The 246228-nt window shown below is 39.0% G+C and overlaps 3 protein-coding genes across 17 annotated transcripts; 1 reads left to right on the top strand and 2 right to left on the bottom strand.

Moving 5' to 3' along the window:
* Positions 1 to 9697: 9697 nt before the first annotated feature.
* HACL1 (2-hydroxyacyl-CoA lyase 1) lies at positions 9698 to 31883 on the bottom strand. Of its 6 annotated transcripts, none has more exons than XM_074838251.1 (18): positions 31702 to 31883; positions 30559 to 30663; positions 27674 to 27754; positions 25167 to 25207; positions 23846 to 23926; positions 22963 to 23035; positions 22375 to 22452; positions 21298 to 21392; positions 20712 to 20824; positions 18960 to 19095; positions 17713 to 17818; positions 16250 to 16333; positions 15859 to 15960; positions 14794 to 14948; positions 13229 to 13387; positions 12825 to 12932; positions 12037 to 12223; positions 9698 to 11623 (listed from the first exon to the last, which is right to left on the bottom strand). In XM_074838251.1, the coding sequence occupies exons 1-18, from the start codon at positions 31774 to 31776 to the stop codon at positions 11591 to 11593; spliced, it is 1812 nt and encodes a 603-aa protein (XP_074694352.1). In that variant the 5' UTR covers positions 31777 to 31883; the 3' UTR covers positions 9698 to 11590. The 6 variants fall into 6 exon arrangements, with proteins under 6 accessions (XP_074694352.1, XP_074694369.1, XP_074694360.1 ...); XM_074838268.1 differs by lacking the exon at positions 31702 to 31883 and adding an exon at positions 30942 to 31689; XM_074838259.1 differs by lacking the exon at positions 27674 to 27754 and having other exon boundaries at positions 31702 to 31882.
* On the top strand, positions 31465 to 42485 carry BTD (biotinidase). 5 transcript variants are annotated; one of them, XM_074838306.1, is made up of 4 exons: positions 31465 to 31546; positions 36747 to 37029; positions 38516 to 38665; positions 40082 to 42485. In XM_074838306.1, exons 2-4 carry the CDS (start codon positions 36751 to 36753, stop codon positions 41261 to 41263), a joined length of 1611 nt encoding a protein of 536 aa, XP_074694407.1. In that variant the 5' UTR covers positions 31465 to 31546; positions 36747 to 36750; the 3' UTR covers positions 41264 to 42485. The 5 variants fall into 5 exon arrangements, with proteins under 5 accessions (XP_074694407.1, XP_074694439.1, XP_074694421.1 ...); XM_074838338.1 differs by having other exon boundaries at positions 36747 to 36981; XM_074838320.1 differs by lacking the exon at positions 31465 to 31546 and adding an exon at positions 32066 to 32095.
* Positions 42486 to 49555: 7070 nt separating this feature from the next.
* ANKRD28 (ankyrin repeat domain 28) lies at positions 49556 to 175069 on the bottom strand. Of its 6 annotated transcripts, none has more exons than XM_074838358.1 (28): positions 129723 to 131242; positions 128553 to 128636; positions 107502 to 107580; positions 97093 to 97163; positions 94018 to 94218; positions 93184 to 93271; positions 87986 to 88128; positions 86710 to 86922; positions 79225 to 79303; positions 78663 to 78777; positions 78153 to 78235; positions 75842 to 75905; positions 74468 to 74536; positions 72767 to 72907; positions 68486 to 68597; positions 67823 to 67849; positions 66817 to 66891; positions 65330 to 65531; positions 63759 to 63846; positions 63172 to 63289; positions 62364 to 62583; positions 60900 to 60987; positions 60720 to 60803; positions 60057 to 60202; positions 59803 to 59885; positions 59587 to 59669; positions 57219 to 57310; positions 49556 to 51653 (listed from the first exon to the last, which is right to left on the bottom strand). In XM_074838358.1, exons 1-28 carry the CDS (start codon positions 129927 to 129929, stop codon positions 51367 to 51369), a joined length of 3342 nt encoding a protein of 1113 aa, XP_074694459.1. In that variant the 5' UTR covers positions 129930 to 131242; the 3' UTR covers positions 49556 to 51366. The 6 variants fall into 6 exon arrangements, with proteins under 6 accessions (XP_074694459.1, XP_074694474.1, XP_074694467.1 ...); XM_074838373.1 differs by lacking the exon at positions 129723 to 131242 and adding an exon at positions 174934 to 175069 and having other exon boundaries at positions 49911 to 51653; XM_074838366.1 differs by lacking the exon at positions 129723 to 131242 and adding an exon at positions 154561 to 154579 and having other exon boundaries at positions 49911 to 51653.
* Between the last annotated feature and the right edge of the window lie 71159 nt (positions 175070 to 246228).

The raw sequence follows: 246228 nt of genomic DNA on the forward strand, positions 1-246228 counted from the left end.
CAGGTCACTAATTGCCTTAATGAGAGATGAGCAGTGACCTAACATCTGCTTACCACTGGTAGTTAGATGCGTACAGGCATTGCATTCATTTACAGAGTGCATCTCAGGCTGAGGGATGCCACAAAGGCTTCACAAACCGCACAACAGATTATTTGGGATTTAAGTGAAAATGACAGTATCACTAATAGTGCCAGACATCGTAGGACTGTAAAGGGTTTACTGACAGGGTGCAACAGGTGGAAGAAACAATATGTGTGCCATGATGGGGTGAGTGAAACGCTATCAGCTCTGGGGGTGGCGATGGTCAACACACTACACAGCACTATGGGAAGAAAACAGACCTCTGACTCTCTGAAAAGCAGTGTGTGCCCTTGTTACCTGTACAAAAGCTTAGTGTTTCTGTGCCTTATTGCAACTTGCAGGGCTTTGCAAATAAATTTCTGTCCTCTGAATAACTAGCAGAGGGATCCTCCTTTCTGCTTGGAATCTGACAGTGGTTTCCATGAAAAGCAGAGGTACTCCTTTGCTGTGAAAACCATCATTACTCCCTCTCTTCCAGATGGAGATCATTTTCTTCGCCCACTGTCTATTGTTCCTCCCAAAACAAACATGAAAATCCTTTGGATTAATTACAGAATTGATTTTTTTTTTTAATCTGAGAAAAGTACTCATTGACAGAGATGATGACAAATCTCCCTGGGTGTCAACTCCTACTGAGTACACCACTAAGGGGCAAAGCGATGTATTTCCACAATTCTAGTTAAACAATGTTGGCTGTTGATTTCAAGACATTGCAAAGATATTAACAAAATCTTTCTAAATGTAATGGTTTGATAGGAACAATCATATCTGCCTTATATATTTCTATCCTTAAAGGACATGCTTAATCTAACCCTAGTGCTTTCTAAAATATCTTTCCAGTACTGCAACTCTTTGGATAACTGAATTTATTTTTTAAGTTCATCTACTTTATTCCACTGTCTGTTAGTTTTTAGTATTTGGCTACTTTTAGTGAAGACAGTAGCTTGGTCTCTTTCTTCTTTGACCAAGATGACCATGGATTAAATAAGTGTTGTTAGTTCTCTTAGCATGCTGCATCTCAGAGGGAAAAGCATAGCTCCTGTGAAGTTTATCATGACAAGCCCTATGTAAGATAAATGTCCAGTTGCCTGATCGCAAAGGTAAGCAGTGGAATATCTCCATGCTAGAAGCCTGCATGGATGCTGGAAAAAAATTACTCAAATGCAAAAATCTCAAGATTTTATCAAAATATTCACCTCTGAAAATATTTGACGAACTCAATAGTTAGTCAAAACAACAACTGAGTAATTTCAAATCCTCCTGAAATCTTCCTGCAGTCTTTTAGCAATAGAAAATTTGGTAAAAATTTGTAGTACAAAATATGTTCTATTTGATAAGGAAATTAATTAATCCAATAACACGACAAAGAACTAAGACCCATATCTTTCCCCTCCTCCATCACTGCCCTTACCAATTTCAGTTCTTGGTTCTTCAGCCTAGAACAGAAACATGTCTGGGTAAAAATGCAACATCTTGCTTGAAGAATATTGCAAGGAATTCTATCGTAAACCACATCCACCCTCTGATCTACTCTAAAGAAGATAGGAACAAGGAATATACCTTTTCCTCGCAAGAGTGAGTGCTATATTGGAGGTGGCCAGAAGTGATACAGAAAGCCAGGGCTGTTTCAGAGTTAAAAAAAGACACATATAGTTAGCTTTGCAGTCATTCTTAGGTAGAGATTTTTTATCCACTTATTTCAGTGGAGAACCCTGATTAAAAATGGATGTTTTGTCAACATTCTCCTTTCTTTTGACATAGCATCTCCATCACTCTGAAGTCTAAGCCTGTTTGACCTGAACTGCCTCTTGGCCAACACAGAGGAAAGCTCTGTAGGCAAACACTCTGTTGTGGAAAACATGCCAGCTTTCACAAAAGACTTGAAAGATGTTTGGACTCATATTTGAATAGACCTCTTCATCATGATGTAGTGGTAGTTCACCAACTTGCTAGTTTTTAGTGGGACCACCATTAGGTCAACACAAAGGAGAGCTCTCATTACAAGGCAGCAAGCCAGACCATAGAGGTTTGTTTCCTCTAATTTTGAGGTATTGGCCCTACCAGCTAAAACTGTTGGCAAGATTGCTAATGGTTTCAGTGGGAGAAAAATTAAGTCCCTTAGAAATAAAATGGACAATAGCTGCGGGCTTTTTGCTTTTGACTTAGGTGACAGTGCACAAGACTGACACTCCATGCTAACTAGCACTCCAGACTAGATGACAAGTATGTAAACCTGGTTACACAGCTCATTTCTGACCTCCATGGTACTGGTGCACGTGATAGAGACAATCCTGAGGAGGGGAAGTGTCACGTAGCAGAGTGAGTCCTATATGGTGCGAGAAACTTGATGGACGTGTGCTTTCCAGGCCTCTGAGCTATCACCTCTGAACTTGCTCAGTGAAGCAGTGCATTCCTCCAGCTATTCCCATGGGCTCATGACGCTAATGGAAAGCTTCTGCACCCTTCAAAGAGCTCTGCACCAGGTAGTTAAGGCCAATGATCTGAGATTAGACATAGGTCCTTGTCTCTATCATCCAAATAGCAATCAATAACAAAGGATTTTATTTTCTTTCTTCTGTATTCACTGCAGCTGCTGTTGCTGGTGTAGTGAAAACCCACACTAACACAACTTCATGGTGCAACCACTGGAGAAGATCCCATAAATATGTGGGAATAAAAATATTTTAAATTTTGGGGGAAATAAATGGAAAAAAAAATTATATCAGATTATGCAGTTGCTAGAAACTGAATGAATATATACTGCATAATTGCTCGTCTCACCTAGAATTGCTGATACCAGGAGTAGCATTCATTGAATGGAAATACAATGGCTTCAACAGTATTTCTATTTCAGATAACATTAGCTTAAGAAAGAAACACAGCAAAGTTTTCACACTGCAGTTTCTGAGTCTTATAAGATACCCCAATGGCCTAAGTGAGAACAAGGGGTTTTGAGGATTTGACTTAAAAAACTGTTCTACAATGAGAACCCCAGAACCCCAAATGTCACCTGCAGTTTATTGTTCAAAGATAAAGATCCCCACAGTTTTATCACAGGAAATCAATTGCAGTTTTAAAAATCCTATTTTGAGTAAATGTCATAGCAACTAAAAATGTCAAAAGCCAACCAACACACAACAAAAAAACCCCTGCATAGTTTACTTGCTCAAGTAGCACTTGCTTGAGCTTTTCAACTCAGACCTGAAATCTTAGAAGTGGGTGGATGAATCTGCTGATGATCCTACATGTAAACAGAATTTATGAACCTATATAGTCCTATCCACTTTTGGTTGGCAGGTCCTTCATTGACAAGACAAGGGAAAATTAATGTAGTTAAAATATCATCAATCTCAAGGTTCTATATGAACACAGCTCTAGTCAGAAGGACAAAGATAATCAAGACTTTCTAGTTCAAAAGTCTGAAAGCTCTTCTGCTGAGTGGGGCAAAGGTAAAACAGCAACCCAGTGTTAATGCAATAATTCAATAACAGATCATGTCTGCAAAGTAGTACAGAAGAATTCTGTTCATTCGATTAGTGCAGGAGATGGAAAAGATTCTTTATAATTATGTTTTCCTTGTTAGATAGCTATTTAGCAACAATTGTTTTTCACAATAAAAATACCTGTTCAAGTTTGCACATCTGAATCAGTTACACCTAACATTTAGATTTAATACTTTGACAACATAGCCAATGTTACTTGGGAAGATGGTATTACCTACAAGTACAAAGACAGCTGCTGAAGCAAAAAAGACAGTAAGTGCAGAAAAACAATGAATGGCTTCACCATTTCCTTGCTGGTGTATTAGGTGTAATTCAGAAACCCATATAGGAATAGACCCACTAACTGTGTGATGAAGTAAATTCAACCACACAATGAAGTAAATTCAACCACATGAGAAAGCTGTGACTTAATCAACAGTTCTGCTTGTGCTAGTCACCCAGTAGGGTATCAGGTCACAGGGTAGTTGGTCAGTTAAAGGCAAGCCAGTGCTAGTAAACCTTCAGATTGTCCACTGGATGAAAAGGGCAAAGGTAGGACGTTTGAGGCAGGACATTGATGCCTAGCAACTTCCAAAAGCAACCCTTTCTGCAAATTAGTCACTTAATGGATGTTATATGTTGCACAACAAGCAGTGGCCTTCTGGCCTCCTCTTTTCTCTATACTCTGTATTTGAAGAGATGCAAAGCTGGCTAGGGAACTTGATTTATTTTTATACCTTTCAGAGATCATTTGTTTCCAGAGTAGCCCAGCTCTTACTTCATTTTTTGAAAGTTCAGCTTGAAATTCTAACTTTGCACCTTTAGACCTATTTCAAAGGCTCAGTCCTTTACTTTTTTTTCTCCTATGAGTAATGCCCATGCATACATTTCTTTTACTATTGATACAGACTACACTCTAAAAGAGCTATGAACATGATTAAAAGTTATGGGATAATGTCAAGTGACTTCCATCAATGTGATCAGAAGAACCCCACTGTGGCCTTGTAATGTTGGAAGGCACAACAAAGTAGAAAAATTTAAAAACAGTAATTCAGCTGCTGACCTTTATAACATTACTCTTCTTCCCCTTTCCTACTGGTTTCATCTGCCTTTCAGACCTTGCCTTTCAAACTGCAAACCATTTAGCATTTGCCTTGGGATTGCCTAAAATTTTGCACAACAACAGGGCTGCCATTCACAGCTGAAATATGTGCATATTCATAATGCAATAGACATGCAGAAAGCCTATGCTTCCCTACAATGCATGCATGTGCTGTAAAAATCTATATAGGCAAGAAACCCATGGACTTGCTGAATGGTGATCAAATGTGCAGAAGGTTTGATAGCTCCTCAAGAAGTTCAGGTACTAGATGGTTTTACTGTGCATACATAGTGTGCCAAATGTTCTCATTGTGCTGTATCTACTGCACAGGAGCAGAACGTCATGCAGAACGTGTGATGCTTCTTGGATGAGGTGCACTCATCACACATGGTCACAAGTCTGCACAGAATCAAGAGATACATCCAGGATTGCCAGGTATTTGGAAATCCTGAACAAACATGCAAAATTCTAGAATTAGCCATAGAAAAACGTTCCATAGGAAAAAGAAGATTCCCACAGAAATCCATGTGTACAATGGCCTTGTCAATGGGAGTCCTGGACAAATGAGATCTATGGTTACTGGCATGTAAGTAGATAAATAGCCTTTAACATCCTAGGGTGGTGAATCACAGAAAGGTTATAGCTATAACCTAGTCTGCTGTTGATATTTACATCTAGAGGAGATGGAAATTGTCTTCAGGGTAGTTCTTTCATCTCATTTTCATTTGGATTGTCTACTGGTGTTAGTTACTTCTATTAGTAAAAGTCTGCAAGAACTCATCACCTGTACTAGCATCACTGAGGTAATGCTGGAGGCACAGAAGAGTATCTGGCAGTAATTGGCTCTCACAGCTCCTAATTCAAAGGATTTATCATCTGGTTTGCCGAAAAGCCCAATCTATTAAACACCAAAAAGCACAATCTTCTTTCTTCTCTCTTAACATTCTTGCAGGAAAAAAAATATTTTTATTGTCTTAATGCTCACACTAGTCTTAGAACTCTGCATTCCAGAGAGCTTCATGGATGCTGACAATGCAGCATCCTGTTCCCAATTTTCATACTGCACTACAGCCCATTACACCATTAAGATGCAAGCAAACACGGATCCAAACACCAGTGCATACATACCTGAGAGAATGCCCCCTCACACAGGCACTGCAGCCTTTGGTAGAGAAGACAAGTGGCCAGAGCACCACTCACTCAGGAAAAGACTTAATCATGAGCGAAACCTCAGGCACACAAGTGAAATCAATGAAGCTGCTCCTGAAGTGAAGCGTACACGTAGGTGCCTTGCCAAATCAAGTCCTGAAAAAGCTTCAAATACCTTGTCTTTAAAATAGCATGATGCCTCATTTTCCCATGGCTGGTTTTCCTCTCATGGATACCTCTGGGCACTAAATATTTAGGGATTCTGTGCCTTGCAGAATGCAAAACTAGGAGCAGAGCTGCTGAACCCAACTTGGGGAACAGTAGCAGATGATGACACTCAAGGGTTCATCCAAAGGCTCAACAAAAGAACCAACATGATAAAGCTGGGGATGGGTAAAGAACTAGGTCATAGTAGAACGGTAGGAAGAAGTAGCAGTATGTTGTCAAATTTGCTTGCTGTTTTGGTTTTTCTTTTTTTTTTTTTTAAGCAAACAGATGGCCACAAGTGCCAACCATGACACTATGGCAAACAGAATTCAATGAGACTTGTTTGGCACCATAGTTGTTGGGCAGCACATATCTATGTTTTAAAACTGCCATGTTTTTATAAGCTGATGGCAAATTTCATGCTGATTTCAAGGGGTGCTGGATCAGGCTATCGGTGGAGAAGCTTTGCCTTTCTACAGTGCTTCAAAATTTGAAGCCCAGGCTGTACTGTTACTGCGACAGCATAGAAAATGACTGGGCACTGCATGTTGCTCGGTCATTCTAGTGTGCCAGGGTTGTTGTCTTCCAAATACAGGGTAACAGCTGAGCATAATCAAACTAGACAAATGCATTTTCCCAGCTCCCTTTGCACAATCAGGGAGCTCTAATTAAGGTTGCACTAGCATTTCCGTTATAGTCCTACTTCTGAAGCATCAATCATCTGTACTTTAGACATCCCTACCAAGTGGCAACTTGGCACACAGGGATGAAAACGCTCAGAAAAATCAGCTCTTACACTAAATTCAGTAATAAAGGCCTTGCCGATTTCAACTACATAGAATGAGCCCCAGCATTAGCTGCTTATCTGTGGTAGCTTAAAATCCCTGGTAGGGCTGAAATATTAATTTTTCCTACCATAATTTTTACTTATTTTCTTGGCACTTGAATGATATCCCTGTTTTTGCAGAGCAAGAAGAAGGTCTATGGCCTGGCTAATGAGGCTTTCATACCTAAATCCCTGCAGCCGTGTCTCCTTGCTGTAAGAAGGATGCACTACTTTGGCTGAAACTTGAGGTGTGCCTGCAGGTCCACCAGCATTGATATCAGCACCTCACAATCCCAAGGTCTATAAAATGCCATATGTGTACATTATCTTAATGACAGGGCCAAGGAGACAGATGACAAGTTCTTCAAACGCTTCAAAAAAGTGCCAACTTTTTTTTTTTTAATACTTTTAACATGCTGATTTCATTAGATGGGGACTTGTCTCTGGACACTGTGGAGCTCTAGCTTGGATGAGTGCCTGTGGGTATGTTGACACTGCAGTCACCACTGCAGCTGCAAGGTGATGCAGAGGTATGCAAATCTGCTGTAGCCACCATAAGGAGAGAAGGGCCTCTCTGCCCAACAATTTGGTTCTCAGGTAGGCTTGCAGGTTCTGCTAAGTTTCATGCTGGAACAGCTACAGCTAGTCACTGCACAAAATTCATGCCCAGGAATAAGCGATTGCTTTCTGGAAGCTTAGGTTGCCGTATAGACTGGAGGTGTAAAAAGGCTTATGTGAGTCTTTCGCTATCTTCCTTATGTGGTAGCATTACCAACATTAAGTACTAGAGGAAATCTCCCATCAGCTACGTGCAAAGATGTTCTAAACCGCAGACATTCACATGGCCATGGTCATTTACACAACCATTTACAATGAAAACAAAAATTTAAAAGTATTAAGCAGGAAAACTGTCATTCTATTAATTTCTCTTACTTATTTCTGCACTATTTCAGTCAGCCTAGAGATTCCTGGAAAGAACAGACACCAAAATAATTCTCATTTATGTATTAGTGTGTGCCATAATTAGCTGAAAGGGCTGCTTTACTGAGGGCCTCTTTAAACCTTGTCCATCTGGTTTCAATCAAATCATCAAAAGAAACAGCAAATGTCTCCTTCAGAATAGCTGTTTCTTACTAACTACAATGTTCAGTTATAAGTTAGTTGACAGAAGTTGCATTGCCTGTATGTCATAAAGATGATCACCTCTGATACCTGGTCTGACCTCAGAACATCACTGAGTAGGTGAGTGCCAAGCACTTTTCTCTACTAAGCACAGCCATCAAGCTCTTTAAATAGCATAAGAAGAGCTGCACTGGGGATTTTGATTCCAACATATAAAGGAATGATGTAGTCAGGGCAGAAGTCCCTCACCTTTCTTAACAGGACTTTCACTGTAGCTTACAGCCACTGTGTGCTAGTTTCTTGGGTCGAGTGGCAGGCCTGATGATGCATGGCTGCTTGTCTTAAGTGCACTTGGTCTAGCCCGACCAAGTATTCATCTGGTTCCTCATGAAAATGGGTATATGCTATATGGCCATAACAACTGAAGGCAAGCATGCATGACATACACCCCAATGTTCACAGGGCAGACAGTCTACAGAATTCACTGCAGATTAAAGGTGGAACATAATTGTTAACATTAGTAATTACTGCAAACTAAACCTATTAGCAACCTGAGTGCACCAAGAAGCTGCAGGAACATGTGCTCAACACCTTACGGTATCTTGTAAGGTCTGAGACAGTAACAAACCTTCCTTCTCATTCCTTACACCTGGCCATTTCACTGTGGCTGCTGATGGTTTCACCTATGGTCCCATAGTTAAATTACCTGCAGGGTTTTGGACATCTGTGATACTTTTCCTGTACCACTTGTTCCTCCCAGGTTCCAACCCCTTTCACACATGCCAGTGTCCTCTTTTTGAAGAGGACAAGTGCTGCTGGCCTGAACTTCTGGGTTCCTCAACCACATGAACTGAGCAAGCCCCTGTAAGAAAAGTTTTCACATGAACTACACTAATGATTGATGGAGGTCACCCATAGCAGGTATAGCAAAATTTAAAATATTCTTTATTTACCTGAAAGCCACAAGACTCAGAACTGTGTCTTATTTAACCACTAACTTCTGGTATGTCTCAGTAAATTACACTCAGTACGTCTTCCACAGCATCTTCTCCCAGCTGAGGTGGCCCACACATTTCCTTCCTCTTGAATTTGGTGTCTTGAGTCTGTTCAATACCTTTAATTCTGTGCTCTGGCCTTGAAGAAAAATTTCCAGTTGGCTAAAGCCACATGGGTCAGCATTCCCTAGACTTATGACACCTGTAATTTTTGGTTCCTTTTAATAAAATTAGGACATTTCAGAGATACCTTGTTTCTGTCTCATATCTGAATCTGTTTTCTTTCATATAGTTTTATTGGCCTAACACTCCTCTTAGATGCAACCCCACGGTGTAAAACATAGTATCAATCAGGTAAGCTATATAAACAAAGTAGTACAGATTTCACTCCCCTTGATTTTATATGGAAATTGTGCACTCTCTCATCTCAAAAAACCTAATCATTACAATGTAAGAATTTCTATTATGTCACAGTATTAGTCTATGTTAAAGCTGTAAGAAACACAGTGTTAATTGTTTTTTTAAAAGCTCAATGAAATCCAAACAGATAATTATGTTATCGCCTCCCCACCGTTTTGTATTCTTTGCTTTCCATTTTCCAGGTGTCTTGACTTATTAAAATGAATTGTGCATGTTATTGTGTTCATACAATTTTCTAAAAATCCAGTGTAAGCTGATTTCCAACAGCTGACACAAAATACTGACATAATTCAAACACCCTCATTAAAGGAGAAACAGTATGAAAATCACTTTTTATTAATTTTCAAATACAAAACAAGAATTTCTGCATTTGTTTATCCAATGCAAATGATCTCCCCTGTGGTCAGTCCCAGCATTAACTCTTACAGCTATTTTACATCATCGTAATGGATTGTGTCCAATCACTGCAACATAGTAAAATCAATTTTTGAGAGTTAAAAAGAATGAAACAAAATCGGTGACAAGATCCAGTGTTGTTTCATATTCCTTGCAGAATACCCCAGAGAACATAGCAACTCTGCTGTCTCAGCAGCCTTACACTTGTTTCTTCTTGCAATTCTTAGCCCTCCTAAGGATATTCTCTTTCTTGACTCTAGCATTCTTAGTGCCACATGGCTATTCCCACATACATAGCAAGTAGTGGTACCTCTAGGTAAATTGTGGTACTCTTGCTCATGTCAGATACTATCTTTCTGTATGAGTGTGCAGAGACATTCGTCTGCCTAACCCACAGCCTTGTGTCAGACCCAGACTGAAGTGCAAGAACTAATAAGCCAAGCTTTCTGCAACAAATCTAACCGTAGGCCAGGATCCCCGGTCAGGTCAGCCCTCCCCTTCCTCAGGTCATCCAAGTGCCTTCCACTAGTTAACTAACACTTAATGTCAATGGAATAATAGACAATAAAGCAATCAAAACCCAAATCAGAGCCAGAATTTTCCCTTTTACATATGTAACAACAAAGAAGCTCCCAGTGCATTTAAGAACAAATGTAAATATGAAGTAACCTGCTTAGTGAGTAGTTGCTGTAGGCCATGATAGAAGCATAAAGAACTACTTCACTTTTAAAGTCCAAGCTCCAAGTCAGATTGTCAGATGCAACAACAGATGAAAACACAGCAGAGAACCTCAGGTAGGCCAATTGTTTGCTTCAAATGTTACCTGCATCACAGGCAGTGTGAGCTGGGCACTAAGTTTCTATACAGTAAGTACATTATGAGAAGAACCTTTGTTGCACAATTAGTCAGCCACAGCATGAATGCTGGTGGTTGCTTTGTGATGCCAGCCAAACTGAACTTTAAGCTCCAACCTAATACTTTTTCTTCCTGTTGTTGTTCTGGTGAGGGGTTTTTTTGATTTTGTTTTGAGGGTTTTAAAATTTTTTTTTTAAATGCTTCTGATTATAAAGATTTACGATCTATTAATCCTGAAAATCTCACTAATAAATCCAGTCCTGTTTTCAGCCCACAGTGATGATAGTGCCTTTGCAAAGAACAAAGCTTCAAATAAAAATCTAAGACTTTTTTCCTACAAGCGCCATAAGTCCCATTTAACAAAACCAAATGGAATAGACAGAAACTCAGCCCTTGAGTAAGGTTGCATTTTTAATACACTATTTCTACCTGCAGCAGAAGCTGAAAAAGCAACCTGTAAAATTATGAAGCAACTATCAACCCAGTAGGCTTCAATGCATAATAAGGCCAATCAGCACTTTTTCACAAGATGCTTTGTTTTGGTCCTTGCAGGATAAAGTCTCTAACAAGTAGTATGCTGGTGGTCAGTTAAAAATGAAGCTACTATAATAGCAGACTGCCAAAAATTCCTATGTTTCAGTCAGCATAAAACCCTGACTCCAGAACATCCAAGATTTTAATTCACAAGTCTTGATGGGTGTGACTGAGTAAAAGAAAAAGTATATTTTACCATCAGTGTTTCTGTACAATCTGCTAGAAGGCCTGGTATATATTCATATATCTTTTTAATTTTACAATTACTTAATTTCAGCATTTAAAGATTCCTCTAATAGCAGTTCTACAATCCCACTCTGTTTCAATGCTTCTGTAAAATAAGAGTTGTACCAGTACCACCTCTGGAAACCAATTTAGTTTTGCTTAGCGCCCTGCCTTGCACCACCACCATCTTCATCTACTACAGGTTAGAACGAGTCAGCCAGGGAAATTCCTGGAAGAAAAAAAACCAAAACAAAAACAAAAAACCCAATCAATGGACAAACAGTAAGAGGAAGAGGATACAAATATGTATTAACTACCAGGTGGAATCCACAGGAAATAAAGACTGCTCCAAAACATTTTGTCTCATTTTGTCAGGAATCAAAAGGAACAACCATAAATTTTGGAAACAGTCATTAAAGAACTATGCATTAATAATAGCCAACAGGGAAAAAAAACCCCACAAACCAAAAAACCAAGCAAAGCAGATGGCACAGTGTAAAAACACCCATTCTCCTATTTTCCAAATCTAAAGGCAATCTTTCTGCCTTGCAACTATCTCTGCCTTCTCTAATGGTTTAAGTGATACTTCCTGAGGATTTCAGAGGCTTGCCCATATGAAGCTTGCAGAAAAAGAAAACATACCTGTTTCTTTCTCTCAGACTGTGGATCAATCATTACATTTATAAGTGAAGGTGTTTGCTTGTCAGTCACACTTGCTTTCAGAGCATTCTGCAATTCTTCTGGTGTTTTAACAAAGTATCCTTTACCTCCAAAGGCAGACATGATTTCCTCATAGTGTGAATTCGGCAGGAGAGAAACAGGGGGTACACTGTAATGTAATGGAAAACCTCTGATTAATGGCAGGGATTAATTGCCAGACTGATCAATTTAATTACTTCAGCACTGATTTTAAAGTGTAAGCTGATTATTGTGCTGGTCTTATGAATTCTTCTGGGCTGAAAGAATTATGTTTCCTATACCACTTAAGCTATGTTTACAGGGTAGCATACTCATTTCATCTTCTGGAGACATTCCTGAGCAGAGCTTTAGCCTAGATCTCTTGGTATGGAGATCTCAGCTCCAGAAGCAGAAGCCCAGTGTAAATTCAGAACATAAGTCTCAGGTAATTTTGGAAGTTATCATGATTTTGAGGCTTAGACCACTATGAACTCTATACTGCATGGCCTGAACTGCTGCGGGAACCTCAGACAACTAATAGAGTGTCATCTCCCTGCAGCACTCCAGCAGTCTGGAATTAGGTTGGTAGCTTACTTTTCGTAACTGGTTCTTACCTATATGAACTTAGCCCTAGGACTACATTCACTTTGAAAGATTTCAATCTGGATCACAAAGCATTAAAAGAGAAGAGAATGACCATTTTGGTTACTACTTCCTTATTTTTACAAAGGACATACTTTGAAGATGCTCACCATGTAGCAGGATTTCCAAACTTTAGCATCTCCTTCCAGGCATCTGCATCCAAACCAGTGTAAATCCCATTGTTGTTTACTACAATAATCAGGATTGGCAAGTTGTATCTAGAAAAAGATGCATTTGGAAGAATTCTGAAATATTTGCACCTTTCTGTAAGGTGTTAAAAGTCTCACTTTTCCTCAAATTAAAAATGAAAAAAAATCACTTTCACCTGAAACATGATCTACTCATCACTGGTAACACATTATGTCACAACAGCATAAAAATGACTATCTATATTTTTTGGTTTGTTTTCATGTTCTTTTAAGAGTGCCCCATCTAAGAGCAGTGTCCTTGGCCTTCTACTTAAATTGATCCTGGCAACATACAGAGAGGGTCGTCGTGAGCAAAAAACAGTTACCTGCAAATAGTCTCCACCTCCATCCCAGAAAATCCAAAAGCACTATCTCCTTCTATGCAGATGACTCGCTTTTCAGGTGTTCGGTCTTTAGCTACCATTGCAGCTGCTATAGCAAAACCCAGCCCGACTCCCATCGTTCCAAAAGTCCCTGCATCAAGCCTAAAGACAAAAATACAAAATTACTATTCCTTTATTTCTACTCAAACTTTTACAGTAATCCATGGTGACTTAACTTTACTTTTAATAATTTGCCATATACTATTCAAATACTGTTTCATAAACAATTGATATAAAGAAATACCAGATCTATAGATGATTACATTCAGTCAAACAGATTATAAGACCGCAAATTTTTAAAGTAAAATAAACACACTGGAACTCTGATTAAAATTAAGAACTCTTATACACTAGTTGCACTACAATAAAAAACTATTCTTGTATGCTTTTAGCTTGCATAGTAACAATATTTTCAAAAACATTCAATTACTGTAGAGATACAGAGACTACATGAAATCTTTCTATATTTAATTCCTTGAAAATATAACTAGAAGTCTGAAAGCCACTGGTTAAATACTGCTGTTCAAATTTTAGTCTTCTGTTCAACTTTTGAAATCAAATTGAGAGTTGTAATTAAGTTAGATCACTTCAGTCAGAAGCACATAATGGATACAAGAGTACATAAAGAACTAGATTATTCTAGGGTTAACTTTTCAAATTTGCTTTCAGATATGCACAATGCAATCTGAAAAAAGACAACCATTAACATTACAGTGCCCTTATTTTAAATAAGGGGGGAAAAATGCAAACCCTTCCTCCAGCTTTATTGAAAGTTGTTTTTTGTTGGTTGGTTCAAAGAAGTATTTAGGTTCATTTAGGACTTCAGTGCCACTTTAACAAGGTGGCACAAGCTTCACTGTCAGATCAGAAGTTTCATCTCACCAGACAGATCTCACTTTTTCCCCCGCTTCAAGAAACAGCACTTAATTCCCACTTACATAAAACTAGACTACACATAATGATTAAAGAGCCATACCAACACTTCCCAATTTGAGTGCTTACATTTTAGGCAAGCAGGTTTACATGAAAGTGTGCCCAATATATCATCCAGTTTTCAAAATGAGTGGATTCTTAAGTTTTCCCTGGTTTTAAATGTCTTTCAAAGAAAAATTCTCCATATGAATTATTTTCAACATGACAATCCCAGTGATTGTTTTTAATTTAAATCAGTGTTCACCAGACTATGAGCACAGAAATAAATGTCTGGATCGGGGAATTCAACATGATGCTCCTCACTCACTTCCCACAAAAATGTGAGAAACTATCACCATTCTGTTGCAGAGCACACAGATGAGTCAGAGAATTGTTAAAATCTATGACAGGACATCAGTATGTGAGCAGAAAAATTTCCCTTAACCCCTCTCCCAACATACTAAACTTTTGTTTTTTATTTAGAACCTTTAAAAAGGATTACAAGAATTCTGTAACATCATAATTCTCAGCTAAATGAAGACATTTATACATAGATTAGCCTGCTGAGTCAGCACAACAAAAAAAAAATACCACACCTTTGACGGGGATAGTAATTTGGAACCATAGTTCGTCCAATGTCCATGGTGTTTGCTCCCTCACTTACTAAGATGCAGTCCTTGGGTATCAGTTCTCTGATGTGATGAAAGACTGTGTAATAATTCATAGGCAGGGATTTCTGTAATGCTAATCCCTTAAAAATAAGAGATATTAGTAACTCCTATGGATAGAATTTATAATAAGGTGCAGAACTGACACATGTAAATAATGATGGAAATAAAAATGCACTCTGCTAGGTAAGGCTGAAGTATTTGGTCTTCCATCAACTACCTCAAGGTCACTCCTTCTGTATCTATCCTGGTGACACACGTGTTTATCAGGGGCTCAACTCAGCTCAGCAACCCTTGGATGAGGAAGCTTTTAAAACTGTTTAACCTGAGAGGCATATGAAATTTTTCTGCCCATAGGTTTGACGACTGATAACCCTAAGTGAGCTGTCATCTGTGTGCTGGGAGGTAGTTCAAAAGAGGGATCTGCTAGAATGAATTTTGTTTAGATCCCTGTCTTGGAAACATACATCTGAACTTGTAGAATATGAGTTGCATAGATTTAGGCATATGACAAGCATCTGTGGTCTTTTGGCCTTAATAGCTACTTCTTTTAACACAGATTACACTTCCACCAGCATTGCTAAACAGTTGAACAGCACAATTACAGAAGAAAACTAAGAATGCATCTTCATGTAAGCTAGCTTCCACTTGGAGTACCTGCCATTGCTTAGAAGTCACTGCCCACAACACAGCAGCTCTGGCTGTGGTCTTCTACTACTGGCTTAAGAACCCAATCCCAAAGTTCAATGGCTTCCACACAGTTTGAATTTAAACAAAACCTAGAATACTTATCTTACAATTAAGTATTAAGACTTACAGTTCATAAGCCTGACAAGAGTAAGCCTGTACAGGAATGGTATAAATTTTCAAAGTCTGGGTGACATGACTGTCAGAAGTAATTGAGGAGCTTGGATATAGACCAATGACAAAACTGACTATGTATCAGTACCTGTTAAGGCAAGAAACCTCCTCTTTTCTTGAATGTAATATTACCTTTGATCTTTCCTCATTGTTCGTTATTTTCTCTCTTAGCCTCTTCCACCACTCCGAATTAGAAGGATATTTCAATGGTCTTTTGCTGAATTCTTCTAAGAGCTGGAACAACATTGAAACGTTGCAGAGATTTCTTTCAACATATTTAAAAAAAATACCATGAGCATCAAGAATAATGTAATCAAGAAAGGCCCCAGGACAATCACAGTAACACTAATCAGAATATTTAGCATCTAATTTGGGAATAGACTGGATGCACAGCATGAATATGTTGCCTGAAAAATGATTTTCCTTGAACAGTTTTCTTTTTTCTTTTTTTAACTGGTATGTGACTTTACATAAATCAGAGGAAATTAAGGTCAAAACAGGAGGACACCTGACATTACGTTACCTGCTTAGTCACAGCGCTTATGTCACCTAATAAAATTGCAGCTGGCCTCACATTATTTCCCAGCTCTTCTGCACAAATATCGATCTATATTTCAAAAAGAAAGACCACCATTAACACAAGGATATTAAATAGAATTTTTTTTCCAGTTCAAGTGAGGAACACTGTTCAGCAATGTCTTCATACCTTCTTTTGGCTGTACAGATAACTTCCTCTGCCTTTCATTGAAATGACATCAGGAAATCCTTTATTTAAAGTAAAATACTATGGTACATACCTATTTTAATAAAAGTTCATATATATCCTTAAAATTGATTGCTTACTTCTTTCAAGCTCTTGCAGACTGTATAGAACTTTATTAGAATATTAAGGAGAAGTGGTGATTTTAGTGATGTTTATGAGAACTAAAAATCTAGGCTTAGGTATACCCTTAAAGTCTACACAAAGCAGCAGTTTTCTTACTGAGAAGAGTTTGTGTATGCTACTTGGCAGTTAAGAATTTGGCTAGTATGAAGAAACTGAAAAGTGAATTGCAACCACTGAAGAAGCTTCCCCACTTTCTTTATCAGTGGTGTATGAGACCTCTAAGGTTACATGGAATACTAAATTTATGACCAGGTCACATAGATTATGAACTGAATTAGTATTTTAATACCAAACCTTTACACTGAAAAAAAAATTACTTTGAGACTAAAAAATATTTTTCTTTACATTCTTTAGAAAAAGGAAACATAAAAGATGCATTATTTCATAAGTCAAAAGGAATTTTAGCTTAAAAAGATTGTTATTCCTCTGGAAAAGATGCAAAGTTTGGAACCTGAGGTTATGTACCTGATCACTGAAGGGAGGCCAGTCAGCACACTGAATCAACTACTACTGTTCAATCACAGACACCAAGAGAGGAGACTGTAGGACAAACAATTTCACAACTTGTCCTTCTAAGAGCTGGCAGATTCCCAAATACATTAATCAGTCAAATAGCCTTTCTTCCTCTTAATAACAGAGTGACTGAGTTCTTCTAATGACTGACTCTGGATCTGAAAGTAATTCTATTTCAGAAAAATCCAGCTGAGAAAGCAGTCAAACAGTATGAAAGGTTTCACAAGTTCAAGACAATTTGCTTTTAATCACGGAAATTCTAGTGCTCCAAAGATCGCACAAGTATCAAGAGTCTAATCTTAGTCAACTACATAGAATTGCCTGCCCTCCTCATTACAGCAGCACCAAGTCCTGATAGCTGGAACAATGCTGTAACCATTTTTAGAAAAAATAAGTAAAAAAAAAAATTAAATCAGAAGTATTTCTGGAGAACTACCACAACTATATGCACTGTACTGCACTGTGTACTGCACACAGGGCAGTATTTTCCACGTGAAGTACCCTACCAAAATAATTTACAATAATTGCTCTAGGCAATGCTAGAACACAGAGGACTTCCTTCAAGTGATAGTAATTTTCCTGCTTACCTGAATAACCTTTACATCATGTCGAAACCTCGGTGGAAGACCAAAATGCAAAATCCAATTCAACCTTGCACCAAGCAAGACGATTACATCAGCATGCTGTAATGCTCTAATAAAGGGAAAGAAGAGAATCAGATAAGAAGGAATTATTATTAAATTTAATAGTGTTTTCAAAATTAGAAGTAATCCTAACCACTACAGCAAACCCCAGAATATATATATAATCCTTCCTTCCTCTAACCTGCTTGCTTAGCCCCAAAGCCCTGTATCCTTTTACATAGCCAATCATCAAAGCATTCTTGAGCTTAGGAACTCAAGAAGAAAGTTAATTATATTTTCCTAATATACTGTGTTTGGGAAAGGAATCATTACACTATAGAGACTAACCAGATGCTATAATGATGCTGATGTTAAAGCAAAAGACTCACTACTGTGACACTGGCAACAGTGGGTGACAAAATTAAGATTGTTGTGGACCTCTCAGTTTAGACTCCTGTTAATTTACCTTTCAGCTGGGTAGACAATATTTGGTATACTCTTTTATTCCCCATTTTTCTTCACAGCATGCTTAACAGAGATAAAGCTAAGATGCTCAACAATAGACAATATTTTAATCTCAAAGTATATAAATGCTCCATGTGCAAGCTGACTCTGTGCATATTCATACCTACTAGGGTTCTTACAGTCCATTCACATTAATTCTGCCAAGAGCCAAAAAAAGCTCTTATAAATTACTTTAAACACAGTCCTTCAGTGTAGTTTGAAATACCTTATTTTTCTTTTTAAACAAAGTGCAATTTAGTGATGGTGTATTGCAGACACCATGCTAAGAGAGCAGATAAAACTTCAACTGCAATGTGTGCACCTTAAGCTTCAGTTTATTGTGTTAAAATAAAAAGCTAGTAGTTCGTCTAGTTAAATGTTTAACAAACTGTTTGCCAGTTTCATTTTATGTTATGAAATACATACTAACAACATGGATACATCTACTTGCCGTAGGTTTCATAGTTAAAGAATATTAGCTCTCAGATAAAGTATCTTCCCAGCCAGCATTCTAAGCATTGTCAAAAGTGATCCACCTAAATCTGTTGTCTCTTTCCAAGCAAGATCTTCAGGGCTCTAAAATGAGGTGCAAAAAGTGGATGAAAAAATTTTGCTGTATGCATTTTGTCTTCCCTGGCATCTGTAGACCACCACAATTCCTAGTTGTTTGTCAGATGTTAAGATTAGAAGTCTTGTTTTATATTTACGTTGATCTTGCTGCAGCTACACAATTTGGATGGTTATCAGGAACTACTCCTTTTGCCATTGGTGTAGGCAAAAAAGGCAGTCCACAAAGGTCCACCAACTTTCTGATGTTATTTTCCGCATGTGAATAAGCAGCACCTGAATGAAATGAAAGAGACTGCTTAATACTACAGAAGCCTACCCTATTCACTTGAACTTCAATTAACCTGATTAATAGCAGAAAGAGTACTATTCCCCATTATGAAAGCTGCCTGTTATTTTTCATTTTGCAGAACTCATAACATGCCAAACCACAGGTATCTGGGTTCAAATTTCCCGTATTTTTGACAAAACCCTTTTTTTTTTTTTTAAGACTTCAGCTGAACTATTTTGCTATTTCTGTGAAGCAGGACAGGGAAAAATTGGAGATTCTATTTATCTAAAATGACAATTTTGAGTGGGAGGCAGAGACTTCTGCAACAGCAACAGGAGATGACCTTTGTGCTGCATCATGTCACTTTTTGCTTGCCCCCTGCATGCTGTTGTACCAGGTGCTCCTTAACAATCTGCCCAAACAGGTCTACTGTAAGTCTTTAATGAAAAAAAAGAGAAGCTCAAAGACGACCTTGTAAAGATGTGTTTGTTCATACATTTACTGTGATGCTACCTTCAGTACATGGCTGCTGAATTAAAGTTGCCCAGGCAATCTAGAATAACTGACTGGTCCTTGTGCCATGACTTAAATCCGTGAGTCTTAAATCCTGGAGAATAAACTTCTGTATTTCTTCCAAAAATTCTGCTAACAACAATATATAGCAGAAAGTCCAGATACATTTGTTAAGTAGATTCTCAATGCCTGACATCAAAAACACACATATCTATGTATTTTTGAGTTTTCTACCTTCCACTTTCAAAGAACACCCTTTTGTTCATGTGTATCAAGCCAGAGAGAGGGGGAAACCCCCCCCCTCCTGATCTATCTTCTGTCTATTATTTCATTACCTAATCAAAGATAAGATCCATCTTATCTCAATCATTTCACTCCCTGATTAAACATAGAACTTCCCTCCAAGGCACAGATCACTCCCACATCTGCAGGAAAACAGCCTGGGTTAAACAAGTTGGTTATTATCTTCAACAGAAATGCAACTGTGGTGACTAACATTCCACAAGGAGGGACAAAATAAGCGAACCAGGACAGACAATAGTTACCCTCTATCTTTAGGGACACCTCTATTTCAGAAATGAAATACCCTGTCAGAGTACAATGGAAAGTCCATAAAACAGCAATAACAGCAACATCCGCTGTGTTGCTTCATGTCCTCACACAGGTAGGCTGGCACTTTCAGTAAGTCCAAATGGAAGAATGACCTTTGGTTATTCTGATTCTTGCTATATATGCCAGAGCATCAGAGAGAGAATATCACTTCTGTATTCTAACAGAATTTGTTTGGAATTTTGGAAATGATGCCTTGGTATTTGCTCTAGCCTTAAGACAACGGTTATCTGATTTTCTTCTTCTTAAAGTTGTATTTTATCCATTGACTTTTCAACTAGATAAGAGACAACAGTTACACAACAGAAAAAAATACTCTAAAAAACAGAGCAGATTTTAACATCAAATTTCAAATAAGTTTGTGGTTTTTGTTTTGAGTTTGTTTGTTTTAATTGAGAGTGAAAAGGAGGTGGCTAACACTTATGGGAAAAAGAAATCACTTTGGTCATTGTTCTTGTCCTGAACTTGTACAGTTCAAAGCCACATCAAAGCATGCTACCTTTGCCAATGATTAGCAGAGGCTGCCTGGAATGAGCAATGATAGACGCTGCTTTGGATACAGCGGAGTGTTCAGCCGTGCTGATGGGAGGTGGCAGGCAGCATTCCACGTACCTGGAAGTCAAGCAAAACAAGAGAGGCTCTTAAACTCAAACAAAGAAATATTGAAAGATAAAACCTACTGTTTAGCATAAAACTGCTGTTGCTAAACAAATGTTACTCACAGAATTTATCAGAACAGGATATACTTTTTTTAAAACGGGCTTTGAAGTTTTTCTTGCGTGTTTCTTTAATCTTACAGGTAGTGTTGTTCCAGAGATTTACAAAGTGACATCATTGTATTACCATCATACTAATTCATTCCTTTTTGCACATTTCGTTACAAACTACAACCTCCACCACGTGTTATGATGGAACATCACATTTAGAGGCTGGATTTTTAGTATCATTTCAACCTCATGGCAATTTAATCTATTGCTCTTGTTTATCTTTTTCTGGTTTTAAGAAAAGAAAATACAAAAGTAACTTACAACTAAAATTTCTTTTATTCAATGATTTGAAAAATAATGAATATGATTCTTACGCACTTGACAGATCTCTTATTCACCTGAAGATTCACAAAATCCCCAGGTATGTCAATATAGCAGGAACCCGGACGGCCATATATGCTGGTTCTTACAGCCTAGAAAACAGATAATCACAGTTCTGATCACTGTTTGAAAGGATTTTAAAAATCTTTATATGTAAAAAACAAGAAAACCTTTCTGCAGGCAGAGAAGGAACATGCTGTTTCATATTGCTGAGCTACCATGGGGAAAGCTCTCATGGACTGATTCATACCAATAAATTCAAGTTTTGACAGCTATTTACATTTTCCCCTATATGCCAGCTGAAGCCTTTTGGTAGATGCACAGTATTAGACTGTAAATTCTTTGTTTAATTTACAATAAGGCAAGTGCGTTATCAGCTGCTGTGTCTGGAAATACTAAATTAAACTTTCATGATGAATTCTATTTAAAGTACCATAGAGAAAAACCAAGACAATGAATGCCTCCATTTTCTATTACTTTTGATTCTAATTCTTCTATTACAGGTAGATGCTCTGCTGAATTTGCATTTCTGAAAATAGTATTGTATGCAGAATTTAGGCTGATGTGGCTGAAGCGTTGCTGCAACAGTAGCAAGAGACTTTTGTAGTCCTTTCTGAAGCACTGAGATAAGGATGTGTCATCTCTCTCAAAAAAATCCACCAAACCAACAACCAAACTCAAAACCCAAACACAACCACCTCTATTGCTCCCCCTCCAAATCTCCTTCACATAATGAGGTGTGCTAAAAGAGCTGAAGCTCGTAGTATTACATTTCTAGTTATTGCATCCCAAAACTATTTCTTCCATAAAAAAGTTTCCAGCTCTGACTGAAGCTAACAAAAAACGCTGCAGGGATCAGTAAGCATCAGATTGAACCAGAATCTATTTCTAACCTCTTCCATAGCATTGTTCATAGGAAAAACATCCCTGGTTGTTAATTTAATTAACCATCACCTAACATCTGCAGGACCAAACCATTTACAGTAACAACTATACAAAAAATAAACTCTCAGAACTTATATAGGAGGAGACAGTTATTTGATATTCTGTTGCTAATCTAGTATTTTTTCATACCTTTTCAATAACAGCAGGAATAACTTCTAAGCTGCTTGGACGGACAGACAGTTTGTTGTACAGCCTACCAGCTTCAACCTGAATAAATGCATATAACCATTATACTGATTTATCAAAGCGATTTGCTCATTTCCATCTCATTTCAACATGAATAAAATGGAAAAATTTCCAAATGGAAAGCAATAAGCTGAAAAATCCCACACAGGAAAATGCTGTTCCTAAGCTGCTGGAAACTGTCAAAGCCCAACTCATTTCCCTGAGTGCTTAAATATTCCCCCCCCAAAAGTGGTGGCATTTTTCTTGGAAAGTTTATTTTGCTTTCCTCCATCTCAGAAAAGACAGACAAAGGCAATTTATACCAGTTGAGAACCTAAAACAGAGCATGAATTCTAACATGAGTATGGACAAAGACATTCCAGGTAATCTGCTGTATTTACAGTGTCAATTTTAAACCAGCAGATGGAGCAAATAAACAGCATTATAAAATCTGTCAGGAAATGTTAGTGTCTGGGATTGTTATTCCTAATGAAGAAATTACATCAATTATTTAACTGAAACCTTTCTGTAGAAACTTGTATGTCTGCATACCTGTGGGAATTCCTGGAAAGCTCCCATGGTTTCCTGATTTCTGTCAGAAGAGCCTCCAATAACAATCAAAGGCCTAGAAAGGTATATTGGAAAAACTCAAACAAAGCAACCTTAAGCATACATATATTTTCAGTCTAAGGTCACATAGGGGCAGCAAAACTTTAGTCAATGACTCATTTTTAAAAAAAGAATTTGAACACTTGAGGTCTTTTTTCAGAGTGTCAGAGACATGATTTGTTAGCATTCCCACTATTGATCTTTCGTTGTCCATCAGCCACTGCTGATCTAATCCTCTAGATCATGTGCACCTGATATTACCAGAGCTTCTACCTAAAATACATCATACAGCTTTCTGAACAGCTTTCAGTGGCAGACCAGCTGAAGTTGCCATGTCTCAGTGAAGGCTTGTGGGAGTAAATGCTCTGTACATAATTTAATTCAATACTTAATTACTGCTCCAAATGTCTGCATGGGGAGCAAATATGGATTTTAACAACACAGTTGTCAATTTGTTCACATATGAAATACTGTAATTCAAAGGCAATGTGGATTTAAATTTAGAAAAAAACCTCTAAGACTCTCCATGATCAATAAAGCGTTACAGGCTGAGTATTGACTTCATTTTCAAACGTATCCATACAATCAGATATACTGATAGATTTTCCAATATGTGCATAATGGGTAGGACAAAAAGGAGAATTTCGCTATGAGAATACAAAAAATGGAATTAAATTACTTTTAGGGTTGATAAATGAAGAATTCTCTTCTCATTATCCACAGGAAGGAAAAAACATCCTATACTAGATACTGTGGAGCTCAACAACTGCAACAAATAACAACAAACAATTATTAGAAATTTAAAGGGGAAATGTAGCTAAATTACCAGCAGTTCATGGTTGCATTTGCCATCCCACCAAGGGCATGCAGAAAACCTGGACCAGACACTACAAGACATACTCCTGGTCTAGAGGGGAAAAAAAAAAAAAAAAAAAGAAGAAAGTGAGCACAAATAAATCACCAACAATAATTAGTAAGATGCTGAAATATATAACATTAAAGTTTTACTCATATCATCAAAATGCATGAACGACAAGGGATTTGCATGCAAGACTAAAGATAGACATAGGAATCAGAAATCCTTTAGCTCTATCAACCCAACTGAAAAAGCAAGTGAACAGTTGTTACGTGTCACCCACACAGAACATATGCAGGCTCATCATAACACAGCTCCTTACTTCTTTTATTGCATTTACTCCATCATCTAGCATTTATATGGAATTTGGTAAGGCACTTATGTTTGCAGTTCTCTCAACTCCACTTTAGCACTAGGTATCAATGAAGAAAGCTCACAAAGGAAGAAGTGCATCTGATTCAACACAAATTTTACTATAGTTTAATTCAGGCAGAGGCACTTGTTATTCCAGGTGATGAGATAAAAATGACAGTTCTTAACTACTGAGCATTTTTTAGCAGCTTTACACTCTTTAAATATCAGAAAAAAAAAAACTAGCTTACTTCCAGAGGATTATACAAAGGAAGAAAAACTACAAAACCATATAACAGGTGTCATGCTTGCAGACAGAATAAGGAATGATCACCTGCATCACTGGGTCTGCAATTGTGAGCACGCAGACACCAGATGTTTACTTTAGAAAAGGATCCATGGGATACCCAAGAAGCACACCTCCAGTCACAGGCTACAGAATGCTTCCCAACAACATTAAGAGCAAAATACAGTAGAAAAGAGAAGTCAGTACTTCATGTCAGAAGAAGCACAGGGGAGACTGGAAGGCTTATGATCAGTCTGTGTATTGACACGGTATTTGTTGAATAATATGCCCAGATGATGAGATTAAGGTATAGTGGGTCCACCAAGTTGCAACGAACAATGGTGGCATGATTTCTGCTCCTCATACCAATGGTGTTAAACTGCTACTTAGACATTAAAAGAGAAGAAATAAAGAAAGTTAAGATGGACAATATCATATGATCTTAAGCATCTCCTTGTTCCTGCCCTGAATCACAGCAATAGAAATACTTATAACCATTACTGACAGTTATTCTAAAATTCATGTACCATTTTAACTGCCCTACATCTGCACACACTAAAACCACCCAGCTCCAAACCAGGAAAACATTCCTAGCCTCTAACTGCTGAGTGTAATACGGTTAATATTATAAATATTAATAAATATGGAATGTACCTGCCAGTCAAATATCCAACAGCAGATGCAGCATAACAGGCCTATTGAAAATACTGGAGTTAATTATATAGTTATTATTATATATACACATTTCATGATATCTTGTACATAACTTTCAACAAAAATACTGAAAATAAGCAAGTACAGATATTGCCCTGATCATTAGAGCTTAAATGTAAGTAGAAGAACCCCTTCACCCTCCCCATTATAAGGTGTGTTCATGAAGGCTTATCTGAAAATTCTCAAAACTCATCTCCACATTTCAGGATTCTGTTGTTCCAGGATATTACATTAGGAGTATTTATGACTCAAAGAACAAAACCCCAACATAAAAGAAAGCCCCCATAACCAGAGAAGCAAAATGAACAGAACAGCATAAGAAACTTCTGCCTTCTAGACTAACAAGGAAAAGGGATTTACAAGAGCAAGGCAACAAACAGAAATCCAGCCATGACTGGAATGACTCATTGTATTTCAGAAATTAAGCAGAAGGTTGAAATCACACACTGGTGAGATTCATTAGCAGATTAAGGCTTGTCTTTTACAAGCTGAGCTGCTGAAGTACTTCTCAATCTATTTCTGGTATCATGTTTAGTTTTAGATACTTTGACATTTCAAAGAAAAAATTGCATTTTGAATAATTTTCACAAAAGTAATGCCTACAACATGTATTAACATAGCTTAGCAGAAGTACTATTACAGAGTATGCTTTTATGTTATTCCTGTACTAATATTAAACATTCAGATATAAAGTCCACCTGGTAACAAGACAGTATGTGATCAAGTAGAAACAGAAGCTTATGGGCAACCTCAGAACTCTAAAGGAGTCATACGTGCTTTTGTCTTGAATTCAGCAAGCTCTAACACTTAATGGAAAGAAGTAATTTTGCAATTTTTTTTTTTTTTTTTTTAAAGCAAGCTCCTGGCCTTACAGCTTGCCTCTTTCATTTTGAAATAGAGTTGGGATTTTGGTTTTTAGGTTTATTTGAGTACTACTGTGGTGAGGAGTAACACAAAAGCTCCTTCGAAAAGTTTACAAAGCTACTAAACATCTTCCTCAAACCTATGAGTAATTCTAGGTAACACAGCATGTTAGCAACGTCAGCTTAAATGAGTGAAAACACTGACTTATTATAAGCAGGAAGGAGAAACTGTCTTTAATATCCTCATGCTCCTACAGATACAGACCAACTGAGAAAAACTTGGGGCTTCGTAGAGGAATAATAAGCAGCCCTTATATTCTTCGCAGCATTAGAATAGGGAATTGTTGACAAAAAAGTACGTTGACAAGAAAAATCTATTCCTACTTTCCATAAGCCTCTGACATAGAGAAATGTCACTAATATTCAAGAATCCGGTAACAATTAATGATATATCTATGTGCAAGAGTTTAGAAGCATTTGGAGTAGGTGTTACTAAAAATGTTGTTAATGGAGCTCAAAGTATGGTGTTGAGTTCCCATGGCAATCATGTTTTAGAACTAAGTGGCAAAATAAAGCAGCACATAGAATGTGAGTTCATGTACAGTCATTGCCATTAAAACTTTTACTGCTTCATTCTGCAAGGAAGCAACATTACTAGATCTATCTGTATTTAGAAGTGAGAAGATCATAAATAATTTTGAAGGTATACTTAAAAGATTTCTTTTGTGTGTCTGAACAGTAAGAACAAAAACCCATTTTACTTATGAACCTTGCACCACCTCATTTCCTTCCCCCCACCCCACCAAAAAAAAAAAAAAAAAAAGGTGTAATGGTACTCATGTTATCTGTTAAGGTCACAACACAGTTGATCAGCTGAAACCAGAGTCTTATTTTCCTCAGACAGGCAAGAAGGACATAGGCATATAAAATGCAAATGACCACCAAATCCACAATCAACATTAGAAAGAAATGTAGGCGGTCCAGAAGCAGGCACTGAACCCGAAGTTTGGAACCACCTATGAGTCCTGGGTTTGAACTGTAGCCAAAGCAGAGGCCTGTTGCTCTCATACAAGCAGAAGAACACTAAGCAGGGTTTAATTAAATTATTCTGTTTTCAACTCAGACAAAAGCAAACTAATACAACATAGCTAGTAAACAATGGTTAAGCATTTCTCTACCCAGTGGCCCAGTTAAAATAGTACTGCCATGCCTAGGAGCAGGCCTGAAGCCCTTATGTTAATTGTACCTAATGCTAAATGTTCCTGTAGGGCTTGTGACCAACTTGCTGGAGAACTTGCTGTATGAACCTGAGCTTGGTACATGATGTCTTTCGTTGTGACATACAACTTCAGTGTAGGCTTTGAAAACATGGACACAGGTTTAAAGCAGCAGTCCCAGAATAATAAGCAATTTGCTGATGGACAATTACTGGTCACTGAAGAAGTGTAACCTGAGAGCTGGGAAGACACTCCTTTTGTTTTAGGAAAAGCAGTGGTGGCTAAACAAGGGAGGAAAAAACAAAACAAAACAAAACACAAACCCAGAACAAAGAACAACCAACAGATGTAGAACAGGATAAGGCACCTGTTTTGGTCTGGGAAAGACCATCCAACCAACATCCATCCAACACCGCACAGTCCAGGTATGGAAGCCAAGGGGTAAGACCTATTCAGAGACCAGAACACCTTATAAAAGGATATCTTTAATCTAAGGGGTGGAGAAAAAAAGATGTCCACTTTGGTTCCAGTTGCCCTTACTGAAGGGTTCTCAAGTGATTCCCTTGACAGCTAGCACCATTCCTGCTAACTACACTGTACCAGCTCCAGCATATTATATACTCACGACTGACTTAGGAAATGATTATCAAGAAGATATCACTTTGAATACATAGTGATAATTATTGTTAAATATTAAGAACTAAACATTAGCAAGGTGTATTGTTAATGAGTAACAATATAGTAAAAGAGGGGTTTTTTAAGTTTAAAACTGACCTGGGTTATCAGTCTCCTAAACAACCACTGCAATCTCTAATTACCCAGGGACATACAGAAAACACATGCCCCTATTGAGTTGTAACATAACTACGCAGTACTAAAGGGGCATACGGGACATGGGTTAAACTGCTTCTAGTGAACTTATGGCATGTTACAGGCCACAGGAGATTAGCTAACAGATACTGGTAGTACTATTTAGCTTTTAACTTCATGCTTTAACTTCGTCTTTGTAGTCAAGCAGTTTATTCTTCAGTTTTACAGGCTTTTGCTACATCTGGCCCAGAAACGAGGCAGAAACTCAACCCCTGGAAAAAACTTTGTTTTCCGTATATCTCAGATCATATACAGTTGCCTTTACCAATAAAGGAAGCAGCTGTATACACATCCTCCACAGCCACACCACACAACTAATAAACCTGGACAATTAAAACCATGACATCTGTAAATATTAAGTGTATCTTGAATATACTGTGTACAACCTTTTACCCTCTCCTCTGCCAAGCAATTACTCTATGTCTTCACTAAGGACAAAGAACCAAACAAAACCCACCACAAGATATATCTTTGTTCATAATTTCCCACTCCCCAAAGAAGAGAAACCCTGACATTTTGATGTAAAAACAAGCCTTCATGTTATCATTATTCCCCTAAGCAAAAGTACCTCACTATTACACAGCAGAATGTTTCTTGTCTTCTTCAATCTAACAGAAGAGAGCCTAGTAAAGAAGTGATAAATAGGACAGCATCTCATTTGGCAGTGCAAAGCAAACTTTTCTGTTAATTACAAACACATGAGGAAATAAATTTTAATCATGTTAATAACCAAAGCTAAAACTAGAATACTTGCTAAATGGCCTACAGGAATATAAAGACTGTGTTGAATTCCCAGTCCTTCAAAGGAATCAAATACACCTTTTAAACATATTTGCATATGTTTGCTCTCACATGTTACAGATTTTCCATAGAGACACATGCATTCCTCTACAAATTCCTACACTCCAATATAAGGATGTAAGGATTAGACAGCAAAACACACAGTTTGTGACCACCTGATTTAGGAGAACTACTATTTTAATACTTTATTGATGTCTGGAACAATCCATGGAGGCTATGAACTACATGGTGGAAAACAGAAAAAGAACACTGCTGCAAAATACAGGCACCTGAATACTATGCAGGTCCAGAACATTAAAAGGAGTTCCTTGTAAAAGTGGTAAAATTCTAATTAATAGAGCTCATAGAGAGACAGGATCCATAAACAAGTTGAAACACAAGAAAAATCTCCTCATAAGGTAATAATCAAACAATTGTTTATTTGTTGGCATCAGCTATGGAAAACTGACAAACGTAGTAGAGCAACTCTGAGCATGGAAAGCTGATGGTCCATTTACTAGCAGTCCAATATAGAGTCAGCTTGTGTAGCAATGCTTGAAAATGAGGTAGAAATCTGAGGTTATTATATTCAACTTCAGACCACCAAAGAAAGTACTGAATGTTTAAAGAGTTACTGCTGGGGAAAACCAAACAAATCAAGAACTAGTGGCATTAACACCAAAATGCTAATGAGCTTGAGTCTAATTTCTGATACCTAGACAACGAAACTGAAAAATATACAATTAAGACTGTCTAAGTGTATGTTCATGCTCGATTTTGAGCATTCAGAAGCACTGTAACTTTCTATGGTTTGTTGTTTGGTGAGCTTTTAAAACACAGTTAAGGAAAAAAAAAGATACTACAGTTATTGCAAATAGTCAGGAGAAGTTTCTCAGCAGGAAAAACTTTCCTCTTTGGACACTGCAAAAACAGAACAGAGACAAGTAAAAATCTGCCTTTTTAAGCCTGTAGGGAATAACTCTTAAGTAAAATATCCTTCTAAACAAAAAGAAAAAAATAGTAGCTAAGAAAGCTCTAAAAAAGTAATTAAAATACTACCAAATAAAGAGAGAATTATAATATTGTCCTAATTTGGAAGGTAGGACATCAGCAAAAGAAAATGACAGTAGAAAAATTTAAGGGAGAAGTATCTTGAAAAGTCTACAGAAAGCTACAGAAAACCAAAAAACCTGGATGAGCCTCCCCAAAAAATGGCAGACAAAATCTGAAAATTTATTACTTGAAAGAGACAAAATTATCATTTTTTCTTTCTGCTATAGAACGCTTTGTTCAAATTCTTTTTCTCTCTATTTTCATCCTATCTTCTCTCCCTTACTGGAGAAAGGCATCTAAAAATGAAAAAAAAGTTGTAATTCCCATATGAGAAAAGGAGGGAGCACTTAAAAATGGAAGGGGGAAAAAGAATCACCCAACCCAATCCACTAATGCTCTCCCTTATTCTAGAATGACAGTAACTGCTTCTCCACAGGTTCTTTAAAGGAACGTTCAGAAACCACACTCTTCCTGGTAGAAAAGGTAAATTAGATTTCATTCTGTTGCAAAACAGTTAAAGAATTGGTCCTGCTATAGATATATACTTACGGCTTGTTCGTTTCTCATTCCTACGTATTTTATTCCAACTGCTTGGGCTGCAATTGCGATTTCAGTAACTGGAATACCAACAATGCCAAACATGTATTCAATATTCTAAAAAGAAAAGTGTTAAATCAGAATTGTTTCCAAAAGGTAGCTTTAATAAACATGTGAAACACAGTTATATGAACTATGCAGTCAGTCTAAAAGTAACAACATATATATTCACATAAAAGTTCACAGGCCACATACAATGGCAGCTGACATTTGCAGCTCAGCACTCCGTAGTTGTTCCACTACTTGTAGGCCTCCAAAATCCAGTGCTTCCACAATTGTTCAGCCCAGCTTCTCAGTCAACATATGCTTAGTCTTTTTTAACTACCCCTTCTTACCTGGGATGTCTCTGCTATATCACCTTCCTGTTTCTTAGTAGGTCAGCTTTGCCTCTTCTGAAAATTCCTCGTATCATTACATATTCTTATGCTTTCACAGAGAATTAACAGAAAAAAGGTCTCAAGAAACAACTGGGATTGTATCATGCCCAAGAAACTTACAGATGAAAAAACTATGTTTATTTTTGTTACAACTAAATTAACTTTTCGCGTATCACAGACCAAACGGAAAGTCCTTCGCTAAGGCCAGTACTAGTTCAGCACCACTTCAAGTTTAGAGACAACACAGACTTCTGAGAACTGTGAGGGTGGAGCTGCCGCGGGCCGCCAGCAGTGCTTGACGGTACCGGCGGTATCGGCTGAGCCCGGGAAGGCGCAAGCTCGTCAGAACTAAGCGAAGGACCGGCGAAAGCCGCACTGGGCTCACCACCTCACGCCTGCCCACGGCAGCGCCGGGAGCTGGCGGGGCCGGGCCGCTGCCGGTCGGGGCCCGCTCCACTGGGCAGCGGCGGCGGCACCTCCCTCCTTCCCACAGGGCGACAGGGCAAGCCCTCCTCGCTCGCCCCGCTCTGCCCGCCCCCGGCAGAACGGCAGCAACGCCCAGGGTGAGTCCGGCCGCGCACACCCCCTTCCCTCCAGCCTCGCGGGCACCCGTGGCCCGGCCCGGCCGGCCCCCGCGCCGCCAGGCCGGTGGGAACTGTCCCTGCCCGCTCGGCGTAGAGGAAGCGGCTCGCTAGCGCCCCCGCCCCTGTCCTCTTACTTGAGCCTTGAGGGACTCGGCGATGAGCTGGGCCCCGCTGACGGCCTCTCCCGCCGCACCGCTCCCGGAGGCCATTCCGGTCCCGCGGCACAGGCCGGAGCAGACCCCCCGGCCGAAGGTCGGGTACCACTGACTGGCACGCCGCCCGGCCAATAAGACAGCGGAGGGGGCGGACCCGAGGGCCGCGAATGCCCACCCCTGACCCCGGGAGCGGGGCGGAGGCTGGGGAAGCCTCCTATTGGCTGGAGCGAGCATCCAATCAGAGGCCGGGGTGTGCCTGCCTCTCCACTTTCCCTCCGCTCTCACTCATCCGTGGGCTTGTGGCGGTGCCGAGCGCAGAGCAGCCGCCAGGGGGCGGGGGCGGCCCGGCGCACCGTGCGACTCGCGGCGCAGCGTGAGGCTCGCGGCGCGGTGACGCGTGGGGGGCGGCCGTTCGGCGGCGGCAGCCCGTTAGGGCGGTGGAGGGGGGGAACGTGCGGGTAGCGCCCCGCGCCTCGGCAAGCGACGGGCCTCAGGCCGGGGGAGGCGGGAGCGGACGGGCGGGCGGGCGGGTTTGCCGTCAGGCCCAGGTTCCGCTGAGGCCGCGTGTGGCAGCGCGACCTCGCAGGCCTGTGGCACTGCAGGGCCAAGCGCGGCTGTGAGCGGGGCGGCCGCCTCCGCCGTGGAACACCTCAGCCCTGTGGGGTTGGTCAGAGATGGCTGATACAGAGCGCGGCAAAGTGCAGGGTTGTTCAGATGAAGGTAGCATTGGTGAGGAAGGTAGCATTCACGATGGCACCAGCATCCATGAGGAAAAGTGGGAGCGTGGTGTGAGTTGCTTTCCCAGGCTCCTCAGGGAAGGTTGGTCGCACACCATTTTACCTGGCTGCGCCTGTCCTGGCCACGCCGAGCTTGCGCGTGTCTGAGAAGTGACACAGTTGACAATGTGTTCTGCCTCACCCTATGGCTTGTTTGTGCTACGATCTTAAGTTGTTCAAGCCAAACCACTAATAACAGCAGCACTCAATTCATCCTCACTCCATCAGTAACTTAGATAACGTAGATCTTTTAATTACGAGACAAAGCATATTTCTGGAATCCTGTGAAACATATAAAACATTTTGTAAAGCATTACATTAGAATGGGCAGCGTTCTTTAAAAATAGATTGCACCTCTGGATAAAAGCCAGGAAACTAGAGCAAAGTTACATATTGCATTGCACACAGAATAAACATAGAAAAGGAAATGGAAGATGCCCTTTTCAATTGAGCTATGATTGCATTGTTAAAAACTTCATAAAAGCCTATATAGTAAAATACTGTATTAAAATATAGTGCAGCATATAAAGGCAGTAGACAGGAGGGATCAGTTGAAAAAACTAGAATTTGCCAGTATTTTTACATCTATGTAGGGGCTGTTGTGTTATGTATTCGGTATATTAGAATGACAACAACATCACAATTCATGGATATCAGTGTAAAAAAATTATTTTTTCATAGCAAATTGAATATTTTGCCTACTAATACTGTTTATGTTACTATAGCTTAGCAGGCATTTGCTATTAATCACTTAAGAAGACTCAGACTAGTGCTGTGCTACTTCTGTTTTTTATAGTCTGTTAGATTCTTGTGAGTATAAAAGTGCTAAGAAGGAGGGTACGTATTGCCTTTCTCTGCATATACATCTGTGTGCGGTGAGAGTTGACAAACTTGTTTCCAAAGTTGTTGAAAAGTGAGTGACTGGATGCTTTATTTCACAATGTACTGAGATTAGATGGTTCTGAAAAACTGAACGGGAAAACAGTCTGCACTGTGACTGAGGGAAAAACTTGTCTCAATCAGCATCCAAGCTTAAACACCAGTCTTTTAACCTTTTGTGTAGAAGTATAACTAGAATACTGTGACTGCATGACAGTAATACTGCTACGAAATACTTATATTTGGGTGAGATGATCCTACTGAAGCATGTCTGCCAGGCAAAAAACTACATAAGTCACAAGAAAGGGACAGAAAAAGAGATTATATCATAAAGCATTTCAGTTCATGAAAATTTAAAGTCGTGGCTCAGGTGAGGGGACAGCTCTGTAGACCCTAAACAAATGAACTTCACTTAAAGGAAAGGATTTATTAGATGGTGTGGCACTTTCCATTAGGGAAAAAATCAGAATGTGGCAGAGACTTATTTGGAGTCTCAACAGCCCAAAGACTGAGTAAACCCTGATGATACCCTTATTTTGTCTGGAGAGGTTACTATCCCCTAGGCCAGCCTTGGGGCTTGTTGGAGCTCTCCTTGTTAGAAGCAATACATTAGATAGCAGTGTTCTGTTGTTTAAGCTGTCAGATAGGGGAAAGGTGTTAGGGAGCACTCGGATAAATGATCAGCCTTGTCTGTAGGACTAGCAGTGATCACAACCAAGGGTAAGGACAATTTTAGTTATTATTTTAGTTGGCCCAGGTGCAGCCAGATGGGATTGTGTAGTTGGATGTTCAGTGCTAAACCTTGTTTGCATCTAAACAAGGAAGGCATTCAGGTTAGTACTTTTGAGTGTTTCTGACCGCCAGAAAACAAACCGTGGCAGAAAAATGAGAATTCTCCAAGCATGTCTGTAAAATACAACTTTTTGTAGAAGCCAATTACCTATTAATTTTTTATGTTAATGTGTTTGGCTTAGAAGGCAAAAAGGCTATTTCTCTAATGCATAGCAATGCCATCCTGCGATCTGAAACTCTCCAACTTTCTCTGTCACTAGTAATGATGAATTCTAATTACATCTTAGTTGACAACTTCAGTGAGGAACGGCTGACTAGAACCCATTCCTGGCCTAAATAGGCATTTTGGCTCTGAAGGGATGACAGAAATAGAAAAGACAGTTTTGTCAGTGAAGTGCAACACTATGTTTATTTTCAGTGGCTTCCTTAACTGTGAGAGGCTTCCCACCTCTCCTCTCCATCCCCCTGTTACTGCCTTATATCTTCACGTGTACCTTGGTATTTCATTTGCAAATCTGAGCTGCACAGGACAAAGCAGGATCCTCTCTCCTTGATACACACTGCAAATCCCGGCCCCCCCCCCCCCCCCCCCCCAAGTACCTAATGTTTTCCTCAAGATGCAGAATAGCAAGAGTAGTTTATTGTACATCACTTCTCAAAAACGCTTATATAAATATAGTATCTTTAATGCAACTGTTTACAGTTATACGAAGGCTTTATTCTGTTTTTATTGTTCTTTACATAACTTAAATCTACCCTTGAAGGTATGTATATATGGACACATTGACAAATTAAAGCTCAAGAAAATAGGTAGTTGAGCTTAGCAGCGTCAATAGCTGAGTTACTCCTGGGCCCTTACAAGTGTTATTGCATATTAAAGCTTCTTGGTTGAGCAAACAGATCCTCCTGCCTGCCATGGACAGTAAGGTTATGATTTTCCTGTCCTACACAGGACTGTGTTGCTGTCAAACCAGTGCTGCAAATAGCATGTAGAGCTCATGGAAGCAAACCAGTGGCTTAAACTAAGATATTACTTACTAAATGCTTTTTGAGTAGCTTTCCTCACACTTCAGTTGGTTCAGTGTTAGATACTAAACCAGTTGGTGTTTAGACAAAAAAAAAAAGAGCAGTGTTGAGGATTGCATATTAGCTGCTTTTCATTCTGGAATTTAAGAAGAGAGATATTTTAAGTTAACTTGCCATAGACTTTCTTCTTTAGGTACAAAACTACATTTAATATAAGATGAATAAAAATAAAATGGGATTAGTTTAAAATTGATCTTTTTTTCCTGCTGAACTCCTAATGGGAACTAGAGAAGGCTCTTTGTACATGTGTCCTTCAGGCTGTATTTGCTTTGGAAAAATTAATGGAGTTGTGGATCACAAAGACTGAAAAGTGCTGAGCGTTTTGGAACATTTTTTTTTTCTTGGATAAGAGTTACCGAAGAGCAAATACAATTAAAAAGTCAGTAACTGAACTTGAAGACTGTGGGCTATCTGTATGTGGCATCAGTGCGTCTCTCTTGCATGCTCTTTCAACTTCACCGATATTCAAGATTTAATTCCTTAATGATGCTGGTAACACTGGTGACAAGTACAGAATTCTGAAATTGTGAGAAGAATTCTAAATAACATGGCATTTCTATAGTATTTCTTAAGCATTGCACAGCCATTGACTGTGTCAGTCAGTCTTTGTTCTGCATAAATATTTTCACAACTTGGGAAGTCAAAAGGATACATGGGGAGCCCATACTTGGGAGAGTACCCCTGCCTTCCAGACTCACTAATTCTTCATTTCTTTCTAAGAGAAGCTCAGTAATGCAAATTTTCTGCTTTTTGTATGGATTTTTGCTTTATTGTTATTACTATGAAAGCGTTTTTAACCTTACCTATCTGCACTGTATAGAAGGAATGCAGATCTGAATTCTGCTTGACATTTTTATAAATATTGAAAAAAGCTGCACCGTATGAAACAAATTAGTCTATTAAATTACATTTGTGGGGTCGGAATAGAGTGAATCTAATCCATCAGGGGAGGCATTGTCATGATAGAAAGATAGATAAATGCAGAAGTAGTGTGTAGTGTAATTCCTGTGGCAATTATCTGTTTCTGTATTGATAAAGTAAGTTCTCTTTCTAATTGACTACTAAATATAGTGTCCAAGTAATTTGAGGAAATGCTACTTTTAAATACATCTCCCATCACCAAATGGGGGAGAAACTGCAAATTAACGAGTTGCTTTTAACTTTTCCCAAAGATATTTTGATATATGGTTCAATAATCTATAAATGAATGCCCAAGTTAGTTGTAAAGGGAGACCAAGCAAAGAGATCAGTAGAACTACGTAGGAAGCTAAAATGCTTTTAAACAGGACATGGTTATTTAAAGCACCAACGTAGTTAGATTTAAGGTTTAGAAACAATATGCACGTGGTTGTTCCGGAATTTAAAAATAACACACTCTGTTCAAGCACTGCTAAGAGTCTCAGTTACAGTCCATATTTAATCGTAAATTTAAATTCCTGGCATGATTTGTTGCTCAAGATCCCCCCACCCCACCTGTTTTCTTTGCTCTAGGTTTATGGCATACACCATGGCGGAGCTGTGCTGGAAGCTGTCCGTCTGCTTTTTTTGCTATCAACTGGTCTTAGGAAGGGTTAAGAAGGAGGGGCATTACATTGCTGCCGTGTATGAACACGAGTCCATACTGAGTCCTAACTCAACAGCCCTGGTTGATCGACAGTCTGCGCTGGAACTCATGGGCAGAAACCTGGACATCTATGAACAGCAAGTAGTGGCTGCTGCAAGACAGGTATGCTGCAGCTTGGTGGCAGTTGCATGCGTCCTATGTATATATAGAGTAAGTGCTATTTGAAGATAATCTTTCACATTTGTGTTCCCAGGCAACTAAAGCCATATTTATATACAGAACCATGGTCTGGTTTTTCAGACGTTCTGACCTGCCAGCAGCCCTGAAAAAAATCAGGCCAATTAGCAGCTCGCCTGACTTGAGTTATTCCAAGCTTGGAAAAACACGCCTATAGTTATTTAGTATAGGGAAATTAATTTTCTATTTTGGTCTGAATACCTAGCTCCTTTCTGTTTTCTGAAATGGAATGTTTTTATTGAAAGATTGTCTTACAGACAGCTGTCTTTGGGTTTGATTTTATTCCAGTGCTCTCAGTGGAAATTCCTGAATGTTTCTAAAAACTTAAGGAAATTAAATACTTTGGAAATGAATGTTCCACCATGAACAACTTTGTGGAAGTAAAGTTTTCCATTCTTTTCTCCTGCCCTCCATGGAATGGTTCTCAGTCTAAATATATTTAGAGAAGAGAGACTAGTATTTCTGGGTGTTCTTACACACAGACTCCTTTCCTTCCCTCCCCAAGAAAACTCAAAGCTGGTTCTAGTCAGAGGAAGTAGACATTACTGTCCCTATGCAGAGAAGAATTGACTTCCAAGATTCACAAATCTATTGTTTTGGAACTGAAGAATTAAAATTTTTATATAATTTGAAAAAGTGGGTATTTGTTCTTTGGGTTTTTGGTTTTGGTTTTTTTTTTTTGAGAATGATGACTGGGCATCACAGTTCAGGAGCATAATAGCTATTTTTATACAGTACTGCATCCAAGACACATAAATATCCCAAAGTCATAGCACAGATAACACATTTGAACTGACTTTTGAACAGACACAAGAATTTGAGTGATGCTGTGTCTGATTTAAGAGGAGTCCACTACATTTTGTAGGAACTTCAGGTAGAGCCAGTCAGGCTTTGGCATGGCTACATTTCTACCAGAATCTGCACTGCTTCCACAGTCAAGCTGTTTCTGAAAACAATACTGCCAGTACCCTATCCAAGCCTATATACCTAATCATAGTATATAGCCCCGACTGACACAGTTACAGAACCTTTGACACGGGTACAGCATCTTTGACAAAGTTCATCTGCAAATCGCGTAATTCTGAAAAACAATTAAGACAAATTTTAACATCATCAGTCTTTAACTTGAGTGATGTCATTCTCATGATTCACATGAATGGACAATACTTTTGGTAAGAATTTGGATGAAGTCTGCACTTATTTGCATGCCCTTAAAATATTGTCAAATAGATTATTTTTCAAGCTAAAGGTATGCATCAGGTTAAATAAGCTTTTTTTATACACATAGTTACACTTACTATCAAAGAAAAGATATTTTCAAACTACACTCTTGTCAAAACATGCTTGGGTTATTCTTAACTTTCTTTAGCTCTTTTTACCCATGAGATACCCTTTTTTACTTTCACATTTAGGTCGGTTTTTGCTTTTCCTACCAAACACATCTTTGTTTTACATATAGGGGGCACAGATCATTGTTTTTCCTGAAGATGGAATCCATGGCTTCAACTTCACCAGAAGCTCCATTTATCCTTACTTAGATTTCGTTCTGCATTCACACTCCGTGAAGTGGAATCCATGCAGAGAGCCGTATTTGTTCAATGACACAGAGGTAAATGTAGGAGTGATTTCTGCGGAGAGGTGGAATAACCTGAATGCTAGATTTGTGCTCCAAGTGGGAAGCTAGCTCTAGTAGTTTTGCCTAGGGAAGTAAGCACGAAGTTTAACAACTTGTAGTACCAGATTCTGTTTTCATGGGGTCTCAGCTTATGCTGGTTTCATTCTTAGCAGAGGAGGGTTTTAGATAAAGACATGCAAGAAGATTAGCTTGTTTATGAGCTATTTGCATTTGTCTCTCCTCCTCCCCAACCTATGAAATGGTAATTACTCTCTAAATAGATAAATTGTGTGTGATTTTATTTTGAACAACATTGGTTTATATAAAGCAACATAGCAGTATCTTCACTTTTGATGCAGTCTTGTTACTCAGTTTTAATGACATCAGAACATTCCAACTGAGTGATTGTGTGTGAAATGATTAGCCCAAGTAACAGGACTTGACCTGCTATAATGTAATAAATTTCCAACTTAACACGGACCAAATGTGATTACAGAAGATGTGACCTGCATACAAAAATAGTATTTTCATTGATTCTTCTGAACCCAAAGTGAAAATAACCATGCTTAGTAATAAAAGCTATTTATTCTTATTAATGTTACAGTAGTCTGTGTAATGAAAGTAATCATGCATGTGCCTACTAAGCAGAATTTGTGTGCAAACAGGAATCCCAGTTGTAAATGGTAACCTACTTTGGCCTAAGAATCTCAACTACCAATGATCATGGGCAAGCAAGCAGGAAGTTGGTTTGCCATTGAGATCCTGTTTGGAGATTGCACTACTGGCAGTCTTTGGTACAGCTCTCTGTGGCGTGGAAGAAACATCCCAGTAATATTGTAGTCTGTAACTTTTTGTATTTCTGTTCTACAGCTATGCAAAGTCTGTCCATTTACATCTCTGCTTCCTTAAATTGTAGCTAGTAATCACTTTTTTAAAAAATTTAGAGTAAAAACATCTAGTTGCAGGAACAAGCCATTGCAGGTGCAAATGGTCATTATTAGATGTTTGCTGTTCGAAAGGCACACACAGATCAGTTATGCTGCCTTGTCAAAGCTTTCAGTTGACCTATGGTGTTTTAAAGCCATTGGTGCTCCTGCAACAGTAAGATTAATGCCCTTGAAACAGAGATATTTATTTATTTACTTACTTCTGGGGAAATAAAGCCCAGATAATTGTTTTCAGTGCTACTTTGAAAATAATAAATATCTGAAATACTTCTCAGTCTAGAAAGCTACTGGTTCCAGTAGCTTTTGTCGCAAAATCATCAGTACTTTTAATTGTTACAGATACGGTCAAATGCGTTCAATGTCCAGTTGAAAATAATAATTTGAAAAATAAGTCATAGCTGCTTAAGTAAAACTTACTCCTCCATATTCTGAAGTGCTCACATTTTCCCATACTGTTCTCCAGGTTCTTCAGCGTCTGAGCTGCATGGCACTGAAGAACAAAATATTCCTTGTGGCAAACTTAGGAACTAAGCAACCCTGTGAGCACACTGATCCTCACTGTCCGTCTGATGGCAGATACCAGTTCAATACCAACGTGGCGTTCAGTGATGACGGAGTGCTGGTAGCCACGTATCGCAAACACAATCTGTATTTCGAATACGCTTTTGATACCCCTCCAGAGCCGGACTATACACTCTTCGATACCCCTTTTGCTGGCAAGTTTGGTATGTTCACTTGCTTTGATATACTCTTTTTTGAGCCTGCAGTGAACCTCATCCAACAATACAAGTTGAAACAAGTTGTATATCCTACTGCCTGGATGAACCAGCTCCCACTCCTGTCTGCTGTAGAATTTCAACAGGCTTTTGCAACAGCTTTCAACATCAATATTTTAGCAGCCAATATCCACCACCCTACCTTGGGCATGACAGGGAGTGGCATATACACTCCAGTCAAATCGTTCATCTACCACAACATGGAAAGTTATGGTGGCAAGCTCATAGTAGCAGAAATTCCTGTGAACACAGATTATCAAACCAATTCAGACAGTAATGAAGGATTCAGAGAGAACTTACATCAGTCATGCAAGACTTTTACAGGCATCTCACCAGATGATCAAGTTTGCTTTAAGGAGGGAGAAGAGAGCCCTGGCAGAGCGTCAGAAAAAGGAAATGAACAGTTACCTCCTATATTTTATGCAGAAATGATGTATGACAACTTTACTTTTGTTCCTCTATGGGAGGAAAAAGGAGAGCTCCAGGTTTGTGCCAATACCCTTTGTTGTTACTTAAATTATCAGAGAGCTGTTTCCACTGATGAGTTCTATGCTTTGGGAGTGTTTGATGGGCTCCATACAGTGCACGGCACATACTATGTCCAGGCCTGCGCATTAGTAAAGTGTGGTGGGCTCAGCTTTAGCACTTGTGGGCAGGAGGTTATAGATGCCACTGCTCGGATAGATTTCCAGCTATGGGGAAATATGAGCACCCCTTATATATTTCCTTTACTACTGACATCTGGTGTTACCTTGGACTTTGCTGATCACATGGGCTGGAAAAACAACCATTATTTCATAAGCAAAAATAGAACATCATCTGGCCTACTGACAGCTGCTCTATATGGACGATGGTATGAAAAGGACTAGCACAGATACTTGACTGAATCAGAAAACAACTGCCCATATGTTCAGAGTACACATCTTAACATAAGTTGTTGAATATCTGTATTTCCTAGAGCTTCAGGTGTGTTTGTTATGTGACTGACTGATTAGATTCCATGTTTGAAATGATAAGCGAAGCACTTAACCTAAGAGGCTGTATGTACCTTGGTAGCTTATGTTCTACCAGAAGTAAAAGAACTGCCTTGCAAAGATAAAGCCTTTTTGTAATGTGATGGTTTATATTGGGAAAATAACATTTCTCATTTCAACTGAATTTATTCCTTTTAATGTAATCCTTCAGTTTTCCCAGGTCCTGGCTAGGAGTATGGAAATGAATGGAATGGAAAACTGTTGCAAAAGAAAGGAAAATAGAAAAGGGAACAAAGACACAAATACTGTGCAATGTCATGCATGAAAATATATATGTATACATACATGTAGCTTGTAGAGGGTGAGGTTCTGATTTCTGGTTAGGGTTCTGTGACTTATTTTTTTTCTTAGAGTGAAAAACTCCCAGCTGAAATCATTACCATTTACTGGCCACTCAGTTGTCTGTAATCCTGTTAGAAAACTCAGTGAGTTCTCATGTACTTTTAACAGTAACTGCATGTTACAGTTGTGAACATCTATAGGACAGCTAGTCTGGGGAAGATGATATCAAATGATTGTGAAAAACTAGACTGCATTGAGACACAACTTCCAGCCTACTGTGCAAGAAATTGTGTTTAAAGAAAATGTCGGCAATGGGTATCAACAACTGTTACATCCTGTTTAAGTACTTTAACTTTCCCTGTTTAAAAGAGAGGTCATTTCAAGACTGTTTGGACTTTAAGACATCCTACACATTGTTCATAAATTCATTCAACAAGAGCTATGAAAAGCACATAATGAACTGTGGGACAGCAAGGTTTTTACATAAATATTTTGTGTGCCAGATGGAAGGTTCCTGCTGCTAAATGAGTAAAACACACCATTCTTTCCAGGGCAGTAACTAGATTAAGTGCTATAACTATTGTACTGCGCTGACAAACTGTTTTACTGCAGCGAAGAAGTTGGGAAGAGAATATTCAAAAGCTATTAATTGGGGGTTAAATTCAGAGAAGATAGTTTATTCTCAAGCATTATAATTTTCTGTGGTCTTACTGGGCGTTCTGACTTCATCTGCGTCATAGCTGTTGAGTAACAATAAACACAACCGTTCCCTTGGCGAGTCCTCGCGTTCCAGTTGCTCAGCCTGTTTGTGAGGCCGAGGGGAGCAGAGCGCTAACGGGAGAGCTGCGAGTCTCCGTTTTGGTGGTCTGCGTCAGTTCTGAGACGTGTTCAAACTCAAACCACTATGGCAGCTGCAAGTGTGTGTACTGAAAGGTGCTCAGTAGGCTCCTGTGTTGAATGAACTCACTTTCTCATTTCAAAGCAAAACAACCAAGAAATTGTTGAATTTCTACCTGAAGATTCTTTAAATATTTACACAAAAACAGTATATAAATATTGATGATCTTGGGCTCTATCAAACCTTCCTTCTCCGAGCTATATCACCTAATCACACTCAGCTTTGATACAGCAATACAACAGGTTTGTTTATCCTGCAGCATATATTGGACAGAAATATGTAGAGGGGAATGTCTGTAGACAGAAACTTGTGGATGTAGAAGTAGGCAGTGCCACTGCAGGGTTATTAAAAATTGTTAGTTCTTTAGCACCCATAGTAGTGTTCTTGCTGAATGCTGCACAAATTCAAGAACTTACAGGGCAGAACAGAAAAGCATTTGTGGTGCTTATTTGTGCTTCTGGTTCTAGTACCATATGACCAAGTCTAAAAGAAAGGAACAATGAACAGCTGGAGAATTTCAATGCTCAGGACAAGCCTCCCCACTCCACTTTGTAGACTGAAAAACACACATCCTCTTGCACTAAGTACTGATTCAGATTTAGTTCCAAAGCAGACCATTGTTCTCACAACAAATTAGGCTAAACCAGTTAATAGCATTACGTGTATTTGCTATACTTAAGGGAAGGAAAAAGAAGGGTATTTATCTGTGAGATACTTGCAAAGCGTATTCCACAGAGCTATTCCACACTTTGGGTATGTCATAACTATGAGAAACAAGACCTTCTGGCCTTACCGTTTGCATGGGGCATGTTGCTCTGTCTCCTCCCTGAGAAGAGCAGGTATTAGAGTGTGTCCCCATACCTTGTACCCAAGAAAGCAGCCTTTAGCAAAGAGACACTGAAAACAGTGGAACAGACAGTACCAGACACGTTGGATAATTAACCAGTAACTTGTCCCCACCCCCCCCATTCCGATCTTTGAGTGACAACAGATGTGTCCGTTCTGAAGCGGAGTGACCAGGCAGTAACCTACGACACCTGCCACCACCGATTGGTGGGTTTTGGAAGTCTGGGCTGGGAGAGCAATCCCAGCTGAATGCAGCACTATTCCTAAACAACCTGGCGTTCACCTGAGGGAGCCACATACTGCTTACTGAGGAGGTGTGAGAAGCCGTCAGCAAGGCCGATGTTCACACAGGCAGACTCGTAATACACTGTAACGCAGCCCATCATCTATTACCTCTTCAGTGGGTATAGGCAGTTTTATTAAAGCTTCCTGAACTGTTTCCGTCTGTGAGTGCAACAAAACCAAACCAGAACACAAGGATCTTTTGACATACAGGAAGTACAGCTAAAGGCTAAACCAACATTAAATCACCCAATTTTAAGGTTAATTTGACTTGAGATGTGGAAATTTGTACCAACACCACTGAGACCGGCAGCAGGGGTCGATGTCTTTAAAGGGCCTTGACACTGCCCCCAGGAAAGGGAAGACAACCACAGGAACTGTCTGTCCAGGCAGGGGTAACAGCACACAGGTCAGAGATGTTAAAGGTTTCTTCATAAGGGATCTGCTGCTTTAGGCCTCGCATGACCAGTGAGTTTTCCAGGTAGATGTGGGGATACTCTGATTACAGTTACAGTGGGGATACTCCGATTACTCCAGAAAGCACATCAGCGGAACACTAGGCAAACAGGACATTGGGGCGAAGTTATTGAGAGGCATGTGAATAGGCTGAGGAGCTGGGGACAGACTGGGACAATCTGTTCAGACCAGAGATCTTCACAATGCACAAGCGGGGGTAAGCTCATTTAGGCAGATCTCTACAAGTGAAAGGAACCAGACTGAAGCAATGGAGCTTCAAGGGCCTCCTGCAGTCCACATGGCAGCAAGGAAGCCATCGGCATGAGGCACAGCACGGTCTTGCGCAGGCTAGGACCTGTCTTGCAACATCAGGCATTTAACAAACATCCCAGCATCACATAAAACCCAAGGGGAACAATGCAAAAAACTGACTGCCCTCTTTGGCTGCTTCAGACATACCATCTGAAGTGAATAGAAGAGCCAACTGAAGAAAATTACATTTCCAGAACTGTTACAGAAAGAGGAGCCAAACAACACCTAACCACCACTATGGCACACATGCAGATTCAGCGACTAGGTAGAACTATCCCTTCCTCCTCTGTTTATGTAAGTTAAAAAACCCCCAAAAGTGGTGACAAATGCCATTCCTGAAAACCCAAAATATTCACAGGTGGAAGTGGGAAGTATTGCTCCATCAAGTTTGTAATGGTCAACAGCAATGGAAGTACTTCGGAGATTCACTGTGCTCTCCGTCCTCCCTCCACTGGGAGAGCAGGTGTAGGCAACATGGGTCAGAAGTCACAAGACGATACCAGTACCCACAGCAGATCAAACGGACTCTTGGCAGAAGACATTAGAAAGTTTGAATTCAGTAAGATGTTAATAGATTCTAAGAAAGATTTTTAAGATTTTAAGAAAACTATGCAGACAGCTTGAACAACAAAATTTGGCAAGGGATAGAAAATACATGACAGGATAGGATGTGAATCCGTAGATTTTACTTTAAAACTATTTAAGGTATCTAATCTGTTCTTTTAACATAAATGGACATCCAACACCTCAGTGTCTTAAGCTTTCTGAACCAAGTCAAACTCCCGGGTACAATGAGAAGAAAATCTGCATGCCTGTCATTTGACAAGGCTTGGAAGCAGGCTTTGTTTTGTTCTGTTGTGAATCTGAACAGCAAAATTTCTGGTTGCTTCTACTGAAATTTTAATGAAAAAAAAGAATGTAAGGTGCTTTTCTCCTCTTTAAATATTTAGTGACACCAACAATATTAAGACAGCTTGAAAGGGTCTTTAAGTTCCATATTACTCAACTATCTTTACAGTTACATGCTGAAATACTGCAAGATTCCTCTCCCAACCTCGGCTTCAGAAATGCTGAAACATAGCATGGAATGGAGAGAGCTCAGTTTATCCTAATGTAGAATAACACACCGCACCAGGGAAGCATGGATAATTTAGATACTGCTTTATTTGAAGACAAATAACAGTGCTAAAGAGGCTGGGATACCAGGTTGGAAAGAGTTGCAAGAAATGTTCAAGTCCCACAAGTAGGGATACTCATCTTCTTCCCGTCAGGAACATTCAGTTGCGAGGTGGGTTGCACAGACAGGAACAAGCCCACAGCCTGAAAATTTTAGTCACATCTGTAACTCCCAGGGAAAGGAAGCCAAAACTCTTGTGATTTTCCTGGGCTCTAGATGACGGAACAATGGACAGAAACACTCTTTCCGAGGCTGCCGTTTCAGTTTTTCTCTTGGTAAGTGGAGAGGATACATGGATCAGACTAGGGGCACGGGTGACATTTACAACATCCAGCCAGGCATTTGCTTCTCCCGTTAAGCAGTAAAATGAAGGGATTTTTGTAATAAGGCTTATAGATGATGAATAAATATAATAATAGTATATTTTCTGAAGAATAACTATTTGTTTTGCCATTTCAAATTAATGCGTGGTGGTTCCTTTGCACTTACCGTTCTTCAAAACGTATGGCTATTACAGTGAGAAAAGGAGTCCAGAAAGAAAAAATTCAATGCTACCAGCTAACAGAGCAGCCTGTATTTTGTCTTCACATTTAACATTTCAGGTTTCAGTCTGTAAAGGAGACTGATGTTTTATAAATTCTTATCTTGTCCAATTTAGAGTTCCAGCTACAGATTTATAAAAAAAAATTTAATCCTAATCTGAAAGAATTATTTTCCAACTGTCCCATCAGTTTCTGCAGCATATTAAAGGATTATGAGGAAGTCAGCACAAATCATTGAGAGATTACTACAGGAGGCAATAATTTCCAGTCAGTCTTGGATTTAAGGATTTATATGAATTTGCTGGACCAACTTCAAGAATTTAAATGCTTTTTTCTGCTATTAAAATGAATTTTGCTGAGTTTAAATCCAGACCTATGGAAGTGGTGTTTAAGGTTTAAACTACTTATTAAGAGATTATCAAAGGCCCTGCTCTCCAAGGTTATTAGTCTGATTGCAACCAGGACCGGATTATCAGGAATTACTGTTACCAGGAACCAATGCTTTTTAACCAAAAGCACGATGGAAGTGGCTGTGTACCATCAGCAGAGTGACAGAGCAGACAAAGCAGTAGATGAGGAGGGGAACTCCTGCCAGCTCCTCCTGCTGCTCTCACAGCTGCTGCTGGGGAAGCCTGTGAGGCTCCCTCACCTACCCCGTGGGACACTGACCCAAAGAGCACGTCCTCCAGTTCTCCAGAACTAATGTGTCTTACCCTTTTTGTTTAGGTTTCAGTTTTTAAGACATGAACCTCACTGATCCAAACACAGAATTAAGTAGCATGGGCTCCCCAGACACATCTAATGTTCCACATTTTTATGCACACGAGGAAACTTTTCACAAGTATGTGCCAGACAACAGTCCTTTGTACAGTACTCATTGTTACTTACAATCTTTCTGCAGGCTTATCCTCTCACCCAGTTATTACATGATTAATAAACGTCACCACATTTTAATTTTTTTTTTCACAATAAAGAAGCTGAGCTACCAGAAGACTCATGTTATCTCCAACCAACTTCATTTAATGAACATTCTCGTGGGTAAAATGACATTAAATAGAGTATGTTATTCTGGATTACTACAGCAGTTGTTGCCTTTAAATGGACATAATCTCTGGGCAAGAGAGGAAGGCTAATTCCTCTCAAAACCAGAACTACTGGGTTGAAGAATCTGTAAACATTATCTCATGCTCCTTTTCAGTCATCTTCCATACAGCTCAGGTAACAGCTTTGGGATCTTTACTGCCCTTTGTGTAGATATTAAAAGGAGCAAAACATTGAAGTAATTAATTTTTAAATATTTACTTTTTTTAACCAAACATTTATTAATTCTTTAGCCTGGTAGACAAGGCAGAATTTTAAACAAGAAGATATACAATCAGAAAAAACCCAACCACAGCCAAGATCCAAGTTTAAAAAGTGCATATTTCTAGCTCTGATCGTTCCAAATATATTTATATGATTATTTTGGAGATATCTTAAGCGTGGGGAAACAATAAGGACTAATAGGAAGTAATACAAAGCAGGAGACACAGAGAGATCAAGACTTTGTAAGAAATTACAAAAAAAATCTTTTTGATTACAGTAGGGTCACTCTGGGTCTGGAAGGGGCTGGGGGGGAAGTCAGACTGATTCTTCATTGTAACAGCATACAGCATTTATGCTATCACACTATGCTCTAAAAGTAACAGCTCGGCCTAGGAGGAGGTTAATACTAACTCACTTGGCATTTTTTCCTGCAGAACATTTACCCTGAGAACTGAAAAACTCTTTGAAAACATCCCAGAAGTCAGAGTACACAGAAAGCTGAACAGAGCTGGTTGTCCTCATTCCTGAAGTCCATTCATTTTTTTTTTTTTTCAGGATGAAAAGGGTTTTTTATTCTAATCTACTGCTTCAGTGGTCCGGCCAAGGCTCACTGCTCTCTCTTGGTGAAAATCCAAGAGAGTGTTTGGATGAAGGTTATAACAGTAATTGTGCCCTATTCATCTGCACAAAAAGAGGAAGATTACTTTTAGAAAGATGGAGGTTCCAGTATAATTTTCTGGAAATGAACAGGCCTCCACTAAGGTATGAACTTTTTTTTTTTTAAAATACTGCCCCCCCCCAGCTACAGACTGCATTATTTGTTTTACAGAATCAAGGAACCTGCTGTTCCTTGACCTCCCAATTAAGAAAGTGGTCTCTGACCACAGTAGCATGTTCTTTAAACAAATCACGTTCCATTTTTGGAGTAAGACCATATTCTTAATAATAGTCCCAATTATCACTTACAAGGTGCAATTGCTGTCCTACCCATACCGCCAGGTGTACTGGAGTTGTTTTGGTTTTTCTTTGGTTTTTTTGTTTGGTTTTTATTTTTTAAATAGGAACAAATACATACAAATTGCAATGAATAAATTCTAATTATGAGATAGACAAATCATGTAACTCTGAATTCCTAAATGGAATTAACAATTTGTAATAAAAGACAGATCTTTAGCTCTAAAAAGTTCACAAAACTTATAAATAATGCAATTTAACACAGTGAAAAAGTTTTCTTCCTCAAGAAGTGATTAGTAATGAAATGGAAGAGAGGCACGATTTACGATTGACATAAGGAAACAAAGGCGTTCAACAGCACTGTTTTCTGCATTTGCCTGTATTCCATATCCAAATCTTTAACTTAAACCAGCACCTTCTGAGCTTTTTCTCCTCCATCATCCAGGCACACAGTGAACATGAAGAGCTGCCTCTACCGCCCTAATTTTTCAAATAAGATAGGAGTGTCCCCTCCTATAAACTGTCCCATGGCTACAGGGTATTACACTGAGGTAATGGGTCATCTTGAAGTCAAATAGAAGTTAGCACAGAGAAGAAAAATCTGTTAATACCATCTCACAGCTCCTTTGAAGCAACAAAAATTGGACAGTTTCATTAACAGAAATACACAATTGTTACCTTTTCAGTAACAGGCATGCTACTTGGCATTCTGATTCAGATTTTCCACAAGCGAATGAGGAAAAATGGGTCTGTATTTAAATAGATGCAGTGAATCTCAAGACAGGCCACTATGGATCTTTCGAGCGCTGCCTGCAGGCTCAGCTGAGGCACATACATCACTCCCACATGGCCCCATACTTGCAAGATTCAGAGGAAAGAAAATACAGAAATCATGAACTCCCTGAAGTCATCTAATTCTGCTCACAAACATATTGCATATATAAATAATGAACATGGGCACAAATGGTTAAGTAATACTTAAAAGAAAACCTAAAGGAATAATGAAGTAATGTAACATTTAAAATTACTTTAAATAACTCACCATCACTTTGGAATTAAAATGCTGGCAAAGACTCTGTGAAATAGATTTTATAAATTCTAACAGTTCAACAAAGGAGACTTTGTCATTAATGCTTAGTAGATACAAATACATTATTCATTAGTAGAACTCACATTTGGGTTTTATTATACTCCGTAAAATATACAGGAATCTTGAAGTACTGAAAGAGTGCAGGTAAATACAGTATTCAAGCAGTCACTATTTCTATGTACATGCTCATTAATTCTTCAAAAACCCCACAAAATTATCAAATAGATCAAAATATTGTCCCGTGTTTCCACACTATGTTCAGAAAACCAGCTGATAATTTACAATATCATAAAGATTTCCAGTTTCACAATACAAAAAGGATAAAAAGGAAATTGGAATCAGTTTGTAGTAATTTATTTGTACTTTACCAGGACATGCAAGGATTCCTTGCATGTACATAAACAAATTCACTTGAAAAGTAACAGTTATAGTTAAAGCAGAGCCAAATAAAGTAAATATTCATATTTAACAGACAAAACTTCAGCTTACTTATGTCAGTTTTTCATTCTTCAGGCAATTAAAAAAACCACAGTAGTCTGTTATAAATTAAAAAAAAAATTGGGCAAGTCTGAACTACATTACAGGGACCTGTTTCTGCTGTTTATTTTCTAAATGGAGCACAACAAAGATACACAGCTCTTCCCACAGACCAGACACTGTACTTTTTTCTCTAATAGGGAAATATACTTTTAAATTCACCTCCCCCCCTTGTAACTCCAGGATTTAAAAATAAGAAAAGTGATAGGGATATACAAGTTTAATCTTACATACAAATTTATGATGTAAGGAAGTGGGAAAATTATTGAAAAGAACTCTCAATCACAACAGGGTTATCAAGACATTTCAATTTTTTATGCAGTTTCATAGTTTGAAGTAACTAGTGTATTTTTAAATTAAAAAAAACCTTGATCCAAAACCCAAGAGTTAAAAAAATCTAAAACTGTGCAACAATTACTGCTTCCCTCCCACATCTCCCACCCCTTCCCTTGTTTATTACACTGTACATTTTTCACCCTGACTTCACCTTGTTAGCTGGTTTAGTATTATAAAAGTATGACAAGTTCATTTTCATTTCACTTAAAAGAAAACAAAACTTAAAAGTACATCTGCTTTCTTTCATGGAACATTTAATAGTGTCGGAAGGCTTTCAGATGATTTAAAAAAAAAATAAATCAACATTTAAAACCAAATCTAAGCTTCTTTTCCAGAAGTAATTAAGGTTTGGTTGAAACAACTTCTCAAATAACCTATTCCAGTTTTCACAAAAATGTATTTAATTAAAAAAAAAAAAATCTTTAAGTTATTTGGTCCTTTGGCAATTTGCAGCACAAACAATGCCTACTGTACCAAACTCATTTATTGCCTTCAAAATGGTTTTAGTTTTATTGATAATATTTAAATCTAGCTTCCTTTGTTGTACAATAGTGTTGTTCATTTACAGCAAGTGGGGTGCCCAGATTGCAGAAATTATTCCTGGCACCAGAAACAGAATGGTAGAACACAGTTAAATAAAACAGTTTTGACTTTTTTTTTTTTTTTTTTTTTTTTTTTTGCCATGGATTCCAAGTATTTATTCAAGAATTTATGCTTCTTCTGCAAAATATGCTCTTAAAAATCTTCCTGGAGTCTCACAGATTTATTTTTTTTTTTATATGCAACCACAATAAAAAACATCTTCTCAAAGGTCTGTCCTCCTCCTTTTGCATTCAAACACTGATAGCTTTTTTCAAAAGCACAAGTCTGACTTTCCAGCATGAGGGTTCGTTCACTCTTCAGACCTGCAAAATGTAGCTTCTAATAGGTCTCAGAATCTGAGTCATTGAGTTCGTCTTCTTCTGTATACGGGTAGCCACCTTCCCTGCCAATGTTGTTGAAAGTACAGTAAGAACTATGGTCACTCCTCATGATTGGCAAGGAATCGAAGGTGACAGTTTTTGAGGTGTTGGTGTAATGATTAATGGCATTGAATGTAAGGGAAGGTAACGTGCTGCTCGATGAAACAGGCATCATCGTGGCGAGAATGAGAGCTAGGCAATCAGCCACGTCCTTATTGGGAGCACAGGCCAAAGCTGGTGTGTAACCTAGAAAGTCAAGAAAAAAAACCCACTTTAATTTAAAATAAAGACACCGTAAAAATTTCTCCAAGATCATGCCACCTTTCAGCTGTAAAAGTATATTACTTAGTTCTGCACCATTTAAAAAAAACCAAAACAAAACCCATAGAATTAAATGCACTTATCAATCAGACTTTTTTAAACTTCCGGTTACAAAAACAACCCAGAAGTTAGTGGGCTTTGGAACAGAGACAGGTATTGTTTTATTAAGCACAGTCAGACACTCTAGGCCAGCAAAAAAAGCCTGGATTTGAAAATGGTGAGGAAGTCACTTGACTGAGAAGGGACAACTAATGGCAGCCAACAATGATGGGTGAAGGCATTCACTAGAGAGCTCTACAGCTCAACTACAAGAAACTACAGCTCAACATGTTAAATATTTATTCATCCAGAAGCTTCCATATTCATCACGGACAGTTATTTTAATAAGACTGTCCTATCTCAGTAACAAGCTGGCTAAAGCATCAGGGCCAGGTAACTGAAAAGGCAGTGTACAATTTCAATCAACCTACACTGTATTACAACATACAGTAATATAAAGCCAATGTCTAACTTTTATTTGAGGGATATCAATTAAGAAATCTGCAGAAGTTTGAGGAAACACCAGCTGGATTAGCAGGCTAGGACTACACCTCTTGGTTACTGAACTGGTCTGGCCAAACTTCTTCTGCCAGGCAATGCTACTGTGGCAGCCCCCAAATGCAGGAGGACTCGGGCTGCGCAAGGATTTGCAGTCAGGTCACGTAGCTGTGAAATCTCTTCTGCGTAACTGTGGCTCTACTAATCCTCCAACATTTCTCCTTTTGCAGCTTCCCCCTTCCCTATCTACTTGCCTCTACTCATTAAACATCAAGAAAAATGCTTCAAATTCTTTTCAGTGGAGATCTGTGCATTGCTCCTGCCTTAGGCTTTAGGCTTAATCATTCAGCAAGGCACCTGAGGATCAGTTTTGGCACAGGTCTTGGGGTATATCTACAACACCGAGGCACTGCCGTTGGTGGTGACAACAGCAGCTCTAGAAGCAGGGCAGTCAGGTAAGTGCAACCACAGGTAACAGCTAATTCTGCTGCCAAGACCAAAGTTCCCTCTGCCTGGCTCCACACAGAGGTGGGTGGCAAGATCACCCTGTAGCCCCCTTGCAGTACCTCGTGCTGCATGCGGTAGATGTGCGATGGGTATAAGCTCAATAGGAAGACTCATGTTCAGGTACATTTGGAAGTCTGAAGTCCTGCACTACCCCCAGTCCACAGCTTACAGGCGTACAAAATCCAGGTAAAAAGTACACAAGTAATTTTAAATAATGATGGCTTGAAAGCAAACCCCACAATGGATTTCTATCCAGACCTTCGGAAGGTGTGGAAAATGAGGCAGTGCCCATTCTACCAGCAAGTGTTTCAACTACTAAGGAATCATCTTTATTGTAGAAGTAGATCCAGGTCAAGTGTTAGGATAGAGCTCAGGAGTAGTTATTGTGTTGTACAATTGCACAGAAGTTTTAAACAAGTAGGCACATTATGGAAAATAATTGTAGCTAGAAATTAAGAAAACAGCAAGCTGGAGACAGACAGTCTCGCAGTTGAACTATTATTTGCTCAGGACAGACCTTGTGATTGATGCTTGGAACAGAGTAAGACAACAGTCCCTGCCCAAAGGAGCATACAATCCAAGGAAACACACAGATAATTCAAGCACAAAACGCACCAGCTGACCATGCGATAGGGCCGTACAGAAGTGCAGCGCAGCAGATGTTTTCATTGTTAGTAAGGTATCACAGCACTTAAACAGCTCAGAGTTAACAGTGACAGTCTGCAGAAGAGATACATTTTGAGAGGTTTCAGAAGCAAGGGCCAGAGCTTGCTACACTTGGATGAAGACTGCATTTCAGGCACGTCAGGCAGAACAGAAGGCTCAGCATTGATACTCAAATGCACACAATTTAATTTCTACAGTTGCTGCAGATTGTATGAAGGTAAGATGACACAGAAAGTAAGTTTATTCAAGCTGTCTGTACTCAACACCATTTCTTTCACTAACATGATTTGATAAAAGCTCAAAGAATTAAAACAAGCAGTCACCAGCTACCTTTGAGCATCCCAGTTCATCATAAAAAACTAACAGCCAATTGAAAAATGAAACAGATTACTTGTTTCTTTTAAAAGTTCTCTAAGAACAGTATTTATACTAATATTCGATTGTAGATCTTAAGCTTCTGGCTTTCATAACTAGGAATGAAATATCACAGTTTTATTGCCTTAGACATAGCAAAATGAAGTAACTGCTTGTACCATGAAAGACTGACATCTGTGTGCTCCACCACTTTATTTTTGTTTATATTATTTTAAAATTGTAAGAACAAATTGTATTTTTATGTCCCTTAAACGACTGCAAACTGCTCATTCACATCAGGGCAACATAGGTATAAATACTCTTACTCACTTCTCATATAATGTTCCCCATAATCTGTACTTGTATTTGCGTAAGCTTTCACAGGACAAAAAAAATATCTCACTATCTTCATTTATAGACAGGGCACCAGAAGCAGAGTGAGGTGAAGCTGCTTCCTTGCACAACAGAAAACAGAGCCTAAGTGGTGGAAACTGCCTTAAGACCAGGGCTGCCCCTGCCCAAATGCAGAGCTGCTCCCTCCCCTGGGGCTTGAAAGTTTCCATGAAGGCGCCTACAGGAAAACTGGAGGGTTATTAATGAGGTCAGTGCAAAGACAGTTCTCAAGATAAACTGAATGAAGTCTTACACTTGAGAAAGAGAAGAAATTCATCTGAGGCATGAGTCATCTTGTAAGCATTTACAAGAAAAATTCCTTCCAGAAAACTGGAGATCTCCAATATAAACTAGAATATGAGTAAAGGAAGGCAGACTGTACCAGGAAATTTAGCTAGCCTAGTAAGTTAATTAGTAAGAAAAAAACTAAAACAAAAAAACCTTGAAAAGTTGGTTGAGTGACCAAAAATAAAACTTCAGCTGGTGTCAAATGAAAGAAAAAGCTAGCAATTTCTTTTAAGACAGGTAAAATTGCATAAACAATGTAAAATTCAACAAAATTTTTGTAGATGCAAGTGATGCCAAAGTTTCATCAAGACAGGTGTGGAAACATGGGAAAAGAACTTAAAGATTTGAGTGAGAACTGATACAGAACTGAGAATGAACTGTCAACACGACTACTTTTGGAAAGTATACCCAGACAGTTAATTTGCTGTTTCAGTTCCATTTAATCTTTTGAGAACCAAGAGGATTATATTTTTTTCTCCAAAGATATTAGTTCTTAAACATCTCAAAATGTGATCTCACCACATTAAGAGATGCTCTATAACAAGAGCAGTATGACTTCAAATCTAGAGCTTTAAATATCTGATAAATTATTTATAAACTGAAAGGCAGAGAATGGGAGTGACGTTAGTTTTCTTCAAAGCATTTTTGAAATGTTTTTCAATCATTTTCTGTAGTCCAGATATAGCAGCAGAGAACTATTAAGTAGTTTTATACAGATATAGATACAAATAGAGACTGCTTGTAACGCAGCCTCTATAGAAAAGGACAGCTTCAAAGACAAAAAGGGAATCATCACTCCACACCAGCTGAGTTTCTGCTGGTTACATGTTCTATATATCAAGACACGCTTCCACATAAAATACTAACTCAAACTTTACCTCCAGTTTCACCTAATTCTAACTGAAATGCCAGGCTTGCGTGGCAGATCACTGTTCTTATCTGAGCTATGCTAAAGTAAGAGAATGTCAGTGTTGTGGTGCAAAATATTCCAGTTCCTATTTCTTCAGTCTGCTTTGCTAAACAGATAGCTTTCACCTCCCAAAATGCATGAATCATACTTTTTTAATCCTCTCTAATAAAAAAAATAAATCAAAGGTTCTCCTAGATTTTTACTTTATTAGAATTAACGTATGTAATTTTTTTTTTCTTTAGAAACACTTATACTCTAGCAGCAGATGCTAAAAATCAAAGACAAGGAGACCTAAAGCAGAACCTGGCTATCACTACTGCCAGCTTTTCCATTTAATATAGAAGTTACACTATGGAAATCAAGCAGACTTTTGCAATAGGTTTAGCAAGCCTGCTGACGTACTAATACTTCTAAGAATTAAGAAAAATTACAGTGACAAGTGAAATAGATTGATAAATCCCATGAAAGGTTTCCCTTTCTCTCTCACAACTCAAACTATTCATCACTTTGCACATACTGTACTTCAAGCTGGCGAATTCATCCAACAGAAGAAGAATTCATTATGAATATTCTCAAGGCTGCTTAAAATTTTATAAACAAAGCAATTGTTATTAGAAAGAAAAGAACCAGAGTGAGGAACAAGATTAGGTAGCAGAGTTACTTTAAAATTTAAAATATCAGCAGAATTAAGAAGAAGTTTTAACATGTTGCAGTTAAATCCTCAGGCTGCCAGAGAAGTGCAACCTCTATACAAACAACGTTTTAGTCTGTTACATTAAAGATCCACCCTAACTGGCTGGCTGCACATGAAAAGCCCACAAAAATACAAACATCTCCAGTTAGCATGATGAGAAACAGAAATCAAAAAGATACATTTTCCAATCTTTTCATTTTCGGGACTTTCATTTAGCAGTTACCCCTGTCCCCTATTTTAGGCAAGGAGTGAACCTTAAATCACCTATGTCACTTTAAGCAGTGTAATTTAAGAAACACACAGAGAAAGTCACAGTAAACATTAAGAGAGGCAAAAACCTTCCAAACTGGAAATATAATTAGTACTATTAATTAGGCACAGTCCTTCTGGAAGAAAAAAAAACCAACCCAAAACATAAAGCCTGCCCCCCCCCAGCTATTGCTTTCATTTAAGACACATGGGGTATGGCATAAGAGCAGGAGCTCTCATGCTTTTAAAAGCACAGCTTCGGAGGACCACAGATGTCTTACATGAAAATATGAAAATAAGAAGTCAGTAGATCTAATTTTCCTTTGGTTTTACAAGCTATAGGATTTATTCTCTGTCATAAAGCAGTTACTTTTTCTTACTTCTACGTGCCAAAAAACTCTAAAGAGCCAGAAGCTTGAGACCTGTAATTCACACTTGCTTTTAAAAGCTAGCACCAGTATACCTACCGTGACAAAATGAATGACAATTCAATTCAGCTTCTTAACAGCTGAAAGTTATACTTTACTTAAGTATAGATCTATTTATATATATAGTATACATTTCACTTATGTAAAACATCATGTTTTCTGACCATTTTCAGTCAGTTTTTCCTGACCGTATTTCAGCCAAAGCTAGTGTATTTATAGGGTATACATTATAAAACTACAAACACAAACCAAACATTTCTATGCTGTGACCTGCGTTATTTTAGAAGTTTTCACTCTCGTTACACTTCTGCGGCTTTGCTAAAACGACCCATCACCAACACATTTTTTTCTATGGGGGAACCTACTGCAAGGGTTATATGAAATTGGCAAAGGGTTACTGCTTTCAGTGAGCTGAGTTTAAAACCACAGTTCCTTATGGGGAAACAAAGTTAATTTTTTCTTACCATTTTCATCTACAGCAAGTACACTTGCTCCCTTCCCTAAAAGCTCTTGAACTACAACCGTTAGTCCATTCCGAGCAGCAACATGCAGAGGTCTGTGAAGACAAGCAAACTCATATATAAACCTTAGAACAAGATATTAAGTAAGATAGGTACTTGCATCTAGTTAAATGATTATTGAAGTATTTATACTTGTATGTTATTTACACATTATAAAAATATTATAGATATAATAACTGAGATGGGAAAAACAGCAGATCTCTTTTCTTATTACAAAGAAACAGTACAATAACGATTGTGCGCTTTCTTATTATGGCACCACACAGTGAGGAAGTAGCTACCAGAAAAAACCTACCTGCTTAGAAACTTTATTATGTTAAAAAGTTAGAAACATCTAGTACCTTACTGTTGATAAATCCTTCACTGAACCGTTGTAACAGATACTGTCACATCTGAGAGTTACTGCGCATCGCTGGCAATCATCATTAGAACACTAACAGCAGAACAGTAGTCATATTTTATTGCACGTAAATGCTTATATGAGATGCAGAAGCATTTCATCAATCTGCCTGTTAGAAACCACTATACTCCCTTGTGACTAGACATAGAAAAATTATTTTACAGTATAATGCATGAAGCAAGAAAAGCAGATTATTTTTCAAAACCTCGAACTATTAACCATAGCTGTTTTGCACTGACTTGATCAACCAAGAAAAGTGTAGCTTTACCTCAAATATTCTAATTATATCTTTTTTCAAATACAACAGTTTTCAAAATTGGTTCCCACTAGCTTAAATAAAACCCTACCACCACCCAGCAGGAAACAGAATAATCAGCTTACTTCCCTTCTGCTTTATATTGCTCTTCATTCATTTTGAGATTCTTAAAATTGTTCGAATTAACTGTATTTTGATTTGGAAACAAGTGCCTTAACTTAGAGACCAGAAATACAAAAGACACAAATAGGGGTAGCTATATCTATGGTGCTTATATTAAAGTATTAAAATTCAAGAACTACTGCACACCACAGATACTGAAAAATGTACTGTAATTAAAATGATTTTAATATAGAGGCCAACAATTTTAATGTTTATCTTGTTACAAACTAAGACATTGTTTAAGCTGTTTAGAAATCAGTTTAGGTATTACAAAACATTTGCTAAACCAGTAATATTTTAAACAACTGTTAACATCTTGAAATTTATATAAACATTTCACAGAGGTGTGAATATGTACCTATTTTTCCCCATGACATCTCTCGATCAGACTATATGAGCCAAGGCAAGTGGGTGGAATTACATGAGCCTGTGGTAGCATACTTTCCCCCTTCTGTTTCCATCTCATTTTTGCTTTTCCTTCTCTCAAGACATCCCCACTTCAAGACAGAAATGAGGCAATCAGTTCCTTTCCTGCTTTCTGGTTATGTCATGCTGCCTGAGGTGCACCAGGGCGAGCAGCAAAAGCAGAGAAAGAAGTCTTACTATCTTAACTGCTTAGTTCAAGCAGATCTCTGGGAATAGCTGGAAGAACTGTAGGAGTTTGAACATGACAGATTCCACAAGTGATCTAAGGCCAGAGAAATACACGAGTTGCTTACAAGTTCCCGTGTTTTTTTTCCTAAATAGTCTGTGATAGCATTATTAAAGCAATCTAACAATTCATGTGCATAACTCAGCTACATATCAGGTGTCAAATATTGCCTATAACACAAATACATTCTTTAAAAGGAAAAAAACATGCGGAACAGTCATTTTAATAGTGCATCCTGACATACATTCCCCAGTATGACATACCACTACATTTTTAAGTTTTCCTTATGATTGTGTTAACAAAATAGGCTTAATTCTACTTGAGAGAAGATCTTCAAGAAGCATTAAGAATACTGTATTCTCCATAATAGTTAATAGAAAATAGTCATTCATCCTAGTAGGAATAGGTGTATTTTGCTAACAGAAAGCATGCTGAAGAATAAAAGCATACTTCAGCTAGGGTTTTTTTATTAGCTAGCTTTAAAGAGCAAGTCTTAGTTTACCTCAAATGAGTTGTTAACTGATGTGAATTTTAACCGAAAAATTAGATAATTTATAAAACAGAAAAATATTGGTTTACAGGTAATCTCAGTGGATTGCAGTAATTCCACACAGGATTCCATGAATCACAATACTGTAAGACTTATCCCCTGTGCCCAGGTAAAACTAGAATTTTAAGTATGAGCAAAACACCGTTTCACTTCAAGGCAGTTCAACTCTTGATACCTATTAAGCAATTAAAATTCAACCAATTTGGAAAAAAATTCTCAAAAATATTCCACTTTATGAGCAAGATATACACCAAAAACTCACTGTAAAACACACTCACTGCTGATACGTACGTTTGCAAGGCTGCATTGGTGGCATTGATAAGGTTTCTATCCGTAATCTTCTCCAGTATTAACAAGGCACTAGTTTCATGACCCTTAATACAAAACAAACATATAACAAATACTCTTTAAAAATTGCCTTGAATGCCTTTTCAAAGTAACAAGTTGACAATTGCAAACAGTGCATAACACAAAGCTCAGCACTGATAAGTCACACTAAGCACACACCTTGCTGCAAGCCAAATGGAGTGCTGTGTTCTTAGAACTGTCTTGCAAAGTCAGATCAGCTTTAGCACTGCTAACCAGCACCTCTGAGGAAATAAAGATTTGTATTAACTAAAAGCATATTCCTTAAAGTCTTAATGACTTACATTTGTGCAAAATGAAAACATATATCCACAAGAACATTAACTATAAGGCAAATTTACCCATAGTAAGGTTAACAAACCTAAGAGCAGAAATATATAAAGCTTTCTCTTTACCGACTGTATTCGTCTGTCCATTTTCTGCAGCCATCATTAAAGGCGTTTTCCCAGAAGAATCTACAGCATTTACTTGAGCATTGTGACTGAGCAGAAGCTGTAGACACTCAACGTGATCTGTAAAAGCTGCTGCATGAAGAGGAGTTCTACAACAGACCAAAAGACAATATGGCCATGTTCAGCCACACTTTCTACTTTATTCACAGGGGCATCCTGACTGTGATCCTGCAGATTCTAAAGACTGGACAACCCCTCCCTGCTGATCCTTTGAAATCAGTATTCCTGGAGTTGTGACTCCTGCCTTTAGAAAGTCACCTTCAAGGTTCAAATAATTCCCTCTATGTAGTTTATAATAGAGATACAATTTGAATCAGAAAAAGTAAAATATGCATCAAATACTACTCACAAGGTGATACAATTTAAAACATGCTCAAACTTGTCTATGTAATAAAAAGCCAATTCAAGTTTATTGAATCAGAACAGGATTCTTAAAAGCCTAGAATTTCTTTCTAGCACAGAATAAAAAAAAAAATCTTCAAAGAATAAAAACAGGAGGAAGGGGGAATTAACATAAGTAGCAAATACAAAAAACCCCAAATGATTTTTAGCAGAGCCACTCTATTACATTACAAGCATTCTTTCACTGTGCATTTACACTCTTACCTTCCTTTTGAATCTGTTGAATTTACAATACCAGCACCTAGTGTATCAATTAACATTTCTGCAGCACCTTCATTGTCATTTATCCTATAACGAATTAAACAGACTGTTATTTACAGAATGATAAATCTTTTGTTAAATACAGCAATGAAATCTATGAAGAATAATTTTGCACTTCCTTACACAGCACAATGCAACGGACTGAAAGAATTTCCTTCCATTTTCTGGAAAACTTCCTGTTCCAGGAGGAGCTCTACACAACTGTCATGACCTAAAGCAAATGTAAGAGTTAAGTATTAAAAAAAGGGAAAAGGTCTATTTATGGATTACAACAAAAATATGTATCTGATTTAGATTAACTAATATTTTATTGGAAAGTTTTGAAAACACACTGGTTGTATTCAATAGGGCTACATTTAGGAACTATAACTTCTTTGTAATTCTGAAAATCAAACTGGTATTTAACACTGTAACCTTAGAAGGGATCTCATGCTGTCTGAAGAAATTCAGAACACTTAATTTAGTTCTTTACACCTCCACGTTTCAAACTCTTCTGTACGTTCACCACTTAGTCTACATGAAAACATCTCCACCATTTGAGGGTTATTTTTGTTCCACTGTTGTCTTGCTAAGCCCGAAGAAAAACCAAGTCGATAATCATAGCAAAACCTTAAAAAGAACATGTTCAACCTATCAAATCATTATTTTCAAAATTCTGTAGCTTGATGCTGTACAGGTGGCTAACAACTGTAACTATGTTTGATCTTCAAGGCACATATGCAGAGAACCTTAGTTCAGCACTCACTGATGTCTGAAGATTTGTATTTTCACAAGGCCTGTCAAATTTTCATTCTACCAATCAAGCATACTTTAGTGCTGTTTTATTCAAACACTGTGGTCACTCTGAAAATGGACCAAACTAAGAGTTTAATTTTATGAATGCAATAGAGATGTTATTCTGGTTCAAATCATCAGTGTATTATCCAGTTGCTTCAGCCGTGAAGACAGTTCAGTTAGCTATTCACTTAAAAATAATTGGTATAATGAAGTCTAAACCCTTTCTCTATCATGTGACTCAGAGGTGAAATAAATGAGAACCTCTACTACGTTGGAAATGAACACACAGAATCAAATCTTTAGCAAAGGAGCTGAATGAATTTCCTACCTTTTAAAGCCTCCCTCACCCCAAATCCAAGAAGAGTATTAGTAAAGAAAAAAATTCTTACTGAATCACTTTTATATACTTTAGCTTCAAGGTTTTAGCCTATAAAGGTTGATTTGAAGCAGGTTTAAAAAAAAAAAGATTTAATCTGACACCATTCCTCCCAAGACTCCCTGTGAAGGTTGTTTTGTTGGGATGCATGGTACATTTCTATACACAGGTACTATGCTGAATTTCTTTAAAGACTCCTTGAGGCATAAAACTGAGAAGGCAGTTTATAGCAAAAATGTAGTACAAAAATAAACACCTTATATTATTTATTAGATGTTACTGCATTCTCCCTCAAGATATCATGTCCATCATATTGGCACACTGACTAACATGAACTGAAGGAAGACAGACTTTGTATGTTGCTTTTGTAATAAATTCTACCTCAATAACAACAAATACATTTAGGCCTCTATTTTAACTTTAATGTATTTTACCATTATAGCAGGCCCAATGCAGTGATGTATAGCCGTGATTGTCTGCTATTGCAGGTACTGCATCCACAGATGTAGCTGACTGCAGGAGAGCTCCTAGAACACCTATATGTCCACATGCAGCTGACAAGTGTATAGGGGTTCGCCCCCTACAGTCTCGTAATAAGGACTTAGCACCATGTTGAAGCAAGGCTTCCACACATTCCTCATGCCCGGTAACTGCCTGTGAGAGAAAGACAGAAAATAGAAAGTTTGCTAAATAGTCATGTATATAAGACAAGGTGTGTAACCAAAGGAAGCAAACTGCAGACAATTTCTTACATTATTAAGTAATAACAAAATAAGCACAGTTGTCATTTTCATTCCTGGAAACAGCCATTCTGTTGGAAAAATAGCAATGTATTACAATATTGATGATAAAATAATTTGTTGGAATAACACTGAATGAGCTGCTAATCTCTAGGGTTCTTATCTGTCTTATCTGCCAGAGACTATTAAAAAAAAATAGTATTTGGCATGTGGCATGCATCACACTCTTCTTCCTCCCATTAACACTACCTCCACCCCATAACAAAAAGCTGTGCTCTGGGACCTCTCCAGTCAACACTTCACAGCAAGATGAAGAGACTCGAGAAGTCCAAAAGAATTCTGAGGGCAAAAACTAGCCTTTTGAAAGCAACTAAAAAGACAATTAAAAACTAAGAATGGCAAGATGAGAATAACAAGAAATTCATTAACACTACATATTAAGTCTGTATTTGAAACTAGTATGTATAAAACTGGAAAGGACAGAAAAGGAATATTCTCTTACCCCTCTATGTAATGCTGTCCTTCCCCACTTATCTTTGGCATCTACATTTGCTCCTTTGTTAAGGAGTGAATAAACGCAGTCGGTGTGCCCATTGAGAACTGACAACATCAGAGGAGTCCTTAGGAGAGAGAGAAATAAAGTGTAATCTACATGGAAATTTAACAGACTAGCACTCAGCTGAAATATAACAACTACTATCCTTCTGGACAACACTGTTAAAATTTACATCAATGACCTTCTCTAGCACTACCTTCACTCCAAGAATGCCACTTATATTTGTTTTTTAGATTCAAGGAAAAAAAAGATTAATATCCCCTAAATTCAGAAGTCCTGATTAAGTTACTAGAATCCATTTTTTCAGCATCTGGACAATAAAACACATTTTAGTTTCCTCCCAGCTGAACAAGGACGTTTTTCACTGTCAACATTATGTTTATTGCAAAATACACAGTCGCATTTGTCCTAGTTCAAATATCATCTCCCTTTAAACTAATAAATTAAAAACCACCAATGTAAAGTATTTAGGTTTTCCTTTTTATAAGATGCAATAACTTGTGAAGAACAGAGTGTGTATTGTTTAAACTCACTGTCCATTTCCATCTTGAATGTCCACTGCATTCTGTGGTTCTGCATTTCCTATCAACAGCCGCAAACATTCCGAGTGACCATTCGTAGCTGTAAAACATCATAAAAATACAGATTTTACACTAATTGCCTTTGAGTATACAGCTCAAACAGAACAGTAACCTGCTCAGACTACAGCCTGTTAGCATGAGCTTTACCGTTGCTGTAACTTAAATTCAGCCTGTTAGCATGAGAACCCACTGTACAGCTTTACCATTGTAACCTGAATGAAGAACAAAAAATATGAACACTAGAAAATTATTTTAGAAATCAGGCGTTCTCAACTGTGTAGTATTAACAGTGATTGATTCCAACTGTCAATTGTCAACAGGTATTTGTTTTTTACATATAAATGAGGTTTCGCACATTAACCATAATTAGAATATATGCTTATACAACATCCACAAGAAGGAATAATTAAATACAGTAATTAGCATAACGTTTGCTTGTTGTAAGCCATGGGTAAACACATACCTAGCCAATCATACACAGATTTTGTCAGCAAGTGTAGCATGTGCATAGTTATGAAATAATAACTGAAATCACATTTAGAAAGAGGGGAAGGAAATGGAATGCATAGAAGTAATTAACCAAGCAGTTAAAAAAAAAAGGAAAAAGAAAAGAAACAAAAAATTGAGAAATCATATTTAAATGCAACTCATGAAAGGTAAATGATTGCTTGTTGGAGGGGAAATTATTTCTGACATACAGCTGCTGTATTCAGTCCACATAAGAACAGTGACAATTCTTTAGCTGACAGAAATCCTAACGGAAGTTGGAAGAAGCTAAATCAAATAGAAGAATACAGCTTGTGCTCATGGACAACAAATTAAGTGGTTACAATGACGATGTTTTGTACATAATGCTCTTTTTACTGCAACATTTCTATAACACCATAACTATAAATGTCAATTTAAATAAGCCTATTTTCAAAGAGAGGAAAAAAAATAGAAATATAGTATGAATGCTAGACTTTGAGAAAAGTAGGTTTATAGAAGTTTCCTAGAAAACACAGCGAGAAAATATTGCAAAGGATTGCTGTTACTTTGAAAACACTCAGGAGTCATTTAAATCCTTAGAAAAAACAAAGTATAGTTTTCGTGTCTCTTCTCAAACTGACAAAATTCTCCAAGACTCCAGCCATTTTTAGAAGTATTTTACTGCCAAGACAGGCAACACAATTCACATATCTAAATTTGGGGCTGCAGTTTGGGCTGGGTGAAAGACAAGGAGAGAACCAGGAACATGTCACTGATACCTGCCAGCACAGTTAGCCTAGCTAGTTGAACGGACAATGCACCCTTCCAGAGAGCAGTGTGGAACAGCACTCCTTGAGCTGAAATAATTGATTGGGTTAATACCAGCTTCTACCCACAAGTGCTCTGTTACACCTTTCTCAGCGTAGCATATACCCTAAAAATCATTGTCCATTCCTAAACAATATTTCTTTGAACACTGATGATAAGAGACTTCTAAACATGAAGATGATCGACTTCAAAACCCCAAATTTTAGAGGTTAGCAGTTAGCACATACCTGCAGCATGTATTGGGGTCCTCTTTACAACATAATCTTTCACCAAGATTGACGCTCCCTGATTAATGAGCACATCTACACATTCCACGTGTCCCTTAAAGGCAGCAAGGTCCAGTGGTGTCCTTCCGTTGTTATTCCTCACGTCAAGGTCCAGCAGCGACTGTACCAACACTTCCAGAGCTTGATGGTGGCCATGATAGGCCTACAAGAATAAGAAAATTCTTCAGTTTTCCCACTCTTCTTGTTTTTTTCCTTTCTTACCAGGATTACATAAATTAAACTGTGAAGATAGTTTTTTTGTTTAACAAGTGAAAGACCTATCGATGCAGCATGTAAGTAGTTACAATACAAACTAATTTAAAAAACCCCACCATTTCAGCAAGAAGGTTGGTGGGTTTTTTCCATTTTATCCTTTCAGTCAGCAACTGAAACTGCTTTACAGAAAATAGCCTGTCTCCAATTTGTTTAACGACCAGCATTTTGAATACTGCACATTTCATTGCTTTATGTTATAGTTACATCACCCTCAGATTATTTCAAGTGAGGAACATATGCAAACAACTAATTCCTATTAGGTTTTTAACAAAATATTTAGAAAAGAAGCAGTCAATAAAATTTGTAAGTAAAAAGAATACATTACAAATAGATACAGTTAACGTAACTGGTAAAATAGAAGGGACTTAGGCAATGAAACAGTTAAGAGATCTGAACAGATATACAAGGATAAGAGAATAATAGCACACAGAATACTCTGTAGGTATGTCAAGACAAAGTGTCGAAGTTAGTAATGAAAAACATCTACAACTACGGTTTTATAATTTCCATAATAAATTTTAAATGTATACTCATGGACACATAACCTCTGCTCCCAGACAAAACTCATTTCCAGGAACAGTCTCTTGTAACTGCTTTCATTTATCAGTATTACAGATTACTTTTTACTTTGGCCATATATATATATATACACACACACTCTGCGTGAGACTTGGGCTACTTTCAGAAAGTACGTTGTGGTTTTTCAATTGCTCAAAGTCCAGTGAAAAGATGAAAGCTACACATTGAGCTGGTTACTCTGTATTTTGAGTATATTTGTATAGACAGTTTCATCAGGTTCTCTCCTACACTACTCTTTGTGCAAATCTTTCTTACAGTATTAAGGACAAAATTTCTCATACTAAACAATGATAAGGGTAAGCATTGATGATGGTAACAAAAAAAGTCACATTATGTGTAGAACAAGTCTTCATTAGTATAAATTATAACATAAATCTTCACTAGAAGATTCCAAATGAAAGTCGTTTCATGAAGCAAGTTTCAAGTGAAATGCAAAAACTGCCCTGTATAGCTCATTCAGGAATATTGGTACATATTTTTGTGTTTCATTTATTGTTATTGACCTATTTTTAAAAAATCCAGAATGAATAAACCTATGTCAACAACTGTTTGCAATTAGATGAGGTATCATCACTAAAGAATGAAATACTTACAGCTAAATGCAGGGGACTTATAGGTGCTCTGTTGTCTGAATCATTCAGCATGTCAGTACCCGATGTTTCCATTAGCTTAGCACAGAGAGAAAATCAGAATGAGTGCAACAACCTCTCACCTTTAAAAACATGCAGCAGTAATTGCTACAGTTTCCAGTATACAGATTGAAAAAGAAAGAAAGAAAAATAGGAAAAAAACTACAGGATTACAGTTTCCTTAAGAACTCCAGATCTCCTTCAACCTTTTAAAGAGTTTGAATTGCAATGACTGCAAACCCTACCCCATATTCATTTCCCAAGCAGAATTGTTTAATTTTGCATAACAATGCAATAATTAAATCAGAAATGAATCTAAAATTATTATTCTTCCTGAAGCAGCCATATGAAATAATATACATGAAATGCATACGAAGGGAAGACAAGGACACGTGAGAATAGTTGTAGTAGGAAAAAACACCCCAGCACCAAACAAGTAAACATTTAGATTAGGTGAAAAGTCAGCAAGAAAACAATATGAAAAGCCAGAAGGCAGGATTGATTTCTCAGAACAGACAAACATCCCCCAAAGAGAAGAAACAGACGCAAAAAGGGCACAAGCATTGTAAAATAGGATTAAAATATCTATCTTTGTATATACATTTCTGTTTGTTACTTTCAGATGTGTTCTAAAGTTTTAATTCTGGGTCTTTTTCAAGACCATATTTAATTCAGTACACTAGTGAAATTAAAACATTCAAAGCATTTGAAGAACACCAAATACATTCAGATCACTGAGTTTTAATTATCGCACTTGTATAATATGGTCATACAAATGTTTAAGAAAAAAAGGCTTAATAAGTAATTTTGTATTTTAAAATTTTAAATTGCAATTAAATCCAAATTGTAATTAAAATTAAATACCACATCTATGCATTAAAGAAATGGTTGAATAGCAGTATTTTTAAAATTACATGTTCCCTTTTGCTGTACAGTAGTACTGTAATGGTGAGAAATAATACACACTTACAACATCTAGAGGCGTTTCGCTGGCAATCTGCAATTAAAACCGTCAGAATTCATGTTTGAATACATTTGAATATAGAAGTATCATTTGTATAAAAACACTAAGTTGTGTAAGACAGAGAAGATAAAATTAGCATATCAAATAACATATATTTCTGCAAAGGGATTAATAAAAAAATCTACCTGAGGCTTTATCTAAAATTCTATTATGTGGCCGTTACTGTAACTATATGAACTATTTTAAAAGGCACCCCTACTTTACAGGTTTTCTCTACTTTTTAACTTGCTCCTTCAGATGACATTTGTGAAATTTCTTAAGACTTCTCAGTGGGATAATCTGTGGTTATTTTATTTCAGCCATCAGGAAAAAAATTAGCAGTGTATTCTAAATTAAGAAACAAAACAAAACTAATATCCCACATCCTCAACCAGTTACCTCTTAATCTCAGAATGTATTATCATTTTAAGCCAGTATCTAGCAACTTAGCCCCTCACCTTGCCTCATTTTAAGAGTAGGAAGTGCTTCAAGTTTTATCCTCAGAGGGGCTGAAAACCACTATTGACCTAGCTTACAGATGAAGAACCAAGGCTGAGGAATCCCCTGGCCTCTGCATCCTACTCTGTAAGAGCAGCTGTTACAGCGTTCATCTACAGTACATTTTCTTACCAATTCAAGACATAAGCGATGACCGTAAGCAGCTGAATAATGAACTGCATTGTATCCTTGTTTGTCTCGGATCCCCGGATTGGCATCGTTTCTTAGCAAGTATTCCAGGCACCTATTTAAATTGACATACGTAACCATGTATCTAAATGTTGAATTTCAACTTTACGCTAAGTGATAAATTGTTCCAATTCAACTGGAAAATAGAATACAGCACAAAGGAACACTGATTTAATGTACAATATTGGCTAGGACTAGAGAACACCTAACTCCCAAGCATCAAGGTCAATCACAAAGCTCCCAAAATTTGAAAGAATCCTTCTCTGCAGACGTCCTGCATCCTCTGAATTATCTGACTTGGTTAAAACTAGTATTTCATGGCTATTTTCCTCCTAGTTAATAAAACTGCAGTTACCTCTGTTAATATAAATGATGACTATTGTTGTACATTTTTCTGTATCAGTACATCCTTCTGTACTTAATACAGAAGGAAGTGAACCAATAGCCGAGTTCTTCATGGTATGTATTCAAGAGTCACACATACATACGCTTCCACTACCAGACTTCCACTGCTATTGATTTGGCATACTTCTATCCTACCATTCCTTTCATTACACAAAGGTACAAGGCAGAACATGATCAGCACAGTTTCAACCCCTGATACTCAGCCAGGAGGACGAAAAATAGGGTATTAAAGTCAGCTCCCTCTCCTTAATTTTCTGTTTTTAAGAGACTCCATGCATGTACACTAAACAATTCCAACCAATAACCCTACTTATTCATAATGTTATGTTGTCTATCATTTCAGCATCATTTTGCAAAGTCACCATCATGATCCTGAACTTGCTGGTGAAGCCATTTGGTTTTCTGAAGTGTACAGCAGGTCACGATCCCTTCTCTCTGGGAATTATGAAATACTTCTCCTTTATCAGTTAATTAAAATGCATGTGAAGTTAAAAACCCCAAAAAGCATTATCATGTCAAATCCAGCTTGGAATCTTTCTTCCTTAGCACAGCTTATCTAAAGTTCTCACAGATCAGTAGTGACAAACAGGCCAGTTGGATACACTGACTTCACATTTATCTCATGGAAAACTGTTTGGTAGAAAGTTAAAGGAAATTTCAACATCTGTAGTTGTATGATATGGCTATGCTGTGATGTCATGTGAAAAACTTGCAGTAGGATATGGCAGGTTTAGATTTGAGAGGCAGGAATCCTAACATGACCTCTGATCAATGCTGTTAAGAGTAGAAACTTGATCATTCAAAGCCCTGGAGAACATTCAAACCTTCGAGAAATACAGGCAGAAATCCTACAAAGGCAGCCATCTCCTGAGGGAAGACAGCATGACCCTGCAACATCAGAACTCTTTGTAAGTTCTTTCAAGGAAGGGCCTGAAGTCAGCAGATGGAACAGTGAGAGTTCATCATCTGAAGGAAATCCAGTACCAGCTGTGATGAAATGGAAACACATTTCAACATGAGTAAGACAGCTGTACTGCGTCAAGGGCCCAGTAACCTCATGTGCAACAACGGCAATTTGCTGAAGACCTGATATTTGCTATTCCAGACAAAGGCAGAAATTATCAAACCAGGTGAGTGAAGATGAAAGGGGCAAAAAGCTGCAGGAAAAACTATGAACAAGGAAGCATCTAATTACAAAGTACTCTGTCTTATTACAGAGTTGAGAAGAACAGGAGCCATACCAATGTGCACTCTCACTTTCATCATTTTGTGCCCAGCATAAAGGAGAAAAGGACTTAGGTAGGTAGTGAAAAAGGTAAAAATTCTCCAGTTTTAAATAACAACATATGTAACACAAGATGTAAGTAACTTTACAAGTTCAATGTATCTAATAAAAAGCTACCAGTAAAGCACATCTATGATTTTAACCAACTAATTAGGGTTTTATTTGCCCAGTAAACAAATGCCTAGATTTCATTAACGGCAACTGCGCTTGCATGTTTTTATTTGAACTGAAATGGGATGAGATTTCTGAGAACCCAAAGACAAATCAATCTGTCCCATCGAGTGAGAATTACTGTCCCTACATTTTATTTGCCCAATCATCTAACTTTATTAATTTTAATCAATTATTTTGTATTGCCATTCATGGCTCATTAATAAATGTTAAATATCACTGGCCTGGGCTATCTAAATTTTTATACTTGAGTACTTTCTATATTTGCGTGCTCAGAAAAACCACAATACACTAAATACACCACAAAAGCAAATTCTACTAAAAATCCTTGAGTACCCATTCTTTCCAATGCAAAATAGGTAATTATTTTTGCTGTTTCTTCTCATCCAGGAAAGAGATTAATTTTACATCTTTTGCATACTTAACTGTTCTCAACAGGCCTCTTTAAAAGGAGATTAATCAAACTTCCTGAAAGCCCAGATAAGTTAAATTTATTTCCCGTTCATTTACGAGAGTACTGTCTATGAAATAATTCTAACATAGAAAGAGCGTGGTTTTTTCCTCTTCTAAGATGCTGATTATTTTATCTCATTCTGCGATCATGTTTCTCTCTGTAGTCTTGTCAAAATGAGGCTTACTGATGTTTGTTCCAGATCAGAAGCACTTGTTAAAGATTTGTTAAAGAAAGACTTCCAAACAGGAACAAACCGGAAAATAATTTTCAACAAAAACATCCTTGTCCCTAAAATCTGTCTTTAAAGATGTCTGAACAAAGACTCTGAAAATGAACAGAAATATCTTTGGAATTTCTATATAGATAATTTCCTGACTTTTTTTTTTTCCCCAGGCTTTATATTCCAACTCAGTAATCATTTTTAGCTTCATTCCTATTTTGAATATGAGCTGAGCAGTACTGGTTTTCCAGCTGTTACTAATCATCTTGCTGCATCAATATAAAAAGCTTCTCCTCAGGACATTCTGCTTTGCAGCCTGTCTTCCAGAGAGCCAACTGTTAATCAGAAGGGCAATATCATGTGGATTCCGGAGACGATTCTTTGAGTTATCTCCCAAAGCTCTGCTGTACTGCCATCATCATTCTCGCTCGTGCCTTTTATAAGACAGATGGCAAAACGATGTCATCTGAAGAATCATTATAGTTTGGAGGTTTTCAGAGCAACTGTGAAGCTAAAATTAATCCTAGATCAACTTATAAGAGGGCAATTAAAGTAAAATTGTCTCAGCAAACTCCAGCAGGGATTGAAAGTATATTTAAAAAGTAGCAGCAAATTTCATTTTGAAATTTGGCCTTAAAGGCATGTACTTTAAGTATTAAACGGCCATGAAGGTATTCTTTATTTATCCTTCAAAACCCAATCTGTAAATTACGTGCCGCCTTGTTCCTATTACTACCTCAGCTTCTAAAAAGTCATGTATTAAAACAAGATGATATGGCACTAAGCAGCATTCTTCCAGTGAAGATGTCACTGTATGCATTTGAAATGTAATGCTGCACACCAGCTTGTTTTGACCCGTGGATGTGAGTGTGTGCTCATGCGAGTGGTATCTTCTCAAGCCTCCTCAATATATATACAATGTCTGGAGCTTAAGTAACCTCATCAATTTTGTGCTATCTATATAAGCTTTACATGTAAGCATTTAAGTCATAAATAACTATGCTAAATATAACCATTAGTTACAAAATAAACACACACAAGAAACATTTGTGGATTTATGAAAGTTAATTGGGTGCATTTCATTAATAAAAGCGTAACTACCTCACAAAAATTTACACTAAAAAGAGATAGAGTTGTAATGCCAAACATGAATAGTTTAATCAAACACCAAAAGGATAAAGCATCTTATATTGAAATGTCAAGTTAAATTCTGTCCTGATGCAGGCCTACTCTAACTCACAGTCTAGTTTAACAGTGCATTTCTGACTAACTACAGATTTTTGGGCAACATTAAGAACCCTCCATAAAACACACCATCCTTTATCAGAATTTGATTTTAAAGCAAAATGACCTCACTGCTCACAACTGTCATAATAATCCCCCCAAACAATATTTACTCAACCACTACACAGCAGGTGCAATTAAAAACTATTCCAAATGAATTCCTGAATTAGAACATCTGCATTATAGGACATAACCAAAAAATTACAATGCACTTTACTATTGCTCATTTTTATCAGAAAAATTTGTTGCATAAAATATTTTATATACAATGAACAATCCACTGTCAAGTTTAATCTTTAAAAATATGAAAAATGCATGTGGCAAATCTGAAGGCAGAACATACATGAAATTCACAGCTCAGATGTTTCTCAGGAGAAAGGCTTTAGTACAAAGCATGCAACTTACTTTCCATCTGTGTCTGATGCAGCTGCATAGTGCAGAGGTGTACAACCCCTCTCATCAAGGTCGTTCACACTAGCTCCAGAACCCACAAGGGCAAACAGGCACTGATAATTACAATTGGCAGCAGCATAATGGAGTGGAGTTCTTTAGTACACATTTAAATAAAAAGTACAATGGTAAATAACAGCAAAATAATATTATAGAGACAGAAAAAGTAAAATAAAATTAAATCCTCCTTACATTTTTTTAACAAGTATTTGTGGTGAAGAATGCATGACTACAATATTAAAAAAATGGGGCCATTTTCTAGGGACCATTTAATAATGCAGAACAGTATCTAGGGAATCTATCAGTCAAAATATGCACAAACTTTGTATTAAGGGAAGCTTTATATGAATCTTCTTGTGTAAACATATAGAGGAAAATCAAGCTTACATTAGAGATACTATTTTTAGTTAAGTAATTCCAAGCCACATGGAAAAATATGGATAAATCTAAGAACTGCACAGCAACTAAAGGTCAAAAAAATACAACGAAGAAGTAGATGTTTTTGACAAACAGATCAGAATTTTGTCTAGGAGAGGCAAGCATTATTTATTTAACTATACTAACAAAGCAGAGGTATTGTTAAAGAAAACTTTTAAAAATATACCTTGTCTTCTTATAAAAAAACCCATGAAATATTAGTATTGATATACAATCTCAGAGATAATTTATTCCAACTTCAAATACATAAACACTTCTCTAAATAAACCAGATGGGATAAAATTTCAAAAGCTCCAAGATGACTCAGAATTCCATTTTCTATTTTTAAAAAGAGAATGCTACTATAAATATCTCAATTTTGAGAAGACAGTCAGGCACTTTAAAGTGTCCTACCTCTTCCCTCTCCTTAAAATTACTTTTTTCCCATTTCTCTCCATTTTAAACTATTTTAATCTTTTCCTTCCCCTGAAATAATTGCTCTATATAATATGCATCTTAAACCAAAAACCAAACTGACAAAACCCCTCAACTTTCAATGACAAAAGTTGTGACAGATAGTTGTTCCTTTCTCAGGAAAGAATGGAAGCAAAATACAACTTTGCATCCGTAACATTCTCCTCAAGTCCTTCTCCTGCTGTTCACATCCCAGAAAATCATATTTTCCATGATGTGATGTGAGATTTTACACAAGTACTGATCATGCCATCTAACTTAAATAATCCTCTACTAAAAATAGAAATTAATGTAATTCCAACAGAGTTCAGAGCATGAACAAGGAAACAGAAAGGGATGGATATAATGAAAGGAAAAAGGTGAAGCAGTTAAAATAATGGATTTTTTTAATAAAAAAGCTTAGACATAGCAACAGATTTATAGGTTTGACTAATACATTATTTGGGAAACATCACTAATGTCCTTGTATGAGAACAAGTTAAGATCATTAGATCCATGTTATAAGCAAAAAAGATTCATTAATTAAAAATTAAAGTTGAATATGAAAGTCTTTAAAAACAAGACTAAAGACCTACTTAACAAAACACAACAAACAAAATATTTGCAACTTTCACTAATATACGCGTAAGCACAGTTTACTATGTATTTACACTGCATCTTAAAAAACATTTAATCTGGAACACGCAGACTTGCCCACATAGCGATATGCTACTTCTGTAGTACTTTTAACAGTCCTTTACAATATACAAATCTGGAATGCCTTACCTCCCAAATCTGTCCTTTTTGTTGAAGTCTGCACCAGTATTTAGCAGAAGATTTAGGCACTCCAAATTCCTATTAAATTAATGCAGTATTACTTGTGATTGCAAATTTTATTTCCTTAATACTGGCCTCTGCATATATCAGAGCTGCTACACATATACATCTCATATGTTATTTTTAATGGAACTGAACTATCCTATGAAAATTTAGATAAATATATTTTTGTATGCAAAATAGATTTCATAATTGCAGGAGCAAATCAAGAAAGAATATAAATTTCAACCCCGTATTTAGAAATTTTATTGATATCAAATGCCATGCATAAAGCACACAAACATTAACCTATTTCAATAGAAATTTCCATCCTTTAAAGCAAACAAACAGTAACACTTGCATGTCACATGCTTTTTGCTACCAGGATTCCAACGCAGAGGCAAATTTTTGCTGTTAATTTTTTAAGGCCAAATGTAAGTTGCAACATAAATATTTTACTTTTTAGTGTAATTCATTTTCAATACAATACGACCATCATAATAGATGTACAATACTGCTTATTGTTTAAACACTATCTTAGTAACTTTCCTAAACTGGAGATGAATGAGGGAATGTGTCACAAATTATGTGTTTTTATATGAAAAGATAGCATTTTAACCTTAATAATTTGCAACAAGGATGTATCTATCAAGTATCTTTTGACTTAGAATGACTACTTAACAGTATTACTTAACATTGAAACAGAAAAATGAAAATATCAATATAATGGAGTTCTTGTGTCCCACAAAGTGTATCACGAAATTTATTACCCAATTCTTCCAGGCAATTTTGAGTAGCTGCTATAGATAACCTACAATACAATAACAATAATCAATACGGATCACAACTCAAGTGATGAGCAAGTAGTTCTGATTGCTTCATCCACCTAAATTCTGGAATTTAATTATGGCTTTTAATTTAGTTAGATTGATCTTTTGTTTATGGATTTGGAAAAAACGTATTTCCCAAAGTTGCTGTTCTCTACCTCATGTCTTACAATGATCTTAGCTGGGCATGCCATCCCTGAATGATGTAAATTCTAAAAATTATATCATCATCCATGGGAATTTAAAATAAAATTCAGTTCATCCCCAAGCATAAACCTAAGGTAAGGCTAATGATACTTGGACACTGTACTCCAATTACTACCTATTCAGCTGAATATTTAATTTCTTTTTATTGTTTGTAGATAGAATCCATCTTGAAATTATTTTCATGTTTACAGAAATTCCAAAGGGAGAGGGCAGGAAAAGCACAGAGAGGAAATAATAAAAAAAGAACAGGAATGATCAGCAATTGAAAAAAGAACACTAAATATGAAAGCATGAATGCTTTTTTACATACCCTCCAGCTGCAGCTGCATGAAGACAAGTCCTGCCAAAGTCATCTGGTGTGTCAATGTCAAAACCTACAAATCAAGTATTTTGTAAAATCATTATGTAACACTACCTTTCACAAAACTGCTCTCATCTACTCTCTTAAGAGAGATGCTCGCTGAGCAAACTGAACAGCTATTTGCAAAAAAGCACTTAAGCACTGAATATTCACTTCATTTGAAACACATCCTTGCTATTCGTAATATTTTGAAAAACAAGTGTTCCATTAAAACTAAAAGGGATAAGGTAAAAGACAATTAGCTGCACTTAGGCAAGAGGCTTTATTCTTTCCTATCTATTTGCCTGTTAATGTTTCTGTGTAATTTAGTATGAATATAAAATGTACGAAGGTAATAGGAAAATTTAAGAATATGCTAGAATTTATCAGGGTTATGCAGAGACTTTTTTTTTTTTTTTTTATAAAGAGGGGGATGTCAGCATCACTAAATCCAAAAGCTACTTAAATTTCATCCTTGAGTTTAGCTCTTTAGTTCCAGAGAAAGAACTCTGTTAAGCTGGAGTGAAGGCTGTAAATAGCAATTACTTACAGAGGAGCCCTTTAAAGAACACTGTAGTTTTCTCTTCCCAAAATGTGTAAAACTATGGAACTTCAAATTTGAGATCACAAACTTTAAGCGTGCAATTCCACATCTAACCATATACTTTGACATGAAGACCACTATTTAAATCAGGTTTCAAAGTTAAATTTTTGGTTTGAGAAAACTACTATAGTCTCCTAAGAGTCTTGCTCTTGTGTAACAAAACTTAATCATTAAATCTCCAGTTTTGGTACTTTTGCCTGGGGATGCAATTTTATTTTTCCTTTATAAGAATTGTTCAACAATGAAAAATAGTGAACAACAGAGGATGTGTTATTCAAGAGTACTACTATTCAAGACTGTTTTCCTACTCCGTATCCCCCAAAACACAGGTTTTTGTATGCACCACTACGTTCTCCCATTTAAATAGGCAGTAACATACAGCAAACAAGAGAGTTTATCAATCTAAAAAGTAGTGTTTGATGCCTTTCCACATCCCTAGGTTGCTTGTCTGCAGATACTGATTCCCACACCAAGAGCATGTACTAACACAGCTAATAAGCTGTTAGCAGTATCTAGTCTTTTCAGTCTGAAGGCTGAACATACTCTTCAAGTCCTTATCTGCTCCAGGCTGGATTTACATCCAAGTTTGCTCAACTCATGTAAAAGTCACAGAAATCACTTGCAAGTCTTCCGCAGGAATTCCTTTGCCATACTGAATCTCCAATAAGGGCACAGCCAGCACAGCACCATGTGCAGAAAGGAGAAAGAGCCAGAGTATTCCTCATTTTGAATTCATCCAATTGAAACACAGACAAGTACAGGACAGTTCTTTACTGGAACAAATCCTTGCAAGCTTGTCCATGACAGGACAGTGAAATAAAAAGCCTTACCGCTGGTAACTTTAGTTATACTCCTTTAGTTCTTCTCCCAGGCTTCCCTAGCAGACAATACAAAGGTGGGGAAGCAATTTCTTACTCTTCCTTTTCCCCAACTCTCTGCCACCCACTTTTGTTTTTTCAAAAAACATGGAAGTGCCTTCAGAATAATGTAGAACCACTTAGTTTCTTCTTCTTCTGTTCCTGAAGCTTCCACAATCCTTCAGACAAATCTACTTTCTCAGAATTGCAATGGTTCAAAGAGGTCAGAATTCACACCAGAGCAGACTCTGGACAAGGGAAGTAATAACCTTACAACCCTCCACAACTTCAGGGAGGAATCAAACAATGAAAGCAAAGCTCAGTTTGGGTTGCATTTAAATAACAGTAAATCACCAAAGCAAGTTTCTTAATGTAGCAGTCCACAGTCTTCAGAGCTATTAGGGGCCCACTACAGGAACAGATAGGATCTGTGTCAAGCTAAAGACATCATGGAAGGGACATGAAGGATTCTCCATGAAGTCATTTAAGAAAACGTTAGTCTTTCCCCTTGAAGTTGCACTATGGTCTGAACCAGTCATCCCACCCCTATGGACAACTTCACACACACAAACACAACATTTAAAAAGTTATAGATGCATTATTTCAATTTTGACGATTTTCTTAAAAAAATTACTTCTGTAAAAGTTTGCATTCACTTTATCTATGGACTGTTCATTAAAAATAACAAGCACTGGCCCCAAGCTACTAGTAAACTATAAAGATTTTTATGTATTACTAAATTAAGCCTTAATTAAAAGCTATTCTATGGAATAAAAAGTGAAGTACAAAGCAGTCATAAGATTTTTAAAGAGTATCCTACCTGATGAGAGGAGCTTTCTGCAGCAGTCTGAAAATCCACTTAATGCTGCCAAATGGAGAGGAAACATCCCATGTATACCCCGCCTAAGATACACCATAATCAGGTATCACAGTTTCATTACAATTAACATAAAACAAACATGATTGTGTGCCAAAGTGCACGTGCATGGTGGGTTCAGCAAACCACCTAATTAGAATACTGAGCCTTAGGAAAACTTCACATATTTAATGCTTTCTTACAAGACAGCACGAAGCATTAAGTCAGTGCAACAGCCTATTATAATTTTCAGAGCTTTTACTTCAAATGCATTAGAAGAAAACCTACTTCTCTTTCTTTTTGTACAAACTACGATGTACTGAGTAGCAAGTTAAAAGTACAGTACAGAATAATACAAAGTAGTTCCTATTTCAAGTTGAAGACAGTATTTAAAAAATTATACTAGTCTTGTTATCATAATAAATACATTTCTAAATTCTCTCAGTTTGCATTCATGTCAGTAAAGTTACCTACTTTGCAGTGTCAGCACCACTCGTAATCAGAGTGTTGATTAATAGCTCATGACCATATCTAGCTGCTATGTGCAAAGGAGTATTTCCATTCTTATCTTCACAGTCTATTTCAGCTCCTATAACAAAAAGCAATTACTAAGTAAGATTATATGTAGGCATACAGATACTTTCGTTAGAAGAACAGCACTGATGATAATTTAAACATTAATAATTAACTGTCCACAAATGACTACTTTGGATTTAAACTCTGTACAGCTTTCAGAGGTATTTAGTATTAATAATAAGCAGAACAGAGAGAAGTCTTTTATTACGTAACCATATGGGACACACTTTCTACAACTTGGGTAATGGAAGAGAAATCAATAGATCTTCCTGCATTCTGAAAAATAAACAGTTCTTCAGTGTAGCTTGCCAAACTTTAAAAGCAGATATGCTCCACCATCAACTGAACTACTACTAGACGTTAGGTGTGAAAAAAAATTCAGCACACATCAATACAGGAGGAGGAAAATATTTGTAATACTGGAAAGCTGACGACAAAACTACTCCCTCCCCCTTTTTACCATTCTGAATGATGGTTTGAGATCTTGAAAATCTACCATGGATTGCTGTCATGTGCAAAGGTGTTTTCCCATCTTTACTCTGGAAAAGAAAAAAAACCCCAGTGTTTACTTACAGCCAGTAACAGTAATCCACCAGAACTGACAAAAAAATGGACATTCTTTTACTTTATTCTCTCCCCTCTACTTCCTCCTTTAAATTGTTTCTATGCACATTTGCAAGACGGATGCTGGCAGTGACAAGTCAGCATGACATGGCAAGCTTTTCAAAAGAGCTGCTCTTAATCACTCTTCCAGCTGTGACAACTCAGTGATGCCCACTCACTCACAGTTATGCCTTTAGGATAATCACTCTCAAGAGGATGATGACAGGCACACAACTTCAGCTACAAGCCTTTGCCCAACTCTTCCCCTGCCCAAGTCTAAACCTAAACAATGCTTCTTTAAATTAAGTTTGTTTCTTGAAAGAAAATAGCTGTATTTACTATAGAGGTTTACACATCATATTAGAAGACATTACACTAAAAAGCTCATGCGTTTCACGGAAATTTCCATAAAGTGATATTTGTAAGCAATTTATCATAAAACACAAGTAATCCTAGGGTAGAACTATTCAACTATACTTGGTACTATACATTTGACACACATACCAAGTACGCACACGTAGTCATTCACCAGTAATGATGTCCTTCAAGTAGGCTAATAGTAATGCATAAGAGAATTTCAATTTTTAACAGCACTATGTCAATGCACTTATAAAACTGGTTTTTTCGTTATTATTGATGATTTTTTTTCCCCCCTGTACTTTATCATAGGTAACTGGAAAGCTTTGCAGGAGAAAAATGTTCCTACAAATGCACACAAAAAATTGCAAACGTGACACTTGCAGAAAATAAAAGCACTCTTGGGTGCACATGCATACCACATCTTTAAATTTTAAACACTGCCTTTGAAGAATAGGAAGTGTTCACAAAATGCTAAGTTAAAAAAGACAAAGATGGTAGGGGGAAGATACGATATGAACATATGCATTGAAATATCACAAACTGCTGTCATGTGCAAGTGTCTTCCCATGTTTATTCTTCCTTTGGAACCGAACAGCAAAGCGTCTATGGATGTGTTACTGAAAGTCTGCTGGAGACCCTTTTAGACAGAGTTGAATGTGGAATTTTTAGTTGTGTCACTGCACAAAGCAGCATACACCACTTAATGCAATTATGGGAAACATTGTCTTCTCGTACCTAGATTGAAAGAAATAAACCACTTGATAATGACAGCCAAGTTATCTCTGAATGTTTCAGCTCGTAGATTTTGTTGACCATAAACAATCCAAAAGACACACGCACATATCCATAGCAATGCAAAGAAACACAGAAAATGGTGTTGAAATTCACTTGAGGAATTGAATGATTGATTTTACTTCTGTCATTGGAGGCCTTAAGAAAAGGCCAAATAAACACATCATAAGCAATGACTTCCCCAAGCAATCTCTATGTTCTGATTTTCTTACAAAGAGAACTTTCTTCTAATGTCTACCTTTCATCTTTCTCACCGCAGTTTAGTTCTACTTTCTTTATCCAACTATTAATACTCTCTGTGTCCAACTATTTTCTTCTTTTAAAACAATTGTTACACACCTGGTGCCTCCCTCACTTATCCCCTCCTTTAAGCTGAACAATTAATTTAAACAAAAATGATCATGTAAAATAAGTTCAGTTGGAGTGAGTAACCAAAAGCTGCCTTGATAACCAACATTCTAAACTTTAAAAGGGGAAACTTTGAGAATGTAAGGAAATAAATTAGTGAAGTAACAGACAGAAGAATTTAAAGGTTTAGATAAAAAAGCCTGCAACCTCACTGGCTCAGATATGCTAAATCTGTATCTCAAAGGAAGGCTAATGAAGAGTCAGAAGATGGAGCAGAAAAAAGTAAATCTAAGTCTCACTGAGCACATTACTAAAGTACCTTACAAGGACCCAGGAGTAACTTAAGGTGACAGTATCAGAAACTAAGGAGTATGGTGGTCAAGTGAGAACCCTCACAAGACAACTTGAGTAAAATCTTGCAAAGGACAGCAAAACAGCTACAAAATCATTCCAGTTGTAAATGGAAAACCACAGTACAATCAACAACAGATTTTCAGATTTACTCTGCTCAAATTTACTTAAAAATGCACTTGATGTAGATTTCTAAGACAATGGATTTGATTATCCACAGTGCCTCTCTCCAGTCTAAAGAGTCTCAGGTTCTTTTGCAACCCAGGAATAACGTAACATGCAATTGTCTATCAACATATAAACATAGAACACGTATAAAATTAAATGAAGGTGACAATTTCCATGTTGAAACTGAACTGCTAGCTATAGGACTGCATTCAGAATTCCCTTCTCAGACATTGTCACTAGGGAAGGATATACAGAACCAGAACCAGTAGCCAAAGAGTTCTTTAAGCAATGAACAGCAAGGCTCTATTTATTTAGTGAAGTACTGTTCCCTGAGATGCCAGGAAGCAAGGAGATATCGTCAAAACTTTTGCTTCAATTTCCTTTTTTTATGCCTTTAAGGTCTTCTATCTAAATATTAAGTTAACTGCAGCTGTCTGATTTTACAAGATCAGATAGGATCAGAGCACATGATAGGATAGCTATGGGCTAACAATAACTTCTGGTCTTCACTGAAACTCAGTGAAGTGTGGTAATAGGAGAGAAATCACCCAGACCTCCTCTATTACCAGAGAAAACATATCTGCGAAATACTTAAGATCATATGAAGTTTTAAGAACAGGAATTTCTATTAGACAGAAAGAATTAACACACAGCACACGGTGTTCTATCAAGTGATTACTCAGATATTAACTGTACTCAGACTACTGAGCTTTACTGAGGGTCAGGGGAAATGTGGCTCTATCATGTCCCAGCATTCCTCCAAGTGAAATCTGCCCCTAGCAATAATTCTTACGTTCTAGCATCACCAATGGAAATAAGATACTTTTTCTATTTAGGTCACTGAATTTTCAAGCAGCAAGGGAGCCCATAAAACAATTAATACTGTCCCATTACGTACTCATTTCAACATGTTCTTCCATGCACAGAAATCCTGAATAGAGAGGAGAGTGTGCTGCAGTAATGAGCAATACTTAACAGTATTCACTCACTGTTCTACAGTACTATATGGACAGTGACAAGGCTACAAAAACAAGTATAAAATGAAGCCTTTGCCTACAGAGGTGATAAAAAGCATATAATGTATTTCTACTGTTCCATTTTTTTCTGCTACATATTCCCTTCTTGAGATGAGGCCAGCATCCACAGATATGCATAAGCCCTTACCCTCCATCTGCCATCAAGAATAAGAGTATTTCCCTTTTGCTCTCCCTACTCGGTCACCCACAGCAGAGAGTGCTCTAACAGTACCATCTAGTCTGTACCTAGATCACCATCCATACCCACTCTGTTACTTCCAAAACCACAAACACAGTTGCATATGGGAGGGAACTATTGAATCAGATTACACAAGCAATATAATTATGATGAAAAATAAATTGTAAGAACTGCTTTGAACTTCAGCCTCAGGATTTGGAAACTGAACAGGCTTGGTCCAATAAATACTTAGTAGGAATGCTCTAAAAGCATCCCCTTTTATCTCTACAAATTATTCTTAGCTACACAACATACTCTAATCCAATTTCCCTTTGCTATTTTTTAGGGATTGTTCTTCTGATTATATCCAAGTTTTATCCTTATAGGCCTTTCCAGAGAAGCAAAGTTGACTTGGAAACGATTTTCTTTTGTCTCAGGTCTTGCACTTTTCCAAGCACAACTGGTAAGTTTTCATATAAAAAGTAAGGCTGTTCACGCCTTCAAGTGCAAATTCACAGGCCAAATTCAGTCATACTGGTATAAATCCACAGAAATGCTATTAACAGAATTACAATGGAGACACATGTTGGTATGGAAACAGGATAAATGCTGTTTTCAAGCTAAAATTGTTTAAAATCCCTACACAACCCTACTTAACTTTGCACTGAACAGTTTTGATACTTACCAAATCAATACTTTTTAATTACAGTCAACCTATAGCTAAAGCTACTAACCCTTTCCACTGTAAAGACATTTTCTTCTGAAGCAGGCTAACTTCAGTAGGCAAATCTTTACTGAGCTCTTAGACTTCAGCTGAAATTCTCAACTCTGGTACATTTCAGGCTGCATTTCCCAGCCCCATCACTATCATATTCCAGAAAAAATAATTCTGTTATTTCAGAGTAAACTTAAGAGAAAACCTGAGTTTACCCATACTAGATCTTCTAAGAATTTTTTAAAGTTACAGAAACCAACAAATCTACACTTTGGATCCCATAACTTAAAACTGAATGGGAAGGAAGGCAAAAGACATCTCTCTGATGTTAAAACATCTTTTGTCACCACCAAACAAAAGCTCACCCACATTATAAACTTGAAAGAATTCAGGAACTTTGCCAGTCACTTTGAAGATACTAGCCATGCTTTGCAAAATTTCTAAGGTTACTGTGCCGTGTTTGTGTGGTGGGGTTTTTGGTAGCGGGGGGAGGGGGGCTACAGCGGTGGCCCCTGTGAGAAGCTTCTCAAAAGCTCCCCCGGCTCCAAGTCAGACCCGCCTCTGGCCAAGGCTGAGCCAATTAGCAACAGTGGCTGCACCTCTGTGATAACATATTTAAGAAGGGAAACCTGGGAGAAGGAGTGGGAGTTGTGAGGAGGGGTTGTGAGGAAAACATCTGTGTGAACACTGAGGTCAGTGGAAGAAAGGGGGAGGAAGCGGGGGAGGTGCACTGGAGCAGAGACTCCCCTGTATCCCACCCGTGGTGAGACGGCAGGGCTGTCGTGTGTCCGTCCCCCCACCCCCCGAGGTCCATGGTGAAGCAGATGCCAACCTGCAGCCTGTGGATGACCCCACACCAGAGCAGGCAGCTGTGCCCGAATGATGCTGGGACTCTGTGGGAAGAAGTAGCCCCTGCTGCTGTAGTTCAGCTCTGGGAGGACTGCAACATGCGGGGGTGACCCATACCAGAGCAGCATGGGAATGGCTGCAGCCCGTGGGAAGGGTTCACGACAGAGAAGGTTCGTGGAGGACTGTCTCCCATGAGAGGGGAACCACGTAGAGCAGGCAAAGAATGTGAGGGGTCCTCCCCCTGATGAGGAAGGAGCAGCAGACTGACCATAACCCCCATTCCCTGTCCCTTGTGCCGCCGGGGGATAGGGTGGAGAGATCAAGAACAAAACTGAGCCCGGGAAGAAGGGAGGGGTGGGAGGAAGGTGTTTTTAAGATGTGGTAATGCTTCTCACTGTCCCACTCTGTCCATTAAGTGGTGTTGTTAGTGTCTGAATTGAAGTGATGTTCTCTTCCTTCCCCTAACGAGGCATCTGTCTTTTGCCCATGACCATAATGGGTGAGTCATCCCTCCCTGTCCTTATCTCGATTCCTGAGCCTTTTTCTTTATTTTCTCCTTCCCGTTCCTGAGGGGGAAAGAGTGAACAGCTGCATGGTGCTCAGTTGCCCTCTGGGCTCAAACCATGACAGTTACTTAAGTGTTATAACTGAATAAATGTAGTCAGCATCTAAGTTTATACCATATGTAAAACAAAGAGTCGTATTTTAAGTTCAAACATAAAGATTAACACAATATTTATCAGTGTTTAATTATCCTAATAGAATGTTGGAAGTTTTAAATTTTCATTCCTAATCTACAATTAAGGTGTATTTGAAAACAAATAGCCAAAAAAACCCAACCACCATTACCTGCTGAACATCTTCTGAAATTAAGCCCTCCCCCCTTTTCTTCTACATCAGAAATATGCACAAAGCATGTATGCAACCCAGCATACAGGAATACAGTAATTCTTTGCTTGGTAATATTTATGTTTCTCTTTTGCTCTTATTTGTGTAAGTAACATAAGTACATAATCATTAGTATATTTAACATTGTGGGATTATTTTTATGACAGAACATACATTATTGAGAAATGACGTTTCAATAATGTAGGAAAGAAGTCAGCCCTGTAAGGCTAAACCCTCAGTCATATGGGACATTATGCAGAGCAGAAAGCTGGCAACAAAAGTAAATGGACTGTGACCTGTGTATTTTAGGACAAGTTTGCAATAAACCCTTGTAGCACAGCTCCTTACTTCTCCAGGGCACACTGGTGATGAATTTTTCCACAGCTGAGTTTAAGAATATTTAAAAGTGAACAGTAACATACATCTAAGATTTTTCCACATCAAATAGCTTAATTTTAAGTTACTCCCAAATTTTCAGTGGGCTACGGATTTTGAACTAACAATAGATATAAAATTGTATTTTAAAATTAGTTAGCTGAAAATCAGTATGAATATCTTACATGAAGTGAGCCACAAACCCCATGATTTTTAACAGAAACGTTAGCTATTCTAATATTCACTTCTTATCCAGATTGTGCTGAAATTCAGGCATAACTATTAAACAGATTTATTTATTTATTTAAAGGAACAAAAGGATAAATAATACTCTTCCTACCACATGTGGGCAATTAGATAATGTACATGTACAGGCAATTAAATATTTTGTAAGAGGAGCACTTGGACTCTTCATTCCACATACCATTTCCCACTTCCCCCAGCCCAAAATCTGTCAAGACGCCAGATACTGCCACTGAATATTTCTGAATACAGTTAAGTTTTCATTACTAGAGTAAAAATCAGCTTAATGCAAAACACGAAGTCTCATCTCTCTCACATCTCGAGTCTTTACCCTACGTACTAGAGAAGATAATAAAAGATACAGGTATTGTCTTTATGCTTGTGTGGATTAGAATTTCTGCCTACACTAAGACAGGGTTCTAAGGAATATTCTGCAGCCAAAGACTTGTCACCAAGTAGACAGGTAAGACATATGTTGACTCTGCTCACAAAGTTTTGCTGGAGTAATTAAAAAAACAGCTGTTTAAGACCTTCCATTGGCCTAATATACTTATCTTTGTATTTTTAATACACCCTTCACAACTCTCCCTTATTAATTAGATTTTAGGATCTTGCATTATCAGCTCTTTAACTGCTCCAGCAATTAGTCTTTTCATAAACATTTCTCTGAAATATCCTTGATTTCATTAATACTGCTTATTTATAAGAAAAACATGTTATTTTGCATTTTTCCATATGATTTGCTCTCACCACATGGACAGACTAGGAAAGACAAATTACGTGGATTTCTGACATTTAAGTATAATCAAGATTGACCAGACAGTATTGTCATCTTTCTTCTTTACCCTTTTGGGCTATTTACTACATCCCATTGAGGTTTTCAGATCAAGTTCCTTGAAGCAACATACTGGCTCATTTTTTCTATAGTACTTTTCACAGAAGTATTCCATCAATCAGGGGGAACTTCTAAATGTTATTGTAACAATGATTTTGAAAATTACCTGACAAAAAGACATACTGCATTTTTAAGATTGAATGGATGGCTTTGGATTCACCTACCTTCATATTTACATCTGCTCCATTACAGACCAAAAGCTCTAAACACAGGGCTCCATGTGTTGACGCAGCAGCAAAGTGCAAAGGTGTAAAACCCTTCTCATTCATTTGATTTACATTAGCACCGCAGTCTATAAGTTCATTCACTACAACATCTTGCCCGTTGTAGCAAGCTACATGGAGAGGAGTATTTCCATAGGCATTTGGTTCGTTCATCTATCAGAGAAAAAAAATCCCAAGATTAGTTAGTAGGCAAAAACCTGTACTGCTGCAGCACTTAATTATGACAATGAAAAATCTCATGTCATGAGACAAATTCTTCAGTATGTTTTGGAACTCTCCAAAACCAGAAATTAAAAGCAAGTTCTGAATGTAGTACTTTGATTGAGAATTGTGTACTGGGGAAGAGTACGATGGCTTTACAAGTGAGCCAACCTCCTCCAATTGTCTGCACACCAGTTTCCTGTAGGCAGTATGCAACTTGACAGAACACGCATATGGGAAAAAAGTCAACAGTGGCAATTTACACAGACACTACAGACTAAGCACAGGATGGACCTCTATCATTTTTCAACATCATTTGTGGGTTTCCGTTAAAAACGGAGGCCAAAGGGACTTTTTTTTTCCGGGAGGGTGGGGGTGTGCACGCACATGTGTGTCTATAGAATTTGTTGCTATGCACATGATACTGAATTCTGATCTACTTCTCAAGACAGAACTTTGGCAGCATCCTCCAGTCTTGTAAGACTAAAATGTGATGAACAATGCAGATTTCTTACACAGTTTCACAGTTTGCTGCTAACACGCTTTCTACATACACGTACTGTACAGCCCTTTAATTTATTTTGCATTTCAATATTAATATGGCCTTCCTTACTTAGTATCGAAGTTTCTCAAAACTTTTAGTATATCCCAAAACTTACAGGGTTTAAGAAAGTCAGTAACATCTATATTTTACAAATAACTGAGGCAAATTTCCTGCAGTTCAAAAAGGATTGTTTAGCAAAGCTAGGAACGGAATTCCTATTTCCTGAGTTCCAGTCCAATGAACAAAAAACCCTACTAAATACAAATTTATTTCCAAATAATTATGCAAAATCTGCAAAGCTCTTAAGTTACTTGGGGGGATGATTTTTTTTTTAACAAAAAAAAAAAAAGCATGTGAATATTTGGAAATATTATTTTCACTTCATCACAACCTAACCATAAATAAACTCTGCTACAATACTAACAAGAGCATTTCAAACAAAAAGTATCACTTTGTTTTATTCCTACTTACATCAACTCCCAGATCCAGAAGATATTTGACTACGCTGATCATCCCACTAGATGCTGCAGCATGTAAGGGTGTATATGATTTCTTGTCTTTGCATGTCACTTCAGCTCCATGGGCCACGAGTAATTTCACAACTTCAATATGACCTGAAAGAATAAAGATAAAAAGAATAAAGCTGCATTTTATATTAATGAGCACAAGTTTACAAACTTAATCATTGTACAATTGTTTATAACACAAACAAGACATTATTCATTTGGACCTAATCTGGCAAATAAATAATTGTTCTTGTATTCTAATTGTATCACGAACTATAAAAGCAATATAAAATATTAATCTCTGACAGGGAGTATTTCCACATACCCCCTCCAATAATCATAGTTTTTATACCACAAAAATAGTCTTGTATGTTAAAAAAAATAATTTTGTCTTCTGCTTACACAGAAGGATTTTTTGGGAAGATCTGAGAACTAGAGAGGTGAAATAACTTTGTAATTATTAAACATTTACTGCAAATTTCTGTTAACAACTTGAGAATGTGACTGTCAGTCTGCCACCTTCACCTCAACTGCAAACATGTCCAGTAAGGTTTTTAAGGCCTTCAACATAAACTTTGAAGAAATTACACAAACATGAAAATAAGAAAATATTCTATTTTTAAATATATTCCCCCCCCAATCCAACTGCCTTTACTTGCAAAACCTTTAAAATGTTGACCCAAATCATACAGGATTTAGCAAACCTCTATTTTCAAAACTGGCTCAGGCCTCTGAGGAACCATAGCCTTCTGAAAGCACCAACTATTCTTCTAAGTCACTGGGAGGAAAGTAAGAGTCAAGTGGTTTTGTGGGGAAGGATGACCTGGGGGAAGTTCCAGGTAGGAGGGTGGAAAAGGGAAGGGAGCCCACCCTGAAGTAGCAGGCAGTCACTCTCACTGCCAGCTTTGTGGCTGGGCCAGGGGCCCCAACACCACATTGCTGCTGCAAAGGGCAACCAGCTTCCCCCTTCACCGTGCTCGCACGCTCCCCCCACTAGCTTGCACGTATGTAGTTGTGACACCGCATGCTTAGAGAAAAGCTATGAAAATGAGGCAACCAAAAACTGTCATTCTTGCTCAGTTGTTAATTTAACTGCCAAACAAGCCATCTGAAAACACACAGATAATCATGACAAAGTGTACAGAATGAAGGAGCACACTTGAGTTAAACAGACATTTAGTGCCTTACCTTTGTAAGTGACCCATACAAACAGATGTGAGATTCTTTGTTTTACCTTTCAAGTGACACCCTTACCTTAGTTAAAAAGGTGGTGAGGGACACACTGAATACTTATGCTTATCCAGTCAGACATCTAAGTAAAAAGTATCATATCCAGCTTTCAGCTTCATAAAAAGTGAGGGTCTTTGCTTTTTCAATGACTAAGAGAATTTGCAAAAGTTTGAATAAGAAATGTCTACCCAAAAGAATACAGACAAAGCTATTTTGATAAACATTCAGTCACCAGATACCTATTTTATGCTGCATGCCCAACAACATACAGACTGACATTTCAGCTAGTTATACCGATCAGAAACAGAGTTTACCAGTGCAATGTGAAGTGCTGAAACATTTCACTTCTGAATTACTTCAGTATTGTAGGAAAGAAGACAAAGAGAAATGTAAACATGATACTCATCTTCTGACCCAAATATAACAGGGACAAGAATGAAAACAAGCCCTATATGAGAGACAGAAGTACAGAAGATATGGAAAGCAGTGAAAGGAAGAGAGACACTGAACAGAACAGTGGCAGAAAAGCTTTAAAGAGAAGAAAAAACCCCTGACCTGCATTGAAAACGCAAGCAGCAATCAGTGGAAGACACTCAAACAGAAGAGCAAGGTACTTGAAGTGGGAAGCGCTGAGTAGACATCCCGATACACTAATGAGTGCGCAAGAATGAAAGTCCATTTTAGTCGCAGCATTGCAGCTAGACAGCAATGGAGCCGGGTGAAAAGCAGGAAGGAAGGGAAACAATGGATATAACCCTAGAAAGTTATTTATAGTAGAGTGACGAAAAACATAACTTCTTTATTATTCTATGGTCAGTTTTATATGGTGGAAAAGATTTAAGGCTGTCTTCAAACAACTGGAGCAGTGTAAAATGGCTCTAAATTGTGAGAATGTCACAGTTTTTTTCTTGTTTGAAGACTTTCAAAAGCTTTTTCTACTCTACTATCTGCAAGGATATTTAGGTTGATCAACATCAGATAAATTATATTTTTCCCACCCAACCACTGTCCATTAACAGAGTTTCCTGTTAATAGCCTATGAAATAGCACTGACTAAAACTGGAATAAATGTAGTTCATCTGAAAAATAGAAGACTTACTTAGGTGAGCAAAAGCCAGAAAACATGTCTGTTTTCTCACTGTTGCTCATCAAATCTCTGCCATCTCATACACAAATTTCATTCCACAAAATTTTGCAAATAATCTCCTTGAGTAAGGTGGTTGGACAGCCTATCACAGACACTACTTTGCATATGTAAGTAGATTACAAAATAATAATACAAAATATCACAAAGAACATTGAATCAATAATGAAGATTGTTCTTTTACTTCTTGGTTTCAAGTACTGGTATCAGTACTCGAAGTACAGTATCATACAGCTTCAAATTATAAAAGTATTAATGCTGTGACGATCACTTCGTAATTCACTGGCACACTCGAGTCTTTTCTTCTGAAGACAGCTCAACAGGGCCCTGTTGTTCCTTTTAGCATTTCACATATGGATTTCACAGTCTTATTTTATATTGCTATCGGGTTATTTCAGACCTGTATTGTCAGGGACACAAGACTAATGTGAAATTGACCTAAACACAGAGCTGTGCAAAGACAAGTTAATAATTCCACTTTTATGTGAATCCAGATGTTTGTGAGAAGATCACTTTTACAACCATTGAGATCTTATGAACAAGCCTGATTTTATAAATGTGTAGTTTTGAATTTGTAAAGACCAGAATTCTCAGTCCTTGGACCAAAGCACATTCATACAAGGAACAACGAATTATCAAACCCCAAAACTCAGGGTAAGGTTTTTGGTAACTGTATTTCATAGAATTACAGAATGGTTTGGGTTGAAGGGGACCTTAAAGATCATCTAGGTCCAACTCCCTGCCATGGGCAGGGACACCTTCCACTAGACCAGGTTGCTCAAAGCCCCGTCCAACCTGGCCTTGAACACTGCCAGGGAGGGGGCAGCCACAGCTTCTCTGGGCAGCCTGTTCCACTGTCTCACCAGCAGGAAAGAATTTCTTCCTTACAACTAAACTAAATCTACCCTCTCTCAGTTTAAAGCCATTACCCCTTGTATTTAAATAGGCACTGCCCACATGCTATTGCTCTTTTATTTTGCTCAGTATGTAAATTTAAGACTATATTTTCACTTTTAAGTTACTGCTTCCATTTGCTCTTCCCTGGGAAGACTGGGAAACATTACTTGGATAAATGTAACAACTCCAAAGCAGTTATATAAGATACTCAATGCCACAGATGAGAAATATGTTTAATTAGCAACCTTAAGTCTGTTTTTAAGAACCACCCCCCATGCATACACATTGCACAGCATTATGCCTATTTATAAGTAATTCTCCAATTCATAATAATGAGCATCAATACCAAAATGCATACTGAGGACAATTTTGCCTAAGATCAGACCTCCAAGGCAGAGTTATCCTAGACTTAGAGGTATGAATGTAATGAGTCCACATAATTTCCTAGTTTATATGTGCTTACTTTTTGCTTTGATATCAGATACTGTAAAATTAGTTTGTTTTACTCAGGGAAGGGGCAGTACAGAAATTACTCTCCTTGTACATTAACTTAAATGTTTGTCAAAAATACATGTTGCTCCTTTATAAATCCTATATATATATAAAGGTTTTCACCAAGACAGTCATTCCAAGTAGTAGGTTTCTCTTATAACTGTGAACAAAAATGTTCACATCTTTAGATCACCTCTGGAAAAAAAGCTGCCATAAATAATAGGACTATTTTCTCTTCCTGACTGTTCTCTAAGTTTCATAAGATGGTATCTTATGCATATAGATACGTATTTTCTGGAGAATTTTAAATTTAGGAAAATGCAGATCACCAAACATAACAGGAGCAAAAAATTACATATAACGAAGTCTTATTTCCCCATTTCGTCTCCGAAGAAATTCCCAAGCATGCAGATTCATACAATACCTATCCTACTGCTTTTATTCTTCTCCCTTGGTTGGATAAAATTATGAAGCAATAAGCTAAAATACTGAGTAACGATTAAGACCATGGAATCATCTCAACTGGCTCCTTCCTGAAATTGATACTGAAACTTACTTGTCCACTGCTCATATACGACACGTTGCATGTGTTCAAGGGCATTTTTAGACATTTTCTGGAAATTAAAAGACACATTACGTTTTTGGCTTCTGAACTGGTACAACATATTCTGCAGCGACAAATACAATCTGCAGTTGCATGTGAATTACTTAGAAACAAAGTGATTAGATAAAGCTAAGAAGTCTTTGTCAGTGTCAGTCTAGAACTCTTAACCTGCATTTTCCAGGATTCACCTTTCAATGGTTTATATTGCTCATATTTTAAATGAGCCTTGAGATACAAAGCTCTACTATTTATTGTAGCTATGCTGAAGAAAACTATTCCTACCACTTAATAAAATGAAAGTCTGATAAAAGGCAATGAAGTACATTACTCTGATAGTACTGCCAGTGCATTGATCAATATCATGAGAACAATAATTATCCACTCCTGGAATAAGAATGGCAAGGCAAGAATTTGGAGTTCTAGAGATGAAATATTCTTCTTTTAGAATACAAGCCCCAAGGTTGGTGTAAAGATCCTCTGTTTCAGGTGCCCCTTGCATTAATTGCTTGCTTTCTATTTAACATTATTGCAGAAGTTTTCACCTGTGATTAGACGTAGCTCCTTCTTTTTAAAGAATCACTTACCTTACTTTTCTTTTTCCAACAAATTGCTCTTTCTCACCACAAAAACACATTTACAAGGCAATTTGAAGTATACTATTAAAGGTTTTCTGGCAGACACACAAATAACCTCAACACTTACAATGTAAATATTTTTCCTAGAAATATATAAAACCACTCAGCATAAGGCAATTTTTTTTTTTACAATAGTAATCAACTGAAATGTATGTACATACCCATATATGCTGCCCAATGTATAGCTCGTCTGTCTTTCTTGTCAAATGCATTAATATTGGCCCCTCTAGACAACAGTAAGCTGACCATCTGAGATAAACACAAAGAAAAAAAATCCTCTAGTCATAACAGAAAATTCTGCTTCAAGTTAGACAAAGAAAATCATAGGAGAAAATAAAAATACGTGTTTTCAAAGGATTTAAATGTGTTGGGTTTTGAATATTCCATAAGCTTGAAAAAACTGGCGCCCACCTTGGCAGCAATAGTGAAGTGACTGTAAGGAACACAAAAATCGATGTCAACACAAACATTTCACAGTTAAATACGGCAAAGCTATGGAATCTTTGAAGTCTTCAGGCTATTACTAAGGGATTCACTAAAAGCAAGCCTATCACAAATTTGCCTCTAATCACCTATACAAAATTACAAAGGGAATTTCTCAGCAGTCATTTTTCAGGGCTTGAAAACTAGTGAGTTAAAGCTTATTACATATATTTCCTTCACATTTCAGTGACAACACATTCCATATGTTCCTTATGTACTGAACAGAAAAAGATCTGCTTTTTTCCATTCTAAACGTATCTATTACTTAGGCAAATTTGCTTCTGTCTTAAGGTGAATGCTGTAATAACCTTCCAACTAAATGATGTAACGTGTATTTTCTACAACCATTCTGTACACAGATGCATACAAAAGACAAATTCAAATACAAAATAGGGGTTGGAGTTTTTTGAGGGAATGGGGGAAATATGATTTTAAACTGAGAAACTAAACATCAGATATGTGAGGGACAGAATGATGAGTGGGAAACAAGCTAAAAAAAAAATAACTCTTACCTCAACATGTCCACTGAAGGCTGCATGATGCAATGCAGTTCTGCCTGCTCGATCAGACACATTTACATTGCTTAGGAGAGGCACCAAAGCTTCAGCACATTTCACAGCTTTGTTTGCAGCTGCTATATGTAGGGGTGTCTGCCAGTTTTTATCGCGAGCATTGACATCCGCTGAATGCTTTAACAACACCTGAACAGCATCCTGAAAACATTAAAAAAAACCAAGCCACTTAGTAAAGATTTGAAATGCCAGCCTTAAATCTGATGACAGTATAATGGAATAGAACTATTTACAATTTGTTCTTTTGTAAACACCATCTTACACTTTGGGATTCATACTTTACCATAAATCTAGATCTGGGGAAGCTCTCAAGAACATGAGCAATAAACTCCCTACAGGATTCAACTGAATCAAGTTTTTCCAGGTCTCTTATCCCGTTCCTTAAACTGGCTGGCAAATTGTTTTGTCATCACAACTAATTTCCAAAGCTCAATAAACCTCCTCAGGACTTCTTCTATTGCTAAGGATTACTGAAGTACTATGAACTTATAACGCATTTTCATCAATTTGCCAAGCAAACTACTTAAGCTGTCAAAGTTTAGAAATGGCTAAGAACAGCTTATTAAACGTATGTTTAGAGAACCACAGATAGAATAGAACATGGTCACAAAAAGTTTCAACATACACTGTTGCAAAACTCCTGAAAACCATTTAAAAATGTTGCACTGAATTCTATCTCACAAAAAGATTATTCATTTCCTTTTGTTATAAGTACAAGCTGTGAAAACTTGACAAATAAGACTAATTCTTACAGCAAGATAAACAAATCCTGTTAAAATATGGGCACACAATTGGAATGTATTTAAAAACAAAAATCTGTTAGCAATTATGAATACTGCATTTTACATCAACTCCGTGACCTTCCCACAATTCACTAGTTGCTATCAGTGACTTCCACCTCAAACACTGAGCACACTAAAAAATGGTTGGCACTTTGAACTTAAGACATGCTACCACAAGTAACTGAAATTTTGGGTTACATTATGGTACAACAGCTAGGTATTATTCTCAGCTATGAGCAGAATGCTAATTAACACTTAAATCTATTTATTACAATAAGTTGTATTTAAAATGCTTAAATTTCTTCTTTTGTCAATAAAAAAGAAATAGGAACAAACATAAAAGCATCACAGGCTTGTAATTTAAATGAGAAACGGAATAACTCTTCTATTCTCAAAGAAACTTAAGCAGGTTTAGTATGTTAAAAATCTAATAAGTATTTTGAATTTTTGTCTTTTTTGAACCAAATATTAAGAAAAACCATAATCAGAACAAGGACATTTTAGAACAGCTATTACCCCTTTTGCAGAAGGGAGCACCATAGTACTAGTATAAAAATAATGCATCTTCTGTGCATATGCATTAATGAATTTCAAGAATTAGTGAATATGCTTAGGGTGGGGTTTTTTTGCAAAGTACACCAGGTACACAAACATAAAGGCCTCGAGCATGACTGTCTTGACATGAAGTTGCTTGAACTTGCACAGTTGACAGCTAAATCCATAATTCCAGCTATTTTGCATGTTCCAATGTCCTTGTTTAATTGCAGCTGTTCTTGCTTCAAGAATAATTTCAGATGCTTTACTGAAATCATTATCAAGAGTTTTTTCATTACAGCTTTCTTCATCTAATGCCCAAACGCCATGTATGTCTGTCAGCTGGAAAACAGTGCCTACACATATCAACCACGTATGTGGGCTCCTATGATTTTCTGTGTTTATGAATAGAAAATTCTGACAAGCATCTATCATTGCCTTTTGGGCACACAGTCTGATTGGTTTACATGTGTAGTTTGCCTTTGGTTAGTATTCTGTTTAAAGTATTCCACGTTTAAAAAAATATGACCATGGTTGCATTTCTTGAAGTTATCATTTAGGTCCAGTTTGTCTGCAGCACTCCTCTCTGCAAGCGTTACTGATATAAGGAGCTTTTATTGTCCCTCAGCTCTGAAGAATGCAGCATTTGGTGCTTTAGTCAGCTCCCAAAGGAGCAGCCTAAAAATACCTCAAGCAGAACAAACAGCATTTGGGAATAAGGCGTCCTCGAAGATTCATTTTCAAACAGTTTTGAATAACAGAATCTCCACCTAACTTAGCTATTAATGCTAGTGACAAAATATTGCAAATTTATCCAGGGAATTCAAAAGTAAAAACTGAAACAAGGCTTGTTTAGGCAGTTCATGGAACAAATATTTGAAGTTCAGTGCTTGTCATCACCAAAATATTCAATTCCATTTTCTCAAACAAAAATTTACACAGAATCTTTAAATAACCTTTATTTTTTGAGACATACTGAAATAAGCATTGATTTGATTCAGGATCTCAAAGGAGGTAAGTTTTGCATTAACTGTTCCACATAAGCTCAGCATTTCTCTGTTTTGATCTTCTGCAGGCGTTTCAAAATTTTTATTAGGATATCAACAATAGAGGAATGTTAACAAATTAATTTCTTACATTACTATATTCTCACAACCGTGTAACTGGTAGACTTCAAAAAAGTTTCTACACATTTCATTTATAACTTTTTACGTGGTTTTCAATACTATCATTACTCATTAATTGCTTTTTTAAAAAAGGATATTTGCAGGCCTTATAGAACGATTTATTTCTTCAATGCCTGAACAGACAAGCATGTAAAAAAAAGGAAGAAATGCAATGATTATGCTGTAAAAGCTGTACTAGGTCTTAGTTCATCTCTACTTCCCTCATGCTGAACCATTCTGGTTACCTTAAGAGAAGTAAACTGGACTTGAGAACACTGCATGCAGAATCCTCTGCTAGGGAAATGGAGGAGAGAAGGGCTGAGAACTGGAAGTTTATAGTTTTCCCCCTTTCTTCCTACTGAGACATGTGATATATATACACATATCCTCAACAGGTCAAACAAACTGTTGCAAAAATGTTCTGCAATTCCAAACCTTTGGAGTAGTTTCAATTTGTAAAAAACAAACAAAGAACAGAAGGCAATTTGAGATGTCTTATTTTAACACAAAGCAGTCAGAAAAAAAAAGTATACCTCACTACAAGATGCCACAGCTCTGTGTAAAGGAGTCAACCATTTGCTGTCTTTGGCATTAACTCTAGCTCCTGTAACAAAAAAATAACAGAGAAATTTGTAATATATCTAAAGAGACTTAAATACTTTCAAGTACAGAGGTAGAACTATTGGAAGATACTTATTCTAGGTTCATTAATACAGCACGATACCAAAAATGGAAAGGAGTCTTTTCTCCAGCTGAAGTCCACCCTTTGAGGAAATTCGTTTAACACTGCACCCATAATACTCTTTCATCAAAGTTTACTCACCTTTTAAATTAGGTAATCCTCTATAATATTTAGCACTTCCAAAGGCACATAAAAGACTGTTGGATAAGAAAGACTCCTTGCTTTCACTCAGCAACAAAATCTCATTCTTTCCTACTATAGTTGAAATTCTCCATTAAAAAAGAGAGAGCAGCTACATTTACTCCCCATGCTTCCAGTTTCCTTGTGGTTGGCGAGTCTGATGCGTAGGTGTATAGAACGATGCTGCTTCCTCTACTGTGAATTTGGGAGTGAATCTTCTCTACTCCACCAGCTCACCTAACCCAGTTCAGGGCCTCCTGGACCACCCTTTATGAGCTAGACTGCAACAACCACACCTCCCTGCTTCTAAAAACACGCCTGAGAGACAGCTGCTCCTGCCTGCAGGAAAAAAGGTCGCACAAACATCTGTAAGGAACACAAGCCGGGTTTGGATTTAAAATTTTTTTTTAATAATAAAAGGAAGGAAGGATTTGGGGATTTTTTCCCTGAGAGAAGCAACTGAACTACATTCTAACTTCCAGTGAACTTCAACAAACAAGAAAACTTAATGATTAAGCTTAATTACTTCATTTCTTACTGAAACATATACACACACATATATGTATACATGTATTTATGTGTATGTATACACACATACAAAACCTTGGAGGTTTTTTCATACCTTGAGTGGAAAATTAGCCATCTTTATTTGAAGACTGCTGAGATTTTACAGAGGTGTGATAGCTTAGACAAAATGTTACCGTTTTGAAAAAATATTGGAAATACTGTTGGGAAGAGTTCATAGAGCGATATATGATATCACACTGTAACATTAATGCTACATCGTCAGAGCTTATTACCTTCTCAGGCTAAACATAATATTGTTATGTCAAAATCAACTTTAATTTTTTCTATGCAAAGAATAGAAGAGGATGGAAGGTAAGACAAATGTCAAATAGGCTGCTGGTCAGGATACTCAGCTGAGAGACAGGGTATTTTGATCCAAGTCTCCTAGGTCTGCACCAGCAAAGAAGTCTCTCCGAGTCCAGCTGAACATCCTGACCAAGAAACTTGGCAGTCTGTACAAAATCATGGTTCTATATTCTAAGCAAAGCAAAAATTTGAAGTCAGTTCTCTGAGTTAATCAGCTTCTAGTCAATCCATCCCTTTCAGGCTTAAGCTGATACACATGGAAGCTGATACTGGATCCAAACTCTCACTTTGACCCTAGGTCTTCCAAGTACCAGACAAAGCCTGAGGTCTAATTGCTGGCTACAATTTCAGGGGTTTCTGAACCTTAACCAAATTTCAAACCTCTTTCCTTAACCAAATTTCAGAACCTTTGGGTGTCAACCTATTTTCCAAGTTCAAAAGTTTTGAAAAATAAGTTTTAAGGAATGAGAAGAAAGTCCATTTGAAGAAAACTCCCACAACCTAACAAAAGTTTGAGATGTAATCTTACCATAAATATCTGCTTTTGCCAACCATCATAAGGACCTAATGTACAGCACCATATTGTGTACCATAACATAATGTACGGTATCAAATTCTGCACAGAATTCAAGCAAAAAAAGAATCTGAGGATTCTAAAAGTCACCAGAAATGTCTTAGGATTTTTGGTAACCCTTCCCAAAAGACAATGTGAATGATCAGTAAGTGAGAATGTAATCAATGTATTTCAAACGTATCTGTAATTCTTGATTGTCTTCCTGGTTATTATTAGCCACACGTTGTAAAAACAGATGAGAAAAATAAGAGCCAAAATGGTACTCCAAGATTCACCTAACTTCACGTCTACAGCCAACAACCAAGGAATGAAGACTTTCAAAGTCTAAGTGATTTCTAATTTTAGGATACAAATCTCTTTGAAGTAAGGGTCACTAGATCACTGTCCTCAGGAAAATGCATTTGCAAGATTTGAAGTCAGGTCAGATCCACCCAGGTGATGAAACCTGAGAAAGAAGAAGCACCGTGCCCAGCAGAAGGGGAGAAATGCATGTTTCCACTCCAAGGAAGCAGCAGTTACCTAAGCTCTAGAGAAAATGTGCTTAGAGTCCAAGCCGTTATTATGGGTTCAGCCAAGCTGTTCACTGACATTTCTGGTACTTTAAAACACAGCCTAAAAATCACATCAGAAGAGAGCAGGAATAAATACAACAAGATCTTGGACAAAAGGTTTTCCCAGTGGTAAGTTCATCAAACTTGCTAGGACTAAAGGAAAAGAATATCTGAAAGTGTTGGTTTTGGTAAGAAAGAAAAGCCACATTAGCCAAAGAAACACCTAAGGAAGTCTGAAGCAGTATCTAGAAGTAACATAGTCCTCTCAAAAGAACAAAATCAACACAGTAATATCTGTCCCCCACCTCGTAAGCGATCTTCTATCCAAAGAAGCAAAAAAGCCTAGGTCTAGTACATCCCAAAGTTAACTTTTCAAATGCACAAAAATTTTGTAGATTCTCTGACAAAAAAAACCCAAAGTTGACTTTTGACAAAAGATCTAAATCTCTGATGGACTTAAAAGAACCACCAACTTTATTTTTGCCCCCCGCAACAAACAACTCTTAAAGGAGTTCCAGAATTGTTAGATTGAAAGAAAAAGTTTTTAATAATCAGAATAAGCGTACTACCAAAAACCACGTATGCACTATTAACATGAGAATAGGGAGATATATAGGTCTAGATAATGTTAAACAAAATAATATTTTAGATTAACATAGAGATACTTCCCCCCAAATTTCTCCAAGACAGCATGCTGCCAAGAACTATTTAAATTTCATAAAATATCTTCTCAAAAAAGCCTTGTATCTGAAGACATAATCCCCCTCTAGGCTGTTCTTTATTCCCTAGCACACGATTTGGAGAAAATATTACCATTTCTCCCCCCACCTTCAGATGCTCTCCATGTGACATAAAGCTCCCTCATACCTATCATACTCTTACCATGCAAGAGTGAGGAAGTTTATAGCCTTCATCCTCCGGGTTAAAGCTCTACTCCAGACCATTGCAACTAAATGTTAGAAAATATATTACACCTTTACTGAATATCTTTTGCTTAAAGATGATTTGCTTCACTGTTTGCTTAAGACAGTTTGAACACATGCACATATATAATTCCCTGTACAACACTGCTGATGCAATATTATCTCTGTGAAGTTCAATCTGCTGACGTGTTAACCAGGGCATTTCTCACATTTCAAATGCCAGTTATGCAGCAGTTTGCTCTTCCAAAGCACAGTGCAGTGTACCTCAATCCCCAATGTGTAAATAAAAAAACAAAACCAAAAAAAAAACCCCACCACACTGGATCTTCCAGACTTCAGAGGGCTGGTCTTAACATTTATTAAAACTGCTCAAATATTTCATTTGTTTAATGTAAAATTTCACATATTTCAATACTTTTAATGCCATAGAGCTTGCAGGAAAAGGATCTGGGGGCTTGCTAGAGATATCAAATACAGTACTGCAACACAAACACTCATCGTCTTTGCTTGAACTTAAGGACTGTTTATGTAAATGACACTCCCCTAAAAGTACACCTTCCAACCAAACCAACTTATTCTTCCATGTTGGTGCACTAAACTGAAATATTAAACAAGATCTTCCCTTTCATCACCAACTTTGCTAGTACTGCCTAATAAAAGATCACACATCTAAGCAAATATGAAAGCAGGGTTTTTGCTCTGCAAAACTGCGGCGGGGGGGGGGGGGGGGGGGGGCAGGGAGAGAATTATTACACATTTTTCTTTCCTCCTCCTTGAATCTTATATTTCATATTGTAAAGTTGTATTCACAAGACTGTCAATTGGAAAGACATTTAATAAATCTAGTACAGAAGCTACTACAAAACTCAGTGATGCTCACTTTTAGCAGATTTATGTTCCAAATGACATGTTTTCCAACTCAATACATATACTGATTTACAGAATGATCCTGGAAGCTTTCATTATATCAGTCCATATCTGGCAACTGCACATTTAAATGTGCTATTAGCCACCAACACCTGGACATATGTTTCTGCAATCCAGTTGCTACTTCATTGGTGTCAATATCCTTTACATTTGAATAAGAGCTAGCATCTCAACCATCTCTTGAAACAGGCAATGAATGACCGGGCAGGAAATGCTGCAAGGAACAGCCACACAACTCCTCCTTCATGCATGAAGTGCCATATAACTATATACAGCCATGTCTCAGAACATCACCTCTCATAAGAACTTCTGCTGTGACTCTCTTCCTGAGCTACTCTGCACCAGAACTCTTGCTATTTGTAAATCTTCTCAGAAAGCTACATTACTTATGCATCACTAGTTGGAAATAGATTCAGAGAAGAAATACAACAGAACTGACATGACATTTTCATCATTGCTCACAATACTGACTTAAGTACTGACTTGCCTTCCACTGTTTTGCTTGTAGTGTGTATTTTTAGACTGCCAAGGATAGTATTTTCCTTTGTTATTGTACAAGATGTGCTAGCAATTGAACAATATCATAATATGAGCAAATAAAGCAAAAGTGTTTTCGATCACATATGCAATACAGACAGCTGATGTTCAATATTTGAAGCTCTAAAATGTTTATTTAGGAGTAAAAGATGTAAATAAGATCTTTAGATTGCATTTTAAAAAGCTAACAAACTTTGTCTTGACAACTAGTATACTGAAGTAAGTTTATGAGTGATCTTTGCACAAATTAGGAAGATCTCAGGTAAAAATCACTGAGAATAACCAGCTGTCCTACTGTAATTATTTTCCTAAGGGCTAGTATTAGCTTCAGAAGTTCTTCCTTTTCAAATGATCCACTTTTTATCTAGAGAAGACGACTGTGGAAGTACTTAAAGTGGCAAGCAGAAATTCACAGACTACACTGGGGAATGAACAGATGGAGAAGAGAACTTTTCCTTAAATAAAAAAAAAAAAAAGTGAACATTCAGGAGGAGATACAGAAAAAGTTTGTGAAGTAAAAGAAGATTTGAGATCTGAATTGGAGCAATCAGTAATAAAAATCTATGGTAATTTCCTATCAAAAACTTGGATACTTGGAAAATTGTTGCTGCAAAAATAATAAATAAGACCTTATTGAGAGAAAGCTTCTTCCTATTTATAAGCTAAACACATAGCAGAGGATCAAGAGAATAGTGAAAAAAACCCGAGACGGACAGGACTGGAATATCTTTTGATTAGCCACAATGATGCTTCAACAATGGTTTTTATTTTTATTGTTTAAAAAACAAACCAACACACCCCACCCAACCCCCAAAAACACATGGAGATACACTGGCCACAAAAGGGAGGAAAACCACAATCAAGTCAAAGCCATCCTCCAGAACTTCACTGCCTTGTCAATATAACACGTCCCTTTCCTTTCAGAACTTCAGAGATTCTGCTGCATCTCAGCCACTACCTCCTCGAGCTTCAGAGAGCAACATGAGGTTTTCGGACTCTGTGAGCTACTGAATGCTTCTATCTTTTCATAAGACAGCTTCATTTTCTCTCTCAAAGAGCATGAGAGCTATTTTCTTCACAGTAACGGACTGTTACTGCTGCCAGAGGGAAGTTAAGAGAGCTCGAAAAAGAAAACAGCAGACAACATCATTGTCAAAAGAAGAGGAAGCGGCCGAAATATACAGCTAGTGTAAAAGAAGCCCCTGTGAAATGCCTTTGGCACATGGGTACACCTGCAATCCAAACAAAGGGAGCTTCATGCAGCTGATATTTTTGCAACAATGGCCTTTCAACAGCTGAGCTGTGCGACTGTCATTGCATGGACTTTTTAATACTTGCATTGCTTCAGAAATAGATGAAAGAAAAGCTGGTAGAGTAATGCTGCAGGGTCTTTAATATCCTTCAAAATCTGTTATTACTGTAACGATAGTTTTCCAGCGTCAGCATGATTCTTACATTTTCCAGCTGACCCAGAGGAAAGCACAACAAAAACTCATGGGCTGCCAAGCCTTAATGAGACTGAGTTTAACCACACACTCTTGTATGCTGAGCTCCATGCAGTGAAAATTTTGGGTTAAACAAACAGAAACGTGTTGTGTTAATATTTAGGTATCAATGTAATATAGGAATGAAATCTATTCCAAAGAAAACAACAGGTAATTCAGATGTTTATTTTCATGAATTACATTTATTTCAGTGAAAGCAATAATAGCCTGCATGGTATTTTAGATAAGACACGTGAAAAAAGTTACTAATCAAAAGAACACATTCTGGGATCACACTAATCTGTCCTGCTCCTCACATGTCAACTGCCTGCAGAATAGACTCTGATGGCATTAAAAAAGCGTAGGACAAACAGAAAGAATCGGTTTTTTTATAAAGCAAGAAGCTTCCCCAGAACAATTCATATGCAGGACTTAACTAAAAGGGGTTGATTTTTTTTAATCAGGACTTCTTGCAAGGAACAAAAAGTTGGACATTCAGTTAAGACTTAATTATTTACTTTTCTACTTTTCAGTAGTTTGTCATCAAGTATTTACACAATTAAAGTCAGTGTAATTATGCAAAGTAGACATGTATTTGTGCACTAGGATGCAGAGTTGTCATAATAATGCAACTGTGATGGGTGTTAAGAGTCTTCACAGAGTAATACAAAAAAGAAAATGCTTCTAAAATTATGGTTCTCAAGTGACTAAAATACGAACTTTTGTTCCATCATTCTGTATATTATAAACAACCATCTTTATGCCTCTTTTTTACATACTATTCACTTCCTTACCTAACAAATTTAGGAAGCTAATTGTTTATATAGCTACAATCTAACAGGGAGAGATGCTCTGAGTATTTAGACTTCCACAGATCAGTAGTATGACAATTTGCTGGCAGAACGTTCACATCCTCAGGTGACAAGTTTATTAGCATTCAGTGAAGCACTGTCTCAAGATGAAAAACAAAAGCCAATCTGAATGTCCAGCCCCAAACTGGAGTCACTGAAGCAATTTTCTTTGCAGTTCAGAGTCTGTATCCAAACCATCACCTTCAGGTCACTTGCCCACGTGAAAGACTACAATAGGAGAGGTCACAGAACAACCTTGAGGTTTGGTGGGAAAATATCTCAAGAATTCAAAAACTAAGTATGCTTGTAAGACTGAAAACTTACTCCACAAAAGTTTGCAAATAGGTTCAATCAGTTAAATCTTCAGAAGGTGCAATATGGGTTGCTTACGTCTTCAGCAAAGTAATATAAAGATATTGTAGCAGCAATGTATGATTGAAAATATATACTTGAAAGCAACATGAATGCCCTGGAGGGAGATGCAAAAGATGTTCCAATCAAATTTAAAAAAACCTATGTCTAGGTAACATATGATACACACTTTAAGAATAGAGAATAATGAGAAAGAATCAGGTAAGAACCACTGAGTAGTGGAAAGATTAGCACTGATTTCAGTAATTTTAAGGTCCAGTTTGAAGAAAGACTAAAAAAAGTCAGAGCAAACGGTCTTCATAGGATGGCCTGCACAACAGGAAAACAGTAAAGTGGTTCCTAGTAACATTCCAGCAAAACTGCATTAGATGACATGACAAGTTGCAAAGCCAAGCTCTCACAAGGTGAGAAATGCTAGGCTGAAAGTAGTCCACACTACTGTAATTCAATTCCTTGTGCAAATATATTACAATAGGTCAATTAAGGCCACACACAAAATTTTTACATGCAAATTTACTGCACAGAGGAGATTGTTGTTCAGAAATGTCATTTATTAAACAAACTATTTTCTCATTGTTCAAAAAGAGGCCTTGCAACATGGCAAGTGTTCTTCAAACCCTGCTGTGGTAACAGATGTTCTCTATTTGCTCCCTAATGCTCATCTATTATGACAAAATGTAACATTATACATCTGTCTCAAAGGAGAGATTTGATTTCCAGCTGAAACACAAGCGATGGATTTTCCATATCATTATGAAATGGAGAGGATAAATACACTTAACCTCTGTTCCCCATCTTCCAATTAAGAGAGTAAAAAGAAAAATCTTGGCTTTTGCATTTTGAGACACCTAGACCCAATTTCTCAGAGAAGTAGCTGGTGCAGCACTTCAGATACAGCTGTGAGCGCTCACACATCACAAAACACAAAGATTTCAAATTCAGCCTTCAGAAATTAGGAAGACTAAATTGGTCTGGTTTGAGCTGTTTGCCTAAAACCACCCGTGCAAGCGGGTAATATACAGATTAGTGCCCAAGTACAGCAGCCTTTCAAACTGAACAGCCTTAACACACAGACATCACTTTCTCATCCTGCAATTAATGCCCTTCTTCATTCACTTACAAATGCATCAACAACTGCCATCTGTACCTCCTTCCCTGTACCACCCCGATTCATTCCCAGCACAGCCTCCCCCTGTGAAATTCATGAGGCTGTGCTCCTACAGCAAGGGACAAATACGCAATTGAAGTTCACAGCATAGGACATGAGCACAGTAGGGTTAGATTGATATTGCCTATACATTCCACACAGTTGCAAAATCAAAAGCTTTGCAATATTTAACGCATTGCTTTGTGTAAGTAAATCTTGATTTTCATTAGATAAATGTTATCCGAGACATATCAATGCCTCCCAGTCTTCCTGAACAATCTGCAGACACAGGAACACCCTACAACCTCTCCTGCATGCAACAGCTCAACTTTGGAGTATTTATGCAGACCTAATTCTTAGTTCTTCACCACCTCCCACCTTTCTTCTCCTATTTTTCTTACACTCATGCCCAGGCTATGCGCCCAAATAGCGTGACTAAACTTTCTTCCCCTATTGCCATCCCCCAAATCAGGATCTTGTCTCATTAATATCTGAACTAGAATCTCACTTCTTCCATAAGCCCTTTGCCTGAGAGATTTTCTTCAATCACAGTTCTGGTAACTGGACTCTGTTCACCCAAAACAGTCTGAAGCTTCACTCCCAGAAGTAGCTGACTACAACGCTGCAGAATTTATAACATGGGTAGATGCTCTGGGTTTTCGTTTGGTTTTAATCACTGTGAACATCCCATCCCCCCCCCCCCCCCCCCCCCCCCCCCAAGTATCCTTGCCAAGTCCAAGATGCCTTTTCAGAAGAAAGGGGTCATTATATATGTTCAAGAGTCACCAGAACTTGTTTTTTTTCTTGACAGGGAAAAACAGCACCTTCTCAGAAACACAGGTGAACTTTTCTGGACAAATTATCACTATAGAATATTTCCATGAGAAATATATATATATATAATATACATAATATGGTATTAATTAATTATAAGTATATATCATCATATATAGAGTACATCTAATATATTTAATGAGATTATATCTTGCTAAATTATTACAAATTAAATTGTGCCTGGCAATTTCAATTGAAACTCTGGAAGTGACACCTACAATCTTAAAAGTGACCTTTTCTTAAAGCAAAATTTCTTATTAGTGGTTGATGTGGGTGGGGGGACAGGTGTGTGGAAATAGCCAGCTCTGCACAGGTAAGGTGTGCCATTAAGCAGACTGAAGATTAACATAATTCTATGAGACTGTTACAAGTTTTAATCTTTCTATTTAATCTTAAAGCTTCATATCCTCCATGTCATGAATTCAGCCTCAAGCTACCTGATCGGTAGATTTGTCCAAGACCAAAGACAATCAATTCAGTATCTCAGTCATGAAGTTCTTATTACAGGTTTGGTTGTGGGTTTTTTTTTTATAAGACAGAAGTATACTGTTTTACAGAACTTACACTTTGTCTTAGTATCAATGAATAGAAAAAAAGAGACAAGAGATTTTAAAATTTTCAGCTGATTCTAATTACATTCTGTGCATTTAAGCTAACAGCAAAGGATACTTAAAAATAATATAACCAACTCTGGATGCCATCTTTCATGTTCAACTTTAGTTGTTTTTCTGAAGGCCATTTCAGAACCAAAGCAACGCCTAAAGCTGATGAAGTGACAAAAAAATAGTTATAACTGAGAAGGCTTTCTACAAAAAAATATTTTAGAGCAGAACTACACAGCATTCTAACACTGATAAGTCTGGAAACCAAAATTTCAGTACAAACATCTTTAATTTCTAGTACATTAAGTATCTCAATAAAGGCTAAACAGAATAAGACGTACATAAATATTTCTTTGGATGTGCACAGTGTTATTTTTTTTTTCCATTAACATGAACAGAACATACCAGATAAAATAAGTAGTTCAATAATTTCTGCATCTCCCAGATAGGCAGCAGCATGTAAAGGGGTCCTTTTCTCATTATCCTGTGGTAAGAGGGGGGAAAAAAGGTTTTATTTAAAATAAAAGAGTATGTTTTAGCATTCTGTATGAGTTATGAAAAAACACTGCATAAAAGTGCATCTTCCAAATATTGTACATTTCATATTTTAGAAAACATAATTACTCTAAAGACCTTAGTCACATTTACTAAGACAAGCATGCTTCTCCCTGAGGAACTCTTAATACCTACATAGTCAACTAGTGTTTTCATGACATACAGATGCTCATCACATCCTTAGATTAACCCATCAGTTAGATATCACCATTCACTTGGCTCCAGAGACAGGAACTTGAGGCTGTCCTACACAGTTAAAAACGTAGTGTCACCTTCATATGCAACAATTAGTGAAAAACATTTTCTGTGGAAAGTTTAAAGTTACTTTCAGCAGTTATTTTTTAAATAGAAAATAAGCTGGAGTGAGTATGGGCAAGAATACTGAAATCCAATTTCAACTGTTTTGTTTACTGTAAATAAGCAAAGAGAAGGTAGAGATGCAATTTATTTTGCAGAAAACACTGGAGGATACAAGTAAGACGCAGCACTTTTGATTAGTTCAGGCTGATCTAAGGTCCTTTTGAAGGTACAAGTAAGAGAACTTACTTAGCCATACACAATACATACTGATGAATAGTCACTTTTGAAAGACTAGCACAAAATAGTTCTCAGCTCTCTCAGGATCAGTGCCAATTTCCCTATACCAGTTTATAGCTTAATCAGAAAGTAAGATCAGTTTCACATCACAGTGAGTGATAAAAATTAACAAGAACCAACCAGTTTACTCTCTGAGGGAAGGCCACTGAGGTATAAGAAAAGAGATGGATTTTATCAGTCAGCATCCCGGTTCTGGCCTAAACTCTGCTTAGATATCTAGATCTTTTTTAGTAGGGTTTCAAATACACCGGGGTTGAGGGATCACGATTATAAGCAGCAAGAAATTTTAAATCACAAGACATTTCTATTAATTCAACTGTTGTGTCACAACTACGGTAAAATTAACGCACATTTTAATTGACTTTTTTTGTGAAAAGCATCCATATCCCTTGCCAAAATAACCTTATACAGTGAATCCCTACTTGAGAGCTAGCAGCATAGAAGAAAATGAAAGTTCACAGCAAGAGAGATCTGATAGTAAAACTAGAGCTGAGACCCAAGAAGCCACTTCTAAAACATGAAAGACAATTTCAGAACTTAGAACATTCAACCCACCCAAGACAACACCACCACACACCCAACCCCCTGCCCCAAACAACCTACTCCCTGTTTAGTCCCTGCTCAGAAAATAACAGTTACACAGTCACCACCTTATCAGTGTTTCCCAACATAATTTTTTATTACACACAAGTAATTTCAAATCGAGCAACATAAATCTGACACTGATGCACCCAGAATAAGGAATCAATACTACTTGCTTATCACTAACACCCCATAATGCCTCACAGTAGCAATTACTTGCCAGTATATCTCACTTGCAGTTAAACATTTATGACAAAAGATACAGCCCCTGGCACCAAGGACTTGCCATCTAGGTGGGGAAAAAAACCAAAAATTAAAAGAGAGACAGACAGGAAGTGCAAGGGAAAAAGTAATACACATATTAAACTTGCTTCCTCAGCTCAAAGGCAGTAAAGACCACCCAGCAATGAAACTCAGTTTTCATTCCTCCAGTCTGGAAGATCGGAGCTACTATAGCTAGCTAACATTTTGCTACTCCATTTAAGCCTATTTGATAATGCCAAAGAGCCTATAACCTACAGATTAAGGAACACAAAAAAATGAGTCTGATAATATACTGCTGTAGTTTCATTGTAGAATTAGAGAAAATAAGATGGGACATGAGTATGCCCTTCTGTAGGGACCATATTCACTCAGGAACAAAAGCAAAAACTACATTCCCCACTTAAAGGGCAAAACTCAAAATTTTCATCACATTTGTTAAGATGTTGGTTTGTTTACTTTGTTTGGGTTGTTTCCCCCGCCACCCCCCCTAACTCAGTGACAGAAGTCATGCAAGTACCCAAACTGATATAACCAGATATAGCCAGAAATCTTCCAATAAAATGGTGGAGAGAAGGGAGCTGCTGTTTGTCCAGAAAAATGTCAAACTCCAAATATATTTTCCTGAAACATCCACAGTTCAAATTTCTGATAAATTTGAGCCACGCTTCTCCAAAAATCCAACCTCTACTAATGAAAACTGTTCAGGATCCTAAAACCACCAATATACAAACATGCAAGCAGCTTGAACACAGGCAACATTTCCACTCCAGCATTGCTATGTTTCCAAGCTGTGTGCTTCCAGTCACGCAAATATTTCAGTTTTGCTGCTTTTAAGATGACAGCTTGAAAATACTCAAAGCCCAGCTCCCAGTTCTGCAGCAGGGAGTAAAACTGCAGGAGGCTGGCGGAGACTTCCCTGCTCTACAGCACCAGGGCAGCTCTGCTGGGATGCTCATGGCTTGTCATCTTCTGGGTCAACTCCAGAGCTTGGTATTTCAACAATCTCAAGCCCCAGGGTCTCTATCAACCACAAGTATTCTGCATGCTGAGGGTGCTTTGACAGAAGCCCTGACTTTTTTCCCCCCTCGCTTCACAGCTGGAAATTCTTGATGCCGCTAAACTTTTTTTTTTTTTTAATTAAACAAGTTTTTGGTTTAGTATTTAAAAACCTGCTTTTCAGAACTTCTTACAAAAGCAGAAATGCTGCATTCAGCAAGCTCTCATCAGTATGCAGAAGTCTTTACTTCCATTAAAAGAAAATTCTGATTTTGTTCCATCTGAAGTCTTACATTTTACTGAATTTTAACAAATGAAATCTGAGTTCTGTATTTTAAATGCTGTTAAAGTACTGCTATACAGATGAACTACTTTTTATTAAGAACCAGTAATCATTTGATGAACAAATTTCATCTGGAAATACAAACTACTGCATATAAAGCATTACAGTAAATAACACCAATCAAACTTTCAGTTTTAACAAGCAACTTTGGAAGTAGACATCTTGCAGCACTGATATAAATATACTAATATAAATACTGGCCCTAGGGTTGTTCCTTTAGTTTCATAAATTTAAATGACACTAAAAGAAACATTTCAAGAGAGAAAGGGATTTGTACATAAAAGCCACTGTTAACAAAGAATGTACAATTTAACACTGTTGGTACTGTTTAATTCCAAATATCGCAGTATTACTGCAGTATTTGACAACCCAGAAAAGCAAGCATTGTGCCATCTTCATTTTCCAATTCAAAAATCTGCAAGACAAATGGGACTATTACAACTCCAAATCAGCTGTAGTGTTACTAAGGAAATACATCACACTAATTGCATTAGGCAGGTTGTTACATAGTTGAAAAAGAATGTTGGTATTCTAGTAGAAACAGCAAAGAAATTTATATTCCTAATAAGAAACTCCAAAGTTTGATTTCAGATATTGGTCAACACTGTCAACAAACGAAAAAACAATGAAAGGGCTTGGTCCTTAAGGAATCAAGTTTTCCGAATGGCAGTTCTGTGTCACAAAAACCCCAACTTCATATTTACATGTGCCTTTGGATTGCATTACACGAAAAACATATATTCCCTCCATTCACAGTACTTTCATTTCTCAAGTTTCTCAAACATTTCATCTACACAGGAGTTTCTATAAGGATTACAACATGAGAAATACCTAGGAGAAAGCCATATGACCCCATTAAAACCAGATTTGGAATAAAGTGACAGGGACAGTGGTGCTACAAGCTTCTTCATAACTCCCCTAACCTAGAACAAGGATACCACCACCTTTGTTTCATTTTACCTAAAATGTAGGTTTTAATTGTTTCATTGATTGTTTCATGGATCAAAACTTCTACAATGGACAAATCAATGACTAATTTAAAGATGCAGCATTCAAGTCTACCTCTTTTTGAAGTAGTAAGTATCCTTTGAGATATAACAATTTATTCCTGGTTTGGGTTCTATCTCTGCAATTGATTTAGAATAACTACATACAACTACAGAGAGTTTTAAGGAGATAGATGCCTTAAAGGCAGATCTGTGTTATCCCGTACATATCCAGTAAGATTGCCATAACCTGACCAGGGCTTCCCCAAGGGTATATATTAGGATATAACTACAATCTGCCCTTCAAACAGTTCAACATCTACTAATCCAAAATCTTTGAAGTATTTTCTGGAAAAGCATGAATGCAACTTCGCCCTTCATGAAAACTCCTCTTTATCCTATCTGCTCTTCAAAACCAAATTTTGCAATAACACTTTAAAATACTCTCATTATTTCTTGATCACACTTACAAAGTATCATTTAATAGGTGTTTTCTGCTGTATCACTTGCCAGCTGTCTGCTTCAATACCATCTGTTCCTGGCAGAAATCAATCCTAAATACACAATCGTAAATCTTGAAAGAGTTTCAATCCCAACATACCCTGTAATAGCTTTAATAAACATTCCTTGTAAGTAAAACTATGTTTAAATATAATACTTAGTATATTTTTCAGTTAGGTTAGAAAAATAGGGACTATTCAACCAGCATGATTTGTAACTCCTGGGTTCACAGATAACTTACAAGAACATGATTACAAAGTATTTCCAACTCTTTAGTTGTTCAGCACTACAGAGGTCTCTCCCAGTGTGAAGTCCCAGTGCTACACTTGAGAGTCACAAGAACACTGAATTTTATTTGCAGATTTTGCTATAGTTTTTAGAATTATTGATTCGTAAAGTAGAATAATTGTCTATTCTAAATAAATTTTTTGTTCCTCTACACAAAAAAAGAACACATTTAAATATTCGCCTTTTATGTTCCAACCTTAAACTTCACAAAAGTTTAGTTTAGGTATGTAATTCCATAATTGAGGCCACTAACACTTTGGAAGTATGTCCAACCACAAAATGGTATCTTAAAAAGACATAATTTAATTAGAACTTGAAAATTAGTTGTATTATTGTCCACTGAAAGTAGAAGACAACGACTAAGTATTAGGCTTTCAAAACTTGTAAATCTCTGACAACTTAACTTATCCCTAAATTGAGTGTAATTAATCTGTCATTTCTTTGGCTTTTTTCCCCAATATTTCTTAACTCGATTCTCAGAACATCACATTGTCAAAAATTAACAAATTCTTAACTAGTTTTGGCTAACATCATTTTAGAAGCAGACCTCTATTTTCTCATCATATTTCAAATTTAAGATGCAACTCCAATAGAGTGAGCAAGCCTAACAAGGTACAATAACTGTCTTCAAGCTTAAAACTAGGAGGAAAGCATGCCGTTAACCACAAAAATAATACATATTACATACCTAACCACAAAGTATCCTCTGAAGCCAGATTACAGATACATCGTAGTTGAAATGACTAGATTTGTCACACTGACTCCATTAATTTCTCAAACTAATGCTTGTGCTACTATTTGCATAAACACTTGTATTGCATTTGGAAGAGACATTTTTTGAAACACCAGTATTAAACTTTCACTAATAAGACTTTAACACTACACATTGCCTTTCAGGACATCCTCTTCATGCCATCTACTGGGACAGAGCAAATCTAGACTTCCAAGCAATCACAAAAAACTGAGGAGGAATCTTTGTCCTCTTGCTCATTATGACAGCAGTAACCGAAGACTAGAGAGACCTTGTCTTGTAGGAAAAAGAAGAAGTGTCTTTAGCAATAAGGGTCATTTCAACTGTAATCTGTCAAACGCCAGTGTTGGTTCTAGTTAAGATGTTCAGTACCAATTTAATAGTGCATGCTCTTTGACTTTCTAAATAATAATAATACCTGTCATACTGTGGATTAAACCACTAAATCATTCACTTGTGAGTACCACTGAAGCTTGTGGAGACCTTAAAAAAATTAGCTGGCAGTGGTAGGTATACAGTAGAAAATAAAATGTAAGTCAGAAGAGAACTACAAAGCAACCTGGAAAGAAGTCACAAGAACACTATTTTGGGAAAGACCAAAAGTTAATATAAACTTATAAATGTCACTCTAAGCATGCATGTTCCTTGAGAGCACAAGCTCATTACTTTCTGAATTGCCACAAGAAAAAAAAAAAAGAAAATCCCATAACAAGGTAGTTTTTAGTGCATCTATACTGACACACAAAGCAACCAGCAAGCACTTTTAGGATGTTAGAAGGCTATTAGCTACATAATTGCAAAGGAGACATTAACTCTCCTCTCCAAAATTTGATTTTCCAAATCAAAAGCTCAGCAACTGCAAATGGACAAGCCATAGAGCTGTTCAGGTTTTATATGGGCATATTTCTGAAACAGGACAGAACAGGCTTGGGTCTGGGTGAATGGGCAAAAGAGGGAGGAACCCACCCTAAGCGAGTCGCATTAAAAGCTACAGAAATGGACAATCTGATCTATTCTGATCTCGTCACTAATGGCAGTGATAAAAGGCTAAGAAATTTTACTATAAAAAACTTCCGAGCTATATCCACATTTCTACCATGAGAAATGAATGAACGACAGAATCAACATTGGTCAGGAAACCTCCTTCCCTGGGACAGTAAGATATCTGCCATGGTGAGAGCTTTAGGAGAAAAAAAAAAAAAATAAGCATCGCAGACACATCCTAAACTGGAATTTTAGAGTCTCTAACAGTGGTGACCAACTGTAAATCACTTCAAAACAAAACAGCTGTCCCTTCCTTTTCTGGCTACCGGAACATTCCAGGCAATCATGTTTCTTCCCTAACACAAAACGTGGAGTGTATTTGAAGTCTTACAGAAAAATAGCAGGTCAAACATATGAGTTTTACCTTTACCTAGAGGAGAGCAGAATGACACTGTCTGTCATGTACCATTCCACATTACAGGGACACAAATATAAATGGGGAACTCCACCAAGGAGAAGACAGGGAAAAGTTCCTGTTGCATGGCTTTGCTGTCTGGACATACTTTGCAATCCCAAAAGCATCCTCGTTTAAGCTGATGCCTCCAAGCATTTTTAAAAATGGAATTTCTGCTATTGATTTGAAATTCAGAACGCCACTAAAATATATTAAATAATTTATTTCCCATTCAGCTAATGATTATTTGATTCTATTCAAATAACAAAACTAAAGCTGATAAAAAACTCTATCCTCACTGAACCATTACACACAATTCATACACAAAGTAAAATAAATAAAAACACATTGAAAGTTTGGCTCTTTTCTAAAAGCAGTCTGGTGGGAATCATTGAAACTAAGTTTGCACAGAAAAAACTTCAAGGATTCATATACATTATAGTGACATATTATATTGGAATATTCATTTATATTCAACCACCTCTTATTAAAAAACTATTTTTAAAAAACAAGTAAGATAGCTCAGTTGTATCTGTCTAGTATTTTTGCTTTTAAGTAACACCTGGAAATACCTTTAATAAAAATTGCACAAATAATATCAAAAGTTCAAGTTACATGAGTAAACATCAGATGCTTAAGTGCTCTTGTCCAAAAGGTGATCTGGCCTTCAGTATTGGCACTCGATAGAACAACATGTTAGGAAGAAAATCTGCTGGTTTAACTTTTATTGAATCCCAAACTTTAACGCTTGTAGCAACTTAGGGAAGTGTAAGTTTGAAAGCAAGTTGGTACTACACTACAAAAAAGACTAGCAAAAAAAGGGAACAAGTTCAGAACAATTCATATTGTTAACACTGTTCTGGACATCTTTTTGTAAAACTAATTCTTCAAATGCTAGCTGTCTTATGTCACAAGCATTACACACAAAATAACATCCAGGTATAACTGTTTGAAGCCCTGTCCACTTAAAAGAGTGGCACCAGAAGAAAGACACACAAAAAGAAAAAGAAGCAAGTCACATTTAGTGCAAGGAACAGCTAACTGAGCTTCATCTCCATCTACGATTACAATGGCTGGACCCCACAGCCAGCTAAACTCTCAGAGAATGAAAGTGACATTTTCTCATTTAAAGACATACACTCAAAAAAATACAAGTTATTTTGATGTGGTTGAGATGTTTAAACAGTGAGATTCAGTTCATGAGCAAGCCCTGTATTCAAGAAGGCCTTTATGAAGTACTAAACCTTCAAAAATATGCTGTTTCACTAAGAAAACACAGAATTTTGTAGATTATGGTTTCTTTTTTATTTGGTTTCTGGAAGACCATTATTTTTGACTGCCAAGGACAAGAGAGAATGAAATTAAATATCCTACTTTTGTTAGAGGTAAAAAACTATCAATAACAACACATATGAGGACAAGAGGGCTTGAGGTATTCTGGTAGACGGTGCATCCTTGTTTCTCAGAACTAAAGAAGTACACAGCAAGAAGACTTTCTGACTTGTAGTGAAGTATTTCAAGAGACATACTTTCAAACAACTAAACACCTGTGTGTTTTTCCAATTTCAAGTAATTCACTTCAAAAACATCTCTCCAATTCTTGTTTTTCTGAAAGTACTAAGTCAGGGTGCTTTTTGCAAATACACATCTTCTCATACACTTTAACCTTTATGCTCCATGCAGGTTTTATAATGTTGCTGTCACTGTTAAAATTCTTTCTGGTCAGATTTTCAAACTCATCTACAGAACAAACACAGCTTGCAAGAAAAGCTGAACCTAGGTCTCTGTTCTATAAAAATGTCTACGTAACTTCTTTTGCCCAAATTATAAAGGCTAGGACTCCTTGTGAGTGAACTCAAGCATCCATTTGGGTGTCAGATAAGGACCTGAGTAACTGAGCAGGTTTTGTGAGCTGTTCCCTTTCACTGGAAGTTCCAATATCAAGAATTTGGTCCATTTATCACTAATAAAGGCTACTGAATTCTTGCCCAATACATGGAACGAATAAAGAGCTATTCTCTACCCTTTGATAAGAGCAACTTGATCTCACAGCACAGCTGAGACATTTTGGATGTATTTTTCTTCCTTTAACTCAGGAATTAAAACAGAGCAACTTTTAGGGCCAAGACTATTTGTTAATATACTAGATCATTTGAGGTGTGAGGGAGTATGGGGTGGGGGGGATGACAAGAGCAAAAAATCCCATCATGAAAATTAAAAAATATCCACCCACAAGCCTCTGTAGCATTCAAAACTATGCTATATTTAAAAAAACAGATATAGTAATTAATAATTAAAAAATACTTTCCTCTGGCTTTACCCTTCCGAAATCTCAAGCATATGATTTGTAAACATTTACCTGATGTGTATGGCAGAAGAAAACCCCAGCTTTTAATTGGAATGCAGTTGCCAATAGGAAAAATGATAAATAACTCTGGAATTATTTTTGAAAAAAACCGAAGTAGTATGTGAAAACAATGGACTTTCCATAATAAGAGTACAGTGATGTGGAGCACATTATGTAACCCAGCCTGTGCTTGTAGAGTGGACTGAACTGCATTTGAAAGAAAGTGACAGTGACTACCTTGCCTTATTCTGTCATCTATCTGTAATATTTGAGAATACAAATAAGAAAAATATGCCAAGACAGAAAATAGTACAATACAGGCTCTGTTTATGCTCCAGTGAAAGATCACAACACACTAGGTAAGGTATGCACATCTCCATCCCAGTTTAAATCCACTACATTATGTTCGGGCCAATGGCACTTTTGTTCAGAAAAGCTGGGGTTTCTGCCTTTTTCATTGCAACGGCTAGCACTAGAATGACAACCCTATATGTGTCTGATATAAATCAGGTATTTGTCTCACTAACTGCATTGTCTTGGTGAAAGAAAAAGGTGGGGTTTTCAGGTTGTGTGTTTAATGTTAGCACCTCTTCTTGGAGCAACCTAAAACATCTTGCTTGTGGTGTTAGGTTTAATGGCTTCATAAAATAAGGTCATCTAGCTGCAATAGGCAAAGTCCTTCTGTTAAGAGACCCCTGCACTATTCTGAATATCTGACTTAAAGTACCATACAAAATAATCTATGCTAATACAAAGACAAACTGTTAGGCAAGAAAAATCTTGCCAAATATATCTATTCCGAAGAATGAAAATGAGAGTCAAAAAACGCCTCCACTCAACAATAAGTGTCCACAACAGAAAAGAGAAACTCCCCACATTGATCACAAAAGAAACCCAACAGAAAGACTCTGCTAGCAAGGATCAAAACTCCTCCAAAAGTGCTGGTAACCTTAGGATTTTATTTGCACTTATCCTCAGACTAAGTGGATAGGGAACATGCTTGGAAGATAACTGTCATTATAGGATGTGGTAGCAGTGACTAAAGCAAGACATTTGCACTCCTTTGAGACAGTAAGTCAGCATCATGTAATTTATAAGTTACCATAATTACATACATACATATGTATATAACTAGTAATTCATGCAAATAAAATCTCAAATGAAATTAATGATCAGGAAGGATGATAATAAAGTAGGACTTTAATAAAAACTGAAAAGAGAACAGAATTCTACTGGTTTTGGAGATGGAAAAGTACAGGCTGATACCACAGGCCTAAGAAAATTCTCCTCAAATTTCATATTCGAGACAGACATTGCATCTGAACTTTTGGGGCATACTCTCTTCAGCAAGGACTCAGAGATCCCTCATTGCAATGAATTTTCAGTTCATTTGTCCTTAGACCTGACACCAGTATGAGCCTTTCCAGGCCCTACATCCACCTACTGACAGTGGACAAGAGTCCTCCTCCTTGGGCATTTATGGGACAGCCCTCCCTACATGTAGCAAACAAATGAGAAACACTTTATTTTCCCAGTTTTTGATATACATCCATCCTTTATTAAAGTAGATTTAAGGAACTTAAAAGGTGTATCTACCTTGTGTAGAGCCTGTGTACAAGGGCCAAGCTGGATGAAGGAAATGATGATGTTCACTGATTGTGCATTAGATATTCCACAGTAGATTTATAGCTTTAACTACTTGCGAAGTGGAGAAAATTGTCTTGTTCAAAGGTATGTTACATGTGCATAAAGAGTTTTCACCCAGAAAGTTACTGCAAATCAGTAAATTCAAATCCTATCTTGCTATTACCAGCAATGCATTCTTTAAGGACTGTGTCGATGTTGGAAGTTAATGCACATTAAGTCTACTGAGCTTTTTCTTCTCTGCTTTTTCAGTTGGGATGTTCTGTTCTCAAATACCAGTCCTTTGCGTGACAGGCACAGCAACTGCCAGAAGTAACCCCAGTAAGCTCTAACTATTCAAGACCTTGCCTCTGGCTTGTTTTGTAAAAGCAGCAGGAAATGCAGAACTTACGCTTTGAAGGTTACAATCTTAAGTAATAATCACTAAAAGTATTAGGGCAAATCAGACACGATCTACAAAATCACTATCACTAAGAATCACACTGGAGACTCAAACAAAATTCTTGAAACACATTTAAATTCAATCTAATTATTCATGGTTCTCTACACCAATGCCAATTTTTCAATGTTAAAGAAGAGTGACTGAAACAAAACCTGTCTGTCAAATACCCAATTACTGTAAAACAAATTCAGTGTACAGCTAATACAGTAAAAGCACTGCGACGCAGACATCCAAGCTTGTTTGCCCAGTTTAGTGAACGGTATAACCATATTAGCATAGTACTAGGTGAGTTTACAAAATCTGATGAGAAGGAAGATATATTAGCCTGAGTAGCATACCACACTACTATTAATTCACACTAAGTCTCTAAAGAGCATTTCTCATTACCTGTACAAGGCAGAACCGTGCCATGTAAGCACATTCTTCTTTTCTGAGAGTTTTCCTACAACTTTGCAATGGTAACTTTGAGAGCTACCGTCCACAGAATCCACTGTACCAAGTAGCAATTTGCTGATGTTAGTCAAACTATCCCATAACTGTTGAAGACCTGTTTGTATCACTCTTATTAGAGTCTCATTTGCACAGGCTAAATACAGTTATTGACATGAAGCAAGGAATTACTCCTCGTTGGACTGACAAGATTCTCTTAAGAGTTTTGATTCTGAAGAAAAATGCCCAATTATACAGATTTGTATTTAAAACATTCTGAATCTATTTCTACACCAGAAGAGGGACTTAACACCATTTGGATACACTTTATATTGAGGCTGAAAAACATGATTCACTCTAAACCACTGAAAAGGAAATAAGACATCTGATTATTCATTACAAATGACATGCTTGAAAAACATTCCACACAAATGAACAGGAAATCAACAACTTTAAAGTTAAGTAACAGTAAATAACTGCTATATTAAGAATTTAAATCTTCTTTGAGTAGCTGGTGAATACTCTTTACAATATACAACTTAAAGCAAGTTTCCAGAACACTCAGAAGAATTAGGTCTCCAAAGTTCTCCGTTTCTGGAATCAGTCAGGCTTCAGATCCATGGATCAAACAGACTCATATGAAATCCTTTAGTAGTAGAAGTTTTCCTACAGGAAAAACCTCCCTGCATTCCCTACAGCAAAGTTTTTTCTTATCCCTTCGGATACATAACATGAATATTCACGTTTTTAAGAACTGACTTAAGTCCTTACCGAAATAACTCCTGGACATTCCCATATGGTAGTACTGAACTCTATCTACTCCCTTAAAAACACCTCATTAAAACTTGAGCATGTTTAGAGATAAGATGTTTTACAAGCTAACTTTGTATCTTGTTAATACAACACCACATACATTTGCCTGTGCTAGTCACATAATGCCCTTCTAAAAACCAACTCCTAGACCTTCCTGTACACAAGATACTTGAGCACTTCCTTAAAACTGATGCATGGCTGTAAGTTCTGAGGAGGCAGAGCCTGCTGCTGTCTGCACAGGACCAAAACACTCTACCAAAAAATAGGAGTCTTCATAGAATTTTCCTGCTATTCTTCAGATGTAAAGAAATTTCAATGAAGTGAACACTTTATAAAGCAGGAGAGTCTCAGGACTCATCATTTCATCAGGCTGGTCACACAGGAAATAGGGGTTTGTGGTGGAAACATTAAGAAAGCTCAGTACAGAGACTATCTAGAACATATAGAAAGCAATACAAAGTACATTGACATGCACACTGGACAAAAGTCCAAGCAAAAGTTTAAGGAGAAAGAAACATCTTCCTCCTGCTCTACAGCTATATTTTATTAGAATTCCATGGGCAAACAGGATAGAGAAGATGAGTGCTACCATTAGTAGCTGAGATTATATACTATTTTCTTCTCTCTCACACATATGAAAAATTTATTTACATATTTCCTCAAGGAAAATGAACACAAACCAAATTAAATAAGGCCATTAACTACTTAAAATGCTGCTAATTACAAAAGCGCTCTCAATTCGTATTAGAGAACTGTTCTAAGAGATAGACAATAAATAATGGGCAACAAAAATCTTTCAATAAATAGTTAGCAGTAGAAGCATCTGAAGGCACACTCAGCTTGTGTTGTGATTTATGTTGATCCTGATTTCACCTGCTCTCTGCGAGATCTCACTGCCCCCCACTTTCCCAACACAAGATTTCTCAGACTCTGCTCCAGCACCTGAAGCTGGGTTCCAGGCAGAGGCTGTCAGGCAGGAGCTGCTGCACTGAGTCAAGGCCTGTTTCTCAGCTGTGGTTTTTTTACTGGAGGGATTCTCATTATTCATATTTGTTTATACAGGAACATTTTATTTCCTCTCCGATCTCCTACAGTTATTTCAAAGGACTGTTCTCACAGTCAATTCATTATATGCTTACTGTCATTAGCATTAAATAAGCTACCATATTTTTTTATATATACACACACACACTGATACATAACTTGTATGCATATATATAGACACATACACATACATATGTGTCTTTGCAATATATAGTTCTTAGTTGCAGAAAAACTCACAGCAAGTCACTGTGCTTAATAATCCAAAGGATGAAACAATTAAAATAACTAGTACCAAACTCTAAGTTATCACTCATCCTATGTTCTCATCACAGAGAATTCTTTCAAACTCACAAATACCTGTAACCTTATTCCCAAAATTTGCTATACTCTAAACTGGAAAAAAAAAAAACAGATGACAAATAATGTTCAATCAAGTAGAAAACTTTCTAGTGGAAAAAAAAAACCAACTCCAAACTTGAATAGAATTTTAAATAGATAAAAAATTTGGAAAATTAACAAGCAATTTAAAAACATTTTTTTCTCTAGATTTGATTGATGAAACCTGAAGCTATAAATCTTAAGAATCATGCTAGCTCTAACTAGCACATTATAAAAGATGGGAAACTAATATTTGTGGTCATTCTAAATGTCTCTGAGGAAAAAAGTGTTCTCAATAGTGGAAAACATGCAAATATTTCTATGTACTTTATTAAGATATTAAGAGTCACCATTTTTCACTAAACACTTTGCTATGGTTAGAGACTCAAGATATTACAACTTGAGAGGTCTTAAACTTAAGACTGTTTTTAATAGGTCTAAACTGTGCACTCCTCCAAGATATTATTACAGCTGCACATTCATACTGTCAGTCTAAACAATTCAAGTTACAATAATTACAGTGTCTCTTTATTAAATGCTCGTCTGCAATTGGAAATTAGCAAAAGACACAATTAAAAAAAAAAAGGGACTGATACTTTTAAAAAAGAAAAATGTATGCTGGATTGAAACTCTCTAGCAATGACCACAACTAAGAAAGGAAAACTTCACACTGTGAACTATTAAATTGAAGTAAAAAAATAAATAAATTGTGCTCTTCAGAATATTTTACTATTTTCTTGATGCCTTTTTAATTCCTCCTTCACATTCGAATCAGCAAATCAGAAGTTAATAGTGCTGTCTGCACAGTCTGTCCTGCCAGGAAATACAATAAGATGCTGCTCCACAGTACCAAATATGTTAGTGCAAGTTTTTGTTGCCAACTCCAGCTGCCAATAAAAAAGAGTCCTTCAAGCAAATAGTTGCCTGCAGGAACCTTACAAAATAGTTACCAATGCTGGGTCCGATGCATGCCTGGGACAGACTCGTTCGCAAACGTGTAATCTCTCACCTCTTAGAAACACAGCCTGGAGAGTTAAAAACTGCACAATTCCTGCTTAGTCTTTCCTACATTATGCTAACTTTTAACTACTATTTATTTTCACCAGTTTAGATACTAAAGTCACACAGTAGCTTTGCTCTGATTGCCAGAAGCTTTATCTAGTAACTAGAGGTGTTATAAATGAATTAGCCTGGAATATGATTTTCCTACAACCATCTCCAGGTAGACCAAATCATAAACCATTTCAAAGCATCACAATCCGTTTTTCTGATCAATGGTCACAGTATTCCTGAAGTGGAAAGGAGTATAATTTGGACTCACCTACCTTCCCATTGCTTTCATCTGGCCTATGCAAATCTCTGTTCAAAACTGTCAAAGTTTTTCCCGCTGTTTTCAAAACTATTTCCACTCCCTGTTAAAAATAGCCTCCTTGAACCACCCCCAAAAGCACAGAAAGACAGTGTTGCAGATGAACCACCACTATTTGAAAAGCATCACATATTAAACTGTTCTGAGTGACTTCTTCCAGTGGTCTCAGCCAACAGATTCTTACACCAACCTGACTCTTAAGTTACAAAAGGCACTGATTACAAAAGGCGTAACTCACTTTATGCATAGCAATTAATGCAGAAAGAGGTTTTTAGAGGCATAGATATGTCAAACTAAAGTGAATTTACACGTGTAGTTGTGTACCTGCACACTTTTTATCAAAAACAACAAAATAATCCACATTAGTCATTGGTAAAATAATTGGCTATAGAAAGATAATGAACATAAAGGTAAAAAAACTCCTAAATATTATTTTTACCGCATTACACATTATGGCTTTTTGTTTATTTGCTTTTAAGCAAGTCCACAATATTTACTTAGAGGTAAGGTTCCTTACATTGAGAGATATTTCAATGTAATTGCTGAATTAGACAGCAATTGCAGTTTTCCACATAATGATGAAAAAAGTCTTTTAATGTATGAAATAGGTACAGAATTTATTTATATGATCAGAACATTGAACTCTACTAAATTTTGTAGAATGTTCTGTATTTCAGCCAAGTAATTCAGGCTTTCTGTTATATGCTGCACTTTCAAGTTGCAGAAAAAAACCAGTTACCCCACAGTTCAACCCACAAGGTTAAGTATAAAGATGAAAGGCAGGAGGACCATACATTCATTGCCTATTTTTCTATTTAACTTCTTTTTAGGACTTTGTCAATAAACACCAGCATCACAAAGAATCTTTCTTGGGTTTTAAACTGTTCTTTAATTTTCACTATTCATTCCTAAATTACTAGCATATCTGAGACCCCTGATAATCTAATTATCCTGGTACTCAGACTCAATGCTGTATAAAAAGTCCTAGACTTGTCACTAGACTAACAAACCAATTTTCCTCCTCCTTCAGTATATGCAATGACCCGCACACTAAGATAACTTAAAAAAAATCGACAGGAAATCAAATAAGATGTCATATCTTACCCTAGAAGAACATCCAGCAACATTCTCCTAGTACACAAATAACACAAAGAAGAAGTTATGCAAACCCACATTTGGCAGGACTGGGAATGGAGCCCACATTGCTACTGCAACAGTCATCCACGCAGCAACCCTATTGCTCAAAATAACAAAGTCAGATACATACGCTTAGCCCTCCTATTTGTACCTAGCACTTTGGTGCTACCAGATCACACCCCTTGTCAATCCCAGGAACAAAACTTGGGATTTATGGGCAACACTTCATTGCTATCTAATACAGGTGGGGGGTTGGGAAGGCAGACAAGGTTGATTGTTGCTCTGGTTTGGTTTTGTTTTCCCTTCTTCCTAAAATAGTAGCACAGGTGAGCTTTTATTTTAGTTTTTGGTTACTTCTACAGAAAGGAGGTATTAAATTAAGAGCTGTGCTGGATGGCAAATAGTCCAGAATAGAAATCATAACAGATAACCCTGACTGCTATAGTCCTTGGTACAGTATGTGGAATTCCATTTTTTCACTTTATGTTGGAAGAAACCCCACCAACTCACACATAAAGCAGCTTTAAAATATGTTTCATAATTTAAATCTATCTGAATGTCACAAAGCACAATAAGCAGTAAGACACGGGTGTTTCATGTTTAAGCCACTTACCACATATGTCAGTATCACTACTTTAAACAGGAGCAGTGAGCACTTTTGATCGTTGGGACAGATCTGTGTGATTTTGGGATTCCTCCAAAGAGAGTTCTTGTTTGGCTTTAGCATGGGAAGAGCAAGGGGTACACTGACACCAGCTCCAGAGAGGATCAGATGTTTATCCCCTTGGCTAAGATCAAGTGCAATCGGGTTATAAAAACTGCGTATTGGGTTACGTGAAGTATCACTTCTCATAGCAAGAAATATTATCCTAAACATCTAGGACAAATTGTTCTGATTTTCAACAATCATTTCAATAGTCAGATCTGCAACCTTTAAATCATTTTTGATGGTGAGCTGGTATTCCCTCCACAGAATTATAGTCTTAACAAATAACTGAGATGAAATATTCTATTTTCATGATCTTTTAAACTGAATATACATCATCAAAGTTTTAGTTACAAACAGAAATGGCACAGTTTGCAACAGTAATAGGCCTCCAAATCTTAAAAAACAAACAAATCCTGATTTATAAAAGGCAGAAATAATTTAGTTACCTAAAACTAACTGCTGAAAAGTACATGAAATTCAAACCAGCCATACTGATCTAATCAGCAAATCAGGAAATGCTAAGGATCCCCATTAACTAATAAAGAGATATTTAATGTCAGTTATCACACAAGATTTTCCTTCCTGCCGAGTCTCAAAAGCTCAGGATGATACCAAGAAATAACAACAGTTTTTAAAAACATATATATACACACGCATACACACACACACACACACAGAGCATAGCAAGAGCCATGCATATAACAGAAATTGTATCAGGCTTGACATATGTGATGTGTGTGATTTAAGCCTGATTCATTAAACAAGCAGCTACAGTTTCTCAAGATTTTTTGGGGGGAGGGAGAAACAACCCCTTCCTCTCCATTTCTTCCATTAATTGGAGCCTCAAGAGAGCTCACCTTTCAAACAATACAATAGAAAAATTACCAAAAAAACCATGACAATAAAAAAAGCTGCACACTTCCAGCTTGCAGATAAGATAAGCCTTCTTGAACCACACTTTAAGCAGCTTGTGATACATTCAACTTGCTCTTTCTTCACAAGATTACAACTGCAGAGTGGAATACAATACACACTTTCTAAATCTAGACTGAGCCTGTGACTCAAGGCTGGTGTGGCATGAACAGAGAACAATCTTCTTCCTCAAAAAGCCCTTTTGCTATCACTACATCATCTTACAGTTGCACACAGCAACTCATGTTATGAAAGGCCATGCATCTCAGAATCTTTCTAAATAATACACTATGGTAGAAGACATCATCTGTTCTAGGAATAATGCTCTAATAGAGCCCAACCTGGGTGTAAGCTTTAGATATTACCATAATATCAGTTACCACAGCCCAGCTTTGGGAAGCCAAATACACAGACTCAACTAACTTAGCTTTGAAAGAGTATTAAGTCAATCGCAATTAATGTTAAAGATTAACATACCCCAAAACTAAAAAGGTAAATGAAGCTGGATCATAACAGAAGGGAAAAACACACCCACATTTCATCAAGACACTAACAACTTTGCTAGATGAATGTCACTGTCACAATGAAGACCTACAATAGCTCTATCTTCAGTTCACTTCTGGGCAAAATTAATTTGCAGAACCCTGCTAGGTCTCCAGTTAAGAGTCCAACCCATGCTCAGGGGAAGGGAGAAAGGAAGGAATCCCAACTATTAGAATACAAACTGCAAAATAATTAGTTGTTCTTGAAAGGGGGAAATTGCTCTGCAGAGGCATTGGAGGGAATGACTCTGGAATTCAAACAACTGTACTGAAGTACTTGGATAGTGAAGTGGAAAAAAATCCAATGTATACAACTGCTCTAATACAATCCACAACGGTCAAAACAGTTTAGCACGATCCTTCTCTTTATTAGGACATATACATAACCACTTCATTTTCTTCACTTTTTCCCTCCTTCTGTCCACACCAATTTATAACACGTAACTAAGGGGACAACTTTGGATCTAGACTATGTAGGGATATATTATGTCCAGCCAAGTACACACAGCAAACGAAAAACCCAAGGAAAAGTACAAAACACACACACACACAAAGAAAAATCCACTAGGCAGTTTACTTCATTTCTACCAAACAATGGGAGAATTTATATGCTCATTTAGTCTCAACAGTGTTTCAAGGGATATATGTGAATGTAATATTAATTACTATAGTAGGTCTAGGAGTGCCTTGGTAGGAAGTAGTGGTCATGTGTTGTAAGCATCCAACTCTGCTGAATAAGGTGGCTGTGAAAAAGTGTATTTGTTCTGGATAGATTCTAAGCACACCTTAGGTATTACTAGTCTAAGATGCACACACATTCTGTTAAAGGGAGATTTATCTACAGAAAGGAATTAAAAAAAAAAAGTTAAAATGTAAAAACCTCCAGATTTTGAATATTCTACCTACAATATTTTTCTTTGCTGTAACTACCTGGCAGTCTGAAGTAACCCTCTTCAAAGACATCAAACAATTACATGCTTTCTTTTTTAAGCATATCTGCTATTTATGGGCAAGTCTTTGACAAGATAGAACAAAAACCAAAACCATACCACATACATACTGAAATCTAGCAGAGGTTTTAGGAAGATACTAACAAAACTTTGTTTACAGGCACTATAGCTACAAATGCTAAACCTTACACATGGAGGAATAGAAGTGAAACAATACAAACTAATCAGCTTTTTTTTTTTTTTCTTCCAAAAAGGCAATGTGACCAGAGTGTACATGCCAAGAGACTGGAAGGATACACAGCTAATGCTCTCATAACTAAACAGAAGATTAAGTCTTCTGATATTATATAATCCATCATACAATCTTGCTTAAGAACATGCACAACTACTGAAAGCATCCAACCTTATCAAACAAAACTTTAGATTTGACAGCAAGTTTACTTATACAGGGTCCTACTCAAGCTCTTCAAGACAATGGGAGGGCTCCCTTATACTTCAGCTGGCATTGGTTAGAGATAAATTCTGCAGAATGTTTTTAAATGTCAAAATACACATACCAAACTAAATATTTGCTGTTGGTTCACGTATCTCACGAAGAAAGTGTAAACAATTATCATGGTCTTACACTGCCTACTATGTAGCCTCTAGATGTTAGTCTTTGCTTTTTAGCATCACTCTTGGTCTGATGCATTTGGAAAAGAACAGCTACATACATACCCATAGTGTTAAGCCCTAAATGGTTTATGATGGCCTGCTTTAATAATCAAAGTAATTTCTAATCAATATAAAGATATTATGCTATATTATCTTGCATAGTTTCAAATGAGAGTGTTAGAATTTTAATAGAAAGTAAATACAGTAACTGCAAGCTGTTCAAATCTTGAATGTCACCCAATGGAACAAACTCAATTTCATTTCAGTACAATTTTTAAGTCTGCAGTGTCTGCACTGCAAATAGGACATATGAACACAATTTTTCATTTTTACTTATTAATGTAATAATCAGGCTTCCCTTTTAATAGTGGATTTTAAAACCTACCTACTGAAACCCCAGACTATTTTCTTATAATTGTCTAATGTAGACTATATGCTGTATCTAATTTAAAAGGAATCAAAGTCTACATAGCATCACACTTCACCAGTCTAGCTTTCTAAAAAGCCTGATGCAACTGTATAAACAAACTTTTCAGTTACTTAAGCACTGCAGAACTAACATTTGAAAGGAATATAGAATTAGGTCTTTACTATCAACAAAACTACAAAGCTATACTCCTCCTTCCCAGTATTAAGTCTATGTATAGGCTTTACTTTGCCTATTAGATAAAAGCAATAAAATTTACAGCTCATGAATTAACAAAGTTTTAAAGTGAACAGTACAGCAGAAAGCTATATCAAAACAAAACTGAAATGTATGCAAAGCTAATTATGTTTGGTTTTACCTGAAAATTAACATCTTCTTTCTTAAATATCAGTGCTCGAACTTCATCAGGATCTCCATTAAATATAGCTTGAACCAATGGTGGCTGAAATGAAAAAAACCCCACATCTTAGAACGTAACTCCATTTTAGTTTTTAGTGATACACATTTTTTTTTTTGACACATAACACAAACACAAGACGATGACAAAATAAAACATCCCAGCCAGTGAAATAAAGAAACCAGCAACAGTATTTAGAATTGAAGAAATTCTGAGTTTTAAAAACCTCAAATACATGAACATATTTTAAGTCAATGAAATATTCTTAAAAAGGGCCCAGAAGACTAGTTTATAACAGCTGAAAAGAGAACTCCTCATAATAAAATTAAGGCTGTTGTTACATGCTGCAAATTCTATACAATAAGCAGAGAAACCCCTTTTAGATTAGCAAGTGACTAAAGTTACTAGAAGTTTTTCACCTGTTCAGATAGAGTGGGAAAGCAAAGTGCATCACATAAGTATGGTAACAAATTCACATTCACACACATCTATTACTAAATATAGCAGGATTTCTTCGTAAGTAAGAAAAGCTGCTGAGGTATGCTATCAAGATTTAAGTCAGTCACTTGACAAAATAGAGTAGTTTACAGCACTAAAAGCACAGTCCCCAGCGTTGAATCATTTCCAGAAAGTGGTAACTTCAATCTAACAGTTACATCAAGATTATGACTTACACTGTTTTTTTATTTTAGCTTAGCATTGCTCTTTCTCGAAGTACACTATAAACTCTATCACTTCTCAAAATAAACACAGCATATTATTGCAATACAATGATTACATCAGTTTCTAAAGTGGTACTGCATAAATGTACCATTGAGGAATGAGGAGTGCAGCAGGGAAAAAGCATTTACTTCAAACACAGTTTACCAAGCCCTCTAAAAATCCTCTGCTATTACACGAGTTGAGATCTGTTATTGCTGCACCATAAATAAAGTTCCATGAAATAGAAAAAGCCCATGCAAATATTAATTCTACAGCTAGGTTTCAGCTTCTCCTCTCTTTAGTACAGGTAGTTTTTACCACCCTGCCTTGTTTCAAAATTATGCATATTTATGTTAATCTTAGGAAAATTACTATTGGTATTTGTGACTGTTACAAGCAGGAAATATGCCAACAAACAACATGCCTTACCAGCACATTTCCAGAGGGTGATGGACGTAAAGATACATTTTCCTGAGGTAATTTGGACATAAATGTGGGAGAATCATCTTCCACCTCCTCCAAAACAACAATACAGACTCGACTCATTCGATCGTTTGAGGAAGCAAAAGTAAGTAAAAAAAACCACCAGCAACAGTATTTTTGGAACCTGACCACAGGTAACACAACAGGGACCATAGAGTAAATACTTTCACCTGTTTCACATGCCCTCACAAACTTGTGAGTGCTACCACTGGAGTATTAGCATTTGAAAAAAGGACATTCCAATCCCCCCTTACACTTCATTTTTCAGGTTTAAACACCCTGAGATGTTCAAGACAATGCTGAAAAAAAGTTGCTCTTTTTAAAACAAAATTTCCCTAGGCATTGAAACCACAATAATGAAACTGTGGAACAGCTGATAAAAATATCCCAAGATCCAATTCCATTCAGACAGCACTCGCTGTCGCACACAGCTGTCCTTTCACAAGCAAATTTGTCTTTGTTAATGTCACAACTTCCACGGCGTCCTTCTACCCCCACAGTGAAATCATTGTTGCAGAAGACACGACACCATCCTATTGAGGACAGAACAAGGAACAATTGCCCCGAGAGAGATGGCCGCAGCTATACCCACTCCTGCAAGGTCAGTTTTAAATCAGTCGTCGCAGGCTTTCTGGTGACTGAAAATAAACGCGCCTTCTGATCATCCTGTCATTCTACAGCTTCCTTTCTCAATGTCAAACAGTCCAGCCAGAAAAATGCATCTCGTTTCCAGCAGTTATTCAGGACCTGCCTAAAGGAAAATAAGTCTTTCCCGTGCAAGAAAAATATCTGCAACGTACAGCACGGCTGCAGTACATTTACATGCGGTGAGTCAGACCACAGGGACAATGAACTCCTTGAATAATATTGCCGGTTGAATCCAGCCTCCCCAAACGACAGCAACGCAGACGGCGTTACTCCATCAGGGACACAAGCAATGCAGAGCGTTCATTTTTCCTTCACCGGGCAGTAGCCGTGGCTTCTCCATCAGGGAACGCGTTAGGCAGAAAGACTGCTGAGGAAGAATGCTTCAGCAAAACAAGCTAGCTGCTGCACACAAAAGCTCAAATTACTGCCTTGGACTTCTTCTGCAAAAGCAGTTCATCACTCAAGTGTTTCTTTTGATCACCATGTGAATGCAGTTCCCATGATAGTCTTCATTCAGATTGAGGGGGAGAGGAAAAAAAGGGAAAAAAAAAAAAAAAAATCAGACTCCGTACATCTTCTCTGAGCCAACTTCTTTACCCGAACATCTGTCACTGTGCCAACCTGGTTCTCCTCTTCAGTTAGAGCTTCTGCTTATCAGTTTCTTTCCTTGATAAATTAAATTACACAATCAGCAGATAGCCTTGCAAAGCTTAAAAAAATCCTGGATGTCCGAGCCGGTCACTAAAAGTCCGTAGGAGCAGAGCACAAACCACCGCCACGGCAGCATTCCCACTGAGCAGCAGCCTGGCGAGCAGCGACTGCAGCCTGGCAGGATGAATTGCCTAGTAATGCTCACATGTCACACTTACCAGAGAACCCAGCCACTGCTCCCAGTGCAACTTCCTCTGGCACCAAAAAAAAGGCGCTTTTTTTTGGGAGGGGGGGAGGGTGGGGGGGAAGGCAGTCTTTGCAGTTACGTCTGTGCCAGTTCTGTGACTAACGCAGCTGAAAACGTAAAAATCCTATAACTGAAGAAAGAGCGACTGTTTAATATTTTCCAATAAAAGCCACAAAGAAATCTGGTGTACTGGCTCTGCTGACTAACAATTTAGGCAGTAAACAATTCCAGCATTTTAACTGCTTTCATATGGCACTGGTCAGAGCAGCAAAACAGTCCTTGCTTAACTCATTGAGGACAAGATACTCCCCACAGCAATACTCTGAAAATTAAATGAAAGTAAAATCTCTCTTAATCGATTAAGTATTTAAAAGCCAGCTATTAATGACCAAGCCTATGGTTTTTTGCAACTAGTATAGATAAACATACATACCCTCAGCTTGGAAAAAAAAAAAAAAAGAGTATTATTTTGATATAAAATTAATTGTAATATTAATATTATAACATAATAATAAAATTATACTATAAACCCCTACAACTTGCTGAATAAATATTTCAGCTTGAATCTGCCTAAATGGTGCTGGCTTGTGGGTGTATTATGTAACTGGCTTCTGTCAAAGTTGCTGGATAAGCTTCAGTGTTAGAGGAACAGAGGGAGGGTTTTTGTTCTTGCTGTGCAGCATGAAGGCGCTTCTAATGTCCTTCAGTGACTGGTAAGATGAGAATTTGCCAGTAGCGAACAAGTTTCTAGCTCTTCAACAAAGCACATATGAATCCAGGCAGGGTGAAAGACAGGTTTAAGCGGTATACTAAATGGTTTCGATATTAATAGCCCCTTGCCCCCAACTTTGGGGGGCACAGGCAGGAAAAGTGCCACCACTCTTTTGAAATAACATCTACAACAGCTTCACTGCAACATAATAAATTGCTAAACACACAACTGACATTTCATGCAGGTGAAGGCTTTTCCTAAGCACGAAAGAGTACCTTAGCTTAGGGCTCCTCAGGACTGCTGGCCTGGCAGAATATACCACCAGTTTCTGATTCACCATGAAATTTCACATTCAAATTTCCCAAGTGTTCTCATTTACAGCATATGACTAACAAACATCTTTGTAAGTATATTCTGTTCATTATGTAGAGTCCAGTTGTTTTGGAATTTCATACTTTTGATCTTAATTATGAAAAAGCAATGGTTTGTACACTACACTGCTTTGTTCTAGCATTTCAACCATTTATTAAGAAGAAACGACACAGATTCACATGAAAACATATGAGACTCATGTTGTTCTTGGACACAGCAAAAACAGTTTAAATAAAAACATGGACATCCTCAAGCCCCATCTACTGCAACACCCTACTGTCTGCTAAGGAACGTAGCAACCACAGCCTAGAAAATACTTTGCTATTTGTAAAAAATGCCCTAAGGAATAGGCACTGTAGCATAGTTGCATAACTAAACATTCATTTTAAAAAAAAAAAATCAATCATATTTTAAGTCTACAAGCAAAGTATACTGACAAAATGCACACTTGGGTTTCATACTATACACACACACACACACTTGTTAAATAATGGATTTCTAGCTAAGCCTGTATGCTTAGTGTAAATGAACACTTTTCGAGCCAGTACATTTATATAGTAAGCAAATGCTAAGGGTTTCATATGCCTTCTTTGGAATTGCCAACTGGACATGTTGCCAGATAGAGATAATGCCCAATTTAGTTCAAATTATCTGAAAGTGGTCCCTTTTTAACCTTTGCAATTAGCGCTCCAAAATACACTTAAAAAAAAAATCAGCTAGAAATGCAATAGTTACCTTTAAAAAGTACAAGACTTCACATTCAGTTAACTGAAAATTCAGAAAAGTTAAGAATATCTGAATCTACTCTGGTACTCTAGAAATCTTACATATAATTAAAATAAAATTGATATATAGACTATTTTCAAGTTAATATATCTTGCATGACATTATATATTTTTGAATGGTGACATTATTACAAAGAGATAAAGTCAACATGCCACAGTTTGCGTTAGAAAGAGAACCAACACAACTGAGTCAATATTATATCGATCTTGATAGCAATCTAAACCATGTAAGTAAGCAGACAAAAAAAACTACTCATGCTAGGCATGTGTGTGCGTGTGCAATTACTTCCATAACCAAAGGACAACACAAATCTAGAAACATTTAACTTTTGCTTGCAATGAACTTAAAAGAACAATCTTCCCCTCCATCCCCTTCAACTGAGAGTACTGCCTTCACCTCAACGCAAACAACATCTCTAATCATCTCTTCTTTCAACTTCAAAAAAAACATCCAAGGTATCCTCTGGTGTGCAAAGTACAAGTTTCTAATGCTACCTAACAGCTATACTGAAAGCCAAAAGCTGAAGTTCACAATTCTACTGAAACAAACCATACTAAGGTTACAGTTTTTCAGCAGATTATCTAGACTACTACCTTTCAGTGCAAGAAAAGAGGTAATAGTAACAGAGAATGAAAGCAGAGCAAATTCAAGAGGAATTTCTCCTCTTCCCAAACTAACACTGCACCTCTCAAAAACCCTTTTCAGTTTATGTTAACAAATAACTGAAGACAGCAGGTCATCAGCATCCACCTTCTCCAAATGTCACATATATCCAATAAGAAAGCTTATTAAATTAGTAGGAAGAGTCGAAAATGGCCTAACAAAAAAAGAAAAAAGAACGTCGCGTCTACTGGGACTCGAGGGGTGATCTGTCTGATAACAATTAAATATCGTGGAGGCTATCAAGTAAGATCCCCATACTTAACTCTGAAATTTTAAGGAGTGCAATGAAGAGTGAACAGAAAGAATTTTTAAGTGGACAATAGTGAGGATATGCATTTTAGCAAAAAAGCTTTTGTGTTGATGGAATAGCTTTTTGCAAATAAAAACTATTGTAATTTTCAAATTACTTGCCTTTAAGTAAATTAAGTTCCAAGAGTCTTTCATGGGTGCATATAAAAAGATTACAAGAATGCAACCTGCAGGTTAAAACATGGATGACAGTAGCCATGTCTACACCAGACAGAAAAAACATGAACTCTGAATCAACTAAAAATAGCAACCTTTTCTATAATCTAGCCTTTTCTCTAGGAACTGATGGGCAGACTGTAGCAGCACTGCTGATGACAACAAAACCTCACTGAAGCACATACAGTATCAACAAAACTACCCAAATATAGACTTCTCTCTTGCCAATCAGCATTTACCAAGTCGTTTTTGGGCTGAGATCAATCCAACTGGTTTCATTTAATATTTTGAACAATTAAGGATCTAGGAAAGGAAGGAAATTGTTCTCTCAGGTTCCAGTAAAAATGAAAAAAATCAGAACCAAGTAAGTCTTATGAATTATGTTTTAAACAATCTGTATCAGCTCTGCAAGGAAAAGACCTAATCTATGGATTTCTTCAGAAGATGAAGATTGCTTGTAATAGCTACAACTGTAGTATATAGGCATGTCCCAGTATAAGCAGATTTTTATATAATTTCGCTAGAATATTTACTAAAGCGTTGCCCACATATAGACAGAGATGAGTGTTCAGCATCACCATGAACATAAGCTACAATACTTCTAGAAGCCTTGTGAGTCACTCATCTGAACTCCTCTTCTGCTTCCTCCCCACTCCTGAGGGAATGAGGTGGAGTCAGGAAACAGAACAGTCTAAAGCAACAAGAAATTACTACCTTTCTTACCAATTTTGCTCTGTTTATTCCAGAGCATTTGCACAGCTGGAATGAAGAAAAAGGAGAGTAGTTTTAATCTCTGCACTCCACATTTCTGCTTCGAAGGACAAGCAAAATAGCTTTGCTTGCACCTCCCGGCTACCACAGGCAGTTCTTACTTCTCATGCAAATATATAGCCTCTATTAATGTACAGAACTATTTTATGTAGTCATGTATTTTCTTTTAAGACTTTACAATTAATAAAATCCAGTAACTGAATAAGTCATCTCAACAAAATTTGAGACATAAATATGACAAAGAAGGAAAATAATCCAGTATTCATTCTGATTTTTCTCTACTGGAGCAGCGTAAGAAAAATTAATAATGTAAAACATCTGTTTGTGATTGAGATGTAAACTTCATTTGTATACTTAATCAAACTGTAACCCTTTAAAAATATTTCAGAAATACCATCTGATCAAAGAACTTCAATGAAGTATCTTTAAAGTGTTAGAAGTTTACTAAGCAATTTTCTGTTTAAGACTTCTTGCACATTTTATACATCTGAACAATACACTGGTAGAGAAACTCTCAGCTGAAGCACCTTACAACCACCATAGTACAAGAGAAACTAATAACCTTCAAAAAAAATTATCTCTGATACCCAATATATGGAGCCTAGCAATCAGAAAAAAGACAACTGAGCACAGACATTCCCAAAAACCAGAAAAGCAAATACAAGCCCTATTTCTCTTTAAGGAAAGTGGAAATCGGAGGCAACAGCATCTTCCCTCATAATCTTCTAGCTAGGATGTCACCCACACCACCTCCCTTTTTATGAAGGCCAGATTTAACTTCACTGGCAGGACTTTTTTGTGCTCTTTTAGAGTACAACCCTGTAATCAAAATCAACAATCCATTCTTACATTAACAAGTAGCACATAAGAGAAGTCCTCTGGTCTGCCTGACTTTAGATCCTCAAGCTACTTCATAAAAAAAACGTGTATGTGCCCTGGCTGGGGGCTCCTATTGATTCATCAGCTGCATGTAACAGCAGCCACCTCCCTGTCTTTTGACCAAAATGGAAGACAGGTTTTACACCCAACAGCTTTCCTAAATAATAACCGTGCAAGTCTGACAGTGAAATTGTCAGTCTTATAAAATTAACTGGAAGTCAAAACAACTCCTGTTTCAGGGAAGAGAGACCACAAGAAGATGCATCTATGCACATATGTTGTTATGGACAGTTAAGATGAGTCTGCATCTGTGAAGACAGACAAACATATGTAAACAAACTAAGTAGCGTGGTGTGGCCTCTGGACAGGAGACAGGTTGGTTTTAAAGCAACTTTTCTTTTTAGGAAAAGGTAAGTGACAGAAAATGACTTCTATTGGAAAATGGAGAAGATATTATCTCAAAATACCAGCTCAAAGAGAGAAGTAGGCAAAACACTTCAGCATTTGTTAAACCCACACAAACCCACAATTATTAGCTGTACACTTAAGGTTTTTTTGCAAGTATGACAGCTTTTAAAAAATGTTTTCATAATACAAAAAGCAAGGCCCACAGATCAGTTACAGGTATTTTCATTGTTGGCAAAGCAAAGGCAGAAAAGCCACTGATAGCAGAAATACTTCTGGCCTCCTGAGTTCCTTCTAGCTCAGACCATGTCCACAGCCAATTTTGTTTTCTGGCACTGAAAATGGCATCAATTAAAATAATAACCACAGTATCCTTCCAGGAACAATTACCGAAGGCAGCAATTTCAGCTGTGCACACCAGCTCTAAAAGCAGAGTTGAAGGAAACAAACAAAACAAAAATCAAAGGCTCAGTCTCAGCAGCTCCTGTTTGCTCTTTCACATGTGAACTGTCCTCTCCCAGCACTACCCAGCCAGTTGCTGGGAGGTGAGACTGGACAGGAACGCAACAATAGCAGAGCGAAAATAACAACCCAGAGACATTGGAAGACATCAACCCACAACAGCCAACAGCTGGCACTGACAGCCCGATGCTTCAGGAAGCAATGCTATTACATCTTCCCAACGAGAAGAAACAGATAAAAGGTAGCTTGGCTGGAGTAAATGAATGACTGCAGAATTCCTAATCTTAGTTTCGTATCATCACATTGCCTTCAAAGTTTTTATACCAATTGTGCACACACTCTTACAATTTAGTAGGATCATGTTTTAATTTTAATTTATATTAGGGCAGCTGGTAAAACAACTAAGAGAATTCCCTTTGGGCATGCAGGCACACACATATGCCGAGAATTACTACATCTCCTTTGATCTGCTTTTCTACTGATCTACTCATGCTCTCAAGTTAAGCACACAATGTGCTGATTTGAAAATTTCTTCCTGCTTCTGCAGAGGAAAACAAAATCAAACCATCATTTATTACCAAAAAGCCTAACCCACACTGTTTTATTTTCACCATACAATAGCCTTGCTTTTCCCTCTTCAATAAGCATTCTGGGCCTTGCAAATACAGCGCATGGTCTGTGCTTCAAGGACAAACGCTATAATGCACAAGATCACCATAGGCCTCTCAGAGGCTGCATCCTTGAATATCAGTAGATCTCCTTGGAGTTTTCTAAAGTATGGTACAGCAAGCTTAACAGCTTTTTCTTGCTCTGATGCACTGAAACCAATTTCCTATGCCAGTATCCCAAGGAAAAAAAGCAATTCTCACCTACCAGCTGCTTAAACAAAAAAAAAACAACACACCTGAGTGTGATCTTTCATTGTTAGATAGTGAAAAGAACAAGTTCCAACTTCCCTGGATTCAGATGCTTTTTTGGTTTGTTTTTTAACAAACTGGTGTTTCCTTCAGCAGATGATTAGGAACGCATTACATTTGATCTGTAAGGCCACTCATCTTCCCCACTGAGGCTCATTTACCTGTATGGGCTACAAGACAATGACGTTTATCCTCACTTTGCTTTTGTCTTAACTTTGGTTCTTTTGCTGAAGGCTGGAAAGTCCCTTAAAGGAAAGGCAGCACGATGCAACATGCCCACATTCAGCACTGGACAGTGCTGGTGTCGAGATTGAAAATTTGGAAATTCTAGCTGGACCCAAGAAACCCGGAATAAAGTTTATCATTTCCTCATTAAAACTCTTCTGGATTGTCATACTGCTGAGCTTCTGAAGAAGCAAATTTTAGTCAGGTAGATTTCTAGAAATGAGAGTTGCTCTGCTGCCTATGACGAGTGGCCAATCTGATAATATCACTAGCTCCACTCTAAATGATGGCATATAAAAGCTGTCATTGCAGCATGTTTGATGAGCTTGGGATGACAGACAAATCAGTTACTCCTTTCTAAGTCACATCAAGGTTATTCCTCCCAACACCATTCTTTAATGCAGATGTGTTATTCTCCTCCTTTTCTCCTTCTCTTCCCCCTCTAAAATTCATTAGTTAATTTTTTCAGGGCTGTTTCAGTTATACTTAAGTCTGTATTGCTTTTGAGTTGTGCTCCAAGTTATGTAGAAAGAACAGAGACACCTGAATTTGACTAAGAGCATATGAAACTATGGAAGAGATTTGGTTTCATAAAAGATGTTTCTGTTTTAGCAGGTAAGAACAGTAGCAGGTAGCCATATAAAATAAAACACAAATCCTAGTGTTCCGCAGGACTACAAACTTGTAAAGTGATTCTCATGACTGAATTTTTATCCTGCATCACTTACAGAATTTAGGCAGAAAAGTTAAGTCAGTTATGCCAGTCAGTAGAGGGCTTTCACTGTTTTATGTCACCAACCACATCGATCCTCATGGGTAAGTTGCCATGGTTACACAATGTTTGCTTTTATACATTTGTCTGAAATTCCTATGGAATTCCCACACGGCCAAAACCAGCAGTGGCTGGGAGTGCTCCACCAACATTTAAGAACTTGAGTCAGAAATGCACACTGCTTCCGCTCAGACTGTTATCTGGGAAACACTGAAAAAATGATTCATACCATTTTGAGCTGTGGAAGGGAGGAAACAAACACCACATTCAACTATTTAAAACCTTCAGTGATGACTCACATCAGCTTAGGACATTTCCAGAATTGGTTGCTTTTCCTCAAGTAACAAATTACTGTAGACTATTGAAGAAAATAAGCTGTTGACTATTCAAGAAAACAAACAAGAGCAATCTGCTTTCAACTATCAAAGAAAGAAATAAAAAAGGGGAGCAGTTGGGGGTTTTTTTGCCCCCCCAAAAACAAAACACAAAACCCAAGCAGCTCAGTGGATCATATCTCTGTAGGCCAAGGTCAGAAAGTCCACCAACTCCCAACTGGTAATTAAGTTTGATTTCAGTTGTATTTGCAAAAATCATCTTGGAAATTTTGCTACAGCAAGTCCATTACTGGTCTTGTTTCAGCCGTATTAGTGGGGTTTTATCTTAGTCTATGTTTTGCTTGGACTCACACAGCAGCCAGTACTAACAAAATGTTAATCCAGTCACAGGGGCAACAAGGTATAACCAATTAAGAATGAAGAATAACAAACAGCCTTTGAAAATCTAAGAATAGGTAACAGGAATGCATCCAAAGAAGTATTATACAGTACTCACTGGCCTCCAGTGATTAAATGGCCATGAGGGAAAGGAACAAGGGTTGGACTGAGAAAGGAAAAAAAAAAAAAATCTAAGTAGAAGCAGCTATATAATATAGACTGCTTTTCCTCTATCAGAAGAGCATCAGAAAGAGGACACTGCATGGAAGCAATTCCTATCTAATACTTCCCAAGTCTGATCACCTTAGAGAAAGAAAGTTAAATAGCTTTCAATGCTGTCTGCTACTCACTCATAAGCATAACATTCTGGTAAATAAAAGAACTAAGAAGCATTATCAAGAGGAAACACTATATTTAGAATGACAGAGCAATTGCAGCAAATACTTTCTCAGAAGACCACACAATTTCTACCATTCAAAATGTAGCTCTGGTTTTGTCAATGAGAAAAGGACTACAAAATCTACTCCTTCAAAAAACCTATTCTCCATTTTTGTCATTACTGAAACTGTCCTAGTAGAAAGTTTTGGAAGTCAGTAATACTGGGGGGAGGAAGAGATTGAAATACTAAATAGCTCCAAAATTCTCAACCTTAAGAAAGAAAAAAAAAAAAAAAAATTGTTGCCTTTAAAAGTTTCTGTTCAGATTTTCCTATCATTACTCATGTGATGGTACAATCTGCCTACAGCCCAGGCTCCCCCTCCCTGTCCCACCCAGGGAAGAGTGTTGTTGTGGGGGGTGGGGACTTTGGTGGTGAGGGTTTTTTTCCAGGATGGTGTTTGGGAGGGGAGGGTGCTGAATACGTTGAATAATTTCCTTTAAAAAGATTTAAAATTTTTCTTTTAAAGATTTTTGAAATCAGATTCTCTCTTGCAGAATAGTTACAAGTTGAAAAAAAATGATAAATATTTAACTACTATATAACACTAAAAATGCATTTAACATTCCTACCAGTGCAACACTTTTAATACAATTTTGGGTAGATATGAATAGACTGCAACCACAGAAGGCACAGTTCAGCTGGCTTGCTCACAGGTGGGATTTTGTTTCCATACGTACCAGGGTCTCAAAATACTGTATGCAAGTGAGCAAAATGAATTCTAGTTGCTATGGATACCACCACATTTATGTATTTTATCTCTCTTCAGTAAGTAAACACTCAGCATCACTGTGTATGAATTACTCTGATTCTCTTTAAAATAGTGTGGGTCAATAGCTGCCTCACGTATCAGGATTTTCTGTTTGGGGGAAGCTATAATTCCTAGAAGGTTTTAGGAACCCCTTATACCTTCCTCATATGCAAAGACAGAGCTCCTTTCTGGCAACTGGAAACAATCTGGAAAACACAGCTGGATAAAATCCACATATTCACACGCACACTACTACGGGATGAGAGAGCTCATCTGAATCTTCTGTAGCTGCCAAAATGGATGACTTTTCCCAAAACTGAGCAAGGAGAAATACAGGAACAGCAAAAAATCTTACCTAGCTGCTTCAAACCTTGCAAAAGAGTCCTCCCCTTGATGCCCACCAAAGAAGTAGCTCCCAAGAGGGCTCTTACACATCCCTTCAGGATAAGATCATGTAAGCAACATTTAGTTTTAGAACTTACTTTTGCTACCAATTTTTCAATTCTGTTATTTAGAAGATTAAAAAGCACTTTCCTTAAAAAGCTCAGCAGTCTGTTACTGAATTAAATTTCACAAAATATAACAAAGTATTAATTTAGAACATTAATTAAAGTTTTACCAGCTTAGAAATTTTTGGGGTTTTATTTATTTGTTTGGGGTTTTGGGTGTTGTTTTTTTTTTTAAAAAGTGACATCTGAAGAAGTGGATGAGTCTGATTTTAACTGCTGGCCCCTGGAGAGACTCTTCACTCTTCCCTTTCCCACATGATCCTTGCACATTCACATCCCCTTCCTGAGCCAGCACACACACTTAACTTGTGTGATCCAATTGTCCCTATTCATTTTTTTGCTGGCGAGTTATTTGAGCCAGCTCATCATGGGCTAAAAGCTGACACAGAAGCAGTAGGAGCGTTCAAACTGCTCACTGTGACAGAAAGTGATGCGATTGCTTTGGAAAACTGCACCCATAAGCTGAGCTCCCCTTCATCAGCAATGTATCAGAACTACTTCATTCTTTGTATTTTCTTTAAAATACCTCAAAACAGCCTTCTTGACACCTGAACTTTTCCAGACTTGGACACTATTACAATTAAGTGTATCACTCATTAAATTCTTTCCAATTAAACAAAAACTTACTTACGCAAAGAAGTCATCTTTTTCTCCCATGATTCAGTATATAAATCACTCCTAGTAAGTTTCTTTAAAACAAAGAAAATATTTCGCAACATAGAAATTTCACAGATTATGTTAGCCAAACTGTCTCTACAGTACTAACGGTATTTATAAAGCATATGGCAATAAGAAGAGGCTGGAGAATTTTAGGGTCCAGTTTCCAAAAATGCACACAAAAACAATTATGCATGCAGAATCCACATGTGAACAATTCATGTATTACCATACAAGCACAAGGTAGTTACCACTTTACACAATCACTCATACGTGATTTAAAAGTTAACCTTGTGGATTGTTTTTTCCAATCAGTATTATTTTGGGGTTCGTTTCTTCCAAAATATCCCTAACACTGGCTTCAATCAGTGATTTATTCAATTAAGATGACATCTAGAGGAGAACTTGCGAAGTAAATTCTGGCACTCCTAAAAGCCAACAAAATGCTTCATAAAGGAGTACTTATAATAATGAATCAGAAAGATGGTATCAAAACAGAATACATAATACATGTGACAAGTGCATTATTTATTTAAAACATCACGAAAATTAACCTCTATATACCCTTGCCTCTAAAAATCCACAGGCTTAGGTATCTTAGAATCTACAACTAACCAAATGCCATTCAGCAAACATGCAAGTATGAAAAGGGAAAGTATCTGCTCAAGTTTTTGCAGAAATGAGGCCACAGAACGTCTTGTATCTGATTGGTTTTTACCACTTTTTGGCAAGGTAACTTTTATTTTATAAAAGCACTACGAAAAACAAAAAACAGTGTTCTATACAATATAAATATACTGAGTTTTACGAATACGTTAGGAACACTTTAACATTTAGTAACAAAAAAATCAAGAATATGGTTTAGAACATTCCTGTTTGTTTATATCTTACGTATCAAGCTGTGCAGTCTTCATTAGGAAACTCTACTAATGCAACCAGCCTACTCAAAATATATGACCAGAGAACACTACTGAACTCATAAATTGTTTTGTAAACTAAACCAAAATCTAGAAAACCATCAATGAACTTAGACATCCTGTTTAAAAAACACCACACACATTATTATGAAAATGCAACCTTTAAGTCATGCAGATATAAATTTTTGGAGTCTTGACTCAGCTGCTGTTGCCTTCTCTCCTGCAAATGATTTCAGGACCTAGGAAATAAAGGCAACTGACTATTTTTTCAGAAGGAAGTACAGTGACACCTTATGGACATTTAAAAAAAATTTAAGGTCTAGTCTTAGTTCTCTGCTTTTAAAACCCCCAACACTTTTTTTTTTTTTTTTTAAATGTCATGTTGTCCTCTTTAGAAATGTACAGAACATTATTTGGTCTATTGTTAATTTTCTCTTAATAAAAAACCATTTCGGATGAGCAATGCCCTCCCCGAACACTGAATTATGGAACAGAGAAAGGCAAAGTACCTCTCTCCAGCTCCAGCCCCTCCATGCTGCAGAGAAGCAACCACAGACCCTGTAACACCTTGCAGAACAGAGGCCAGGAAGAAAAATAGGACAATCGTCATATGAAGAATGAGACTGGAAGCGTTCTTCCCCAAATGACAGAAACCAGCTCCGAACAATTTCCCGGGGCTACGCAGAAGCACTTTACTCTCTGAAATCATGAAAGCCTTCGTAGTTACACACACTATTAGCTAAGAATATTAACAAAATTCACTATTTCAATTCAATTTATGGCAAAGTAGCAATAAGCTTTATTTAGCACTGTTGTACCAGAGAAAAAAAAGGAAAAGGGTGAGGTTCCTTCCAGATTCTCATTCTGGAATAGAAGTGTGCTACTTTTCACTTTTCCGAACAGGCTAACATGTATGAAGGCAACCTCTCTGCCATTTCTTCCTTCTTGAGGCAGGAAAACAAAAAAACAAACCCCAAAACCCACAAACCAAGGAAAAAGTCTGCAGCAATCTATGTAAAAAGTCATGTCACATCATACATCTCAAGACTAATAAACTGACAAGCTACTTCTTACTAAGTAAAATGATAAATTCTCAACAGTGAAAAATATGAGACTAATATAAATGTATTTGGTCTATAATGCTTACTTGCTAAGGGTATTACCAGACTCTTCTAAAATACTGTAGAGCTATTTTAACTAATGATATCCACAAAATATTAGTATGCAGGGACACACACACACACTCATTCTTTTGAAATATTTCTCTTTACCTAAATATGCAAAACAAAGCCACTTAAAGGATTGTTAGTTCTTAAAAATGAAAATAAGGCCCATTATGTCATTTCTTTAGAGATGCTACTTCAAATTTCTTGACCTTGTAAAAAAGAACACTTGAATTTTTTGTTTTCTAAAGTATTTATAGCATTCCTGAACACAAATATTTAAATATTTTTGCAAAATCTGTGAGTCTGTGGGTTTTTTTACATAAAACTATTAAAAACAAATGTAAAAAAAAGCCTTTACCTCATCTCTTTCTCAAGCCTAAGGGATGAGGAAAAGATCTCAAGTATTTTCTCTTTACTTAATATAAGCTTTGTTTTACATTTCTTTTGAAGTGGAATCCTGTAGCATTAAAACCAAATCAAGGACAAAAAGATTCAGTTTCTATCCCATCAACTCCTTGTCCCACAGGGCTCCTGGCTTTATCAAGGATGGAACAAGCAAACTGTCAGTCAGCATATTTTCCCAACACATTCCCTCCCACCCAGCCAAAAGAAGCAGCTGGTAAATTCCATTCATCCTGGAAGAGAGTATATTTTTCAGTCATTACTATCACCACCTGGTCAACAACAAGGGAAATATCACACCTATTCTTGTTTATGAAAGATTAAAATTAGGTCACCTTGAAGTACACACTTCAGAAAGAGTCTGATGTAACACACTCAAAACTAAAGCTTATTTTACTCCACACATTCATATATTAAAGAGCTGCTAGCAACATCTGCAGAAATGGTAGTCCATACTAACTGCCATAAGCATCTGACTTTGTAACTCAGCCAACTTCAAACTCATGTTTTCTGCATCAGGTGCCAGAATCAGTTAAAGACCACGGGAAGGGGGGAGGGGGAAATCAGCTATTACTGAGATTAGGATAAAAAAATAAATTCATCTTCATCAGTTCAACCCATCCTTACAGCAATTTAAGTTATAGCTCCCACACTATTTTGTGGATGGTACATGAAATTTTGGAAGGTCAAAGAAACATACACCATTCTGGTACCCATTATTGACAAATAATGGATTTATGATTTTTGGTTTTATTATTGGGGGGTCAAAATCAGCCCAAATTTCCTTGAGTTAAAGTCTCTTATCTGTATACTACAAATGCTTTCAGATAGCTTGTAGCTGTCTGACAACCTAGTTTTCTGAATAATTTACCCTAAAAGAAAAATTTCTAGCCATAAACAATTCCCATAACCTGTAAAAAGTGGACTAATAAGCTTCGTTGAAAAATTAATTACTCATCCTTCCTCAAGTGCGGTTTTTGGAAGTATTTTAGTTAGCACTCCATTTCTAAATAAGGATGTTGTACAAAAGCATCGCTTTTGTATTTGCACAAGAGCAAGACAAGGTCTATCAGCAACCATGGCCTTCAGTTTCCTAACTATACTACTATTAACCATTATCTTTACAGGCACTTCATCCCCAAGACAGATATAAGGAGGAGAGGGGGAAACCAACACTTCTCCCCACCACCTGAAGTCAAGACATTTTCCCCTAACAGTCTGATTTGCACTTAAATTGTTCCAGTTTGATTCCTGTCCAGGATAGGTCAGGCAAGGAAAAAAAAGCAACATATACAAAACTGGCAAAGATCAGATGAGGAGACAGGTCTGCAACTTGAAGCTTCACACAGGCTCCAACTCCTGACAAATTATGGGAGAGATCTGTACCACAAAGCAGCTTGGCCTCCAGATTCCCAGCACATGAGGTTAAGGAACCAAGAGAAGCTGCAGCTCTTCAAAACTGCAAAAATATAACTGATACCAGCAGTACAGAACAGAACCCACTTCATTATTGTATGTGCCTAAGGAGATGATGATTAAAGAGGTATAAAATCCATTTGACTATACAAGGCAAGAGACCAGTGGAATACCTTGGGGAAAATGAAAGTCAGGTTCTTTGAGGCACTTCCAACAATACTATGAACAGTTTTACTACTGGTAAACAGTGAAAATACAGCCACCTTTCTCCCTGTTGAGGATTAACTTAAAAGCATACCCCCCAGAAAGGTCCAAAGTGCCTTAAAAATGAAGCAGGCTCCTACTGGGTTTCATTGCACAGTACCAAATTAGGATGCAGAAGCTGACTGCATAGACTGATGGAAGCAGGCAGCAGTTCTGCAGATGTCACCACGTTCCCTACTAAGGGCTGCCTATTTTTAATCTAATAACACTTCTGTATCAATAAACTGAAGCATCTTTGGGTTTAGGATGTTTTGCTGGTTCTGGTTTTTGTGGGGTTTTTTGGTTAGTTTGTTTTAAGGTCAGTAGCTCTTTGTTTGTTTAAGTATCAACGGTTCAGGTTCAAGAAGAAAAAACCAAATCACCCAAGCTAGCTTTCACCTGGAAATTGACCTAACTGCACCTTAGGAACTTCACCTATATTCAAGTATATAGAAATATAGATTTTATACTTGGCAAGCAGTTTACCTTGAGCTTTAGCAGTAAGAAGCAGTTGCACTGCTTATCAGTGAAAATTAAGGCTTACAGGGGGCTGGGGGGGGAACACCCACCACAGCACCAATGCAATGCCTGACGCTTAATCATCAGGTTACTAAGCCCAACTTTATATCCAAAATCGGCAACTTTCTGAGGCAAGCAGATGCAAAAAGATTTAACAGCAAGGTACACCTCCTTGTTGGTAGCAAAGTTATAACAAAGAATTCCTCACAGATGAAGCTTTTGAAAATATCAGCCACAGCCTGTAATAAACAGGTGCACAAGGTGAACAGTTTGGGGAGGTTGTTCTAATCAAGATCTGAAATAGTTCTGTGTGCCATTTATCTCCTGATGCTGAGCATGAGTGCAGCTATCTCTTCAGATGAAATTCTGAATACAACTTACCTTGAAACCCTGAAAAAGACATAATCATCCTAACCACATGACAACTATCAGAAACCAAACACCTCTGTACAAATCATAGCAGCTACAGAAACAGACAAAACAAATGGAGTACAGTGGAACCATCTAAAGTCTCTGCTAGTCTCGAAAGAAATGCAAAAGAGGGCTTCAATCAAATAGTACCAGCTTTTACAATTTTGCTGCAAATGCTGCAAGTACATAGTCAAGAATGCCCACAAGCAACACTTACCAACCAAAGACACTGTTAAGCTCTGCCATTAAAGGGTCTTGCTGAACATGAGTTCCCACATCAGCTAAACAAAGCTAAAACACACCCAAGGCACTAAAGTACTAATGGAAGCCTACTTGTGTTCTCTCAAAGACCTCCACCTCCCATCACCTGCTGTATCAACTCAAGGCCTAAACCAGTTTTTCTCATGGCCTTATATAATCCAGAAGCTATCAAAATAAACATAGCCAACAGAAAAGTACTGCCACAAACCAGATGATCTCGTAGAGTTTGCTTGTTTTCCTGCTATAAAAGTTAAATTACAGCCATCACTTCCTGACAAGTTTTACATTTTTTTTTTGGTTATCCATTTTATTTACATGACAAAATAGCTAGTTATTTAGTTACCTTTTTCCAAACATGCAAAAGAACAGAAATACCACATACAAAAAACTAGCTCAAGTTACAATTGTACTAGTACTGGCTGGGATAGAGTTCATTTTCTTCACTGTAGCTAGTATGGGGCTATGTTTTGAATTTGTGATGAAAACAGCATTGATAACACGGGGATGTTTGAGTGATTGCTGACCAGTGCTTGCACAGCACCAAGGCCTTTTCTGCTTCTCATGCTGCCCGACCAGCAAGAAGGCTGGTGATATAAAAGAAGTTGGAGGGGAAAGAGCTGGGACAGTTGGCCCCACTGACCAAAGGGATATCCCAGACCATATGATATCAAGCTCAGTGATAAAAGCTGGGGGAAGGAGGAGGAAAGGGGGAGTGTTTGGAGTGATAGCATTTGTCTTCCCAAGTAATCTTTACATATGATGGAGCCCGGCTCTCCTGGAGATAGCTGAACACCTGCCTGCCAATGGGAAGTGGTGAATGAATTCCTTGTTTTGCTTTGCTTGCACATACAGCTTTTGCTTTACCTATTAAACTGTCTTTAGCTCAACCCACAAGTTTTCTCATTTTTATCTTTCCAATTCTCTCCCCCATTCCAGTGCAGGGGAGTGAGCAAGTGGCTATTATGAGGCTGAGCTGCTCGCTGGGTTTTTAAACCACACTAGAAAATGGCAGAATTAAGGTAACATGCAACCTTGACACATTTACCTTAAACAGAATAGACACTGCTTAATTACACGTCCCTACTACTTTGTGAGTTAGGGAAGTCTATCCATGATTCCAGTTCCCCAAGATCTCTAAACAGTTCAGATATTTCCTTTATAGATCAGTTCTGTAAGGGGGACCAGTGAAACTTTGTCATACGACCCATGCTGGATTTCATTAAATTTACTTATTGTGTTATTTCAGTAAATAACACAAGCACCTGAAGAACATTAGGAGAACAAGGAACTACAAAACAGAAATGCCACACAGCATTTAATGAAGTTATACAGAAATTTCTTACCTTGAAAAATGCCATGGGACTAGGTGCAGTAGCATTTACGGAGCATGAGAAAGATTAAGAAAGTTGAAATGGCCACAGGCATAATTAATTCCTAATTTACATGAAAAAAAATTCAGAACTTAAATCCTCTTTCACTAGTATTAAATATAACCCAATAGATCACAAGCTAGACATATTTTACACGAACAACTACTGTCACCTCAGAAGTAAATGTTTTGTATGTTAAAACTGTTGCTATTGTTTACTGAGGCAAACAAAACAATACATTGGGTTATTATTAATTTGTTTGCAAAATAAGAAGCACAATTGACATACTGATATGCCAGTACTTCTTGGGACAGAACTGGCAGTATAGTCAGCAACACGTGAGATTTCCCATGCCAGAGAGGAGATCTCTGGAAGTTTCAATGTATTTATATAAACAGTTGTTTTTACTGCTAGTGGTTTTTACTGATGGATTTCTTTTTTGTGGACCAAAACAAAGGAATGAATATTCTTCCCTCCTCCTCTTACATGGATGCCTCACTTCCGTCTGGGGTAGAGGGTGGGCGGAAGGGAGAAAAAAAATTCAGCTTTCATAGTTCAGAGGGCATACAGAATTAAGACAAAAGGAAAGGTAACAGCTGTGGTAAGCAGGTACGGAATCTTCCAAAATAACTGTATCATTACAACATTGTGTAGATGAGTCTTAATGATAAATTAATCGCTCGGGTCAAAAAACAATCCTCAGTCACTTCTCCAAACTGGGCAGAGTAGCACATGATTTCATGTATTCAGCCCCAATACAGCCAAGGACAAAGAGGGACTATCACTGTAGTTACATGTCCCCAGTGTTTTCTTTGTGCTGCCACTGCAGTTATCTTATTGTCCCATAAGATGACCTAGAAAGCCCAACTGGCAGAAAGCTAATGTTTTTTGCTAATTCAGCCCCTAGACTGCCCCACTGTAAGATCAGCTGAACACCAGCGCAAGAGGACAGCTAGGAAACTCCCAGGGGAGGGATATGAAGGAACACTACCTTTTCTAACATGGGCTTGAAGTTACAGTCCTTTTAAACAGCTCTTAAAGTAGCTTTGCTAATCTGTGCAGATGCATCTTGGCTGCTAGTCTCACCTACAATTCAGACCTTTAATCACATTCCCAAATAATGCTGTAACTGAAGTCTTTCTTTATGTTCTTAGAAAGAAAGTATAATTTCACTGCTCAGCAATTTTTATGAAGCTCAAGGCTATAAGGACCAGATGATAAATAGTGTAACGTAATCAGTGGTACTTAACCAGGGGCAATGCATCATCTTTTCTGTAATTTCTGCACACATACCCCCATCATTCCTGTTCACACACAGTGCTCAGCAGAAGGTAAAGTAGACGGCACCCCTCAGATGTGTGAGCTGCACAGACATGAGGTCACCCTCAGCATGCCACGACCACCCCCACTCCACCTGCAACACTCTCCCCTTACCCACATTGATATCCTTCATCTTACCAAGCAATGTTTGCTTAGATTAGCACAATGAAGTATTTTGAGCACTTTGAGTACTGATTATTTTTATAAGATTGTTCATTAAAAGATACCCTGAAAAGAAACGTCTAACAGGATTCAAACTTTGCTTCTATAATACATCGCATTTTCAGATCTGACAAATATTGTTTTCTGATCTCAGCATTTTTAAACTTGATCTTTATGTTCAGATTTATGCTTACATTATATTGTTTCGAATCAAAGATTATTTCCAATAACTGACAGAAATCTAGAATCTCTAAACAGCAGAATGATGAAAAAAAGCTTTGGTTTTATTATTCTTCTATCCTAGAAATTTCAGTCAGACTGTTCAAGCAGTCACGTTACTCCAAATAATAATTTGGAGTATTATATGGGAATTTACAAGAAGTGCAAAGTAATATTCTAACTTTTTCAGTTTGAAAGAAAGAAAAGAGCTTATATTGGTGGAAATCACTCTAAAAAAAGCAGCAGTATCATGTTTTGTCACTTGGTGGCAGCACACCAAAGAAAACCAAAACACTTGAGCCAGACCACAGAATTTCTTACCAGCACACACTCCTTTACATGTCTCATACAAGTGCCAGAAGGCTCTAGCTACTTCACAGATTTAAGACAGGCTCCTAAATTTTTAAGACTACTGACTTCACATTCAAGTAGACATTAAAGGCTCAAAATCAGAGCTCTACTTCAGTCTTTCTGACTGATGTTTACAGGTTCACCTACCTCCACCAAAATTGCTAAATGTGTGCTAAATAGGATTCCCATGCACATGCAAGCACGGGCAAGCAAACAGAAGCAAAAGCCTGACATCCCAATAGTGCTAACTGTTCATTCAAACAGAACTAAAGAGGGGACTCAGATTCAGATGCACCATCAATTTGGGTTTCACCTTCTCATGCTATCAGAAAAGGCCTACCAACACACAAGAAAACTCACTACAGTAATTTAAACTTCTCCCACCACCTGAAACTGTTGCCAACATTACACCTGAAAGGCAGCACCACATGGAGGAGTAAATACCTAACAGTGCTACTATAGTCAGTGACGATGAACCCAAACTGACAGTCTTTACCCATTTAAATAATTGATGTTAAGCAAAGGTTAGATTTAATTAAATTAGTAATATTTAATAATAATAAAATAATTTAACAAACACATGCAAGAAATGTTTGAAACTACTACTACTGAAGCAGGAAGGAGATGTAATGAGAACAGAAAGATCTGATGGTTTCCTTCTCTTATTAATGTAGTAGCAAAGGCTCATTTACCTATGGGTGACACAGGGCAGCTATCTTTTTTCTCAAACTGATCTTGTACACAGGCATGTACAAAGACATACAAACTATCATGTTTTATTTCTGTAACCACACGATAAACAATTTTATTTTGCACTATTTGTACTCTACATGCCAAACTTATCTACAGTTAATAAAAAATTACTATATGCTGTCACATCATTAACAAATTGCAGTAGCAGTTCTTTTAGATTTTCTATATATTGAATTTTGATTAGTAGAATTTCAAAATTTTAAACAGTCATTTCTTAATAATGATCCCATGCAAAAGCAACTAATAAAGTATAGTACTTTTTTATTTTGTACCATACAAAGCTGATATTTTTCAAGAACTTGACCTCTAGAACAAAGAATTTAAATTTAAGAGCGCAAACTATTCTTATTCAAGCTTTAGGGAGATTGAGTCATCACTTTAAGCCAAGCATGAGGAAATACATTCCATATGAATCACAGAAGAGCAACTGTGATATTTAAAAATATAAAATAAATTTGAGAAGATAAGCTTTCCCTCCTTTCCCCCTACCTGACCAAATAGCTTATTGACATCTAATAGACATGCAATCTGGTATGGCCCTTTAATTTGCTCAGCTTTATTAAAACTACACTTTCATTGGGACACACATACACACACGAAACAATTTAGCCGAATCCAGCATAACAGCAAAAAGATAAAATGGAGACCAAGAGGGAGAGACGAAAGCGAACATAGAAAGCAAGAGAAGTACAGCAGTTTGCCATCAGAGGGAGTACGAGCCTTAAACAAATGCATTCAGCTTTCAGGTGAGAGCAGACATGCAGCTCTGGGGCGATTATAAGCACCTACACGGGTTTAAGGGAGGGCTGGTCCTCCAACTTTTTGTTGATAAACAGCATATATGGGAAACAGCTGCAAAAAAACAAAGAAAAACTGTGTTGAAAAACAGACCTACTGTGCCATTTTTATATATAGACAGACATGGCCACGGGACAATGAACAACAACTTCCAAGTTTTGCCCATTTAAATTACAGAATCGTCTAGGTTGGAAAAGACCTTGAAGATCATCCAGTCCAACCATTAACCTAACACTGTCAGTTCCCAACTACACCATATCCCTCAGCACTATGTCAACCCGACTCTTAAATACCTCCAGGGATGGGGACTCCACCACCTCCCTGGGCAGCCTATTCCAACGCCTGACTACCCGGTTCTGTAAAGAAATGCTTCCTAATATCCAGTCTAAACCTTCCCTAGCGCAACTTGAGGCCATTAAATTAGTAATATTAAAGTTAGGAAAAAGGTGCTCCTGATCCTTTTTCTCAGTAAACTCACTGCCTTTAAAAGGAAAAAAGTATACTGTATCGCAACATGGAGCTTGATTTTGGGTCTGCAGTGAAAAGGGACAAGCTGAACAAATAAGGCACTTGACTATACACCAGACTGCACTGATCCCATGCTCTCACTTCCCCTTTGCTGCCGTTCAGTGCCAAGTGTGACTTCAACACACTGCATGCTCCTCAGCATTACCTGTAAAAGCAGATCCTCAGCTGAGGCATGGATAGAAGAGGGGACAATTATCCTATTAAAAAAGAAAATGACACCCTCCCCCTGACAAACCTAACACACAAGTTCTTAAGTCTCCTCTTCTATCTCTGCTGCTAAACAGGGAAGAGAAGCCATTTTTTAGCACATTCAGAACCTACCGGGATAAGGTCTAATCAACACTGAAGCTCTATTAACTCAGCCTATTTGAGAAAACGTTTGAGGATTTACGTGTGTTCCAAGTTGCAAAATACACTAGCTTCCTAATACACTAGACAAAAATAGTTATCTATGTTTCAGAGGTACTGAAGAAGTAGCAGAGTAGGGTTACAGTACCTCAGGGTATTTTCTAGGTCCAAATAGTGGAGCTATTTTCTTAGGCAATCTTCATTTTTCCTATTTAAAAGTGGCCTCAGCAAAATCACCAAAGTCTGGCATCTTTTAAAAACTAAGTCAATTGCATTTTAGTCAGGGGGAAAAAAAAAACAAACCAAACAACAAACCAACCTGCATGCCCAATTTTTAAAGGAAGGTAAACTAAAATCTGATTGAATTATAGCAAAATAATTCTAGTTGGGGTGGGGGGAGGGAAACACTATCTTTTTCACAAGAATCAAAAGCTGGAGACACATACTTGGTGTTAAGTACCTCGCCTGCTTAGGACAAGTGTAAATGAGTCATACCATCTGTACTCACATTCAAAGGATAGTCTGGCAAGATAGCAGGGAGAACACAAAGCAATATGACGCTCTGCTCTTAATGTTATGGAAGCAGTTAAACTGAGAAGTAGAGGAAGACTTATCTGTTAAAACAAGAACTATCTACAGTAACAGACATTGAACACCTTATTCTCTGAATTTATAATTATTTGTAGAATTCTACCCAGTAATCTACAGTAATACAGATACACCTATAGACTCACGTATAAAGACACTGCAGAGGCTGATTAATGCTGTGTTGTGTATGAATATATTTATCTCACAGAATAACATAAGAGATAATCAAAGTAGAAAGTAAATAGATTGGACCAAGAAGTCATTCTAGAACATCAATAATTCAGAGAGAAGCTATTTAAAATAACCATTTGTTACAAAGACAAGACAAAATGCATTGACAAAGGAAAAAAACCCAACAGAATCAACACTGGCAAGCAGCCTTCTAAATCAAGTTGGGCTGAGCACAGTAAAGCAATAACCACAACAGAAGAAACAACAAGGACCTCACAAAGACGCAGTGAGACTAATCCCAGCAAAGTGAGCAGAAGTCTTGCTGAAGAAGATGACTCGTGGCAGTATCTGAGCGAAGGCAGACAAAGCCATTGCCAGTGTCTGGAGCAACGTGCCACTGAAGGTTGCTATTCCCAATGCAGCTGTATGGGTGGGGGACCTGAATTCATGGAAGTCATAACCAACGTGTAAAGGCTTATCATGAAACAAATCACTAATACTGGAAAAATGTGCAAAGTTCAGGTTTCTTTGTTTTTCTTTTAAAAAGTCCTGGAAAGTTAAACTACGTGGAAGGCTGAACTTACCAACATTATTTTTGTTGTAATAAAAGCAATATATTTAAAAATACAAAACTAAGCTTTATCTTGGATCTCAGAATATGTAAGTCAACATATCTGGCACTTAACACTCCATCTTTTACATCAGATCAAAGTTTGTACTATAAAATGATGCTAAAGCCCATTTCAGTGTAGCACAAACACACAGCTTATTTATGATGGTTACATTTATAAACTACTTACAGGAACGACAGCAAGTTCTCCCAAAGATATTCCTGGATATCTCGGGGGCTGGAAGGGGGAGAGTAGACATACATCCGCTGTTCCAAAATCCTGGTGATAATTTGTTTATATTTATATCAAGCTTTGAGGAGCATTAAATGTACAATTAATTTAAAATGGTATCTCACTTGTAGTTTTCATGCCTTCATACAACTAAAAGATGAGACAGTTGTACAGTATCTTAAAAAAAAAATCTGATGTACTTGTGATGGTTTATTTACTTGATCCTTTAACTTTTTTGTTGGTTAAAATCAGGCACGTCATTTCAGAGCTTTCTGTAAGTTATATTAATAGCATTTACAATTCCCAGCAGATTTAGCAGCAGCACATATTCACAAGGATGTCTGCCCCCAGTAATCACAGTTCACAAGTAGGTACATTAACATAAAACTAGTATCATTAATATATATGTCCAGCTGTGAGCTGAGTTGATTTGGGGGGGAGGAGAGGATATGAGGGGGTCGGAGGATGCTATGCCATACCATTAACTCAGTAACTATCTATTTACCAAGGACTACCTCTCGGAGGAGCTTCACAGGCAAATGAAGCAGTAACTCAAGCTGTTTCATTATGAATCAGCAGAACTGTCAGAGACCATGGCAAAAGTATTATACTATTTTTAAATAAAAGTAGATTCAAAAATAGATTTAAGAGCACTCCTGCTGTTGAATCCTACGTAATGATTTGCTACTCAGAAAAAAAACTTTGAGTTTGAACAGTTCCCTAGCATAAAACAAGAGGTGAACTAATGAATCTGCAAGACCGGAGAATTCTGAATCTATGAAGCATCCCAAATGTGAAGCATCCCACTAAGTGAAAACATGTGTTGATCCTCTGATGTTCACATCACTATTAAAAATGAAAAATGATCAAGGCAGAAGAGGATTAAGAATCCTCTAGAGATTCCAGAAACCTTTACTTACATGTTATTTCAGTGTGAGCACACAGTTCTCATCAAACAGTAACTGCATATACAAAAAGCCAAATCAACTTTAACATTTCTATGATACACCTGCAATTGACACAGCTTTAAAAAAACCCAAACTACTACAGCTCAGATACCATTTGTACAGTCCTCAATTTCACTTTTACAATTCTTTTTGTTAAGTACTTCAGAAAGAATTTCAATTTAAAAATTTGGGAAGAACGCAAAGCAAGCAGATGAATTCTGATCTGACATAACATTAAGAGGACAGATAAAAAGGTAGACAATAGCATTGCTCCTTAATCTGAGGGAACAAATCTTTAAATACTATTTTGCACATCTTTTAGCAAGGTAATTATCTGGACAAAAATAAGGTAGCTTGCTACGAGTCACAGGTTCATATATAAATCAGCCCATCAAGAAAGTTCACAACCAGGACAGGTTTTTTAGAACCTACAGCTACTTTTCAAAAACAGTGTACTTTAGTAAGACCAGAAAAGAATAACACTTTCCAATCTGAAGAGATTCTTGTCACATTCAAAGAAGAAATTACAATTCAAATAATTTTGATTTGAATTTAAATCAAAGAAGAAAACAAAGGTTCAGAGCTATTTAAGTCCACTTTTGTCCATAGTAGGTTGCCTCTCAAAGGTTACAGCTTGGCTTCATAAAAACATCAGTGCTTGAAACACAAAAGGATTGAAGAGTTAAAACCCCTCAGATTATTACTATGGAATAGTGACTTTCTGGTACATAGCTGTCACATATTTTAGAAAATCCAGGGGAAAACAACAGTTAGAAGTGGGTACTGGGTAGAGGCAGGAAAGCATCACATACTTTAGGTATCTGCCAAGAAGCAAAGATTAGACTTGATCAATAGTATTTATAGGATAGCAGGGTGGCCGTTGCTGAGGGAACCTTGTACCAACACATCATCTTTAAGAACTTGGTTTTTAATTCATGGGTTTTAATAATCACAATTTAATTTCCACATGTTTGAATTTTAACATTTCCAGCCAACCTAAGATGATGGTGAGAAAAACAGGAAGAAAGGCTAGGAGCATTTTAGAAAATACTGAGAACTTACATGCCTGTCAGAAAGAATGATAAAACATAAATCCTATTTCAAACAAAAAACCATGTCTTTGCAAAATGAAATTAAGTGATAGGAAACATTCGGCTCATTCACTAACAGGAACAAATCATCACAGATAAAAACTTCGGTGTTGTTTCTCCCTCTCCAAAAGGAAAGCAATGCATTTTAAAGGAGTATTTTTTGAGTAATTTTTTAAAGCAAAAAAAAGAGAAGTGCATCCAAATGGCCTCACTGCATCTCTAATGAGGAAATGCTATAACACATGTGGAATAACAGTACATGTGGTCATTTCTCACTACCAGGGCCAGCAACCCAAGCAGGAGTTGTCTTCTTAAGCCAGGTAACAGACATCCCTACCAGAGTAGATGTGATACTGGACCTGATGGTCACCAACTCAAGTGAGCTAATCAGTGACATCAAGATCGGAGGCAGCCTGGGCTGCAGTGATCAGGCACTGGTGGAGTTCACAGTCTTCAGGGATATGGGTCAGGCGAAGAGTAAAGTCAGGACCCTGAATTTTAGGAAAGTAAACTCCCAGCTATTCAAGGAGTTAGTCAATAGGACTCCCTGGGAAGCTGCCCTCAGGGACAAGGGAGCAGAACAGAACTGGCAGATCTTTAAGGACACTTTCCGAGTACAAGAGCTCTTGATCTCCAGGTGTGAGAAATCAGGAGGGGAAGGCAAGAGACCAGCACGGCCAAGTCAAGACCTGCTGTCAAACTAAAGGGCAAGAAGAAAATGCACAGGCAGCAGAAGCAGGGACAGATATCCTGCAAAGAGTATAGGGACAGTGCCTGGTTGTGTAGGGATGGGATCAGGAAGCCCAAGGCATGGCTAGACCTAAACTTGGCAAGACATGCAAAGAATAGTAAGAAGGGTTTTCTACAGGTATGTCAGCAAGAAAAGTAAGGCCAAAGAAAGCGTATTCTCTGTCGCCCCGCCCACCCCCCATGAACATGACTAGCAAACTGGTAACAACAGACGACGAGAAGGCTGAAGTACTCCACAACTTTTTGTGCATCAGTCTTCACTGGCAATCTCTCTTCTCACACCTCTTGAGTGGATGGACCACAAGACAGGGACTGGGGTAGCAAAGTCCCTCCCACTCCAAAAGAAGATCAGGTTCATGACCACCTGAGGAACCTGAACATACATAAGTCTATGGGACCAGATACATCCCAGAGTTCTGAGGATATTTGAAAAATCATGGCAGTCAGGTGAAGTCCCTGATGACTGGAAAAAGGAAAACATTGCACCCATTTTTAAAAAAAAAGAAAGGAGGACCCTGGCAACTACCGACCTGTCAGCCTCACCTCTGTGCCTGGTAAGATCATGGAATAGATCCTAAGGCACGTGAAGGACAGGGAGGTGAATTGAGACAGTCAGCATGGCTCCACCAAGGACAGGTCCTGCCTGACCAACTTAGTGGCCTTCTATGATGGAGTGACTACATCAGTGGGCAAGGGAAGAGCTATGGATGTAAGGCCTCTGACACAGTCCCCCACAACATCCTTCTCTCTAAATTGGATATGGATTTTATGGGTGGACTGTTTGGTGGATGAGGAACTGGTTGAATGGTTGCATCCAAAGGATAGTGATCAATGGCTCAATGTCCGGATGGAGATCGGTGACAAGTAGTGTTCCTCAGGGGTTCCTACTGGGACCAGTACTGTTTAATATCTTCATCAATGATAAAGTCAGTGGGATCAAGTGTACCTTCAGCAAGTTTGCAGATGACACCAAGCTGAGTGGTGTGGTTGAGATGCTTGAGGGACAGGATGCCATCCAGAGGGATGTGGACAAGCTCAAGTAGGCCCATGTGAACCTTATGGGGCTCAACAAGGCCAAGTGCAAGGTCCTGCACATGGCTCAGGGCAACTCCCGATATCAATATAGGCTGGGGGATGAAGGGATTAAGGCCAGCCCTGCCAGGAAGGACCTGGGGCTACTGGTGGATGAAAAGCTGGACAGGAGCCAGCAATGTGCACTCGCAGCTCAGAAAGCCAATCGTATCCTGGGCTGCATCAAGAGAAGTGTGGCCGGCAGGTCAAGGGAGGTTGTTCTCCCCCTCTACTCCGCCCTTGCGAGACCCTACCTGGAGTGCTGTGTCCAGATCTGGGGTCCTCAGCATAGGAAAGACATGGACCTGTTGGAGCAGGTCCAGAGGAGGGCAATGAAGATGATTAGGGGACTGGAGCACCTTCCCTACAAGGACAGGCTGAAAGAGTCAGCCTTGTTCAGCCTGGAAAAGAGCAGGCTCCAAGGAGACCTTATAGCGGCCTTCCAGTACTTAAAGGGGACTTTTAAGAAAAATGGGGACAAAATTTTTGGGAGGGCCTGCTGCAATAGGACAAGGGGTAATGGTTTTAAACTAAAAGAATTTCAGACTAGATGCAAGGAATACATTTTTTGCAATGAGGGTGGTGAAAACACTGGAACAGGTTGCCCAGGGAGGTGGTAGATGCCCCATCCCTGGAAACATTCAAGGCCAGGTTGGACGGGGCTCTGAGCAACCTGATCTAGTTGAAGATGTCCCTGCTTATTGCAGGGGGGTTGGACTGGATGACTTTTAAAGGTCCCTTCCAACCCAAACTATTCAATGATTCTTAATCCTATTGACTATGTCTTCAAAAGGCCATTTAAAAAAGAGGCAGAAAAACATAGCAAAATACATGGAATAAGCAGCTCTTTGAATACAGTTAAGAGTCTGCAATTTCATATAAACATTTCCAGCACTGCTAAACCACGTCCTTTGTTGTCTTAACAGCCTTGAGCTATTGTTACATGACAAAAACATGGCTTTCAGGTGGGACACCAGAAGAGTCAGAATCAACTATTTCACTTGGAACAGAGGTGTTAACTGTGTCCACACAAGCTTCTGACACAGCTCAATGATCTATAGCTTTTATTTCCCCAAAATGCAAGCTCTAAAGGAGAACTGGTGGACACACTCAGAGGCACATTTTCAGCATATGGATGTAGCAGCACCTCACCTTTTAGGAGGCCCAAATCAGTCAATGACAGGTCAGATATCTAAGTAAAAAGCATGATTTGCATTTTCCAGTTCAGTGTGGTTCCATGCGAAATGCAGACGATGCTTCCACATGCTTCAGGACTTTCTTCCTCCAGGGAAGAATCCAGTTGCTTGGATAGGATGCACAGCCCAACAGCCAAACATCTCCTTTATCTGCACTCTGCCAGCTGCTTAAAGCTTAAGTCCTGACTCACTTCCACATGAATGCAAGAGTAAAATTGGTGTTGTCACCTGTCACACACAAGTGTCATAGCTGATTCCACTACATCAATACAGCCTGCAAACAGAGAAAAGCCAGGTGCCTCTGACTGCTACAAGCTGGTCATCTTCTCTAGCTGGTCAGAGGACTGCTGTGCATAAGAGCACAGTTTTTAAGTTCAGCGGGATGTGGTCATTACAGGAAAAAAAAGGATTTTTACAAGGCAAATTAAGGAGTGAAAAATATTATTACATTTCACAGACAATGGAGTACTGAAAGGGGTATGAAAAAGACAGGTTAACTGTTACAGGTAAGCCTACCTGCACAGTGGACAGACGTTCCCAGGAAAATTAATCCCTACTAAGCAATGCCATCAATGTAATGCAGATCACTTAAGCCAAACCAAGACCTTGCTCATTTATAGTTAAAGTGGCATTACAGACTGAACAGAATTCACTTTCAAGTACACTCAATCACCTCCAAGTATCAAGGTGCAGTGCTCTTAAAAATAAATAAAACAAGTCAGATTTTTCTTTGACAGACAGGAACCCAAGGAGAATTGTGCCACATGAAAATTTAACATTTTTCACTTCTTCAGGGGTGAGGATGATAGGGGTCGGATGGGAAAATGATGGGAGAAGGTGACCTTCTGAACGCGGAACCAAGAAGTGATGCGCACTAAATAGGGTGTGATCCAAAACAACCAAAATCAGAGACAGAAGAATCACCCTATAAATGAATATTCCAGCAAACGTACCACATCTCTCCACAGTGGCAAAGGAGCGCTGCAGCAATTTCTCTGCCCTCATCCTAGACTGCTTAAATTCCTCCACAGAGAGGACACAAGCAAGCTACCACTAAATACTTGTGAAGAATATACCACCTCACCGGGTATACCCCTCTTCAGAACATACAGCTGATTGCTTTACGAACACTTTTTCAACTAATTTCTACCTGTGTTTAAATGAAGGGCAGACCCTTCAAATCAAATCTTTGTTTTTATTTTTGCTTTTTGGATGCATTTAGATAGCACCCAATAACCTTTATGACACGTTAATTACTTCACTTTTATTACTTTTGCTACACTTTTAAATTTATTATTTTATCAGGGCATTTAATAAAAACAGAAAATAAAAAAATATTTTAAGTTGTTTTCATTACATGTGCCACTAATAAAAAAAGCTTCCAAAAATGCCTCAAGTTAAGCAGCCATTGTATATAGGAAATACTATGGACAATTAGTGAGCCGAATCAATCACTTGGGGTTGGTCACAAAGTCTGTCAGTTTTAGGATTACTACAATTCTGTCAGACTTCATAAGAGAAGCTTTTCTCCTCCCCAGCTTCTTCTGGTTTTCACCACTGAACAAACTGAGTAAGAGAAGGAATTGTTAAGAAAATACCATTTGTTCCAGAGGAGGCTACTGTTGTCTAATGCTGCTTTCAAACCGTGAACTTTTACAAACTCGTTCCAAGTGCTCAGCTCATGACTTCCGTCTGTGAAGCAGTTCGAATTCAATCCTTTGGCAACAAATATATACTACTTAACCATTAGGTTTTTTTAATTCTCTGAATGCAAGTAGATGCTATACTTGGATCTTAACAAGTTATATTCATGTATTTCCCTAATGTAATTTTTGATTTAAAAATTTCCTTGTCCTGTTCTCTACATCCTCGAGCTGAACATTCCCTCAAAGTTCCCACACTCCACGCCAATAAACCACACTGAAAAGAGATTAACCTTTTGTCTAGTCTTATCACTGAGAACCTTTGTACAATGTAGTACCAAAAGCATAAAATACTCCACATCTCTTAGAAGATACAGAACATTAAGCACAGAATAGCAAAAAAATTACCATAAATATCATTTAATTCACAACATTGAACCTGATTTTTAAACATAATAGCCACATAATACAGGTGTTCTCAAAACTTTGCATACTTTTAATAACTTTCATTTATTTCAGCATAGCAAATAAGATCCTGCTATCCTCTCATTATTACAAAGAAAATCTAGAATCAGATACTTAGGTAAGCCTTCTCAAATATCAAACTACTTTTCTTATTAACACTTTGCAAAATACTCATTTATTAAATGTTTGTCAGTATGATTTGCTCCCCTCCCACATCCCAGTGTTCATTTATGTTTCACTTCATGCCTCCCATATGGGTTTTTACACTTACTAGGAGCAGCACTGATACTATCATCCAGTCACCTGCTCTAGAGCCCACAACAGAGACAGCTAACCTATTCATGAAACAGCCCCTGAATGACTGCCTCAGATTTTTAGGCAAACATAAAAACAGAATTTTGAATTGTGCTGACGAGCAGTTTCAAGAACAAGGGTGAAACAGAAGCTGTAACCTGACCTTCACTGAGTCTTCCCTTCTTGCTTCTAAAAAAAACCCAACAAAACACAAGGGCTAAAGGGTCTGACTTAGATCTTCCATGTTCTTTGCTTTTTAGCTCAAAATACTTATAACAAAGATATCTCATAACAAACGTACAGGTAATATGTAGACAACTACTTGTATAGACACTGTTAAGTACAATTTTATTATACCCTTATTTTCCAAAGTAATTATTCCCAGTGCATTCTTACAGTCAAAAGACATGCCCTATTTTTTTTTTAAACCAACCTTTGTAGTTTTATAGCTGTTTATTCAGAAAATTTAACCAGAGTCCACTGCATGAATAGCTTCATCCATAACCCACTGAATTAAACAGCTTTACAGCAGAATCAAACTGGGAAACAACGAAGCGAGGAACAGCCCATCTTGCTAAGTTTTTCATTAATGGCAATTCAAAATGCTATCTTTTCTAGCTGCTGATAAAAATATTTACACAACCAATGTGCTTATGTTGTGGTATCCATAAAACCATACTAGGTGATATGTGGAATATAAAACAACAAGTTTAACTACAATTTTATATTTCAATTTCCTATAGAGCTGAGATGAAAAGTTTTCTTCCATTTCAGAAGACTTAAATTTATTCTTAGACTGACACACTTCATTAATTACTATTTGTAGAGAAGTGACCAACTGCTATTTTAGTTTATTTCAACTTAGTCATTTTTCTATAAGCATATTTTCTTACTAGATATTTCCCTACCCCAAGCATATATCTCTGTTCAGGGAGATAGAGGGATCACTAGTCGCAACAGGCATGACTCCAAGCTGTCATTGGATGGTGTCCAAAGAATTAGAGCTGCACACACATACAAGGGAGTTAAGAAGTTGAAGGGCTTTCTGTCCATACATGTTTCTATGAGGGAAAAGGCTGCAAGTTCAGACTACTTTGGCATACAGTTTTCAGGTAACTTGACTACCTGAACATGATCTTATACTTTCATTGTAACCTCTTGAGATGGAAACCAAGACAAAGTCTTTTTGATGGCATTTTCAGAGCTCCAGTTGTAAAGCTATGAGTACTAGAGCACGTGATCAGTCTAAGAGTGGAGAAAAACAACTTTAAATGCTGCAACAAAACTGGCACGTGGTTATCATATGGGAGATGGGAAAAAGCTGAGGGTCCTGAAAGGCAGTGCATGTGGTAAACAAGTATGTTACAGAAGAGCTTTTCTTGTTTCAGTGTTTTCATAGTCAGTGTAAGTCAACATGAGATGTTATAAATAGAAGCAGATATCCTTAAGACCCTAGGTTCTCTCACAATTAAAGAGGAATTCACAACCACACTCAAACCCCAAAACAATCAGGAACCAGACAAGAAAATTAAGCACACTGCTGAGTTTTGAAACGCATTCTCAGAAGTTTCAGGCCAACAATATTAAAGTCACTTTCCCAGAGAGAGAGGTCCAATGCAGACCACACTCAAGTTCCTGCACTCACCCCCCAGCCCAAAGGACATTCACAGAAGACACCTCTGTGTCTATCTGAGGCAAAACACTCACTTCTTTCTAGCTTCTACTTAGGAAAACTTTCAAGGAACAACTTCCGAAGTCTAAACCTAAATAATTTGTCTCTCCCCTCCCTTTTCACCACTTTGCAGAAGAAAAGAATGAGCAACTGCTTAAACTCAGCTGCAACCAAATATCAAACCATGGCCTTAGGCAGGAGATTAGAAGCCAGTGAGTTTCAATCATGATTGTTAGAAACTTTGCAAATGAAAAAAACAACCCAAGGAGAAGTATGTCAGTAAACTTCATCCTAAAATTCTGAAACTCCTACACTTCCATGAAAATGTACCTTCTCCACATGACTTTAAAGATTGGAGTTCATTCAGACATTTTCTCTCTCACACACACACACACACACACACACAAGTCCTACCCTACACCAGAAATAGATGAGCATTCAGTAGTTCATGTATCTGTATTTCCTTCTCCTATCTGTCAGCTGAAAACGTTGGCCTTCACTGTGGTAGATAATTTCCAAGTCACATAATTAGCACAGTTTTGCCTGTTAATTAACCTCTTAAAAGAAGAACAGAATAACAAGAAAAACATATCCTAACGTTTCTCCCTGTACTGAACCTTGCTTGTTATGGGCCATTTTCATCATTTCTTATCTAGTGAAAAAAACAAGACAGTGCAAATATACATCAAAGCAGTTGCCACCTTACTTCCACAGCCACACCATACACTATGCAAAGAACTTGGCATTCTGAAGAGGCATCCTGTGACAATGCACTGCTTCACAGCCACGCCACATGTCACTGTGCTCCACACTAGAGTAGGTCATGAAATCCTGAGGTCAAATTACATCATTCCAACAATTCCTCCTATTTTCTTCAATTATCCAGCCTACTTTTACAAGTTAACTTTCCCAAAAATAAGTAGTGTCAGGCAACATGGGAGGAGCACCAGTGGGCACTGTAGTCATGATATATATAAAAAAAAGAGTTTTTGTGAACATGTCTAAAACACATGTATTTCAGAAGAAGCAATAAGGGCTCCCACAGCATAGAAGGCTGAACTCCAGCAGACATTTCTGAGATCTTTTCTGCAGGCCCCTTTGTTCTGTCTTTGGATTCAGTTAACTGTGACCGACCGGTGCCACAGGACCGAGCTTCAGGCCTAGAAGATTTATTTCTGCTTGTGGTCACTCAGGAGGAAAGGAGCCAATTTTCTAAAGAACTTACTCCAGAAAGACAGTTCCAAAACGACTTTGCAACACCTCCAACCAGCATGGAGGAGAGCACTGCTAATACTGGTATGGCAAGCTTCCAGGGAAGGGGCGCTGAACTTCTCCTCTGACAGTCTCCACAGACACCGCTGGCATTGCTATTCCTCCTGTCATCGAACAGATACTAATTTTTTGGCTTATGTAAGTTCCAGTGAAGAACTTTATAGAAGGAAAGGTATCTCACTGCTCCCCCATGTAAGGGGTTGGATGTCAAGACAGGAAACCAGTGTGATACCCTAAATGCTTACAGTATTTTCTACAGCCATTGCAACAGCAAAAGAGAGCCTTTCAGATGAAGCTCAGGTTAAAAAGCTGTTGATTACATCTTTGCATTGAACAGTCATTAATTTTTCTGCAAAATTCTTCTACTACTTGTGGGCACAGAGTCACAAACCATGGTACTTGTACTTTGATGTTAGTAGTTATTCTTTAATTATGTATGCAATAAGTGTAATACTTTAATGATTACTAAAGCAGTTTTAACACATATGCTGGAATTAATTGCAGGAGTTTTATCAACCTTCAGGTGAAGAAACCTCACAAGTAATCTGTTCAAATGCAAACTATGAAAAATATCACTTTCTTTTTAAGCAATTAGGGCTTGTTAAATGTTGTGAGTCTTAAAAAAAAAGCCAATTCACAATGTGCAAAGTCAAAGCCATTTCAAAAATAAAAGATGTGGCTGCATGCAGCTATATTTGCCCTTCCAAGATGACAAATTTGATATACGTGACCCAGAACCATTTTGTGCATCTCTAGGTGTAGAAAAACAGTAGAAGGCACCCTTCCCTATATTATTCACAGTGTTAGTTCAAGATTATAGGTGCTGGAAGAGTCCCCTTCCTGTGCTGTAGAAAGGTGCAGTAGGTAGAAAAAGGAATCAATGTCTTGAAGTCACTGCAAACAAAGCTCCAACAGGGTAGCTGGATATCTGTTGGTTTTTGGATGATCCTTAACTATGAAGCTCTGAAGTACACAGAAGAGTTTTGCTGTTCACTGATACTGACAACCTGTGGTATCCTAACCATTTTTGTTGTTTTTCTCTCTAGTGCTTTACAAATCCCTTCTTCACCTTTCTTTTGGTCTCATGAAGACCTTCAAAGAACTCCTCTCTTGAGCTCTGTTTCTTGTAGAGTAGGTTAACTTGGTTATTTACGTCCTGATTGCAGTAATTATAATTTGTTAAAGTTATGGTAAAAAAAATAGACAAATGTCTATAGAGAAGTCATAAAATGTTACTTATACTTTACCCAAGAAGTTCTATTTTAATAGACTTCTCAATCTGTGATCTAAGTAGTGTTAGATAATAATCTCTAACTCCCTGTGTGTTTGTGGATGGGAAGAAATGGAAAGCATAGTATCATGGGGTAGGAGTGGGAGAAATAAACGATGAGCTGGGTGGTTACTATAGGATCAGGAATGATCCAGGACACTAATGGCATTTGCAACCTTGCAGGTGACAGAGAAGTGAGAATAAAGTGTTCTTCTACAAGTCCTCCTTAATACTGAAAATTATCCCCCAGAATGAATGCTTAAAAAAAGCAACAGATACAGCAGAGCTGTAAAACAAAATACTGCTCCTGGAACTGAGACAGGAGCAAAGGAAATGAAAGCCATCAGGCAGTACCTGATATAGGGTTCTAATTGGGCAAAAAGACTGCACAGCAACACAGTATTAAGCGTAAGACCTCCTTCTACTGATCCTCATGTTTTAGCAAACATAGGAAGAACTGAACAGAACTCTGCAGTTACAAAGGAGTGGAGGCGAGGGGTAGGGAATTCCATTAATGTGCTATTTCTGAAGTGTCCCTGTACCACAACTTGGGACGTTTCACTAATTCAAAACAATGAGTAATAATGTAATCAGAAGAATGATGACAGCATTTGGTTTTCTTCATCTACTTATTTTATGTGTGCTTTTCCTTCATTTTAGCCTACCAACAACTCTTTGTGGGGTGACGTTGGTGAGAGAAGTGTTAGGAGAAGTAGAGAAAAAGCAACAGATGCCACACAGAGATCTGAGGCAGGAAAGAGACACTGAGTGCTCAGGATGAAAGACTTTGCATAGGCTACCTGCTCACTATCATGAGCAATGGGCAGAAGCAGCAAATGACCTAAAGATGGAACAGGGAAGGAGGGAATACCAGTTACCCCTAACATTATACAAAACTGGGCCTGCAGCGATGAATTTAAATGACTACATTATGAATTAGTTACAGATTATGTTAGTATACAAATAACTACAGAAAGTGTTTTCTTTCCCCCCAGTTCAGCTGTCTATGACTCAAGTAGGTCCTTCAGCTCTGAGCTAGGTAGATCCTTGGTCTCTTGTGCTGCCTGCTGCTGGATGACCAGGTTCCTGAATAGAGGGTTCAGCTTCCTCCCTGTTAGAGGCACCAGTATAGACGGAGCTATCAAAATGTAGATGACAAACAGCAAAATCTTAAAACAAAACATTGAATTCTTAATGATTGTTAGTAATTCTGTAAGCTCTAAAGAGGCTCATTTTGGCCTCAATCCTTTAACTACCACGATTCCATTCTCATTTTGTCATGCTGACTAAAATCCTTGCTTGTGCTCTCTTCTCATTCTTCATTAAGGTACTGTTCTATCTTCACTTTGCCAAAGTAAAAAAAAAATAAAAAATCCAGGTGTACCCATACTTTCTTCTCTGCACCAGACGGAAGTACAAGAGTACTGCACAAGCACAAAGTGAGAGTGAACCTCCAGTATGACTGCATGATTGCAGAATGACCAAGAATAACTTATATGAAAATGCTCATCAGTTGGAATTAGGAAGGCCATTAAGTGACAGTTCATTGTTGGAAAGTATGGAAACATTAAACATTCAAGGTGGCTTCACAACAGTTCAGAACATAGTCAGAAATAGACTAGCCCATGCAAACAGGCAAAGTTATGTACAAAACCTGAACGTTCACTAAATTCTCCTAATATCAGTCCATTTATGATTAAGATGCACTCTTTCCTACTCTGGGGCAGGAAGGCTCTCCCCCACCTCAACGTAGTTCTGAAGTTCAACAATATAAGCTTAAGCAAAGTGGTTTGGGTTTTTCTTGTTTTACCGAAAATCCCAGTGTTAGAAGAGGCAGACCTTTGCTTTACACTTCTCAAATTCAAATAGTTTCAGTAACATAATGAGAAAAATATTTTAAGTGTTCAGGGAGCCCTAAATAGGTAGGCTTTAGTCATATAAACAACAATCTACTTACATGGGATTGTTCACTTAATTCACACATTACTGTAGAAATAATCAATGAAAAATCTAAGATTATATTCAATTCACAGCAAAGAGCATCTCATTATTATAGGAGAGAAGTCATTAGGTGCTTCAGCTAACAAGTAGTTCCTCAATCTGCAAGGATGCTACAGACCAACTACTTTGCCTCTCTTTCATTTGCGTATCACTGCTGGTGCTTCCTCTTGAACTCCCTGCACCCACCCAGCTGGCTACAATCTTCCTTTCCCTCCCAACTACTCAGTCCCACCACTCACATTAGCTCTAGTTTTTGTGCTGAAATGGGTCAGTGCTGTATAATTCATCAACACCTGAGCAATCACAACTAAATTAACATGGTTAAACTGGAATATTCCCACCCCTTGGCTAGAGTGCTAGTGTCATTACAAAGGAGAGGAAGAATAATATTCCCGGATATTTCGGACCTTAAATATTAAGATTTGGTCCTCATTTACACAAAGCATAACAGCAAGATACCTTATTTCAGATTCATCTTCAAATGCCAGATTAGAACTTGTCCTCCACCCCAACAACGAAGGAAAACAAACCCCCCAAGAATCAGCACTGTAAGCACGCTCCCAGCACTTAGCAATGGACTGCTTTGTTTATTTTTTATTGATGTGAAATGTTTTGCGATTCATATTATGATACAGGTTATTTAAACACAAACATTATAAATAACTTTGAAACAGTTAGTCACTGTAACTAAGGCAACGAGTCTCCCACTCAATTTCCAGAAATAGGAATAGAGGTAAGAACAACATAAAAAGTTGGCAGGAACAAGAAAACAAATGATCAGATATTAGTTTGACCTCAGGAAAGCCCAGCGGAGTAGAGAAAAAGAGGTAGAGCAACTGAGAAAGAAACCAGCTGATAAAAGATGAAGTAGAGGATATGAAACATATAATACCAAAATTTAATTTCAGTCATCTTATTCCACAACCCATTTCAGTGAATGGAAACAATGACAGAAATTTGGGAATGAAACAATCCACATCAAATAGCAGATTGCTAGTTCAGAGTCTCAACAGCTACTAGTTTCCTACAGGAATCATCAACTTTTTTGTCAGTGCCAAGGAAGTCACTTCACAGGCAAGCGCACATTTGCCTCATTTCCCCCCCGCCCCCCCGATATTTTCCTCCAAGTAATGGTCACAAACCTTCGATGCTATCTACATGAATAGACCTTTATACCCTCACAGAAGGCCACTGAGTTAACAGGATCTGCCATAAGGATCTGACTGCAGAATCAAGGCCTGCTTTGTTTCTCCCCCACCTTTTTTTTTTTTTTCTTCTTTTTGTAAAAAAAAAAAAGTTTATTTTCTTTACTGAGAAGAACTGCTTGTTCACAAGTCAAAAGTTACCGAGTTATCATCAGGTAATCTGATCCCCCAAAACGAACACGTGGTAGAACCAGGTTCTCTCAACACATTCTAATGGAAGGGCTGGTAATTACTTCGTATAACAAGATAAACGGAGTTCAAGTTACTCAAAGTTTTCCATCAATTAAAGAAACTTATCTTTTCAGTACATGTGAGTTCTTAGCCTGGGAACATGAGAATTAACAGTAAGACTTAAGGTGTCTTGATAAGTATTACAACTTCCTAATTTAGTTATCTTGTATACAGTTAAAACAGATTAGATGCAAATTTTAGGAAGAACGTGTGATGGAGAATAGAGCACAAAGACTGGTTCTTGACTTTGACAAGATTCCTTAATGTTTTTTAAAAGAACGGTAACTTTAAAGTAACTTCTACCAAAAAAAATTAAACATGTATCTCTTTATGCCTGAAGAGAATTTGTAGAGCAATACCATGTAATTCCATTCCCACCATATCCCTCCCTCATCGAGCAGCAGCAGCTCCTTTTCATCACCACAGGAGACCATTCCTCCTCTTAGTGTAACAAGGAACTAGTTGGGACATTTATTCTTGGCATGAATTCTAAAAGAATGAAGTCTAACGCTGGCAGTAATGAAAATAGCAACCATAGAGGCATTCAGACCGTTCACTATGACACTGCAAACATTTGTTTAACTGCCAATTGAACAAGATCCATCTTAGCTAAGAGAAAGATATAAATGGGCAATAAAGAAGTCAGTGCTCTCACTGTTCAAGGACTTTCAAGATAAGTGGTCACTCTAATATCCTCATGCAGTTGTTCATACTCCAATCCTTTCCACTCACATCTGACTTCTGGGAATAAATGCACTGCCTCAAGCGCAGTCTAGTAGTCATACAGAACAATCCCATACAAATTCCTTTTAAATGCCCATTATTGTGAGCCCCAATATTTCTTCCTATTACATATTTAAGATTCAGAGAAAACAGTAAATGCATAATTAAAACTGTGATATACCAAAAGAAAAAAAATAAAGCTTTACCAACTTTAATGACGCTGCATCCAATGAGCTTTGTCACAAATAGTTATACAGCTGCAAAATTAAAGAAAAAATTCAGCCAGTTTTGATCAGAGCTTCATGCATTTCAACAAAACTATACTGAAATGTAGGTTTCTGCTAGCCTAAAAGATGACCTATAGGCACATACACAGGTAAGGCTTCTAACAGAAAAGCAACGAATCCCTTGGTTGTTAGGCAATCCAAATCTCACCTACCCACTAAGAAAAACTAGGTTGTCCACTACTTCTTAGGTGTTAGAGGGACTAACTCGCAAGCCTTTAAAGCAAGAATTTACCTGTTCTGGGAAACAGTTAATGTACCTAGAAACTATGACTAAATAGCAAAAAAAACAGAAGACACTTAGCCTTTCACAGCTACGCAGAGTTGAAAGGGCTTTTATACAGGAGACCAAGGCATACCATTATGAATACTCATAAGCAAGTTACTCCTTTTTTCTTCCCCCACCCCACACCCTCCCCCCCAAAAAAGGTCTGTCAGAACATCAGCGAACCTTGACCTAAACTTTGCTTTCAATGCAGTTTCTTACAGGAGAGTACCACAGTGTTTCAGGAAGAAATAAACTTAGAGCTTCCCTCTCACTTGGCATTTTAGTAGTTAAAGCAGCTTCTCATCTAGAAGAACCTGGTATACAAGCACCAATCTATGAAGACAGTACGAAGGCAAACAAACTGAAGAGCAAATACCTTAATCATAAGGTACACTTACTGTATTTTTCATGTCTACTTTGAATGGCTTAACCACAGTGACAGAATTTGCCGATCTGCTTCCTCTGTTTCTAAACATGTCTGTCCAACATTGCACAACAAACCAAGAGCAACAAGAACAATCTACAGCTAACCTGACACTTGAATGATTGCTCTTTCTATCCCAGAGTTAAAGTTTGCTATTGACCATTATGGGTATCAACTTTGCTCAGTAGAGTTCATATTAGCTCCAAATACAATTTTTGCAAATATGGCTTATGGGGTTTTTTGATACCAAATATACTTTGAAAGCAAACATAAGTCACTCATGAAAGTGCAATGTACACCCTGAATTATTTCAAAACTTTTAAAGATATTCCTACCATGTAGCACTGGAAAGCAATAAAGCTTAAGCAGTGTTAACACAAATTTGTAGAGAATTTGTTGTTAACAGCTGTTGGCTGCTCGCTGAGCCCAAGGAAGGGCCTACTCTTCTCAGTGCATGGAAAACCTTTATTCTGAAAGTTAAATGTATCAAATCAGCCTCCAAAGACAACCAAATATTTGAGCTTCACAAACACATTAAGCATCTGTAGGATCAAAGTTTTGTTTATCAGTGTACTAAGTAAATTAAATCAACTGCAAGTGGAACTGGGATTTCACCCTCTGAGCTCAACTAAGAGCCTCAGAGCAGAATTTCTCACCTCATTGTAAGTTCTCAAGTGCTGCTTTTACACTGGCTTGCACTAACTTGAAAAGCTCAACTAAACCAAGTGTAAGAAAATATCAAGCTGCTTGTATGCTCTAAGCCTGCCTCTTCCCAGCATAATTCTGACATTTAAATAAGTAACGCAGAGCCCTTCTACATTATCAAAGAACAAAATCAACAGGTTTATGTTGTTTCTGGAAAAAAATAAACTTGAGAATTACATTAAAGTACTCATTTAGTAAATTTTTGTTCCAGAAACTTATTAGTCTGATTGCTGTAGAAGGAAAGTAGCAAATCACTTCCCTGCTTCATACTAGCTGAACAGTATAAACAGAGCAGCCTTTGCACTCCCCCATGAAACACAACCACCACTGAAGACAGACTCACTGTAAGGACTACAAACGCACATGACAACTTACTTTATTCTAAATGAACGCATCACTATGAAGCAAAGCATATGGTTCAAGCAAACTAGGAGCATGTTTCATGAAATACTGAAGATAAACACCTCTACTTTCATATAGTACCACTATATGTTTTTTTGTAATGAGCAGGTGGTGTTATAATCTTAGCGCAGCATCTAGTCCTGAAGTCAAGACATCTTACAGCATACTGCAGAAAAACACTGACCTGGAGGAATTCTCTGTAATTAGCCAAACAGAGAGATTTCATGTTAATATGATTCCTCATGATTTTTGGCATTCTTAAAGAAAGCAATTCTAACAGAATTTAGTTTGTACTAACTGATTTATCAAGCAACGGACACTTATTCTGCAGAAATACAGCTGCTGCTAAAAATCCCTCCCTCTGCAACAGCCTCTTCAAAACCAGCACTCCTCTCCCTCCCTCCTCTCCCTACCCACCAACCACCTTTTAAATGAAAGAAGACTTCAGTTCCCAGTATATTGAAACACCTTTACAGATCCCTGAAGCCTCTAAAAAAATCCACCTCATACTTCTGGATTACAACCTGCATTATGATAGAAGCTAAAAGCCTCACATGCAGTACTCTGTTAGACCAGTGGTCCCACATAGACCAGTATTTCACCCCAGCATCAGTCAACAGCAGGATCCTTCCCGGTACAGTACTTGCATGTTGACATAATCATGATGGGGTTTTTGTGAGTTATTTCACAGTTATTAGTTGCAGAAGAGTTGTATTTTTTGCTTTTAACAGAAGGGCTTATTTAATAGAAGAGATGAACAAGTGTTCATCTCTGTGGAGAGAGCCCCCCACGAAGCCTAAAACCAAACCTAACTCAAAGACACTAAGTGTATTTTGGGTCCACAATTGTTGCTCATTCACAGATGAAGTTCTGAAGAAGTATGAGACTTCACTAAGTTTATATAGAATACAGCAGGACATAAGGATCCCAGCCCTGTATCGCTAAACGTTTTTTTAGAACAAAATTCCAAGGGACCACACAACCTAAGTGTAAAAAGACAGGAGGTATATGCAGACTGATGAAAGGACTAGCAGGTAAGGATGAGCTGATACTGATCAGCATAACAAACAGACACAGGATACCAGTTGCCTACCCACTGCCAAGTTTCTAGGTGTTTTTTTTCTGTGGGGCTTTTTTTTTTTTTTGGGGGGGGGGGGGGTCCAAGCATTCCAGTCAGTTACCTTAAGGAAGAGTATTCAAGGAGACCAATTTTTACAGAGAATTTGGTCTAACACCCATGAAAACACATTTTCTAGCAAGCATCTTCCTTTCTACACACGGCAAACTGGCAGCGCAGACCCTCCCACCTTTGTATCTTGATACTGCACAGGAGACAATAGGTAGGACAGGGGAGACACCAGAAAAGGACAGAGCAGCGAAGACAAGTATTTTTCATAACCTAGGATGGAAACCGAAGAGTCTAGCAAACAAAGAAGGGTGTGATGATGTGATGAAAGCAACAAACCACTAAAGGCACGAAAACCCTTCTGTTTTTCTGGAGGGGAGCACGGACTCGGGGAAGGTTTGTCAAAACCACGGAGAAGAAAGATACAGCAACCAAACAAAAGATTTTAAAGGCCTGAGAGGGAAAGGTGGTGCGTGAAGGAAGGGACGAGCAGACAGCTCTCGGGCACGTGGAACTGCCAGCGGCAGCGCTGCCCCGGCCCGGGCCCGGCTCCGGGAGGAGCGGCGCCGGCTCCCGCTCCCGGGCACGCCGCCTCCCGCCGCGGCTCTCCGGCCGCCGCAGCCGGGTGTCTCCGGATCGATCCCCTCACACCGGGCAGTCCCTCAGGCCCAGGCTCCCTGGCGCTCCCTCAGCGGCGCCCAGACCCTCTTTCCCTTCCCGAAACACGGGCGCGGGGCAGGGCTGGCCCGGGCGAGCCCGCGGCCACCCCCCCCCCCCCGTCACCCCTCCTCCCCTCCCGAGGCGGGCGGCCCGGCAGGGACCCGCGGCCGGGGCAGCCCTACGCGGGCAGGGCGCCGTCCCTCCCCTCCCTCCGCCCCGGAGCCGGCCCGCCGCCGCGGCAGGGAGAGGAGGGCAGGGCAGGGCAGAAGCGGGCGGGCTCCCGCGGCCACCTGTTAGGCCCGATACCTGCGCGGGGCGGCGGCCCCCGCCCGCCCAGTGGGGCTACCGAGGGGGCACGGGCGACCGCACCGGGAGCACATGGCGCCTCCCGGCGCCACACAGCCCCGTCCCCGCCGGGCCGCGGCAGCACCAGCCGCAGCCATGCTGCCTCCCCCTGCCCGCCGCCTGTCACACACACACACACACACACACACACACACACACACACACCCCACGGCGCGGAGGGGGCGGGGAAGGGCGCGCAGCCGCCGCGCCCGGCGGCACGGGAAGGGCGGGAGGAGAGGGGAGGGAAGGAAGAGGCGGGCGGCAACAGCCGCCCCCGCGAACCCACCTGCTCGCGGAGTTTGAGGAACACCATGGCGAGGCCGCCGCACCGACCGACCGACCGGCCGCCTCCGGCCGCCAACGACTCGGCTCGACTCGGCTCGGCTCGGCTCGGCTCGGCTCGGCTCCGCTCCCCGCCCCGCCCCTCCACCGCCTGCGCGCCGGCCACGCCCCCCTCCTCGCCCGCCGCCGCCGCGGCCGCCGGCGGCGCCACCCCGCGCCGGGGCCTCGCGCCGAACTCGCGGGCGGCGGCGCGCGGCGGGCCCGCCAGGGGGGCGGGGCCTTCTCCCGCCCCGCCCCTCCGGCCCCGCCCCGCCGCCCCGCCCCGCCGCTCTCTCCTCGCGCTCCTGAGGAGCTTCCTGAATTAACCGCCCGCCGGCATCAAAGGCGCCCGCCAGCGCCGCCGGCCGCGGCCCCGGCCCGCACCACCAAGGGCGGTGCTGATTGGCCCGCAGGAGGCGGGGCGGAGTAAGGGCGGTGCTGATTGGCGGGGCGGGCTGGCTAGGGGAGATAACGTGAGACGGGCACGTGGGGGCGGAGGGCGGCTGGGCCGGGCCGGGCCCAGGCGAGGGGTGGGGGAGTAGCGGTTCCGTGAGGAATCGCTGTGGTTTCCCCAGGCCTGGTCTTGGTGACCTGGCGAGAAGAGCCCTGGGGCGGGGGTTATAGGTACAGCCGGGCTCGGGGCTTGGCCCGGGGTGGGAGTCCTCCGGCACCCCTCGGCCTGAGGCAGCGCTCAGGCCCTGGTCCCTCCCCTCGGGGAAGGGCCCGGCACTCGCCTGCGGCCCCCCGGGGTGCGGGTCGTGTGAGCCCCTTCGCTGCCGAGGGGAGAAAGCGTCACCTTGTTCCCTACGAGAAGGTAGTTAATTCTAAAATGAGAAAGATTATTTCTCTAGGTATTAAATGTTCACCTTATTTAGGCAGAGGATCAGCAGAGATGTCACCTGCATAATTTTTATATTGTATTTTGAGAAGTAATTTACAGGCTTGGTGGTAGGCCTCTGTCCATCAAACACAAAGAACACCTTCACAGATAGGACTTAAAAAAACTCTTGTGAAAGGAACAAAAAGCAGCATACTGAACAGTGAAATTAGATGGTGTCGCTCTTCCATAAAGTGACACTGCAACCAGCCACCCCAGCATGATAACTGTGATTTGGAAGGGTTATTTTTCTCCTGAAATTTGATTCCCGGCCCCCCCCCCCCAAAAAAAACCCCAACAGACTAGAGAGGTTGGGTTTTTTGGAATTACATACTGCTACAGACCAAGTTTCTTGACTTTCCCAATGCTTAAACTGTGACTTCACCTTAACACTCTACATGTGGTTAATCTACTTTAAGAAGAAAGACGGTTTAATAAAGCAACTAAGTGTATTCTGTGAACACTCGTTTGTGTATTTTTGCCCCCACTCATGCACTCGTTGATTCCAGTAGAAGCCTGTCACATGAACATGTTCTTTTGATGACTGGTTATATAGGTGCTACCTGAGGCAGATCTTTCATTATCTTTGAATACTAGTGGCCTAGTACTAGTGGGGTGTGCTTGTTAATGTTATTTTATTTTAAACAGTTAAGATTGCAATTCTGTTTTACCAGGCAAAGGAAAAAAACTCAACATTGTCCCACTTTATAAATCAATTTTATTGACATCTAGATATGTCCAGAAATGCTGATTATGGTGTTTTAGTTAATTTCAGATACCCCCCTATTTTAGTACTTGTGCATTGTATCTACGCGTTTTTTTGTTTGTTTGTGAATAGAAGCATAGCATATGCAAATATGAAACAGGTAGATTCTGACACCATGCAAAATGGTTGAGGGCTGTGATAACAACATGGTAAAGAGACTGATGGTTGTGGAAATTAGAGATAATTTTATCAACGCAGTCAGTGAAGGAGAAAATGACATCAGGAAACACTGCCTTTGTCTGTCCCCAAATTAGATTGCTCATTTTCAAAGTGAAAAGAATGTGTGGGAGATGATAAAATTCTGCTTCCTCCTGTGAAGCTTATCAGTTTATGGAGTTATTCAGAAAAACACCTACTTTCAGTTCACCTGCTGTTTAGAGTAATTTCTGTATGTAGGTAAGTCATCATACATAAAAATGTCGCACCTGCAATCACTAGCACCTCTTGCAGCTTGGAGCCAGGCACTGTTTCAGTAGGGGAAGGTGCATCTTTATTGGTTCCCTGGCTCCTTACTCCAGTACTCAGGCTGTAGCTACGGACCAGGCCTGTTGGTTTTACCATATATACTTAAATATGTCATCGACCAACAGAACTCCAACCCCAGATCATTGTTATTTTTCTGTGAGCTGTAAGATAATATAGTATGAAAGAGTTTAAGTGGTAAAACATAGAAGTTACAATAGCGATCCTGGAGATACCCGTCTGTTTCAGTTTAAGCACCAGTGGTTGTTGAGGGCTTACGTAGAAGGTGGATAACACAGAAGTGGGGAATTTTCTGAGCGTTGTTTCCCTGATACCAATCAGTTGCAGGTGGATGCTTTTTCTCAAGTCACAATATAAATTATTGTCCTATTCTTATTCTGTGTTGAGCAGTCCAAATGGTTATTACAACTGGAACAAAAAGATGAGAATATCAAAACAAAATTATCTGATCTGCTAGTGTCCCACAAAATACAGTATTTGACTGAAGAGCAAGAGAACCAATAGAAATGAAACCTCAAAAGTTAGATGTAGCAGTGCTGTAAGGAAATGAGCACTTCTTGTTCATTTATTACCATGTATTTCAGTGTAAATTCACCTATGTTATTTTTAAATGCTGTCTTACAAGGTAGGTAACTGCCCAGGCATCACTTAGGAACATTAACAGAATGTTTCACAGACATCTGTGAGTATTGACATACAAACATACTGAAAGCCACGACATTTCTGATAATGTTCAGAATATGCATCCGTGGAAGTTAGAAATTTCCACAACACTTTAGATCGGACGGTTTGTAAGTTATTATCAACACAGCTCTCCTGCGGGCACGCTTTCAGCAGAGCACGATAGGCTTTAGCTGCTCGGCTCCCATTAATGTTAATGTTAAGTCTTCACACTGTAACTTATCCCACAGTGTGTAACACTACCCAGTGTTTTAAAGATAGGACCATATGTGCTACACTGAAATACATAATGGGATCAAATTGAAGAGACCATAGAAACCTTATACTGGAGATGTTTTGTGAACTCATCTGAAACATGCTCATGATTTATTTATTTTGCCAGGAATGCCTGTATACTTAGCTCTTTCTAACCAAGGGTTTCAACTCCAGCGAAGTAGGTATTTATTCATTTTTCATTCTTCTACATGGGTAAACAGGCACAGAGATCAACAGACTTACACGAGGTCGTGGCATGAGTCACCGCTGTGTCTAGGAATAGAATCCAGGAGACCTGATTGCCACTGCCCTCCTCCAAACACTGTCCCGTACGCCTAAATCAAAGCAGGGCTAATTCTATTGTTGCACAGAATACAAGGTGTCTGAAATCAATATAATGTTATCATTTCCTACAGAGGAATGCATTTATCTTTATGACCCTGAATCAGCATTACTCGGGAGCTAGTCTTCTGGTGGAAACAACACTCATTTTATAATGGTATGCTGTGAGCATCATCATAAAGGTTTTTACACATGCTGTGACACATTTTATCCATCAAAATCTAAAACAGTCAAGGATTTGTAATTCTGTCCCAGAGATTACATTTTGAATCATTGGCTGTTCACAGTTACTGATTGTAATGGAAACATATTGAATATCATAATGGCATCATCAATCAAATATCATCGATTGGCATTTCTAAAGCACCATTATGCTTATGGATGCTCATTTGACCAATTTTGTCCCTGTTTGGTGCAGACAGGAGGAGAGAGAACTCATGTACCCTCCTTATTCAAAGAACAAATTTAATATCCAGCGGAGGGTGGGGCAAATATGAGTGTCCTTTGTACAATCAGCAAGTGACAGGGGCCTGCCAAACAGCTGTAAGTTCCTATCAGTCACGTATTCTAAGGAAAATTCAACGAGAAGTGAGAGAAAATGGAAAATTAAGAATATATAGAGTGAGGCAACAATGGTAAGAAATTGTATCACTTGCATCTTGATGGGAAAAATGTTGTGGGGTGTTTGCAAGATGATTGGTTTGTCCTTATGCTGCCTAGTTGCCAGTATTACTAGTAAAGAATATACTAAACAATGGGATACAAAGGTGGCTTTTACAAAGGTAGCAATTTTGACTTGAAGTTGCATACTAGAAATCTTGTTCACATTTCTTCTACTTTAAATAGCATTCAACTTTTTTTCCCTATAAAACTAAGTTTATCTTCTTCAGCTGGATAAATTAGAGTCTAAAAGAGGCATAAGAAAGGTGTAAAGGACCCAGGGCTCTAGGCTGACTTTTACACAGAGGACAATTTTATCCCCAGTCTTCTTTTGATTTCATTTTTTAATAAGTCTCAAAATTGTCCAAACATTAGTGAAAAGGAGTTTTACACCTTTGGGAATGTCATCATAAAAGACTATTAATTCTGAGTAGCTGTAAAGCCAAAATGAATCTAAATAGAAATAAATAAATTGTACCTTTAAATTTAACTGAGACAAGGAAAGAGAAAGAGAAGACACAATTAACATATTTTCTAGTATTAGCACATCCCAAGATGACTCCTTCTTAAAACACTGTGAATATCAGCACCCTTATACATTCTCACATAAACTTACCTTGAATTAGTGTTTACAGAATAGAATATTTTGCTATATATTTCTTTATATAAACAATTAGAATATTTTATTAATATTTTATTCATTTAACAAAGTATTCTGTTTGTTTATCTAAATAAACAAATTCCTCAAAATGTCCTTTTGCCATGCTCATTGTACCTCAGAGTGGACAATATTCAGTAACTGGAAACTCCAGTGGGATGTGGTCTTGCAAATTATTTTTTCAGGCTTGTCCAGTTCTTCAAAGAGTAAAAAGCAAAGTGAAGCACAAAAGGGAATGAGTTTTGGTCAGTCATCTTGGCTAGCCGAACGCTTAATGCACCATAAGAGTCTTGTTGGGAGGTTTTACATGACCTGCTACACAAGGATATTTTGTTAAAGATGCATTTTACCAGTGCTCTAGCAAAGTATTAAATGGAGTAATAAGTGGAAGTAGTGGAAGTTATAAAGTGGAAATGCTGATTTTCATGTGAGAGGCAAAATAAAGGTTCTGACTTCTGAACAAGAAGTTTCTGAGCACCCAAACCCCTTGCTTTCTGATGATGGATGATGTAATTCTAATATCCCAGCCAGCTGCTCGTTTAGAGAAGATTTCTGCATACATAAATTTCCTCTCCTGATGAGCTAGAGATGCCTTATTGACTATATCCTCTGGTGTTTGCTTTCAGAGTGGTTTGGTTTCAATTGTGGGAAAGTGATTCCAGTGTATAGTTTACATATTTGGTTATAAAGCACTTAAGTAGTCATCAGGGTGGGGGGTGGGGGAATGAAGGAAAAGACATTTTTTCAAATAGTCAGATTCCAATTGAAATGAGACCTCTGAAAATTAGCTACATGTAATACAATGTGCGCTCAGAAAGGAGGACGATTTGGGATTCTGCTTTCAAAAGTTCCCCTTTCACACCCAATACTGCAGGAGTAGTTGCCATGAAAATGGGGTCAGTGTGTCCTGCAAACAAGGGTGAAGATGAAGAAAAGCATGTTTTATCAATAACACAGTTACTGCAATAATGGTGAACTTTCTCAGCTCTCGTTCCCCTCAAGACTGCAATATAAACCAAAATACAGCAACTAGACACACGTATTCTCACCTAGTAATAATTTATTGCCTGCTGCCATTTTATGTAAATGGCTATTACACATATGAGTGTAGTAATGCAGCTGCATTATCTGAGAACCTCAGATAAAACTTTTAAGTTCATAAAATACACTTACAGGCTCCTTAATTGCTACAGCAGAGAGCATTTAATTGTCCAAGCACAGTGGAAGGATGATCACACTACATCCATTGTGGAATAAAGATTCTTTCATAAAGATGTCTTTCAAAAATGCCTTTAAAGCTGTTTTTTTCTTGAAGTACGATTTTTTTGAATACTTTGATGGTGTACGTGAGCCTACAGCCACACAGATATGTATGTAAACTCTTTTCAGATAAATACTTTTATCGTCTAAAGGAATAAAGTGCTTGAGGCAGAAGACAGGAATCTCTGGGTAACACTTCTGTGATGAATGTATTTGTCAACTGAGTGCCACAGCGATGAATTTTCAGGGAAGATGAAAAGGTTTTTCATGACAGCAAGAAATTTGTAACTCAAAGAAGAGAAAATGAAGCAAATAGTTTGCATTTATCTTTGCATCTTAATAGACAACCTTATTCCTGTTTTCATGATGTTGTCTTCATTCTCATGCTAAAGGATTTCCATTTGTATAAAATATTAAAAAGAAATGGAGACATACAGGTAAGGGTTAGTACTCTTGTCAGTCTCAGCAGACAGAGAACCTAATATATGGTTATTTTAGTCTGAGGTTTTTCATTAGTACTGACTCTAGAGCTGCTTTGGACCTGACAGTTGACATGCACAGAGAGAATGCATTATAACACCTACAACTTTATTATTAATTATGATTTGATAACTTGCTCCCCCCACTCTCCCCTAGAACATATGGCGTGGCAAATGAAATCAGAAAGGCATTTCAGCTCTTTGATAGCTGGGTCTGCCACTACAGCACTGAAATCAGTGTTTGTTTTCTCTTAGTGGGTGCAAAGATTGAGCCCTGAATGCAAGCAAGCTGTAGGCAGTGTGTTTTCTGCTCAGGATCTGTACTGGTGAACATGCTCTCCCTCCTCAACCATCAGAGCCTGAGTTTCTTAACTTGCAGGGCATGCTGCATAACCTGTACTTTCATTTTTTAAATAGCAAAGTATTATATTTTCCTTGGAAAAGAGGAGAGAATAACCTCCAGATCAGCCAGCACGGGGATGAATGTAATTAAAGCTCTTTTACTGAAGACATTAACACCAAATACTCCCTAAAGTACTGACTATAGAGTTCTACATTGCCATGAGGTGAATTTGATAAATTTTAAATGTGTATATACACAGAAATAGCATAATTAAATTGAAATACTGGAAAAGTTCCATGTAACATATTTGGCAATGCTCCTGTGCAGGCTACTGGTCTGTGCAATATAGTGTTGATTTAGGGAAAGACTTTGCATTTGCACGCATGCCCATTAGTAAGTGAAGCAGAATGTGTATTGAAAATGCTTCACACACAGTGGATTTTTGTTTCTAAACCACGGGTTTTTCAATTATATAAAATATTCTAAAATGTATTTATTAGGTTTTCAAGAATTATGCCATGCAATCACACTAGAATTTAAAACACCTTGTGTTATCACAGTAGGTTTTAATTTGAACATCCTCTAAAATATGAATCTTGAAAGAGAATCGCCATTAGACCTTCCATAGATAAAATGCTACTTAGCTTCCTCCTCGCATTTGAAATATAGCCCAGACACCCCCACCCACACATAACTATATGTTATACCTGTATAAATATATATATATTTCCTTACTGCTGTCATTTAGAGCATTTGGCTATATGTTGATGTTTTAATTTTATTGTTATTATTTGCATTCGTGTTATAGCTAAGATTTCCTGGCATTAGTTTCTTTTGCAACTTTCCATAAATATCAAAGCAACACACTTCCAGCTGAAGAGACTCCGTTTCAGTAGTAGCCACTGTATGAGCACAGAACGAAAAGGCAGTTTTCTCTCCCAGAGATCATGCCCTGCAAGCCCAAGGCAAGCGGCAGTGGTGCAGGACGTGGAGACGAGGCAGCAGTGGCGGCTGGTGTCAGCTAGCGGGAAATCTGACCAGTGTCGGGTGCTCACAGGCATGATGCCTGGTCGCGGTCAGGGTTAGATTAGCTTTTGGTGGGCTCCTCACCATGGGCAGGGCTGAACAACTGCTGATGCCTGTGGCAAAGGGGCAGGAGTGCCTGAACAGTGGCAGACGAGGCTTGTGGGGGTCCCTTCTGCAGGGGGTTTGCATGGAGGAGGTTATGGTTATGGCACTGCCCAGACGAAGGTCAGACCTGCTGTCCCGCTCAGGGTGATTTCAAAGGTCTGAAATATTTATGATGGGCACAAGCCAGTAAGGTCAAGGTGAATGAATCCGGCCATGCTTTTAACACCCTAGAAAGTAAATATGTCCATCAGAGCATCACAGAGCATAAAGAGCCCTGAACCCACAGCTCCCTGGCAGCTTTTTGGCAGAAGGAAGCAAGTCGGTTTGCTGCATAGTGCCTCAGCCCGTGGTGCACCTTCCCCAGCCGCCCAGCACAGCCAGCCGCTAGCCTCGCACTACGGCTGGTCGGAGCAATGGACCAACTCTACTGCGTGATCACATCTGGTGTTAGAGATTGTTAATAACTTCACTTGCAGAGACCAGCTAGAATTGTGCCTCTCCTTGCACTGAGCAAATTAAAATAAAATGTAGCTCAAAAGTCCTTTTACTGGCTAAGACCTTTGCTCCTCCCACACAGAAAAACCCCATGCAAACCCCTTCACTTGACATCTGGTACAGACATTTACGTTTTCAGGTCTGAGGATGCTCTACCACCACCCTCTCAGCGTGGAAACACAGCAATGCCCTCTGCGCTGATGTGGCCAGATCCTGCATAGAAAGGGCCATGGCTGCTTAGCCCATTGTTAACAGGTACATCTAGTTACTCACAAGGCAAGGCAGAAGTACTGTGCAAGGCAAAGTGATTTTGGCTGGGAATCATGCATTCATCCACCTGAAGTCACTGTTTGTTTTCTTTTAATAGGCTTTTGGACAGGCCTGCATGAGGCTGAGCTGTGTGAGGACACACAGAAGAGGAAGGGAGGGAAGAAGAAAGTTGGCACTTTAGTTAGATTAGTAAAAAGCTGCCTATCGCAATCCAGGATATAGATCTGTGTGTATATATTGGCAGGTCTGCGTGTGTTGAGCTGCAGATTTTCCCCTATGCAATCATTCTTGTGATTTCTCTTGGACAGTCAGTTATGCTGAGCTGGAACCGTCTCTCAAAAGCCAATTTTCCAACTCTGTCAAAATGCTTCAACAGCATAATAAATAATTCATATGGGCATACTCTGATCAGCCATAAAGCCACGAGGAGATAGCCATAATCTGAAAGTTTTACTAGTTCATGGAAGGTTTTGATCTTCAGAGGGTTTGTGAAATTAAATCAGCAGAGTGGGGGTAAGCAGTATTTCCTGAGGATGACCGACTTGGCAGGCTCCAGAGCAGGACATGACCCAAACCGGTGTGTGTGGCACACCAGCAGATCAGCAGCCCGGGAGCTTGCCTGCTGGTGCCGGGTGCCTGCAGCCTGGGGGCAGCAAGGCTCGCCCTGGGCTGGCAGCAAGGAATCATGGCCAGCCCCAGGTAGCAGGCACCCACAACAGCAGCCCGGAAAGTGTTGATCGACTTATCTTCCAGCTTCACTTTTCTGATACACAAGTGTCAGATGTGCTAGGTAGATGTACTAGGTAGATGAAGTCACCCAGATAAGACTGGGTATATTTTCTGAACATCATGAAAATCTCGGTTTATGGTTGTATCAAAGAAAGAATCCAGTCCCTGTGTTTGTAAGTCTAAGAATGTGTATATTCAGTATTTCATGTATCCTAAAGTCTAAGATTGCAGCCAGGAAATAAAAAGAATACCACCTTTCTTGTTTTTAAAGACCTCATGACTTCTGCAGGCCTGACTCAGGATTTCTGAATGCTTGGGGAAATGACTACCCTCATTTCCATTCTCACACAGCCCCTTTTTCCAGCTCCCCCAAGCCAGCACGGTGCTCTTCCATGTTGAGAAACACCAGGGTGGGTGACTTGTGAGTTATCAGCTCTCCCCTCACTCTTTCCCATTCCTCAGCAGAGGAGTCTGGTGGTGAGGCTGCAGTTTCACAGGAGCTGGTGTAAGCAGCCCCCACTGCTGCCACCCCTCATTGCTGGGGATGTGAGCATCCTCAGATGCACCGCCAAGCACCCGCTTCTGCTACCTGGTCAGCCAGGCTGAAAAATACCTTTTTTCTTTCTGCTGCTTTTTTTTTTTTCATTTTTTTTTTTCCTGAGCGATCTTTAACTCAGATCTGTCCACTGAGCCAGCTCATTGCACAGCCACAGAAATAATCCTACCAGCAATGGTCAAGGACAGCACATGGTGGGAGCCATGGGACTGCTTCCGCTGGCTGCTGCCAAAATGCATGTGTGTGGAAGCACATCCCGTTAGCAAGGCTGGGACGTCTCAGGGTGCTCTCTGCTTGAACTGGAGCCCTTGGGTCCTTGTTAAATGTGCTTTTTAATGAGTGTGGTAGACAGAAACTTTGTGATTTTTCTTCCTACTGAAACAATGTAAAGAAGCTGTGAGATAGCTGGTGATTGTTCATGTCAAAACAAACACTTCTGTGCAGGACACAACACATTTCCTTTGAAACATACAGGAAAGTGATATTAATTACCTCACTAATTCCATATGTAGCTGGTTCCTCATTTTTGATCCGGAGCTATCCTGCTTGTCTTTGCCTCATTAATTCAAAACATCAGGCTTAAGAAAACTCTGGAGAACAAACAAGGAAATCTTTGCTACCCCTTTTGTCATGTAAACTTAGATTTTCTTTCCTTTCTTCCAGGAAAAAAAAAAAAGTAAATCCCTTTTCTTATGTCAGTTTCATTTAAGAATAATAAAAGTATTCTATTTGCATTCATACTGACCTATTTAATACTGTTTTTAAATACTCTTATTAAGTCTAATCATTCTCCCAAAAATAGATCTGCATTTAACAGTGTTTTATAGTATCCCATAGGTTACTCTCTATGATATATGAAAAGAAACATGGGACACTTTCTTTGCTGTCTCCCACAGCAGTCTAATAAAGAAAACAGTGAAACCAATTTTCTCCTCTGATATGTGTCCCAAAGACACTTTAATGGAGCCTGTGGTCTTTTCTGAGATTATATTTTATATTTACACTCTGTTCTAGTCCCTTTTGATTTAAGAAAAAAACCCAAAACCTTAATTTGAAAACACGGAATATATTCAAATTCCATGAATACCCTTCCAAGGTATGGGAAGGGATAAATTAACTTCAGGATGTCAAGGGACAAAGGACTAGCTGAAAAACTACTAGCTCTCCATTACTATCATGTCTCTCTTAATTTGTAGCACATGACAAATCTGGGTATAAATCTGTAGCTGCTAAGCCCTGTGACTTGAGGATAAATCCCTACAATTCTTGGGTAATTGAATGACAGGGGCCTAGTGTTGGAGACCTTTCTCCAGAAGGAAGTCACGGCTGCCCTCCAGAATGTGCACCTGGGTTACTACCTGTGGAAGCAAAAGCCAGCGCTGGATTAGCTTTCATCCTCATAAATTGTCAGCAGGTAGTCAGTGTCCCAACCTGGACAGGGGAACTTGGCAGCCGTCAAGTCTCACAGGTGGTACACAGCTGCATGTACACATACTGTAACATTAGCAAAAATGCAATTTTTCATAATTTCACTATTCATTATTGCATAATACACAAACATTTGTATGGTGTTAAATCTGCACAGCACATATAAATATATATAACATACATACATATTTATATTTATAAAGAAAATTTGTTATGTTTATTTAACAACTGAAATGGCTTCTAAAAAGAAAAAAAAAAGTACGTCAGGTTTTGCAACCCTCTTCAGAATCCTTGCACTAACCTTCCAGTGCAAAATTATCCCAAAGCAGTACACCTGCTTCTTGGTGCATCCAGGGAAAAAAAAGAAAAAGAAGTGTGGAGTCCTGAGAGGTTTCTGTTGCAGTGTAAGGCTGGCTGGAGTAAGAGGGGGTAGTTGGGACATACTTGAAACTCCAGCAATCTCCAAGTAGAGGTTGGGGCTCTCAGAAGCTGTTGCCATTGTCAGAAAGTATCTGGCTCTTCTAGTCTATATCCCCAGACTCGGGGACAACCGAGTGCGTGACTTTGTACCCTGCTTGCTGGTCTGGCCCTGCTGACTGCTCAGCTGCATTTGGGCATCTGCTTCAAAATGGAAAACAAAAAATCTGAGAGAGCTGCTGCTAACAGAATCATGTAGTTTAATGCGGTTAGAGTGCTACTACACCTTATTTCCAAGATCACATACTGAGTGCCTAGATTTTGCATGCAAGTAACAGAAAACACTGAAGTTCAGTTTCTAGGAAAAGAACAAACCTATTATATGATCAAGGGAAGCCATAACAGAGAACTGATCAAGATAAATCTAAAAGAGCAGTGTAAATCCATTAAGCTGGTAATTGTCTATGTGTGATAACCTTATTTTAGATACTACACTTTTCTTGTAGTAATACTGACACAGCACTATAAAATTCAGGGCTTCTTTTCATGTCTGCTCCATCCCAGTGGGATCTCTGCCTGAAATACTGCTCCAAGGGATACAGCACATAATCAGTCCCTTTGAAACAGCTTCAGTAATGCTGAATCCATATAAGTGCGGATGCCAATTATGCTAATGAAACTGCAATGGGACTGTGCTTCTTGCCATCTTCTAACAGTGCTGTAAAACTATTGTCACACTCAGCAACTTACGTAGCATACAACCACATAGAGTACTGAAACTTGCTGCATGATGGAGGTGATGCCAAATGTTTCCAAAACCTAAGTTGTCTAAAAAGACGAAGCAAGCCACAGGTAACTGTAGAAAATCTGGGAATTTTTTTCCTATGTTTACTTTTCTACTTCTCCTATATTCACCTCTCCAGAAGATGCAAGACTAATGTAAACGATGTTTATACCATCCTCCTTTCTTGCTCCTTGTTTCCCTCCAAGGCAATGCTCCATCCTGAGGAGAAGGTACTGGGAATGTATAGCGGGCTAGCAAAAGTTCAAGATGCCCCTGAGAAAAACAAAGACACATCTTTAACATCTTGTCTCTATTTCCTCTTTTGGGCTGATAAGATCTCTTTCAGAAATATGGCATCATGCCTTGGCTAGGCATTGCTTTAGGCTCAGACAGGACCAGTTGTGTGGTTTCTCTTTTCCTCTCTTGTGTCCTCTCACACAGCAACTCCTGTGGCAAGGACAACTCTTCTTCCCAGGCAAAAAGTGGGGGTCTCAAAACCTACATATTAAAGTACTTAGATTTCCCCCCTGCCCTTAAAATGCCCTTTGACTAGAAGCTGCACGTACTTTCTGTAGCTCCAAAATAAATGCCTCAATCAGGAGGCCAAGGAACTTAATCTAAAGACTTAAATCTCAACAGAGGGTGGTAGCATATGACCTCACCACATCACCTTAGGCTGTAATTTCAATTCAGATTTGCATATCAGGTGGACAGTACATATTTTTGCATAAATGACATGCACACCTGTGCATGCTTAGAGTTTAGAGTTTCTCCATCAATGCTACAGAAATGTCTTTACAGCCTGGCGATGTTATAATCATCTCTGTAATACATCATGGGCCAAGGTACAAATCAGCTTATGTGAACAACATTATTAAACCAAGTGCAAGGTCCTGCACATGGGTCGGGGCAATCCCAAGACAAATACAGGCTGGGAGATGAAGGGATTGAGAGCAGCCCTGCGGAGAAGGACTTGGGGGTATTAGTGGATGGAAAACTATGAGCCAGCAATGTGCACTTGCAGCCCAGAAAGCCACCTGTATCCTGGGCTGCATCAAGAGAAGTGTGGCCAGCAGGTCGAGGGAGGGGATTCTCCTCCTCTACTCTCATGAGACCCAACGTGGAGTGCTGTGTCCAGATCTGGGGCCCCCAGCGTAAGAAGGGCATGGACCTGCTCAAGTGGATCCAGAGGAGGCCACAAAAATGATCAGGGGGCTGGAGCACCTCCCCTGTGAGGACAGGCTGAGAGAGTTGGGAGTTGTTCAGCCTGGAGAAGAGAAGGCTGCAGGGAGACCTTATAGTGGCCTTCCAGTACTTAAAGGGGGCTACAGGAAAGATGGGGAGGGACTCTGTATCAGGGAGGGTAGTGATAGGGCAAGGGGTAATGGTTTTAAACTGAAAGAGGGTAGATTTAGATCAGATATAAGGAAGAAATTCTTTCCTGTGAGGGTGGTGAGACACTGGAACAGGTTACCCAGAGAAGCTGTGGCTGCCCCCTCCCTGGCAGTGTTCAAGGCCAGGTTGGACGGGGCTTTGAGCAACCTGGTCTAGTGGAAGGTGTCCCTGCCCGTGGCAGGGAGTTGGAGCTAGATGATCTTTAAGGTTCCTTCCAACCCAAACCATTCTGTGATTCTTTGATTCTATGATTCTAGTAAGGCATATTGAGGACACTTCTAGGGTGTGGTGGCAGTAATTGATATAGATCATGAGAAGACACAGACAGGAATATGGATTCATCAGGAATAAAAGCTTTCACACATGATTAGTCAGGAAAAAAGAAAATGGCAATGCAAGATTGACCACTCTACATTATTGGGCTATTACTTCTTGCATCAGTAGAAACTCCTTCCTTACTAGTTTTTTTCCACATTAAGTCCTACTCACATCACTACAATTCCAGGACTGCAGTGTTTCAGCAGCTCTTCATCCCTTCTTCATGCACTACCAATACTACAGTCTCATGGAATCATGAAATCACCATTGCTGCAAATGCATCTGCCTTCAATTCTGTCATTGCTTTGTAGACCATGACAATTGCAGTCCACAATCTTTTTGTAAAATCAGTGAAACCCTACAAATTTTAACCTTTTGTTTAGTTTATAAAATAATAATGTGCTTTGTGTTTTTCTGCCCTCTCAGCTGCCTTTGAAGGGATGTCTCACTAATGACACAAATTCCATGATAAGTGACAGATGCTTGGAATTACCATTGTAGTTAATGGCTGGCAGCTTTTCTGGGAATAGACTTCATTCTCTGTCATTCCTGCAAATCCATGCTTGAGCTCATGGTCCCTGAGTCACCTGCTCTGCCCCTGCTCCACACACTGCAGAGCTGTTCATGAAGCAGTTCCTAAATCCTTGTAATTTACAGCCTGTCATTTGAGAATGTGTCTTCACAAGTTTCAAAATGAGGTAGAAATACTAATTTTGTCAGGTATCCTGACATTTACTATGCCTTTTCTTGAGTCAGAGCCCAGAGATGTGCTATGATATTTGATCATTAGGCTGCTCAGATGCCCCAAACACAAAGTAATTTCCAAAATTAAGTTTCCAGGCACTGACATTACCACATAGTGCTGATAACGTTCAGAAAACTAATATTTATGTTTCACAAATTTTTTTTTTTAAATATTAAACATACTTATTATTTGCTTAACTGGTTCTTTATTATTATTTCTCTCTTACATACAGCTCCATTTTAACTTAATTATGTTTGCCATCTGCTCAATACTCTAAAAAGGGATTTGCTTAGAAAGTTTGCTTCTCTACCACAGGTAGCATTGCCTTTGACGCCAGAGCAAAGGGGCAAACAGCTGCCAGTACCCAAGAGAGTGCTTAGAAGAAAATGTCTCCATTTAAGAAGAGGAGAGAGAATATGACATCCCACCATAGTGAGGCAGACCCTTCCCTCTGTATTTCACTGTAGACTTCAGCTTCCCATCTTCAGCCCTGAACTGTCACTAGATTTTGTATGAGAGGTTGCTTGTGCAACCTAGGCTTGAGGAGTACGGTAAACAGCAAATGGCTAGGAAATGTTGCATTGCTCATGTGTTTCTGAGTATCATAGTGTTTCTAATGTATGATCTGAACTGCTCATTAGAAATGTTGAGATACACACGCTGGATAAAATGCCCTCAGAAAAACCTTATATGTCATACCTGGAGTAAGATGCATACAAAAAATGGAGAAAGATGCAGATGGGAGTAGGGAATAAAGGTATGTGGAAAACTCAACAATTGTATGGAATTTGCCTGTATCTTATGCTATCGGAAGCCTGAAGCTATTTCATCATTTCTTGCTTGCTACTCACTGCTGCCACCACGTGTTACCACAGTTTTTTTCTGAAATAATAATGCCCCTTGAAATAGAAACGCGTATACTGCTGTGGGCGAGAAGGACCTGAAAATTAGTTAGACAGTACCCACGTAAAAAGATGTGAAATGGGCAACCCATTCCTTGGAAGACTGGGCATTGCTGGAAACAGTATAACAAACTTCAGAAGAACCCCATATAAGCAAAAGCATAAAATTCTGAATTGAGGATTCACGCTATTTAATACCAGTAGAGTTTGTGGGTGTGTGTTAGGAAGTGCCAGGCTAGTGCAAGTACAGACACTGACAGTGTCTCTCTCCCATGCCTTCCTCTTGCACTTGGATCTTTTGTCATGCTTTTTGGGATGACATGCATTAATAATGAACAGATGTGGACTGTGCTCAGGAAAGCAGTTTCTTCCTAATTCCCATGATCTAGTAGTGCGCCTGTTCCCTAAGGAAAGAAAGCCAGTCTTCCAGTTTGGGCCTATTAAGAGTAATTGTGGATATTTTTACTGTCAGTATGAATGGCTAATTAAAAGGTATTTAGCATTTGCTGTGTCTCCATGATACCAAATGTGGGTAAGTTTTATCCATGTCATTACACACTGTATTAAAAACAAACGAGGCTCAGACCTAGTAGCAAATTCCTATAAGCTAAATTTCCCCCAGTGTGGCTTGATTCTCTGCTAATTGTATTTAATTTTAAATAACTATTTAAGGATGACATTTAAGTGAAGATCTGATGACAGCTAATCACAAGTTTACAGAATATAATTTCAATGGAATATCCTGATATGTGAGTAAAGGTTTATGTAACAATTTGCTGGTTTATGGTCATGTTGAGGGAAACAGGGAGCATGTGCACAGCTTAGCTCTTCTCTCTTCCCTCTGTCTTGCAAGGTCTGAAAGCACACGCCTAGGTATAGCAGTGTTACCAGTTCTCATGTTGGTTAATGTGTTACCAGCACATGCTCCTCAGCCAAGGAGTGATTTCAGAATATCAGCTTGCATTTAAAACACAAAAGCAAGTTTAGTTTCCAGATTTTGTGACTGAGAGATAATGGATGGATAATTCCAGCTCCAAACCAAGAATGATGCTGAAGATGTGTATTAAATCATGTGACATTTTAGCCACTCATGTTTCTGAGGGACTGCTGATGCATATGACACTGATGAAAGTTTGTATAAAGTCAGTGGCCCTCTACACACGCGTCCTTGCAGCCAAATCTGTGTTTATATACCTCGCTGGATCAGCATGCTGGGAAATGATAGGGAGATAACACTCGGTCAGGTTGATGAGGAGGAGAGGAAATGAGAAGGACACAGATACAAAGGTCTGATCTTGCTTTGGTTAAAATATAGCCTATTTAGGAATTACTCCTGCTTTTGCACAGCATTTTTAATTCCAGTGCCTATAAGGAAGTCTTTGAGAAAACAGAACCAGCTTTATCACAGCAGTGCATGGCAAGGACACATGAGAAAACAGATGCAGCTTGAAGGAGGAGATGCTCTGACTGGATATAAGGAAACATCATGAGGGCAATCAAGTATGGGAAGACAGTGCCCAGAGAGGCTGTGCAGTCTGTGTGCTTGGAGTTTTTCAAGGCCTGACTGAATAAAGCCCTAAGCACTCTGGTCTACCCTCGGAGCTGACCCTGCTTTGTGAGGAGGTTGGACAGGAGTCATCCAGAGGTCCTTTTCCACTTGGGTTACCCCATGATGCTGTGATGCTATGAGCCTAAATGACAGCAAGAGCAGACTTCAGCAGTGTTGAAAAGTAACAATCATGCACTAACATTAAAGCCTATATTTTAATAAACAGGACAGATTGAAGCAGTTAGTCTGTGTTTTCAAGGGTCAGTTTTCAAAGAAACATTAAAAAATGTGGGACTCCCATTCTATTCTGTGGGGCAGGAACACTTTATTGATGGGAGGAGAGAACAGAAGGAAACGCAGACTTGATTTGGTGTCAGTGTAATGCTAGTGTAGGCATCACCTCTGTGATCACCCTGTGTCCTATTGAGATGTTTTCAAAAATACAGAAAGTACAAGGTCATTTCTGTAATAGGACCTAGGTCCCTCAGATGGAATGAAGTTCATTATTCCACTGACAACCCTCCTCGACATGGCATACTCTTCATACATTCCCCAGTTTTGGGCCTGATGGCAGGCACCTAGCAGTCTGTCTCAGGCTGTCCCTAATATTATGTAATTAACATTCCATTTTCTTCTTTTTTTTTTCTATTTCCACCTCATCATGACGTTCTTCATTATAACATACCTTCCTGTTGCTTACTGCCCAACTCCTGGCCCTTAGTGAAGCAAGAAGAGAAGTAGATGCAAACACCAGGAGTGTCCTGTCATTAAAAACTGAGATTGTATTTGATTTTCCTTTCTAGAACAGTGATGGTGAACCACTACTTCCAACTGATGGAGTCATGACACTATCTACTTGATAGTGAGGAGACTTAGGTCCTCAGTCAGAGGTCCTCAGAGCTATTGTCTCTGACTCTTGGTTAAGGTTGTATGTCATTACAATGATGCTATGATGACATATATACTTTTGTGTTTGGCAGAGAAAAGTGCTTGTGGCTCCACTAATTTACTTCAAAGCTGATGTGGGTGTTCTGAGTGCTCTATAATCTTGAAACAATCAATGTTGCCTTACTGGAGATGTCACTACAGCATTTGATAGAAAACAGAAAAGAAAAAAAGGTGTGTATTTTGGAGGATGTGAAGGGATTCAAATCAGTTTAGAAGGATAAATAAAGGCAATGTTTCTTTAACAGGGTAATCCATATGAGACTTTCCTACCAAGTACAAAAGTATTTACATCAGCTACCTCTAGAGCAAGTCTAAAAAATATTGCAAATGATTTAGGCAGTCATTACATATGACCTTTGTTCTTGGCAACAGCACAAGGAAAGCAAGAAATAATTAAGCAAGTGACTGTTGAAAGCACTACTGACCAATTTCAACACCGAGTTTGTTTTCTGCTGCAGGATGTTTTTGCATCTCGTTTCATTTTCCCATGTTGAAAGTAAGACACAAATGTCATTTTAGTGTCTACAAATCTAGTTATGGTAATTAGCATTATACATTTAGAATTGGCATCAATTATTTTCATACATACTGCAGCATCCGGCATTACTGTTTATATTTTTATGTTTCTGGGTTATAAATTTTTTAGTACTTCTCTGGAATCTGCCAAGTAAGGTACACTGTGTTGCTGAGTTCTGGCAAAAGACGGCACTGAGCCAAACGCTTCTTCAAGGCATAAGAAATGAATAAGAAAAATCTTTTGGTGTTTTGCCCCTTCATCTCACTGAGCAGAACCAAAACAGTCTAGCTGCTCAAAGAATAGCATTGGACATCTGCCCTGACTACTGACAGGTGCTAAAAAGGCTTTCCAAAATGCCTAAGTATTTAGCTACCAAACTCCTCTTGATTCTCATGAAATTAGGCAGCTCAGCATTTGGAAAATCCCACTAGGGTCCAGATTCTTTAAGATATTTAAGCAGTTGTATAAAGATTGCAATTTTTTTAACATAAGAACCCATTATTTTTAGACATCTTCTGAAAAAAATTGTCCCCTTTTCTCTTACCCTAAACACTTGCAGTGAGATGCAATACAGCAAAATACACATGGGGAACCCCTTTTAAGCAAGTATATTACAGGCTAGTTTACCTTGAATATCTTTTTTCTCATCTCAGTTTTTATGAAAAAGAGAGAATATTTCTTGACATTATAAGAATTATAGATCTGAATATGTTTTGAATCTTCAGATCTATTACAGCAGACTCTCACTGGGATATTGCACTTGGAATATGATGACATTATCTACCCTGATAAAAGAGGACAGAAAACAAATCTGCAGGCTTTAGAAGTTCCAGGAATTCAAGTACAGAAGTAACAACAAATTCTTTCTGTGTAAATAGTAAAAATTGGACAGAGAGTGGTAGGTCCTACTAGAAAGTCAACCAAAAAAAAAGTCAGTTGTGTATAAACACTTCTATTCCATTGTTTACCTATCCCAATTTCATTCTAATAATTGCAATCAAACTCATCAACATGCACCATTTCCAACTAAAATATCTCACAAATTGAATAGAAATCAACAATGACATGAAACTGTGAAAAGTCAAACATTACTCTTGAGTGCTGTGAGCACAGGCCAAGGAGAATATGGATCTGGTGGAGAAAGCCATGGTGAGAGCAACAAATAATGCTATGTTATCAGACACTCTGTTCTATAAGCACAGATTAAAAGAATTGAGTTATTGTATCAAGCAAGGAGAAGAACTAGAGCAGGGATGTGAAATATGTAAATGTTGAGAGAAGTGAAATGAACTACTATTTATTGGAATATCCCCTGTGGAGGGGTTGAGACCATAAAGGGCTTCCAATGCAGCAAGGAAGACTCAGGTTAGATATTAGGAGACAAAATGTTTAACTGTAAGGGCTAGTTTGAGACAGGACTAGGAGGCCTGGAGGGGCTGTGCACTTACCACCAGAGAGTGGCCTTAATAACATCCGCCTGATGTGGAAAAGGTCTGACTGGCTCTGCCACAAGACAAAAGGATGGACTAGATGAGCTCTTGTACGCCCTTCCAGCCCTCATTGCTGTGATTCTGAGAGTCATCATGCTGGAAAGCCTTTCTGTAATTATTTTGACCAGCAACACTAGTTCCCGTATCAAAACCATTTTATTCATGGGATACATGAGCACATGTAGATAGAAGTTCTCTGAGGAGTGGAGCATTGCATCCATCATTATATTATCATTTGTTTCTGAGTTATAACACAGTACTGTGGTCTAACTCAAGAAATTTGTGAGTTATGAACAGCCCTGTTAGTAGAAAGCTTCTGTTTTATTTCAGTGTTTTGAAGGTTAGAGGCTAGATGCTCAGCAGTAGCTTAATTTCTGTGGCTTAAAGGCTCACTGAGAGGCTAGCTTATGCCAAAAAAAGTTAGGGTTTATTATTTTTTCTTAAGATAACATTAAGAGAACTATTTTTTATAAATCTTTAAGTAATGAATGAACTTCCTCCATTATTTCACAATGTGTCTCCATAAATAACATGCCGTTATGATAGTCACATTGTAAAGTTAAACCAATTAGAAACAAGTTAAATAACTGATATAGTTTAATAGTCCATGTAAGTAAATTACAAATGGTAAGCAAATAACTTTAATAGTAATAAATAGGTCTAAAACTGACATTGTGTCATAATGAAGCTAATTTTTAGAAACACGGATGATGATTTGCTTAAAAAAGAGCAGTTTAACCTTGACAGTGAATCCAGCTTTCAAGCCAGCCAGAGGAGATAGGAGCATGAAGTTATATTCCCAGATATCTATGTTATATTGGAAAACAGTGTCTTATGTGCAAGGGAATGTTTCCCCAGCATCAAAGCACGAATATAAACCAGTGGCATCTGAAAGGGAATGCCTACATGTGCACAGACTGATCTGGGGCTTTCTTTGGTCTTTCAGCTATAGGAAGACAAGAATGTGAGATGAAATCTAGTCCTAGGAAGAGCTGCTCTACATGTTGCTGATATTCCCCTGGACTCCAGGACTAAGCTACTTTACCTGAACTCTCATATTTGTGTATTCTTCTTGAAGAGAAGTCCTCTGCCACTCTTACGGGAGTTCAGTTTCCTATGTCTCCACCTTCCTGAATATATGCCAGTTTTCTTATTTAAACCGCTGTGTGCATTTCCATATAATCGAAAATAAAGATCTCTCATCTTCCTTCCCACAGAGCACTATAAATGCCACATCCCAGCCTGACATTTATTGACAGAGACAAAAGCTACTGACAGTTTATCAACCTTCCCTGCGCTCCTGGGAGAGGCTGCGGATGCAATACAGCCACCTGGGCAGTCCCTTGCGGTGACTGTATGCAATCCTGGTAGAGAACAGGCACTGACAGTGCTCAAACACTGATGCAGAAAGAGCCCTTCTCAATGTTCCCCAAAACATTCCAGCCTCATACCCATACCCCCATGCCCAAGGATACCTTCCTGGGTTGTCCTTCCCAAGAGGTCTGGCCCACCACTTCCATTCTGTCCCTTGGCATGAAGAGTGTTTGGATACTGTCCTCCCTGCTCCTACCTACCCAGGGGGCTGGAGTCATTATATCCTGTCTTTCTGCATTTTTTGATTCTGTGCATCATCAACACTCTTTTCTGCAAATGGTTGGTATTTGCAGATTGGTTTTCCCTCAGCATGTTGAAAGAGCTGCTAGCCTTGTGGAAGACATCATCTCAGAACATAGCAACATCGGATAAAATGCACTATGAATTCCATTAAACTCCCATCATGGTTTGTCCTCTGTCATTAATAAGGTTGTTACTGCATCTCATGTTTATCATCACAGCCTCCTGTTGAAAGACCTGTCTGGAAGCATTTAATATTTTTACAGCTCGTCTCTGAGACTTTTTTTACCTTATTCACCAGCTATTCAATTCTGTTATGCATTGTGGCACAAGAAAAAGGTCCCTGTCACAATTTCCTGAAGAATGAGCATAAGAATCAAAGTTAGATGTCAAAGTGCATTCACTGATAGCTATTTAAGGGAGCAAGCAGGATTATTCTGTTACTCACCAGCATTTTCTAATTCTTGGGTTAATGACAAGTCCATCACATCCTTTGCTCACCAAAAGCTATAATCAGAAACAAAATCTAGATGAGGCCATTTCTATTATTCTATAGCTTGTAAGGTTAATGTCCTGTACTTTGAAATAACTCTTATTTCATTTCTATAGGACTTTAATAGTGTAAAACACATTATATTCACTGGATACATTAGTAATTATGTTCTTGTAGCTTAAAGCAGAATCATCCACTTTTCAGAAAAAAACCCCAACAAATCAAAGCTATGATAATGAATAAGGAAGAATAATTCAAGCTATGTTTTTTTGTTTCTTACTATCCTGGCATCCTTCCTTCTACTCTTTTCTGTTCAGCTTAAGTGATTTGACTTCCTAAGCCAATTCTTTAGCTAAATGAGTGCTCTAATTTTAGGTTTATCATATGGACTACAAGACATTTTCTTTGTGTGATTCTGCAGTGTGGTTTCCATACAGTCATTACTGTGTTGGGGGTCAGAAGAAGAAAGAACATTTAGACTCTTTTTCTAATTCATCCTGTGTATATTTGCAAGGAATTTAGTTCCAAGAAAGCTCTAAATAACAAAATGCATGGCCTCACAACATGCTGCAAAGTGCTCATTATTTGGTATCCTAATACACTCTGACTGCTTTTGCAAACAGATGCTCCAAATACTGTTCTTAATTAAATATCAAGGGTTGGATTCAAACGTTGGTCCATGCCAGCAGAAGATAGCACAAATCTTGGCACCAGGCCCCAATCCTACAAAAGGATGGTTGTGAATGCCTGAAATGCTTGCAGGCTCCCTTCTCTTGTGGGCAGACTTGCCAGACATCGGGATATGATTCAAAGAGTCTGGATTTGGGGGTGTTTCTGAGGTGTCAGGGCAGTAGTGCAGTCCAGATGGCTGCTTGACATCATGACTTGGGTATGCTTTAGACATGTTGCTCTCCAGTCAGGTTGGAGAGAGCTGCTTAGTCACATCATCAACAACCACCACTACAAATCTGTTGAAACTTTTAATGAAGATAGAGGAGTTAAAGTCACTGAAGGAAGAACTATGAACTGAGCTTTCACTTAAACAATGCCTCTCTTTTTCTTATCACTTTATGGGATTTTTTCTGTTTAATAATGGATATGCAACAGTTTTTAGATTGTAATGAAGATGGTAAAATATTTATTTTGGAGGTGGGGAGTGGCTCTTAATACCTAGATTTTTGGTGTTCGGTCTTGACAAGGAGAGGAGATAAAACACTTGGAAGAGAGGCAGAGAAAAGGAAAGCACAGGTAGCAAAAGGGTCTTTTCTTTGAGCTGATGACTTCTGAACCACATTGACATTGCACAGTGTAACCTTTCTCGAGAAGGTTAAGTAGTTTTGGAGAGCACCATGACTGTACAGCCTTACTGGTCTGGTACCAGAGATTTCAAAGATTTCCAAAGATTCAGCATTTCAGATTTTCAAAGATTTAGCATTTGCCTGCAGTGTCAGAGCTGAAGAAAAGCAAGGACATAGCACAGTCAGATCAGCAATTGCATAATATATACTAATCCAGGTGAACCAAAGATTTTTTTTTTTTTAGATCATTTCTTCTAATGGGTTCACTTGAACAGCAAGGCTAAGCTCTTTAAGCAACAGGCATATACAAAATGAGGAGAACTGAAAAGGAGCAGGAAACAAAACTAAAAATGGAGGAAGAGGCAGAAATGTGATTTTGCCAGCTCGTTTGTTTCTTGGTTCCCTTCTCTAGCTCACTGGTCAGGTTATTTCTTTGGCTTAACTGGATACCATGGGCTCAAAGTCATGGGTAGCCTGGGGCTGAGGAGCTAATAGAGCTAGAAAGCTTTTCAGGCAGCCTGTTCTCCCAACCTCTGTGTTAATCTCCCCAAAGGTCTATTAGCTACTTTCCAACACAGAAACTTTAGTCAACTGATTAATATCCAATGTTTTTTTTATTTAAAAGACATAGTGTTACCACCATTCTTTGTGTAGTATGAAGTAGGGGTTTATTTATTTTTAACTTTGTTGTCTTTTATGCACAACTTCATAGAGCAAACTGATTCAAAGTTTTATTTGCTTTATAGGTCTACCTACCCTCACGCAAAACTGAGGCACCTCAATCTACCATCTGCCTTTCCTCAGCATGTATAGACACAATTTCTAGGGCAGAGAGATCCGGTGGTGCCTCTTCTCCCTTCACTGCTGAGTCTTAGAGGAAAACTGCCAGAAGAAGCCAGCCTGAGACTCCAGCTAGTGACAACAGCAAAAGTAAGGCTTTCTGGATGCTTGGAAAACATTTTACTTCTGTATCACTCTTTCTCTGCTGTGTGCTGGCTGGCTCTCCTGCTGCCTCTCTCATGATTGCTTCACCTCTATATCATTCATTCATTCATTGATCTGTTCTTTTCCCTTCTTTCACCTTTTCTGTTCAGTCATCCTCATTTCACAATTTTCTTTCTGTTTATCTGATTTCCTCCTAATTCAATCCATCACAAAAGAGAGGTGAAGAAGACCCGTGGAGCAAACATCCTAATTTTTTCCATAATTTCAGGGAACCTTATTGTTTATGCATTATGCCTCTTTCCCTACCTCATTTATGTCTGATCTACCTCTGTTTCAAGCTGTGTAGTACAGAGACTGTCTACAACTTTTTGTTTGTGCAAGGATGCCTCATTTATATTTATATTTGGTCCATAGGCAGCATTAGAAAAACTTGTTAACAATTAACTGACACAGAGAGTCAAACTAAGCAGGACCAGCACTGTAGGACTTCATGATATTTTAAAGAAAAAACACTTGTATTCTAATCCTGATTTTACTTTATTAGCTCCTTAGTTTCAGGCACTGGGAAAAATCTTCAGTGGCTGCATCTTACCAATTTACTGTTTGCTTCCATGCTCAAGTGTAGTTTAAGGCTCGTGGAAACAGATGTCCCTTTCTGGTGGAGAATTGGATGCTTAGCACAGCAGAAGTAATAAAATTCAGCAACTGGGGATGCTCATTCGGGTATTCTGAAAAATTCACACTGATCCTGTCTCCTTGAATGGGAACAGTCACAAAAGGCTCACAGGCAGTTCCTGCTTGGAGAAGATATCTCTGCCTTTTCCTCACCAGATCTGTTGTGTAGAAATACCTGAAGAAAATTAGAGGCACAGCTCTAAGGTGGTAACGCCTTTTCTCCTGCATCTCCACTGGCATTTTTAAGCATTGTCCTGGGCCTTTTACCAAGCCCATCTGTTCTACTTTATGCCACTTCTCAGCAATATAAGAGAACTAGAGGGCTTCTACTGGGAGGCCAAGCAGGGTACAATCATCCTTTTATAGTATTCTCACAGTATCCTTCTCTGTGTGCAGTTTACTGCTTGGCATCCTAGTGGAGTTTGACCCTGGGTGTGTGTTCAGCAGTCTTCAGGGCTAACACACTGTCCATTAATAACTCCTGAACAACAAACCATAACCATGATTAAGGAATGGGAATGATCCATGCTTGGAAGGATTTTGCCAGCAAAGATGCAAACACGTGTAGACCTGACAGATGCTATGGAGCAAACAGCTACAAGATAGGCTGGGGGCAGTGCCGTGGGTGCATGGGGCTACTGCACATAGGCTTGGACCCCCAGACTGAAAGGGCCTCTGGAGTCTAGCAGCCAGTGTCATGTATTTCCTCACTAGGATGCAAATGATGAGAAAAACAATATGAAGAGGGAAAAAAAAGCATGAGCACACAAATTTATGAGAACTCCAACATGTGATTACGCAAAATGCAAGGTGTGGCTGGATGTATGTGTTTCCTCATTAAGATGACATTCACATGATTACAAGCAACCAACCAGAGATAAATCTGTCATAATGCAATCAATTTGTCATATTTTTTCCTATTTTGGCTTTGTGTGTATGTCTACCTGCATAAAGGGGAAATCAGGTGAGGAAAAGGAAGAATATATAAAAAAAATCTATCATCAGAACTGACTGTATTCCCTCTAAAAAAATTTCCGTTTAATAAAAAAAGATAATTTAATATTGACATGCAGCTTATTTCTACCACAGCCAGATAAGAAATTACATTCCTGCCAAGAATTACAAGACCATCCCAGTCGACAGACTCTTTCACATGCCCAACTTCATGTTGTCTTATCAGCAATAAATTGCATTCCTAGTAGGTCAATAAAGAGTTTTCAACATGCCAGAATCAGGACTAGTTTTCACAAGTTCACTTGGTGGACAAGCAAAATCAAGATACTCAGTGCAAGCTGCTTTGAACAATCAGCTATGTAATGGTGAGTTTTAAAATTGTGAGGAGTTGTAGGCACCTCCACAAAGATAAAACTGTTGCTTTGTATGTCAGTTATTTCTGACTGTACTTTTCTCTTTCCACCCCATTGGTTTGCATGTCTGGCAGAGTGCAACTAATTGCCTTTTTGAGTTTAAACGAGGTCTTAAACAATTTTTTTCTTTCTATGAAGAAATGAATAAAAGTATTTATCATATCAACTTGGAGTTACAAGAACAAACAACATGACTGGCAGAAAGTTTTAAAAGAATTGGGAAATTTTTGGCATCAAAGACCTAAAGCAATCACAGAACCAGAGTGTAATGGAATGGCCCAGGAACGTTGGAAAGACTCAGCCCTTTTGATTCATCCTTGCAGGGCATGTCCAGAAATGTTGAAACCCTGCTAAAGAGACCCCTATTTATCTGCAAAAGTATATTACTCAAGTGGTAGTGACAGTATTGACACAGTATTGTAGTGTTACACAGTATTGTTTGCAATTCTTTTTGGATAAGAAAAGTAAAATGTGATTCATTTAGTGTGCCCCCTTCCCCAAATATCTACGGTGCCATTAAGTTGATTTTTACAGTGCAACATACAGAAGGCCAAATCCCAGAGAGGTAGTTTCAGGAGTTTATCACTTATGGCAACAGCTATGGTATATTGTGGCAATTAGCAGTTTGCAAGAATAGAATGTCTCCCCTTCAGAGCACCATGGTCATGACAATGCATCAACTATATGAGGACATTACACACTTTTATAGGCACAATTAAAAGGATTGAATGAGTTTTCTGGGTATATTCTCTGTATGGGGTAATGCTTAACTGTAATCATTGTATATTGAATGAAACATGCAAGTTATCTCGCGTGACCTGATTAGTCAGAAATAGTGTTTCCACTCTTTGGAATGAGATTGTTATCAGTTGCAATAAAACAAGCAAGACTATACTTGATGGGAACTGTGTGCTGCTAGCATCATCAAGTCTTTGAACTTGTATATAAAACATTTGAGAGACTAACTCTGAGAAATTGAGGTAAAGCAAACAGCTTCAGAACCTGATTATGACAGCAATGAAGGTATGAGATAATGAACTTGTTTTGCGAGAGCCACTAGCAAAACTGCTTCTCAAAGAAACAAGAAGTGTCGATTTTATCTGTACCCTAAAGCATGGCAGTTTGAGCCTGATTACTTTGTCCCCTGTCTAAACCGATTTCTGTAAGTTATATGGCAGGAATTTGCTAGACTCAGATGTATTTGATCATATGACTGTTTACATGGAGATGCTCCCCTGCCAACCTCTGATCTCAGCTTATGCTTTACTTCGATTCATCTATACAGGGCAGTTGCCAGAAGCTGGAGCCTACCTCCTGCTTGGGTTGGAGTGGGCTCTCTCCCCTGGATCTCCTTGCACCTGGAGGCCCCACATTTCTGTAGTTTCCACTCTTTGGAATGAGATTGTTATCAGTTGCAATAAAACAAGCAAGACTATACTGTAGTCCTTCCAGTTTCCCCATTCTCTAATTCAAGAGAAATGGTTATTTCTGGGAACAGACATGTCCTTCAAGGGTCATTCCTTCCTCTTGTGAAGGGAACTGGGTGATAGCAAGCACAGCAGGGCACTTATTCTGACTACTCATGCCTGCTCCTTTGCTTCTGCCTTTATTGTCATTTGAGGATCTTCTGCTGAGCCTCCAAGGAGGCACCTTGAATGAACTCTGTTCCCTCAGATTAAACCTCTTTCCCAAAGTTGGTGCCCATTATTTTGATGCAGCATCTCTGATTCTCATGTATGAACAGTTTCATATCACAGAGATCTCTGGGTCCAGGGTTTGGCTGCCCTATCCCCTTCCTTCTGTCTCAGTCACTCCTGAGCCATGGGGTTGAAGTATCTTCTCATCCCAAAGGCTTTATCTAACATTAACCATTTCTCAGTTTCACAACTTTTCAGCCAGTATTGCTGGTTTTCCATACAGCCTGTCCTCCTGCCCCCTCCAAATATCTTTGGGATTGTCTCCTCCAACCAGAGTAGTCCAAACACATACATCTATCTAGCATACTGGGTGCCACCTGCATCACTTTAACCAAGACCTTTCCTGTCCTTGATGCGAGGCAATCCTTTCAAACACATCAGTGAGTGCTTCTAGACCACTTTACTTTGCTGCCATTTTATTCCTTGGTATCTCCTCCCTCTGGAAATCCCTGCTATGGTCATTGTTACTCTATCTGCAGGCCAGACATTTACTACCACAGCTTTTCTGCTGTATTTCTTCCTGCCATTTTTGTAATGGCACTTACCTCTCCACACGTTTTTCTTTGGGGAAGGCCAGCTGCAATACCACTGTCTGGAGCTCTTCCTTGCAAGCAGCAGTGTATTATGCAAGTATAGTGTCCTCTGACAGTTCAATGTTTCAGTAAATCAACAGTTCAATAGTTTCAATAAAGAAAAGCCAGTTCCAGCATCACAAATTCATTTTATACAGGATCCCTTTTCTGCAGATTGCCAAATCTCTCACCCTGTCAGGCTAGTGAGTCCCGAGATTTCGCCTTGTGCCCATCTGCTTTTCCCACCCTTGTGTACCAAAGACCCAATCTCCATTAAAAGTCAATCCAAATGTCTCCCAAGTTTTCCTTCTTGACTGGCTTTCTACTATTGCCTTACAACTTTTGACATCTGGTTACTGGCAGCTGTTCATGCACTACTGCCTTCCTGAACCCAAAGTCCCATATTCACATACTTTTTACCTGGTCACACATTGCCTGGGGGTGGCACTGGAGTCAAGCGGTCACCTTTCAAGGATTCAGGTCTCTAGTGCAGTGCTGTCTGGGCCTGCTATCAATGTTTATAAACTGGTAAAGGAAGAGTCCTCTTTAAAGAGAAAACTGATTAAAAACTTAATTTCACAGATACGTGCCATGATCAAGACTAAATTCTCTGCCATAGGACAATGGGACACTAACATCTGTTCACTGAGTTCACAAGGAATTGAATAAATGCAGAAAAATAGCCATAAAGAGCTAGTCTTTGCAAAGGCACTGTCCGTGGGTCAAGAAATCCTTGCATAGCACATTGCTGGCTGGCACTTAAGCAAATATTTTGGGGAAACATTGATGTATGGTTGCCCTATTATATTCCTCCCTTGGCTTGCATTATTGCCGACAGTCAGAAACAAGACACTGAGCTAGCCAGATCTCCATCTGATCACCTTATAGTATTTTAATTTTCTGTGTTATAAGACTGCACTTACAATCACTAAATACTTCCAGGAGGTTATTGGATGTACTGAGAAAGCAAAAATAAAGATTAAAGGTGCTTCTAAGTTAAAAGCCTGAATGACAGACATCAATAGTGACAAAACAGAAAGGACTGGAAAAGATTTTGAAAGAAAAACCTGTTCATTTTTGGTCACTGTAAGCTGGAAGGTCATTTAGGGTCATTCACTAGTAGTACTTTCTCTGGTTTTCAGTTTCTGGTTTCTGATACTGAGATCTGAAAATTTTGAGAGTTGACGCTAATCAAAAGCCTGAGGTAATACAGAAATAAACCCCAAAAATTGCAAGGGAATTTACAGACTTTGCAACTGCCCCTCATTTGTCTGTATTCCCAAGACAAATTCAGACAGAAATACTAGAAACATGTTTATTGAACAAGCAAAGCTGTGGAGCTGAGCGCATTCTGAGTGCAAACAAGCACTTGTTCATTGATAACTGACTGAAGCCCGACAGTGTTGAGACAATCCCTTTGTTGAGAGGATCAGACGAGGCAGTTTATAAGAGCCTAACAGCCTGGCTTGCACAGCTTTGCTGGCTCAATTAACACACTTCTGCACCCGGGGAGGAGGGAGCCTCCGCACTGATGGAAAGAGCCCCACAACTGTTTCCAAAGCCACCGAAGTGCCACCAGATCAGATGCTTTACCAGAGGGCTTAGCTAGTGTCACAGGCTGCAGCTTTCCCTTTTTACTCCAGTGAGTACCTAGGAGAGGAAAGCAAATCTGTTTCCTGATAAAGAATGACTCACACAGGCTGTTTGGCTTCTCCTTGCTGTGTCGGTGATAGGGCATACACTGTGTCTTCCAGTGTACCTTTTGTAAAAAAAATACCTGATATACATATGTGATTGGCTTTGCTCTTGCACAGACGTGTGCAAGAGCAAACACAGCTAGCTCACGTGACTCATCGGTGTTGTTAGGGCTAACTAAAAGCTTGATGAGGATGAGCTCAGGTCCCAAGTTCATGTCTAAGTTTGTCTCAGGCATAGCAGTTCAGGAGGAAAACTGGAAATCAGCATTCGCAGAGCCTAGATCAGAGCAGTGGCACGTGCCTGAGCTGAGGGAAGAGCTCCTAGCAGAGGGCACAGCAGCAGTGCCTGCTGGCCGGAGAGCCTGGCCGGCCCCCTCTGCCCCACCAGTGCACATCAGCTCTCCTGACGAGAGCCCCATGGCGCTGGGAAGGGAGAAAGCAACAGGTCTGGGGCTGCCCCACAAGCTGAAGAAGGGACTGCTGATGCTGCTTTCTTCAGTGCTGGCACATGACTCTGATGTCAGCTGGGGTTGCTTGAATGAAAGGAATTTTAGAGAATTTGAGTCAGTTTGTTTTTCTGCACAGAGGATGCAAGCGCTTAGTGCTTTACCTGGGGGTAATACGAATGATCTCTATATCCCTCTGTGAGACAACTTGCTTTATCATTTTGGTGTGCTTGAGACTGTTGTTTTGCTTCAGCAGCACCTCAAAGACCTTAACACAACCAGGGCACCATCTTCCTAGCAATACAGAATGAAAAACAGAGCCTTCCCCAAAGAAGTGATGATCTCAGTATGTCTTGGAGGTTAAAGAGAGGATGTGAGAGAGCAAAGGTGTGATGCAGCAGGGCTGTTGCTCACAGGCATCCATCAGTTTAATGGCCAAGTGGAGACTGGAAGCCGGGTTTCCTTGCACTGTGGCAAGCACCCACTTTTCCAGTCACCCCAATCATCACGTCTGCACTTTTGGTGATTAATGTGGAATTTGTCTTCTTGCCCATGGCATGTAGGAAGGGCAGACCTTTGTGTCTGGACAGGCTGCCTGAGTACTGCTTTACTAAACACATCAAATCAGCTCTTCTTGCTATCAGGATATCACCTCACAAACATTCATATAAGAGCTAGTCCAGAACAACTGTCAAAGAGAAGGAGCAACTTAAAGCCAGGTCTGACTTCATAACCCTCCCCTGATAAACAAGCCCTGATTTACAATGCCTCCAAATCCCAGGCTTGAGTGAATACAGCTAAAAAGATGACAACTACATCTTCAGAAGAATTTGGGATAACTCTGCAGTGGAAATTTCCTTCTGCAGCAAATCCAGCAGGAGAGAAGAGGAAATATGTGATACAGGCAACAACTATCACTAGCAACATCTCTGCCACTCTCTTCTGCTAAGTTTTGACCTCAAAAAGGAAGAAGTGCCAGACACTCAGAAAATACTCCTTATATTGTGATTTTAAAGGAAGTGCTGAAAATACTGCAGTGCTGGATGGCATTATAAGATACCCAAGGTCACATCGGGAAAGGAACTACTTTAAAATGAGGAACCACCATGTGAACTGGCAACCACATCTCCTCATTCAGCATGCTGTTACTTATCTATCACCAGAAGCACACATGGTGCTTAATAGACAAAGGAAAAAATAAAACCCCTGCAGCATGAGTTTCTTAATCATAATTAGGCATAATCAGGTTGGAAGTTACTTTGTCAATTATCTTTGTTGTATTGTGCTGTGTTATATTTGTTGGAAAATGCCAATTTATTAAAAGGGAAAGTTTTTGCAGAGAAAGATTTACATAAATGAATTTCCCATACAACTTTGTTGAAGGAAAACATTCATACAGGGAAATGCTTTAGACATCTCTAAATGAAAACATTTGTGTGTGAAATTAACATTTTGCTTTTACATGTAAGTTGATGTATGCTAAAAATACACCATCAGTTTTAACAGAGTCAATGAAAGGTTGTGGAGTGATCACAAGTAAGTTTTATGATAATTTGTCTTACTGTAAACTGTAAGTATCTTTGTTTTTCAACCTGCTTTGGTGTAAACATGTTCTGTAAGCTGCTTATTGTTAGAATTTTTTTGATAATGCGATGCAGTGAGGTATGAAACCATATCAAGAACGGGGGTCAGGGTAGTGCTGGGTGGCGGAGGCTAAGATAATCACAGGGCTTGGAAACACAGACAGGTTACAGACCGCGTGGGCTGAGAGCAATCTAGGCAGAGCAGTAGTGTTAGAAACGTCATGGAGTTTCTCCTGGAAAGAGACCAAAGGAGCCTCAAGGCCAGGTGAATTGACAGGGCTTAGAGGAAGAAGGGCAGCGGGGGACCACAGTACGATACTGAGTGTATTGCTGAGGAAACGGCTGAGCCAGGAAAGGATGTGCTATAAGGAAATGTCAGCATGAATATTTCATATGTTGACCCTTTTTGTAGTTTCAACATCTTAAAAGACAGTGACTGTAATTGACGTTAGATTCTGGGTAGAGAATGTAATTCCTATCCCAGATGATTGACATATATTACCCCCAAAAATGCAGCTCTTGGCTATTTTCTGCAAGGTGACATGCATTGCTACACGTATTCACTGAAGGAGCGTCATCATTATCTGCCTGAACCTTAATTTCCCATGGAATATCACCCCTGCACTTTTTTCTTTCTAGCTAATGTTGCAGTTTCATATATAAGGGCACTTCTGGAACAGAAAGGTATAATAAAACTCAGTAGATGCAGGTAGAAACCAGACGAGTTCAGACTACAAATTAGCTAAGGCATTTTTGCTTATCAGTGAAGGTAGATAAACATTAATGAGGGCTGTAGTGGATTTTCCACAATTGGAAAGTTTAACATTATAATTGGTTGTTTTTCTAGCACCAAACACTGCTAATGAATTTTGCACAGGAATTAAGAGGGGGCATTCTTTGGTCTGTGTTATGTGCGAGACCAGACTAGTCCCTTCTGGCCTAAGTTGCTGATTACCCTAAAGCAAACTCTCCTGCCCTCAATAAGAAGAAATTTGTGAACTGAAAGCTAACTGCATATGCCCCAGGTTCTAGCAAAACCCTTTTATACTAAAAACTATTTCCCTGGCTATAGTAGGTATAAAATAGCATCCTAGGTACAGGATATGCATTGGAGCCCTTTAAATTATATACCCTCTGGTAGTTGATGCAGCATCTAATGGACTCATCTAGTGTAGGAGTAAAAAAAAACACATGCTATGAAAAGATTTATGCACTGACCCTAGTACAGACTAGTATAGCTTCTTTTCCATGTTTTGAGATCACAGTCCCTGTTGTCCTCACCGGTGAAATCTCTCAAGCAGAGCTCCCGTCTGCCTGCACCCCAGGCTCCATGGAGGTGCCAGGACCTTGCATTTTTGGAGTGTAGGACTGGGGCTCTGGTTGCTCTCTGGGCTGGCTGCGTGAGCCATCTCACTGTTGGAGAAGCCTTTCGGTGAGGAACTGTTGCCAAGACTGGCCCTCTGCTCCATACCAACAGGGCTTTACTACAAGATGTATTCTTCATGCCACTCCTATAGCATGCAAGGAGCATACAGGAACTAGCCAGCAGATTGACCCCATGGACATACATCCATCGTGTGAGTCGAAGAGCCTGCATCAATCACCCCACTTGTCCAAGCAATCCAAGGCATAAAATTAATGTGTCAGAGACTCATAAACTGACCTCTGCATGGACTAAGAGCACAGAGTCCTCTTGTGAAGGGGCTGGGCAGAGAGCATCTTCTAAGTGACTCAGAAGAGGGGGCTTTGACAGGCAATTTCTGCCATGAAGACATACCTTGTTCACTATGAGTGAGGTTGAATGCTCTTCTCATCCACCCAGCCACCCTGGGAGCTGTAAGTGCAGCACAGGCACAGAGCACTAAAGGACCTGGAGACTTCTCTTGTTGCTGAAAGTTAGGTACTTAAATAAGTGCTTTGCTAGATCAGAGCCCTTGGACTAGAGACTTCTTCACCAAATAGTACAATGCCATTGTCTCATGTGGCACTTTACACTGACCTATACACTTAGTTTCTCTCTAGGAGCTATAATGAGAAAGGTTGTATGTATCAGGTAGAAGATGGAAGAATAAATCCCAAAGTTTGCCTTTACCTCACTTTAGTTTCGTCCAAACTTCCTCGTTGTCATCAAAGGGAAGCTGTTTGTTCCAAGTCGATTTAAATATTAATATAGGCTAAAATGCAGCATAAACCAAAACTAAGGAAAACATTTTACTAATCTATAAACTAGACAGAGCAAGCTGCCAACTGGGAATAGTGCTAAATGGGCACTTTAAGCTACTCCATGGAATGTACATTTGATCAATTCAGTCCAAGTCACATTAGTCTCATAAAAGCTGAGAGTAGCATTTTCTCCCAAGGGTTTCCTTTGAGGGATATTCCTCTCAGAGTGCAGTATCACAGAGGCAATTAAGGATGATAATATTTTTTGCATATACTAAGCAGCTGATGAGTCAACATTGATCAAGACATGCTTTCATCATTATTTTTTTTAAAAGCACTTCCAAGTTCACAGTATAGTTGTTGTCACTGAGCTGACAGAAGCAGTAATGACTAGTGAGAATTATTGTACCACAACCCTGTGAACTATTTTTGACAAGCAAATACTTTCCAGGAAGTTAGTGGGGAAAAAAATAGTGTTCTCATTAATAGTCTGTGCTCTTATTCAGGTGGAAGACAAGGTGGGTATGCTATGAGACTTTCTAGCATCATTAGCACATTCTTACTCTTCCCTCCCAGATTAATTGGCATTAATGTTCCCAGGTCTCAGTGACGGTTGCAGGCTCATTACAGGTGCTGCTTTGCTTGTATATCATTTCTGTCCCACAAGCATATAATTTATTGCTTAGAAAGGATTTCTGGATATTTTCCCAGATGTAAAATCACAGAGGCTTATGATTAGTGCTCTAGCTGATGACAACCCTACCTGCATACATTCTCTCTCTCTCTCACATGCACACACTTGGCTTTGAACTCTGACATTTATCTTATGTCATAAATTCCTTCAATTAACCAACACAGTGCATTAGTATAATTGTTAGTTCTGGCCTGAATTCTCTTTTGGAATAGCTAAGCAGAATTGTAGCGATGTTGTTATAGTTCATATCGTATATACAGTCTGCTAATAGGCATTTAAGGAGTTATTGGTGAAGGTCTTGCTATGATAATGCTCTTGCTTCAAGGTTATTTATATAAAAAGGTGTCTAGTCTTTGTAAAGAAAAACTGTGCATGCCTCTGTGCTTCCCGCACAATAACATGACGCATTACCTTTCGCTCTGAAGTTATCATCTTGGTTTCTCTATATAAATTTTCAGCCCATTAGGACAATCCAGACCTTAAAACAACTGAAGAGATTCATTCAAAGGTGCCATTGAAAGTGCAGGGTCATAAAATGGGAACAGAAACATCAGCATGATCAGAAGCAGTCCAGTTCTGAACTCACTTCCTTATATCAGACCTTTTCATCCTTTAGACACCAAACTGCAAGACGATCTAATATTAAATAAAGTTTGGGAAACCCATGGCACCACCCAGAAACAAGCAGTTCAGAGTAGAGCAAAACTCCCATCATGTTCCTAACTATCCAGTTCAACTTTGTGGAGATTTTTATTTCATGTGAAATATGAGGGAATGTAGAAGGATCTGGAAATGCTACCTAACACCACTGGATCATCACAAGGTGGGACTTCCATCAGCACCATTGCCTGTCAGTTGGTCCTAAACAGTTTGCTGTAAGTTACTGTGCTAACTCCTAGGGCCTGAGTGCCCATACAGCTACTGGATGATGGCAGGGACAGAGTGCATACCAATCTTGTCAATTCTTTTTGACAAGGAGCCAAGAAATCATTTTTCACAGTTGATGAAGCGAGGATTTTTAGAGCAGCAGAGTTCACATGTCTCCTGTCCTAACACATTGCTAGGAGAGACTAAGAGCTCTGTAGGACTGTGTCTCTTCATTGTATTGATCCCTGCTACAGCAAAGATAACAGGGAAACACCTTTAATTAAATAGGCACTCACCCTCAAAGTCCATTAGTTATTATTGAATCACATCTGTTTGAACATGAAAATTATGTTTTGTCAGTTGTTTTCAACCGTCTTTTCTAGACAGTCCAGCATTGTTTCTCATGGAGAAGGCAACGGGCTTGCTTGGTTAAAGTGACTTACTCCAGACATGGAGTATTCACACCCAGAGCAATAATTAACATACTCTCAAGAAAGCACGGGGGGCTGGGAGACTTTCCATTGCTCTGGGATAATAGCCTTAGTCACACTTTACAGTACCGTGCCATTTCCACGAATTTACCCATAGCGAATCATTTGTTTCTAGGGTGATTCATAGCCACGGCTGTTTCCCGTTTTCCTGGGGGCTCTCTGCAGCATGAGGCTTCTCACAGTCTCAGCAAGACCCATGCCTGAAGAGGGCTGTCACCAGCATCCAGCCGGGGCTTCTTTTCTGGTGAGAGCGGGTGATAAGGGCGTCAGGCTGAACAATGGATGCTCCTCCACAAGCAGATTAGCCTGGCCCTGCAGAACATCATGTATCTTTTAAGGGATGCTGTCAAGAAGAAAACGGCGGGTCAAATCCTTGGTGAGAGCAAATTAGCCCAGCTGTGTCAGCTGCACTGTGGTTGGTGGAACGATGCCAGCTGATAGGAGCTGAGGATCTGACCCCATCTATCTAGGAAAAACAGTGTGTATCTGGGGTTTGAACAATGCTGGGGAAGGGGTTACTGGAATCAAAAGGAGCGTAAGCTTTTTGCTCACTTTTCACCATTTGTGCTGTTTCCCATACTCTCTGCTGTAGCACCGATGCTGGGCAGGTCTGGCCTCTGTGAATGCATTTTTGGTTCTCATGGGATTCCAAAATGACCGCTGTAATGAGGCTTTCTCACCGAGATTAGAAAAAGCTGCAAAAGGTTCTCAAGCGTAATTAATTTCTATTACATGGAAGGTAGTATTCCCTCCCTTCTCTCTTCAGGTGAAGGGGACCTGACACTGAGGAACAGCAGCAGCAGGAGACTTTGCTACCCTGTGCCACCCCAGCCCGCTGGCACCCGCTGGGGACCCCGGAAGGATGGGATGCTGCTGCAGCTCTGCTGCAGGGGTAGCACAGAGAGGAGGAGACGGACCCTCCCACCCCTATGCAAGCCACAAAAGCGATGTTCTCTGCGGGAACATCAAGTGCATTTTGAGGACTGACAGAAATGTCATAGCACATCGCAAGTGCTTTCGTCCTCTCACCAGAAATAAAACACATGTCAGGTCACAGAAGACTGTTTTCTCTCTTACCAACAGTGCCGGCTGTTGTCTGGCTGTGCTGGACCTCCCACCCCCTCCAAAGGCATTTTTGATGCCCAGGAAACAGCACTTTATGAAAACACTTCCTTCTCTCCCTCTCAGAGGTTTTTTTTTGGTCACTCAAGCCTGAAATAAAAGGTCCAGCTAGCTGGAGCCTGTTGCTTCAGGTACAGCTTCACTTGCTGGGGTATCACTCAAACCAGGATTTTTCTAGCTTTCATGGATTGTGGCTAAACTTTTTGCACAGTTTGTCCTTCAGAAGTTCCCAGATGTCTCAGCTGACACTTCTCTGGCATATATTTCAGGGGAAGAAAGATGTAAAAAAACCCTGTCACTCATCTGACTGGATTTTTTCTTGCTACAGTGCTATAATAGTGTTGATAAATACTGAGGAAAATTGGCATCAGCTCCACTTTTCTCCCTGACTGCCAGGACATGTCCAGCTTTGGTTTGTTGGATGATCCACAAATTTTGTTGGCAGGTGGCCTGTATGGTTTTGTCCACAGTTTTGGCCTGCTCTTTTTCACACTCATTTTGTCTCCAGAATTTAGAGGGTTTCCCAGAAGTTATCTTTGATTCTCTGATGCTGGGCAGACAGCATACTAACAATCATGTTTAATGGTAGGTTTCCAATTAATGCTTCTTATTCAGTGATCCAGTTGCCAAAGGGTGTTTGTTTTATTAATTCTGTGGAAAATCTGCCCTGATCATTTGCCCGGATCTATTCAGTACTTAAACTGTGAAATCAATTTTCATAGGCCTTAAGGGATGTCCCCAAGTGTGTCTGATTCCCAAATGAGGTAGATCAGGCCCATCAGTTTGTGGCTAATATTTTGCTTGATAAAGTAGGCATCATGCATTTATGAACCAGAAAGCAAAGTGTCATAAGTGTCTACAGATTCAGTTAAACAAACTGCTAAATTGAGCACTGAAACAGGTCCATGCTTTTGGCAAATTAGCTGGAGGCATCTGTATCACACTGATGCAGGTTTGTATCAGCTCTCTGCCTCCAGATGCATTTGAACCTAGAGGTGTTTGAGGTTTTCCACAGGAGTGTTTCTGCCTTCCATCTTTCCAGGACAAGCAAAGTGGCTTCTCTGTATTGCCCCATGCAGAGACAGTCCAGAGATGGTCCCAGGAACCGAGTACCTGATGCCTCTGAGCTCATTAAAGGCCCTACAGGATTGCTTACAGATGTAGAGGCTTGTCCCATTGTTTTTGGTCAAACATTTTACTCTTCACTGTCATTAAGTATCCAAATATTTGGGCCCTTAGCTTCTGGAATTATAGTGACCATCCTCTGCTCCACTGTGGCACTGCCCAGCACAACTGAGTCCGAGAAATCTTACACACTGCTACTTGGACACTTCCCTAGATACAATGGTCTTCCCAGGAAAAGGGCTGCATTTCCATACTGCCTGGCTGAAAAGCTGAAATCGTCCTTTAAGATAATGCAGGTAGTAAGAGGTGGTAGCAAATTAAGACTGCACTTAGTACACAGCACAACTGCTTAGTCAGAGGAAGGCAACCAGCTGTAATGTTAACTGTTTTTCAGTTATCTCCATAATCTTCATGTCTGCAGGCTCTCCTGGATTTCACACAAGTACTGCAGTTTCTATACATTTCATCCTCACATATGATCAGCAGCAATATATCTCTTTTGTAACCAATAATCTGGCTACTACAAGAAGGCAGGCTGATGCATGTGGGTTTCTTTTATCAGTAGCTTTTGAAGCGATCAGTCACAGTTTTCTGAAGACTGCCTCAAATGAGCATCAGTTCCACTATTAATAATTTGATTTCAAGGTGAGCTCATGGGCATGGCAAGTCCCCAGCACAGTAATTACTTGGGGTGCTTAAGAGCAGTGAGAGCTCCTGGAAAATTTGATAGAGTACTAATTATATCAGAAAGGTTTTTAATTATTCCTTTCTGCACAAAGATAGAGGAACAAAATAAGGCATATATTCTGCATATATCCTGAGTGCTTGCAAATAAATTTTCCTTGCATGAGGGGCCTCATGGATGCTCTAATAAGAAATACCTCAAACCTCGCAGGAGCTCTGGCTTAGTCAGAGTCAACAAGCGACTGCACCTTGGTTGTGGCACTACCCGAATTCTGTACAGCTCTACTTTCAGAGCCTCAGTCTCTCTCTTTATCTCTCAACACCAACAGAGCATCATTCTTTTTTTTTAAACAACACTTCCTATGCTGACTATTAACCCTCTAACCAAAACCTTTCCTTTCTTTTTAATGTCCTCTGTACTCTTTCTGTGGTATACACAGGTTCCTGATTTGGTCCCCTTGTATAGTGCATCCCTTGCTCATGCTGGTAAATTAAGTAGGACAGTGGAAGTGTTTCCAAGATGAAGGGCAGAATGATCTTCCTATTCCAGATGGGCATTATTTGTCAAAGACTGTTTTGAAATAAATCAACTTTTATCTCCCAATAACCCAGAACATTTCTGTGGCCCTTTTTAAATTTTACAAGATGATAAATTTTACGTATTTTCAACAATTGAGTTCTTAAGTGCACAGGAACTTAATTTATAATTCCAAAATCAGATTATTGTAATTTAAATGGACCAGTGGATATCACCTCATAATATCAGGAAATGAGCCAGCCCTTCCATTTTAATTTTGCATTGAAATAAATGTATTCCAATAATATTACTGAAGGTAAACTGCAGAGGTGTTGGGATGTGATGGATTTATTAAGATACACCATGTACTTTTTATATGAAAATATCCTCCAGAATCTGAGGCTTAACACATTCTTGTATTACAAACATAAATTATTCATAAATAATTTCACTTACACGTTTGATACTTCATAAAGTATAATTTTCAGTAAGACGAGCATTTTTGAGAGGATCTTCTCTTTGAAGAGAAGTGTAAATAGTTATATGTTGATATTACAAAACTGAGCCTTTCATTATAGTAGAATCATCTGGAATCCAAATGCAGTAGTCCTAAATTTGCCCTATGCTTCAAAAGGATAAGGAATATATTCCTTGCATAGCAAATAATTTAAAGTCCAATTTCTAAGCTCCTTTTTAAAGTTAATAGAGCTCTTCACCTGCCTGAGGACTTTTGGTGCTGTGTGATAATCTAACTACTTCAAATCTTCATTCCCAAAAAAACCTGCTAACTTTGATGTGCTGGTTGTTGTCTTGTTCATGGCATTTGGTAAACAGTAAGACCGGAGAGGTCCACGCTTGGTCTTCTGTAACCAGGCACCTAGGTCAGTATGAGATGCCTGAATGAACAGCCTTGTCCACACAAGAGCTGAGCTCATTCTGCTGCTGCCAAAGAAAACTGCAGCAGCTTCATTTACTTCAAGGGGAGTTGGAAGTATGGATCATCATTTGAAAAATCAGGCTGCTTGTATCCAATGCATATGTGTAGGCTTGGAAATTTTGGCCAGAGTGCTGTGCTTTGTTTTATTCACCTGCACCTGATCTCATGCAACCGGTGAGACTATGCCATAAGGGAGGAGTGCGATTGTGCAAGCTGGCACACATTTGTGCAAAAACAACCACAGGAGGAAACACCTGGATAACACCAAGTCTCAGTGAACCATTTTAATACCATCTGTGGTTTCTTTTAAACTACAGATGGACTGTGATTTTTAAGAGTTCCTTCTTCCCAGGCAACAGTGTTTGAAACATTGCCTGTAACAGCACTTGCTTGTCCATTGCTGTAATCATTGCTCAATTCACTAACATGTCCCATGGTTCCTAGAGCAATTTCACATATATGGACATTTCTGTCCTGTAGTCTTTTAGCAAACTTGGGTAATGTCCATGGCAATTCTAGCACCTTCTCCAAAAGTGGAGAGTAATGTGAGCTGAATGTCACGGCCATGTGAAGCCTATTCACTGCAAAGCGAAGAGGTCCGGTGAAGCAGAACAGCGCAGGCCCCCAATGAGAAGCCCATTCAGGTGCCAGGAAGGGACAGCCACCCATGGGTAGGAGGTGGGCTCCTCAAGGCTGGTAGACTTGGGGCTATTCAGGTAGCTTAGGTAAAACATGCTGCTCTTCCTTTCTCTAAGGCAGTCTGATGTTCTTCAGTGCTTATGCACTATATCTGCTGTCTCTTTTTTGCTCACCTCTAATTATCCTCACTAAAAACCACAGTGGTGAGAACCACTTATCCTCAGTCTTTTTTTTTTTTTTTCCAATAAGTAAAACTAATGACCATTTTAATACTTCTGATACAGTCTTATCTAAAAAAGTAACAAAGAAAAGTCTCCAACATCATCCTAGATGAAACCAACATGTTTAGTACGCTAGTCTGCATTATTAGCTTGAGTATTTTTTAGAAGTGAAAAAACCAAATTCCCACAAAAATAAAATACTGGGTGTCATTCCTTAGTGACTGTTTTTCCTGATTTGGGAACTAGATTATGTAGAACAGATGGGGCCAAATTTTGCTCTCATTTGCATCAGCCTAACTCAATTTATTTCAATGACAGCAGTTCCTAGCACTTTTATAACAGACATCTCTCTCTGGAGCTCCTGGAACATCACAGCTCAATAGCAAAAAAACAGGCAAATGAATGCTTTCAGACCTCTTCAGTTAAACAACCAGTACAACCAAAAAATTTAGGCAGCATATGGTGGTGTCACTTTCACAAAACATGTCATCACCAGCACACTATGAAGATGGGATAGATAATGTCAAAAACCAGGGAAATACAGTAAATAAGTCAGAGGGTAATGGTAGTGCACAGAAGAGCACCAAGAAAAAAGAAGCCACAGAGACCCACCAAACAGAAGCAGAAATATCACAAAGCAACAGAGCTCATGCAGACAAGGAAGACTTCAGCCGGAATATACATTCTAGTTTTAAATAGCAAGCAGTTTCTTATGCCTCTTCAATACAAACACAGAACTTCTACCAACATGTGTGTGTGTGTGTGTGTGTATATGTATGTATACATACATATGTGAAATTAGGATCAAATTAAAAAATATAACTGGGGTTTTAACGTAAATATTGCTTGCTGGCTAAATGTCATGAAACAAATCAATGTATTACAGCAACATTTCTGTGGCTGATCTTGTGAACATGACCTGCACACAGCTGAATATATGTGTTTTCTTGATGTTCATGTTTGCTGTTGGATGTTTCAAGATTGTCTGTATCTAAGGACAGGGTACCTGGGGAAAGTGAAGGCACGGGGTCAGAGGAGGAACACAAATGATTTTATAGGCTTGGAAGAGGAAAGACAGAGAAATCTGCTGGATTGAGGATATCTATTTTTCTGGCCTGAAAAAACACATGTTACCAAGCCCACATGTACATCCAAGGCTGCAGTGCAGCCCAGCTCTGCCTGACGGGATTCCCAGCATGTGTAACACGGAGCTATACTGCCCAGCAGGGATATATCTGGGCACACGTGGTAGGTGGCTTCCCGAGGTGCAAAACAAAACCATTAAATAACCCAGCCAGTAGCAGTGAAAATACAGGAAAAGTCCCATGATCTCCCTAGGAGCAGACTTCAACCTTACACTATGGAAAGCTCTCACATTTTGCAGGATGGCCAACACCATCTCCCACCTCCGCTGATGACCACTGCTCTGGGCCCCTCATACTGGGAGCACCAGCAAGGGGTTCACAGGACCATGTCAGGGCAGTGCTGGTGGGAACTGCATGTCCCTGCAACACAGTGGGAAGAAGTAACCATCATGCACAGAAGAAGCCTTCTCCATTTTCAACTGAGTGAAACTATTTGGAGAAACTTTCTGGGGAGAATACACTCCTACCCAGGCAATATTCAGTGTGTGCGGGATTGCACACACAATTTACCAGCCACAGGCAGGTATCTTTATTCAGTCCTGCCAGTGCTGTCAGCATCTGCCTCACCTCCAGCCAGAAAACCCTGAGTCCCTGCACTCACATGTCAAATAAAAAGGGTGGTGTCCCTCAGAGACCTGCTCGCTGGTGCGGTACTGCCGTGGACAGGTCCCCCTCCACCCGACCCAGCTGGCGTTCAGATGACCTGGTCAGCAGTTGTGGGATGAGCTTCAGTGGAAACAAGCTTCCCCCATCACTCTCAGTTCTCCTTTGCCAGCCACAGAGGTTTTGAGTTGTTCCTGTCTATAGCACCAAGGCACAGATTATTAGCTGATGTGTCAGCCTGTAATTTGTTTCGCGATGTGAGCCCGTATGCCTGAGTGGTTCTGTTCCCCTTTCCTTTAACAAAGCCAGTCCATCCTTTAATTCAATTACAGACATTTTTAGCTGGCTTCCTCACAGATCCCTAGCAAACCATCCTCTTTGCTTTGCGGGTGATAAGGATACCAGCATCCTGGATTCTTGAACTCAATTTTTATGCAAGCTACAAAGACAAGGAGACCGTATTTTTTCAGTGAGCACATCCTGACCCTCTGAGGTGCTGAGTTCTTGTTCTGCTCCAGAAACCCCCCCTTTGCTTCAGGGGAATGAAATGCTCAGAATGTGCTCAGCACCTTGCAGGACACCACAATTAAATAATTTCCTGAAGGCCACGGCGTGAATCAGAAGTAGTGCCAAGAATTTAATAAGGCTTCCTGAATCCATCCCCTGCTAACCATGAGCACAAAACCATGCTCTGTTTACAGAGAAATTAAATTACACTGAAGTTGTACTACTGCATGATTACATCCCTGTGTTGGGTTTGTATGTGGCAGGGGTTTTCATAGCGGGGGAAGGGTCTCAAACCACGACAGTCCCATTTGTTATTAATTATTCTCTCAGCTCTCTTTTCCACACCCCTATCTGGAGCATTAATTTCCCTGTTGAAGCTGCATGTTTTCTAGAAATCCCAATGGCAGAATCACCGCCGCTGGCCAGATCTGGGCCACGAAGGGCTCTCTGTGCCAGCATCCCCCTCTCCTGCAAAGAAAATATCACCTCCTCCAGTCTCTTCTGTCTTTCTTCTGGACTCTGCACTGGATTTTTCTGGGGTCATACTCCAGGAGAGAGGACATTGAGAAGGAGAGAACATCCTTCTCCTCATCTCTCTTTGCAGTAAGGAACTCCTAAAAACAGGGTCCACAACCAAGACTGGAGGCTGCTCTTAGGCAAAGTCTTCTCTCCCCTGTCAAAACAAGGGAAGAGAAACTTTCCCTAACCTAGCATCTTCCCTTTGCAGGATCTACTCCCTGGAGAAGGGTTAAGATTCAGGGTTGAGGAGAGATTCAATGTCCTGCAGTCCAGAAATTGGACTGGAGTGACCTCAGCTATAATGGTCTAGACCCAAGCAACATACGGGAATACTGCTGAGCTGCTGTTTATGTCATTTCCACCCCCGTCTCTCTAGCATATGGCCTTTCCCTTTCCTATCTGTTATCAGAACTGATACTGGCTATATCAGACTCTCAGAGGGGCTTTTCCTATCACTATACAATTTGATTTTTCCCACCTATGGCTGCTCATCCAGTACTGTAAGATCTCTACTTCTGAAACCACGCTAACTTGCATGCTCCTACCCACCTGAAGATGAATCTACATCCCATCTGATGGCGTTTGCTCTGCATGCTGCTATGTTGGGTCCCCTTTGTCACCCACAGCCCTGCTGTCACCCCCTTGGGGTTGCTGTCTCTTCCAAGGTAGCAAAACTGATGGCAGTACCACTCCCCAAATGCATGGCATTGACTGTGGGTGGGAGTTTGCACAGTCTGTGCAGTTCACGTTCTTTATATACTGTCTGTTGGAGATTCACACCAATTTCTGCCTCAGGTCTGCTACCAGGTGTGAGTTCTCAGAGAACTGTCCGCTCTCTGCGAGCTTCCCTGCTGCTGGGGACTTTCCTCTCAGGCTATGTTTAATTATCTTGTCAAGGGTTTAGCCTTTACTGAGTGTTTTGCTCTACTCTCAACTCAGCCTAGTCTCCTACCAAGAGTTCAACATTTTCCCAAAATTGCAACGTTGACTCCTCAGGCCAATCATGTACTTCTCTGTGCTTTCACCATACTTTTGGTTTGCCACTTAAAAACATACTACTCATGTTTCATGGGCTGCCTGTACCACTGAAAAGCCTGTAATACAGTTTCACATCTAGCTGCATTCTCTTAAATTAAATGGAAAATTTCACAATCATCAAGTGCTTTAGAAAAAGCAATGGTCAGAAATTAGACTAGTTTGGCTTAACTACCTTTATTTTGGCACCCATTGCTTGCAGTTACAGACTGAGTCACTGTTTCAACTCTCTCTGGTAGATCTTCATATTTCCAGAGAATTTCAGCCCTGGAAGGCAGAAAGCTTTCATGCTTCCTTTCGGGGAATATTCTCACTTTCTTTCAATCCTGGTTTCCTATATTGCTCAGCAATTACTCCAAACCCTGAAATCTGGGCTCCCAGTCTGCTTCCCTCCCAGTCCCAGTTATAATCAGACTCAGCCTCCAGCCTGACCCAACGGGAACCTCTTCACAGCGTGGGCATCAGCTCTAACTGTCTGTTGCATAGACCAGTTGGGAGTGCAGTCCCCTCGCAAAGGCAAGCCTGCAAAGGGTAGTGAAACTCCCTGAAAAGCAGAGATCAACACTGTTATCAGTCTCAAGGGAGGAACACGAGACCTTTGTCACAGATTGAATACACAACAGTGAGTAGAAATTAGTAGATTCTGTACAAATAGTGGTTTCCTGCTTTCCTGGGGAGGGGCGGGGGGAGAGGAAGAAGTAATTTCCGAGGAGGATATGCCAATATTCACAATTATCTATTTCAAAGAAATTTTCCTAGGTGTCAATAAATGCATTGGTAAGACAAAAATCAAAGCCAAATGGCACCCCCAAATCCATAGATAGTTCTCCCCTCATCCCTCAAGAAAATAAAAACTAGTACACACTGTACATCAATCTGTTTCTTGGAAAACTGGCATATTGCAACACCCAGGGTTGGCTCAGATGCTTCCATAGCAGCCAGACTCTTGCAAGCTTGAGCTCTGACTGCTGAGGATGGCATCAGGCTTTTCTCCATGGCAATGCAGACCACTTCTGCTCAGCCATCTGTCTTATCCATCACCTTTTAAATTTCACTGCTGTCCTTGTCCATGCAATTCTGACATTTCATATGCAAGCATGCTGCATACAAATCCCCAGTGCATGACTTCTCTGTAAAATTCCAGGTGCTGTTCAGAGATTTTATTTAAATGAAGGAGTACATGTATTATCATCACAGTAAAGATTATAAGAACTTGCTTTTTTTTTCACACTGACTAAGCCAGTGCAATTTTATTTAAGATTACTTAAGAGATCAAAAATGACAGGCTTACTGAAATGTATTCTGGTTTTCTTCTAGGCACCACTCGAATTGTTAATTCTGTTCCTGGATGCTAAGGAGTTACATAATCATAATAATTACCTTGCATATCTATGGTATTTTCATGTCATGAGTATGCTCTACAAGCCGAACATGGAAATAAATGGAAATGCCACCATTTCTAGGGGTTTTACAGCCATTGTCAGCGCTAGGTAGATAATAAGGAATGATAACCTATCTAAATTAAATACTTTGGGCAGGCTTGTTTGGAATGCAGGCAGCTACAGAATTGCAATTTTTACATGAAAATGTGGGGATTTACTTAAAGCTTCTGCTCTTGAAATCACAGGATTACAAAGTTTTTACTGGAAATATCCCTCTTTTGATTGGCAATTCAGAAAAGCTTGAACATAGGAAACTCAGAAGCTCGAAAACAAATGAAAACAACCCCTGCTATATTGACTTCAAGGCAGTGTTACGATTTGAGAAGGAAGGAGAGGCTGTACCCTCCATTTTCAATACATGCCGTCAGCAGGCATGGTTTTTGACATTATGCTAACCGCAATTTGTCACAAAGACAAGATGCAGCTTAAGTTAATTAATAGAGGCCTGGCAATCTCTACTCACACGGCTTCCAGTGATCTGTATTTTCAAAGAACAAATCTGAGTCTGATTTTTGCTCTGAGTAATGAATCATGGCATACCTAAAACCTGGGAGTATAAAATACATAACTCCATCTCTTACAGCCTGTGGCCATATTGTTATTAATTCTTTGCTTTAATGATTGTTCACATTAAACTTCTGGCCTACTAAATCTGTTGGAAAGGCTTTCTGGGACCTCAAGAAGCAAAATGTTCCCTAGATCTGCCATGGTCAGGGTTTATGGATGTCAGGATATATGGGAAAATCCATCCAAATTTATCAAAGATGTAAAATTGCAGAGGATTCATTTAATCACATTATATTCTCATGGGGATGCTCCTATCTGGAGTTAAACTAGGTCAATTTGACCAAATTCACTTCATTTCTGAGGGAGTTAAATAAGATCATGGGGCACCCACTTTAGCTCGGAATGGGAGTCTAATACAGGGATTAGAGCAGGCTCAAATCAGCTTCTTTCTCTCTGTGAAGAATGGCCCTCAGTGTGACGATCCCCATGGAAATCTGTGTTCTTCCACAGATCCTCCTGCAATCTCAGGGCCCCTTTTTTCCCTCCATCCTGGAAAAAATAGTAAATGGACCAGGTAGGCACAAAAGACACAGCACTTGAACACAGAAAATTAACATCTTGCCTGCCTGCAGCTCACCAGCTGACTCAGCAGCCGGAGCAGGAGACCTTTCAGTTCACTGTAGTTATTTGCTCAAGAGAAGAATGTGCCGCTTTTCATGCAGGAACATTAGACTGCCCAGGCCTTTTGCAGCCCTCACCACCTTGGACATTTATGGGTGGGCAGAGTCCAAATGCCATCACACCGTTTACAGCCCTCCTGAAGGGGTTTAATCCAGAGAATGTATCAATTTTTTAGATCTGAGCCCTGTCTGAGTTTATTGGCGTTACTCCTGACAAAACAGGACAAAGTGAAAGGAAGAGCAGTGGTAGCCAGGAATTGCAGAAATACTGGCCCATTGTGCAGAACTTGCAAATGCTAGTCAGGCTTTAGAAAAATGCAGTAAATTATGGCTGATTCAGCAAAAAGAGAGAAAAAGATTAAGATAGCAAGCAAAGTCTGTCTTCTCTCCAGCTGTGTGTTTTGTTTACTCATATTAGGACCACAAAGCAAAATCGCTGGAGACTTTCTTCTCTTTCTCTCTCTCTTTCTTTCTTCCTTCCTTTCCTTTCTTTTCTTTCTTTTCTTTCTTTTCTTTCTTTCTTTCTTTCTACGTAAAGAATGACTTGGCAGCAAGGTTTGATTTGAAGAAAGAAATGCAAGTCAATACACTCAGAATGATTAATTCTACTTAAGCAATGGTTGCTTAAACTGGCAGGCTTAAAAATTCTGAGGGTGTCACTTTATCATTTATAATTATCTAATGTTGTAATGTCTTTTCCTTTACTCTGCTTGCTATTTGAATTAAACTGGAATCCAAAATTTCAAAGCTAAGCCATTTGAAAGGGATTTTTAGGAGGAGAGGGAAGAAGAGTTGCATCTGTATTTGCTTTATTTGCAGTCCAGTCCAAACCCACAAAGACCCTACTCTGAGATTCCCATTTAAAGGAACTGACATCCTGAAAAAGCAAGACGTGTTAATGTGTTAATATTTTAAAATCTGAACTTGAACCACAGCCTTCATGCGACCTTGATTCTAGACCTTTAAAGCTTCTTTGCCTCAGCCCATCTCCATGTGCTGCACATTTAGCCAGTATCTCTCCTGCCACAATTTTGATTTTGTGTCCCATTTATTTTGCTTTTTCAGCAAATTATATTTTTTCTTCCCTATCTATAAAAAAGGTCAAAAAGGAGAATTACCGTGCGTAGGAAATCAACATTCTTTCCTTTTGCATTTGCAGCCAGCTGCCAAGCACAATAAACACATCCAGTTGCATCTAGGCTCCCTTCCCCTCCTACCCCCCTCCCAGACCTAGTCAAAGAAAGAAGAAAACCAGCTAAAAGAGAAAATATTCTGGAAATGGGGAGAGGATGCCTGGCTCGGCGTGTGCTGTTTTCTGCGCTGAACAGCAGAGGGGGACAGCAGGACAGAGTCTGTCCGGCTGTGTAAGGGCTGCACAGGCCAGGTGCCGGAGAAGGAAGTCCCCAGCACTGGTTCCCCAACACTGGGGTGACCCTAAATCCTCTCATGCACTGAAGTTTAGCGTTAAATATATTTCCTCAATGACTGTGAGGTGAATGAACCTCTTTGGCAACAGACTGTGTCTTCAAGATGGTACTATAGAGATTGCCTGCTATTAACTCTGCGTTACACCCTTAATGGGCCAGATCCGCAGAGATGTTGAGTGCCTAACTCCCACTGGTTTGGAGTGGTTTCTACAGCCCTTTGAATGTGTATCAGCTGGTATTTCCCTAGGATAAACGTGTATGAGCAAATGAGCAAATATTCAATCAAATCCAAGCTAGCATATAAGAGACCCTGGAAGTAACTTTAGACTGAGGAAGGATTATAGCACCATTACTTGAGCATTCACACTTTGCTGTGTCTGTAGTATCTATGTATTTCATAGAGCTGATGTCAGGTGAGATGTGGGAGCTGACCCACTAAAAGAGAGCAGAGGCCAATGGCACTGGCGCTTATTGGGGTTGTGAGCTGTGTGTGCAAAGTGTTAGGAAGTACTCAGCCTGGAAAAAGCTCCTGGGAAGGGCTTAAATTCATGAAATAAAGGATGGGAAGGCCTTTTAAGAAGGTTGGAAACTGAAAATATCAGCTGCCTCCCAGGTAATATGTAAAGCCTGGAAAAGAGATTGCCTTGAAAGTTGCCTGGTTTTCATACGGACCGGCACATAGATCTTATGGCTGCCTGCTGAATAGCCTTGTCATGATACCAAGCTATGTATGGTTTGTAAGCAGATAGTCTGGAAAGCATAGTAGCCTTGCAGACTGTCCAGAAGTGGGGCTCTCTACAGCCAATGCAGGGTTTGCCACGTGATCACATCCACTGAGCATTGCGGTACACCCAGATTTGCAATACAGCACATGCCCATAAGTTTGGGGAGTCATGGCCACAGAGGACATGGTGCCAGCACTGCTCCGGAGTGGCACTTCTTTGAGATGGGCTCCTTCAGAGGCAAGGGGTAGAGGTGGCGTGTGCCTAAAGAAAGCCACCCCTGCTCCAAAGTTTGTTCAGGAAGACAGGCAAAGACCCTGCAGATGCAAGAGCATATATGCATTTGTAGAAGACCCTAAACCAAAAGCCTAATTTTAAACAGACAGAGCTGAATACAGAAAGAAAAGGGGCCATGGTAAATGACATTTCCTGGAACAGCAAAGGAACCCGGGTCTTAGGGTTGTCATTCTGGAGTTAAACCATGTTACTGAAGGTACAGCAAATTTGGAAATCCTACTAGGGAACTTGGAGGACAGTAGCTGAAAAGGCTGTTTTCAGTCTCCCAGGAGGGCACAATCCACCAGCTGAACTGCTGTGAATTGCAGCCAGGGATAGGCAATGAGTTGTGAGGAGCAAAAGCCACAGGCATTGGATCACATATTCTAGACTACATGTGCACGTGTGCATGTGTGCGCGCATCTGCACATGTGTGTACATGTTTGAGTGTCTACCTCAACTAGTAGCTGAGATAATGACCATATCTACTAGAATAACCAAATTCACAGCTCAGTAAAGAAAGGAAACTCTGAGCCTAAGCAACAAAGACTAAAGCAAAAAAAAAAAAAATCCATTAGAAGGGAATAAAAATATTGCAAACCTGTAAAAACAAAAAGCAAGTAACAGCACTTCAGCAAGAACAGAGAAACAGCCTTAGCTCCAGTAAATGTGCTATTAATATTTGGGGAAAACATAGAACTATAGGGCAGATTGGAGATTCCATCTAGCAGCATGTGTTAAATTTAAGAGTCAAGGATCCCAACCCAAAAGTTTCAGAAATCTTTGAGGTAAAAAACTGTATAAGTTCTCATCTCTGCAGCAAGTCTGTGAATTAAAATGCAGAAGTTACCTGAAGGGTCATCCTACCTAAAATTACCCTTTAGTATTTCAACTCCCTCAAACACACCACTCTGGAAACAACGGCACAAAACTTTATTTAAAAAAATAAGGCTGTTAAAAAAAGGCGAACGGAGAAATTGCATTGGCCTTCCTATTGTGGGCAATGTTTTCTTACCAAATTGTGAGATAATTTTTATAACAGGGATCTCTACACTAAAATCCCAGTCTGATTTAATTCATTCAGACTTCCCATACTTTCCCCGCAGTCTTGCTGGCTTGGCTTCCTGCACAATGATAATATTTATGTTGACTAAAAACTTTGCATACGTGATTTCCATATACGCTTGTGAACTTTAGAAGAAACAAATGCTTGTCACAGCAAAGTGTCACATCAGCAAATATTAAAAAGCACCAGAGCTGCTAGTAACAGTAGCTATGAAATAAGGGCAGTGCAAACTGCCTGAGCTTTAAGGTTGTTGCTTTTGGTGTGGAAAGGGAGTGGCAAAACAGATTGCATCAACTAGACAAATTGAACAGAGCAAAGAAATGGTCCACTAAATTAATAGGTCACTATTTTCCCCATAGTAATTATCTACATTAATTCACCTCAGAAGGATAAATGTATAGGCGCTGCCAAGGGACATGGTCAGAACCAGGAAGAGGGAAGAAGGAAGAGGATGCGCTCATGGCCGGTGTGGTGGGCATGCATGCTGGGCAGAAAAATGTTATTTCAAAAGCAGTTACAGCAGTCATGACACAAGGAGGGATTCAGTTGTGGAAATGGTCCTAGGATATCTGTCTCTGCTGCCAGAGAAAGTAAGAAAATTCTGAATCCCTGTGCCCTGTCCAAGACCCTAATGTGTGTCCCTCAGCCCAGGGAGAGTCAGGCACAGACCTGCAAGAGGTGTTTCAGCTTCTTGGACCTGCAGAGAGAGAAGGAAGATGGGCCAGGTCTGCAGCACCCAATGCCTGCATGGAGGCCTTGCAGAAGCGTGAGCAGATGTCGCCCATCTTCTGAGGACAAAACCAGCTTGTCACAGCTGGATAAATCCAGCTTGTGGTCACAGGGAATTTACAGGCTTGTAGGGCAGGGCACACTTACTGGGGTGCCAGTCAGCATGGATGAATAAAAAGGGGATCTGGAAATAGACAATACTGAAAGGAAGGTAGCTAGAGAAGGCAATGGATGGCACCAAAGCCCCTTTACGAAGCTGGGTTGAAGAGGAAATGCAAATGGAAGAAAAAGTCCTTCATTTCATGAGCGCCTGTTGCTGGCCGCTACATATTCCCAGCACAGGAGTACATTTGCTAGAGGGTTACTAATGCAGACAAGAATGGCATAGCACTATTTTTTTGACAGAAATATTTTATGTACTGGGTATTTTGTCACCTGCCATGCAATGTTGGCATTCCTGAAGTCAAATGTAGCTTATAACACTCTCATATTAGCTGTTAGCAATGATTTACAATAGGATCCCGGAAAATAAATATTGACATTTGAACAGGATAGTGGGTCATGGTGAAGGATTTTTAAGTATCATAAGTAGACACAACCTCTGTTTTATAGCTTAGTTGGAAGATCCTTGTGAAACCAAAGAGCTTATAATTAACTTTATAACAATACCTAGCAATGCAAGCACGTTGCTCAGGCTGCTCCCTGGTCACTCCCAGCAGGACGCCAGCTCTTTCAGTGAACAAAGCAAAATCTCTTGCTTTCCCCCCAGATGAAAATAAAATTAGCCTGAAAGAGATGGAAAACTAAAAGGGAAAGAAAAAATAAAAGGTTTAAGGAGAGAGGACAGACAGAAGGGAGAGAGGAAAATGACTACTGAGGAATATTTGTCTTGCTTCCTACTATTTTTGTGTGTTATGGCCCTATTTTGGGCTGCAATGCTATGCAAGTTCCCGACTATAACACTGATGGAGCCTGAAGGATTTTGCCAAAAGAGGCTCCCACCTCTGGTTTGACTTTTGCATTCAGCAGTGGTACACAGTTGTTTTTTCCCTTGGCAGACCTTCTGCAGAACGGGTGCATGTTGGCTTCGCTACTTCCAGCAAAAAGAACATCCAAAATCCATAACCACACAATAACATCAGGGTGAGGTTTAGCCAGCCACAGATATGGGAACTGATTTCAAACACAGACAGTAGGTTTTCCCTCACATATAACTTTTCTATTTGTTTTCACACTTAGAATTCTCAGAAATAGTTCGGCAGAGAGTCATACAAATAAAGCATAGTAAGCCTATGGAGCCCAGGGCATAGAGCAAAGGGGCTGACAATTATTAGAATTTTTAATGTAAGAAAAACCTTTTCGTTACTCATATGTAGGAAGTGACTGCTTCTCTCAGCTGGGGTGAATGAGGGAGCTTAGTTGGGTCCTGCATTGGGTGATACGGATGGAGCATTTCCAGCAGCATTCCTGCTTGAGCATGAGTTTCTCAGGAGAGGGAAGCAGCGTGTAGGACTTCAGCATAAGATGAAGAGTGGCTCAATGTATATTCTCTATAGGCTAGCTTCACACAAAGGCACTATACACAACAGCAATGGTTGCTTGCAGTTACACAGCTCTCAGCCCTTCAACACCAGAAATGTCTGAGCTATTTTGAAACAGGAGCAGCTGTTATGGTGGGCAGCTTTTCCTCTACACCATCACTATAAAATAAAAAAACCCAATAATTTCTGTACTTCCACTGTATAGTCAAGGCTGACAAGCTAAAAAAATTTAGTTATGACAGAGTCTCCCATGTAACCAGTCATCCAGGTTCTTCTTTAGTAGCTGTCAGTGACATGGCTAAGCAATGTCATGCCAGCCCTATGTAAGCAAGTATCTCCAGTACATTAAATGCTATCCCATCAGGAAGTCACCAGCACCCTCCTGGCTGCCTCAGTGGACTAAATCTCTGTAAATGAGCTACAGTCACTAGAAATATCAGGCCAAGCTCAGGTATGCTTTATGCAGACAGAAATAGTTTCAGAGGGTGGTATTCGCATACACCAGGGCTGGTTTTTGGCTTCTAGGGCTGTCTCGTCTTTCTTTGGGAGCTGAACTAATGTAAAGTTGAAAATCAAACCAATCTAAAAAAAAAATCAGATTCTGTGATTAGAGAATTTCTGGAATGTCATTTCAGTCAATATTGCTTTTCACAAAATGCTAGTAGGACGAATGCACTGTCAAAAAGATAAGAAAAGCCCACATTTTCTGGTCCCTTCCTACAGGGGTGTGATGCTGCAGGGATACTGCAATAGCAATGCAGCACGAGAGCATGAAGTGCACTACATCTAGCTTGCTCTTGGGAGACAACAAATTTGACTGTCATGGAAGACAAAGCAGAGTTTGGGTAACTGCAGTTCAGGTAAGCACTATCTGTGACATATTGCAACCAAGAAATTTCCTCGTGGTGGAAAAATATTTGCCAGAAGGACCTTTTTTGTTGAATCTATCTTCCATTCCAGTATTGTTTGAGGATTTCTGGTACCAAGAAACACAACATACACCTCTGTCAGGCTTAAGGAGAAATGCAGCCATCTCTAATGAAAGTCCTTTGAATACTTAGTTTACTGTGCTTTACTGTGGGTACAAAACCAACTCAGGAATGGTTGTGTCTTGTGAATGCACTGGCAGCCACAGACAAACTCAGCTCAGAATCATGATTAGATGTATATTGAGACAGATGTATTTGTCTGTTGAGGCCTGGGAACTTTTCAAGACACATTCCAGCAAGTCCTTTTGAAAACCAAGTCAGAATTTGAAAATATTTCTCTTCTTTTCATTGGCTTCCAAGCCAAAACCATCATGTCTTCTCCATGCTGCAAGTGTTTAGGAAATCCACTTCACATCTGGACAATTAAACTGCCTGGAGATGGTCCAGCTCTGGGCTTTGAAGAAAACACTTTAAATGTTGAAAGAAAACACTGATAAGCCAAAAATAGGGAGATGGGTGGATTCTATCAACTTTCATAAATCCAAGATCATGTACATATGTATTTAATTGCAGAAGCAGTTTCTGTTCTGCTTTGAATTGCATTAATCTAAAACATTTTTATTGCTCCTCGCATTTACACTTTGAGATTCTGTCCTGGTGTGCCTTTTTTTTTTTTTTAATTAATAGGATTTCAAACTGCTGAGATAACTTTCAAGCAAGATAATTGTTGGCCTGTGACACTACATACCATATTCTATCAGTTTATCTTTAAAGGCTTTAATAAATAGCATGACATTTCAGAGCTTTCCTCCCAGTGGGAAATTACTATACCCCATATTCTCTTCCTGTCCCCTTTTTTAAATTGCTCTTTTGCTGGAGGGTTTGTAGCCCAGTTGTGAGTGCTTGCTGTAGTGAGAATGTTTTTCCACTCTCTTTAGTGTGAAATTCCAGGTACAGTATTATGTCACATCAGATCTCTGTGAAAAAATGTATCTTGGTTCCAAAAGAAAAGATTAATGGAAAAATCATTCTCAACCTGCCAGGAAAATATTTTTTCCCCTTCAGCATGAAAACAAAGTGTAAAGTCAGCTGAGGGATCTAAGGATTAAAGGGAAAGTAATGTTCTGAGCTTTTCTTAACCTCCGTCCCCAAATTATCTAAAGGCTCTTGGAGGAAGTGGAACAAAATAAAGAAAACCAACTTTGTTTATTCCTGTAAAACAAAGTCCCTTATTAGCAGTCTTTTACATTGGTATAAAAGTTAAGGTTGCTTTTACCAGCAGTGCTATTTTTGGCAATTATGTCTAGCAAAAAAACTTTAAAAACAGCTGGATAATACAGAATGCCACCTTTGGCTCCAGAGCCACTCTGTTCTTTATCTGTCTAGCAGCCACAGGAAGTTTCTAGTGCTAAGTAAAAGCAATGAATTACAACATAGGTAAGCCTGGATCTTTACTGTCATATTTTATTAAACTGGCTACAGTGCATTAAAGTTCAGAAAAGACAAATATATATGGAGGAGGAAGAGGGAAAAAAGCACTGACACATCAAATTTTACGTTCTTGCACACGAATATCAAGTACTTGTCCAGAAGGGTGTATTCGGCTGAGGGACACATGAAGTAAATTCGAGTAATGCATGCTCTTCCCATCAAACTCATGATGGCCCGAGGAGAGGCACGCTGTGCCCCAAGGTGAATGCTGCCCTGCAAGGCAGTGCGCAGTGGCCAGGTGCCCCGGTGTGGTAGAGAAGAGATGCTGTGCCCTTATCCCATAGTCAAGCTCTGATCCGCTAAGTGGAGAGCAGGATGTTCAGCTGTCCCGGGTCAGCTTCATTAGCTTTTCCTGGTAATCTTATTCACTGGAATCCTAAGGCAGCTGATCACTCTTCTGGCCTGCATGTGGCAATTGCTGAGCTGCTGCTTCCTATGAGCAGCAAAAACCTTCTGGTGCCTCCAGCAATTTCTCCCCAAAGAGCTCAGTGGCCCTTGTGGACCCCGGTCCATTCTCTGCTACACAGCCAGAGAGGCAGAGCAGCCAATGCCCTGTGTTACTGAGCAATGCTTTGGGTACGTTTTTGAGACCTTTTGGTGCCAGCAGGGCACTCACAGCCAGTCATGGGTAGGAAAGGGGAGAACAGACGCTGAGAGAGGGGCAGGCATCCTTCAAAGGCTTTCAGAGACAAAGAGTGCAAAGACCCACACTAACCCATCAACATAAAACAAAGCAGGTAGTATAGCACAAAGATTTGCTCCAGCACTTACTGAAATCAACAGGAACCTTAACACCGCATTGAAGGAGAATTTGATAAATGCCCAACATGAAGCTGGCCAAGGAGAAATGAAGTGTGGCAGTCAGTTTTTTTTCAGAGAAAATGAATGCTACAAAGTGTGATGCAGAAGCAGAAGACAATAAGGACTCAGAAGACTGAATACACCAACAGGTTGAGAAAACAACCCTGCACCCTACCCTTCTCTTTTGAAAATGTCCTTACGCTGAGTGGCAGCAAACTAGGGGAGCAAGCAGGGTTCAGAAATGAGAAACATTATCCCAAACCTAGCAGAGATTCTCATCTTAGCATGCCTTAGACTCTTGATCAATCCAGCACACACACACACACACACACAAAATCTTGGCAAAAGACTGAGCATTTCAATTGGATAAATTACTTCCACATTTAATCAGTCAAGACTGAGCTGTATTTATTATTGAGTGCAAAACTTCTGGCAATTTGAGGTGGCTGCTTATGTCATTGTCTTCTCTAATGCTATTGAAACACTGCTACATTATCACTATGGAGTCTGACAAAACATTTGTTGTGTGGAATGGGACTCAAAAGTCATGAATTTTAACTAAATTTGGACGTAAGGAGAACATTTTTCATAATTGAATTAGAATGCTTTCCGTGATCTGTCGGGCCAGTTCCACAGCTCAGCTCTTATCGAGGTCTCTTCTCGCTGTTTGACTTACCAGAGTCCCCGAGAAGAACTGCACAAATAACAGATGCTCGGGGGGTGATGAATGAACCCTCAAATCAAAGGCATTGTTCTAGAGTAGTCTGAAATGAAATGTGAAGTTTTGACATAGAAATTAATAGCCATAATGTTTTGCCTTTGGTCAAACACACTGTTTTGGTCAACCTGACATGAAACGTTTCATTTTGGGAGTGCAGGAGGTGGCAGGCTCTTCAAAATGCTCTTCAGGTATAAAAACTAAATTTTGTTTCAAAATAACAAATGGATTTTAGGAGAAAATGCTGACTAAACATCTAGATTTCTTTTTCAGCCAGCTTAAAAAGCTGGTTCTATAAACTGACAAATTCAAAGATAATTTTCTTTGCCTTGAATCTGCATTTTTGGACACATTTGACCAACAAATACAAAACCATCACCAAGATCCACCCTTGAGCAAGCTCCCCAAACAGAATTTAAGTCAAAGGGATCCATCCTCAATGATGAGAGAAAAAAACTAGACTTCTTTCTCTGTTCAGTCATTTGCTTCCATTTTATTTGAACTAGTAACAGAGCACTTTTAACAAATTTTCAAGCTAAATTAAGCCTCAGTAATTCAGAAGTTCTACTGTGTAGTGAAGCAATGCTGTAATTGACAGATCAGTCTTCATTTAAATTAGCTCTTGGGAGGATTAGCTATGTGGGGATTAACTCCTTTCATATCTGACCCAAATCCCCCCCAAATTAATATTAGCTCCCTAAGTCAGCTGGTTTAAAATGTACTTTGATCACCTGGGAAACATGTCTCTACTTCTGACTGATAGGATTGCTGTGTTACAAACTCATTGCTCTTCTCTTTGGCCTGACCCTGAAAACATGACATGAGCCTTGTAACTCTGCGGAAATTAAGAGACTCATGCTGTAAATCCATGCAGGTACATATTTTGTATCATCTGCAAATGAATTCTTATCATCCTTCTTTTTTCTTGATTTATTTGGAAGCCAAAATACAGGATTCTTGGGTTTTTTTTTTAAAAAAAAAAAAAAAGTAAAGGCAGAATATTCCAGGGTGGTCCTAATCTTCTCATCTTGAATTTATATTTTTATATGTCAGGGATGGAACATATGGGCAGAGTGGAATGTCAGACAGGCAGAGTATTAGGAACAGACAGAGTAGCATAAAGCAAGCAACCTTCATGTAACTAATTTACTATGTGTTAAACTGGATCAAATTCCTATAAATGTAATGTTAAACACTTACGTATGGCAGTATATTTTTATGGAACAGGATTAAGAAATGATGTAAATTTCCAAGCATAAAATTTTGGCTAATCAAAATCTTTTGGCAAGTTACCATTTTCATTTTGAATGAACACTCCATATTACCACTTTATCTCCAGAAAAGACCATATCTTCATGTAGATCCCTTGAAAATTAAATAGATCATTTATTTTCCTGACACAAAAAATTTCCCTGCACCACCACCATTCCCATTTATTTCCACATATTTCATTATGTACAAAACATGTATTTTTTTAGTGGGAACAGACCTTATACGTGAAATACAAGCACTTAACCAAGTTTCCTTAACTCCTGACCTATTAGCAGCAAAAACCTGTCAAAAGAACCTGCAGTAGAGGAACATTTCTGTTTAAAGAGGAATGGCAGCACCTGACAAGATGTGCAGATTTTGGGGGAGAAGAGGTTATAGCAGTATATAGCAGATCATAGCAGTTTCCAAAATTATAGATGGAGATTACATTCTCACCCAAGTCTCTAATAATGTGTTTCAAGATGGAGAAAAAAGATGGTATGGCGCAGCTCTGGCTCTGCTGTTTCTTCCTAACTCACCTCTCAGCTACAATGCTGTGAACTGGAGTCATCCCTTTTGATTTGACTGGCTGAAATTCAAGATCTTGTCTATTCTAGTCAGAATAGAGACATCATCAGAGTAACTCCCACTATGTAAAAACATATTCAGAGTTATTTCTTATACACAGGAAGCCTTGAAACACCCCACTCACAGATGAAGACATCTTTCAGCCTGTTTTTGGACTATGTGCCTCCAGATCCAAGCGCTCCAAGTCAGGAGTGACACCTCTGGCCAGACAGAGGTGCATAACTCATTGTTTGGTGAGATCTCCCTCCTACCTGGATGTGCAGAGCAGCATCCTTGCAGAGGTGCAAGGATGGTGCTGCCATCCTGCCCCACTCCTCGCTGAGCCAAAGGCCATGTATCCATCTGTGTGAGGCTGACCCCAAGCACATCTATCCCACCTCTCAAGCTTTTCTCAGAAGTGAAATTCTGTGTTTTAGCAAGAGGTGTTTATTTTCTGTTGGTCCACCTGTCCCTTTTCTTATATTTACATGCACAGTCCTGCTCTCATTTTTTAATTCTAGTCCAGCTTTCTCACTGATTATAGGAGTGGAATCCCCCAAGGGCTTTAGCTACCAGGTGGTGCCTGATCCTAAACCATCCATTTTTAAACAAATCTAATTGAGAAAAACCATCAACTGGGGAACCAACTCTGAACCACTGAGCCCACCTAAGGTAACTAAGAAACTTTATATTTCTGTGATAGGAAGAAAAGCAAATTATGGCAACTCTTTGTGTAGTTGGCAGAAAAACCCTTGATAATGTCCCTATGAAGCACAGCTGAGATGGCAGGGTGGGAAAAGGAAGCAACTCAGAATTGATACTTGTCACACTTGTAATAAGATGCAAATGAAACCACTGGCTCTTTGAGGTACCCTAGCCTGCTGTCACATGTCTTGGGGACCCTGCAAAGCCTGCTGGCAGCAGCAAGTACAAGGAGCAATGCAAATGCTGCTCTTTGTACTGGAAAAATGTTCTTTTTTGAAAGGTCTCAGTCAGCTAGTCCATCTCTCAAGTCTGAAATGCGGGAACAGAGGGGCACTGCTGCTTTCTGGAAGCAGGCAGCACTCCTGGAAACAGCATCATGAGCAAAGCAAGGAATGTTTCTTTGTTTTGGAGGAAGAGAAGGAGGAGGGATGGTGGAAAGAAGGTTACTCTAAGGAGAACCATATGAGTAGGAATGAAGAAATCATTTTGTTTTCTTTATCATCTAATTAAAAAAACATGTTACAGAACATTGAGATTATGAAAAGGGTTGTGTCTCTGGGACTGCCTATTTTGACTTGTGGGATGCTCTTGAGCATGAAGGAGGTACTACGGGCAAAAGAATTGGTGACTTAGAGTCACGCCCACCACATGACATTCACTGAAATGTCTGGGCATGTAGGACATGCAGATGCTTTGTCAATAAAGTCATATTGATGGGCAGAGACTGCTTGAGAGGGAGCTGCACCGACAGCTCGTTCATATAAGCTCAGCAATCAGGAAAATGGAGGCTGGTGGATGTGGAGGGAAAAGCTGCTGTTGTGCAGCAGATGTTTTCAGCCTGCTTGGATGGAGGCTTCTTCCAGCTTACAATCAGGGAGGCCAAGCTGAGGGGACACAGATCAGTTCAGGAGTTCATAGTCTTGTTGACTGATTTTTCTACTGGGGAACTGTCAGGGTGTGTTTGCTTGCACTTTGGGATGTCTTAATTCCCTCCTCCTCTGATGATGATTCCTGTCCTGTAAATATTTTTACTGTTGCCGGTTAATGAATTCACTTTAGCCTGGCAACTTATCTGCTAATGCACTTTGAGCAGCAGATAGTTGATATTTACCAGGCTGGAGTTAAAAATAATTCACGTGTTACTTTTGAATGTTGAATCTGAGGTAACCAGTCAACACAAGATCATAGTCCATAAGCAAGAACAGATGCAAAATTAATCAGATACATTTTTTTCTGTTTCTTTCCCTATGACTTCTGTTTTTTCTGCTGAACTCTGACACTTTGCATCTTTTCCCTGCTGCAGAGAATGACACCTGCATGCCAAGCTCACAGGCAAGACTGCCTTCAACAGTCTTTCTGCTGATAAACACAGCAAAGCGCTCATCCATACTTGCAATCTCAGGAGTCACTGTAATGACAATGTTATGTGCAACCAAAGCAGTGCCAGGAGGTGCAGGCTGCAGTGTGACTAGAACAGAACGTCCCTAAGTGGCCGGTGGCCAGAATGCTGGGAGCACATACCACAAGAAACGTCACTGTATGCCTCTTGGTATCTTTGCTTTGCTTGCAACAGGAGGACTTTTGTCTGACCTACCATGGCAGTTCCACTCGCTTGTTTTATGTTTTTATGTTTTTTTAACTGCCTATTCACACAGCAATACTAACTGCCAAAGGGGAAAGCCCCAGAGATCTATCTTAGCTGGACTGGATTAAAAATTCCTTCAAGCACGATACTGTCCGAGTGTTCATGGCTGTGATGCAAGGGGAATGTAGCATAGAAAAGCAGCCTAAAACAGTCCCAGACATCCCCCACCTAAGTTCCACAGAGTAGGAGCCTCAGTCACCTGGTGTGGCTGCTGCACAAGCGGCTCCAGGGATTGAGTGGGGAGTCCTTATGGGCAGCAGGGGTGAATAGAGTCCATCCTGCTCTCAAGAGGCCTCTCTCCCAAAAAGGCCACCAGGTTTGACACTGCACACTGATTTCCGCTGACTAGTGATATCAGAGAGGCTGGACTCTACAACTGAGAATCTGACAGCCATTGATGGGGTTCCTACACCTATCACTTTCCTTCCCATGCTGCCTCTGTTAGGAAAAATTTAAAAGGTTTGATGGGCAGGCTATGAATAAGCTTTATTCTTTTCCCTGTAGGGATATTGTAAAGGTAAGTGAGAAACATGCATCATGGTGAGCTGACTGTGCTTATGTCTGGTCCTAATAGCATCCTGGGAGCAGGCCTGCCATTTTGACACCACAAGACTAGGGTTTCACAGTGGAAGGACATAATTCAGCATTAGTTACCTCAGAGACTATAAATGAACTGTAAAATACACAATGTGCTTGGCTACCAAAGTAAGAGCACCAACATGCCACCATCCATGTCACAAAAATTTTGGACAATTGAACACAGGTGGGCCATTACTAGTGGCTGTAGAGGCAGAGAGTTTACAGCCTTAATTGTGGCAATTGAGAGCTGAGCTAGCTGGGTCAGCAAACAGCAGTAGAGGTGATGAATCTCCATAATGTCCATGTGAAGTGGTATACTGGCCACACCTGCATAGATACCAGGCACAGATTTCCTGGGAGGGGTCAGGGACCCCTTCAGCATGTTTCCCCAGTGACACCCCTCGTCTCACATAGCTGTGCCACTCCACCACCCCCTCTCTGGGACACATAGAGGTGCCCTGGCCTAGTGCTGACACTGAGCATTGAGGCAAGCAAGGAAAACACGCTCTTGTAGACCACCCTTTCACTCTGGTATTTTCAAGCAAACATCAAGAACAACATCTGGTACATCTCCAAGGTGCTATGAAGAGGACGTGCTCTGGGACATGCCTGGGCAGACCCTCCATGCTCATGGCTACGCTGTGGTCACTGCTGCTCTCCTTATGGAGCAAACCCTTCTCTTCACTCTGGCTCCTAGGAGTAGCTGAACATTTACAACATGCTTGTTGGTTTGAGGCTCACTTCCTGCTCTGACTCACTAGTTAGTTGTTCATTGAATATCAGATTTAATTCTCAAAAGTTGCATGAATACAAAAGAGATATAGAAGTGACTGGATTCATGTGTTACAATCCACTTTAGAGGTTTCCCCCATAATTACAAATATCACAACTCATCACACTTGATTTCACACCCTTGTCTTACTGCTTCTATTTCTGTCCTCCCAGGAACAAAGAGCGGGGCAGCCCCAGGAAAAAAATAGGGCATCTCTGAGAAATGGCTCTCTGAAAAGGACACCATGGGGCAGGAGGCTAAGTCTCCCTGAGGACTTGTACAGGCTGCATCTGAGATTACCTTTCCCAACATGAGGCACAACTTCTGACAACAACCCTGCAAACTTGGCCAGGACTGTGAGGGCTGAGCCAAGCACCTCCTGCCATGTGCATTGCTGCTGCAAGGGTCCTCAGGGAAAGTTTTTCCCCCACTTGCAGTCCAGAAACTCCACAATCGTTCCCTTCTCTCAGTAATATGTAGGAACAAAAGAGGACATATTTTTCTTGTTGGGAGCATCAACTAGTTAACATACCTTCCTAGCTCAAAATGACAAAAGCATGGAGGGACGCTAGAGGAAGAGTCCTTAGGCCTATTGCTGTAGGTGTTTGCTCATCCTGGGGGTGTCAGTAACTACCAGATCCCCAGGCCTCCCCAAGATGCAGGCTGAGAGTAAAGGGGGAGCCAGTGGGGACCCAGGGGCAATAGAAAAGGATGCAGCTGGGAAGGTGGTAGAGCTGTTAGCATCAGAGTTGCCTTGCCCCTAGATAGGACTAAAGTTGTAAGTTCTTCAGTCACAGGAAGGATAGGGTAACTTTTCCCATAGAGGGAAGCATGTCTCTTTCTTGCTGTACTGTCACTGCACTTGCAGTGGCCTTCATGCTCTGAGGACCATTCAGTTTGGTCCAAAGATGTCCCTCCACCCTCCAGCCTTGTACCCTCTCTGTCCTCAGTTAGGTTTCTGTAGTCCAGAAAAGTGGCTTGACCTGTTCTTTATTTCTGTCCTGCAACCTGGCCACCCAAAAGAGGCACTTCTAAGTATCTCAGCTGGCTGGCTTAAAGGGTGGCTGCTGTCATTAAGGAGAGGATAGAGATGGCTCCATAATGTCCAAAGAGAGTTTCAGTAAGTGCTCAAAGGAATGTTCCCCTCATTTTTTAGGACATGTATCTGAGAAACACTCACTCAATGTTAAAAATAAATATTTGTTAGACAATAAATCCAAGACTATTCTTTCTTGATAAACTAGATGACTGTGAGGACTCTTCAGTGTAAGGCAGATTCTTTCACAATGTCGTCATTTGTTTTGAGCTTTGCTCTTTGTTACCTGGTTTTGCCTAGACCCTTCTCTATGAATGAGAAAAAAAAAAAACACTTTAATTGCCCTTTGTGTAATCTTAAGGGAGAAATTCAAGTAACTGGTAAAGTAATAAATCCTTACTACAGATCATCACTCATTTTTCTTATGAATATATTTAAGACATTTACTACTGGTTGGAGGGGGAGAAAGCAAAGGTTAGTGCAATTTCTCTGGTTTGTTACCATAACAGACTGAAAAAAAAAAATATTCCTCCCTCTATCCAGCTATTGCACCAGTCCAAGTCTGTGCAGGGGGACCATGAGTCATGTCACCAACAGCTCTGTAAGTACAGAGCTATTTCTACATCCTAACAAAAGCAATTCTTAGCTCAGGATGACAAATTCATTAAACATCTGTGAAAGGTCATGAAACAACATGCCACTTTGGGACAAACAGACTTTCTTCTGAGGTCCCACATTTCAGTGAAAATCTCTGCTTCTCTGCACATGCTGTCAAAAGTTATATTAAAAATATCATACCATAAAAAAGAAACAATGTTAGTATAACATATTGCTGTTTTATTTAGGTTTTTTAGCAACCTCAGAAGGGCAGATGTAATATTTTAAGAAAACAGCAAGGTATTAGCATTCTTTACACTGTGCAGATGCTTCCTTGCATCCAGGCCAGATCTGCTTTTTACCCACCTCTACTGTCCCTTTCCCTCTCTGTATAACCTGTGCAGCCCAGGGGCCGGAGGCTGCATCGTTTCCATATCTCTCCCCTTTCCATTCTGGAGACTGTTCCCAACAAACCAAGACAGCTACGAGGGTTTCTCCACAGGAAAGAGCCTAAGTGGGAGTATGGGTGAGGTGAGGGGTGAGAAAGACCCATAGGGCAGGACCTGAAAAAAGTTAGCTCAGGCATCTGTGTGCCCACTTGGAAGGGAAAATCTGCACCCTTTGGAGAGCAGAAAGGGAGATTCTGCCTCTGGGATGAGTCGGTCTGGGAGAGGTCTGCAGATCACCACGTAGCAGTTTCCAATCGGAAATCCCCTCCCGTGGGTTTTAACATGGGAGGAGACAATCTGGCCCAGGTTTAAAACAATCCTTTTAAATCCCTTGGAACATAGTTTTCCTTTCTGTTTTGTCACTTACAATTATAATTGTAGGTGTTGTTACTGCTCCATCCATTGTTACACCAGGCTAATACTTTCCATCATACCCACTGTTTCCAGTTGCTTGTAACTTTGTCAGACCTTTAACTTTTAAGGTCTGAAATCTTCCATGCTCTTTCTCTGCCTGAGGTCGATTAGGAAATACCCCCAAAAGATCAGATGCTTTCCAGAACAAAATCTAGTGACACAGGCAGGTTTCCCCACCCATTTGTGAAGATCACTGTGAAGGTTCAGAGCAGGAAGTTGAAATTTGGCAGAAAGACAACAGTGAAGTTAGAATGGTGTGTCACACCATCTCGCTGACGGTTCTTATTGATTCAGTTGATGTGGACTTGATGCGCAAGGTACCAGGACCTGCCACCCCCCCCCACCCCCCGCATGCATAGTTGAATTTGGCCAGTTTTCAGTTACTCTGTTGCTGAAGCACAGTGTAGCTGGTGGAAGCTCAAGCTCCTGCCACACACATCCCAGGCACTGGCGAGCCTGGTGCTATTCAGAAAGGTCTGTGTGGGGTTCTCGTGCCACATGGAAGAGACTCCATGTGGCACACACTGTACCAAAACCTTTAGGCTGATGCCGTGGTCAGTGCTGGAGTGGTAGAGCAGTTCTGCATTCACAGAATCATCTAGGTTGGAAAGGACCTTGAAGATCATCTAGTCCAACTGTTAACCTAGCACTGACAGTTCCCAACTACACCATATCCCTAAGCGCTAGTCACCAGGCAGACACGTCTGAACCATCTCACCTGTGTTATTGACACAACCCTATCTGTAAAACTGGGGAGGATGCACATCACAATATTTTTATTAACAGTTGTTATGGTCACAGCATGCTAGTATTTTAAATTGTATGGATACCAACCCTGTCCTGGTCTTCCCTGGTGCACAGTGGGATCACAGGCCTTTTGCACAGTGGGAATATTTGTGACTAGTTCCATCAGAGGACTGGCCTTCTGTGTGACCTTCCAGGGCTTGCTCCCCTCCCACAGAAAGCATATTGCCACTGACTGGGTGCACTTTGCAGAGCAAGCTTTGACCTGACAAAGGACAAACTACACCAGCAAAGGTGTCACCATCACGCAGCTGCAGCATTTCCACCAGGTTCCAGGAGATCTGTGGTTCCCAACACCTAATCTCCTCCAGCCTAAGTGATGGACCCAAGAGATGAAGGCCCCCAATCTCTCCTGTGTTCAGGTTGCTTTGTGCCACTCATATATGGAGGAGGCAGCAAGGCAGAAAAAAAATGCTCAAGTAAAAGACATTCTTAATGTTGCTTCTTCATGCACATACATTTTGATAAATCATTTGTTTTTAAATAGTATTTAAACAAGCACAAATAAAAAATTCCCTTTGCAAATGTAAATGCTCCAAATATCTAGGACTGTATGCTCAATTAACTTTCAAGGAAATAAAGGCTCATGAGTGTCAATATTATTGTTGAAAATGAGATTTAAGTCACTTAGATCTTACGTACAGCTTTTAATTGCATGCTTGAATCATTAAAGCATGTACAAAAATAACATTATAAATGTGTATAAGTATCTACATAATGGACACACGTGTTCACATGTATTTAATTTAAGGTGGCTTTTGCATACTATCTGCTTCCTCTATTTGTGGCTAGGAGTGAGCTAAGATATTGATTTGGAATTTCCTTGTCTTTAGATTCTTGTAACTTTATTTTTATGATAAATTCTCCTGTTTGCTCACACCTCAAAATTACAGTAACGCTCATCTTAGCTGTAAGTGCATAATTTTTCCTATCTATCTTCTAACATTATCCAAGCACTTTTAAAAGATTACTCTAAAAAAATGTTCTTCCAAAAAATTTGCTTTCAAAATGAGGGTATTTTTTGGTAGGAAGAGATCTGCTGAGAAAACTGATGTTTAACACCCAGATACATAGATCTATACTCATGAACTGCATTGATTTTAAAAGACCTGCTTGGAGTGGTAAGCTTATACACATACAGGCTGGGACATCCTGTTGTATACAATTTTCTTGCCTCTCAGTACTCACTGCAGATGCATTTCTGTTGTTTCTTCACCACTTGCACCGTACTTTATTGGAAAAAAAAGCCCTCAGTCATTCATTACACTACTTTTGAAGTGAATAGATTTTAAAGTCTTTGAAGCATGATGACTTTTTGTTCTGTATTTGACCAGCACCAACAGCACTACAATCCAGCTCAAAGACTCAGCCTTTATGTTGCAATTACATTACAAATAAGCTATAAGATAGACCAAGATGCACTTGATAATTGAGATGCAGGTAACTGAATACCAAAGAAAAATATGGTTTTTTCAAGAAAGATTTAAATCTTTACACATTTTGAAGCCTTCTCTCAAATCAGTATCTAATAGGCCACACCACTGACATACTCCAAATATTACACCCACTTGTATATTAGACAATTACTGTGCCAAGGGAATATTTCGATTTCCTTTTTACTCCTGGCCCTATGCTTGTTTCTGCAGATTACACTGATTCAAAAGCCAGTGACCTTGGCTAATTTGTGAAGGACAATTAACATTCAAGCAAAAGTGTTCCAAAAATCCATCTACTGCTAATTTGCCAAAAGAAAGGACAGTCAAAAAATCCACATTAGGGTTGAAAAAAGAAAGAAAGAAAAAAAAAAAAAAAAACCAAGGAGAGAAAAAAAAAAAAAGAGCTGACTTCAATCCTAAGGGAGAAGAGAAAATGACCAAGAGAAACTGAAGCAGGAATAAAATACACTGAATGCCTAAGCAGTGAAATGTTTTCTTGAATGCTTGGCAAATTTGTGTGGGAATCTGAGAATCAAAGAATATAGGGAAAAATAAAAGCTCCCTATTTGTGGTTGCTTAAAGAATAGAAAAGGCCATGTATGCAATAGAAGAGACCAGGTGAAATATGAAAAATATGTTACTATTCAGCAGTATGATAGATGTATTCAAAGTATTGGTGGCATAAGTATTTTCTCACTGTTAAAGCTGCTGCAAAACACAAATGGATCTTCAAATAGAAAAAGAGACTCCCCAAATCCACCTCTGCTTCTTCTAGGACTTCAGTGAGACAAAGAATTTTTCAGCAGAGCCACAGCCTGAGCCCACCTTCCTACCACTAAATGCCTTTTGGAAGCCTAACTTTGAACTTTACTGTCTTCATGTTTACTAAAATTATTCCACACACTGATTTTGCCTCAGCTACTCTACTGGAAGTTGTTAGCTAAATTGAGCTGCTTTACAGACTTAACAGACATGTATATCCTATCCCTGACGGGGTCTTAGAGATCATCTCAGTGTTGAACAGGTCAAACTCAAAAGTTTTAGCAGGGGATGAGTCAGGGAGAAAAGGGACAACACAAATTCTTTGTGGCAGAAGGACCATAATTTGAATCATGATTTGGAAAACACTCATTTCAAGCACCACTTTTTCAAACAAATCTCCCTGGATGACAAATCCTTCCCATAAGTACACTATAACTAGTCAAAAACACACCCACTTTGGGAGTATATAAATACTCTGAGACTGGTTAGAACTACCCACATATTAACATCATATATTACAGTTGTTTCAAAGCAAACAAGAATTTCAAACTACACTGGCTGGATCTTTTTTATAGGTAGTTATAGTGTGCTGGAGGTAGACCTTGGAGAGCAGACACTTCAGTGGAGAAGGCTGCTGTGGAGCATGACCTACCTTTACTTTCCTCTCCTTTTCATTTTTTTCTTAATAAGCAAGATTATTAAGATCATCACATTACATGATGCAAAGCAGAAAATCTGTTCATCCAGGGCTGTCATACAGAAACTAGCGTCTGTGGTTTTCAATGCACTTCCCAAAGGAAAGTGGAGCTCAGCATTCCCACTTTGTAAGCAATAAAAGGGCAGCACAGAGAGTGAAGTGACTTCCCCAAAACGATGCGAGTTTGGTGACAGAGATGGAAGCAGAATCCACATCTCTTTGCCATAGTTTATGCCTTCATCCTTACCCAAACAAGTGAGCAAATGAAATGCAATGGAAAGGAGCTTGCAGTGACCACTACTCCTCATTAAGCTGTCACCTTATAATTGTCCATTGAATTTGGTGCCCAACAACTGCAGCAATGGGAGGGGTAAGAAATGAACTGCAGTTTAGGGACTCAGTGTTGACAGAAAGAAAATAAGAAAGATGTGGTGACTAATCTCAAAGCCTCCCTGGGCTGAATTGCAATATATTCTGGGACTTCGGCAAAAACCTCAGTCTCCAATGAATTGTCATGTACTATAGCTTTATAACCTTGAAAAGAAAAGCCACCAAAAGCTTTTTGACAAACCTCAAAACCACTGTCTGTTCATGACATTCATAACCCTGCTGAGTACCAAACCTGGTCCACAGCAGTGTTTAAATCATGCAGGTCTGAACAAGAAGAACGGGGAAACCACAGAGTAAAACATTTTCTGAAAAAGCGTGAGAGAGTATGAGAAACCTTACATCTTTTGCTCATGCTGCACATCTGTCTCCTTTCTTTGCCCTCGTTGGCAGTCCAGTTGAAATGCTTGATGTTGTTCTTTTAGCCTAGTTGAACTGCTACCTGGTTTTCTTCACAGCAAACATAGGAATACCTGGATTTTGCAAGAGAAAAATAAACCAATAAACTGAGATTTTCCATCTAATCCCAGCATGGAAAAATTACTGGTAGGCTTCACATTTTCTTTCATTTAAACACCTAGGCAAAGCACTTCCCAATCTGTAATTCAGTCTTATGGAAACAACTGCAGAAATGGTGACTGAAATTATCCTTACTCTGAATCCTTTCTTATTGTTCAAAACTAACTTTGTCTTGCC

The sequence above is a fragment of the Strix aluco genome, chromosome 1 (genome assembly GCF_031877795.1).
Source record: "Strix aluco isolate bStrAlu1 chromosome 1, bStrAlu1.hap1, whole genome shotgun sequence".
NCBI lineage: Eukaryota > Metazoa > Chordata > Aves > Strigiformes > Strigidae > Strix > Strix aluco.

What these genes read in the sequence shown, in the direction of transcription:
- HACL1 (XM_074838251.1), bottom strand. Translation starts at nt 31,776, where the DNA reads ATGGCCTCCGGGAGCGGTGCGGCGGGAGAGGCCGTCAGCGGGGCCCAG. An exon ending in TCTTTCCCAGACCAAAACAG is followed by an intron (nt 25,208 to 27,673) that starts GTGCCTTATCCT and finishes TATTTTCAATAG; the next exon opens with GCCTGTTATGCTGCATCTGC. An exon ending in GTAGCTGCAGCAAGATCAAC is followed by an intron (nt 17,819 to 18,959) that starts GTAAATATAAAA and finishes TCCCTTTATTAG; the next exon opens with AGCATTACAGCATGCTGATG.
- BTD (XM_074838306.1), top strand. Translation starts at nt 36,751, where the DNA reads ATGGCATACACCATGGCGGAGCTGTGCTGGAAGCTGTCCGTCTGCTTT. An exon ending in GCGTCCTATGTATATATAGA is followed by an intron (nt 37,030 to 38,515) that starts GTAAGTGCTATT and finishes TTTTACATATAG; the next exon opens with GGGGCACAGATCATTGTTTT. An exon ending in ATTTGTTCAATGACACAGAG is followed by an intron (nt 38,666 to 40,081) that starts GTAAATGTAGGA and finishes ACTGTTCTCCAG; the next exon opens with GTTCTTCAGCGTCTGAGCTG.
- ANKRD28 (XM_074838358.1), bottom strand. Translation starts at nt 129,929, where the DNA reads ATGGTCCCTGTTGTGTTACCTGTGGTCAGGTTCCAAAAATACTGTTGC. An exon ending in TGAACTACTTATTTTATCTG is followed by an intron (nt 97,164 to 107,501) that starts GTATGTTCTGTT and finishes TTTTTGTTACAG; the next exon opens with GAGCTAGAGTTAATGCCAAA. An exon ending in GACCCCAATACATGCTGCAG is followed by an intron (nt 63,847 to 65,329) that starts GTATGTGCTAAC and finishes GATGTTTTACAG; the next exon opens with CTACGAATGGTCACTCGGAA.